The 281,961-nt window shown below is 36.0% G+C and overlaps 28 protein-coding genes, 2 long non-coding RNA genes, 1 other non-coding gene and 1 pseudogene across 48 annotated transcripts; 13 read left to right on the forward strand and 19 right to left on the reverse strand.

The window, feature by feature from the left end:
• Nucleotides 1-19,209: 19,209 nt before the first annotated feature.
• LOC116179022 lies at nt 19,210-54,062 on the forward strand. Its single transcript, XM_031498717.1, has 3 exons — nt 19,210-19,393; nt 30,690-30,826; nt 47,143-54,062. Exons 1-3 carry the CDS (start codon nt 19,210-19,212, stop codon nt 49,702-49,704), a joined length of 2,883 nt encoding a protein of 960 aa, XP_031354577.1. The 3' UTR covers nt 49,705-54,062.
• Nucleotides 54,063-66,230: 12,168 nt separating this feature from the next.
• LOC116177890 (ATPase family AAA domain-containing protein 5) lies at nt 66,231-71,591 on the reverse strand. 2 transcript variants are annotated; one of them, XM_031497057.1, is made up of 5 exons: nt 70,214-71,591; nt 69,509-69,699; nt 68,984-69,463; nt 66,586-67,504; nt 66,231-66,535 (listed from the first exon to the last, which is right to left on the reverse strand). In XM_031497057.1, the coding sequence occupies exons 1-5, from the start codon at nt 71,296-71,298 to the stop codon at nt 66,283-66,285; spliced, it is 2,928 nt and encodes a 975-aa protein (XP_031352917.1). In that variant the 5' UTR covers nt 71,299-71,591; the 3' UTR covers nt 66,231-66,282. The 2 variants fall into 2 exon arrangements, with proteins under 2 accessions (XP_031352917.1, XP_031352916.1); XM_031497056.1 differs by having other exon boundaries at nt 68,984-69,699.
• An 84-nt stretch (nt 71,592-71,675) lies between these two features.
• LOC116177892 (multiple inositol polyphosphate phosphatase 1) lies at nt 71,676-74,006 on the forward strand. 2 transcript variants are annotated; one of them, XM_031497059.1, is made up of 7 exons: nt 71,676-71,953; nt 72,002-72,321; nt 72,569-72,694; nt 72,744-72,894; nt 73,279-73,492; nt 73,541-73,729; nt 73,780-74,006. In XM_031497059.1, exons 1-7 carry the CDS (start codon nt 71,797-71,799, stop codon nt 73,931-73,933), a joined length of 1,311 nt encoding a protein of 436 aa, XP_031352919.1. In that variant the 5' UTR covers nt 71,676-71,796; the 3' UTR covers nt 73,934-74,006. The 2 variants fall into 2 exon arrangements, with proteins under 2 accessions (XP_031352919.1, XP_031352920.1); XM_031497060.1 differs by lacking the exon at nt 71,676-71,953 and having other exon boundaries at nt 72,181-72,321; nt 72,574-72,694.
• A 429-nt stretch (nt 74,007-74,435) lies between these two features.
• Nucleotides 74,436-78,957, forward strand: LOC116177891 (DIS3-like exonuclease 2). Its single transcript, XM_031497058.1, has 5 exons — nt 74,436-75,314; nt 76,777-77,956; nt 78,129-78,320; nt 78,373-78,608; nt 78,656-78,957. Exons 1-5 carry the CDS (start codon nt 74,553-74,555, stop codon nt 78,887-78,889), a joined length of 2,604 nt encoding a protein of 867 aa, XP_031352918.1. The 5' UTR covers nt 74,436-74,552; the 3' UTR covers nt 78,890-78,957.
• Nucleotides 78,958-82,054: 3,097 nt separating this feature from the next.
• LOC116177814 (E3 ubiquitin-protein ligase MARCH6) lies at nt 82,055-86,407 on the reverse strand. 2 transcript variants are annotated; one of them, XM_031496928.1, is made up of 3 exons: nt 85,878-86,407; nt 83,913-85,716; nt 82,055-83,109 (listed from the first exon to the last, which is right to left on the reverse strand). In XM_031496928.1, exons 1-3 carry the CDS (start codon nt 85,881-85,883, stop codon nt 82,205-82,207), a joined length of 2,715 nt encoding a protein of 904 aa, XP_031352788.1. In that variant the 5' UTR covers nt 85,884-86,407; the 3' UTR covers nt 82,055-82,204. The 2 variants fall into 2 exon arrangements, with proteins under 2 accessions (XP_031352788.1, XP_031352789.1); XM_031496929.1 differs by having other exon boundaries at nt 85,764-86,406.
• Nucleotides 86,408-87,116: 709 nt separating this feature from the next.
• LOC116179497 lies at nt 87,117-91,863 on the forward strand (annotated as a pseudogene).
• Nucleotides 91,864-94,520: 2,657 nt separating this feature from the next.
• Nucleotides 94,521-99,621, reverse strand: LOC116178791 (26S proteasome non-ATPase regulatory subunit 2-like). Of its 2 annotated transcripts, XM_031498405.1 has the most exons (6): nt 99,280-99,621; nt 98,917-99,235; nt 98,703-98,852; nt 98,229-98,640; nt 96,318-96,462; nt 94,521-96,271 (listed from the first exon to the last, which is right to left on the reverse strand). In XM_031498405.1, the coding sequence occupies exons 1-6, from the start codon at nt 99,307-99,309 to the stop codon at nt 94,571-94,573; spliced, it is 2,757 nt and encodes a 918-aa protein (XP_031354265.1). In that variant the 5' UTR covers nt 99,310-99,621; the 3' UTR covers nt 94,521-94,570. The 2 variants fall into 2 exon arrangements, with proteins under 2 accessions (XP_031354265.1, XP_031354266.1); XM_031498406.1 differs by lacking the exon at nt 98,703-98,852 and having other exon boundaries at nt 99,280-99,610.
• Nucleotides 99,622-101,675: 2,054 nt separating this feature from the next.
• Nucleotides 101,676-109,378, reverse strand: LOC116178282 (lissencephaly-1 homolog). The gene is made up of 7 exons (XM_031497741.1): nt 109,226-109,378; nt 108,564-108,631; nt 104,610-104,887; nt 104,165-104,559; nt 103,862-104,115; nt 103,617-103,813; nt 101,676-102,537 (listed from the first exon to the last, which is right to left on the reverse strand). The coding sequence occupies exons 2-7, from the start codon at nt 108,599-108,601 to the stop codon at nt 102,464-102,466; spliced, it is 1,236 nt and encodes a 411-aa protein (XP_031353601.1). The 5' UTR covers nt 108,602-108,631; nt 109,226-109,378; the 3' UTR covers nt 101,676-102,463.
• LOC116178284 lies at nt 107,280-108,239 on the forward strand. The gene is made up of 3 exons (XR_004146830.1): nt 107,280-107,402; nt 107,560-107,685; nt 107,733-108,239. It is a non-coding gene; the product is annotated as an uncharacterized LOC116178284 (long non-coding RNA).
• Nucleotides 109,379-110,230: 852 nt separating the features above from the next.
• On the reverse strand, nt 110,231-117,684 carry LOC116178265 (sarcolemmal membrane-associated protein). The gene is made up of 9 exons (XM_031497720.1): nt 117,389-117,684; nt 117,010-117,306; nt 116,734-116,959; nt 116,234-116,376; nt 113,211-113,327; nt 112,993-113,163; nt 112,628-112,948; nt 110,999-111,193; nt 110,231-110,948 (listed from the first exon to the last, which is right to left on the reverse strand). The coding sequence occupies exons 2-9, from the start codon at nt 117,301-117,303 to the stop codon at nt 110,382-110,384; spliced, it is 2,034 nt and encodes a 677-aa protein (XP_031353580.1). The 5' UTR covers nt 117,304-117,306; nt 117,389-117,684; the 3' UTR covers nt 110,231-110,381.
• Nucleotides 117,685-117,780: 96 nt separating this feature from the next.
• LOC116178271 (PRKR-interacting protein 1 homolog) lies at nt 117,781-118,835 on the forward strand. Its single transcript, XM_031497731.1, has 3 exons — nt 117,781-117,987; nt 118,038-118,217; nt 118,267-118,835. Exons 1-3 carry the CDS (start codon nt 117,871-117,873, stop codon nt 118,714-118,716), a joined length of 747 nt encoding a protein of 248 aa, XP_031353591.1. The 5' UTR covers nt 117,781-117,870; the 3' UTR covers nt 118,717-118,835.
• A 620-nt stretch (nt 118,836-119,455) lies between these two features.
• LOC116178273 lies at nt 119,456-120,412 on the reverse strand. The gene is made up of 5 exons (XM_031497733.1): nt 120,257-120,412; nt 120,140-120,206; nt 119,855-120,082; nt 119,714-119,807; nt 119,456-119,667 (listed from the first exon to the last, which is right to left on the reverse strand). The coding sequence occupies exons 1-5, from the start codon at nt 120,285-120,287 to the stop codon at nt 119,584-119,586; spliced, it is 504 nt and encodes a 167-aa protein (XP_031353593.1). The 5' UTR covers nt 120,288-120,412; the 3' UTR covers nt 119,456-119,583.
• Nucleotides 120,413-121,870: 1,458 nt separating this feature from the next.
• On the forward strand, nt 121,871-123,543 carry LOC116178268 (WW domain-binding protein 2). Of its 2 annotated transcripts, XM_031497726.1 has the most exons (6): nt 121,871-121,931; nt 121,984-122,069; nt 122,146-122,320; nt 122,376-122,535; nt 122,582-123,156; nt 123,206-123,543. In XM_031497726.1, exons 2-6 carry the CDS (start codon nt 122,014-122,016, stop codon nt 123,251-123,253), a joined length of 1,014 nt encoding a protein of 337 aa, XP_031353586.1. In that variant the 5' UTR covers nt 121,871-121,931; nt 121,984-122,013; the 3' UTR covers nt 123,254-123,543. The 2 variants fall into 2 exon arrangements, with proteins under 2 accessions (XP_031353586.1, XP_031353585.1); XM_031497725.1 differs by having other exon boundaries at nt 121,928-122,069.
• Nucleotides 123,544-124,712: 1,169 nt separating this feature from the next.
• On the forward strand, nt 124,713-126,553 carry LOC116178267 (cell cycle checkpoint protein RAD17). Of its 2 annotated transcripts, none has more exons than XM_031497723.1 (7): nt 124,713-124,833; nt 124,884-125,120; nt 125,166-125,455; nt 125,505-125,627; nt 125,671-125,849; nt 125,898-126,351; nt 126,399-126,553. In XM_031497723.1, the coding sequence occupies exons 1-7, from the start codon at nt 124,819-124,821 to the stop codon at nt 126,502-126,504; spliced, it is 1,404 nt and encodes a 467-aa protein (XP_031353583.1). In that variant the 5' UTR covers nt 124,713-124,818; the 3' UTR covers nt 126,505-126,553. The 2 variants fall into 2 exon arrangements, with proteins under 2 accessions (XP_031353583.1, XP_031353584.1); XM_031497724.1 differs by having other exon boundaries at nt 124,884-125,117.
• A 1,420-nt stretch (nt 126,554-127,973) lies between these two features.
• Nucleotides 127,974-129,401, reverse strand: LOC116178269 (SUN domain-containing protein 1-like). Its single transcript, XM_031497728.1, has 6 exons — nt 129,299-129,401; nt 129,058-129,249; nt 128,900-129,005; nt 128,599-128,705; nt 128,265-128,551; nt 127,974-128,216 (listed from the first exon to the last, which is right to left on the reverse strand). The coding sequence occupies exons 1-6, from the start codon at nt 129,345-129,347 to the stop codon at nt 128,016-128,018; spliced, it is 942 nt and encodes a 313-aa protein (XP_031353588.1). The 5' UTR covers nt 129,348-129,401; the 3' UTR covers nt 127,974-128,015.
• A 48-nt stretch (nt 129,402-129,449) lies between these two features.
• LOC116178272 (density-regulated protein homolog) lies at nt 129,450-130,328 on the forward strand. Its single transcript, XM_031497732.1, has 4 exons — nt 129,450-129,646; nt 129,703-129,961; nt 130,012-130,151; nt 130,198-130,328. The coding sequence occupies exons 1-4, from the start codon at nt 129,551-129,553 to the stop codon at nt 130,240-130,242; spliced, it is 540 nt and encodes a 179-aa protein (XP_031353592.1). The 5' UTR covers nt 129,450-129,550; the 3' UTR covers nt 130,243-130,328.
• Nucleotides 130,011-130,911, reverse strand: LOC116178274 (DNA-directed RNA polymerase III subunit RPC9-like). The gene is made up of 4 exons (XM_031497734.1): nt 130,810-130,911; nt 130,491-130,761; nt 130,185-130,445; nt 130,011-130,134 (listed from the first exon to the last, which is right to left on the reverse strand). The coding sequence occupies exons 1-3, from the start codon at nt 130,815-130,817 to the stop codon at nt 130,320-130,322; spliced, it is 405 nt and encodes a 134-aa protein (XP_031353594.1). The 5' UTR covers nt 130,818-130,911; the 3' UTR covers nt 130,011-130,134; nt 130,185-130,319.
• A 432-nt stretch (nt 130,912-131,343) lies between these two features.
• LOC116178270 (phospholipase A2 hemilipin) lies at nt 131,344-142,884 on the reverse strand. 2 transcript variants are annotated; one of them, XM_031497730.1, is made up of 4 exons: nt 142,810-142,884; nt 142,556-142,748; nt 131,824-132,044; nt 131,344-131,777 (listed from the first exon to the last, which is right to left on the reverse strand). In XM_031497730.1, the coding sequence occupies exons 2-4, from the start codon at nt 142,603-142,605 to the stop codon at nt 131,455-131,457; spliced, it is 594 nt and encodes a 197-aa protein (XP_031353590.1). In that variant the 5' UTR covers nt 142,606-142,748; nt 142,810-142,884; the 3' UTR covers nt 131,344-131,454. The 2 variants fall into 2 exon arrangements, with proteins under 2 accessions (XP_031353590.1, XP_031353589.1); XM_031497729.1 differs by lacking the exons at nt 142,556-142,748; nt 142,810-142,884 and adding an exon at nt 138,306-138,834.
• On the forward strand, nt 133,540-145,749 carry LOC116178266 (amyloid protein-binding protein 2). 2 transcript variants are annotated; one of them, XM_031497722.1, is made up of 6 exons: nt 133,540-134,109; nt 141,370-141,725; nt 141,772-141,940; nt 141,993-142,048; nt 144,124-144,459; nt 144,639-145,749. In XM_031497722.1, exons 1-6 carry the CDS (start codon nt 134,095-134,097, stop codon nt 145,309-145,311), a joined length of 1,605 nt encoding a protein of 534 aa, XP_031353582.1. In that variant the 5' UTR covers nt 133,540-134,094; the 3' UTR covers nt 145,312-145,749. The 2 variants fall into 2 exon arrangements, with proteins under 2 accessions (XP_031353582.1, XP_031353581.1); XM_031497721.1 differs by lacking the exon at nt 133,540-134,109 and adding an exon at nt 140,836-141,116.
• A 658-nt stretch (nt 145,750-146,407) lies between these two features.
• On the reverse strand, nt 146,408-146,734 carry LOC116178276. The gene is made up of 2 exons (XR_004146829.1): nt 146,556-146,734; nt 146,408-146,498 (listed from the first exon to the last, which is right to left on the reverse strand). It is a non-coding gene; the product is annotated as an uncharacterized LOC116178276 (long non-coding RNA).
• A 2,077-nt stretch (nt 146,735-148,811) lies between these two features.
• Nucleotides 148,812-150,157, reverse strand: LOC116179323 (type-1 angiotensin II receptor-associated protein). The gene is made up of 5 exons (XM_031499093.1): nt 149,633-150,157; nt 149,441-149,587; nt 149,321-149,393; nt 149,158-149,265; nt 148,812-149,107 (listed from the first exon to the last, which is right to left on the reverse strand). Exons 1-5 carry the CDS (start codon nt 149,669-149,671, stop codon nt 148,974-148,976), a joined length of 501 nt encoding a protein of 166 aa, XP_031354953.1. The 5' UTR covers nt 149,672-150,157; the 3' UTR covers nt 148,812-148,973.
• Nucleotides 150,158-151,550: 1,393 nt separating this feature from the next.
• On the reverse strand, nt 151,551-155,368 carry LOC116179608 (E3 ubiquitin-protein ligase RNF4-like). 3 transcript variants are annotated; one of them, XM_031499410.1, is made up of 8 exons: nt 155,215-155,368; nt 154,248-154,490; nt 154,050-154,199; nt 153,848-153,997; nt 152,293-152,495; nt 152,151-152,243; nt 151,848-152,100; nt 151,551-151,797 (listed from the first exon to the last, which is right to left on the reverse strand). In XM_031499410.1, exons 2-8 carry the CDS (start codon nt 154,266-154,268, stop codon nt 151,603-151,605), a joined length of 1,065 nt encoding a protein of 354 aa, XP_031355270.1. In that variant the 5' UTR covers nt 154,269-154,490; nt 155,215-155,368; the 3' UTR covers nt 151,551-151,602. The 3 variants fall into 3 exon arrangements, with proteins under 3 accessions (XP_031355270.1, XP_031355269.1, XP_031355271.1); XM_031499409.1 differs by lacking the exon at nt 155,215-155,368 and adding an exon at nt 154,555-154,655; XM_031499411.1 differs by lacking the exon at nt 155,215-155,368 and adding an exon at nt 154,542-154,560.
• Nucleotides 155,369-156,470: 1,102 nt separating this feature from the next.
• On the reverse strand, nt 156,471-157,580 carry LOC116178759 (cation-dependent mannose-6-phosphate receptor-like). The gene is made up of 5 exons (XM_031498347.1): nt 157,190-157,580; nt 157,042-157,142; nt 156,914-156,992; nt 156,661-156,867; nt 156,471-156,609 (listed from the first exon to the last, which is right to left on the reverse strand). The coding sequence occupies exons 1-5, from the start codon at nt 157,484-157,486 to the stop codon at nt 156,535-156,537; spliced, it is 759 nt and encodes a 252-aa protein (XP_031354207.1). The 5' UTR covers nt 157,487-157,580; the 3' UTR covers nt 156,471-156,534.
• Nucleotides 157,581-158,069: 489 nt separating this feature from the next.
• Nucleotides 158,070-159,966, reverse strand: LOC116178758 (short-chain specific acyl-CoA dehydrogenase, mitochondrial-like). Its single transcript, XM_031498346.1, has 7 exons — nt 159,659-159,966; nt 159,396-159,544; nt 159,091-159,346; nt 158,891-159,043; nt 158,709-158,846; nt 158,489-158,658; nt 158,070-158,444 (listed from the first exon to the last, which is right to left on the reverse strand). The coding sequence occupies exons 1-7, from the start codon at nt 159,693-159,695 to the stop codon at nt 158,136-158,138; spliced, it is 1,212 nt and encodes a 403-aa protein (XP_031354206.1). The 5' UTR covers nt 159,696-159,966; the 3' UTR covers nt 158,070-158,135.
• Nucleotides 159,967-161,037: 1,071 nt separating this feature from the next.
• Nucleotides 161,038-162,478, reverse strand: LOC116178002 (ribokinase-like). The gene is made up of 5 exons (XM_031497228.1): nt 162,232-162,478; nt 162,047-162,179; nt 161,707-161,991; nt 161,533-161,660; nt 161,038-161,486 (listed from the first exon to the last, which is right to left on the reverse strand). Exons 1-5 carry the CDS (start codon nt 162,282-162,284, stop codon nt 161,147-161,149), a joined length of 939 nt encoding a protein of 312 aa, XP_031353088.1. The 5' UTR covers nt 162,285-162,478; the 3' UTR covers nt 161,038-161,146.
• A 392-nt stretch (nt 162,479-162,870) lies between these two features.
• LOC116178001 (condensin complex subunit 3) lies at nt 162,871-183,223 on the forward strand. 6 transcript variants are annotated; one of them, XM_031497223.1, is made up of 36 exons: nt 162,871-163,027; nt 163,077-163,322; nt 163,375-163,515; nt 163,568-163,690; nt 163,742-164,094; nt 164,147-164,338; nt 164,387-164,498; nt 164,987-165,202; nt 165,253-165,657; nt 165,706-165,978; nt 166,029-166,146; nt 168,014-168,225; nt 168,277-168,450; nt 168,502-169,185; nt 169,762-169,901; nt 169,953-169,994; nt 170,042-170,140; nt 170,192-170,239; nt 170,416-170,532; nt 170,583-170,627; nt 172,087-172,197; nt 172,244-172,288; nt 174,663-174,784; nt 174,831-174,982; nt 175,034-175,075; nt 175,463-175,602; nt 175,654-175,698; nt 175,750-175,842; nt 175,963-176,067; nt 176,113-176,157; nt 177,896-178,032; nt 178,082-178,209; nt 178,862-179,040; nt 181,835-181,879; nt 182,048-182,161; nt 182,690-183,223. In XM_031497223.1, the coding sequence occupies exons 1-36, from the start codon at nt 162,929-162,931 to the stop codon at nt 182,826-182,828; spliced, it is 5,481 nt and encodes a 1,826-aa protein (XP_031353083.1). In that variant the 5' UTR covers nt 162,871-162,928; the 3' UTR covers nt 182,829-183,223. The 6 variants fall into 6 exon arrangements, with proteins under 6 accessions (XP_031353083.1, XP_031353082.1, XP_031353085.1 ...); XM_031497222.1 differs by having other exon boundaries at nt 175,960-176,067; nt 182,690-183,222; XM_031497225.1 differs by having other exon boundaries at nt 175,960-176,067; nt 182,735-183,221.
• A 4,294-nt stretch (nt 183,224-187,517) lies between these two features.
• Nucleotides 187,518-189,480, reverse strand: LOC116179110. Its single transcript, XM_031498824.1, has 6 exons — nt 189,273-189,480; nt 189,087-189,226; nt 188,844-189,037; nt 188,681-188,795; nt 188,461-188,633; nt 187,518-188,415 (listed from the first exon to the last, which is right to left on the reverse strand). Exons 1-6 carry the CDS (start codon nt 189,440-189,442, stop codon nt 187,993-187,995), a joined length of 1,215 nt encoding a protein of 404 aa, XP_031354684.1. The 5' UTR covers nt 189,443-189,480; the 3' UTR covers nt 187,518-187,992.
• Nucleotides 189,481-199,834: 10,354 nt separating this feature from the next.
• LOC116179498 lies at nt 199,835-201,387 on the reverse strand. Its single transcript, XM_031499293.1, has 6 exons — nt 201,218-201,387; nt 201,032-201,171; nt 200,788-200,981; nt 200,630-200,744; nt 200,409-200,581; nt 199,835-200,363 (listed from the first exon to the last, which is right to left on the reverse strand). Exons 1-6 carry the CDS (start codon nt 201,385-201,387, stop codon nt 199,950-199,952), a joined length of 1,206 nt encoding a protein of 401 aa, XP_031355153.1. The 3' UTR covers nt 199,835-199,949.
• Nucleotides 201,388-212,346: 10,959 nt separating this feature from the next.
• Nucleotides 212,347-231,548, forward strand: LOC116178942 (acanthoscurrin-2-like). 2 transcript variants are annotated; one of them, XM_031498607.1, is made up of 6 exons: nt 212,347-212,460; nt 228,504-228,540; nt 229,721-229,832; nt 229,880-229,993; nt 230,045-230,158; nt 231,180-231,548. In XM_031498607.1, exons 1-6 carry the CDS (start codon nt 212,395-212,397, stop codon nt 231,262-231,264), a joined length of 528 nt encoding a protein of 175 aa, XP_031354467.1. In that variant the 5' UTR covers nt 212,347-212,394; the 3' UTR covers nt 231,265-231,548. The 2 variants fall into 2 exon arrangements, with proteins under 2 accessions (XP_031354467.1, XP_031354466.1); XM_031498606.1 differs by lacking the exons at nt 229,721-229,832; nt 229,880-229,993; nt 230,045-230,158; nt 231,180-231,548 and adding an exon at nt 229,003-229,623.
• Nucleotides 231,549-239,000: 7,452 nt separating this feature from the next.
• LOC116178490 (exportin-6) lies at nt 239,001-249,511 on the reverse strand. 2 transcript variants are annotated; one of them, XM_031497997.1, is made up of 16 exons: nt 249,332-249,511; nt 249,065-249,271; nt 248,816-249,013; nt 246,234-246,650; nt 245,937-246,109; nt 245,677-245,883; nt 244,438-244,543; nt 244,296-244,391; nt 244,065-244,242; nt 243,881-244,013; nt 240,506-241,040; nt 240,294-240,460; nt 240,045-240,245; nt 239,570-239,798; nt 239,291-239,521; nt 239,001-239,244 (listed from the first exon to the last, which is right to left on the reverse strand). In XM_031497997.1, the coding sequence occupies exons 1-16, from the start codon at nt 249,332-249,334 to the stop codon at nt 239,143-239,145; spliced, it is 3,183 nt and encodes a 1,060-aa protein (XP_031353857.1). In that variant the 5' UTR covers nt 249,335-249,511; the 3' UTR covers nt 239,001-239,142. The 2 variants fall into 2 exon arrangements, with proteins under 2 accessions (XP_031353857.1, XP_031353858.1); XM_031497998.1 differs by having other exon boundaries at nt 244,296-244,388; nt 249,332-249,510.
• Trnap-cgg lies at nt 241,089-241,160 on the reverse strand. Its single transcript has one exon. It is a non-coding gene; the product is annotated as a tRNA-Pro (tRNA).
• A 14,600-nt stretch (nt 249,512-264,111) lies between the features above and the next one.
• Nucleotides 264,112-265,192, forward strand: LOC116179211. The gene is made up of 6 exons (XM_031498931.1): nt 264,112-264,203; nt 264,248-264,500; nt 264,553-264,593; nt 264,645-264,770; nt 264,824-264,859; nt 264,915-265,192. The coding sequence occupies exons 1-6, from the start codon at nt 264,125-264,127 to the stop codon at nt 265,037-265,039; spliced, it is 660 nt and encodes a 219-aa protein (XP_031354791.1). The 5' UTR covers nt 264,112-264,124; the 3' UTR covers nt 265,040-265,192.
• The last annotated feature ends 16,769 nt before the right edge of the window (nt 265,193-281,961 follow it).

Genomic DNA, 281,961 nt, shown 5'->3' on the forward strand with positions numbered 1-281,961 from the left:
TAGGTAGGGTAGGTATATAATATTTCTCCGTAAAATTAAAGCGGTAATATTCTTTATTCGAAGCGGTTGTAACGCTAACACCTTTTACACAACCACCGATCCCAGAGACCTATGTCGTGTTTCAACAAAAAGGGAATTATTCCTGTTGCCATACAAATTAGTACAAATTTCAGTATTGTTAAATGTATACGGCAACAAGTTCAAGTGGTAATACTGAAGTGTAAATCTTTTTCTAACAAACGCTCGACTAATTAATTTAAATTGCCTTAATCCTACAAACGGGAAGTACTAGCACATTCGGCCTTCCCCTTTATTGTTTCCTGTTTCTACAGCTTTACCCTAATGTAGACAAAATGGACAACAAGGGATTTAATGACCCACTTTATTAACTTTCCTTACGAGTGGTGTTATATGCAGAATTGTGTAGAAATTCCAATTTTGTATTAATGAATTTGACGTTTCGGGCAAGGTTCAACGCCGAAATTTTATAAGGGTACTTCTCAAAGGAGAAGTTTTTATTAAATCTCACATAAATCACTCACGGCCTTAATAAAAGCGGATAAACGGTGTTCATCACACTGACTTTATTATTCAATACGTCCATAATGAAACCTGGACGTTGTTCACTGTCGAGTTTTACAAGGAAAACTTTCAGAAATTGCTTGTCATGTTTTCGCCAGCACAAAATATAAAATTCATAAACACGATACGTGTGTCATTCAGTTACCATACGCTGTATAATGCGGAAAAGCAACGAAGACAGTGTAATATTTTTAAGTGCCACCTCGCGAAATGGTATATTTTTGCATATACCTAACCGATAAGTTACATTTACATTTGTACGCTAATATGAATCTAAACAACACAACAACAAATGTAATGGCTTCCCCCCGTATTTATCACAATTAAAATTAACGGGTAGAGGTGTTTTAAGAGGTAGATAAAGCGTAATAAATTATTTTAAAAGCTATTAGGGGTATCGCGCGCTTTTATTGTAATGCGAACGTTATAGTTTCAAACTAATTTATTACAGCGTTCTACTTAGAAAATTGCTTTGTTAAGATCGATTTTCCCGTAACTAATTAAGTTACAACAACAACTGTCGGTGGAAGCAGACCTTTTCCAAGTCATAAAACAAATCTGACGATTTAGAAAAACAGCCAACGTTGTAAATATTATTGGAGCACTTTTTTTAGGAGAAGAGCAATGCCTCTGCTAGATCTTGATTCTTTTTATATTATGGTTGGTCACAATTGCTTGTCTCATCTTAGAAACTATTCATTATTTTGTTTAATGGAGATACAAACGATGTTTGCACTTTGACAAAGAATCGTATGCCAAGTACATCTACAATTTTATGTTTGTGATCAGAAATTTTGGTAAAATAGACGTGTACTTGATGATTCGACGAAATGCCTCCGGTAGGAACCTTTGTAAGTGATAGTTTATTGCAATGGTTACCCTTACCATACCGTATCTCCATTTGTTTGTTTATCCAGACCCAGTTTGGTTAAATTATTGGTCAGAGGTTACGGAATTATGCCATTAAAAATGCGAACAAACATATAAGTTCACAGACGCGTATAGGAAATTTAAAATATTAGAGTACAACAAAGGTCCATTGTGCAAGAAAAATTGTACCAAGTTACTAGGTTGTTCTCGAAACGGAATGGAAGAAAGTTGATCTAGCGTCTAATTGCTTTGCTCTTAAACGTCTATAATACATTTCAAACATTAATGTAGCTAAATATGTTTCCATATAATTACCGTATAATTTTTTGTGGCGACAGTAAACGTAGTAAACGCATTTTGGTGACGTAGAAATAGCAATCAGTTACATGTTTAATTTAAGTAGAGAACCGTAATGCTCTAATGGATTATTAACTTTCCCGCCTATCTATATACTTTGTAATTGTTGAAATTCGTTAAATGCAACATTAATCAATTTTCCCTAGAATTTTCCCCTTTCAATCCACACGAGAATTATTGTAACGTAAATTTAATTACGTCGTATATTTATGTACAGTTAACTAAATAAATGTAGGTATAACAGAATCGAAATGGATTAATTTATAACCGAGTGTATTACCTTCCTTTTTTACCAAAAATCGACTGCACCAAAATTTCTCGGGAAAACACTTTTTCTTATTAATTTTGGTGCGTAGAATCCAAAACAATTCGTACTTTTTCGATCAGACTTCTCAATCAAAAGTTATAGACTAGAAACCAATTTCGAAAGAAAATTCAAAGGGCTGTAACTTTTGAACTAGTAGCCCAATCTTGGAACTGTTTGAAATTATGGATTCTACAGGCCACATTCTATAAGAAAATGTTTTTTCCCGGTCGATCTCGGACCATTTTTTTTCCGGCTTCAAAAAAAGGCAGTACTTTTAAGTTATTCAAATATTTGAGAACAATTTAGACAAGACAAGTAATTGAATACTTTTGACTGTATTCGAATACTTTTAAAAGTATCCGAATACTTTTTATAGTATGCGAATACCTTTGATAGTATGTATTAGAATACTTTTGAGATTTGAAGACTTTATACATTCTAAAGTAAATACTTTAGAATACTTATTTTTTAAGTATTTGAATACTTTTCAATGTATCTGTATCCAGTATTCGCTTGTGCTGGACGTAAAAGTATTTAGTATTCAAATACCTTTGATTTGTGTAAAGTATTTACTATTTAGTATTCAAATATACTGCGGCGGTTTTCTTAACTTGCTCGCAATTTATCGTTATTTTGGTAAAGGTTTCCTAACAAACTGAACGTAGGTACGCCATTTTGCCGTGGATGTTTCCCTTTACAAAATAACAGTAATTTTTCAGGTTCGTGTCGGTGTGAAAAATCTTCTTTTTCTCTCTTCAAAGTACTTAGGACTTACCTTCTGTACCTCTTTAACCCGCTAGCTCAGATAATAACATGGGTGCAAATAGGAAGATAATTCGTTCTATTCTAGCTCACGGTATAACATTCATTAATCATAAAAACGTAACCAAAATTTGGAAGAATGTTGTTTTGACGTTACTACTCTCATATGCTTCCGAGATTGGTATGTAAATGCAACAATTTGGGTTTCCTTTATACGCAAACTTCTTGACCTCCTTGAGAAATTACAGAGAATTAACATTAATTATCTTTAATACCTTTATTTGAAAGTCAATGGATTTAAAACATATAAATATCTCCGCCCTTAAAAGAACGGTAAAGCTTAATAATCAAAAATAACGGACATTTCCTTTAACTGGTACCTTAATCAAATTTAACTGTTATACAATCCCCTAAAATACATAAAGCCCCAAAAGTCAAATATAAAATTGTTCAGATCGATCAAAAATACGCAAACTTCACGATTTAATCAAGTTTATCAAATATAAAACTGCAAATTCTACCTTAATTCATCTCGGTAATGGCGTTGCTTCTTATCTAATCGCCTTACATCCGCTGGGAACAGGTTGGTGACCTCGCATTCCAGGCGTTCGGTTTTGTCGTTACAGGAAATCAAACTGGTGGTGGTGGACTGCCAAATTTCCCAAATCTAATCTTCTCAAGGTGGAAATACCCAAAAATACTCGCTGGCGGAAAACAATACGCCGGCGGGAAAAACTAACGCTGCATAGGCTCCTCTTCCAGGCTGGGAAACAAACTACGTTGGCACGCAGACCCCAAATTCCACCCTTAGATAACGATGTGGGCGTAAAATATCTCGATAACTTTATTTACGCTATATCAATTTTAAAACGTTCGGCGACGTCACACTACCACTTTTGACTTTTTGTTGCGTATTGAAATCGTAGTACGCTAACTGCGTATACCGCGTACTGCAAATTTCCAGACACTAATCACCACCTTTACTACTCGATGGTTGAACGCCGACTCTCCTGCACTTTTTACTCCGCATAAAAATTCCCCTCGCACCGTATAAATCGCATTCATATAAAAATGAAACAAAAGCACTTTAAAAATAGAATCTGTCCTTTGCACTTTATATCTAAGTTACATTGTAATCAAAAAATTCTTTCTAGGACGTAAAGAATGTGTAAATTTGGTTTTAAAAAACTCCAACCCATTACAAATACTTTTTGAATAGGCGAATTTATAACAGTATTCATATTGATTATTACTCACAATTTACGACACGAACTATTTATAACTAAAATGTTTCGCTTTGGCAACACTGTTAGAACTGAGCGAAACGCATTTCCATTTACTTATACCGGGTGAATATTTTAAAACCGAACATAGGCAATTAACATGGGAAAAACGTTTTTTGCAGATCGTTGCTCCCCATGTTAACTTAGAGGGTTTATAATGACACCAATCAAAAGAAGATTTTTTTCTCATCTAATGATAATTATACGAATGGTGTAGGTATTATTGTCGCTTCTTCCGTCTACCCCTAGTGTTGACCTTCTAATATTTGTTTGATTGAGAGGAGTTTGCAAAATTGCAAAGTCATTTAGAAAAGAAAAAGTGAAAGGCAAGGTATCACTATTTTACGGTCCAAACCAAGGTCCAAACTTTAAGTTACAGCTTTCATATTCCATCATTTCAGTGTGATTTTGACGTTTGAAAATCCCCGACGTTAATTTTCTACAAAACGCGTCTTTGGAACTCCTTCAGTCATAAATGCACCGTTTCGTTGTATAATAAACCATTACTGTCCCATAAAAGAGTTACATTTGTGCCCATAACAAACTTATTTGGCAAATGCATATAGAAGTTTATTTCGGGTAGGACTTTTACGACCTATACCAAAAATTTGTTATTTTACAGGGGGAAGAAATCACTTCCGGCCCAGCTTTCTGCTTCGGAATACTTAATTATTAACTGTAACAATGTATATTTGGGAAATAACGTAAAATGCATAAACGGTAATTGTTCATAAAAGCGATCGTAAAACTTTAAGCATCATCTCTCTTATATTACCTGTTTCGAGGAAGCCTACGCTTGACGCGCAACAATAACGATCATCTTTATTTTCATTACCAAATTTTCCGCAACCGCTTTTAACTTTGACCCACGAATTTATGCAAATTGTAATCGTTGACCACACCTAGCTTTATTCCCATTTGTTTGGGAAATTTTATCCTTGGATGTCACACGGTTACATTGGAGAAAATCATTTATATGATTTATCAAATTATGCTCTAGATTTGGAAGAAGGGAGCTGATATTTAGCTGACTTACACTTACACCACAAACTACAAAAAAGTGTAAATCTTGCTCAACGATAAAGTACAGAGGACTTTTAAAAATCGTCCCTTCTGGAACTACATTTCTGTAAAGAAAAATGAAAAATCTATCGCAATTCTTCATATATTTTGCTCATAATTCTGCTTCTAAAGAACATTGACTTACTGACATGTGTTGTCTGTTTGTAACTATTCAAATTTTAAACCCTCTCAATTCTCTCAGTATTAAACCGAACATGGCGTACACTTACTTACTGTATACAGAATAGACAGAAATATTCAAATTGATTAAAACTGAAGAGAAGGACTAGACCAAATTGCTAAATAAATTTTAAAATCACCACTCCTTGTAATTAAATGTCAAATCCCACTTGCGATTTTCCCAATTGCAAGCGTAGTCGGTAAAAGCGGTAAATTAATTTTTGTTCAGACATGAATTTAAGAGAAACGAGGAATTTTATAAACGTCTTAATTTATTAGCCCACTTCTTGTGCCCAAATGAAAAAAGTAAGAGGGAAATTTAGAGATGAATTAATCTAAAAGAAAGAGTATCCGAAGTTCGAGTAATGAAATGCGAAAATGACCTTTTCGGTTGAGACCGCGAAGGGTGTAAATGGTTGTTCAAACCAGACAATAGTGACAAATTGGCATCTGCCGGACAATGAGATCGGCGGCTCGTGGTTTAAACCTTTTGTCATCCGCGTTACAGATGGTAGATTACAGCAAATTTGATGCATTATCTGAAATTGAACTTTTATGCCATTTTTCCCTTCTTTTTTTCGCTCGTAATGTTGCGCTTGTCTTTGAACTACAGTGGCGATATTTTTACGAGGTGTGAGGCAAATTTAATGTAGATTATTAATACAAGCGTTAACAGAAGAATCAAAAAAACGCACTTGAATGGGAAATTGGAAATATCGCATTAAAATCATTGATCTGGCTTTGACATTGATAGCTTCGGAGTTAATAGAATGAGTTTAAGATTTTTAATTAGACCCATTAGTTTGCCGCATATACCGGGTGGCAATTTGCAAACTTACCACCCCCATGTCTTAGTAAATAAACGAGATATTTTAAAAAATCAAAATCTGTTTCGGTAATTCGAAGGGGAAATCATAATGACATAGTTGGCGACGCACCCCCTCCAACTCCCTGCGCCCCAGCCACCCCGACTTTTAAATCTTAAATAGCGATCCCCCATGTGTGATACGTCGTTGGAAAGCTCTGAAAAAATGCTTTCCAACCATACCAATAGCATTACATTTAGGTTAGTAATTATCGTGCAAATCAAAAAATAAACTAATATGATACATTTTCTAAAGTTGGCTTTTATTTCAATAGAAGTTCAAAAGTTCGCTCTCATTTTTTATTGAACTGACTCCCCGATTGGCAGTACATTTTTGATATTAGGTACCTAAGGACAACAAAGTCGCATTTGTTATTGGAAATGCGGGTTGGTCCGACAGCTAAGGACTAGGGGAATTATAAAAGTGAGTACCAGAAATGGAGTTTAGTGCCAAAATTGTTAGCAAAAAATATTCGTGCACCACTAAAACTTCTCGATAAACTTTTAATTATTGGAATTTGTTTATATAATATAGACATGACCATTGTATTGTTTAGATAGAGCTATTTAGCAAGAGGGGTATTTTAGTAGGAATTAGTTTTCTTTTCTCTTTTAGCGTGTTCATATTGCTTAATTTCAAAGTTTATATAAATAAATGTATTCATTTTGATAATTTTTTAGAATTTGTCTTCCATCAGTTATGAGCATTTTACTGAAGTAGTAGAAAGGGTTTCTGTGTCAAATACAATAAGTACAAAAGGACAAAAAGGTTCCACAAGTACTTCAATATAAAGGAGGAAGAATTAACACCCTCGGGCCGGAATTACCGACCCACCCATTAATTTGTACCTAACCGGTACAGAATGCAAAAGTGTTCCACCCTGTTTAATGAAAATTCTTTCAATTTTTGAGAAATTGTTGTAGGCCTTGCTCGAAAATTTCCATGGTTTTTAATTAGTTTTTTCCCAGAATTACCTGCAGATATTACTGAAAATGTTTGGTGCAAAGCTGCTAAAGTACCTCGAAGTCCCACATGTAATTCTCATGTACGTATTTTAAAATTAGCTTGTGTAGTAGTGTTTTGCATACAGGATGCACTCGTATAGTTCTTATTTTCAAAAAAAAATCCGTTGAATACATCTGGCAACGTGATACTGTAAGGGTACTGTACTCTAGTACGTTATTCAAGCCCAGTTCCAAAACTTTTAAAATGTTATATGCTTGTTGTTTATCAACTGTAGTGTTTCGTAAAGGTGTCAATGATGGCGTTAATTTAAAATTACGTTAAATCAATACGCAGCCGAGCGAGAATTTTAATGAAACAAAAACAGTCACCAGAAAAATGTCTATAGCGTGTAATAAGGTAACGGGAAAAATTTCGAGAATGTAATTAAATAAAATAAGCTTCAAAGTAAGAAAACGGAAGAAAGGTAAGAAAGTTAATTCAATTACCGAAATTTCGTATACATTATAGGAATTTTTCCTAACAAAGTACAAAGTATTTGCTTTTCCTTTTATATCCATAAGAAAATGTCTAAAGTAAATACTATTCTCACGTTTTTTGCGAGAGAAATTCCTGTTATTTCAGGATATTGCGCGCCTCATAATGGATTGAAAGCGGAATTTTTCCCGAAGCGGTAATCTCTTGTGTTTAAACAGTACTGACTCCCCTTTCGTGGTCCCAGGTGCGTATCCGCGTTCTATTATCAGCCTATAGCAGTAGGCCAACGAAAAATTTTACTTATCCTTGTGTTATTTATATTATTGTTTTTCAATACCGACCCATTTCTTTTTCCACAGATTCATTTAGTAACGAATTTATTCGTATTTCGCATTTTAATATGACCAAGTTTAGGTTTCAACAATTCCAAAGAGAACGGAGAAGGGAAATTAGTTATTCGAAAAATTCAGCGATGTGCCTATAAAATATTGATTCGGTCCATCCTTTATTCATATTTCAAATTAAGCCGGCCGATTCCATTCTATATTAAAAAAGAATTCCTTCCCAATATATAAGTCCCCTACTTTTTACCAACATCCACTAACTACGTACGTACCTTTGCAATAATAATTACCTACTTCCGATTTACTTAAGTTCTGGGGGAATTAGAAAATCAACAATAATATTCTTTGATAACCGACCAATACGTTGAGTCTACACCATCCAATCAAAAAATGTCAATTTCTCTGATTTTCTCATTAAACTAGTGGTGGTGATCATTTGGTTAATATGCATGCGGCTGATAATATTTTTTACTGTTCCAATTTGGATCGAAGTCATCCAAGCGGCAGACAGACAGAAAATATGATTTCATGTGAAAGCTTTTCAACGTGAATTCTAATAAAATATTGAAAGTGGGAGAGTTCTACCGTACTTTTATTGTCCGAAAAACAATTTATGAAGGAGATTTGTTTGCGGCAGCAAACACGAAAGTATTAATTAATCTGGTTCATTTGCCGAAAGCTCTTTAACAAAATTTATATAGAGATTTGAAGCTGACTGAAAGCTCGAAAGTTGTAAGAAGCGAAAGCTCAAGAGTTATTTTAAGTTGACGTCAATGCTTTTCATCGCGAAAAGGTTAATTAACTTTCAATGTATATCACACTTGAAAAGCAACGACAGATTTAATTCACTTTGTATTCAAGCTAATTTAAAAAAGTCCTTCGTTAAAGATATATCACGTTTTGCTTGAGCCAAACACAAAGATTACCGTTTTGAAATAAAGAGACTCCGTTGCAAAATTGGTTGCATAAAAATGGTGTAAATTTCTCTGTTATCCTGACAGCGAAGTAGTGAAATTAATGAATCCCTGTAGCGCCGATGAGGTTGTTTTCGTTGTTATCTTTTTCTCCGCGAAATCATTCAATCATAACAGACAAGCAAAGAAAGTATGTACATAGTAAATTTACAAAACAATGTTTTTAATTTCCTTCGGGCAGCTCTGAGGCAAGGACTCATCGCATTCACATTTTGCTATTAATTCTTTCGGTTTTGGCGTGAAAATCAAGATCATATCACCGACTACTTGTTGTGTGATAGGTTCTTGAAGGTGGATCTCTAGTGTTGGACAGTTTTGGAGATGCACACCCCGGGCTCATAGCAACAATTTTTTAGGGGCGGCATCGTAGAAAAATAACATAACATCTTAAGAAATCGAAGTTGGAATGTTACGCACACCCTTACCTTACCTTTCCTCGGAGTTAATACGCTGCGTACGTATTAGATTCCGTGCATTCATTTTATTTTTTATATCTGACGAGATTTCTTCGAAATTGTAGGTTTCATGCATTTTAGGCCAAGGAGTTCCGCGTCTTACGGCTCTGTTTTGAATTTCCACTACGGCAAATCCATGTTCTGCATTAGATATGGTGCTCGGGGTGTATTTTAATTGTGAGGTAGAACTATAATTTCGCCATGGCAAATACATACCAACTTTCTCAAAAGTTTTTCATTGGGATTTAAAGCAAAAGAAAAATTTAATTCAAGGAAACGTCGGTGGATATTGAAAGGGTATTTCCATATTTTGTCGTACTAATTTTCGGTTGACTAAATATTTATGAAAATCAAAAAGAATAAAACTAATTTCGTAATGTTCATTCATTCAGGGAATGCCTTTATATTTGCCTGAAATCGCTCATTTTTGCTGCATGTGGAGGTTTTAAGTGTATTATTATGCTGGTAAATGCAATAAGGGTAATAATAATAGTAATGCGCTTTTATTCCCCTTAAGTTTGTATATATCAATAGAAATATATATTAAAAAAGGTCTGATGGTCAGACTTATTGGAAACGAATGCTACAAAATGGTTGTTGCAACAGAACACCGAGAAAAGGTTAAAGTACAACCTATTAATCAAGACAGAATTTGGGAAATATCATTTGTTCAAAGAACTGGGTAATTATCCCCATGGCTTTTTCTCGTATTTAGGTAAGAATGTATAGCGAGAAACTTTTGATTATGTATTTTTCAAAATACGCATGGCATAACCCTGGGCACCACAAGAACGCGAGATAACTTTAACAAATCAGCGAGTAAAATAAACCCAAAATAAATTGTTGAAAAGCTGTGTTTTTAGTCCGAATTTGAAACGCTTCCGACTAAATACGTCACAAACCTACAACCAATCACGTAGAAGTGAGCTGGCAACCTTACGCGAGGGTCTGACGTTTGTCACATTTGACGTTTTGAGGGGGAAGTTTAACTGCATCTAGCACGAAAGTGACAAGTGCCTGTGACAGATGACGCAAGTTATAAATGCCATTCTCCTGCAATATTGCCAAGTCGTATGTCATCTGAGTGGTCCAGGAGCTGATTGGTCGGGCTTATTACGTGACCGAGCCCGCCACAATAATATCGTTTTGAATAAACCTTTAAAACCGCACATGTTCATTATTTTTTTGCTAATCAGCCTCTATTTTTAAATAAACTTTTACTGTCCAAAAAAATGTTTTATGGTTTCAAGTACACGCTTATTAAATTAGAACTGCGGAATTCAACTATACTGTAAACCCCCATTGCGAATTCACTTTTTAATCAAATTACATATTGTACTTTTTCCAGTCGGAATTTTTATATTAACTTATAACTAAAAAACAAACTGGAGGTTGTTATTTAACATGCAGTTTCTGTAAAAAAGAAATTTTAATTTGTTAGTGTACTGAAGAATGCTAGGCAACTCAAGCTGGTGAAATATGCTCCTCTCAAAATCCTCTAACATAATAAAAACATGCTTTCCTGTTTCTGGGGAAAGCTAGAAAGCTAAGAGAAGTGATTTTCCACTATTATTGCTGGACGCATTTTAAAATTAACCGTTCTAGCGGGAAGCTAGAACACAAAGAAATGACGCAAAATGTCGTTTTCAAAGATTTTAGTATATACTTACACAATGCTTCTGCTTATCGCACGTTTAGTTTAATGGCTTTTGGTAACTTCTCACTCCCTTACATTGCTGTTTTCATTTTCCACCATCTTCTTTAAGTTTCGAGGTATACACACGAGTTTCTTCTACCATGCTCTTTTCTGCAATATGGGATGCACTCTGTATGAATTTAACTTGTACTTTAACACTGGTGTTACTTTATATACCTTCAAATACACAAACTGTGTCGTGTTTCGATCGACCCAACTTCTCAATGATTTTTTAATCTCAAACTTCCTATTGACTTTAGCTATTATTCAGTCCAGTAAACCCTGTACCTGCTTCAAGTAATTTTTTCGTTTGTTTAAACTGTAATGCGGGCTTATATGAAAGTTCATAATTCTTTTCTAATAGTGTTTGTGTTAATAGAAAAGACCGAAAAAGTAGGTATAACTGACGTCAGAAACAGAAGACGGATAGATGGTAGTAGAAAGGGATTAAGTGTTACTCAGCGCTGACCCCAGCTGAAGAGAAGTCAGAAAGGAGAGAAATAAATTTCGGAAAGAATGCGCCTAAATTTATTTTCGGACGTTTTTGCGAAAAAAATTTCAATTAAGCTTATCGCTGCCTGAAAAACATTCAAATAAAATAAAATTGCAGTAGATTACATTCGTCGTTGAAATCGTACGTGTCCTCTTAACAGAGCGAACTCCCTACAGACATTATCTAGTATTTCTTTTACTTCTTATTTTCTACGAGAGAACTCAATAAGCTAATTTAAGGCGGCTTGGATTTGATTTGCAATATTTAAGGGGTAAATGCGAGCGAGCATCGAAACAGTTATCGCGCGAGAGACGGCGGCGCTTCAATTGAAATGTAAGAGATATTGCTCCGATGTTCATGTTCAATTCGTGAATTAACAACGCGTGAAATCGCGAAAATCCATGGCGGTTTTATCACGATCTTACCGTTTCGTATAGCTAGCAGTGCATGCTCGAGCATTTTCAAAGAAGATTAGTCGACGAAAGCTTTTGGTTTTGATAATACCTCGCGAATGTATTTTATTTAATGCTATTAGCCGCATTCAATCTGAAACGTACCACAATCGCACTTAATCGTTTAAGAATAGTTATTAAGTAGTTCAGGTACTTATTTAAATAAATGACTTCAATTTATAGTTATACTTGGTTAAGTACTTGCTTAACGTAGTTCGGCTTAAATCGAAAAATATTCTTCTTATGCATTTTTTTTTAAATTATAGTGTAGTTTTCTTTACACCTTGTTAGCTAACGTAATTCCAGAAAAAGAACAACCAACACAATCCCGTTCCGTTCTTTCTGCATTAACTATTTCTTTTTCTCTTTCAATTTTACGTCAAACGTCAAGATTTAGACTTGTATTTAAATTGCTGGTTCTTTTTAGTATCTAGTTTTAATTTCAAAGATGTATGCCAACTATACAGTGGCCAAATCGTTATAAATTTCTTTATTCGAGGTAGAGAACGGAATCGAATTAAAATACCGCTAGGTACCTTTCCATTTTTCTTGTGAAAAATAAGCCCAATCGCATTTGGCACCAATAAATTGCTTTAAGATGTGTATAAAAACACTATATGGGGTGCCAGTAACGACCTCATATATTTCTGCCGATATTTATTTGTTTTTCTTCTGTGCGATGTTAATGCATTTTCCCTACAAATATTTATTGGATTAGCGTTAGATTGTCATTAACTGATTAAATACGAGATTTTCCATATGTAAATTTGACAATAACTTGTAGATGTAACTATTATAATTTAATTACTAATATCATTATGCGAACGGATGTAGTCGCGGTGTGTTTGAATTCGCAAGCACATATTGTTGTGCTAATGATAATTAGGGAATTATACAGGGGCGGACTGGCCCGGGGGGCGGGTGGCGATTGCCACCTGGCCTGTACGTTATAATGGCCCGTTGGAAATTTATAAGTATGTGCTGTATTTAGTTTCTTGCACTATTAATAAGTTATTAACACGTTTCTCTAATTAGGGTTGATGTTAGGTTGTTAAAAAATTAAAAAATTCTGTTTTAATTGAAGTGTTTTACAATGAATTTATCATTTTTTGTCGTAGCATGAAAGTGATGAAATACAATGATAGGCGTCGCGCCTCGTTTGGATTGTATATTTTGTTAGTTTTAATTATCAGCTGCAATTTAAAAAAACCTGTATTGTAATTGATTTCCGAAAAAGGAGTACTTTAAAATGAAGCAAAAAATGTTATTGTGGTGCACCGCAGAGCTACCCCCCCGCCACCTTCATTACTATACTAATACTTTAATGGCCCGTAACCTATGCAATTCCACCTGGCCCGCCCCTGACTAGAAACCAATTTCGAAAGAAAATTCAAAGGGCTGTAACTTTTGAACTAGTAGCCCAATTTTGGAACTGTTTGAAATTATGGATTCTACAGGCCACATTCTATAAAAAAAAATTTTCCGGGTCGATCTGAGACAATTTTTTTTTCGGAGCTCAAAAAAAGGCAATAACCTTCCTTTTTTATCAAAAATCGACTGCACCAAAATTTCTCGGGAAAACACTTTTTCTTATTAATTTTGGTGCGTAGAATCTAAAACAATTCGTACTTTTTCGATCGGACTTCTCAATCAAAAGTTATGGACTAGAAACCAATTTCGAAAGAAAATTCAAAGGGCTGTAACTTTTGAACTAGTAGCCCAATTTTGGAACTGTTTGAAATTATGGATTCTACAGGTCACATTCTATAAAAAAAATTTTTCCGGGTCGATCTGAGACAATTTTTTTTTCGGAGCTCAAAAAAAGACAGTGTATAACCTTCCTTTTTTATCAAAAATCGACTGCACCAAAATTTCTCGGGAAAACACTTTTTGGTGCGTAGAATCCAAAACAAATCGTACTTTTTCGATCGGACGTCTCAATCAAAAGTTTTAATTATCAGCTGCAATTTAAAAAAAACTGTATTGTAATTGATTTCCGAAAAAGGAGTACTAAAATGAAGCAAAAAAATATTTTTGTGGTGCACCGCAGAATTACTACTTTAATGGCCCGTAACCTATGTAATTCCACCTGGCCCGTAAGTACCCAATCCGCCCCTTGAATTATAGGCTATTCTTTGTTACTTCCACTATCTCATTCTCTCATGAACATTGTCCCTAGGTTCCATAGGTTTAGGAATTCTGTCAATACGTCACTTTCTGTTTATCAAACGTTTACTAATCTTCAGTTTTCAAATTATTATATGAAGCCGCGCTGTAGGCGTACAAACAATCGAAGTGAACCATTGTTTATCAATTTCTCTAATACTGATACAATATTTTTCTTAAGTAAAATCAAATGGGAAATTTAATTAAAGCGGCACCTACAAATATTTTCCATGCAAACAGTTTTCTCATTGAAACCCTTTTTTGCCGGAGTTGGTGTTCTATGCCTTCGTACGTACCGAGCTGTTTACGTTCAAGTTAGAAACTCAATCTTTACTTCAAATTTTGTTTACACAAATTTTGAAGCTTAATTCTCGCAACTTTAATTACACGTGTTGTTAAGCGTATACCTACTTCTCGCAGTTACTCGAGTGAAATCAAAAGCAGATGAACCGCAAAATCCAATCAGCTTTTGTTACGAAGAAGATAAACACTTGAAACGTATTCCAAATATGGACATAAACCCACGGGCTGAACTTACCCTTAATATCAACAATCAAACGAAGAGCTAATCTTGATTTAAATAAAGTCCTATTCATTTTCATGAAATCGCCTTATGGATTAGATGTAAATGGGAACCGAAATCGTTAGTTTTTAAAACTGAAATGTGAACCGAAAACACACTTCATAAAAATGGTCCCTATCGTTTTTCACCTACGTAGACTATCGGGCTAAAACGTTACAGCAAGTAGTATACACGATGCCCATTTTTCGAGTGCCACTATGGGGATCTCGCTTATCTTAAGAGATAGAAATTTGTTTTGGCAAATTTGCGAATTTTCGTGCTTAATAATAATAATCTAAAAAGAAATTTATAATATCTTAAATAGTTTTGAAAATATCGCAAAAAAACGAAAATTTCTGATTTTCATTTCATTTGTCATGGTAAACTAATTGTACTAGACATTTCTAATTAACACATTATTCAGACACTTTAATGGAGATTTCGAATATGGCATCCCGTTTTTAATAACTTTCAAGATAACGAAGAAACACTTGACAACTTTAGTTTTTTTATGAGCACCGTTTTGGATTTTGACATTCTGAGATTACGTCTTCTTTTCTCTTTACAACGATATATCACACATGATGGTTCAGTGTCACATTTTTTCTAAAAATACAATTTTTAATTTCTGCGAAGGGTGCTTTGCAAAAACAAAACGTTCTTTTGTTGTGAACAAAATAAAATGTTGACTTATTTCAAACAGTGTCATTTACATTTGTGCTAGCTTTAAAATATTATTTATTCTTATGTATTTTGTTCTAATTTGAATTAGAATTTTCTTGCAAAGCGAAGGTTCAATTCTATTCAGATGAAAATCGAATTTTCTCAATACAACTAGTTCCCTGTCAACGCTGTAACCAGATCAAACTGTCAAACTTTTGTTCACAATAAAAGAACATTTTGTTTTTCCAAAGCACTCTTCCCAAAAAATTAAAAAACATAGCTATATCTACAATTTCTTCTGTTTTCCAGTTACCTCTCTTCACATGCTACTTCGATCCTCTCATCTCTTCGTTGTTCTAAGCTGGTCCGTAATGTTATTCTATTTGAATTTGATGTGCATGTTTTAAAGTATATAGTCTTTGGATTCCATTAGTACAGTTTTTGAGTACTGTACCCTAGACCGTACCTGGTAAATAAAATCGAAATTATTATAACGTTTATTTATATTTTTTGTGGTATAAATAAACGTTATAACAATTTCGATTTTATTTATCAATCTTCTCATAACGTTTTCGACAATGGAGATTTTCATCAAAAATACTATACCCCATTCTTGATGGTCAAACGCCTTTTGGAAGACGCCAAATTATGGTTTCGCGATCAAGAATACCAAAATTAGTTATGGTGGTAGTTAATTAATTAACCAATCTTGTTTGAGAAATATGGCAGAACAAATTTCTTCTAAAACACAATAATTTTCCTGACATAAGTATCGTTAAATCTCCTTTAATTATCAGCAACCCATTCTAATCCCGCAATTTGCTCGCAAATCGCATTTTTTGGTCTGGACGTGTAAGAGACAGTGCACATACTTTCTCTTTCTTTTTGAAAACGCATCTCCATACAGAAATACGTTTGTTGTACATAAATACCCCCTTTTTTTCACAGAAATTGGATTATAGGAAACACAGAAATTGTGTTACAGTTTTATGTCAAATTTTTAAGATATGTTAACGTCGTTTTAAGACCAGTCACTGTATTTCATATCAAAAATATGATTCCGAAATTGACGCGATGAACTAGAAAATTCTAGGCGGCTCGTATTGATTTATAATACGAATGGATACGACGCGACGTATGAAATATTGAACAGGAGCAATAACACTTTTATAACAATGGCATAATGATTAACTTAATAAAAATCTCAAACGAGAAATTTGAACATATGAAGACGGATGAGATCCGTATAAAATACCTTCGGGAATAAAAGCGACATTTAGTATTTTTGATAGGAACTGCGGTAACTTTTGGTAACTAATTTTTCAAACTTTCGAGGTGCGGTTTCGCTTAAAGATACTAAAAGTTGATGAGGTTGGCCAGCCTGGAGACAGCGGTAATTCGACTCAACGTGGCACGTTTCTTGTTTAATTCTAGACCCGACATTTTGAAAAATTGTAATTGCTTTATCTTGTTAGGATGAATTGGCCACTTGAGATTTTTTACGTGCCACGATTTATAAGCTTGAATTATAACTGTATTTGCTTGAAACAACGCCGCGTTTTAGATTGTTCCGATCGCAATCTACGAGGTAGTTAAGAGGCTCCCTTCTCAATTTTTTTTCACCCTTAAACGAGCTTCATTATCCCTCATCTTCAGCTTTATTCATAATAGCTAATAATTGTCAGCTTAAGCCTCTAGGTAGTAATTTTTCCACGTTAATAATTTCAGCTCATTTTTTATAAGGGAGATTTTTAGAATTGTGTGTTATAAAACTTGATTACGTTCATTGCAATTTATAGCGAAATGAAACTTTATTTGGAAAACATTTCTAATTTGCCATCCTGTAATGGAGTTGTCTTCTGTATGTGCCTTGAATTCGAAATGCCTTGAAAGGTCCTAGAGAAAATACGCGCAGTTGCTTTCGAAACCAATCGATAGTTGTTGAAATATACTGATTTATAAGTTTGCGCACAAAAGTTTTGTTTTCGGTATCTATAGTTGCAAGATTAACGTTTCATCATGTTGCACAAATAATACTGAAAGTAGTTTCAGAAGGCAAGTTGGGGTAACGCATCACTTTAAAAGCCGTAAAGCAAGCAAAACTAAACTTGCAAGGTGCATGTGTTTGCTGAGCAAACTAAGCAAGGCTCGTCCACAAGATCTAAGAAACATCTGGTATATCGAAATCCTAAATTTGCACTACAAATAGAAACTGCAATACCAATATTGCGAAGTGGAATTCAAACGCAACACATGATGCACTGGAAAATTACTTTTCATTGTGAACCAAATGTGGCTTACTAAGAAAACTCATCGAAAGGTCGAAACACATTTAAATTTACTATACGGAAAGTTCGTTCTTTTTACATTGGGTAGCTTATAAATAGTAGTACCTCAACCAAGAAAAAAACTTTTAGTGCGCATGCGCAGACTCTGCAATGTCTTATTTATGGAGGTGATTTTTGAAATTTGGACAAGAGATGCTTCTAGTAAAGACAAGCATATCACATGTTGTAGACATGAGATGAGCGCATGCACGTCTTATTTATAGAGACATTTTTTTGAAATTTTAACCACATAGTATTATTCGTTTCTCGTTTACACAAAGAGAATAAGTTCATATTATTCATTTCTGGGCCTATCGCTGCTTTCTCATAATTAAAAGTAGTTTGTTCTGCTAGCACTGAACAATATTCAGTTTAACTTTAATTTTTGCTTTTATATCACAATATACGACTTCTTGGACAACACGACGGTTTTTTATGGGAATTTTTCGAAAGAACAAAAATTCCCCTTATGGGATGGTTTTGTCGGTCTGTGTGACCATCTGTTCCTCGCCTAATTCTAGAACGAAAAGAGATAGCGATGTCAAACTTTCGCCAATCGAGTTCTACGAGTTCAAGGATCAGTGATATTGAATATGAGCTGGATTAAAAGTGTGGTTTCCGTATGATGCGAGCCGAGTGACAAAAAATTCCCCTACAGAAAATCGTATGCGATTCTTCGTATCTTGTGGTTTTATTTCCCAAGATTTCGAATGCAGGTCTACACTTTTTAATTATTCTTTTCCTACACAGATTTCAATCCATTAGATAGAGAAACCACATGTATACACCCCGTACTTCTACAGCTGGATGCACTGACGTAAATGCAGACCTTTAGGCGCGAGATGTTGCTAATTAAATGAATTTAAAAAAAACGAAATACGACACTTTTCGTCATATATGGTTTATTCCGGTCGTCCCCAAGCGTAAATCTACACAGAAAGGAATTGAAAACTGTCAATGACGGGCGACTTGACCCACATCACTTGGCCAATTGATTTCCCCCAAGTTGGAAAAAGAAACTTGTTTTGTATTAATTTATAGAAACGGTCCCATGTAATCAACAAAATTTGTAAGTACACAATTTATTCAACACTTCCAAAAGGTAGGGAAAGCTATGAATGCCATCAGACTACAATTTATACGTTTCTCGGACACAAGCGATTTTTGCATGACGTTCAATGTACGAATGTAATTATTCCCATTCCTGGTACAAAAAGAGCGCTTAAACATACTGTTTAATTCATAAAAAAGAATTTTCATTCATACATTAAATATTTGCTGACCGCTCGAAACGGAATTACCGCGTTCGCTCCCTCATGTGTCAAAATTGTTAGAAATTTGCTAATAATTACTCTCTGTTACAGTAAAATGCAGCGCTGGAGGATTGGTGGGATCATTTGCTTGATTAGTGTGCTACAGCAGGCCAGTCCCGGACCAGCCTGTAGGATTAGCGAATATCCCTGCCGGAATGGACGATGTATACGATTGGATCACTACTGTAATGGTAACGATGATTGTGGAGATAAATCGGATGAACCCACTTATTGTACAGGTCAGTTTTGAAATTCAGAATTATAATACCTACAAACCACAAATTTATATTGTCCAATATTGTTGGGCAACGCATTATGTACTTCTCTCGTCTTTATAATATCAATGTTAGTCGTAGTTACACTAGAAACCTAAAGATTGAATTTTGAATGTGTAAGTGTTACTTCCTATAGATTGCACGAGCATTTACGAGATACATAAACCAAAAGTTCTAGTTTCGGTACCTTTCAGGGAAAGAGATGGAGGGTTATTTGTGAGTTGTATAAATTTTCAGGTACTTGCGTCGTGAAAATATACCATAAAAGTGTATCAAAGCGCCATATACCTCAAAAGAATTTATTACAAATGAAAAAGCGCACTTAATCACAAACAACCCCACTTACTTCTACTCAAGGATCTGCAGATCAAATAACATAAAATGCGCCAGCTTTAAAGATTTTTTTGTATTGTGAAAGCTTGAATCCGGATCGTCTTTGCATAACAAGAATTTCAATCTTCTTGAATTTAAACGATACCGAAGTTGCTTATTTATTTGTTACGTAGCTACAAGGTGAAGCACATTTTAATTAGCATAAACAATGGTACACTTTACTAACGCGATTATTGAATCCGGTTGAATTATCGTAAATCCGCTTAAATTTGATTAGTTTCGTAAATCCATTTACACTTTGTTGAAATGTCGCAAATCATTGAGAAATAGTAACCAGAGGCGGACTGGGTATAACTGCGGGCCAGGTGGAATTGCATAGGTTACGGGCCATTAAAGTATTAGTGTAGTAATGATATTTCTCGAAAATAAATTACCATACAGTTTTTTTTAAATTGCAGCTGATAATTAAAAGTAACAAAATATACAATCCACACGAGGTGCGTCGCCTATCATTGTATTTCAGCACTTTCAAAATACTACGACAAAAAATGATAAATTCATTGTAAAACACTTCAATTAAAACAGAATTTTTTAACAACCTAACATCAACCCCAATTAGAGAAACGTGTTAATAATTTATTAATAGTGCAAGAAACTAAATACAGCACATACTTATAAATTTCCAACGGGCCATTATGATCTACAGGCCAGGTGGCAATCGCCACCCGCCCCCCTGTGCCAGTCCGCCCCTGAATTAGTAACAAACAACTAAATCCAGTTTAAAGATACCATTTCCATCATTTATTTATTCTTATTTAATTTAACGCGATGTTATAATAATAATGCCTTTGTTTACACACATGATGTGTCATAGTAAACGAAGCAGGCGGAGTTCAACATATTCACCTAGACCAGGGGACTCTGCAACCTACTGAAACGGAAGAGCCCAAAGTTACAAATCACAAAATTTCCCAGTTTTTAAAAAACCACTAAAATTTCAATTCAATATAATAGTATTTGGTTAGATACAAGGTTATTTGTTGAAAGTGTTTTTTGCATATGGACAATAAAATGGACTGTCCTGCCTTTCAAAACTTAAAGAAACCACAACTCTACTCCTAGTACAAGACACAACATAACTGTGCTGTAATTATTGAAATAGATTTATTGTTAAACGAGAAAACTACTCTTTTAATATACTATAGGCAGTGCGTTTGCTGCTAAGATAAATCGCCTGTAAAGTTAATTCATACACACATACTCGTATAATAATTCACATTTTCGTAGATATTAATGGCAACTACTGTTTAAACAGTAGGGATGTTAGAACGCAAGAATGACATTAATCGTTTAACTTCAGTGGGGTTAGTTTGACTAATGCGAAGCGAACACAAACACGGCTTCGCATATATTCCATTCGAGTAGGTATGTCAAATTGCTTTTCATAGCGATAATGAAGTAACTACATGTATAATCGAGTTGACTTCCAAGCAAATTTGGAACCAAATCCTTCATTTTGTAGGCTCCTGTTTGGAAATGTTCTATACAGACTTATGTTTGATGTTAATTTGCGCGTAAGTAAATGCAATGGTAATGCGTCACGACGTCATTGTTCTAGTTCTGACCTTGAAAAAATAAGGGTTTTAAATTACAAATGAAAGTCACCAAAGCTTTCCATTTGCGACACCACAAAATAGCTTCACAATAGCGACTTACATTTTAACATCGGAAATGCTTATGTTTTGTATGGGTATGAAGTTACCAGTTTCGTCAAGAAAAGAAGACATTGGTGTCGCGCCAAGTGTTGATTGTACCGTACTCGGCCGCAATCGGTAGATTAAAGAAATGTCGCGGATACTGTCGATACGGTACTTACTTAATAGTGCGCAATTGTTTTGTTAATTCCAATCTAGAATTCTCGCACATCTCCTTTAATAGGATTACGATCATGTTATGATGAGGCTTATTATTCAGTGTACGTTTGGGACACGAGCAAGTGAAGCAAGTTATCCTGGGTGAATAAGGTTATTTGTGTTTTACATATGGCGTTATACCGTTATCATTCCCAATATTTTAAGACTGTGATTCAGAGATGAAATAGGGATTTTAGATCGGTTTCTTTGTGCAGTGGTTACTTCTAGGACAGCGTGGTACGGTTGTAATCCACGTATCTCTTTGAGTAACGTTTGATCCTTAGCATTCGGTATCTTCCTGAATCTGCTCCTCACTGATCCATATTTTTGTGACAATGCGCGGGTAACTCGATGTCTTTAATGGCCTGGTGAGATCGCATCAAGCAAAAAACTAATATGATCAGAAAACAACTAACTTTGCTTTCTTTTTCTCCAGTCCCTTGCAATTCGAAACATCTACAGAGAAAAGTGGGCAATTTTCTGCCATTGATTAGTATTTGGAAGCACGTAGTGTAAAGTAATAAATCTACATCGAATAAGTTTGATTAATAGAACTCGCCAAATTCTGTACACCCGTAACACATTTACATTTAGTTAACGAGTATGCTACTGGCTCTTGCGTTTCTGTATAGAATAATCATCACGTCATTAGTGTTGGTAGATACCTACCAATGATGAATACCAGTTATAGATTTCGACGAATACAATAAGAATGCTTTGAAATCAAAATGACAGCACACGACTGTAATATTTCAAAGAGATTTGGAGATTTTATTTCCCACTCAGAACAGCGGAGCTTTTATGATAAATTACTTTCGATTCAAAAATTTTTATTCATTAAAATTTTTCTTTCAAAAATCCACTCCGTTGAGTACATACAGGGGACCTATTGATTATATTGATGTCAACGTTTACGAATGGAACGAACCGCCCGCAGAAGGGTTTTCTTTTTATGCTCGGAATAAAAGGGATACAATACGAACGCGTAATTGGCACACGAAAAAAAGACCACGAAATTAAATCCAATCTGCCGTATTTCAACCTAATTTTAAGTAGCGACAAGATGAACAAAAAATAGAAATGTTTTGATTAAACTCGGTTCGGACTAGAAATATATTGCTGCTGAGTAATTTTGGAAGGAATTTATCGCTCGAACAAAATTGCTGTAAAAGATTTTTAATTGGATTGTATAAAAATCGCTTTGTATTGCACAAAGTCATTATTCATTCCCCTCCGCCCGAGATAAATACTTTATATCTGTTCATGTAACATTCTTTTTTGCTCAAGTCACGCATGCACTCGTATTTGCAAAATTTATGTCTGCCCGCTGTTCTTGTACTAATTTATAATCCTCTACAGTTTTTGGATATGAAGTGCAGTTGTACGTCACTTTCTTTATTTGGGAATGAAATATTGCGCTCGGTCGCCATTTATCACGTATAATGGCTTTCAAAAATAAAAACATGGTTGTTCATTCACTAGACATCAGTAAGTCGAAGGTATGCATATTCAAGAGCCACCTAGAGTGGAAATTTGTTTGAACTCGGAAATGTTCAAATAAATTGGATTTATTAGAATATTGGGTACAATTATTTATTGATGTGAATCAATATACAGGTTATTTCATCAGATAGGTACGTAAGCTACTCGCAAATTGCTGGAATCTATTAGCAGTTGTAGGAAAGAACACGTTATTTATCGTCCTATTCGTAATATTGGTCACTATTCAATTAAACTAACCTAGTTTTCTGTACACGAAGCGCGGGCGTTAGGAAAATTGGTTTCTGTGAGAATATGTAAATTTTTGGTCTTTATAATTTCAAAACGAAGTAATTGATAGATTTCGTTTGGCTTTTGAAAATGAAGCACACCCCCCAAGAATAATTTTTCCGTTAGTTTGCTGAATTGCAGCATGAACACATCCCTTTTTTAAAGAAACAATACACACGATTTTGATTGAACGTACGAAAGCTCTGCAGTCGTTAGTTCCCAGAGAAATCTCTTCCAAATCTCTTTAACATGACACTAAAACCTCCATCTAGTCATTTTTCCAAGGCTCCTTCCAAAGGTTAGAATAAAGAACTTTGTCTCCAAAGACCATTTAGTGACATCAGGAATCCCACATTGTGAGCTTATCTTATTTGGAGCCTGCCAATGGCATTCAGACTTCTATGGAACACTAAATATGTATTTGCAGAGAATTAAAAAAATTTTAAAATAATTTAATCCTGAGAAGGGGGTGAATTGCACCCCAACAATTTTAAATGGGAAAGGGTGGTAAGTGTTAGATAATTCGAAGGGAATGTTCATTCTGTTTTCAGCACTGTTTTTATTTTCCAAAGAAAACTCGATTTAAATGTATTTGCAGAGCCGTTTTAAATGTTTATTAAGTAGGCGTTGAAGAAATAATTGATCGCTTGTGGCAGAAAAGAGCATACGACACAAGTGCATAAGTGCAATAAGTGAAGAAGTAAGGAAACGAGTTTGTGAATGTGTTAAATGTAACTTGTTTAATTTTGTTAATGGTTTACACTGTAGCGGAAAGGGTGGAAGTTGTTTCGATTTTTTAAATGGTGAATCTGGGTTCACAACATGCTGATCTGTATGTTCTTCATTGAACAGAACTGCTGTTGTACAGTGTTGTCAGATGCTCTTTTCTGACACAAGCCATCAATTATTTCTACTCCAACGCCTACTTAATAAACATTTAAAACGGCTCTGCAAATCCATTTAAATCGAGCTTTCTCTGGAACTACTGAATGGATTCGAAATATAAAAACAGTCATGAAAACGGAATGCATATTCCTTTCGAACTATCTAACGTTTACCACCCTTTGCATTTCAAATTTTTGGGGTGAAATTCACCCCCTTCTCAATTTTAAAGTTATGTAAGTAGAATTATTTAATTTAGGTGTCCCCCTTAAAACTAAAATTGACCTGTAGGAGCCTTTCTGGCTACACTGTCGTTAAGTGGGCATAATTAGCATTGACTATTTTCAGTGTTACGTCCAAAGATTCGTCTTTTTTTTAGATTTATTCAAAATCGTTTGTGTTCCAAGAGACTTTCTCTTGGATTTATTGGATTGGTCTGTTGATATTATCGTCATTAGACAAATATTCACTTTTTAAAAACTGAAAACTGAAAACTGATGACATTTTAAAACCACAAACATAAGCAGAAAGTAATACCAAGGGCAATATTGCTCACGAAACTGACTTTTGCGGTAGGCCAGATCCTCCTCCAAATACTACAGTTGGGTGAGTGAAGAAATAATGAGCTATGCGACAAGGGTTTTCTCAATTATTGGTAGGCAAATCGATCAAATCGCGCAAATCCTTTTTTATTGTTCTTGCAGTAAAACCTAATAGTCTTCCAATTAATATAAGATAATCGTTTATAAGCTGCCCTGATCGCGTTTTCTTCGGCGGATTAAAATTGTTCGCATCCTCCTCAAATTAGAACAGCGTCGAGGGGGAATGAGTGCACATAATTATCACCTAGCGAGAAGTTATCAGGACATTGTACCGTCGCAGCTTTTTCACCCCGTTCCATAATATTATTGTTGGCGTCGCGCACTTTTCAACATATTCCATTATGTGTCCATTGTACTGAAATCATGCTCATTATAGATAACAATCTCTACTGCTCACGAACACCTTTGGTGTAGGTGGTGTATATATTTTAGGAGTTTACAAAATTGACAATCTGGCGCGCGAGGTTTTAATTAAGTTCGTGACGCCGCCGGATGCAACTCGCGATTTGTTTAACAAAAAGGATAGTTTTCCTTCCTTCAAACTTGAAATGGGTTAGATAAGTTTTGGACGGTGAGGGATTTCGCGCTTATTTTCTTTACGAGTTCGTAGCCGCAATATTTTTTTTACTTTATAATTCAATACGTCTCAGAGACATTACAAAAATGAATGGTTACTGACCTGTGATAAATAACACAAATTAATATTTAATAAGAACAAATACTCCAGTCGGTATGGAGGTTGGGACTTGCAAAACATGCCAAGTTTCCGAATGATGTTCGGTGGTGTTCAGTAGTACAACGCCCAATTTTTCCAAAAAAATTTCGTTGTGCTAAGGGGACCAAAAATCCTCACAATTTTTTGACTTTTTAATATTTTTGCTTCTAGATAACAGTCAATCCCATATAAAATTGTATTATTATAAACATTAAAGTGCCTAAAATATACTTTTAATTAAAACAAAGGGTGCTTGGGTACTCTTTGATTAAAAACAAAATCATCTATTGTGATCGACAATGACCATACGTGGTATTTGGTTGAATCTTGCACAGGAGGAGTCTACCTAGCCAATTGGAGTTTGGGTTTGGCCACCGACTTTGTAAATGGCTATCTTAATGAATCTAGGGAATGGATAACCATATTTCCCCCATATAACGGCACGAGAAAGTTTTCACCTACTTCGGCAATTTGGGATCGAATGTTTTATTGGAAGAAGGGGCGTAGTACTTCTGAAAACCACCGTACAACATACCTACCAGAAAGTTTTTTATAAGCTACCACCCTGATTTTAATCTAGGTATGGTAACTGGACTAAAACACAAAGTTATGAACTGAAAAAAATTCGTTTCTATCCCATAATCAACGTTTGTCCACTATTATCTAACCCAAAATTATTCATACCACCTTTTTAAAGAGGCGTTTAAACCGACGAATTTTTTTGATTTATAAAAAATATTCCGTTGTCTAAAACTGGCATAAGAAATCAATTTCAATAAAGATACTGCCACATAAAAGTTATTAAGACATTCCAACAATCTAAAATTGTTTTACGGGGGCGCCTTTTTATTTCCCTCTCGCGACGTTGAAAATATGTCGTTCTTCGCGAAGACGTCGGCAATTTACAAAATCGTAAACATTCCATTAACGCAAGTGATACATTTCACCCCCCTTAAATAAATTTTCCTTTTATATCGCCGAATTTTATTTCTGAATAGATTCATTTTGTATTCACTTTTGATGGCTATCGGTTAACCGAAATGTTTCTGAAAAAAAGGGTGGGGGAGGGAGAAGGTGCTCGCCTTTTACGAGTGGAGGTTTTTTCCACGACGTGATAAATGCGAAAGCTGAAATTAAGCGTTCCTCTGCAATTTCGTACGAATGCAGCTGCTTTATAATGTAAATGGATGCCTTTGAGTATCACGTTCTCTAGATTACCCAAAAGTTGGCAAAGACAACTTTTATGATAGATTCGTGTTACAAATTTAACCCACGTACTTTTAACATTACGCCAAGATAAGATTTCGCTTAAATTATTTCTGAAAATGATAAAACAAATTTTCTTATATGTATTTGAACTGTTAGGTCTACTCCATACATGAAACTGCTTTTGAACATCTGTGTCAGGTAATATTTAATTTCAAACGTGAAGGGAAAATGACTTCTTGAATGCGACAAATTTATATTTGACACCGTTGTTTGTGAAAATTTGCCTCATTAGATACATCAAAGCCTCTCTATGATAAAGGATCACTTTGTTTCTTTCAGTGTAATTACTAATTTATAATTTTCCAGAATGAAGTAGGTTAGGTACACTTAAAGTTGGGATAATTCTGGCGTTGCCGCGTCATTATACATGAAAACAACCGTAAGGTACATGTGTTAAGCAGGTAAATAATAAGAGTGAATTGGATTGTTATCAAATTGGCAAAAACAAATGTAGGTACCTATAGCGGTGATTTTTAAACTTTTACTGTGTTTTGATTTTAGCTTACTTCCGACGGTTTCAGTCTCGGGGTAAACGCCCTAAATTCACTGACTTACCATGCGCTACATTATGTGCTGTGAGAAACAATTTAAAATGTCAAGCTACTCTAAAACATTTCTTTTTAATTAACTAATTATTCATTTTTATACCATGATAGACTTAACAGCTGAAAGCCTACCAGTCTCCGCGTATTCGGAGAGCACCGAAATTAATAGGTAATAATATAATAGATAATTGAGGTGAAATTTGTGTGTCAAAGTCAAAGGGTTTTGTAGAAAACGTATAGTAATTGGGTTTGTGCGGTTCGGAACTAAACACACTGTTTCGCGGAACAAAAAGTCACACGTGAATTGAGCTCACCAGTTTGATTGGATTCGCAAATTCAATGAAAAGTTTAATTTTTCTCATTCTGCGCCAGCATTTTATACTAGAAAAACCGTTCTTCATTTTAGTACCTCCATTTCATCGCCGAGAGAAAGAAGGATATTATTTCCTTATTTTTCCGACAGCTGCAAATTTGTGTCCGCAATTATGAGCAAAGGGGGAAAAGAAGGAATGCCTTGAAAGCTTACATATAAGCTTAGTCTAAATAATAAGTTCAACCGCATGTTCTCGTGCTCGGAGTTGCAAGTGTCAAACTTTAGTAATAGAAATAAAGGATAAAGTTAAGCTCAATGTTCGTATGTAGACATTAATGTACATTTTCTATTGTGAGCGCGCTTAAGTGCCCGTCTTTGTCGTGTACAACCATGGCTATTTACTAGTTATCTAACTCTCTTATAGAATGAAATAAAAGCATCAGCTTGAACACTTTTGCCGGTCCGTGATGTCCAGAAAGCTATAGGTTTATTGAAATAAGCTGGTAGGTAGAACATAGTCACCTGTAGGTACTTAACATTGAAAGTTGCACAATAGACGAGCTCTTTGTGCAACCTTTGTTAATCTACTTCCTTATTTATTATAATGTAAACTTAGTTATAAACTTAACAATCTCAAGTCTGGAAACTGCTTTTACAATCAAATATTTCTGTGCGGTAGGTAGTATACATAGGTAGGTACCCCGTTGCTTTGCATATTCTATATCTCTCCAAGAACTTTATATCACTTAACTGCAAATTTAATGAAAACCTGGCCTCAGCCGTCTCTATTTGTTCTTGATCCATTCTTATGCAGTGTGTACTAATGATCCTGTTCTAACTGAATGATGACTACGTGTGGTGGTGCAATCAAACGATTAAACTTTCACGTTTCACGTCTGCATCCTAATTCCAGTGTTCAGCAAATCCTCAACCATTTAAACAACAGTAATAGTGTAGCTCTGAGAATCCATAATTTCAAACAGTTCGAAGATTGGGCTGCTATAGTTCAAAAGTTACAGCCTTTTGAATTTCATTTCGAAATTGGTTTCTAGTCTATAACTTTTGATTGAGAAGTCTGATCGAAAAAGTACGAATTGTTTTGGATTCTACGCACCAAAATTAATATGAAAAAGTATTTTCCCGAGAAATTTTGGTGCAGTCGATTTTTGTCAAAAAAGGAAGGTAATACACTGCCTTTTTTTGAGGCAAGAAACAAAAATTGTCTCAGATCGACCCGGAAAAAAATTTTCTTATAGAATGTGGCCTGTAGAATCCATAATTTCAAACAGTTCCAAGATTGGGCTACTAGTTCAAAAGTTACAGCCCCTTTGAATTTTCTTTCGAAATTGGTTTCTAGTCTATAACTTTTGATTGAGAAGTCTGATCGAAAAAGTACGAATTGTTTTGGATTCTACGCACCAAAATTAATAAGAAAAAGTGTTTTTAGGCAAGAAACAAAAATTGTCTCAGATCGACCCGGAAAAAAAATTTTCTTATAGAATGTGGCCTGTAGAATCCAAATTTTGAAATAAGATTAAATGCCAATTTAAAGCTACCGGTATAACATTTGACATACTCAATGATTTTCCGAATAAGCTTCTCTCGTAGTAATTTTTGTAATGAGAAACTTTTTGGTCTTGTTTTTTGTTCACGGTAACAGCGGCTGAAACACAACTCTAGAAATTAAATCAGTTACCTTTTACCTTCTCTCTTCAACTTCTAGAACTATCACAAATACTTTTGGCACGAATCACGAAAGCGAAATTCATAACTTTTTTATGCAGAATTTATACATTTATATGCTTGCCTGTGTTGAAACCCTTTACAAGCGACGCGAATTGGACAAACTTGGAGGAGAACTGAATTAGGTACATTTTCTGTGTGTATATAATTTCTTACTGTACTTTGGGCACTTTCTATAATCATATAAAGATCCCTTCAGTTAGCAACTAAAGACAACTTGCCTTTTCAAAAGCGACTGAGCTCAGAATTTCATGAAAAATTAATATTTTGTTTAATGTTTTAAAATGCTTTTATTCACTTGTCAAAAAATGTTATCGCTGCTAAAAAAACCCAATGTTTTATTGCTCTCATCCACAACAAATCCCAAGGATTGTAATGCTCATAATCCGATCACCCCTATACACCTGCATCATACATTCAGATTAAAATTTAAATTAACCTGCGAATCTAAAACAAAGTATGTAATTAGAAGTGCGCGCGAGTTGCTAAACGTACTTTTTAATCGTTTTGTAAATGATTGTTTCGCCTTTCCATCATGGTCGAAGTTCGTATTTTGGAAAAAAAAACTTACGTCCTCGCATTTTTTATTTTTGCTGTAAAAGTTTTATGCCAAACCGTTTTATAGATTCGGATATACACAATCATATAAAATTTTAGATGCCAGATAAGTGTCCCCAATTTGAGGAGCGTACGACATATTTCGCTCGAAAGGAAACGGTCTTCATTTAATTTCGGCCATGTAATTTACTTAGAGCGGGGCATTTCCGCAACTAGGAAAGAAAAGTAACAAACTAAATTACTAAAGCACTTCTCGCCAACCGTAAATCTAGCATAGTTCAAAAGTTTTTCCAAGTGTATGACAACTAAGTCTTTTAATTAAACTGTTCCATGAATAACTAATGTAATTAAAATGAAAACCTGAGACATTTTTATGAATTTTTCACGTAAATGACAATGGCAAATGAATTTGTAAGCGTACAACGATGGGTAGGTACAAGAAACTCGGACTTGCATTATTAAAACGTTTTCAATCAATATCCGATACGTTCTATAATTAGGCGCGATCGATATCCATTAGCTACCCCGTGAAGGATTAATTAACGTTTTCCGAGGAAGATTATGAAGTTCGAACACAGTTTTTAATTTTGAATTCTAATGGACAAATTTTGTTGCAGTGTGTAATCGCACGTATTACGGGGACGTCGGCAAGACATACGATCTACACGTTATTAAGCCCGTCGAGACGAGATTGCCGTTCTTATGTCACCTTACCTTCACAGCAAATGGCCAAAGTCACGGAGACATCGTGCAGGTAAATTTTTTACGCAGGCATACCACAACTAACTTCTCCGGCGGAAAAGCTTAGGTTTAGTAAGGAAAATAACTTCGAGTCAACTTTACCTATTAAGAGCTTTTCCACGACAATTAGAGTTGAGCTCAACTTTCCCAAAAACTATAGTAACATTCGTCTTGCTAACGAGTAGAACCGCAAGAAAAGTTAAAAACTTTTCGACCGAGGCATATTCGTCGACGTTTTTTATCCGATTGCTGCAGTTAAAACGCGATTCAGATAGGGAACGCTTCGGTCTCATCAATCAGGCATAAAGCTCAGATTCTCGGATAAAACAAGATTGATAACTAGCTTTTTGAAATCTGAGAATGACAATATTTTATACTGCGATCTAAAGTTTACATATTAATCAACTTCCTGCAAATCATTGCTTGCAGACTATTTTCTTGCGTCGTGCAGCTTTCAATTCCGCAAAATCGATCTCATATTTCACTTCGAAATGGCGATGCAACACTAGTTCAGAAATTTGCGTAGTTCAGATTCGAGAACTGTCAGTGAAATAACTAAGCGCAAGGCCAAGATTTGAGAGCAATTGGCGCAATGTAAATTTTCCTATGGCCCATTTTAAATAACTCAACGGCTTTCCATTGTCTGTTGTCACACACGGTTATGATGTATGCTAGGTATGTGCTTTCTATGGCCCATCTTTAAAAAACACCATGTATGGTATGGTGTAAGTTTTTGTACAAGGTGTCCAAACGGGGAGTGTTATCTTTTAGAAGGTTAATCGACGAATTACTGTTTATTGAATAATAAATATGATCATAGGTAACAGTTTTTAATAAACAAAATCTGTCTTTGCTTAAGTCACTAAACGTACGCCTAATAGCAGTAACTTAACTTATTTTTTCTGAAACTACTTTAGAAACAACTACTTCCGTCTCTAAAAGTTAAGAAAATGTGATTTTCCTCTCTAGTGAGGAAAGTAAAAAACAATTGCGACGTTAATCTGACGAATGACATTTAGAATTACAACACACCCGTATCTAGATTACTATGTGTCAAACTTCATTATTGCATACGATAATTTTTCAATTTTGGTTGTAGTTTCAGAAAAAATTATGTTTACAATGTCAAATATGTTATAGGTACCTTAGAAATTAAAGCTACAGTAATGTTTTTAAAACCAATCGCAGTAACTGTAGAAATTTAAATAAAAACAAGACTTTTTTCACTTGTTACAAAAGCAGTTTAGTGAACAATATAACTTATAAAAATTAAAAACCACACAATGCAACAAAATAATAATTACACAAATGATGGAATGATGTAATGATAATACATAGGAAGCAAGTGCAATGGGTAACTTTGTCTTAAGTTTAATAATATTATATTATAATTATAATTAATTAATAATCAATTAATTTAATGTTGAGTGGCCAAAATCGTGAAGTTAGCACCCCCAACATTGTTTTTTCAATATCTCTTTTAAGTGAAATGTGTAAATGACAATTCGAAGTGTGCCTAAATGTGCAATCAATGTGCAAACGAAGGCAGTATTTGACGTTCCATTATTTTTATGTTGGGGGGCTAACTTCATGCGGGTATGAACTATGACTTCTCCTCAAAGGTGTAGGCAATATCAATTGTTTATTTTGGTGCTGAATCAGGCCTCTTATCGTTTTTTGGATGTTTAGCAACTTTAATGACTCGCTGTTTTTTTTCAAATAATTTACTAAGCCCATCAAGAGGAGGCGCATCAATAGTTAAGCAATTATTATTAATGCTCTTACTTACAACGACACTTTTTGATCTTTTCAGTTTCAGCCTTTCAGGTAGGTATATAAAATAAACTCTATAAACATCACAAATGTGCTCCGTAGAAATGACACTTGTTAATTATCCATTTTTCGTGACTTGGCTTCAAATGAAATTTGTTTAAACGGTTATTTAAAATCCGTAAGCGTTACATTACGTTTAAAAGTGTGAAGTTTGTCTAATAAAATATAATAATGGCCACTAGATAAAAAGTTGTCTTCGTCCGGTACGCCGCTGTAAATCTTTCCTCTTCGGCAAAAGTGGTCAAAACCAGGAAAATTTGTCAATTGTGATGTATTTGATTCGTTCTCGACCCTATTATCCGGTTAAGTAGAAGAAAGATGGTCGCCTTTTGACGCGCAATTTTTTACGATTTGTTAGATCGAATAGATCCGCCGAGTCTGCGGTTGTCATAATTCTCGGTCTCCTACATTTTTTTTTTCCTTTTCGAATTGCATTCGACATTTTTGCCGGACGAGCGTTATTGGCAACTTAATACGCGGGTATTTAATTTTCATTACCTAAACACGAGTATTTCATTAATTTTATTGGTGTAATGTACTATGCGAGAAGAAGTCGTTGTGCGGTATGGATGGTGGATCATAGAAATCGTTGCGGTCAGCAATTTCTAAATTCGGGGGTTCGGTTCCAATTTATGTATTTGCCTTCGCATTCAATTGAAATTGCAGTCATCCCGTCAGACCTCATGAATTCCCGTTCACCTTTCCTTCCGTACATATAACCTTTTCTACCGGGCTCTGAAATTCCTAACACAATGCAAGTCTTAAATTAATTCATTCTTTCTTAGGTCATACAACATTTAAACTTCTTATCGCGAATTAGGACATATGTAATTGACAAAATCAATCTTCAACCATTGATTATTCTCCCATCAAGGTCTATATTTTTTCAACGAGAAACTTGTAGCCATATTTTAAAATGATTATTGACCTAGCGAATGCGAGTTTGTTCCAAAATTGTAAAAATGTAAAGGATAGGGACAACCAACTTAGGAGCTTTCAGAGCACCAAAAGGTGAATACGTAGCTACAGTTACAAAATTAAAATTGAAAATATCGTTTAGGTATATGTTGAATTCGGCATTAAATGACTGCAATAACATTTTACTTATATCTCATCTCTTTTGAACTGGGACGGTAAAATCAATACCCAGTTAGCAATTTGCGTAAATATTTCTTATTTATTTGGGATTCTCATTAATTTTCCATTATATTTGCCTATGGTATCCTGTTCAGAAATGTTTAATTGAGATAAATTTATGCAAACGAGAGAAATATTCCAAAATAAATATAATTAAATTACGAAAGGTTTCGACGGGATAATGCAAAATATTGATCGCAGGCGCTTCATGTTTGTGACCGGAATATTTTATTACATCGTAAGTTGATTTTCATCCCTTAAACGAAAGCTGGACCGCAAGATTGTTTGGTTGTTTATTGTAGTTTAACTGAAAATCTGACAAACCTCTTATTATGATCGCTAACGATTCGAAAGTGCTTTACAGCCCGTGGCAGAATTTAACTTAATCATTAGTTCAGGCAATAGCAATGACATTTACAATAAAGTATTTAGAAAAATCGTCGGCGCAGGTTCCTGTGTTGGATAAATTTTGAATTGAAGATTTGAACAAACGAAAATTAATCATTGAAAGAAATCAGAAAATTAAATATAAATTGTTGGGCATAACAGACATGTACCTAAGGTGTAAGAGCAGCAGGTAAAGATTTTAATTTGTTAAAAATGAAGGACAGCTTTGATAGCGAGTTATTTGAATCTTAAGAAATCGCATCGAATAATTTCCCGTAAGTAGCAAAGCTACCAAGCCTTACGATCTTATAACAACAAACTAGAAACTAATTTTCCAATAAGACGTTATGTAAAATTTAACCTTACGTATTTGGTATGCAATGCTATGCTTACAAACTGTAAACTGATCAGTTTTGAGTTAAATTCTACCTATGCTATCTGGGATTTTTCATTTTAAGCATTGGGATTTTAAGCATTGGGATCTCGGAAACCATAAGACATACGGATTCGCTTAAATGAGGAAATAGTTGTCGTTTTAAGAGCTTATTTAAGATATGCTTTTGTTTTTTGAAAAAAATCCACAGTTCATTTAACCGTTGTAGAATCGTTATTATTAGAAATACAACAAAATGACACGAATAAAAGTTTTAGACATTTTAATGCTTAACACGATGAACATACTAATTTATTTTTAGATCTTACAATTTTTGAGTTTTAATACAAACTTTAATTTTTTTTAATGGTAGTCATAGTTGGCTTTGACATTTTTAAAAAGGACAAATTTTTCTCTTTATAATGATATAAGGCTTGCTAATCTTATTCCTGTTCCAAAGAATTACCATATACCATACCAAATTTAAATGTGTCGTTAAAAAATTCCTAACTGAACATGCTTTTTACACCCTAGATGAATTTGAGGATCATGCGAAACTTACAAACATGTTAGATGTTTGTTAGTAGTGTGATTTAGTGTTAATGTATTATTGTTTGTTTGTTCTATTTTTGACTTGTTATGTTATATACACTTTTACATGTAAACCTTTTTTGACAAATGTAAGTGTTTTGCACCCTAACATGAATATGAATAAATAAATAAATAAATAAATGTACTTTAATAAATAAACGCCCTGCAGTAATCTTCGTATTATTGAGAGGTAAGTAAACAGAGTTGGCCATGGAAAACAATATCTAGTGAGATAGGTACCTTTCATTTACGACGAAAATTGGACAGGCCAATGTTACCTATCTTCATTTTCTACCAAATGAATTTCAAGATATGTAGGATTACTACTCTTAATAATACAAACAGTTCTGTATCATGTTTATTTGTCAAAGTAAGTACAATGAACCTTATATCATTGTAAACAGAAAAAAATGCACTTTTTAAAAATGTCACAGCCAACTATGATTACCATTTAAAAAAATGTAAGTTTGCGTTATAGCTCGAAAAATATAAAAGAAGAATGAATATTAATAAATGTATCCTAAGCGAAAAAAAATCTACAATTTTTGTTGTTTGCGTATTTCTAATACTAAAAATTCTACAACAGCTAAATGAAAAATCACTAAATATGTTTTTCGCTCATATCTAGTAAACTGTGGATTAAAAAAAAAAACAAAAGCATATCTTGAATAAGCTCTTAAAACTACAACTCTGTATTGCAACACCCTTAATTGGTGTGTCGCTTTTTTAACCGACTCTAATTATTTGGGTGGTAAAGTACCTACCGTAATGCACCGGAGTACTAGCTCTGCATGAGCGGATATCCCTCTTTCTCAGGACCAGTGGGCTACTAAATAATGATTAAAAACAACTCTAATTCGACTAACAATTATATTAATAAGAATATACCTAACGCTACAATAAGTACACTTTAATTGTGTACACTCTTACTAACTAACAGACGCAAGGACTGTCTACCGCCGCAATGTCAGAACGCAATCACTCACGACCCGTTGACAGATTTACAAAATAGGTAGGCCTACCTTTCTGATGCTGGCGCCGTGTATCGTAGTTTCTTCGCAGTTCAGCTGACGATGATGGTTCTATGGTATCCTCAGATACCTTCACCCGCAGTGCCGCAAAACCACTCGTTTCAATACCTCAACACGCGCACTTTAATTCGCGGCAGGCAAAAAACGAAACGTCGCCAAAATTACGCACTCTCGTCAATTAACTAGAAACCGCTGTCTTCTGCCGCGGTTTTTGACGTACGCTGCCGAAGACGGCTACTAGCGAACTCCCTAAGTTTCCTAATCGTCCACAAAGGGACAATTACCGCATCTTGGATCTTGCCGCCACACATGGTATCACCGTTGACCGTAATAATTCACAATGGCCCGGAAACCCAATCGGTTGCACATGTGGCAGAAAGTCCATGGGCCCTTACATGCGGAGGCGTATTTTACAAAGCAGGGTGTCCACAAATTTAATCTAACTATTTTACTTATACCTATTTAACTTAAAAAATACTATATACAACTCGCCACACGGGTCCTAATAGTAACCGGTGCGTTACAGTATATGTACCTCATAAACATTGTATTAACTCATGTTCGTTTGTCACCCCCTTTTTGACGCACGGCCTGATGATGGGCAATAAATGTCAAGCCCGAAATCGATCGCCATTAAAGAAACTATAATACGATTTGCCTGTTCTCATTACTTCCCTGAAAATGACCTCACCGGCAAAAGATAGAAAACTAGTTAAAAAAGTAAATATTAGTCGATTTCCTTAATGCCCCATAACTTTCTTTATTATTAAAGACAATTGATTTTGGCAAAATCTTTCTTAGGGCACTTTTTGTGTAGAATCCATTGCGATACAGTTTTTATAGAGTGTTTGATTTTTCTTATACGACCCTAAACTATATTTTTTCATTTGGGCCACCCTATATATTTTCGAGTTTTTGAAAAGAGCACTTTATACATTAAAATGTTTTTATAGTAGGCATCTAGATTTTCATGGCTAACTAAAGATGGCAGGATTGCGTAAAAAGACAATGTTACCTCTTAACAACAGTGTTCCTCAAGGAAGTATAGTGGGTCCATTACTTTTCCTGTCCTATAGTATTCCTGAATGCTTCTGCCTAATATATCCCGACGACACCACTTTGTTGGTCAAACATCAAGATGTACACACCCCAATTTCAAACTCTGAGTGTTGTTTTAACTGTTCAGCGGGGTGCAACACCAACGTCTCCAAAACTGAGAAGATGATTTTGTCTCCGAGGCGCCTGGATCATGACAATTTGGAATATGTTAGATTTCTTGGCGTACGTCTAGAATCCCAAATTAAATTTTAACAGTCATATTGACTACTTCATCTCTAAACTGAGCACTAATATATTTGTTGTTAGATACCCTTCGAAACGCGTACTTTGCTCTGTATCACAATCTGCTGTTTTACGCCATAAGTGCTTGGGGAAATAATCTCTACTGGAAACGAATGTTTAAAATTCAACGCCGGGTCGTGTGTGCAATCATGGACCTAGACTTAAACTATCACAGTGACTCCCGAATGCCTTCACAAGCGCGAGAATATTGACAAAAATTAACATTTTAAAGTACACCTGGCAATTCATGATTACTGCACCAGAGGTAAGAAAAACATCATATCTTTCTTCAGGATAGACAAAACCAAGAATAGCTCTGAAGTGATGGTAATAAAATTTTACAACGAAGAGTCAAAACGCTTCTTTTAAATAAGTCATTTTATAACTTTGAACAATTTTTAAGTTCCTTTTAAATTTTAAGTTTTTTTTTGTGTGTAACATTTACATTGTAATTTGTAGCAAGCAAATTTTATCATTACCCAAAGAATATCAGCGAGGAAGACCCATTCCCAAATTCGGAAACCTCATCGTTAGGAGGACACTTTATCATGTGAGGCGATTATTTAAAAATTTTAAAAAATGAATGTCATCGCAACTTAAACTCAAACAGACAGCTTTGGAAAGGTATAGTCTATAGGTCTAGGAGATTTAGTCTTTCATGTTAAGTATTAATTTAATTTACCAATAAAGAAAAATCCCAAGTGAAGGAGTTTCATATTAATCTCTATAAGCTATAGTAGGAGAGCTGGTAGACATTTTTGGGTAAGTATTTGAGGCACGCTGAAAACTTGTCCAGCACTTCTCCAATAATACCCAAACACAGAAATGCAGACCTGACTGAGGAGAAGCGGGGCTAACACCTTACCAGGCGCCTTCAAAGTTTGAAAAAAGATTGTATGTCCAGTCGAGTATCTGAATGCGTAAGAAGTAGTGGATGATCTACACATTATTAGTATCGTCTGAATTAGTTGAAATTGTATCATGTTGAAATTTTCATCGTTTCTTATGCCGAAATAAAGACAATTCTCCTGAAATACTTGATAGTTGTTGCAGCGCTTTAGCGTATGTCTGCATATGCCTGAAATTAATTCACAAATCAATAACATTATTTTTTTCAAACTTTAAATGCCCCTGGCAAAGTGTTAGCCCCGCCACTCCCCAGCCAGGTCTGCATTTCTGTGTTTGGGTATTATTGGAGAAGTGGTAGACAAGTTTTCAGCGTGCCTCAAATACCTACCCAAAAATGTCTAAACTATGTTTTTGTATGAATTATTTGCCGTCGCTTGTTATTTTATTTTGGTTAAGAGTAGGTAATTCACAAACAAATTCATGGTCACGCACAAACCCTCTCTAGAAATTTGAAGAAGATCCATGGAAAGTTGTAAATGAAAAACTTGTGCACAGGAGTGAAAACTGGATATGTTTCATTATTGAGCCAAAAAGTAAAAAATTAAAATTTAAAACAAATTTCAGGAGAACTTTCCAATAAGTAGCGTACGTCGGACTAACCGTAGGCAAGATAATTTTTTTAGAACAAACCAAATTCAAGTCTCTATTTTTATTTCAAAAAAGGGATGGTCAACTCCTTTTACATGCAACCACGGTTTCATCTACCTCAATGCAAAGAGTAAAATATTCTTTGCTCAATGTTTAGAAAAATTTGTTTCTATTGTTACGATAGCTCCTCAGGAAAAAGAAATTCAGATGAAATGATGAAAGTCGTATAGTATGTTAAAAATGACTCGATACATCTTATTTAAATTACATCGGCCAAATTATTTCATAAACGTTGTTTACCACGCTACTCGTGTTTTATTTACACAAACTGTTTGAATTCGGTTCAGCATTAAACGTTCTGGGGTATGTTCTGTTTGCATAAGTAAAATAAATGTATTTAACGCGCAAATAAAATACAGAAACTGCCGATACAAGCTCAAAACCGTCGTTAATTACACGGAAGCTACCAAACATTTATGATTGGGTAAAGTTGGAACTTGTCGAGTTGTGTTTAATCGGAAAAGAAATGTCGAACGTGCTGCTAAAAAATTTAATATCCTATTCCTTAAGGGCACCTGTGGGAAATGTTTTGTGGTTCGTATTTTTTGTTCTTAAAACAAACTTAGGCGAGGAATGCTTCCGACACACTCAAACTTTAATGAAGTTCTTACAACAAATTACAACTTAAAGTTCTTCTGTCAAATATGCCATTATCTACTAAAAACTTTATAATTTTATTATAAATTCGCCGTTAAGAAATTACCTCGACAAGCCGAATGGGTAAATCCGCGCAGAACACCCCATCACGTCGCTTGCATAACTCCAATCAAAGTTACCTAGTGATTCTCATCAGTTCTAAATTAAGAAATGTAATAATTCTTTTCGATCGTAGATCGTTTTCAGTATGAATTCGTGGCACAAGAAAAAAAAACAAATACAATGTATCCATATAGGAGCACAATATCGAATTATATTAAAGCATACTCTTCACCTATCATTTTGTGCAAAAGCTCTTTGAAAAGCCTACTCAAATGATATCTGAAGCTGAATATCACTCGATGAGTGCTCATGTGCTGTAATAATAAATAAACTTGACTTTGAGTTGCTGAATGTAACCGTAATTTTCTGATTTCATTTTCTTCACAGATTCTGGAACAATGGTATGTTTTGGGATTAGGAGTACACTACCTACGTTTCAATAACTCCAGCCTGATAATCGAAATCCGAAAATAAAATGAAAAAATTCAAATCAGTCTTAATATGAAGGGAAATGCTGAATTTTGAGTGCAAAGTTTGTGCACGGGCGCACATAATTATGTCATTAGATGCACGTATAGCAATAAAAGTGGAAAAATTGTTAATTTTCTCCAACACGAAAAGCACAACATTCGTGCACATATCGTGGCAAAACGAACGACTAAATGAGGCCGCGATTTAGGGAGCCAGCTTAACCCATCTAATCCGCTCGGACGCCTTTTTCCTATTATAACGTTTGTGTTTTCGTAAAATTATAAAATTGGGTTTATTTCCAGTTTGTAGATTCTCGAGGGCAAATTTAAACTGAAGGCCTAATGATATCAGCCCTTACATTAAAAGATACGCCAAATCGTAAATAAATATTTAAGAAAGAAACGTCAAAGGCAAATGGCTCGGAGCAGTGAGACATATTTGTTCAACCCTTTTCATTTGAAATGAAAAAATTTACATCGAAAAACCCCACTGCATTTATTATTTATTAATTATAATTAGAAAAGCCCATAGTAACGGGCCCTGAAGTGTGTAACGTGCGACCCTTACAAGTAAATTTAAAATATTGAAAGGGCTGTAGGTACTTACGTGTAATTTTTCGCCCTTCTGCAAAATGTACATGAAATTAGCCGCTCGGTACGGATAAACTTGAAAATTAGAAACGATGATTAAAGTGACAATTTTTATCTTTCGCGCCGTTAAAAAATATCCGACCATTCCAAGTTGACAATTACAACGGCGCAATCTGGAAAACAGTTAATCGCTGTTTGCAGATTTAGACGTAGGCCATTACTTTGCCTTTCAGTCAGCTTTAAAGATCGGATTAAGAATTCTGATAAAACGCCTCCCTTTCTTTCCTTTTGTTTTTAAGTTCAACAAAGTGAGGAAGTTTGTAAATGTTAAGTAGTATCATAAATTTTAAAACATCTTTTCTGTTTTGGATTTAGGGTTTATTTATTTTTACTCCGCTCCAAATTGAATGAGAATCTTTAGGGGGTATTTAGACGCAGATACTGTCATAAAATAACGCATTATATATTTACACGAACCCATCTTCTTTCAGTATTACGCGAAAAGGAATGTACGGTACAATGCTAGAAAGAATTTGCACATTAATGGAGTTGACCTTCCCTTTCTTGAAATACAATTTTGACCCTTCAAAAATGAGTTTGAAAATTGTTGTAATTAACCCACGACTAGCTAGATCAATTTTAGTGGCCGTGAATTGCCCCTAACTTGATGCTAAACCTAACAACAATATGCAGCACAATTTCTTGCTTGAACTTTGAACAAACTAACTCTAATGAGAAACTGGATTGTTCTACCAAATCCAATTCTAAAGGGCGCTCATAAATGGTAAAAATACATGCAATAAAAACAGCTTCAAATTTGCCGAGAAATAGATATCCTAGTTGATCTCTTTAAGAAAACAGGATAATTTTTAACTTGGACCAAATAAAATTTACCATTGTAACCGGCTTCACGTGGAAGCGTGAAATTAAAAATGCCGTGGAATGTGGAAAAATGGAAATTTTGAAATAAAATTTAATGAGATCATGCATTGATGTTGGTTGTCATTAATTCCTTGGCCTGAAGGGCCGCGGCTAAAATTCGCTTTTCTCTTGCATAAAATTCAAAGGAAAATAACAATGAAGTTGCATTTATTGCATATACGGATAAATTTGAAAATACCCAAAAGAAGGGGGTGGTTATTGGGAGGAAAAAATAAAAGTAGGATGTTTTCGGTTAGTTTTCTTACGTAAGAACCTTTCGGCGGCTTCTTGTTAGCTTATGAACTTGGTGGCGGTTCGTTTTATGAATTTGGTCGCGGTTCGTAGCTGGATTGAGCGAGGTTGCTTGGAGAAATGGACACGTGTGTCTGCCGGTAGCGAAAGTTTTCTTGCGCGGTGAGCTTTTCTCCTAATTATTAAGGTAAGTTAGTAGGTGGTATGATTGGCAAATATAGACAGGGCTTTGTCAATGGGAAAAAATAGATACGAGACAAGCGTAAAAGACGCTAGTGTAAACCCATTGATAAGCACATGCCGTAGCAATTTTACAAGAACTTACTTGCTGATTAACAATATACAGCAGTTAGCTTGTAAATAACAAATATTATAAATAATTTAAAAACTTACTTGCATAAACTAACACGCACAAATATTAACGACCTTCCGCAACGCTAGCTCAAGCTTAAAAGGAAAGTACGAACGTTTCCCGCCTTCACAATTTCTAAGTGGAAATTATGCGTATTCGACCAAATACAGGGTGTCACTATAACACCATGATTTTCTTAAAGATAACCAACTTTTAATTTTAATTAAATGAGATAACAGTACCTCATACTGTAGGTCACGATTTTGATACAAAGAATAGGCTGTAGGCGGTTCTCCTTCAAAGACGTTGATGCGGAAAATTAAATAATTGAACGGGTGAGTCCTTGTGTTTATGGCAGGAAAATTGTTTACACGACGTTTTATAAAACTCCTGTTTCTTGTACCGAATGATTGTTTGAAAGTGATGATCGTTTGAATTTCCCGCATAAAGTTAAAGTATTTTTTGCATTAGTAATAGGTGGAATTAATTTTTGATAGGTAATCAACTAGTGCTGCCATTAATTGTTGTGAACGATTAGGGGTTCATTAGTTGTTCTATTTTGATCAATTTTTATCGTCGATATACTGAAATACAGGGTGTTTACGGTCTTCTCGTATCCTTTTAAGGGGCGGCAGTACAGCTCAAAAGTAGTCGACAAACCCCAAAACACCTTAGTAAAAGTTATTTAATAAGCGAGCTAATATTTGTTTTATTTTTTACATTAAACGATTAATCTGTGTACAAATCTAGCAATCTACTACTTAATCAGCATTGTCCAATTGTTTTTTTAGTTTGTTTATTTGACAGATACAAGTTGTTATTAATAATTAACCTCTACTATTAATTAATTAATTATGTATATGCACAATTGTAAGCTGCCTAAGTATCTTTCTTCTATATTAAAACCGCCAAGGCGAAACACAGAAGAGAGGAAAATGTCATTTTTCAAGAGCAACAAGACGCCATTAAAATAAATCGGCCCACCGATTGACTTTCGAACAACGTTGCCAAACTTCTCAGCATGGCTTGTAATTATAGACGGCTGTGCTTTCGTGCTAGATGCAGTTAAACATCCCTCTCAAAACGTCAAATGTGACAAACGTCAGACCCTCGGGTAAGGTTGCCAGCTCACTTCTACGTGATTGGTTGTAGGTTTGTGACGTATTTAGTCTGAAGCGTTTCAAATTCGAACTAAAAACACAGCTTTTCAATAATTTATTTTGGGTTTATTTTACTCGCAAATAAAAATTGAGGACACACGGGTCTTTTTATTTTTAATGTACTTTGTAGATCAGAAATAAAAAAATGAAGGCGGGATGAGCCCATTACCGGCAATCACAACTTGGTTTTTTGGAGTTCGAAAAACAGCAACTTTCACTCTGGCAAAAGCTCAAACGAAATTATTGCGTGACGAAACTACGTGATTTCTTCTTGGTAGTTCCCGGCCGAATCTGTTCTAAAAGTTCCGGGCATTAGCTACCCGAGAAAAATCTCTCAGAGAACAAATGTACTTTTTTTTACTTAACACTATTTGCTTTGGTAACCCAGCTCCGAATCAATGCAAAATCTTACTATGGACCGAGCCCATTTGACACTCTTAGATCGATACATCAGAAATTGCCCTGAATCTTCCAACAACGATGGAAATGATTCCTTCATCTACTCAGCTTTAACTGTCTCCCAAGGATAATAAAAGGGAATCCATTCCATTCCCAAATTTACTAACTTTCCTCAGCTCCTAATAAAACTTCGTTGTTGGTATCGAGAGACAACGTTTCTGTCAAAAACTAAATAAGGTCTCTTATCTACTTCACTTTATCCCTCTGCAAGGGGGATCTCTAGTGTTTTCGGATGAAATAGAACTACACGCAGTCCCGACCTTTCTGACACGCTCAACAATGGCAACTATTTGTCACGATTAACGTTGATTTTCGGTGACGACTGTACTGTTTTATTATACCTAATCAAAGCTAAGCATAATTTTCCTAAAATGTCATCAGGGCGTTGGATTCTCAATAAATTAAATTTAAAAAACGAAGGGAATACTTTTTTTAATTAAAAACAAAAGTTCTGTTCCCCCAATCGAAGTTGAGGAGGAGCGCACTGAACCATGTACAAATTTGAATTACGAACTGTATAAAAACAATTTTTGTGGATTTCGTAAATTCATCCTGTGGAAAGAATTAAATTTAAAGTGGGACTACACCTAATGCCGGTACCTGTTAAGTAAAAAGCGCAAGATTGATGTCAACGTAGAGCGGCAGCCACAGTGCCGTCATATTAATCAAGGATAATGGCTCAAGGACACACCGGGATACAAATTATTACCCTTTAAAGTTGACTAGCCTGTGTATCTACATCTTTCCCGGTCGATTAATTTTCCTACTACTGTTTCCTTATCCAAAGGCGATTAAGTTTTTGATTGATTGCTAAAGTTGGGCTCTCTTTATAAAGTATTCCGGAGCACACCAGCTGCCCTGAAAGTTGGTTTTCTAAGGGCGCATATTTAGATATGATTCATAGCTTTTATTTTAGTTACCTACGTGGAATGCATCTTGAAAGATTGCATATACGTGAACTGGATAGTTAGCCTCGGTAATACGCAATTTAAATCAATTTTAAAAGAAAATCCCACAAAAGCGGGGCGAACTTCTATATATGGAAATCTCCAAAAAGATCGCTAAAAATGTACCCACACTACCTACTATTATTAGATTTGATATTGGAGTTGAGTTCCTTACGTTCCCTGGAGAATTGTAATGTGCGATGGGAGAGACATTTACTTCTTAATCAAATAGAACTTATACTTTCATATATGCGTCGTATCGTATTTGACTACTATAACTTTACTTTATTTAACAGCAGAAGTTAATAATCTAATACTGTTTCCTTTTTTTTTTGTCATCGCCAATCAAAATTGTTCATTAATAAAATTGCGAATTAATGTTTTGTTATTGGCAGGTGGGAGCGGGTGGGTTCTTCAATACGAATTTTATTTTACTGTACCCGTACCTAGAACGCATTTCCTATTTTTTAAGTACCATCTATGAAAATATTTGATTGGTAGATAAATTATTATATATGTATATTATTCTATACGGTTAGTAAGGTCTCAAAAAAATGCATATTAAAACTAAAAAAACTGCTACCATTTTGGGGAAAGCATACGAAAAGCCTTCATTATTTTAGTTGTCCATCTGTTTGCAATCAAATTGTAACGTAAATTGAAAACGGTCTTAAAATGGGTTAATTTATAACAGTACCTAATTATTATTTAACACTCACTCTTTGTAACATAACTCAAGCGCCTCGATATTGGAACTGAACTCGAAATTACGATTCAATTTGCTCATATGACAAACAACAATCTTTTTAGAATGTTCTCGTGTGCTCAAGGGCGCTTCGGAATGCTCTGGAACAAACAGATCATATTTTCTAGGGAAGATTACGTAATTCCGCCCGCCTTCGTTCTTTATCTTTCATGGTGCCTCGATGTCAATCAACATTTACGGAATATTCGCTACATTCACTTTATACTTGAAACGAACATTTTGAAGTACATGGTGTAAATCGAAAAGTGAAACATAGGCGTTTTAACGTGGGAAATTACTTTTTCTTTGTGCAAACGTTTCCTAATTATTTTACGCAAAAATACTTCAAATAAAAGTTATAGATATAAATTCTGCATCTAAATCATGTGAAACGATTATTCTACCTCTTCTTGTACGATCCTTAGTATTAGTTTATTGTGTATGAATCTTAAATCATTCCTAATACGAAACGACCATTGGACAATTCATTTAAAACCTGGACACCTGCTTTCGATTACATTATTCAATAATAAGAACAAAATGAATCGCTCTAAAGACGTAATTAATTCTTCTTACATCCGTAAATGTTAATGTAGCGCTTTGAATGTCGTTATAACAATACAGAAATGAAACTTGCAGCTTAAACGTTCGTAATTGAGTCTGAAATTCATTTGTAATGGGTAATTTGAGTTCACGCCTTTATTCTTCAGCTATATGAAGGGTGAATAAAGATTTACCCACACCCCGACGATTCTTAGTATTTTATCTAGATCCATAAATCTATTCAATTAAATCACTGGAACACAGTTTTTTTAACTTACAAAGGATATAAGTGCGAGAGCCAAATATTATAAGGAATTGTTTTTGCGGTCAGATCATCACATGCAAATGATAAATGCGAATATTCAACAATGCAATGGACTATAGGTACTCATTGTACCTATGTATGTAGATATAATCATAACGCGAATTGCACTAACACTTATATAGATCGCTAAAACGGTCCGTTCAATTAAGTACTGATTCAACGAAACATCACAAATACAAATACTTTTCCTACTTTTCAGACTCCTCAGAGTCCGACCCAACTAAGTGGGTAGGGGTGGCTTCCCACTACCCTAAGTATGCACTTGTGTCGGTAAAGCTTCCTCCATCACCTTTAACAAGTCATGGTTGAGTCCGTTTTCTCGAAACTCTACTCATGTATCGGCAAATGGCAATCACCCTTTTACCAGAAAATCCTAGAATCAGAAGTTGAGCAAATGTAGTAGATTTCCTCTTCGCGCATCACTTATTCGGTTAGATCTTCCACTTCGCCCCTTCAATAATTCTACACCTTATCTCACATTCCATTCTAAAGTTATCTCGAAATAGAAGTAAAAACCCAACCAAATGTGAAAAACATATAGCATGTTACGATATTGGATGTCCTGTACAAAGCACAAGCTGTGTGCCATCATTAACTCAATAATCATTGTTTCAGTTAATCTTCGACGAATTCAAAGTCGGCCGCTACGAATCGCAAGCACTGGACGGCTGTCCGGATGGTTACATGCAGCTAAGCGAATTGGGACGTCCATTTACCGGCGGTTCCTGGTGCGGTTCTTCATCCGGGCCGGCCGCCTACTACAGCGAAACCTCAACGGTGACTGCTTCCGTCAAGCTATTCGCCTCGCCGCAGCAGCCCTTTCAGTTCAGCTTGCGATTTCGGTTCGTTTCGCGCCAAGAAGCGATAGTTCGCTTTGGTTCGCCCGCGTCGCCGCTGGAACGCGGTCAGGTGGCGCCAGGTACTTACTGCACGCGGCAATTCGAGGAGTGCTACCGGAAGCCGTGCCGCCTACAGTCCCCCAACTATCCCGGCATGTACCCGCGCAACGTTTCGTGCTATTGGAGTCTGCGTCAGAAGGTCGTGCCGACGTGTAAGCACGCGATGATTGCCGTACGACAGGAGGCGGCGCATAAGATGCACATGAAAAGGTCGATAAGCGTCCTCGGTCTTAACAAGACAGTTCGGGCGTTAAGAGCTTGGAGGGACTGTACGGGCGAGCGCGACCATCTAATCTTCTACGACGGAGGTTCAACGAATGATCCGGTGCTCGCGAAGTATTGCGGCGGAGACTGGTTGCCGCGAGTCGTATCGCGAGGGCCCGAAATGCTCGTAGCTTTCCATTCGTCCCCCTTTAGCATTCCGCTTCACTCCCCTCCCTCCCAATCGCCGCTGAGGGGATTTGAGCTCGACGTCGATGTCATTTTCGCCGACTCCGACTCGTTAGACTACTCGCATGAGCTTTTAGGTTGCGAGTTTGATGTAAACGCTACAGATCCGGACGGTGACGATATATGGACCGGACGAGGACGTAAAGGCCGATTGATCAGTCCTCGCCATTCTTTACCTCCGAACACAACGTGCACGTATAAATTTAAAGGCTATCCTGGTGACCTTATTTGGTTGAGTTTTACTTCGTACAGTCAGCGTGCGCTTCTGGTTGGCGAAAGTGCGCATGTACTTCTCGGCAATAGCTCGACCAGCGGAGGGTGTGCCACAAAGTTGAGAATATGGGATGGAAATGTTTTACTAGAGGACAAATGCGATGAACCACCAAGACTATGTGATCACAGCGCTCTAAGTAACGCCACCAGGTTTACAAGACCGTGCGCGATGTCGGAAAGTTACCTGTCTACTGGGAGAAGCCTAGTTCTGCAGCATCACACCGAGGATGGCACCGCGTTGCATCCAGCCGGTTTCAAACTCAAGTACGAGTTTGTGGATACGCGTATCGGGGGAGAGGCCTGGCCGGCTAAAGATGCCCCAGGTCCTTGTCATCGTGTTTTTCGGAAGGGTCACGTGGGAGAACTTATGTCGCCTAGAAACGTGTTTTTGTACGGCCGTGGAGGCAGCAATGATCTTCATTGTGTGTATCGCTTGGAAGCCAACCCGGGCGAGCGCGTACGGTTAGTGTTAAATAACGCATCATTTGGAATGAACACTTTGTGTTCGACATCCACTGATCCACACAGTGGGCGTGCAATTTGCGATTACCAAAGCGGGGGGCGCACAGTGGAGCTGAGCGTGTGGGAGCTGCCGTGGAAAGATGTTAGAATGCCAAGGGCATGTTTATGTGATAATACTACTTTAAATAATAAACCGATCGTGTTCCTATCTTCATCTAGAAGTTTAGAACTACATTTCACTGCCAAAGATATGAATATAACCGAGGACTTTACCGATTTATATTTTCACGCAACTTTTGAACTGGTGAGTATGGCCGAATGTCCAAGAAAGCAGAGAATACGAGGGTTCGGAGGCGACGTTTATTTCGCCAGTCCTCCTGTTGAACGGCCAGAGTTGTTGTGCTCTGGCCTGCCGTGGTTAGTGGAAGCCAGAAGTAATAGAAGTTTGTTTTTGTTGTCGTGGGGTGCCTTTTTGCCGCTTAAACCGCGACTGGAGGAACCCACGCGCTGCCCTACCGTGAATCGAGTGCTAATTTATTCTGGAAAACCTCCACGTCTAGTGCGCGCGTTGTGTCCTGCAGAACCTGGCGCTCGACCTTTGGCAGTTCACGTGTTTAGTGAAGAGTGGTGGGGTGATGGAATGCTACAGTCGCGGACGCCTAACTTTCTTGTCGAATGGGTTGGGGGCGAACCGGGCGTGGGCGCGTTCAGTTGGCTCGAAATTTCTAGGTCTAAGGCGTCGCTACTGCAGCAGCTGCAAGTTCCTGTCAACACCAGTGATAATGACACGGAGTTGCAGTGCCTCCATCGTTGCCCCGAATTGGACGCGTGCATCAATCCGTCGTTATGGTGCGACGGTAAAGATCACTGCCCTTCGGGTTGGGATGAATCGGAATCTCAGTGCGGATCGGCATCGCGACTCCTAACTTCGCTACCAGGGGCCACAATTGCAGCCGCGGGCGCCGTTGCTGTCTCGCTTCTGCTATTACTATGCCTAACGGCGCATCGAATAAGAGTGAGGAGAAGAAGAAAACTAGCGAAGAAGAAGCTTTTGACGGGACCTCGTCTATTAGATTCCAGTATTAACTCTTGACACAAAGCACCCCCCGTAGAATACATACATGTTGACCGAGAAACGACCGTATGAGATCAGCTTTCTTCGGGCTCCTCCGTCCCCTTGCTCACTTCTTATCTATTGGTGCCTTTCTGTGATATGCGGGTTGGTGACGCTTTGTTGTGTGTGCAAAAATCCGAAAGTGTAACGAAAACTGACTTTAACTTTTAATTCCAAATCTAAAACGCTAATGTTGAACTTTTCTAAGACAATCGCTCCTGAAACGTGCCAAATAAACAATTTGAATTAAATGTGAATTATGTGTTAGAACTATTGGCGCAGTATTGCTTAAAAGTGCAAAGGACCGGCGTGATGATTTAACACGTTTTTCGTTCCCCCTTTGATTTGTTTTCTTAACTGTGTCCCAGTTCGAATTATTAATTCAGGGAACTTCGATAAGTTTGCGCAGGTGGTAGGCCCCATTTGAATATTTATACGTTCAACCTCAAAACTTTTACTCGTTATAGCCGAGATGTGATAAGATTAACAAACGTTCCGTTTTATAATTTTCGCTATAAATTAAACTAATCCGATGCTGGAAGTTTAAAAGATGTAGGGAGAGTGAATAAAAAAATGTTTGGAGTACTCCGAAGCCTTACGGATATATTTTATCCGCAATGCTCATAAATAAATTTGATACACTGGCGTCGTAAGGGTGCGCGTTTTATATTTTGATCACGAATTTTAAACTTTGATAAGTGGTGTGCTCTGATAAAGCTAGATAATCTGTTACTTTTTATACAGCTTATGATTTAAAAGTTTTTAAACGGGAAAACCGAAGAGTATTGGGTCCAATTTCCCTTTATTAAATCAGAACAGTCAATTTATGAAAGTTTCCTAGCATTTATTTCGCATTGATTATATGTTTTTGGCTATCGTCTAGTTCAAATCGTATCGGGCAGATCGTTTGTTCTAGCGTCGAAGTCAAAGCTAAAAATAATTTTAAAGTCGTTCCCTGAATCTTAACTATTCAATGTCTTAATGCCCAACGATTGATGGGTCTACTTCGGGGATACCATACTGACATTGGCTACCATCATGACAGTTTATTCTGAAATACAAGCAATGGACTAATTAAAAATCGCAAACGGGTTCAATTTCAATTGCGTATCAGTTGCAATAGTGAAAACAAGTTGCACTGTCAAAAGAAATCCTCAACATACTAGTTTATCTCTTGGCATTTTGGATTTTCTTTTAAGTTTTGCAAGGTTATTAACTACAATGCAGTAACTATACTATGTCCTATATTGACCTATGGAGACCCCTGGTTTCGAAAAAATTGCGAAGAAACTTTTCGAAAGTTGACTAACTCCTGCTATTGGGGTTACCATCTTTTGAAAACAAAAATGTAGGTATTTCCAACCTTTTCACTTGGATTTAGACATTTTTGGTTTTGCTTTAACTTATTAGGACTCAGTTTTTCTCCTAGGTAGATTTCTTAGTTTAAACCTAATCATTTCTAAAGCTCGGCAGCAGCAGAACTGAACTAAGACATGCAATTAAATGGCATTTTTTTAACTAAAGAGGCCGTTCTGTTGATACTAAAATTGTTCACTTTAGCCATCAATCTCATCTTAAAAAACGTATTGTCAGAGATACCTAATTTCTAATCTTCATCATAAACGTTTTTGTACATTGATCCAATCTCCTGATTAAATATTATGATGCAGTTTATAAAGACGCCCATAAAATTGTCTATTACCTAAGTGCTAATGCACTTCTTCAGGTGCACCGTCGAAAGGTAAAAAGAAACAAATTTAAAATGATGCGGGTGGTAACTAAAACTCTTCAATATATGAGGGCGTTCGGCTTTTTGCAGAAATAAGGCAAACAAGTTTCAAGCAAGAGTTGAGTTTACGTTGGTCGTTAGCAAAAGTTACAAATAGTTTGTGGAAAAAAAGGCTCACAAGAAATTCAGCATTTAAAACCGCAAGCTTTGAAACCAAAACTTAATATTAACAAACAGAGCAAAGCATTAAGTACACTTCGGGTAAAACAGTTGATAACTGCTTTACCAACAGATACAGCGTAGCACGTACTGCATTTATAATCAAAACTTTGTAATATCGCACAACGTACTCCAAAGCCGAAAGCGTATTTTCGCAATTGCATTTACTGTTCTGCACTCCATTACGGTAATACATTTCAGATTGGTTAACGCTTGCCAAAAATTTTTATTCACCGTCTAAAACATGCGCTTTTGAAATTCCGTTTAATGCAATTTTAAATGCACTATTCAGCCGTTGCAATTTCATAACTACTGCTCCTTTGAGTTGTACGTAAAATTGCAAATTCATCACCTTTGTACTTTTCTCTCACGGAAACTTTAAAGGAAAATTTAAATTTTAAATATATCCCTCTTCTTTTGACTGCAAGGCGAAATTTGCGCCGCGAGAAAAAATAGAAAAGCTCGCAGGGAATTAATTATAAAGTTTCGGGGGGTGACGTTTTTATTGTTTCTCCATTTATTAAATACGTCACGTTTGTTCGACAAGAATTGCAGTGGACGATCTTTATATTGATGGAGGGGGTGGAGTTTTAAATTTTTTATACATGTACCCTAAAAGTTGCCGTTTCTGTCCTAAACCAACTAAGTTACTGTCACCATAAATATTTGATAACGGTTTCTGAGTGAAAAGTTAAAGATAGAACCCTTCATCTTGATTTATACGGTTTCAACCTCCATGCAGTCGTAACTCTAGTCCTATTTACTACGAGAGATAGTAATCTACCGAGTTTCCAGAGCTTCGGGATAATTTTTTCGAACTAATTTCGAGCTTTGTTTCTGATTAAGTCTATCCCCCGCCGTTCCAAAGTAACCGGCGTGAAATTTAATCCGAAGATTTTCCGCTATAATTTCTTAACCAACTCGAACGCCGCCGCAAAGTTTAAGCCACTCGAAAGAAAGGCGAGATTTCTATATTCATTTACCTTAATGTTTAATTCAACGCGTTTATAATTAAATACACTAAGTTCCATGGAAAAATTCCGGTCCGAGAATGTGGACAGTATGAAATACGTCCGGCCATAAAAATGTTTCGTGGGAAAGTTCTTGCTAGTTCTGCCCTTTTTTTTATTTTAGTCGAGACTGGAGTTATCAAAAAAAAAAACGTGAACAATGGCCCGATGTATCACCCTTTAACGAACCTCGACCGTATCGTGCTTAAATACGCCCGAAACAGCCCCTGAAATATGCTGGTTCGGGTTTTCCATTTTATGAAAGCGGCGCGGTAGTGCATATATTTTCGTTAAAAAGCATTCGCTTCATTCGTTTTGCAATCCAATTTAGCTACTTACGAGGGTTTTTTTTTCTTTACTGCGCCACTTTAAGGCGACCGTATCAACAATATTTGAATAGCCTAATTTGCATTCGCAATCCACCTCTATGTTACGAAATAAGATGGAAGGGCATTTAATTAAATGTTCGTCCGGTGTGGACGTTTTGGTCTACCCTCTTTTCGAGATTGCCCAAAAATGCGGTATAAAAGGCAGCCGTTCCAAATGCATTTCCGACAAAGTTACTAATAAATATAACTTCAAAAACAAATTCGACGTATCCATGTATAATTTTTCATAGAAAGTTAGTTCTTTTTGAATGGCCGTTTTCCATTCTTAGTCAGTAATTCCAATATCAAAATTTTGTGGAACTCATTCTATTGCCAACAAACAAGAAACCTCACCAATATAGACAACGAGCGACAAAGTCACTTCCGGTTGACGAATATTGACCAAAATTCAATCAATTAGTCCCTTGATCATTGTATACCTCTTCGTAAAAACAGAATTGGAAAATTCGAAACCGTTAACGAGTTAACGGACGGACGGACAGAAAATCCAAAACTATAACCTCACTGTTTGTCGCTCGTTACCTAATAAGTTTCGTATACTCTTGAAAATATTTCGGTTTGTTTAAGTAGTGTAAATAATATCGAAAAACGATTGTTGCTAAAACTTATATTTTGTAATGAAGTGGATGATCCATATTCTTATATTTGGGATGTAGTATAAATATATTATTTATTTATATTTTGTATTTTTTCTTTGGGCAAAGATAACTACCCTTGAACCCACTCTCAAAATCCCTTACTACAGCTTTGAATTTCAAAAAATCATCTAATTTTTCGTTTGTATTACATTTTAAAGAAAACTCTTTAACGCTAAAATTCAAAGGAGCCACAAATGTGCGGAAACTGGCAAATAATGTGGAACTTAATTTGCGCAGAATTTCAAACTGGACGTCAAATCTGCCTTAGAAGTTATCAAAGAACTATACAGGGTGCCCATTATGTATGGAATATAGTACTATGCGATCAAAAATGAGTTGCTGTCGAGCCGCCTTTAAAATTTTTGTTTACATGGAAAATCCTACTTAACTTGAACTTCCAAAGGCGACTCGACAGCAACTCATTTTTGATCGCCCGTTATATATCTCGGTAAATATCGAAAGCATTCAGTTTTTTTTTTTAATTCAGAAACAAATGAGTAACGAAAAACAAATGAATTTTTTTTAATGGCAGTGCACCTTTTCATAACGCTCGTTTGATAGAGATTTTTTTTCTCTTTTCAATGATATAAAATGTTATTACCCTTATCCAAGACAATTTTTCAAAGAAATTTGAACTGAATAAACTCTTTAAACTTTGAAGATAAAACGAAATTAGCAGTAAAATGGGTTTCATCGCAATGAAAGTTCAAAATGTTCACAATTAACTGCAAGGCAGTAGCACAACCTATCACAAAAAGCTGGAGATAAAAATTAATTTCTTCTACACGGGTGCTAACGTGTTACGTTATTGAAACGAGAACAAAAATCTCTACCAAATGACCCTAATAAAAGTGTGCCTTGCTATTTAAAAAAATTCAATTGTTTTTCGTGATTCATTAGTTTTTTTAAATAAAAACAATGGAATGCTGCCTTATTATGGGAAATAAAATGTAAACAACTTTCATATAGAAAAATTTACCATGAAATATACTATATATTCCATACATAAATAGGCACCCTGTATTACGATCCGTAGCCAATCTACATCTTTATTTGAAATGTACGTATTCCGTTTCGAAACTATAGGCCGTTTAGATTGAGGAGACGGGCAGACAGACAACGAAAGTATCTATCATGACGACAAAGAACGCGTTCGAAATGGAAGAAGTCATTAAATTACGGCACTTCGATTCAATATCACAAATTTCAGACATATTGGCATACATGAAAGGTTAGAAGAAAAGTAGTGATAATGGTCACAACGTGAAAAGGGAACCTTCCATAAGCACAATCGTAGCGGAAAAAATGAAATACATCAATTTTGGTAAAAGGCATCAATAAAGACGAGACGGGTGTATATAGCAGAGCAAAGAAAAATCGAGAAGATTAAATTTCGTTAATAAACCACTTTATCTCCACTTGCTTTTACTTATCGAACGAGAAGCAAAAGGCGGAAAACAAATCGAGATTTAATTTGAAAATTTATAATTAAAAAATTATACTCAGCACATATTAGGAAACGAGCCCCTTGAAAATTCAACTTAATTAAGTTTTTATATTACTTATAGACGTAATTTAAAAAGAGAAATTTAAAAAAAGTATTTGAATGTAAAGCCATCAATACCCAATTAAAAATTCGGGAGCGCGGTTTACTTTTCGCAATTAACGAAACTAATTACGTTTAATGAAACGCTTTCGTTTCGGTGTCCAAGCGGGCCCCTTTATTTCAACGAAAATCAATTTGGAAGGTAGAATTACACGCCGATTGTGTGTTAAACTTAAACAGGCATTATGTAGCTTAATTTCGACGTAAACTTTAATGATATGCAAATTACTTAAAATGATTGCCGAAGCGTAATTCTAGGATTATTATATGAAATTTGAATATCTGGAGCGGTCCAGGTGCGACGGGCGTTCTTTCATTAGATTAATTGATAAAAGTCAACAAAAACCGATATTATGGAAACTCTTCCATTTATCTCATCCTAAAATTCGAACGAAAATTCGTTTTTTAAAGCGACACTAAATTTCCCCGTCAACATAGAAAATTGTTAATGGGTTCTCGTTTAAGTTAAAGTACATAGCTTCAGTTTACTAGTGTTTGGTAAAGGGTAGAGACCATCGACATTTAGAGACTGATTGCATTTAATGACTTACTTCATAATTAGCGGAAATGCTACTGCAATCTCATTTATCGGTAGCTATAGCAGAAGGTAACATTGCGTTACTGGTCTGAAAGACGGACATAGTGTGATCTTAATTGGTTACCCTATCGATTTTCCCAGCATCGGATTGGATTACATAAACGATAAACAAAAAGTGAAAACAAACAAGAAAGTCTAAACAAAACTATAATAAAATAGTAGTGTAAACGAATAGAAATCTAGGAAAATGACTATTGATTCTGTATACTAAATAATTGGTTTATCAAAAGTAAATAATTGATTGCAATAAATCAACAACTAATGGTAATTAAAAGATATGTGATTATTCCTACTTTGGAGCGACTTAGAATGCGTAAGGGTATAGAAGAATGTTGAGAGGCTTCTTTATTTTATGACGTAGAATATTTAAAAGTTCATGTATTTTGTCCAGATTTTATTTCTTGTTAAATGTTAGACTCTAGCTGAGGAAGCATGTATATTTACATAAACTGAAACTGCCAAACATTTTTATAAATAAGACAATGATATGATGCCCCTGTGACGTCGATTGGCGACGCATCATGCCATTGTCTGCTTTCAAATACTGTGCGTTGTACATAAAATACCTAATTACGATATGATAATCATGTAGGACACTTAAAATGAAATATGAATGAGATTGTAACTAGTTAGACTTGCACTTTACATATATAACACAAAGCAATCACCCACTACCACAAATATAAATTAAAACACCACCTGTGTTTCTCTTTTTTTTAGGAAAATCATTTTTTTAACAGTATAGATAGATTGAAATAATGTAAAAGCTTATCGTTCGAAAAATAAACCAACAATGAAGTTGCGTTCCTATTATTTACTTTTCAGCAACTCAACTCAAGTTCTGCGGAGACCGGGGAAAAGGAATTGGTGCTTTATCACTGTGCACGAAAAAGGAACCCAGCACTCCCAACTTTGAGGTACCGGGTTCCCGTTTTACGTGCAACTTCATAAGTCTCTATCTTTTGCAGTTTCGACTGTAAAACTTATAATACCCGTTCCCCTATAACGCCTGTACGTTGTTTGTTAGTAACGGAAGAATTTTATAGTATTGATTTGTAACGTGCAAAAATACCTATTGGGCAAATTTCGTGGAAAGTCGAAAAAATCGATTTGCATTATACAAAAAGAAAACTGGAATTTTTTACGTATAATAAATGATTTTTTTAAATATACTAACTTTAAAAATTATATACGGCCCTCCCTAGACAAAATCCTAAATCCGCCACTGCATCCAGTGGATATACTTTTATGTGCATTTAAATAGTGGCTTGTGGACTCTCTAAACGAATTCGAACAAGAAAATAAAAATATTAATTTGAAGTAGGTCCTACAAAAATTACAGCACTTACAGTATCACGAAAATGTTAACGTATCTTGATATAAAAAAACTTCTTATTACCAACAACAATATTCAACTGACCCAATTATACGCTGTGTAATGCGCTGATTTAGAGATGTCGATATTATAGAAAAATCAAATGTTAAAATCTTCTAATAAATTTTAGTTAAGCATTTCTTTACACACAAGTGTAATATAAGATCAAACGAACTTACCTTAAGTGACGTTCGATCTTGATTATATACGGTCCTAGTCTCGTAAATAATATGTGTAGTACCCCCGTAGGCGTACTATATCATCACAAGTTTCAAGAATGTTAATTGGTGTGATCCCTAGCTGGAACATTTTGTTATCTGAATTGAAGGACCCTTCTCACTCGTATAACTATGGAAAAAGCATGAAAGCCCAAGTGTAAACACCGGCTCTGGCAACAAAAGTTCAATTTTGTTAAACGTTTGACTTTGTGATTTTTTAATAATGGTAATGGAGTAAGTTTCCTGGTACTTAGAGATAAGTAACCAAGGAGAACATTTTTTACTATGCAGATACTTCAATTGCAGGAACGTATCAAGGGTCACGATCCTCTTTTTAACAGCTGCAAGACGAAGTGCCAAGACTTTGTCCTGGTCTGGAAATATCAGTGCAATATTGTACCAATACCTTTCAAATACTGCTCAGTATTAGTAAATTGCAGCTTTTTTTGTTTAAACTTGTTCGTCTACACCAGAAAGAGCATGAAGTGTCGGTAATACCCCACGTATCTTTCCGAAGGAGTCTCGCACTCCTCGCCAGTAATGTATCATTTTGCTGACTTTTATGTAAATAACTATTAACTTAGCTTAGGATCAAAATATACTCCCAAAAACTTGACACAATTTGGATTGTTTGTATTGTCCACTCTCTTTAAGGTAAAAGTGCATTTCACTAGCTTATTTTTCATTCACATTTAATTTTAGTCTATTGTCAATAAGTCGTTCTTTAATCTTTCTCACTACAGCAGTATCGTCATGTAAATTTTGTATTGCAGTTGTGTCGTCAACGTAAACAAGTATATTGCAAAATGGCAAAACTCAAATCTTTGATGAAAATCAAATACAGAGCCGACAACTAAACCCTGCGACACTCCACACATCATTTTTTTAAGTTGAGATTTTAAGCAATTAAAATAAAAATCGGGTGATTTTAAAAGGCAAGATATTTGATAATATGGGAAAAGTGATTTGAGGATGCGTAATTTAAATTAAATGGAAAAGTTTAATGCGAATTTGTCTAATATAGTATACCGAACAATTGAGAACAAGCTAATTGAAATAGATTTGAACGTTCTAAGGGGTGCATGAGATTATTAGACAAGATTGTGATTATTGGGAACGGGTCGATTTCAGGAACTCTATATACAAGGTATCGAAAAAGGTTTCTACGCTTTTTTTACGGTTCTTCAATGTCTACAATATTATATTATGAAAGGTTGGTCATAACCGTGTGGCACCTAAATTGCATTTTTTTATGGAATACCCATTATTCGATATTTCAATTCTTCTCTCAATTTTAAGCAAAATTTGTAAGAATCATAATGTACCTAAATTCAATCGTTTTCGGGTTATCGACTTCGAACCACAAATTCAAAAAATGCAATTTGGGTGTGCCACATCTTACGCACCAATCCTGTACAATTAAGATTATAATTGCCTAGGCATGGAAGAACCCTATTGTAAAAACTTTTTTTCGATACCTTGCATATTTTCACCGATAATCAACCGTTTCCATACTTATCAAGGACCCTGTCTAATTTCATATAATGGGTGGGTATCATAAAATTTTAATAGCGTCCAATGTAGAAACAAACGTAGGCAAAGAAAAAAACCCAAGGAAGAAAAAAATCCCTATACGAAATGTTCAATCAGCTTACCCTAAACGAGAATTTAACACTTGTAAATATATTGGTGTGTAAACAGCGATAGATAGACGTTCTTTAGGTTGGAATAATGCTGAAGGTAAGGACGGCAATTGTAAAATTCATATTCAGACCCAGTAATGCAAGTAGGTAGGTACATATTTCTGTGTAAATAAGTACCTACCTACTTATTGTAAGTAGGTACTGACCATAGAAGGGTAACATTTCGATTTGGACACATTTGGGTAGAAATTTAAAATTTGAGGGACAATGAAAATGAGTTGTCATGTCTTTCAAGTGTGTGTGGTTCATCTAAAATCTAAATGAGAAAAGATAAATTATAAAACGTACCTAACAATAAAATTGATATACGAGTATTGGGAGGATGGGTGCTTATTAAATATTCCGTATAGAAAAGAACGAAAATATACAGATGTGGGTGCATAAATATTTAAACAAAGCTGCGGTATCGCAATGTACAGATGTAGGACGGAAGTCAACAATTTGTACTCTGAATTGGTAAAGTTTTGTCTACAACTTGCATAAGCAGGACATTTTGGCAAATGTGCGCATTATCAATCAAACTAGTTGCTCATTGAACAATTTCTCAAATGAAGAAAACTTTATGAAAAAGCACACACTTTCCAAATATTAACCAAATATGCAGCATTTTTCAACAAACTTTTCATCCGTTTACTGACATTTGAAAAATCCGACAGAAAAATCGACATACTTATCTACCTTATTGGAAACGAAGCAGAAGAGCTTTTACTACAACAAAACTTAACTGAAAATGAAACGTGCATTCAAATATTACAGATAGTTAACGTTGTAAAAACCAACCCTTTCAATAGCAAAAAGTAAACTGACAAAACCATAGTCAAAACAAAGTTAGAGTAGGTACCTACCACACGTATCAGCTGAAAAGCGAAAGATCATGTATAGGGACTTTTAAAGATAGTTTGATGTTGCGTTCAAACCTATTAAGTATAACAGACTTATAACCTAGCTCTCCCAGTCTAAAAGATTACAAATCTACCAGAAAAAATCTAAAAGAATCACCAATACAGGTGAAGATCACCACGGCACGTTAATAGTATAAAAAAGACAGATTTATACCTAGCCCAATTTTCAATTTTCTGGGCGATTTGAAAGAGAAAAATTGAAAATCGTACTCGTCTAGTAACAATTATAGCGCTTTTTGTGTTTTTTTCATTGCAGTAAGGTTTTTACCCATAACTTTTCACGTGCCAAAGCGATCTTCACCAAAAAATGAAAGAATCGCTATTATAGGCGAAGATCGCTTCGTCACGTTAATAGTTATAGGCTTTAAGTTGTAGGTAAAAAACCGTATTGCAAAGAAAAAGGACAGAAAGCTCAATAACTTCTAATTTACTAGTCATATTTTCAATTTTCTGAGCGATTTGGATTCTACTGGTCAAAATCAGTAGGCTCTAAATCGTCTAGAAAATTGAAAATCGTACTGTTTGGATTGTATAGGCCAACATTTAAAAGGATCATCAATATATGCGAAGAATTGAAGATCGCTTCGGTACGTCAACAGCTATAGGAAAAATTGCAATGAAAAGCAGTTTAAAGTAGTTCAAGGCGACCGTAGTGTTTTATAAATGTTTTTTTTGGAAAATCATCATTTGTTCCAGGTGAAAAATTACCTGTTCCGCAATATTCAGCATAAATTAGGTACATAAATCTTTGATGAAAATCAAATACAGGGCAGAAAACTAAACCCTGCGACACTCCACACATCATTTTTTTAAGTTGAGAGCGAGGTTGAGAGTTTAAGCAATTGCAATCCACATCAATCAATCATCGGATGAATGAACTGACTGACGTACGAACAAAACGGTAGTGATAGCACTTTTTATTCTTTGATAATGTTATAAAAATAGGTAAACACCTACCAGTTATTCAAGAATGCATGTCCATGATATACTTGTGCCATTCCTCAAGGTAATGGTGCACATATTCGGAAAATGTTCCATCCATAATAACTGTAGAATGGATGAGATATCGTGATGTGGATTTTAATCCGCCTATAACATCGAGAGGACCGCCATCTTTATTCCTTCATTTCCTTCCTTCTGAAAAAGAATAGATAGGATAATAATTGAGTAGGTACATGACGAAGGGTTGAACACGAGAGCAATTCCTGTCCCTCTGTCCCTCATATAGAAAACATGTAGAAACTGAGCGAAATTAGAGAAAATTCTGGGGAAATTTTGTGAAAATAGTTGGAAATTTCAAAGGAATGAAGACATTTTAGGAAAATATTAAGACAATGTGAGGAAATAAAAGTTCTGAGGAAATCTAGAGGAAATTCTTAGCAATGGTGAAGGAAATTATAAAGAAATAAGAGGTTTCTATAGGGAAGTAACGTTACCCATTTCACGTTAATTCGGAGAAATTTAGTGTAAATTTTGGGAAATTTAAGATAATGCTAGAAATGTTCGCGAAATTAAGGGAAATTGTGGTAATTGTTAATAAAGCAATATGAAGGAAAATTTAAAACAAATGGGAGACTATTACTTAGTTAAAAAGTGATTTTAGTTTTCGAAAATCAAACATTTACTTACATGGAAAAGATTCATTGGAAGATTAATTAACAAAAGTTAAATTCCAAACACCTTCTACAAAAGCATCACGACCAACATGCCACGAAGACGATCGAATACGTTGTGTGTATTATACGAAAGTAATTACATAAATGCAAAGTTAAACAACTTTACGTGTGAGATAAGAGAAATCTGGTAATTTTAAAAGGCAAGATATTTGATATACGAAAAGTGATGTCATTTGAGGATGCGTAATTTAAATTAAATGGAAAAGTTTAATGCGAATTTGACTAATATAGTTTACCTACCTAAAAATTGAGAACTAGCTAATTGAAATAGATTTGAACGTTCTAGGGGGTGCATGAGATTTTTATTAGGTATAAACAAGATATTGTGTTTATTGGGAAAAGGTAGATTTCGGGAACTCTATACAAGGTATCGAAAAAAGGGTTCTACGGATTTTTTTACGGTTCTTCAATGTCTACAATATTATATTATGCAGGGTTGGTCATAAACGGTGTGGTACAGCCAAATTGCATTTGTTTAATGGAATATTATCCATTATTCGATATTTCAATTCTTCTCTCAATTTTAAGCAAAATTTGTAAGAATCTAAATTCAATGGTTTTCGGATTGTCAAGTTCGAAAATAAACGCTATTTTAAAATTCATTAATAATTAAATAAATTAATGATTACAAACAATCATTACAAACGGTTCTTTTTAAACCCACAAATACAAAAAAATGCAATTTGGGTGTGCCACACGTTAATGACCAATCCTGTATAATTAAAATTATTATTGCCTAGGCATGGAAGAACCCTAAAACTATTGTAAAAACCTTTTTTCGGTACTTTGTATATTTTCACTAATCAACAGTTTCCATACTTATCATGGAATTGTCCAACGTTAATTGAGTAATCTGTCAGCTTACCGTAAACGAGGATTTAACACTTGTAAATATATTGGGGTGTAAATAGCGTTAGACAGACGTTCTTTAAGTTGAAATAATGTCGAAGGAACGGCCCATCCTGTATGTGTAAATGTTTTTTTACATTCAATCTCAATTTGAAAGATTTATTTATACTTCTCCCCATGGATACATTACGCAATTGTAAAATTCATATTTAGACCTAGTAATGGTACATATTTCTGTGTAAATAAGTACCTACCTACCTACGAGTACCTACGTATTGTAAGTAGATACTGACTATAGAAGGGTAGCATTTCGATTTGGACACGTTTGGGTAGAAATTTAAAATTCAAGGGACAATGAAAATAAGTTGTCATGTCTTACAAGTGTGTGTTGTCCATCTCAGCTCAAAAAACATAATCCTCAGAATCAGAACACGAGCACTGGTTAGGGAATGATTTGGAGTACTTATCGCTTTATTGGAGGCAGATTTGCAAGTAACTAAAGAATTACAGTATAGACATCAGTGGACTGAGAATAATGGTATGTATATAAAATCTAAATGAGAAAAGGTTAATTATAAAACGTAGCTAACAATAAAATTGATATATGAGTATTGGGATTGGGGGTGCTTATTAAGTATTCCGTATAGAAAAGAACGAAAACGGTGCATAAATATTTAAACAAAGCTGCGGTTTCGCAAAGTACAGATGTAGGACGGCAGTCAACAATTTGTACGTCCCAAGGGTTTTGTTTTTGGGTCTGTAACGAAATGGACGCACCTGAGTCGGAACAGGACGACAAATGCATTCCCAATATGCAAGTAAACTTATTATTCAAACATTTCGAGCATATAATAAATCTAATACGGTTTCTTACATTTAACTTTTCTTTCTGCACCCTTAGTATATTATTAAATGCAATTAATTGATTCTTTTATTATAAAATACGGGTTTTCACTTAGGTATGTGGTATTGAAGCAAGAAAACAAAATTGTCTCATTTCGACCCGGGAAAAAATTTTTCTTATAGAATGTGGCCTGTAGAATCCATAATTTCAAACAGTTCCAAGATTGGGCTACTAGTTCAAAAGTTACAGCCCTTTGAATTTTCTTTTGAAATTGATTTCTTTTCTACCCTATAACTTTTGATTGAGAAGTCTGATCGAAAAAGTACGAATTGTTTTGGATTCTACGCACCAAAATTAATAAGAAAAAGTGTTTTCCCGAGAAATTTTAGTGCAGTCGATTTTTGGTAAAAAAGGAAGGTTATACACTGCCTTTTTTTGAGGCCCGAAAAAAAATTGTCTCAGATCGACAAAATTTTCTTATAGAATGTGGCCTGTAGAATCCATAATTTCAAACAGTTCCAAGATTGGAACTTAGTTCTTTATGAATTTTCTTTCTTTTGATTGAGAAGTCTGATCGAAAAAGTACGAATTGTTTTGGATTCTACGTACCAAAATTAATTAAAAAGTGTTTTCCCGAGAAATTTTGGTGCAGTCGATTTTTGGTAAAAAAGGAAGGTTGTGTACACTGCCTTTTTTTGAGGCCCTCAAAAAAGATTGCCTCAGATCGGCCCGGAAAGAAAATTTTCTTATAGAATGTGGCCTGTAGAATCCATAATTTGAAACAGTTCCAAGATTGGGCTACTAGTTCAAAAGTTACAGCCCTTTGAATTTTCTTTCGAAATTAGTTTCTAGTCTATAACTTTTGATTGAGAAGTCTGATCGAAAAAGTACGAATTGTTTTGGATTCTACGTACCAAAATTAATAACAGCAAGTGTTTTCCCGAGAAATTTTGGAGTAGTCGATTTTTGGTAAAAAAAAAAAAGGAAGGTTGGACGTGGCTATTAAGTGCATAAATACGGTCTAAGGTGCATAAATTAAAATGTTCTTTGGAAGGTAATATTGTACGTGGCGACATCTCAATGGAATTGGTTCAACTATTACAAGAAAATAACATCTTATATATATATATGGAAAATTATAAGGAAAAGTATAGGGATTACCAAAGAGATGGCGCAAATGTACCAATTGCATACACAAGACAATTACAGATACTGGATCATTGAAGTACAATTGCTCTACAAATCCTACATGAAATTGCACATTTTCAACTGCCCTTTAAGGAAAATTGAGTCGGACGTGGCTATCAAGTGCATAAATTAAAATGTTCTTTGGAAGGTAATTTCGTACGTGGCGACATCTCAATGGAATTGGTTCAACTATTACAAGAAAATAATAAGGAAAAGTATAGGGATTACAAAAGAGATGGCGCAAATGTACCAATTTCATACACAAATGACAATTCCAGATACTTGAAGTACAATTGCTCTACAAATCCTACATGAAATTGCACATTTTCAACTGCCCTTTAAGGAAAATTGAGTCGGACGTGGCTATCAAGTGCATAAATTAAAATGTTCTTTGGAAGGTAATTTCGTACGTGGCGACATCTCAATGGAATTGGTTCAACTATTACAAGAAAATAATAAGGAAAAGTATAGGGATTACAAAAGAGATGGCGCAAATGTACCAATTTCATACACAAATGACAATTCCAGATACTTGAAGTACAATTGCTCTACAAATCCTACATGAAATTGCACATTTTCAACTGCCCTTTAAGGAAAATAGGTTCGGACGTGGCTACACCCCTTTCAATTTTCTTTCGAAGTTGGTTTCTAGTCTATAACTTTTGCTTGAGAAATCTGATCGAAAAATACGAATTGTTTTGGATTCTACGCACCAAAATTAATAAGAAAAAGTGTTTTCCCGAGTAATTTTGGTGCAGTTGATTTTTGGGAAAAAAGGAAGATATTACACTGCCTTTTTTTGAGGCCCGCAAAAAAAATTGTCTCAGATCGACCCGGGAAAAAAATTTTCTTATAGAATGTGGCCTGTAGAATCCATAATTTTAAACAGTTCCCAGATTGGGCTACTAGTTCAAAATTTACAGCCCTTTGAATTTTCTTTCGAAATTGGTTACTAGTCTATAACCTTTGATTGAGAAGTCTGATCGAAAAAGTACGAATTGTTTTGGATTCTACGCACTATTAAGTGCATAAATTAAAAAGTTCTTTGGTAGGTAATTTCGTACGTGGCGACATCTCATTGGAACTGGTTCAACTATTACAAGAAAATAATAAGGAAAAGTATAGTGATTACCAAAGAGATGGCGCAAATGTACCAATTGCATACACTACTAAAGACAATTACAGATGCTGGATCATTGAAGTACAATTGCTCTACAAATCCTACATGAAATTGCACATTTTCAACTGCCCTTTAAGGAAAATTGAGTCGGACGTGGCTATTAAGTGCATAAATTAAAATGTTCTTTCTTGTTGAGAGTTGTTGTTTGATCTCACATATGGAACAGACTTTCTGGTTGATTGCATTTGGTTCACTGCAGCTCATAGACCACGGTCTTGCATGTGGCAAGACTTGAGTGTGCGGGGAGCCACACAACAGTTGGTCTCAATATGTGGCAGTCAGACAACTCAAGCATAAATTGAGATAAGACACACTACACTACTCTACTGTATTACCTACTTTGCATTTAAGGACAAATCCTGTTATAAAAAGAGACATCCATACATTATAATAAAATCGATTTAAAATCACAGCATTTTATACACAATTGACCCTATTTTCCTGATTGAAATATGTTAGACATGATTTGAAAATAGTTCTCATTACATTGTAAACCTAAACCACGTAAATAATTATAAAATCTGCTCTTTCGTTTGTTTGAGTGACCAGCGCGCACAATCTCAGATCTGCAAATTGTGCGCAACGTTGCAAAATAATCAAGACTAACTGCGTTACTTTGCAACTGAATAACTTGGGGTACAACATCAAGCAGGTTTTCCTTGCACATGCTCAATTTCTTCTGCCTCCTAGAAATAGAAAATACAATTAAAAATAGGCAAACTTGTAAACCACTTACCGTTTTTCGGCAGCTGAACCGTTTGCGTGTAGTCTTTCTGCATTTTTAGTGTAAGCGTTCAATAACACTTTTAGCCACTCACAGCAAGCATCTTTGCTAGTATAAAGTTCCCCTGACTCGTTCAATTCCAGACTGTCCCCGATTGTTTTGTGCGTGGTTTGATTCACCAGCCCAATATTGCAGTCGTTCAGGTTAAATTTCGCGTAGACAACATCAGTGAGGGCGAGAGTGTCGAAGAAATCGCTAATGGTTGTTACATCATGAGTAGATTCGGTTATTTCCCTTTCAGCTCTACGCGTAGGTGGTGCTATTCCCAGAATGTTGTGAGTACTCCACCAAGTATGATCTAAATCAATCACAGGCGAATCATTAAAAAATTGCAACTGCTGAAAATCTTGTTTGGTGTGCTTAAGGTTTGAACTGTCGTCTTCACGCAGAATCTCATCAATACCGTCCACGTGCGGCGTAAATTCCCTACCGCTTTCCACCAAAAATTGCAGTTGCAATATTGTCTTGCGTACATCCCCTCTGTTGTGTTCCAAAAGATCGGTAACTGAATCTTCCGCTACTAGAGCGCCCTCAACCAAACAAAGCAGTTGCAGCCAGGGTGTCAACATTCTTGGCAACAAAGGCGAAAAGGTGACAACGGGAAACTTTCTAAGATGAGGGCAGCTCGTGTCGGTCGTCGTGAGTACGATCGGTCGCTTACTAGTATCCACCAGTTGGGAGAGCGCACTTAAAAATCCGTCGTCCTGCTCGAATACCAAATCGACATCTTCGATGAGCAACAAGCACATTTTTCCCAGTTTGCCCGTGTCGTCGCTGATTAGGTTACTTTTCACAAAAGTGGATAGGGCCGATTGCTTTCGGACTTGGTATGATTGCGTCGCCTCCTGAAGATCTACCAGCAACTTTTTACCTGAAAATTTACACAGGGTTAATTATGCTACAGCAACAGTAAAAATTATAAGACCGCATTGCGCCAACCTGTTTGAACTTCAGTTCAATTATTGTCCAATCAAATTTCTGAGGGGCGGAAAACAATATGCGGGTCACTCTGTAATTGGGCAAAACCCTGTTAAGGGCCCAGAATAAGAGGACAATAAAAACACTGTCACTACCAAGCCTTTTGTAATCTTTTAGTTTAAAAATCTCCAAAAGATTTCAACAGCCTGTTTACTTCCCCAAAAATGGCTTTTTGACCCTTTAACAGACCTTTAGAGTTGCTAAGAATCTTTAATAACTCCTTAATATACAAATGTTAAAAAGCACAATTAATTAAAGGAGTTTTAATTTTTGAATGACGATAACCAAATACGCTGTGCTGAATGGAAAGACCCCCCATGGCATAGCCGAATTTTATGAAAAGTAAAACCGCTGTTTAGTTACATTTGTAAGTGCAGTCTGCAGCAAAAGGTAACCGCCTGTGTGCTACGGGCTAGAGGTTTTTCAATTTCGATTCATTTTAATTTGAAAATTAGAACAAAATAAGAAAACGTTAAAGTCACTAAATATAGAAAGTACCGCAATTCATTGGGCTCGTATGTTAGAGAGAGAACGCAGGATTTTTGCCCAAAAATGGCGGAAGTTACCAGATTCTAGTAACTTTAATGTTAGGGATTTTTCCACCTGTTTGGAGCTGTATATATTTTTATAAAACATGACAGTACTATGAAGTTAGGTTATAAACAATTTCTGCTATTCAGATTTTGTCAATTTTTTTAAGTTGGCAACAAATTTGCCCAAAAATGGCGGATGATTGCGGTACTTTCAGAGAGGAGATCGCTGATCGACGAGTGCGCATCCAAGAAAGGGTGCGACCTCATGGGCGCTGCCATTTTTACACCCGTTGTGTCATGTTGTGTTTATAGTGGTGTTATTTTAGCCTGTGTTCGTGTTTAGGAGAGCTTTTTTCGAGGTTTAAGTGTTTATTTTGTAACGTCAACGTCACTGGCATTTTCTTTTGTTCATTTGGATTGAGATATTAGTTTCTTCCTACGGAGCTGCTGCCGAATAGAGTGTAGTGTATGAAGATTGCGTTAGATGTCTCTGGGTTGCGTCAGTAAACCTTTATAGTCCTGTTCAAATTTCGCGCTTCAATGGGTGTCAAAATGGCAGCCCCCTTGTTTTGTCACTTCGCGCAGTTTCATGCGCTATCTCCTCTCTCCATGTCTCTGGGTACTTTCTATATCTAGTGACTTTAGAAAACGTAATATACCAGCGCCATCTTGACGAATTCCGCTGGAAGCGAATCGTTATAGAATTAGTATAAATCAAGCTACCCTGCGTAATAAATTAAGAGCAGCTAAATATGAACTGTTAATTACCTCAGGTTTTGTGTAAATAAATACTCACCTCAACAAAATCTTGCTCATTATTACCAACCTAAAAAACTTACCAGTTCTTTTACTGGAAGCATTAATCTCCAAAACATTGACGTCTAACTCGTTACAAACGGCGTAGACGGCTGCCGTTTTGCCGGAACCACACGGCCCGACGAAAATATAGGTGCTTTCCAGTGACGAACAATCGTTCCTACTATCCTCGTCGTCCTCGCCCTCAAAGTCCGAGCTGCTATTAGATCCTCTCCGATTTGAAACCCTAGTCGTCCAATTTACCTCCAACCACAACTGCAGCCAAGCTTTCAGCTTCTCAATCGCCGCGCCGTTACCCAAAATATCGTCCGACCGAACGGGCCTGTACACTTCCGTCCACGTCTGAGTTCGACTGTTGCATTTAGCGTCCTTCCTTTTCGATCGACTTTTTTTCGATTTCTTTGCCGAAGCAGGTTCGGCCGTTCTGCTCGCCAGGTGTTTCGTATAAAGGGCTTTGAATGTTCGGTAAATGGGATAGTCGGGATGGCGAGCTTTGAGGTCTTCTAAAATGGATTTAAACGATCTTACTTCCTCGACCTTTTCCATACTCGCGCTCATCGGGGCTGCATCGTTCAAATTTGTAGCGCATCCTTTCGTCAATGTGCCAATCTGCGGAATTCTGGAATCCAAAGGAGTGAAGCACAAGTTGCTGGGAGACGAGTTGACGAACTGGTACTCGTGGGGCTGCACCCTTATGTGACTGACCATTGGAAATACTACGTAGTCGGGAGTCTCCTGCCTATAAATGAGTACTAAACTGTAAATGCAGAATACAGCTACATTTTAAATGTGCCAAGAAAGCTACTTTTACAAAGGCCCAAGGGGTTTCTTGTGTAAAAAAATCTGAGAGGGTTTAGAATAATAATTAAATCGTATAAGATCATTACAAAGAATTTTTAAGGGTATTCAAGAGCCTTCAAAGGTGTTAAGACCGTCTAGGTTCATATCTTCAAGAGCATTCTTTAAGAGCCTTCAAAGTTATTAACAAGTACAAAGGTTTTCGCCGACACTTCACAATTAAAGACTGAAAAACTACAATATTGAACAATTTTGGACATTGAACGCAAACAAAATTGTGGTCTTATACCACCAATAGTAATTACAATGTGCTCCACCAGAGGTCTCACTGTTAATCTGAATCGCGAATAAGTTACCGAATTTCAAAAGTTGTAAAAATATACAGGGTGTTTGTAAAACAAACAGGTTTTTCAAATATGACTATTGTAATTGGAATATACATACGCTATACTTACTTCTGTTGTTTTTCCACTACCTTCTTAACAGAATCCGGCATTGAACTGTGCAAGAACTGTTTTCGTGCTTCCGCAACCACTTTGTCAGCCTTTTTCCTTTGCGCTACTGTAAACAACGGCGCAAGATTCACATTATCATTCCCCTGTTGTTTTAAAAGGTCTTTTTTAGGCATCACCCGTTCATCGGACGATAACATTTTTATTCCATCATCCGAACCGGAATCGGAGCTAACCTGTATCGCTTTCTTACACTTTCTGCTTTTACCACGCAAATCGATCACATCGTCCGACTCTTCGTCCGTATGATCCAGGACAACTTTCAACTTCATTTTCCACTTCGTTTGCTGCGGCAATGCGTCGTATCGACTTCCATTCTCCTGTTTACTTTTCTTCAACGAGAGTCTCGAGGCCTTCGGTTTCACAACATCCAAGTCTTCCTTATTGACGTTTAAAAGTTTCTTTAAACGTTTGGCGCGGGTACTTAACTTCTCCTCGATAATAAACCCCTTCTCGACGTATTCCATTTTACGCTTCTTAGCCCCCTTACGGTCGGCCCACTCTTCAAAGAGTAACTTGCGTGTGAGCAGCTTCTTTTTGTTTTCGCTTACAATCTCGACCGAATCCTCGCCGTGCTTGATTTCTTTACCAGGAGAGTTCTGCCCTATACTTTTATTACGGCTGTCCATCATAAACGTGAAGGCATTAATCTTTTTAACACAGTTTTCGTCATCGTCTGAGATGGGCTGTTTCTTTGCAGGTTCAGGAGATATCTCTACAATATCATTTGAAAATCGGACCTTTCTGTCGTCTAAATCAAGATCACAGTGCTGAGTTTGAAGACCCGTTTCTTTATGTTTCTTCTTCTTTTTTCCTTTTTTTTGTCCCTCACACATTTTAGGATCCTTATCAGAGTCTAAACCGTTACTCTTTTTCTGAAAAAATGAGACTAAAGTCGTTTGAGCTGTAAGTTCCTTGGGTTTACTCAGTTTAACGATATTAGAGTTTAGTGATAGCTTCAATTTCCTTTTTTCCTTATTTTTGATGGAGTTTGATTCTTCAAAGAGAACGTTGGAAGAGTCTTCCATTGTTGATTAAAAATTATTATCTATAACGGTAAATTTGATAAAACTATGTCATAAAAGGTCTTCGTTCCATTTTGGATATAAATAATATTTAAAAATGTTTAACACCTAATAAATGGAATATGCACAAAATCAAAACATAACCTATTTTACCGCCAAAATCACAAACACAAGCACGTGACAGCTGTTGAGGACGTGGCTCTTGTACCCTACTTCATTGAAAAGAACTATACATACAGGATGTGTTCGCAAAAAAGACTGAATTCCTACACTTGCCAAGAAAGATCTGAGGTTTTTGTGTAGCTACTTCAGCCACCTACAAGCAAAACCTCTGATGGTAGATTAGACACATCATGGTCAAGGTTGTTGTTGTCATTTGTTGATTTTTTTGTTTATTTTTGTTACATAACCTGTTTTATACTTGTACCGTTAAATACCAAATTTAAATAAGTTTTACCGTTAACTACGACATATACTTAAAGCCTGTACTTAGTAATTAACATGCATTCCTCTAAAGCAGCCCTTATTTCGATGTTTATTATTTTCGTTGCATCCAGTGAAAATTGCAGCAACGAAGACAGCTTAGAGCTTCACTTATCAACAAAGACACCTTACCGTTTAGTTGCAAACAAAGAAGACAAAGAACTGAAACAGGAAGGTTGCATATCCTTAGTTAAAATCGTTTAATTATTTATCTTTGCGTTAGCAATAAAGGACTGCATACCGCATAAACTATGGATGGTAGTACGACATGGTACGAGAAACCCCAGCGCGGCTTTCATCGAGAAAATGACTGACAGACTGCCGGAGATACGAGACTTAATTTTACAGAACAACCCAGAACCGACCCAGTATTTACGCCACTCTGACCTGTACGCCTTTCAAAAGTGGAAGGCAAGGTTACGGACATCGGACGAAAAGAAGCTTACGCACGAGGGTGAGGACGAAATGTTAGAGCTAGCCGAAAGGATGCAGGCACGCTTTCCGAATATCCTACGGTCCGTCTACAGTAATACCTCATATTATGTAAGTGTTGTATGAAGACACATGTATTTTGTACTCAAATTCGAAGTTTTTGTGAGCAACTTCCGCTGACCAATTTTAAAAATTTTAAGGAAAATGTAGAGGGGCAGGTTTAGTCTCATTTAGAGGGGCTAACTTCATTTTCTCATTAACATGACTGAGAGAGGACTACAAAACTTTGAAGTACAAATTAAGATCTGCATGTGGCTTTCCTGGTTTCATAATGCTTGCTTTTTCTAAATATGAGCAGTTTAGGTATACGGCAACTCATCGAACGAAGGCAAGCGCGACGTTTTTCGCTGCCGGCTTGTTTGGGAGGCATGTCGTTAAGGACGTCTGGTTCCCGAAACCAATAAAAAATGATCCTATTTTACGGGTAATTCTGTTCATGTACTTAATATACGGGTCAACTGGGTCACTTACAGTTTTACAAATTATGCCCGCGCTGGCAGCGGGAAGTGAAAAATAATCCGGCTACGCTGTCCGAAAGGAAGAAATTCGAAGAAAGCGAACACATGCTGAATATCATCAGATCTGTGAATAGGATGTTGAATTTGGAGGACGAGCTGGACTTAGGTAGGTGGTAACCCTGCATGCTTTATTATAAGCACATCATTATTATTTTAATCCCTGTAGATACACAGGGTTAAAATAAATAAATAAATAAATAAAACGTTTGTCTGAATAAAATTGAACATCGCAGTAATTGTCAAACTTAGTAAGCTGTGTCTTTGTGGAAAATTTCATGCGTAGATACCTTGATTTTTTTAATGTGTTCCCGGTACTACAATTTGCAACATTTTATTACATGTACTGGGTAATTAAGAATTTAAGAATAAAATTATCAAATAGATTAGAAGTATACACATTTATTGTGAAAGTCGCTGAATTCATCTGTGCAACGATCAACCAAAAATAAATCAAGCACAGTCCAAATAGCCTGACAAATCTAAATTGCAGATGACATTTACCTAATGTACTTAACATGCGCCTTCGAAACTGCATGGAATAAGAAGAACAAGTCGCCGTGGTGCTCGGTATTCTCTACCGAAACAGTAGGTGGCCTCGAATTTGCTGAAGATTTGAAATACTACTATCGCGATGGGTACGGTTATGAAGTGAGCTACAAGCAGGCTTGTAGAATGTTAGGCGATGTTATGTCACACTTTGAAAAGTAAGTAGCTAAGAGTGTGGTGCATATTTTGTAATTTTATGATTTTAGCAAGTCGGAGTATCCCAAAGCGACTGTTTACTTTACACATTCGGGCACGCTATTAAAACTTCTGGCCCATTTGGGATTGTACAAGGACGAAGAACGTTTAAAACACACTCACTATAGTAACAACTCTCATCAATGGAGAGTTAGCAAGATAGATGCGTTTGGATCCAATCTAGCTTTTGTTTTATACAAGTGAGCAGTTATATTAATCAGTGTGTATTTTTAAACAATTGTCATTTCAGATGCCCATCGAAATATAAATTAGCTGTTTTCCATCAAGAAACACTTATGAGATTGCCTAATGGTGAAGAGTTCACAGATTTTAACAAATTTAAAAAACTTTACAAAAGTAGTTCAAACGAATGTGCCTTTGAGGAAATGTGCAGCATTGCCTAATTCACTGCGATAATATAATTTTGTAATTTTATTTATTAACTAAATATATGTTTACATCTTTTTCTATCTCCAATATGTCTATCATTCCTGTAACTCTTGGGGTCTTCTGTACTTGGAAGCAAGGTGCCTTTACCTCTATTGAATTGTGCCAAAAGCAAAATGGTTTGAAAAACCCATATTTTGGCCTTTGGCACCTACAAACTGCAATTTTATTACCGGTTTTAACTAACTACCCAGGCAATGATTTTTGCATGAGCTAAAAATATATTCTTCTCTCTTATTCTTTACAAAAACGGAAGACAGGTGTAGGAGTGAAGAAAACTACACCTCCCCCAAGCTACATTCATTTTCCATATAAGTAGGTACCTAATAATCGTTTCGTCTTTGTATAGGGTTGAACATTGGAGCAAAGGAAAATACTATTCTACACTATCTCCCCAAGTAGTTCCTATGAATTAAGGTAGTCCACCTGTTTCGAATTCGTAGTAGTTCAAATGTTTGGTTCATTGACATATGTGGTATAGGTTATGTAAATGAAGGATTGTCAAGTTTTTTGAAATTGCAAATTAGCAAATTAAATTATTGTGTAACATAAATGATTATTTGTGTTTAACACAAAATGAATACAAGCAATTCCATTGAATCAACGAACCTAAGGGACCCCCTTTCGGTGATTGTGCTATCCCCTAACAATCCTCTATCGGTGAATGGCCAGAAGAAAAAGAAAAAATCGGAGAAGACACTAAAGTTAGGCAAACTAAACGATACGTCAACCATGTTAGACGATTTAGTGAACTATTTAAAAGATTTTAAGATCACAGCAGTTTACAGTCAAAAATCGGGCCGTGTATGTCGTATTAAAAAATCCGGCTGTAGGCATACGCACGCCAGTTTAAATTTAAGTAGCAGCGATTCTTCTAACGCAATAGTTGATAGTGAATCGTCAATAAATTCAAGTAGGAATGGTTCTGTTCGATCGACTCCTTCAAAAATGGAGACTGGTATCAGACCAAAACAAAACCTCCAGCCGCTCATACCAAATTTACAGTCCAACGCGGTTATGAGAAACGTGAATACGAAAAAGTCAAAGGCGAAAAAGCAGAAGAAAGCCAAGCAGTACACGCCTTACTTGAGCAAACGTGAGGTTGACGAAGGTTTAAAAGAGGGTCTACTCATTCAGGGAGCCATTCGGATAAATCAAAAAAACAGCAACGAGGCGTATGTCGGCAGTCGGGAGCAGTCGGATAACGATTATTTGTTGAAGAATGTCCCCGATAGAAATCGTGCGTTAGAAGGTGATATTGTCGTTATTAAGCTGAAGCCTGAAAGCGATTGGCATCTCAAGTATAAGACGGCTACTGTGGTCTACATTTTGGAGAAGGTAATATTCAGACTTATGTTTTAGGTGAGAAAATATTAGGTAATTTTCCCACCTGGGAAAGGTCCCCAGATGAATCCAATTTTAAAACACATTTGTTAATACACTAGACCAGGGGTCGGCAACCTATTGAAACGGAAGAGCCGAAAATGACAATTTACAAAATTTCCCAGTTTCTAAAGAGCCACAACAATTTTTGATTCAATATTATAGTATTTGTCTATATACAGGGTCCTGCAACAGTGGGTCGGTTTTTCCTACATAGCTGATACCTGGTAAAAAATATTGGTGGTTGCGGATCTACAGAAATTATTTTTGAATGTACAGGGTGTCCCATTTTTACGATGTCAATAAATAACTTTTGTATTCTGTTCAATGTTTGTGAGGGGTGCCCTGTGCTTAAACCCCGCAGTTTTTATGTTATTCAATATTTTTCACAAAAGTACCTACTCATTAATTAATTACGTGTTTATACATCGGAGTAGGCTGCTATAATAAAAAAACAAAAGAATACCAGAAAGTAAACAAGTGTCACAAATTAGATAAGTAATTATTTGCTGCAAGTGTACTTTTGATTTCGTAAACAAATAAGATTACCTAATTAAAAAGGCGAATTTCGAACAAATGAACTAATTTCTTTAGATAAATACGGAGAGCCGCAACTTTATATCAAAAGAGCTGCAGGTTACCGACCCCTGCACTAGACCAGTAAGAATTCCAAATGCTCCTTTGAATATAGTCCAAGCCTCTAAGGAAATAACACGCCATTGAAATGCCAGAAATGTCAACTAAAAAAACCCTTAGATTTTATTTAGCACGATTGTGAAATACCGACACACACTTATTTTTTAGTCTTGGAACGATATCTAATTGTTGATAATCGAAGTTGCATTTTTTTAAATAGAACCCTCCCTCTATAATTTTGCATATGTATATTGGTCAATTTTAGTGTGACTTTATGTGTTACACATGGTATCTAAAATGAGTCGTTTAACAGCAATTTGTCATTTTTTCTAAAAGTAGATGTCCAGTAAAAATTAACATTAAAAAAGCTGCGGAGCACCAAATGTCTGATGACTGTGCTACCAGCAGTAACGCGACTGCCAGTTATTAGAAATGTTATGTACTTTAATTTATTACTGAAGTTTTTTCGCCAAAAAACCGAAATCAAATGAGTTATTTCGGGTTTTGTGGAAAACCTCCGATTTTCCGCCATTTTTCCAAGATGGCGGCTCCCGCGTCATGCGGATTTTTGTGCAAACGTCAAATTCGGATTCAGCGACCCAAAAAACATAAACCCTGCATCTTGGTTCTTTGTCTCAGAAATTTGCAAGGTGGACCCCTGTTTTGAGCTCTAGGGCCTGGACTACAAGGTGAGGCAGGGATTGGATCTCGAGTATAGTTAATGATATTATTTATTCGGATTCAAAGATCAAAACGTAATTGAACTGTATATTTATCTCAGGTTCATTCACGTATGGCAATCGGACAGTTGACAACAAGAGACGGTCTAATTATCTTAATACCGCGAGATAAGCGACTGCCCAAGATGAAGATCGCCCCGAATAATTGTCCCGTCCTCGTGGTTAATAGGATGGACGCGTTGGTGATGGCAAAGATATTATGCTGGCCGGACATCGACTACGCCGAGGGTGCCGTTTGCGAAATACTGGGATTGATCGGTGACTTAAGCTCGGAAAATCGCGCGATATTGGCCGAGTATAACGTCGACGTGACCCCGCATCCTCCGAGCCTTCTTCAGTGTGTCACGTGTCCCGACCTAATGAGCCACCACGAGCAAAGTCTTCGACAAGATTTTCGAGGCGAGTGCATTTTTACCATCGATCCGTCGACTGCGAGAGACCTAGACGATGCGGTTTCGTGTACGGAATTGCCGAATGGAAATTTCCGTGTCGGCGTGCACATTTCCGACGTAGCATTTTATCTAATCGAAAATACAGAGTTAGATATATTCGTGCGTAGAAGGGCGACATCCGTTTATATGGTAGACAATGTGTACCACATGTTACCCCCCGAGCTGTGCATGCGATGCTCCCTGTTGCCGGGTGTCGATAAACGCGCCTTTTCGGTCGTGTGGGAAATGACAAAGACCGGGACGATCGTTGAGGAGTATTTCGCGCGGACGGTAATAAATTCCTGCGCCCAATTGGCCTACGAGCATGCGCAGTTGATGATCGAAAATCCCACCCGAAAATTTCAAGAGCACGAATTACCGCAAATACACGGCGGTTACACTTACGTGGACTTGAGCCATAAAATAAATTCTCTACAACAAATTGCTTTAAATTTGAGAAGGCGTCGCTTCGATAATGGAGCGTTGAGAATAGACCAAACGAAATTGATATTTAGATTGGACGAATCCGGCGAACCTGCGGAATTCAGCGTGTACGAAAACAAAGAAGCCCACAGGTTGATCGAGGAATTTATGTTGTTGGCGAATATCAGTGTCGCAACAAAAATTCTGCATCATATTCCAGACTTGGCATTCTTACGTCGTCACGATCCACCGAAAGAGTCTATGCTGGTGGACCTTACGAAAAGATTGGAACCGTACAATATACATTTAGATACGTCTTCGTCAAAAGGACTTCAAACTAGTGTTTTGAATATTGGCAGTATGTTCGGTTAGTTATGATTTCCCCAATCCGTATAACGTTTTAGGGTTGATTGTGTGGTAATTTGGTACCTATCCAATAGGTTGTAAACGAAGGGTAAGGGATACACATCAATTGTACTGTTACCAAATCAGCCCTAAAACTTATAAGCGTAATTGACTTAAACAAAATTTCCATTTAGGACTCCCGCATATGGCCGTTATAAATCACTTACTGACAAAACCCATGCAAAGAGCGCGCTATTTCTGTGCTTCAACCGAACTGGGTAACTACAGCCACTATGCACTCCACATTCCGATATATACACATTTCACTTCGCCAATCAGAAGGTACGCGGACATTATGGTTCATAGGCTCCTGGCCGCAAGCTTAGGTATCATTTCTCATTTGTTTCACAGTTTTGACCCAAAACACTTTGGTTGAAGGTTATACACCGAATCCGACGTGGGCTGTGAACGGTGTCGCTGCCGTCGCGACACATTGCAACGATCAGAAGTACGCCGCCAAGTCAGCCGGCGATGCTAGCTTAGACCTGTACTTGGCACACTACATTCAGAACCACAAACCGTTCATCAGAAGTGCAATCGTTTTTCACGTGAGGGAGAGGTCTTTCGACGCGCTGGTACCCTCCACCGGAAGCGTAATCAGAATTAAGGAGGAGGTAAACCAAACCGAAATTGACCAAATAATTTTTTCCGCTTTGCGCAGGGTTTCGAAAAAGGTATGTGGAAGTACGAAGCGACAGCCGAAAACAAATGCAAGGTCGTCATAACATTCCCGCAAACCAGCGAATACGGGAAGGAGCAGGTCCTAATTGAAATGTTTCAAACGATAACTGTAGTCCTAGATCGTATACCGAATACGAATTCGTTAAGTGCTACGTTGTTACGTCCGATTTCTAGCCAATTAATACGAAATAAGAGTGCCTTTAAAAGTAAATAAATAGTGATGATTTTTTTATGAGACGAACATTAATCGATGTAATGTATTAATAAAATTTTTATGAATTCTGTTCTTATTTTCCCTTAACCGATTTGCTGCCTGAAAAAACAGGAGCCAGCCGAACAAGCGGAACTCTTGGAGGTGGTGAAGGACTACACCTTTTTCAAGTGTAATTCAGAAACCGTAAGATATATTTCAGAAGCCATTAACTGTAATTCAGATTGGTCAATTGAACTTCAGAAAGTGTGAAGTGTAATTCAGAATAGTAAATTGAATTTGAGAAATCATCACATGTAATTCAGGATAGTCATTTTAATTTCAGAAAGCGTAAATTGTAATTCAGATAGTGTAAATTGTTTTTCAGAGTCCGTCATTTGCAATTGAGAATTTATCAATTGTAATTCAGAATTCGTTATTTTTCTTTAAAAATTAAATGATCAAAATACCTCTGGATGTGATTTTGTTATTGTTGTCAAGGTATGTTTGCAAGCGTTAATTATTAAATAAAAAAAAGTGAGAGTGTAAATATTCAACAATATTATGAATTTAAAAGATAATTGTGCAATTTGTCAAATTGCTATGACAAGAAATGCTGTAATTCGATCGCAACCATGCAGGCACCTGTTACATGCAAAATGTGCTGAACCCTTGCAGAATCGTCAAGACATTTTTTGTCCAATATTGAAAAGTTGCGCCACAATTGTGTACCTTAAGTTACTGATCTGAATTACACTCCATAGTTTCTGAATTACATTTTATACACTCTCCGAAATTGAAATTACGGTTCTGAATTACATGTGATGGTTTCTGAATTACACTTGAAAAAAGTGTAGAAGCGAAAGGATGTTTTTGTTTCATTTTGTGATTTCCTATTATTCTGTAAATTATGAAAGTAATTCGTGAACTGGATTCATGGATACATTTTTCACCACTCCCCGACTTATAATTTAAGAACTTTTGTACTTTGCACAACTAGAAAACCGTAAAAGTGCAAATTTTAAGTTTTGGTCGACTTTCTTGAGAAATGAGGTAGTAAATTTAATTAGCTTCAATTTAAGATCAGAAGAAGGCCTGTAGGTTTAATACTTCTCTTGTTATTTAAAGAAAGGGAAAACGTGTTTTGGGAAAATGACCTGTAGCCTGTAGCATTGAATAAGTATTACCTTTACTTATAGTACTTACAGGTAAATAAGTATTGATTTTAAATTTACAATAAACTAGATTTTCTATCGCCGCCGTAGTACGCGCGCAATAGCAGACCGCGACCTCAATAAAAAAATAGGTTTTTAAAGAAACCCTACGATCCGATATGGCCCAATTGTGAATCTAAATCATTCGGGAACACACGAGGCACGTAAAAACAATTTAATTGAAATCCGTCCAGCCATGTAGGAGGCACAAACAAGAAGAATTTTAGGTATAAGTACCGTGTATCCCAGGAAAACAGAATTAATGTATTTTTTTCGCGAAGGATCCAAGAGCCCTTTGATATGTGTTTGAAGTTAGCGTTCAACGTACGTTATTGCGCTTGCCTGATGCTGGAAAGAGATTGGAATAGTACGTTAAACGCTAATTTCAAAGGCCTCGCGATCCATCGCGAAAAAATACATTGTCGTTCCCCTATATGGTTTGTTCTACCTATGACACAACACACTGTATAAATAGGTAACTTGTGAATTTAAATTATAGGTAAAAAAAATACAAATTGCATGCTTATAAAAGCACAATAGGGGGGAAATCTGGATGGCTCAAATCAGGGCAGATCTGGTCTGTGAAGCTGTATAGTCAGCTTGATATTAAACAACGAAGTAGACTTCAGGTCTGAGGAAGAGCATATGTGACATGTGAGAATCTGCTACTACTCAGTGAAAAGAATATGATGCTGCAAGCAGCAGAAAATGAAATTGTTCAGATGATGAGTGTCACGTTCAAAACTGCCTTGGATCAGTAATTGGCACGAAATAACACCCACCTCTAAGATATCGGTGCAGTATTTCAAAATGATGACACTTTTATAGGTGGATCCTTATATCTCAAAACCACTTTGACATATAAAACTCATATCTGGTACACAGTTGAAGAATGCTATATAATATAGCATCTTTGAGCACAAGTGGCTTAGTTCTCAGGGGGTTCTTTCCCCCAAGGCAAAGCCGCACAAAACGCAAACTCGCGTTACTTCCTGGACCTGATGGTACCTTTGTGCGGAGCATGTTCATTTAACATTGTACATTTAATTGCAAAAACTTTTTCCCTATGTCTAATTTTAATTAACAACATCAATTAGTATAGTGCCGGTGACAGTTTAATGAGAGCTTTGAATTAAAATAGATGAGATGCGAGGCCAAAGCAACAATATGCAAATTAATTAATATGGCAGCCAGATCTTTATTTGTTTAAAGGAGGTATTTGGATTCATAAAATTAGGTGCCCTTCAGAAGGGATTTTTTCTATTTAAATTGTCCGTACTTGCTAAACTTCACCATTCCGGTGCGTATTAAATTCTAGTACCTTTACAAACTCCACTCCTAAATCTAATTTGTTACGCAAACATCCGTTATTTATAATCCCTCAATTTTAATTTAATTTCTCAAAATTGCGATCGTTACCGGAAATGTTACGCTTGGTTATTAACATTAACAGCAATTTCATTTAATATTTATATATTGTTTGTAGTGTATTCAATTATAATTAATTAAACTTTTGGTATTATTATCACTTAGGTAGTAATTATTCAAGACGACTGATAGATAATTTTTTATTTGTTTTGTTTTTTGTTATTGTTTTCGGTAGTTTAAGTACCTGTTATCAATGTTAGTATTTTTATTTTTTATTTATTTTAAGTCTATTGTACTTTCGCAGGTTGTAAAATGTTTTTGCTCTGAAATTAGAAAGTTTATGTTTTTATGTTGAGCAAATAAAGAATTATTATTAGCATTTACAAGTAGGCGTAGGGAAAAGCAATGCACGTAAATCCCTATGTCTGCTTAACAATAAATTTTCGCTGCATAACGGGCGATCAAAAATGAGTTACTGTCGAGTCGCCTTTGGAAGTTCAAGTTAAGTACGATTTTCCATGTAAACAAAAATTCCAAAGGTGACTCGACAGCAACTGATTTTTGATCGCATGGTATTAGTTGACTAATTCTGCAATGAAAGACAATGTAATTTTGTAACGTTTGTATTTACATTAGCTCTGCAAAAAACCAAGAGAGTACCATCTAATAAAGAAAATAAACAAGACCAATTTATTCATTTCATAATGAAAAACAACAAAGTTTTGTAATTATAAATAAATTAAACGTAGTTCATTAGCTACTGCGTGTTACTTTGCGCTTTAGCCCGCCGATGATCGTAATTCACCAGTTTTTGTCCAACTAAATACTTATCATTTTTAATGTGTTCGTACAATTTCTTGAACTGTTTAATTTGTAGAGTAACCACCATGCCACAAATAATAATCAGTAATAAAAACGGATAGATTCGACGTGCTATTAAGTTGCGCATGTGCATATTACTAACGAACAGTGGTACAACAGTGTACGTCAAAGCGTATGGAATTGCGAGCGCGAGTCCGAAACAAGTTATGACCGGAATCGCGACTTCTTTAATGATAAATATTAGATTCATTTCGCGTATACCGTCACGGTAAATGCGTTCGATGGCGGTTCGCAGAAACCATTCAGGACCCATCATCGTAATGGCACATGCGATTTTTGTGTATAGCACGCCGAGTGCCCAGTCTTGCCAGATGAATAAAATTGGTGTTTGATAAATTGGCACACGTAACGGTACTATAATGACCACTTCCAACAGAAGTCCGGAGAGAAGCGGTATTAGACCGATTAGCAAGATGCTCGCGACACAAGTCTTTGCACCCAAAATACACCATTGCCTTAGACGTTCCACCATCGCCGCGCGCCCTTGCGGCAGCCAGCTTAGGATTATCGCGATAGCTCTCGCGATCATCCAGCAGATGTAGGTACCGCAGGCGGCCGTGTACAGTTCGTGTATCTTCGCGACGGCAGGCGTCGGTGTCGTAACAAAATTGGGGTCCGAAGGAATGGATCCCATCAACCAAATCACCATCACGCGACGTCCCATCCAGACCGGTATCGTAAGTGCGGCCAAACTCGCCAACACCAACGATATACATACGAAAATCAAAAGTGCCACAATGCGTGCTGCGAAAAAACGAGGACGGTCGTACGGTTGAAACCCTATAAATTGAAGAATTAAGTTAAGGAGACTGATCGCTACTATTAACGTAAAAGTAGATAAGTAAAAGCCCTCATGGAACATACTAGGCCTTCTTTACATTAATATCTTATCGAGTGTATGTACACTGCTGCTACTATGTATATAAGACTATCGACACTACCACTGATAATGGCATGATTATGAATAGGTACTGCCTCCATAAGCTTACTTTAAAAAATAAGATGTGAGTTACATTAAAGTTGCTCAATTTATAACCAAATTGTACAAGATGCGCATTTCTATTTAGCACGGCTCTTGGCGCGAAACTTACGATCGCCCCCTCAGTGACGTCAGACCAATAAGAGAGCGTTTAGCGAATTCAAACGAATGCGGCAACGTCGCGTCAGTGGCGTACGTAGAAATTTATTCTGGGGGGGGATTAAACAAGTTCGTGGCACATACAGTGCGTACTAGAAGGGGGACGGAGGGGGGGTAAGAAATAGAAATTGGGTTGCAGGTTGCTGATGCTGGTAGTCATTTATCTATTTATTATTGTACAGGCGAAAAAGATTAGATTAGAACGGTATTTTATTTCTTACTGCTGACAGGCCCCTTTATTGCTTTTGCTTTAATTAGTCAACGAAAACTTTGAATAATAGGTATATTTATGGGCAAAAAACCAATTTCGACAAAAAATTCAAAGGGCTGTAACTTTTGAACTAGTAGCCCAATCTTGGGCCTGTTTGAAATTATGGATTCTACAGGCCACATTCTTATGCTAGTTCTGTATTAAGCTCACCATTAAGAGACGTCATATACTCACCAGTAGGTCCTTCTCGCATTACCAAGGCTTGATGAGCAGCTGCCAATCCGCCGGCCGGTTCGGCAACAGGTTGAGCAGCTGGTCCGTCAATGTCCTGTTGTCCATTTCCCAGCAGATAGGAATGTATATTAAGTACCCACGCGACCGCTCGACACCAAGTACGAATCAGCCCCTTTAACCAGATGCGCGTGTGCGACTGTTCAAGCAACGCCGGAATAATGACTTGCAAAAGCAGCAGTTCTAAGGACAACTCGTTGACCTGGGCGTCGTTAGTTACGCTGACGGTGTATGGGAGAAAAGTGGGAAAGAGGCTGCGCAAAATTCTAACTGGCAACCACAGCATTAGCAGTACAGCCGTGCCGAATATGACGGCAGAGAGCAGCAGTCTGCGAATGTGTTTCAGAATTGGTAGGTGAATCATTTCTTGTATTGGACTGAAGTCGGGATCATTCAGATTTCTTAGAAACCAGAGGACGCCGGGCCGAAGAATTTCGCGGAGTAGCAAGACAAAGGAGGCGAAATAGTAAACGTAAACCATACCCACTAACCAGTGGATGAAGATGGAGGTGCCCGGTGCAAGTTTGAAGTTGACTTCGCGGTCTTTTAGTGATGCATCGAACATAGCTAGCGAGCATATGTCCAGCCACCAGCCGCAAACTAAGGGGAGTATACCAATTTCTACCACGGACAACATGGCAACTTTTACGACCACATAACACAGGCCCAAAATACGACGTGCCCGGCCCAACCCAAATAGCGCCGCAATTCGGTGGAGAACCACCAGAAACATGCCGACAAGACAATAGCCCATTAAGGTCGTTAGTAACCCTTCAAAGTGACTGGCCGTGGCCGGTTCGCGCATTCCCAAAACGGAAAGTGCCAACAGCCCCATATGATAGGGGCAAAAGGCGAATATTAGTATAAAAAGTGTATTCAACGAAATAACCCAGAAAACATGCTCAAGAAACACCAACGACCCATCCAGCCCTAACAGACGTTCCCAAGTCAACTCCTCAGCCGCACGGTCCCATTCCATTGGGATCCAATTGTTATCATCCCCACCGTTCCCATCCCCATCCTCCTGAACTTCGGGGGGCTCCTCCGCGTGCTGCTCGATCACATTATTCTGATTGTTGAGATTTTCAATCGGATTCTCTTGAAGAACTGGATTAATCACGTTATTATTCGCATTTACGTCATTCTCCTCATCTTCCCTAGGTAAATGCTCGTCTGCGACAGCTGCCGCCGCGACCAAATTCTCCCGTTCAAGCCAATCGGGCCCGCCCCCGTGCAAAATCTGCTCGCGAAGCCAAACCAGACCGATGAAAGCGAACAGCGTGCATGTCACCACAAAACAACCGTGAAACACGTCCGATGCAAGATTCTCGGTCGACAACATGTCAAAAGGTAATGCGAAAAACGAATCCAAAGATCCCGCAAATAGACAACGATATATTCTACAGGCGGTGAGCGGAACAATTCCCAACCACGCAATTGCCACCAACGTATAATGCAGCCAGTATTTCACAGCTGTCGCGATCGACGACAAAAGTCCGCCGATCACGTCCTTTAAGGGCAGTCGCCGCGGCATGTCCGGCGAATAAATCGGCGTAAACGAAAATCGGTGGCCGCACAGTTCACAATATTCCTTTCGAGAGTACCTCATCCACTGCATTAAACACTCCTGATGAATGTACTTGATGCTGCCTGTGCAAATACAGGGATGAAAGAGCGGCCGTTCGGGCATACCTTCCGAACGACACACTCGACATATGTCCATACCACTTAGATCCGGATCCATCATCTGTTAAAGACCTCTAATTAGAATCTGAATGTTAATACTTCACTTACTTTTCTTCAATTAGAATCTCAATGTCACAGGTTCATTACAATGAGCAGTCTTGATTTTAGTCGTTGAGCAAAGTTGCTTACATACGAATGTTACAATTTTATGTGAGAAATTACCTTCATTCAAATGCTGTGTTTTAATTACAATTATAAAAACTCAAGTGACAGTGACACTGACAAGTGCCAAGAAAACAACAGCTGATTTGATTTTACAGCGCCACCGCCACTACAAAATCAATGGACATGGTTACCATACACAATGACGATGTACAGGATGCTTCACGATTTTTCTGAGAAATACGGAAACTGTTAAATGTTTGATTAATCATTGCTTATTTAAGAGTACTTGGTTTCATTTTTTAAAAAACAAACGTTTGCACATCATAAGGCGTATTTATTAGGATTGCTTAGTCACAGAATTAAATAATAAGTAAGAACAACTTGGGAAATTTGACTGACTAGTGACTACACCCTGCAGGTATGTGATTGGATCATTTTAGAAATTGGACTAGTTGCATGCGTTTCTAATAATTTATGTTTTTAATCTTTAGTCTTACGATAACCCTGTATTTTTATATGATGCAAGACGTCTGACCCTAAGTAATAAAGTAAGTAAAAATTGTCTCAGATCGACCCGGAAAAAAAATTTTCTTATAGAATGTGGCCTGTAGAATCCATAATTTCAAACAGTTCCAAGATTGGGCTACTAGTTTAAAAGTTACAGCCCTTTGAATTTTCTTTCGAAATTGGTTTCTAGTCTATAACTTTTGATTGAGAAGTCTGATCGAAAAAATACGAATTGTTTTGGATTCTACGCACCAAAATTAATAAGAAAAAGTGTTTTCCCGAGAAATTTTGGTGCAGTCAATTTTTGGTAAAAAAGGAAGGTACACTGCCTTTTTTTGAGGCCCTCAAGTTACATCTCGTTAACTGGTCAGTATGCTAACATGCTCATGCACACAAAGTGCAGAAAAAATCTAAAACTGGTATCGCACTAAGCCAGAGTGGACGTTATGACCAAATTTGAAATTGTCTGGGTCCCTATATATCTGTTATGCATCTGATGCTCAATAGTTATCAAAGTGAAAAGTTAAATGCACAAAAAATGGGGACCTTGGCAGCAAGATCAGAATTATAAACACCAATGGCTCCCCTACTACGTCGCCGTTGAACTTGAATTTTAAAACAAAAGTAGGTATAATGGAAAAGCATGATCTTTCTCCTTGCTGGCAATTGACTTCCTACTATTGTTAATTTATTCTATTGTGTGTAAATTGCTTCCTGTTTAGAGTTACGAAATATTATTTAGGTACTTTTATATTTTTATTCTAATTACAGCGCAGTACCGAACAAGTGTTACAGCAGTTCTGCAATATGCTCTATTTACCTCTTATTACTCTATGCTTCTTCACTGGTGCAGAATGTAACTTTATTACAGACTACGAGAAGCATTTTGGATCAAAAACGCCGTATCGAGCTGTGGAAAACAACAACTTGTCTACAATAGAATTTGAAGGTAAGTTCTTTCAATGCCTTCGAGTCGCACCTCCCACCTACTGCTTAGGTTGTCAACCTACAAAAATATGGTACATAATTCGACATGGTGCAAGAACCCCTACCAACAGAGTTTTACTCAGCATGAAACACAATCTTCCTCGAATCGCACAGATGATCATCCGCGCAAACAGTTAGTAGGTACTAGTTTAGACAAAGTACAGTACAGGAGCAAATTTTAGACTATAGTAGCTTTGCGCATTACATTGACGAATTAAAAGGATGGAAGCTTCCATTTGGAAACGGAACTGTTTTAACACAAGAAGGAGGTAGAGAGTTGTTTCATTTGGCTTCACGAACACAAGCCAGATTTCCCACCCTATTCCCAAAAGAATACTCCAAACAACATTATTATGTATCTAATGTGAAATGGAAAATAGATATTCAAAAGACAATTTTAGTTTCAATACACGGATGCCGAAAGAACCCTGTCAAGTGCACTTAATTTTACATTTGGATTGTTTGGTAATGAATCTATTAAAGTGGAGTTTCCAATACCATCACCCGAAGATCCTATTCTAAGGGTAAGTAGCACGCTGTAGGCTTAACCCACGTATTATGAAAGTAGTTTTATAAAGCGTGCGCTCGTTGGAAAGAGGAAGTTGAAAGCATGACTTATGAGGAGATCGTTTTATTTCGCGAGAGCGATGTTGTTAAAAATGTCATAGCGTCAGTAAATAGAGCATTGAATCTGAATGGAACTCTGACATTTGGTAAGTGCCGTTATTTTGTACTCGTAGTCTTAGATTGGTCTTGTGCAGGGGATGTCGAATTGATGCATAAAGCGTGCATACATGAAGCGGCATCTTTCAAGTATTCGGTGTGGTGCGCTTTATTACCATTTGACGCAATTAAGGTAGGTAATATGACCTCACACCACGGACCTCAAATAGAGGTCCGTACCTCACACTTTATTCGAACCCGAGCTATTCAATAGAGTAAAAAATTATTCTGAACTTATTTAAATGAGCGAATACCTATTGCCTTTTCTACCGTTTTAGTGGGGGTGGGTAAAATCATATTTAAAGGTAGCAAAAATATAAGAACAAAAGTATTTCTAAAGTAATTTGCTCTTTGTTTCGCGAATATACCTATATAGACCTATTATATTTATTTTCAGAATTAATTTTGAAGAAGATTTTTTAAATGTAATCAGCTATATACACTGTGCCGAGATAAGAGGACCGCTATGGGAATTCTAGAAACGGTAAGAGATACAAATTTGGATAAATGGAAGAAAAGTTGCGCTTAGAAATCCCTGACAAAATTACTGGTTCTTACTGCGCTTTAATAAGGTGGCATTGTTTCAATACAGCGTTTTGTATTTGTGGAACCGTCTGCAACTTCAACGTGTCGCCACAACTGTATAATGAATTAGGTACTAATTATGTCTATGGGATTAACAAATTAACAACTCCATTTTAAAGAGCATTAAAAGTTGTTGTGGAAAAGTGTCATTGGTTTTACTCTAGGTCAATTATTAAAAAAAAGATCGTCGGTAAAATCGAAACCACTTTTTTCAAAAACCAAAAAATGTTTCACGGATTTCTAAACACTATCTTCTTAGACGTTTGATTGCGCAACAAATTTGTATCTATTACCCTTTCTAGAATGCCCATAGTAGCCCTCTCCTCAGTCCTCATCTCAGAACACAAAATCCTTGTAGGTTTTTGAGTTTCAAAATTCGTTAGACAGCTACTTCAAAAATGGGTATATGTTCGAAGTATCCTATAAGCAAGCTTGTTCCTTATTCAACGAGATGATTGATCACTTCGAAAAGTAAGATGCATTTTTTAACCAAAAACACTCTATTGATTTCAACCACAGTGAAGACACTCCAACCACGGCTGTATATTTCTCACACGATGGAGCATTATTAAAATTCTATGCGCATTTAGGTCTTTTTAAGGACGACAATGGCTTAAAGTACACAGATTACAAGGAAGATTATAAATGGGATGTGAGTAAAATAGGTCCATTCGCAGCAAATATAGCCTTTGTTATGTTCAAGTATATATCAACACATTAGTTTATAACATGCACTATACTTCATGTGTTTTAGATGTGCTTCAAAAGAGAAGGTTGCAGTTTTATTCAACGAGAGACTGATCAATTTGCCCAATTGCGGAGAATTGTGTGATTTTGAAACGATTAAGATGCAGTACAATGACAGCATTCGTAATTGTTCGTACAAGAAAATCTGTAATATCACAAAAGCATAGTTTCCCAACGTTGTCATAATTTCATAAAACAATATATGCATATATAGGTATTAAAAAATGTTCAGGTTTTATTTAAACTATGGCAATCAACCTCCTATATCCTAGAATTACTTTTTTAAAACAAAAAATCTGCACTGAACCCATCTAAAGGTTTTACTAAAATAGATCTGGTTTAAAAATATTGTAAGATTCTTCTCTCATTGTTTTTGCACAATCCAACTTTAGCAAGCCTGGATTTTAAAAAATTATTTGTAAGAGTGCATCAAAAAATTTCCTAAGCAAATTTGCTTGGTGGATTTAGACCTGTAGATTCAATAATAAAAGTTAAAATTATCACCAAAATTAAAATACTACTTGTCCCATATAGCAATGTTTTTAATAGATTTAGTCATTGGTGTTTAGTCCACTAAATTCCTCATTGCGTGACGGATTTTAGGAAAAACGATATTTTTAAGAAAATCAAACGATTATCGGCTTACCGAAGGTCGATAGGAATATAAATTTTCGTAATAGTTTGATCTGTAGAATCAACCAATTACTAACGGATCATTTACCATGAGGCTATTGTTTAAAGCTACTTAGAGATTTAGTACTTAGATATAGGTGTAAGTGTAGCCATAGTAACAAAACATTGTGAATATTGTTTGCGTTAAAAATGTCTCAGTTAATTCTTATTTTACTGATGGTCCTCTTTGCGTGGGATACAGAAGGTGATTTCATAGCAAATTATGAGAAGCACTTTGGATCACAAACGCCATACAGAACGGTGGAAAATAATAATACAACCCCAGTAGAATTTCCAGGTAATTGTTCTTTGAATAACGGACGCGTAGGTGAAATTTGCGATTTTAGGATGTCAGCCCAAAAGAATATGGTACATTATCCGACATGGGGCCAGGGCCCCCACCAATACCGTTATAGGTAGCATGAAACAAAATCTACCTCGAATTGCACAAATCATTATCAACGCTGAGAGTATAGTCTGCTGAATATAATACGCATAAGTTCACAGTTTTTGTAGGTATCACTTTCTCGCCCCAAATTGAGGAATTGAAAAAATGGAAACTACCGTTTGACACGGAAGCTGTCTTAACAACGGAAGGAAAGAGAGAGTTGTCATCCTTAGCCACACGAACTAAGGCCAGATTTCCAACACTTTTCCCCGAAGTGTATTCCAAAACACACTACTACGTAACTCCTAGATTGTATGTAAACATGTCATACTGTGCATTTCAGTTTAGGCACACCAACGTTGCAAGAACGCAGTCAAGTGCACAAAGCTTCACATTTGGATTATTCGGAAATGAACACTCCAAAGTGGAATATGCTACTCCACCACCCATAGACCTCGTTCTACAGGTCGGTATAGTTAGGCTTAATAAACCCTGAATTGAGTAGTTTTATAAAACCTGCCCGCGTTATGACGAGGAGGTTGACAGAAATGTCAACAAGGAGGCAGTTTTATTTAGCAAAAGTGAAAGGGTGAAAAACGTCATAGCTTCAGTGAATGAACGTTTGAATCTCAATGGAACATTATCATTCGGTAAGCAATTGCCTTTCATTTCCCATCTGAGATTAGTGATCGTACAGATGATGTCAACTCCATGTATCAAGCGTGTGTATACGAAGCAGCATCATATAAGAAATCTGTGTGGTGCTCTTTGCTACCATTTGAAGCAATTGAGGTAACTGCCTTACAATGAAATGATTAACCCAATGAGAATTGTAGATTTACGACTTCCTAGACTCTTTGAATACGTACTATGAAAATGGATACACGTTTGAAGTAACGTATAAGCAGGCGTGCACTTTGTTTAAATCAATGATTGACCACTTTGAACGGTAACAAAATAATATTTCAAGTGCAACTACTTAAGACTTGCAGGAAAGAAGATGGCCCCATTTGTAAGGTCTATTTCGCACACCACAGCGGAATTTTAAAGTTTTATGCACACTTGGGCCTTTTTAAAGATGGTCACCATTTAAATCACACTGATTACGAGGGCAGTTATCAATGGGATGCCAGTAAAATTGGCTCTTTCGCAACTAATATAGCCTTCGTCTTATATAAGTAGATATTATGCAATTTTTACACAACATTTTTATTGCCTTTTAATGCTTCTAGTTGTTCTGGCACTGAGAAAGTAGCAGTTCTATTTCAAGAACGCGTTATAACGCTACCAAATTGCAGCGAGTTGTGCGATTTTGAAAGTATCAAGCGGCAATACAAGGACAGCATTAACAATTGCATGCACGATCAAATCTGTAAATAGAGTGTGTAAATATAGGCAGATTTTAATTATTAAATAAAGTAGCATAAAAGGAAATGATTTATTTTGCACTCGGAAAAATCACATCCGAAATATACTTAGTATATTCTTTGATTGAGAAGTCTGATCGAAAAAGTACGAATTGTTTTGGATTCTACGCACCAAAATTAATAAGAAAAAGGGTTTTCCCGAGAAATTTTGGTACAGTCGATTTTTGGAAAAAAAAAGGAAGATTATACACTGCCTTCTTTTGAGCCTCGAAAAAAAATGGTCTCAGATCGACTCGGAAAAAAAATATTCTTATAGAATGTGGCCTGTAGAATCCATAATTTCAAACAGTCCCAAGATTGGGCTACTAGTTCAAAAGTTACAGCCCTTCAGTGGCGGTTTCTCAATAAGTGCACATGAGCACGTGCACTCCCAAAAATCATTTTAAAAAAACGAAAACAATAACAATTCTATTTATGTATTTAACATTCTTGCACGTTTGTATCTCGCAATAAAAATAGTTCACTTATCTTATCTGAAATGCAAAACCTAACGGGTACACTGACACACCGCTGAACGTGTATTAAGAATTATTCCCATTCCGCCTTCCTGTGCAGTGCACGATTAGCTACGATCTCTGATTCGTTCAAACGCTACGTCGCCTTTCCCCGTGCGCCCCGCGAAGGTCCAAGTTGTAAAGTATAGCAAGAGCACACTCTCATTGTGTACCAGTATTCGCCGGACTGCGAAGTAGAGCGTGTTGATCGTTTCGGTTTTAACAAGTAACGTTGCGACGTTACCGTTCATTATTTAAAGACAATTATTAAATTCAATTTACTAAAATTAGAAGATCAAATTAAAATAAAAAATGCGGGTCGCCCAAAACCGAGTTTGGAAATATCGAAAATCAATAAAGGAAGAATAAACGATCGTTTAAAATAGGCATGTATGAAAAACCTGACTGGTTATGCGGTTGTACCTTTAACAATAGTCTATTGTTTTCCGTGTTTGTTGTTTGATGATGAGCTCGGTGATGAGGCATCAGAATGGACAAAGAATGGCGTTACAGACTTAGTCCATTTATCCGAAAAAATTAAAAAATATCAATCTTCAAAGGCACATCATATATCTGCTAAATTGAGATTTAATTTATTAGGTAAGCAAGATATAAGGCAGCAGTTAAATAGTGCATACCGTTTGAGTATCGAAAAACGTAATGAGGAAGTAAAAAAGAACAGGTATGTTTTATCCAAAATTATAGACCGTATAAAATTTTGTGGTGCTTTGGAACTTTCTCTCCGCAGCCATCGAAAAATCGAGAAAATTCAAATCAATCAAATCAATACGCTTTTTTATGCCATTTAATAGGCCCAAAAAACTTCGTGTTGCGGTGACACTCAAAAAATTTTCACCTCCGGCTTTTTGCCCGTGGCCCCATTTTTAAATTGTGCACCCCCAAGACACACCACTACGCGCCGCCACTGCAGCCCTTTGAATTTTCTTTCGAAATTGGTTTCTTATAACCCTTGATTGAGAAGTCTGATCGAAAAAGTACGAATTGTTTTGGATTCTACGCACCAAAATTAATCAGAAAAAGTGTTTCCCCGAGAAATTTGGGTGCAGTCGATTTTTGGAAAAAAAAGGAAGGTTGTACACTGCCTTTTTTTTTAACCTCGAAAAAAAATGGTCTCAAATCGACCCAAAAAAAAAATTTTCTTATAGAATGTGGCCTGTAGAATCCATAATTTCAAACAGTCCCAAGATGGGGCTACTAGTTCAAAAGTTACAGCCCTTTGAATTTTCTTTCGAAATTGGTTTCTTATAACCCTTGATTGAGAAGTCTGATCGAAAAAGTACGAATTGTTTTGGATTCTACGCACCAAAATTAATCAGAAAAAGTGTTTCCCCGAGAAATTTGGGTGCAGTCGATTTTTGGAAAAAAAAGGAAGGTTGTACACTGCCTTTTTTTTTAACCTCGAAAAAAAATGGTCTCAAATCGACCCAAAAAAAAAATTTTCTTATAGAATGTGGCCTGTAGAATCCATAATTTCAAACAGTCCCAAGATGGGGCTACTAGTTCAAAAGTTACAGCCCTTTGAATTTTCTTTCGAAATTGGTTTCTTATATGTACATACCGTAAAAAATTTCCCATAATATATTATTCCTAGGTATATTCACTTAGAAAAGAGAAAATTTACTCTGAAGAAAACGCACGTACAAGCTCACCTCCCACCTAATAAAAATTCATACTCATGAAAATCAAAAGAGTCAACACAAACAACTTCTAAATTTGGCACTTAGAGAGGGAACAATACTAGATGCCCACTGTAGTACAGCATTGATTCAGACCAATGCAGTGAAATATATGAAAACGAATTATAGCCCTAACTAAAACACAACAGCCAACTTATTATTGTTCACCCCCTCACTCTCAGTTGATTAGTCGCCTCTTACGACACGCAGTGTCTCTGCGGTAGGGGTATTCTACTACCCGCCCCTACACGGGGAGTTTAGATACCAAAAAGCACATGCTTTCACCTAACCAAATCAAAAAATAATACAAAGCAGCACTCCCAAAAGGGAGTAGTATTTTGAAAAAGGTAACAATACTGGAACCGTAAAGGATACCAGAACTTTCAGCATGACTTTTGTCCATGAAGACCTGTAGGAAACTGGGGCGGCACCTACGTCAACAGAAGAGGTACCAAATTCATCTAAAGATAGCATGGGAGAAATTCATTTAATACTGAAATAAACTATAAATCTACACATAATGTTACTCTGGTTTCTTTTTAAGTATACAAATTCCATCAAGGGTCGGAGCCAGCTGCTCATACTGATCCGTGGCCAGCTCGGCCCTTTCGCCCGCCGCCAACAGCATGGGGGTAGTGTGCGTATGAATGCCCGATATGGTCTTTGGCGTTCCCGCCTTTCCGACGATATCGACCGCTTGTCCGACCCTGACCGTGACAAAAAGCGGCTCCAGATTCTCGTCCAAAGTTAGCAGCCATCGCGGGTACATGGCGCCGGCAAGTGCGAACAAAAGATAGTGGTTACCACCGGATATTACGGAACGGACATCGAAAAGTGATATGAGAGGAATTAGTATACCGGCCATGGAACAAGGGTCCATCAGTAGTCGGTCGGTATGCATGGGATTGAGAGTTAAAGTTCCCTTACCCAAATGCGCGAGACCTTGCGCCAAACGTACCATAAATAGTTGCGAAGGGTTGCGCTTGTGGAAGACTGCCATTTGTCGTAATCCAGCCGACAGCCTTGCATTGTTGGTGCCCGCTCCGACGATGCCCAATGAAAATATTGCACTACAAGACACCTCCTCGTCAGTGTCATGGGCGTACTTCGTCAAAATATCGATGATTGGTAAATGAGGGCGGGAGACGTATAAAAGAGCAATCGCCAAGGGTACAGCTCGCCTGACTCCCAAGTCACCGTAACGACCCATATCACCCAGGATTCTTTGACACATTTCCCCACCAGTATCTTCGCCAATTGCGATTGCCGCTACCGCTACAACTGCGGCGGCTTGGGCCACGCCTGTATCATCATCCTGTCTAGCTTTCTTCTTATCTTTCGGGGAGTTACTCGGGGTGGGTACGACAATACGATTACTCATGATCTGGAGCAGCTCTTGAATAATCAAGACATCGCCAGTTCCAGCATACGCGCACATTTTTAGTAAGCATTGTGCAGTGGTTTTGAACGGTTCAGCAAGCACCTCCAACGCGACGATAGATGTATCTATGGCATCTTTGCAACCCAAATAACACAATCCCAATCCCAATACGATCATCCTCATATCTTGCGAGTTCGATGGAAAAGTTTCACGTGCATCGACCAACTTAGTTAAGATTGCGTTGACGACACTAAAGTTACCACTACCGACAGCAACTAATCCGCATGCGAGACTTGCCACGGCAAGATATTCAACAGCTTGGGCGTTTTCTACAACTGGAACCAACAGCGAAAGTACGTCGTCACGATTGCTGCCTATGTAAGCTAAGCCGAGTCCAAAAACCGCACCGGTCAGTACTGCACCTTTAGCATTCATATAGTCAGATAAAAGCGCAAGAGCCGGATCATACTCATTTCTAATACGACAATTGACAATGCCCAGCGCCAAAAGCGCGCCACCTTTGATGTAATCCTCTTGAATGTACAAATACTTGTCTATAGGTGAAAGACCTCCGTCGACATCCCACATATACAGCAAGCCCAACGTGGCAGTTGCGCTCATCATTCCGTAGTCCTTGTTGCGATAAATCCACCTGTGGCCGTTATCCAAACTCACGAGCTTATCCTTCCCGAAGCCCGCATTCACGAAGCCGTTAACGAAGGACGAGGCCAAATTCTGACGCGCGCTGTCTAAATTCTCGCCGAGTATCAGAGTTCTCGTTAGCGTCGGCTCCAGCCACGTCTTGTAAACTTCCTCCGGAGTTTTCGGTTCGGCTACATCCAACTGTGAGGCAAAGTCAGCGTTTCGTACACATTATTTTACATCTCACCTCTCTTGCAAGCATTGCGAAGTAGGTGCTCATTTGGGAGTTATTGAAGATGGTGGCCAATTCTTCGTAGTCGTCTCTGTCGGTATCAATCTCGATAGGAAACAATTGCCTAGTTGCAATGAAGGCCATTTGACGCAGAGATGATCTGAAAAAGGAATCTGTTAATAATAGTAATTGGTAATCATAGCGGTGTGTTGGTGACACGACTCGCCCAAATTATAACTATACAGGGTCATTCTTGACGAGCGTCAGTTAGAAAGATATGGAAAACGTTTGGAAAATTAAGTTAAACTGATAAGTCCTTTAAGGGTTTTGGCACATGATGAATTGAACTAAAATATTTTCAAGATGGCGCCACTTCCGGAAATAGCGGAAGTAGCCTTCAACTTTGTTATTTTAAATAGGGCCCCCCTATTTTTTCTACATTTTCGAATTCTACGTCGAATTTGGAGTACAACGATATCCCATAGTTGACCCTTTGCTCCAAGGGCTTCGCCGATATTCAAGTTTTTATGTCAAAAATTGAATTTGCAGGGGTAACTTTAAAAATTTATTATTCGAAAACGGTTGGAGATATTGCAAAACAGTTTTCAATGCTTTATTAAGAAAAGATCGAATTTTCTTATGGTATACGAGATCGTCTAAAAAAGTGAGACTACGTCACTTTTTCAAAGCTCTCAACTTTTAAATTTCGGTAACTCCATTTTTTTAAATGGCACCCCCCAGTTTGTTCTTCACCGTTGTTTTCCTTTTTCCCAGACCTTTAATTTGATACAAAATGTCAAAAGCTGCTTCAAACGGTTTCCGAGATATTCCATGTTTGAGTTACTTCTTGTGGCAAATTGATAAAAAATTTAAGTCGCTTGATGTTATTCTTTTGTTTTTACTATGATAATGTTTAAACGTCAAATTTTCGCTGCTTGAACTTATACTTCTCGTCAATAATGGCTCGTTTGGGTTACACTAATGAAGATTTTTTGAATTTAATATTAATACACGGTGAATGTAATCGAATCGCGACGAATAACGGTATGTTTCAAACAAAAATACAAAAAAGGAACCCTGTGGTAGACTCTAAAAAACAAGAAATAACAGCTGCACTGGCGTATTTTGCTGCAAATCCAACTGCATCGCTTAATGATTCAAAGAGAAATTGACAAATCTTCATTAGTGTAACCCAAACGAGTCATTGATGAGAAGTATAAGTTCAAGCAGCGAAAATTTGACGTTTAAACATTGTCATAATAAAAACAAAAGAATAACATCAAGCGAATTAATTTCTTATCAATTTGCCACAAGAAGTAACTAAAACATAGAAGATCTCAGAAACCGTTTGAAGCAGCTTTTGACATTTTGTATCAAATTAAAGGTCTGGGAAAAAGGAAAACAACGATGAAGAACAAAATGGGGGGGGTGCCATTTAAAAAAATGGAGTTACCGAAATTTAAAAATTTAAAAGTTGAGAGCCTGTAGTCTCACTTTTTTAGACGGTTACGCATACCATAAGAAAATTCGATCTTTCCTTAATAAAGCATTGAAAACTGTTTTGCAATATCTCTCACCGTTTTCGAATAATAAATTTTTAAAATTACCCCTGCAAATTCAATTTTTGACATAAAAACTTGAATAGCGACGAAGCCCTTGGAACAAAGGGTCAACTATGGGGTATCGTGGTACTCCAAATTCGACGTAGAATCCGAAAATGTAGAAAAAATAGGGGGTCCCTATTTAAAATAACAAAGTTGATGGCTACTTCCGGTATTTCCGAAAGTGGCGCCATCTTGAAAATATTTCAGTTCAATTCATCATGTGCCAAAACCCTTAAAGGACTTATCAGTTTATTTTCATTTTCAAACGTTTTCCATATCTTTCTAATTGACACTCGTCAAGAATGACCCTGTATAAAATTACCCATCCGTGCACTCGTTGAAAATTCTGTTAGCCAAAGGCCTGTCGTTCAATTGTATCGCCAAAATTATAGCTTTGATGTGCTCATTAAATTTTAGATACTGCCCGATGACGATTCTCACAATTTTGTTCGCCTCGATCTGGTCGACGTATTTCGCGCAGCAGGATAAGTAGAGGCAGATTCGCGAGTAAGTGCTCTCGTCGACAAACTCGGGCAGCATTTCCAACTGATCTATTTCCATCAGCAAATCGCACGCTTGTATTTCGGCGTGATGCGTGCAATCGAACTTAATAATCGACCTGATGAGAGACATGACGTTTTCTGTGGGCGAAGGAAAAAGCGCCCATTCTTCGACGATTTCCGATTCTAACTGTCTTATGTACTCGTGGCCCCAATCTTCAATTTTTCGAGTACCTTTAAAAAAAACAGTACAACTGGGAAAAAAATTGCAACGAAAGCTTTCTACTAATGTTTACGTGATTTCAAATTCATGTTGAACAGCACGCATTTTATAAGTATACATTTTATAAGTGGATGCTCATCAAACACAAATTGAAAACCAAGGTCTTTTGTACTTGCAGTATCACATAAGTCGCGATAAAGGCAACTAGAGCATAGTTTTAAACCTATAGCAATAAACAAAGCAGTAAATAAAAGGTCAATAAATGTATAAAATATCTTGAACTTTACCTAACAGGCAATAATGCAAACAATCGTGCTTTTCCTTTGCAGAATTTCCACCTGTCGGACACATAGCCAAAACAGAGACGATATCCGCACATTCGTTTTTCACCCTCGGATCGGTGATTTGATCGTACGCTTCCTTAAAAACGTTATAATACGGAGACAAATACTTGAGCGGTTTCGGTACTGAGGTCATCGAGGTTGTCGATGATCGAATAATTGCCTTTAGCATGTTTAAGGTAGGAGGTATCAATTTGGGATTCGATCCCTTGACTTTATCGACAAGTAGATGTAGCTCGTCAATTAATTCCTTGTCGTCCGCTTCCTAAAAGAAGAATGTCAGCCCTTTATTACAAACTATTTACCTACTTCTCTGTATGACGTTAATGCACCTTCCATTTCTATTAACTTTGTACAAACTGCAGCAAATTTAAGTGACAAATTTATTTAACAGTCATTCAAATTTGTGTGCTTCAGGGTTGCAAACAAAGAGCGAAGAAAATCACCAGATTTTTAAGTTTTGCCGCGTCCTTTTAAAAATTTAAACTGCATTTAAAGTTGCTTTCCTCATTTATGAATACACCAAATTTTAACGAAAATCTTGAATTAATTGGCTGCTCTCTCACCCGCAATAATGTAAACCTTTTTTCCAAGAACATTAAAGAAATTACGAATTTAAATTAACTATCCTTACACGTCCGATGCTACAATTATTGCATACCTATAATTCGTTTTGATGCGCAAATAAAAACGCAATCTTTCACCCGAACAGTGGATCAACTTCTCTCCCCATATCCCAAGGAGGCATTGGAATTCAAAGTTGTTCCGATATCAACCTTTTAGCTTTCCTTAGTTCAGTAAAATGCAAATAAGGTTCTCATCAACCTGATTCTTAATAACACTGATGAAGTTGAAATTGCCCTAGAGACAAGGAAGGTGCTTGTATATGAACTAAAGTCGTATAAAGACAAGTATCTGTTACCAAAATTCAGATCAATAGTGCTTTCTATATAATAACTACTGCTGTAAATATAGATGCGGATACAAGCTTTTTCGCAAAGACCGCGGGGGTGGGATAAGTATATTTATGTTAAACCAGTCTATCAGAGTTGTGGTACGGCAGGCGTCGCGTTATGTAATTTTACCTATATCAGTGCTGTATATACAGCGCCTATCCCTTAAACCATGTTGACTTCTTAAATTTTTTTGAGTCGACTTTTTCTGAGGAGCAGCACAATCAGCAACTCTGCAAAATCACAAAATTGAGTAGAAAAAAACTAAAACTAACACAAGAGGGCAACAGAGACAGAACAAAAGGCAACGAAATAGAAAATGATATACGGAAAACCAAAAAGCACAAATAAAGATAGATATGTAGTACGAATTGGAACATAAGAACCATGCTTGCTCCCTGTAAAATGGACGAAATCGGCAAAGAAATGAAGAATTATAACATAGGGATCCTAGCAATACAGGAGGTGAGAAGGAAAGAGAAAGGAAAAACAGACAGACCACACTACACTCTTTATTATAATCAAGGCAGTAAAGGAATATAGGCTTTATGGTGAGCCAAAGCATGGAAATAAACACTACATTTCAGAGGGGTAAAGAATCGCTCATCTAAGAGTAGGAAACGAAGTAGCCAACATCACTACATAATTAATGTGGAAATTAAAAAGAGGAGCAAGCAATATGAAAAGAGAGGCTGAAACCATCGAAGATGAATGGAATAACATAAAAAGAAGCATTGAAAATACTGCAGACAAGGTGATGGGAAAAAATGTAGGAGAGAAGAATCGGTGGTTTGACACTGAATGTGAAACAATGATCCAGAATACGACGGGCGCAAAACTAGGAAAGAATGAGGAGCATAAAAGGTATCAAGGATAAACCAGGAAAGTGTACAAAACTAACAACAGGAGAAATGGATTAGGGAAACAATGGAAAAGGAACATAAGAAAAATAACAAAATTTATAGGCATAAGTATTAAAAAACAAACCAGAACTAGAAATACGGCAAATATACAGTCCGAGGAATGGTTAAAACACTTCAAAAGCCTCCTGCAAACGAGTGTTGAAATAGAAGTGGACGAGGGTAAAGGGAACAAACAGAACAAAAGGTTGTTTAAAGTTAATCAAGGCAGGAGGAATGGACAATATCGATTTAAAACAAATTTAATAATCCAGATATTGCACAAGGCGATTGGAAATGGGGGTTATTAGGGTCATTACTGAAGAAAGGCGACACAAGGGTCCTTATGCACAAATAACAGAGGAATTAGTCTCCTAACACCAGTGTACAAACTCATGACCACACTGAATTGATGACTCACAGAGCAAATAATAGATTACCAACAAGGATTTAGTAAGGGCAGATCCACATATTAGGCGATACATACTGTTGGATTTCAAAATTAATTTAGAAGCGAGACACGGGGAAGGAAAACTTGAAGTACTTAGGGGTTATAATTACCAACAAAATGAAAGAACTCGAGAGATTCTAATTAGCATTCCAAAGCTTTGTAAATAATAGGTCAAGTTCCCCTTTGAATTTCCCTGGGAATAAGTCTCTCTTCTATTATCCATAAGGATCTGAATTCAATTTTCAGAAGGTCCATAAAAAAATGTCAGTGTCAACCTAAAACTAGAAAAATGAATAAGTGAACATTAAATAGTGATTATATATTTTTCATTTATATACAGGAGAGAAAATTCACAATTATTCAACAGTACAAGATATTTTTTGTTCAATTCAAGGCAAAGAATTTGTTGGAAATTGAAATTTATTAAGACTTGTACATAATTTTTTTGACACTGCACAAACAGCAATAGCCAAAAAATCACCTTCACAATTTACTTTAGAGTATTTAACCATACAATAATAAATCGTTTCGTAATACATTTGAAATATTAATCACTTCACTGGACTGGTGGTATATAAAAGATCTATCAGTGCTACATATAAGACATTTACTTTAAATAGGAATTTACTACAGATGAGATTAAATAGTTTAAATGTTGGTAAAATTGACAAAAAAATTAATAGCTATATCTACATAAAATGACTTCAAACAAATTTATACAATCGTTCAAACCCTTAACTGATTATATCGATATCATAGTAGTAGTGTACCTAAAATGCTCGTATTGCAAGCTAATAAGAAGCACTAATGTTAAGTAGATTCTAACAATTCCTACTATTACAAATAGACCTGTCTCACAAATGAAATTTCGCTAATCAGAAAATATTTACCATTAAATCTAAACTGTAAACTTCTTTTAACTAAAATTAGCTATAATTGCCACTTCAAACTACGCTAAAAAACTTTTTACAATAAAATTACTTCAGAATACAACAATTCGCGCTTCATTTGAATTATAAAGAAAAGCAAAACGACAACTTGTAATATTTTTTGTTTATTTAAAGCGTTTTTTTTTGTGTAATTTCACTTTCTTCTCTCTCAGTAGAGAAGCATCGCCTACCGACAGGCCATTGAAGCCATGCAAGTCCTTTAAAATATTACCAAAACATAAATAACACTCGAAAGAATTCTTAACGACACTCCCATACTTTTACCGTTTGATCTACGCTGCCCGATATAACGTACGGGTGTGATTTGTGGAAATCTACAAAAAAATATTATTAGCGAGATTATCAAATTTCAGATCGTTCAATTAAATCAAATGACCCTGTGTATGTTCACCGACCCAGGTTTGGAAATGAGAAAGTTTGGGATTTTCAAATGATTTGAAAAAACTGAATTGTGACACTTGCTACAGTGATGTCAAATCTAATTCTTACACCAAAATAAAGACGCTATTCTGTAGTATTATGACGAGGATTGGAAACAATTATTATTGGTATAAAGAGCGCCCAAAAACTTTTGACTTGAGAATCAGTGCCGGATTATAGAGAGTCTAATGTGTTCTGATTTAATCAGTGATCCGATGCACATAATTTCATATTCTAAACAACTTTTCCTTATAACAATTTGCTGCATTATTGACCAAAATTGCACTTTATCTCAAAATTATTTTTTTATCAATTGCTACAGCCATCTTGGATTTTAAAAAGCAAAAATGTGCTTGAAATTCTTTTCACACCAAGCTCAGGCTCTCAAAACATCAAAACGAAATTCAAACATTTTTAATCAATTACACGTATAGTGAACTCAATTCGAGGACACACTGTATACAGTGTGTCCCAGATAGCGTGGGATTGCATGGGTAACTGTGTTATTATTAAAGATAGAGAATTGGTTAAATGGGTAATGTTTTGCAGTTTTGGATGCTTATTTAAAATTTTCTTATGGAAATTCAAAATGTCGCATAGGTGACTGTCTTTGATACGCTTAATTTAGAATTGATGTCAAAAAGAAATTCAAGATGGCCACTTTTGAGGAACATTTACCAACTTCCTAAAGTTAAATAGGCGCCATATTGGATTTTTAGATTACTTGATAGATTTTTAATTGTCTTTTCAACGAGCTATTATAACATAAGATTGAAAATAAGATACCAGTTATATTAACGGTTTTTGTATTTTAATCAAGTAGTCTGTGACGAATAAAAAAAAACAAAACAAAATCTATTCGAGGCAACAAACACATTTTTGCAAGCCCCAAAATTGGAAAAAACTGGTACAGGGATGACCCATTTGAAAATGAATGAGTGCAGAGACAAAAAAATCTTCTCATGTAACGTACCTAAAGATGTACAAAAATGTTTATGAGCCTCCAAAGTTTTTTGACAGCGCTTATTGCGAATGTCCCACACTCGAAGCGTTTTATCATCACTGGCCGATACTAAAAATTTACCGCCAGGATGAAAAACCACTCCTCTCACCCAATTGTCATGACCTGTCAGTAGAACTAAACAAATGCCGGCGCCGACATCCCATATTCTGCAATACAATAAATAAATATAAGGTACAACACGAAACCCGGCCAACCTAATGCTTTTATCTCGAGATCCGGAAGCGAGAAAAGGTCCTAGGTGCGCTCCTTTTTTATTATCGGCGCCGGCGGCTTCGTTAATGGCGGCCGCCGACGCGTCCGGCGCCCAGGCGATACATTCGATGACGTGTTCGTGCGCTCGTAATTCGGAACGACACTCTTTACTACTTACCATCCAAATTCGAACGGTTTGATCGTTGGAGCAACTTGCCAGCAGGGTTCCGTCGTGTGACGCCCTGACCATTCTAACCTGCACAATGGATTGAGATCTAGCCGACAGTCGTCATTATCAACTTTACCCAATCTCGATGGCCAGAAAACGTTTTGACACAATACCCAGTCTGTACTTCCCACATTTTTATAGTCTTATCCCTACTCGACGATATAACGAAATCTCCGGCAGGCATAAAGGACACACTCGAGACATTGTGATCGTGTCCGAGCATCGTACGTATGCATTCGTAGGATTGCTGAAAGTCCCATAACTTAATACTCATATCCGCGCTGCACGAGACCAGATATTTTCCCGAAGAGTCGAAGGCAATGTCTTGGATGGAATCTGTATGGCCCTTTAGCGTCCGTTCGTATTCGCCCGTTTCGAAATCCCAAACCTTTATTGTGGCATCCTCGCTCGCCGACACCATAATACTGAATATCGGGTGAAAGATTACACGCGTGACCGGCGCCCTGTGACCTGAAACGTCGACGGTACACTTACGACGAGATCGTCTCAAGACCTCTCACCTGACAGGCAAAACTTTTCGGGAGGTCGAGGTATCCACTCATTTGGACTTCGTTTTCCTCTGGTAGGCGCGCCCTCGATGTATTCCTTCTCGGCCTCATTCAATTTCGACTCTAATTCCATCACTTTCTTTTGCAACCGAATCACGGAAGTCCATTTCTTTTCCAGCAGACCTCCGAATTTGCGTTCCACCTCGCCGGGCATGTCGGCTTCCTTTTTGAACGCCTCCAGTGCGTCCATATACCCATTGCTTCCCAAATAGTCAGCGATAGCTTTATTACTGGAAAAAAGACATCACTTCATTCAGACACAATGATAGGCGATGTTGTATTTTTGCAAAGTAGGTAACCTGAATGTGATGTTTGACAACATGTGAAATATACAGGGTGTTTCTAAATATGATGTAAACTCGGAAGGGGCTAATTCATTTACTTATTTTATGACTAAAATATAAGCATCGGTTCGCAGGGTGTTAAAATTTCAAGAATTTTTGTTTTTTCTTTATCTTCTACAGTTTTTGAGATATTGCGCTTATATCATTGGTCATCTCAATGGTGGTGAGAATCTACACTGTGTTGTTTTTTCAAGGATCATGTCATGTCATTTTCGATACCTGAATTTTTTTAATCTGTGATCGTTATCGAGAAAAAAAATTAAAGCATTTTTTGGTAATTAGCTGAATAAAAATATAATTTTTAAAATGGTCCAGTAGGCCCTGGCCTTAATTGGATAATATTAGCTAATATAAAAATATTAATATTAATAAAAATTAGTTATAACAATTTGCATTGAAAATTTATATTTTTTTAAATTTAAATTGTGAAGTGTACGGTAGAACTATAACACACTGTAGATCGGTAACGAAACGTTTGCGGACTTAAACTTTTAGTCATAAAAATTAGCCCCGTCCATAGTTACATCGTATTTAGGAATACTCTGTACTGGTTGACTTGCTCTAACCAATAGTTAGTCTGACAACATGGACTGGACAACTACCCTGCGCGCTCGAAGCAGCCCCAACGGGACCAACGAACAAACCATAGCTTAAAAACTTGCATAGATATCTCGATCTTGATTGCATAATTTGAAATTTGTCATTAAGGTGTGTTTTTGACTCCAAAGGCGGAGAAGTCTACATAAACAATGGGGAAGGCCTGCATTTTCAGTTTTTGGCGATATCTCGGTTATTTTCAAGGATTTTCGAAAAACTCCAAATGCGTTTTTTTTAGTCACAAAAAGGAGAAGCTTTGTCCCCATTTAACCTGCACTGTATCTGTCACCGGTACGGAAATCCCAATAGTGAGTCACATATTTGAACCACCCTGTACATGGACAGCACCTGAATTTTATACTGAGAGGTTTAAAAACGGAATTAAAAATGTTTGCAGATGGCCCAGTGCAGATATACAGGGTGGTGACTTGCGTAACGCATCATAGGGATTTCAATGTAAAATTCATAACGTGCGATTATTGGCTCCCCAAATTATTTTAGAGCAAAAATGTATTAAAGTTTTTTGTAGGAAATATTTTTTTACGTCAATCAACCGTATTAGTTTTCAATTTTTTTCATATAAAGACGGAAAATTGGAAAAATAAAACATCTTTTTCAATAATCTGCGATGCCATGGAATTTTCTAAAACAAAAAGATATCCAGTTATCAATTAGCAGCAGTTCGAAATGGATTTTATGATCGACTTGGTTACTGTATTGCAGTTAATGGTGACTTTCGCACATTTATTGTAAATTGTTATATTAGGAAACCGTTTTTAGTAATTTGATCTTTCTTTATGTTAAATTCGCTGTTCTAAATATAATACTTTTTGATAGAGTTTGATTTGTTTCATAGCAGACATTCCATGGCATGACGGATATTGGCGTAGTTTTTGTATTATAAAATTCCATGGCATCACAGATTATTGAAAAAGATGCAGGTTTTATTTTTCCAATTTTCCGCCTTTATTATGCAAAAAATTGAATACTAATACGGTTGATTGACGTAAAAAAACCTTAACACATTTTTGCTCTAAAATAATTTGGGGAGCCAATAATCGCATGTTGTGAATTTTATATTGAAATCCCTATGATGCGCTACGCAAGTCACCACCCTCTATATAGTTATCATGTGTTACTTATCGCAGAAGTCAAAATAAACCTGAAGAAACTTAAGACTGCTAAACATATAAATAAACAATAGTTGAGGTTAAAATGTGTGGATAAAATAGAGATTGGCTACAAGATGGCAAAAAAAAGTGAAAAACATTATACAGTGTGATTAACAAAAGAATGAGAAATTGGTTGGGTCACTAAAACCATAGTACTAACTTCGAATTGTGTAGGAAAAATCTATTAACCTCAGACGATTAGTGGTTACTGACGATTGTGGTTTTCGGTAGTGTGATAGCAATTTAAAGGTCAATTATTTGTTATTGTTACTACTGATATACGATTATTTAGTGCACTAAAAAATCACCCTCATAAAATCTAAATTTTCCCAAATTGGGGTTGTCTGTGTAGAAAATATTTAAGATGTCTTTTTTAGTGCAGATACACTGATGAGCAAGGGGGACTGCCGCTGACAACAAGAGTTATCAATAACAATTTCTTATGCCATTCAGTTGATATAAATTACCTCGTAAATTACCCAGTAATGACAAATGAAATAGGCGACAACTTGTGATCGTTTAAATTACTTCATTACAGCTCGATTTGTTTTTAAATTCCAAATATGTGAAACAAAGTAGTTATAGTTAATAACTAAATCAGCAGAGTAAAAGTGGAGGATTAAAGTTTAAAGGTAAACTGTAACTGCTTTGCCATTGAATAATGCATTTATGGTCAGTTCATGCATTCTTAACACGGCCACGAAGTAATTTTCTTATTGACTTGGGTCTTTGTAATTAACCAAGTAATTACTTCGGAGAATTGTTATCTCATTGTGCACTTATTTTTAGAACAGGGCTATTGGAAGTAGTTCTACTGAATATCCTTAAGCATCTTGTTTTCTGTGTCCTCAGAGAACACGTTGACAATGTTGAATTCCAAGGCAGCATCTCTACGTGTACCAAAACTGTGACTAGGTAAAAAGACATTTATTGGGAACCATTCTTGTAACATTTTGTTGCAGGTTGCAAGTGATGCAAAGTAAATGAAGTGAGTTTGGAAGAGAGTCAAAAACCATTCTAATGAAGTGAGATATGGCAGCGAGAGCAATTGGATTCCATGAGCCAAAGGAGAGTGGGCTACACAATCTTCTATTAGGTTGACTTGTGCCCCTCCCCTTGTTTGCTATGACTAAAAATGAACAAGAAAATTGTGTAAAACTGTAATAAGTAGCTAAATCACATTAGGTATTAAATTAAAAGTTCGAAATGCTTCTAATACACTTCACATTACGAGCTCTACGAAACTGGTAGCACACTTCCAATAGCAGTGTTCAAAACAACTTCATTGATGTATACAGTATATCCATCGTAATTAATTCAAAAAATGTAATTGCACTTCTGGGATAAGTGAAATAATAAGCTATTTTCGTTTTAAGGAAATACCTGTCACAAAATTCAGTCACTGAAATTATAAAATTAAGAATAAATGTCGATTTGCTATGGCAATGCAAAAAAAGTTTCGCGTCCTTGAAGATTAGGTGTATTTTGAATGTTAATGACATTGTAATTTATGTCCAAGCAATTACTGCGAATTTTATAGTAATTTCCGCCTCTGCCTTGATTTGTATCTGTAAACAACTGAGCAACTCATTCATATGAGCGCCAAAATCAATATGGGCGTTATGACGTCACCTTCATTTTCACTGTCAAGGGGAAATCACCACATGCAGATTGCACCTTGGACCAGTGCACTATCAAAACAACACAATCTGGGTTAAATAAGAGTTGGTGAAAGTTTCACATCGTGCAATAAAATAAATTGGGCATACATCACAAATCGGACAAGTACTTACAGCTCCTCTCGCTGGCGTTGAGACAAAACCATTTTCATGATCAACTACCGTAGCTCTTAGTTCATCACCTGCACAAAAAAAGAGACATTTTAATCCACATTCCCCCCAAAGCTCTTTAAATTAAATTTCGCATATCAATCAAAACACAAGGTACCCATATAACCTTAAAAAAATTCTCACACATCTGTCACTTTCTAAATTTCTTCTTAAACTGCCAAATACTTTCACTAATAATCATCTTTTTTAATTAATTGATACTATCAGTTTAGCAAAAGCAGATCGGTTTGGCAGGGATTTTAAATACTAAATCCATTTATCAAAGTTCACGAGCATAAGAATGGTAACTTTTATCAAAAGGCGATAAGTTCGACTAATGATTTTTTATTATTTTAAAGTATTCAAAACTAAAATCAATAGGCACGATTAACGCAGATATTTAAAATGCGTCATTGAACCAAAGAACCTTCAGAAGCTGACAAAAAGTTAGAGATTATGTAAAGTTACAAAGAAAACTTGTACAATCATCTAATAACTTTAGATTAAAGATACTTTATTAAATACACCCCTGATAAAATCAATACCAGCCATTTTGCTAAAAGTTGTCAAAGAAAACAGCATCTCAAAAGCGCTTTACGCACAGTTCCCCAGGACTAAATACTTACAGTTTAAGATTCGCAAATTTGAGTTATCCGAAACTGGTAGAACGTTCGATATTTTATCACACAAATCCGCTTAAATTGGGAAAAAACTGTTAAGAACTTTACTACGCGAAACAAATTCTAAAAGAAAACTGACAGACAACTGCAGGTGTAGGCGTACCAACTGATTGATTTTTCGTTCCAACCTGTCAAAATGTGTATCGCCAACTTCACATTATTGGGTAAAGGTTAATACACACGACAAGTGGAACTAAAGCTGGCTTAAAACTATTTCATGTTTGTACTTACAGATAAATCACAATTGCTATAAACTTTTCGTATACTGTCCGTCCCAATCTAGACTAGACGGCCTTATAGATTTATTTATAGACCTATATTTGGAAATAACAAAATTATACAACACTTTTTAGAGCATTTTCAGTGCTCTAGTACTAGGGTCCCTGGTTTCAATACAGGTTTAGGCAAGGATACTTGTAAATGTAGTGGGTTGGGTTGATAGAGCAGCCTAGGCTGAAACCCCGCTACTTAAAAATAAAGACCAAAAATAAACAAATAGTGTTTGGGAAAATGATCAGAACCTTTTCTCCAAAAAAGGTATTACACTAATTAGTATAATAGCCTTTAATGGAACATTACAATTAACAAAAGTAATAGCAGAGAATAATAAAACTAATTTGTTTCAAATCATTTTATTACTCTTTTAATACACTGTTAAAGATATTGAGTATTTACAATTATAGACAAAGAAACAAAAAATTAAATAATAAATTCTATATATAATATAAAACAATGAATCATTAAGGGCACAAAGTACATAAATACACAAGTTAAATAAATCTAGTTAACATATGCTTTTTTTTTTACACCAATTCTACGTTACCTGAACCACAAATGATCAAATTTGCAGTATCGCATCCGCAGATAACAACTTAACTTTAGAAAATTTTGTACATAGTAAAATCACGTCGTCGATATTGGCAATCGTACATTCGCAAGAATTAAGAAACGATTTGCTAAGAATTTTATTGTCTATAACAAAAATGGCTTACGAAAGAACATTAAGGATAAACTTATTGCCTCATCATTACGTTGTCTCGTTAATCAGTTTGACACCGTATTTGTAACAAACATAGAAGAATATAAAAAGTATGGCGGTCAGTCAAGAGAAGTACTGACTGAATATTAAATAAAGAACCATAAACACTAAGGGGGCCATGTAGCAAAACATCATGTTGTACGAGCGATTGCATACGTTTCGGTACTGGCTCTGAATTGTGACCAGGCTTCTACTTAATGACAGCCTTTCATCGTTTATTGATGCAAATTTTTCTTTTAGCGTGACCAGTTCCTCTTCGAGCGACTTAATTTTTTCATATGTGCTTTCATCGTTTGATATGTCTGAGTTCACAAGCGGATTCACGTCCTGCCTCTTCTGCAACTGATTGTAGCTCTCCTTCCATTTCTGTTGATAAATACTCAACTCTTGCTTTAGTAACATGCATTCCTCCCCTTTGTCGATATTAATCTCCTTTTCTTGAGCGAGCGTGCTTTCAAGCATCACAATCTTATTTTTATTAACAATGGCCTCCTGTTGCAAGCATTCCAGTTGGTTTTTTAACTTGTTTTCTAAAGACTGAAAGTGATACTTTAACGTTTTTGAGTCTATCTTTCCTTCTTTACAATCCGCATCCTTTTCCTCATCGTCGCTAGGATCTTGCAAATCGTCCTAAACAAAGTTAATGAGAAATCTATGCAGAAACCGAACGAGACGCTTACATAGTCGTTTTTTGCAAGCTCCGAGTTGGCGGCGAACTCCTTCTCGTTCTCTGAAAAATCCGTCAGCGAACGGTCGAAATCTCCCATAAGCGTAGTGCTAGTTGTATCTATGGAACCATCGGCCACCAATTCGGTATCGCTAGCGACATCCGTGCCTGTATCCGTTTCCTCTCCGTCGTTACACACCGGGGCCACCTTGAGAGGGTACTATATAGTGCTAACGGTACAACCATTTATCGTAGAAGCAACGCCAAATTATGTTAGAAGCGTGACATTTAAAACAATTGGTCTTTGGACTAATCTGTAGTTTTCATTTGTTTATTCTTGAAAAGTAAAAAATAAGTGTGAAAATGACTCACTCTTCAGTTTTTACTTAGTTTATTCAATTTGTTTATGCACATTTATCATTTCTGGTAATAAAGGAAGGTTATACACTGCCTTTTATTGAGGCCCGCAAAAAAAATTGTCTCAGATCGACCCGGGAAAAAAATTTTCTTATAGAATGTGGCCTGTAGAATCCATAATTTCAAACAGTTCCAAGATTGGGCTACTAGTTCAAAAGTTACAGCCCTTTGAATTTTTTTTCGAAATTGGTTTCTAGTCTATAACTTTTGATTGAGAAGTCTGATCGAAAAAGTACGAATTGTTTTGGATTCTACGCACCAAAATTAATAAGAAGAATTTGTGTACCAATAACATGTGATTTTGAATAATTTTATTATTATGGCATAAAAAAACACATTACGGGCCTATTGGAATACAGTTTATTTTCTTTTTACATGCTTCATATCCTTTATTAGGGTCAAAATAACACAAGAAACAATAAATATAGAGTGCGGCCCTTTGAATTTGTCTAGTCTAATCGTTTTGGCTTTAAAGAGCGTCAAAGTTGCAAAATGCGAAAACTGCCCCTTTAGAGAGCGGCGCTCCGAGGCTCGCCGCTCCCGAACTGAAGTTTTCCCACGAAGCCCACCACGGCAGAAAAACGCCTTCTCCACGACCTTGAAGAAACCATTTTCAAGCTACGATTTCTTTTCTAAATTTTTTCATTTTTTTGCTTCTTGCCCTAAGTATTGCTACCGCCGTAAGCCATACCTCGAACCGCGAATTTCTAAACGCGCACCTCCACGGCGACGCTCCCCAGTCGCAATTATCCCAGGTACCATTTTCTCAGAATTGATCCAAATTTACTTCAAGAATGTCTCTCATACAAATATCATCAAATTGATGTACAAATTAAGAAATTAAAAATAAAAATCGTATTACATTCAAGAACTGTGGGTAAAAATCAACCTAAATAAGAGTTGTAGGAGCCATATATCAACCGGCGAAAGGCATTACTCAAGTTTTTGAGCTGACATGTCTGTGAGGTCTGATCAGTTATTTTGTCTTGGGGATTTTAACATCGATTATTGTAATCTAAGTATACACTTGTATTCTGTAGTGCATTTGTTAAATCTCAAACATTGAACTTACCAAAAAATTAACGTAAATAGTGTCCAGAATTTATCTTTAAAATGTGTACTGCATAGTAAAGACCAATCGTTCCACATTCCACGCTGATAACACAATTTGAGGTTTTCTTATATGTACCATTAGCACTAACACCCGTCGTAATGACAAACTTACCCTTAAGTTGATGTGATTCTGTTCAGTGTTATTAGCGTTGCTGTAATCCATTTCGCAGTTTTCCATCTCACTCAACATTTGCTCTTTGCTTTTCATGTCGTCCGTATAAATTAGGCTACACTTCTCCAACTCTTCGATCGGCAGTAACTCTTTCATCGGATTCGGTACCAACAATTTGTACTGTTCAAGTTTGCTTTGTAGGTCGGTAACTGTTTGGGATTCCGTTTCTAACTTGGTTTGTAACTCGCGTTCTCGTTGCCTCACTTGGACACGTTCCTCCTCCAATTTCTGCTGTTCTAACATTAGCTTATGCGCCAACTCCTACAAGATGTAAGTGATCACGTGTTAAACTAACCGAGCGTTACCTGCAGCTCTTGTTGAACGTGAGTCAACTGATCTTTGGCGAGCTTAAACTCCTGTTCGGCAGTTAGCTTTGCTCGTTCCTGTTCGCTCGCCGTTACTACGGCCTCCAATCTCTCCGCGTGCAGCTTGTGTAGCGTGTCTTTTGCCGCAATCTGATACACGGTTCGCTCCTCCTAACAGTAGAAGTTACGAAAATCTATAATCGACATTACTTTTTTACCTGTAATTTGTTGAGTTCTTCCCGCAGTCGATCATCGCTAATATTTTTGTTTACTTGCAAAAGTTGATTCTCTAAGGTGGCAACTCGAGATAGAAGTCTTTCCTCGCCAATGTATGCCTGAAGAATATTAAAATACATGTTCAAATTATACTGGACAGACTCCTAGTGGTAGCTAAAAAAATAATAATCGAAATTGATTCAATTGTTCCAATTCTTTTTGAAATATATCGTTCAATATTATAAAAAAATCGCCAGCAAAACCAGAGAGTTCATATACAGGGTGGCCATTTGAAAATGAAACAGAGCCTATTTTGGGAACCTCAAAACATTTACGAAAAAATCCTCGGACCCGTCAATTTTTGATTCAAGGGGGAACCATTTTTTTGCTAGTTTCGCCCCCCTAAGGGCAAAGCCCTAGCGGAGGTGACATGTGCTCCCAAAATTTTAAATCGAATGGGGGGTCGAGTGATACCTTATTTTGAAGGTATTTTGATGTGGATTATAACCCTTAAGTTTTAAATCGCTACTAATTTGCCTAGCCGATACAGGGGCTAATAAAAGTTAAAAATGTGTCAACATTTTCTTATTAAAAAAATGCTTGTAAATGAATTAGTTAAATAACAAAAATTAATACAATAGTAAATACAAAAAATGTTGTTCTCCTACATTCTGAACCGTACTTTTTGTTGTTGTTTTTTTTCTTTTTAATACCTGTAGGTGGCTATGCCAATTCTGCAACGAAAATCTTGGTTATTGTTGAGAGCGTTACTATAGCAACATTTTGAAGTTTAATAGTGCTTGTCAATTGTTGTCAAATAATAGTAGTGACAAATACACACCTGTCGCTATTGGGCTGATTCAAATCCCAGAATATTTCGTGAGGTGCATACACAACGTTCCGAAAAATTGAATGTTTGGGCTGGCATTTTTGGTAACCATATCGTAGGCCCCTTCTTTTTACCTGGCAATCTAACAGGATAGATGTACTTGAAGTTATTAGAAAATACGATTCATCCAGCATTAGTGGAGATACTAGAAAATTACGAGTACTTGGAAAATCGTATAGTATTTCAACAATATGGTGCGCCACCCCACTATGCTGCAAGGGTTCGTCAATATTTCGACCAAACGTTTCCAGGACAATGGATTGGACGAAGAGGAGCTATTGAATGGCCTCCTCGTTCCCCAGACTTAAATCTGTTAGATTTTTTTTATGGGGACATTTAAAAACTAAAATTTATGCTAGTCAGCCAACGCCGCTAGAGAACTTGCGACAAAGAATAATTGATGAATGTCGTCAAATCACCCCAGAAGTTTTCCAAATGTACGGGAAAGGTTTGAACAAAACCTGTATTATTGTATGGAAGTCGAAGGCCAACATTTCCAACATTTACTTGATTGATTTTAACTTTAAGCACTTAAAATAAAACTGATTTAAATCTTAAGAGTTATAATCTACATAAAAATACCTTCAAAATAAGGTATCACTCGATCCCCCATTCGATTTAAAATTTTGGGGGCACTTGTCACCCCCGCTATGGCTTTGCTCCCAGGGGGGCAAAACTAGCAAAAAAATGGTTCCCCCTTGGATCAAAAATTGACGGGTCCGAGGATTTTTTCGTAAATGTTTTGAGGTCCCCAAAATAGACTCTGTTTCGTTTTCAAATGGCCACCCTGTATTTTAATCTATTTTGGTCAATATCTCGAGAATTTAAAAAAGATACTGATGTGGGATTTTTATTGAAATATTAAATATGTATTTAATTCTCGATTTTATCGTGTAAAAAATAGGTAATACCATTGCATTTAATTTTTACAAGAAAAATCATAGTAAAGTATACTGCATTCACTATAAGAAGGTAGTAGATGGCGCTATGTTTGAAGATAAACACACACAGGAAAAATATAAAACGGCACCAAATTAATTAAAATTAAGTTATGTTTCAGTGTAATACTGACTTATGTTTTAGCCAATCACATTGAAGGTCAAAGCTTTCTACCGCTACCTTCTTAAAATGAATACAGTATAGTAAGTATCATAGTTAAATTTCAATTAACGCCCTCTAGTGACCACAGCAAAATTACCAGGTATAAATAAAAGCAAATACGCTGTTGCTAGGCCAAATGAAGCTCTCTTGAACGCGACCAAGTTTGCTAAAATCAGTTAAGCCAAACTTGAGAAATGAATATTTATGTCCAAAAACATTTGATTTCCCCCCACCACTTTAGTTCACAAGATAGAAAAAAAAGTAAAACAAAAAAGAATCGGTATTATATCAACATTAAAACTCGGCTATCTTTGATACCACTTTATTAGATAAAATCAGGAGAAAATTGATATTTTATATTTGCCCAAGACTGTTGCGCCCCACAGTGGTCATTTTACACACTTGAAAATCATTTCCAGTAATCGTGGCCACATTTGTTCCTAATTTTTTACCAGAAAGCTCTGTCTACTAGTTTCTGAGATATGGCCGACGGCCATTCTTATTTGACCACAGGGTACTAAATAATAAATATGTAATTGTTAAAAAACAGCAGAGCCGGTATCGTAAACGACACCACGTAATGTTGCTTACAATACTCTAAGTGCACTGTAGAAAAAGAAATGCTGTTTGGTTGTCATATGCACAAATTATCTTCATTTACACTATTGGCAGATCGTTCTTTAGCAGCAGCCTGGATTCCTTAATAAGTATGGATTAGAGGCTCACAAATTTTGTGCGTTACCACTAGAGTGAAGGATCGTTGACCACAAGGTGTAGCCTAAAGGACAAAGGTTAGTTGTTCTAATTTCCTGGGGCAAAATGGGGAGGTCTGTAATCAACAACTGCATCTGTACTTATTCAGGGTCACTATTGAAGATGAGGAACTCTTGCTCTGGTGATCATTGCTCGAATTATTGTTAGTTCATAGCACAGCACACTCCACAAAATTTTTTTAAGCACCATATTTGGTGGACGTGACTCATGAACCAGTGAATGTTATGACCAAAAATAAACCACACGCTGCTTAATATTTACCTGCCAACTTTCATCGGACGACCGTCTAGTCTCGTCGACAATTTGCTGCAAGGCATTCAACTTATTCTCAAGACATTGCTCTCGCTGACAGGCCTCTTGAATAATTTGGTTAAGTTTGTACAATTCATCTAAAGGGATTAGACCTAAAAAAGTGAGATTTAATTATTTTATGGTAACAATTAGTGTACTACCCGCCGTAACAGCGATATTAATGCTGTCGGGTCTCATACTTAAATAACTCATTCTGATAGACGATAGCTTGATTGACTAAATTGAAAAAAATGCCGGCTATCTTTAGGTGGTTACATTTTTAGATAGCGTTATCAATAATAAATAAAGAAAATTGATTGTGGCAGTAAGTACTCCTCAAATTGTTTATAAAATTGCAACCTAAACAGGAATTTAAGTGCAGTGCAATACTATCCAGTAAATTTCTAGGGGTCAAATTACGCACATGGCACATTTTCACATCCTGTAGGTACTCGGATCAAGTTACTTACCATGCCTACTATTCTCTGTAATGCTTGGGCTCGCTTTAGCTTCTTTTCCATCAGCTAAATAAAGCTTAAGGGTCGCGACAATGCAACAATGGGTAACTTTATGATTATTTTCTACTACGTCCACTCCAAATTGAACTAAATCGCCCGAACAAACCTCATGCGGTTCCGATTCCGAACTAGACAGTCTGTTGTTATTCACAAACGTACCATTACTACTTTTAGTATCCTAAAACACACCACTTCGATTACTGCTCACATTCCCAGTTCCACACAAACCTGTAGGTAAAATTTTCCAGAATCGTACCAGAGCACGGCGTGATGACGTGACAGCACTTTACAATCGAATATGGCATTAGTGGCAGTCGCTCTCGCCCTAGCGACCGATCGTCCCACTTTCACGGGCTGATCTAACGTAAGTATCCGCTCTTGAAACGGATGCGAATTTGGTCGGCAAGTTAAGATCGCTTTAGCACTCATCTTATTCGTTGTCGGTATTACCATATCATTGTTGTTGGCAGGGGTTGGGTAAGTTGCCACATTTTTCACCCAACTCCCGCTTACAACAACCATTTCCTACAAAGTTCGAGTTACAATACTATTTCGGCATTATCCGGACATAACATGTTCTAATTAGGTGTTTTAAATTATCCCTTACCTCATAGAGACTGCAATTTAGTTAATTATCTCCAAAAACTGGTTTATTTCAATATTTTTGATAGAATGTCAAAAGTAGGTGGGCGTGAACTTAGCCGCTAGCTGTTTTCTTCAATCCCTGTACCATTAATCTTTCCGGCATCTTAAATTTTTTATACGAAAGCACCATTTATTGTAAACATTCGGCGTTGGGCCCTGAATTTTTCCATTGTCTTAAACGTACAATGGATTTTAATTAATATAAATTAAACTATTTACAGAAAATATGTTCAGGGAGGGGGAGATGTATTCAGGTGGCAACAATGCAATAATATTACTATTTTTAATGCTAACTTCATGAACCTTTGTACAGGGTGGCTCCACAAAACTAAATTGTGTATGAAGCTGAGACCTTGAATGTGACCCGTAATTATTTATGAATGCTACCGTTGTTATTATGTTCAAGATTTTCAAAATCTTAAAATACATTTAAAGTACACTAAAATGTCTTATCGGGAGATAGAAAATGAAGCAGAAGAAAAAATTTTGGGCAAACCAACTGTAATACGTAATGCCACCGACTTGCAAAGGCTAAAACTGGAGAAATTAATGAAACATCCTGTAAATTATAGGTTATATCCCTACGCTTTACCTCTCCTTCTAAATTGTAGGATAAACCGGTGCTTCTCCCCGAAAAACCGAAAGACAGAGGAGTACCGATAGTGCCGGAATTTGTTCGAAACGTAATGGGATCGAGCGCCGGTGCCGGGTCGGGAGAATTTCACGTTTACAGGCACCTGCGAAGGAAGGAGTACGCACGGCAAAAGTACATGAGGGAGAAGGGCGAAAGGGTGAGTAATGTACAAGCGCGATAGCGAGTTTCATTTGTATTAAAATTAGGATCGATTAGATGACGAGTATCATCAGAAGTTGGAAGATAACAAGAGAAAGGCGGAGGAAATGACGGCAAAGCGACGAGCAAAAAGACTGAAACGCAAGAACAAGAAAGGCTCTTCTCAATCCGTGAAAAAGAGTGAAAGCGAGGAAAGCTCGGAGGCGGAGAACGAGGGTGATGAACGAAGCTGTAACGAGGATAATGAGTCTAAAGAAAAAACTGAAAGCAATGCCAGTGAACATGAGGAGGGTGTGTCCGAAAATGAAAGTGAGGAAAATGCCAGCGAAATTGAGAAGGATGTTGTTTGTGACAGGCCTAAAAATGAAGGTGAAGAGGAAATTCAACAAAATCCCAGTAAAGATGAGCTGGATGGTGTTTGTGCCAAGTCCAAAAATGAGAGTGAACACAGTGTGAATGAAGGTGATGATAAAAATGATGAGCATAATGAACTGTAATTACTTGCTAATTTCTGTTATTTACTTCTTTCTGATAGGTATATAACGTTTTATTTGAATGGAAGTAATGTCATAATGATTGTATATAAAAAATAGTAAATAGGCTTCTAAATCGTTTATCTAATTGTTATTACTTTATCAGTTTTATTTTGGATTACCATTGTTTTCGTATGGACCCTACAGAAAGTCCCGGGATTTTTTCTTAATGTCCAAATGGGCTATGTATACTAAAACTAGTTGTCAGGTAAACTCCTGACTTGACTTTCCGACTACATTTAATAGAATCATTGCAATTATCCTGGTCATATTATAAATTCAATGGTCATAGTATAACATTTACAAAATGCCCTCTAGCGCCTTTATTTTGCACCTGATGCAGAAAGTGTACAAGCCTGACTGTAAGCAACCGGCACTACAAGCAACAAACAGGAGTTGTTTTTACGATTCATATCTATTTGCATCTATTATTTACCATTGTTTAAATAATTAAGAGTAAACCCACACTAGGTTTCAATTAAAGATGTTAGTACCTACATTTTCAAGCATCAAATTAGGTCCCTATTATGTAAATGAATGCTTATATAACAAACCCTTAATTGTTATTATCCAATTAATAACGTTTAATTCGTGAGAAAATATCTAAATTCTACTCAAACGCCGATAGTTTCTCTATTGAATAAATAATTTTTTATTCAATTGTTTTGACCGACGTTGTTGAACGTCATTTGTTACTATCAAAAACTACTCAATATTATTTATTACAAGAATATTTCCAATACATTATACATATACGGTACATACCTACTTTAATTACTTGCTTAGAAAAAATACAAACCGGCTGCATGTACAATTCTACGAAAACCGCTTTCACTTTAAATGGGCTAAATCTGGATTAGAGGCCGAGCTCTTTATTGTTCCCGTTGTAGACATAGTGCGTACCATTGGATACGTCTGAAATAAAAAGTGACGATATGCAATTCATTTTGGGAAGACTTACGGAGTAGAAAGTCTGCTTGGAATCGTTACTGATGCATGATAACACATCTTCGTCTTTATCGCGTCTTTCAATCTGAAGAACTGCATGATCAAACCTACCATAACATCATATAAGAATGTTCATAAAGGTCTTTTCACTCACGCGTGATTTATTTCCATTGATTGGCGTAAGTCAGAATTTTCTTCCGGCGATTTTAAGAACTTCCAACCCCCTTTTGTATTTGATCTGGAGAGCTGTTTGAACATCCCATGCTGCCTCTTGTCGCCCTTCTGTGTATTAATGACGCTGATTTCGGGAGAAAACACTCGTTTCACGCCTTTCTGATCTAATACGGCAAATTTTCGAAATTTTGCTTTATGTTTGTTCCAGCTATAGGTAAGTAGAAAAGACGTGATTGTGTTATTGAAAAGATTGTTATAAGCTTACCAAACACAAGATAGAAGGATTAAGATGATTAGTAGCAGACTAGCGATGCAAATTACAACGACGGTCCCTATAAACGTTATAATTGACGATTACAATATTGAAACCTTTCAAACTTACATGATTCCATCCATCGAACTGTCACGACCATTATTGAGATTCTGGTAATTTAATGCGCACAAATATCTCGATTGACCTAAGGTGCATTTATTATCACAAGAACACTATTGTGGTCAGGATAGATAAGATCCTCAACAATAAAGCTACGTATTACACCTACGTATAATTACTTTATAAAATGGATATTAGGTAGGTACCTATACCTTTTAACTAATTGCATAAATTTTGTTCAATTGAGCATAATTAAACTCAGAAGCGTAGCGTAACAATTAGCGACCCAAACTTTTTACAAATAAATGAGCTTATAACAGAATACGTACTTAGTTACAGCGCATGTAATTTCAGGCGGTTTTAATACAATTACCCCGTTGAAGTAATTTTGAACCACATTTTCAGCCTACCCAAAACCATAATTTACTCTATGCCAAAACCCATGTAGAACCATTATAGTTCCATCTCTCTGTGTGTTAGCTGAGAAGAACATCAAAGAGCAAAGCAAATATTGGGACTTTTTGAGACGCAGGACCGAATGATGACTGCATAGAGCCTTAGGCCTATAATTGGAAAGACAATTAAACAAAAACACTTACTCACACTCACACATTTACGGAGGCGGTCAATATTGAAACATTGCAAATGAAGGGTCGATCTTTCATGTTCTCGTTAAATAAACCTAACAGTGAATTTCCATAGAAACACGTAAGTATGTACTTAAATATTCATATAGGAATTTTACCTATATCGCATTAAATGTCCCTTTTTCGCAAACATTAGCACAATATACTATAACTGTTTTTTCCACAACTCGAGAGGTTGCTATACAACTGATGTCATAAAGACAGTAAAAATTCAAGAAGTTACGACAACAGAAAATTCCAACAATAATGATAATGTCAGCAGCAGGGTGGAAAAATGTGTGAAAAAATAGTTGAAGCTGTAATTGAAGAAAAGGAAAGTAAAGAAAGACAAGGGCTAAACGAACGCGCAAGTTAAAAAAAAGTTTGATTGAAACCTAAAAATATGTTTATGCAAAATAATGGAAAATTATTGAAGCCACACAGGAACCTTTAAAAAATAATTCTACTTAAATAATGAGGAACCGGAACTTATGATTCATATTGGCCCCAACTCCCGGCGGTATTCTCAAAATTAAACAAATTAAATGTGTTCTGAGGAATAGATGATTTTCCTCTAAATAAACTATGCGAATATTCCGAAAGTATATCCACCAGGTTATATTCATGTATGTTGTGGGCGCTGTGGCAAAGTCTTCTTTGAATGTAAACTATTTTTCAAAAATGAGGTAGGTACTTTTGAGAGATTAAGGTCAGGAAGGGCCCAGTGATGGCAATAATTCAAAATTTGACGCGTAGTAGAGGAAGTTGGCGTAGAATAGACATGAACGTAATGTGCGTCAAATAAACTTATTCTTTAGGAAAGTGTGAGCAGTGATTAGTAATCATATCCATATTTAAATCAGCTTTGTTTATTACATGAACAAACAAGAGGATTTAATAACAATGGTGATTATTGTAAATTGCGCTGCCTGCAATTCAAATATATTAAATATCCCACCCTGTAAAAAAAAAGCGACGCTGTCGCCATCTACACTACGAGTTAAACTTAAATGACAGCCGCAATCACGCATACGCAAACAGCCCGCAGATTGTCATAGGTATGACATTTCTAATAAGGTTTTTGTAAAACTAATTGTTGATAAATTTTAGTTTAACAGTAATAAATAAACAAATCCGATAATGTCGCTAAATACGGCGCATTTGAATGGCGGAGTATTAATACATTCTGGAGAATGGTAATTAACAATTTAGAAATTTTTTATTATAATCTCTGATGTCATTTTATTTTATTTACTTTCTCCGCAATTGTAGTATACTTCTCTTTTGCGACAATGTTACCATGGAATGGTCCGGACAGGAGACACCTATGTTTAAAGGTACCAAACGCGGTCGTATTTATCTGACGACGCATCGAATGATTTTCAATGCGAAGGATGCGAAAGAGCCAATGCAATCGTTTAGTTTTCCGTTTGTTACTTTAAGTGACGTAAGTTTCACATCGTAGCGATAATTGTTGGCAGTAGTACGGACGTAATTTGTAGGTGGAACTTGAGCAACCAGTTTTCGGTGCTAATTACATAAAGGGTAAAGTTCGAGCTCAACCCAATGGGAATTGGATCGGCGAGGCTAAGTTTAAATTGCTGTTCAAGCATGGAGGCGCTATCGATTTCGGTCAGGCGATGCTCAAGGCGGCCCATTTCGGTAATTTTCCACTTAAGTCCAATTAAACTTGATTGTTTCATTACAGCTACTCGCAATACAAATATGGCCGATGCACCTCCTCCATACGTTCCACCCGAAACTCAATGGTATGCGGCTCCACCACCGGCCTACCAACCTTCGCCGACCGGTTACTCCGGATGGGTTCCACCAACTCACGCGTTCCCAAATCAACCTCCTGCTGATACCGTGTTTATGACCGATGCTCCTCCACCATATCCCGGTATTAATAGCGCTTATCTTCCACCACCCGGTTACGAGGCGGCAGGATTTGCTCCCCAAGGTTTTCCTCAAGCTCAAGGTCATCCTCATCAAGGCTTCACTGCGTCTGGTTATCCTCAGCAGGGATATCCCCCTCAACAAGGGTACCCTCCTCAGCAAGGATACCCTCCTCAGCAAGGATACCCTCCTCAACAGGGCTATCCACCACAACCTGGACCTCATCAGGGATATCCTCCACAAAACGGTTTCCAACATGGACCTGGAGCGATGGGATTCCAACACATGAGTCCGGCAGATGCCAAAGCTGCCGAAGCTGCTCAGTCTGCCTACTACGATCCGAACAAGCCGCAAATGGCTTATGTACCACCGCCTTCTTATTACGTAAGTCTACAAATTATTTGGGTGGTTTGTACCAATTTATTATTTGCAGGAAAATCCACCAACTTATAACCAAGCTACAACTAAGAAGGACCAGTAGATGCACTTCAGTTTGTTATTGATTGTTGCCTTTATTAATGAAAGTATATCTAGTTTCGTGATTGTGTAAAATGTTTAAATATTGTTATCATTCCTTTTCTGTAAAAATATTTTTGTATTCTGTGTAAATATGTCTTGTACGTTGGAACATACTGTATATGCACAGGAATTACTAGGGTGTATCTTGCAAATTGCATCCTCACATGAGATTATTTAATCCAAGTATTTATGTCAAATTTAACGCATTCGCTAACATTTTATGTATAGATGAATAAAACTACTACTCTATTTTGGCTTTGTTTTGTATTTTTTAAAAGCTATGTATAGGTATGTTCCCCTGTAGATAAAATGAAGGGAAGTGTATTAACTGTGCCATTTTTTTAGAATGAACAAGAAAAGCCGGGCTTTTGTTTGAAGCTCTCATTAGGAACGTAAATTAGATCCTCTTCAATGAACTAAAGATAACTAGATAAAAAGGTGATTTATCTGAGATGGTTTGTAAACATTTTGATTAAGTATAGCTAGCTACATGTTACTGTTTTAGAACAATTCATTAATGTCGGAGTCTGCCCAGAATTTCTGGACCCAACCCAAATAGACCGGCATTGACTCAGTTGTAGTGTGTGATTATTTAACCCTTTGTATCGTCATTGGTCGGACTATCTTAAAAATTACCCAATCACTAGGTGGTTACAATATATTTGTGTACATACTGAATTAATCTAGGTAGGTACCTAATATTCTCTATAAAAAACGGTCCTATACACTTTTTCGCTCTGATAATTTTAGGGACATCGAAGAAGAAAAAATGTACTCAGACACTTAACACAATTTTAATTTTAAATGAAGTGCTTAATGCATTGAACTAGATACTCTTAACTGGAATGGCATCGCCCGTAAACAAACGATGCAGGGCGCCGTGACAAGAGAGATAGGTAGAGGTAGGCATACTTCATCGGCCCGTATGAATAAAAGTAAGCAAATGCTTATACTTGCAAAATTCAAAGTAAATACTCGTAATTGCCCCTTCATACTGGTCTGTTTAGCATGGTTTAGAAGCGCTGTACTGCGTCCTGTCTTTCTGCTTAGAAGCGATGCTAAGTCGCCCAGTGCGAAGGAGCACTTACGAGTATTTACTTTGAATTTTGCAAGTATAAGCATTTGCTTATTTTTATTCATACGGGCCATCGTGTTGCACTCACGTGGCGTTTATGCGTTTTGCAAAACAATGTGCCAGACAAGGATGATTATACAAACAACGTGCCAAACAAGGATGAGGATACCTACCACAGCCTACGTTAGGCGGCACGGGATTTTGGTAATCGATGCCGTTCCAGTTACAGAGTATACAGTTCAATGCCTTAATGTGACATTGACAAATTTAATATTTGTAGTTTGTAGTCAAAATGGGTACTATTTTCATCCATCAATACTAATACAATCTCGTAAACGCACCCTGTATAAAACAGACATTTGAACTACTTTCCATATGCGTCGGCATGGATACTGAGCCACTGCCTTTTTGTTTTTGTTTATTGTTATTTTTATAATTGTTCAAATTTAAAAATGAAACGTTCTAATGTTAGAATAATTTATGAAATTCCCTTAGACTTAACAGTCTCTTTTTGTAGAAATGGATTGCGTTTGATGTCGACACCGAAGTGGCGATGAAATCAAAGGAACCTGCAGCTGCAAGCTTTACAAATGTGGACACTCCAAAAAACCATTTGCGATTAAGTAACAGTTGTAGTAGTATCAATTTGATTGAGAAACTAAAGCCGAAAACTGTTGACACCTTAGCCGTTCATCCAAAGAAAGTTAAGGAGGTTTCGGATTGGCTCGAACGTAACGTGATTAAAAGACAAGTTGTACACCATTCGAATTGTGTATAATAGCTAAACGAACGTTTGTAGGCGAGGGTGCCCGTTCTAGTTCTAACGGGGCCGACAGGTGCCGGAAAGACTGCAACTCTTGACGTAGTTTGCAGGTCGTTAAATATCAATGTACGCGAATGGATTAATCCTGTTGATAAGGAAGTCGACGAAAGGTTTTACCAAGCACAGTCTGTGTGTTTTTTAGAATTTTTTAGTTTGGCAAAGTACAATTCGTTGTGCGACCAGGTTGGGGGTCACCAAGTGGCTTTAGTTGAGGATTTTCCAAATTTTGCGATAAATAACCCAACAGAGTTTGTGAATGTGTTTGAGTGAGTCTTAACTTGAGTATGTGTTTCCGTTGGTGATTTACATTTTCAGGCGGTGCCTTGGTCATCTTCCCGTGGTTTTTATTTGTACAGATGCCAGTAGCAGTAAACTGGATTTATTGCAGACATTATTTCCACAGGAAATGAGGGAGAAATATCGTATTGAAATAATCAGGTATTTGTACTGTAGTGAACGAAGTTAGTAACAAGTTTTGTAGTTTCAATCCAATCTCAGCAACCCTCATGAAGTCTGCTCTAAAACGAGCTCAAAGCTTTGTACAGAAGAAGTCTGATTTGTTCCATATACCCACAGCCGAGGTTATCGAAGCAGTAGTCATATCTGCCATGGGCGATATACGTTGTGCCATGAACCAGTTTGCTTTTGCATGTCTAAAAGGTGGGGCTCTTACGGTTTGAGACCATTATATGCTTTACTCTCTTGTAGGTGTCGGAAGTATTCCACTAGAAGCCAATACAACAATCCCTAAGAAACGCAAGAGGGGCGAGAAAACTGCAATAATAAAGTCTATGGAGAGAGATGAGACCTTAGGATTTTTTCACGCTTTAGGTAGGGTGTTAAATCCGAAACGCGACGAGTCCAGTCAACTATTCAAGATACAGTGTGACTTTGAGTCCCTAATCGATCAATTTAGTACCCAACCGTCTAACTTTAACGCATTTTTGCAAGAGAATTATTTGAAATATTTCGGCGATTTGGGAGATGTGCAACTGGCGTCGGACATCTTAAGCTCGGCGCAGCTATTTTTAGCGAACTGGAACGAACGTCACGAAATTATGTTGTACTCCTTGTGGGTGGGTGTTTTGGGTTTAATGGTTCATAATAGGCACAAACTGTCGAGGTGGAATCAAATTAGAGGCCCTACGAAACTAAAAACAATGTAAGTCTGCCCACTTTTGTTATTAACAATAAAGTCTACTCTTGCAGAACCAATACTTCTGGAGAAAACTTCGAAATGGGAGCGATGGATCATTTTTATTATAATAAAATTACCAATAGCGATAAATTCCATGTTTTTAAACTGCGTAATTAATTCAAATGTTACTGTTGAAAATAAAATGCTTTAGTCATTAGTTCAATAAGAAAAGTTTTGGTTAATATTCTATGGATTAAGTATCCATGAAAAATTACTAGTAAACTTGAGAAATGAAAAGTTATGTGACATGAAGCCGATTGTCCTATGCACCCCATACTTGCTCAAAAAAATCTGCAAAATTCAAGATGCCATGGTACCATTGAATAAGTATAATAATTACTTATCCAATGATAATGGTAATCGCATTTTATAGGACCTCGGCCAGCATGTGGAGTCACACAAGATAATAAAAAGCGTTTTAAGAGAAGGATATCAGAAATACAGCATGAATGTATCTGGTCAGCCAAAGGGCTAAAGACCTGCTGAAACTATTGGATATAAAAGTGTACATATAATATAATATGCTACCCTATTAGCAGAGCTGGGCAGAATACTTTCAAAAAGTATTTGAATACTAAGTAAATAGTAAATACTTTACACAAATCAAAGGTATTTGAATACTAAATACTTTTACGTCCAGCACAAGCGAATACTAGATACAGATACATTGAAAAGTATTCAAATACTTTAAGAAATAAGTATTCAAATACTTTAGAATGTATTCGAATACTTTCAAAAGTATTCAAAAAAACATTTTCTCATAGAATGTGGCCTGTAGAATCCATAATTTCAAACAGTTCCAAGATTGGGCTACTAGTTCAAAAGGTACAGCCCTTTGAATTTTCTTTCGAAATTGGTTTCTAGTCTATAACTTTTGATTGAGAAGTCTGATCGAAAAAGTACGAATTGTTTTGGATTCTACGCACCAAAATCAATAAGAAAATGTGTTTTCCCGAGAAATTTTGGTGCAGTCGATTTTTGGTAAAAAAGGAAGGTTGTGCACTGCCTTTTTTTGAGGCCCGCAAAATAAATTTTCTCAGATCGACCCGGAAAAAACATTTTCTTATAGAATGTGGCCTGTAGAATCCATAATTTCAAACAGTTCCAAGATTGGGCTACTAGTTCAAAAGTTACAACTCTTTGAATTTTCTTTCAAAATTGACTCAATATTTGTGAAAGTATTTGAGTTACAAATACAAATACTGCTTCCATAAAAGTATTTAATTACAAAGTATTTGAATACTTTAAAGGATTTGAGTAGGTACTAAAAAGTATTTACAAAATCGAATACTGCCCAGCTCTGCCTATTAGTATTTTTAGATAAAATAGTCTAACTCTTTCAGTATAAAAATAGTCGCAGGTAGCCGCCCACTGCGAAACTCCTCTTCCTTCGCATGAAATGAAAATATCCACCTAACACAGGTAATCAGTTTATATACTGTATTGAGAGACGTATAATACTTCAAGGCCGTTTCTGAGGAAAAGGAAGATGCACCCAGGAATATGTTTCAGGATAATTTTGGACTTTTTCAAAGATCACAGATCCCTTTAGGAGAGTGAGAATAAAGTTTGAACGTACAACAGGTACAAAAATATTTATTTCTGTGTAACACTATTTACATAGACAATTATTCCTTGCCGTGCACTCGGAACCTATAAATGCATGTGTAGGTAGGATTCCCATAGTTGCTCAAAACATGTAATTCCAGGTGCTTGTATAGTACTGAACTTTGATTTTGTACTTTAAACATCTGCAGAGCGTTTCCCTCCAGGTTGTACTTAAATACCCCGAAACTAAACCCGTCGGTAGCTTCTTCACCATCCAATCCCTAAAATCTATATCAGAAACCAGCAATACCAATACGAAACATATTTACATAAACTTGAAACTCCTTTGGCGCACTTGTTCGATTTTGTGCTAGACTCTTATGTACATGTTCCAAAGTAAACGCGGTCACATACACCGGACATGCCAAACTGATCCGAATCCTGCCCGTACTACCCCTAAACGAGAAACATTGCCCCGGCAACGTTCCCGGTTGCAATATCTTACTGGCATCAGTCGGAACTGTTGAGAACATATCCGCAAGATTAAACGCGTGATTAAACGCCTGTGTACCAGGCATGGAGATGATTCGCGCTCCCGACGATTCCATTGCATAATCTACATTTGATATTTATGATCGTTCTCGTGTTAGTTAACTTACCTACCTATCAATCCAATTTTGTCAGTATCGTAAAGATGTACAGCTGCTTGTATTTTCTCATCGATTAAATTTAGAAATAAGGGATTGGTACTTATATCATTCATTTGATTCCTACAACAACTAACGTTATAGGTACCTACATGATTTTTAGAGATCTGACCATAATGCCCAACTCGACATATTTCAAATGGAGGGCCTAAAAAGTTTTGTGTGATCAAGTCGAGTGTTATCGAGAATATGATGTTGTGTTAAGTGGGGAGTTGGGGTCAAAATCTGAAGTTGGGCATTCTGTTCTCTATTATTACCTTATTGCGGCAATCTCATCTTGTAATTTTGATTGACAATTGGCTAGCAGCTCATCGACTACCACTACACACAGTGCTTCTTTGGAAGGTAGGTATCTACACAGAACTGTTTACGGTTGCCTTTCTGAAATAATGGGGGCCTATAACAAAATAGTTACCCGAAATAAAAACAACCGCAATCCCTAGTACGTTTCGCACAGTTAAAAAGTGTTTCAAAACATTTTTAATATTAAAATCCCATGCGCATAACTCCCGAAGATTTTCCTTTGGGGTAGGAATAAAGTCGGAGATGTCTAAATTGCCCATGGCAAAGACGTCCTGGGTTAGAGAGGTAGTCGACGTGGACTGTTCTGAAAAGAATAATTATGCCGAAGAAAGAGCAATGCTTACTGGTAATACCATCATGATTCCGTAAGTTTAGTCTATTTCTCATTTTGTTATTAGACATTTTTAAATTTATTTGAAATTTGAAAGTGTAACAAAAATTACTGCCAACCGAAGAAATGTAAATACCCAATGCTACCAACACAAATAGCAATAGAATAGTTACCAACCGTAACCCATCAAAACTGTCAAACCAAAGGGGTAGAGGTTAGAATAAATACCGGACGTTAAAAAAGGGGCTGTTTTAGTGTTTTCCAATACTCAACGATGACCGAAACGAGTAGGTTAGCAATGGGCCCGAAACCCGGGGTAAATTACCCTCTAGACGTTTTATATTGCGGAAATTGTAGTATGCCAATTGAGGTTAGTTTGAATAATCTTTCCATTTTTTCGTCACTAAAAGGTATTCATTTCATTAGTATTGCGAGTATTATCCCGAATATGAGAAGTGCAAACAATGGCTGGAACGTAATTTACCGTCAGAGTTCGAAAAAATTAAGGTGAACGATGACACGACCGAAGGTGGCGGGGACGAAGAGAAGAAGAGGCAAAAACGCGGTGGCAAGGGTATGATGAAAACGAAGAAAAAGGATGATGGTCCTAAACAAGTTTGCGTTTCGAGAGCACCTCGTGGTAAGAAGAAGTCTGTTACCGTTGTAACTGGTATGAGTAGTTTTGGTATGTACCACCCACAAACCCTACCTGTATTTCACACATTGATTTCGTAGGTATTGATCTAAAGGTCGCAGCCAAGTTTTTCGGTACTAAGTTTGCATGCGGTTCATCGGTTACAGGTGATGACGAAATAGTAATACAGGGAGATGTTAAAGATGACTTATTCGATGTTATTCCTGAAAAGTGGCCAGAGGTAAGATGATGAGTGATGTGCATCGTTTCTCACTGTGTTATTTTAGATTGATGAAGATTTTATCGAAGATTTAGGAGACCAAAAGCGATAAATTAATGTTGTGTTGAGTTTATGTAGCTATTTCTTTGATAATTATGTTTTTATTGCAAAATAAATGATTTTCCTAATTTAAGCTTCTTCAGTTTCATCTTCATTTTCTTCTACCTTTTGCACATGTGGAAAGTGTAGCACCACGATTTTTAAAATTTCATTGACTTGTTCCTCGGTGAGTCTTTCTTCGCTCTCTTCAATCATCTAAACCTATTTGGTAAGTTTAGTTGAACTAATCGTAGCACTTACCAACTGAATTTCGAGGGCTGTAGTTGGAGGCGAATTAATGATCATTAGTTTTTCATTTTTACTAAGATTAAATGGCTCTAATGCCTTGAGACATGCTGTTATAGTTTCCGGTGTTTGTTGATTGCAAGGTGTATTCTCCAAATATCTGAGAGTCTCGTAAGTGATTGTGGCTAACTGTCCTTGCCGTTTATCTTTTTTCCTGCCATCTTTTAGCTGTTGTAAATGTTTTAAGACTTCATAGTTGCTTAACTGAGCGGAGTTTGAGTTTATACTGAAAATAAACAATACAAATAGTCCTATACAAATGTTTAAAACTTACACTTCCATTTCACAAATTTTGTGAGGTTAGAAAATTACTTTTTGTTTTCTCTGGTGTGAAGTTAGCTATCATTATCAATCAATATGTACAGTAAGCTACAATAATATTAGTCACGAATGCAAATTTTAATTAAAACGTAATAGCGGTCCCCATCTATCTCATCATGAAAACAAAGATCCAAAAATATTCACTTTGCCACAAAAACTATGTAAAAATTGGTTTCCTTAAATAAATTGTAATTCTTGGAACTGATAGGAAAGGGTCCACCTTTATGTGCATGTAAAGGGTAGTTTGTGGGCCCGTAAACAAATTCACACAAGGGAACAATAATATTACATCTACCCTAAAAATTACAACTTCACAATATGCATTTCCTAGAGCTTGTAGACCCTGGAAATAAAACCAACCAAAGATGTTAAGAAATAAAAAGACACACAAGAAAATCGCCACACTGTCATAAATCCATCGAAAGTTAGCAAAATGAACTACAACGCTTTTGGAAAATACCTACCACGGTATAAGAGAACAACAACAGGCTGTGTGACATTTTATTTTTTAACTATAATGAGCAAATTGCCAGTTCCGTAACACTAACTACCCAGAAGAAATAATTTATTGGGAAATTGTCTACGCTAAATTACAATATTAAAAGCTGTTCTTCGCTTTCCTAAATTTTCTTCTGTTCTCCCTATCTTCGACGCAAGGCACTTGAACTAAATTAAAATATACGTTTCCCATAATGTGAGCGGTTGGCGAATCGGACGATTTTAGGCAGTCGAAAAGATCGTCGTCGCATACACAGTGCGACTTGGTATAAAGCGAATTGTTAGTCAAGTTGTAGCGTTGGGAATACGCCCTCACTTTCACTGGGCATAGATCGTGCGCGCGACAACACCTATCGACATTGGGCTCAGCTCCTAGATCGAAATAATCGTTTGCTATGTCACCCGTACCGCACCACTTTGTACCTACAACAATAATATCGTACTTGGTTTACTGACTAAGAAATTCAACCTGGTATAATTCCGCTGAATAAGGTTAGGGGGTTGTTGGATAAGATCCCCCTATTTTCCATGGGAGCGGTTTGATGATGGAGCGATGTCGCACTGATGTGAGATTTTCGATCCACTTGGTCACATTGGGACATCAATGTCAACATCTCCATTAGCGATATATACACGGGTTGTGCCATTTCTTGCAGCTCTCCCAAGGCGTGCAAAGCATGGTCCGGTTCACTGCAACATAATTTCAATTAAACCCGTGTCTAAATAATAAATACAAGGCCAGGGCTCGGAATGGACCGGAACAGCCGTTCCGGTTGGTAAAAAATATTACAATATCATTCCGTTTCGCCCGCACACAAATTTCACAGAATACTACATATTGGCGACTTATTTTTCCAAAATCACATCTGGAAACGATTATACGTCCTCCAGATCATACCAGCACACGGAACCCAGAACTTGTCTCTATACACAAAAGGGAACCATGCACAAAGCGGAACTGGAATTTTAATCTATCAGTTTTATTCTTCCAAGATGATTAAATTTAGAAAATTTTTCTTTACGGCTTTACATATACCTACATCGGAACCCAAGTATAAGGGTAAAAGTATGTTATGGGAGCAGGTACCAGAGCCGGAGAAGAAACTTGGGGCGAATAAACCCTTTCCAAAATAAAATTCAAAGTGAAACATTTAATTCTTGTTACATTTTATCGTTTTTTTAATGTGTGTTACACGAGCTGATGGGCCGTTACTTCTGGTTCACGAAAATTTCTATTCCGAGCGCTGTGCAAGGCAAATATAGAGTGTAGAAATCAATGTGTTTGGTAATTATTTATAAAAAGAGTCAAGGTTTCAATCAATACTCATAGAGGATAAACGTCAGTAGGGTTCGTTATATACCTATTAGGCTTCTAATTGCATTGAAACCTCTGGGGAATTTTTATGGCAAAAGTAATCACGGAGACATCACTGGCTGTTTACAATTATTTATTACACCCTTCAAGTACACAAGTAAAGATTAAATATAAGAATCAAAATTAACCACCATCCCCTACAAATGTCTATGGATCATTTCAACTCTTCTCTACAATCAATTTATGATCACATTTTAATTCATAAAATAGAGTTCTTTGATAAACCTGAATGGATTTAAAGGGAATGGCAGGGCCAGCTTCAGATTCAGTGCCCATAACAGAACTGGTTAATTTTGCGTTAAATCAGTGACACTCACTGGACGTCCCACTACCTATTGCACGAAACTGTCTTTAGGTAACATTGTGTTTCGCGACATTTTCTTTAAATGTTGAAATTTACTAGGAAAATTGTCGCCACAAACCGACCAAAGGAAAACGGACGCAGATCGACTCGAAAATACGTTTTCTAATAGATCACAATGCAACAATTATCAAATTATCCTCAACAAATATAGCATAACTCCGTCCTTCCGTCGGTGGTATATGTTTTCTAGATAGACGTGAAATGTTGCTAATAAATTACCTACCTTATCTCATGCACTTAGATGTTACACAACATTACAATTTACATGTTAATAAAAGCACAGATTTAATATTTAAATCTGTGATAAAAGGAACCGCTGCAATTGTGCAAAGTTAATGGTGGATGTTATACTGCGTTTTGTAACGGTAGGTTTCACTTTATAGTCAATAATTTCCAAATGAATTAATCGTTTGTTTTTCTCTGTAAAGTCGAAGGTTGCAGTATGCGTCATTAGATTTTTTTATTTGCGTCATAGAAATTTATCAACGCCAATTAGGGGTGCTATACGCTCAAGTTCATGATAAATAAGGTGCAGTACCTACGGCTGAATCGCACCTCGTCATTGATAAGAAAGCGATGCAGTTTGGAAAAACCTGTCAATTTTGCTAATGTGTGAGCAAAAAGTCATGTCATACATTTTCTTCGTCAAATAAGCGAACGTGCAAATTCGTATTGAGAACTATAGCTAAAAATTATAACAATAATACCAGTGAACTTTTCCGGCGAATAAATCAAAGTTAGAGTGATGTTACGATGAATAAAAATTCAAATCCCAAAGCGAACATTAAGTGTGAACTTATTTACCCTTTTAGTCACTGATATTTCGAGAGTTGAATGCAGACAATATAAATAGAAAGTTCGCTGCTCGATCATTTCAATGAAACGGATAATATCCGGAAAACTTCATCAATAATCCTCCAGGAGATCCAATTTTCGTTTGCGTTGAGGCATCATCTTTTAGAGAAGGACCGTACCAATTTGCACCCTGAGAGAAACAACGGATGGCTACAATTGAGGTAACGTAATCTTATTTTATTTGAATCGTATATTTAAAATACCTATTTAAAAAGTGCATGTTTGCTGAGTAAGTTCCAATCCAGAAGGAAGTTTCTACTGATATTAGTCAAGAGTTGCCATTAGAAATGTTACAATTGTCTGAGGGGGCAAATTTATAAGTAACTGAAATTCGAGGAGTTAGTCGCAAAGAAATGAAAAGGCCGGAGTATCTTATCTATCGACATCACTAAAATTAAGCGAAAAAATGGTATCAAATCGAACAGAAAAACCCTTCGTTTCTAATGCTGGCTTGTTGATATAGAACATCAACTCCGTTTTTTTATAAAGCAATGTCTATAAGGTGTGCCTCTAGAATCGGGCAAAAAAGTTGTCGTAGCTCCAGCGGATGAAGACATTTACTCTTCGATTTCTATCTGCACTGACCACCGAAAAAACCGATTCGTAAAAAGCAAAGACTCTGAAATTGAGCGAAGAAACTGTCGTAGATCGATTTGACTTTCTCTGATAGATTTCGGCGTGTACAAACAAAAAAAATCACCCCCAGGGCATGAGCATCACAAAAACCTGATTTGTAACAAACACCTACTCTCATGATTAGTATTTTCAATTGATCAAGATGGGTAATAAAGAATCTTGATATTGGTCATATAGAATACCTACCTACAAACATAAAACCAGTCCATCAGCCAAGGAAGGAAGTAAAGCCACGTGTATCTATTAATTAATATTCAATAGTGTAACCCACTTGAATCTAAGTAAGTCAGCTGACATACAATACAAACGTACCAGACACCTTCACAGACAAGTTAATTATTCCATTTCCTTGTGAATGGGAAAATAAACAAAAACTATTGTGTGAGCTTGCATACGTTATAAGGATACATATTCCAGAGGACATTGTACTTTATTATATACAAACCGTTTGGATGTAACAGGGATTTTTTTTATTGTAAAACGTACGTTATGGCTTTTATATGTTTGCGTTGGTGTACCTACTTACATAAGCAACAGTTAGAGATTGATTGAATAATTAATTCACTTATTCACGCACACAATATCTTTTTGAGGCTTACTTCAATTCGCGGGATTTCGCTTTTAGTTACAGTCAGGTGAGGAATCAAGAAATAATTTTAGGATGAGCTGATTTGGAACTGCTTCTGGTAAAGGCAAGCATATCGCATATTGTAAAAATCAGATTAGCGCATGCGCAAACTGCGAAATGTCAACTTTCTTATTTATGGAGATTTTACTCCCTGAAAATCTCCGCCATCAATAAACCAATCGTTGTTTTTCTGTAGCCCCCTATACAACCGAAAAACTCTCGATACGATATTCACAATACCTCTTCTGGGCCCATAACCAAATGCAATAGCCGATGGATCTATCTAATTCTTATTGAAGTTTTAAAAATAACTGATTTTTTATCTTATACTAAGGGTAGCTGATTATATTGTATAAATGTACAGTTCATATCCAAAATGATGGTTTCTTTCTAGGCCCATCCTCTTAACCCTAAAGTTCAGTTTATGTATGAACGTGGTCTCTGTGGTAAACATGGACTGAAATCAACTAACAACACGCAATCTACAAAATTGATGTCCGTTCCAAACTAACCCTATTATATTATCTCTTGAATAAAATAACCAGTTTAATGTGAAACGCCATATGTGCATTTCTGGCCATTAAATGATGATAAAATCAATAGCGTGCGACTTTTAAAATTTTACAAGATGTACCCGTTCGACGACCTTAACAATTTTCGAAATGGACAACGAAATAAGAAAAATATATCGCCTTTCTGTAGTACAGACTAAGTACGTCAGACCACAGAATAAAAAATATATTTTTTCAATGACCAGACCTAAATATGGATCTAATCTAAATTTTCGTTCATAATTTGTGTTAAAAGGCAATTCATTTTCTTAAGTGGGGTCGCATCAACCCGCTTAAAAAATGTCAATGGGAGCATTTTATTAATTGGAATAACCACCACCCCTCAAAAATTCTAAATTTTCATATTCTAATTTTCATATACACGATATAATAATAATAGTTATTGCTATCGCCCCAAATCTAACCCGAAAATGTGAAACGGTGAAATCGACGTCTTCAATTTACTAAATTTTAATTGCGTGACATGGGTGAAAGAATAACAAGAAAATTTCTTTCGATATTATCAAGTACCTAACCACGACAGCATTGTGTTTGGACTATTAAATTTTGAAACAATTTTAATTTTGCTTTTTATATGTCGCGGATTACGTATTCCTGCACTATAAACGCTAAACATTCACAAAATATCATGTTTTTTAACTTTTAAAAACAATTCATGTTACAGGGCTCTTTTAAAATGTTTCTCTTTTGGTTTTATAAATAATCGTCCGATATTTATCCATACCGTGGAGGTAGTACCCCAGAAAAGGGGTAATCTACCGACTAGTTCTGATTTGTTAATATTATATGTTGTTAGGAAAACTACCAGCAGTGTAGGTATATCCAAGTTTGCAGCTTCAAAAGACCAGTGCTAACTTTGCACCACTCGAAAAACCTGTAAACTTTACCACTTATTTTGTATTTTTCAAAATAAGTCCATAGACCATACCATACCAGCTCTGTAGGTTCAATATCTACCAACAATTTTCGACACCGATATCGAGGATAATACTCATTTTACGGGACACATCATATAGGACGATACTGTAGAAATTGTAATTAGCCTTAATTTAAGTAACGAGCGATCAAAAATGAGTTGTCGAGTCACCTTTGGAAATTCAAGTTAAGTACAATTTCCTATGTAAACAAAAATTCCAAAGGCGACTCGACAGCAACTCATTTTTGATCGAACAGTACAAAACGACGTATGTAAGGCATTTAGTTTACTCACAAATTTTAAAATTCAGAAAAATGAATAACCTGCATTTTTCACTCTCTAATTGTTTATTTTTTTTTGTCTTTGAAAAATATATGTGCTGAGACAATAGGGACTAAGGGGAATTCTTTGCCTTCCCCCGACCGGGGGCTGTTCTCTCTTTTTCCCCTCCTTTAATCTTTCGGTCAGAAATAGGGTTCTCATTCTCAGTCCGTTCCTGCAACGTTCATATAAGATACTTGGTAGACCAGATACAAATTTAGAATGTGGTTTTCACGAAAGTTTAATTTACTACACGTAATCTTTTTTATTGCATCTATGCTAATTTTTGTGCATAGAAAGTGCACGGAAGTAAATATCCTAAGAACTTTTTGGTAGAATATGCTTAAAAAAACATCTAGATCAGTGCAGTTAAGAGAATGCTTTCAAATTGGGAAACTTAGTTAAAATACTTTTATTGTACGGACCAAGCCAATTTTCAAATAGGTGCAACGTTAAAAAAATTATAGATAAATGGAGCAATAACTGTAAAATTTGCAGCAAAAGTTTACCCATTTGATAAATCAGAGCATCATCCATATTTGCTTGTTGCGTTTAGATTCCACCAACTATTTTTTTTGGAATTTCTTAAATTTTATAGTTACCCGAAACTGCCGTAGAACTTAGCAACAACAAATACCGAGTTGTTTATCAATGAAGATGCCACATAAAACAGAACTCATTCAAATCTTAAACGATTGATGGTCATACATAGCAGAGTTAGCCCAAAAGTTTTTTCTCAGCAATTTTTTGGTAGGTTTGTTTATAACTGGAGATGTTTTAATTGAAAACTTGCTGAAACTGCGAAGGTACTAAAAAGTAATGTACCTATATAATAGATAGGTACAAATCCTAAAGTCGTACAAAGCCGCACTTCTATGGTTACTTTAACGATTACCTAAGGAAGAAAGTAGGTAATAAATTTGTAAATGCTTAAATTTAATGCATTCATTGTAATGTACAGGTATACTTATTCAAGAATGAAGCATTACAGGTAAAACTATTAACAAAAGAGGTGAAATTACGCAATGCGTTACCTACTTACGATACATTTCCTTTCATGTGTAGGCAAAATTTAGAAAATTGATTACTATAGGTAATTACTAGTTATTTAATATGTTTATTGAAACCGAATTAGATAATGGCACGCATTTAAGGGCAAGGCCACCATACCGATTGCAATAAATTATTCAGTTAGCCATTGGAAATTGATTGGTAACGGTCAATTTGAAGGTGGGGCACTAGATGGTGTTACGGGCGAAATTCAAAAAATTTTCTGCTACTTACTAAACTTCGATTAATTCGCAATTGAGCAGCAGTTTTTTCGGGCCCAATTCGGTGATGGCGACGGTTTGATCGTGGTAGTAGACCATTATTAACGAATCATTCGTGACTCGCCTTCCCGAATATTCCTTAACGTTAGCTTGCCGCTGCGCCCTCGCATTAAGAAATCCAGTAAAAAGTCCCAACGCTGGAAATTTGAACGAGAAAGACGGTTTGCCTTGTGTGCCAATAATGCAAAGAATAAATAATGACGTATAAATCACTGCACTTCTGATTAGCATATTTGAACACATTCGGCTTTCTCCCCAATTTAACACCAGCTTTACATTCTTGCAAAATTTGAAAATATTTAATTAGGTGGACACTCGAAGTTTCCCTCGCGAGCACTTGACATCGAATACACGCGCTCAGGTAAGTTCCACAAAAGTGCCGCATTAATTTGAAACTCGAACACTACTCGCTACTCTTCAGTAGGTCAGTAGAAACTTCATTCAATGTATTGGTTTAAAATACGTTGTCTATTTCACTGTAATTAATTGACATATTGTCCTTGCATATGTCACTTAGTGCCAGATATCGAAAATTGGCCGATTGCAAAATTTATTCGTAAGGAGGTGTAAAATTTAGTCATTACATGGGCGATTACGTAAACCGGAAAAGTTTGCAAAATTTAATTGCTGATTTAACGATGTTATGTATTTATTTCCCTTTTCGTATTGATTTCCCATTTTACTCTATGCGGATGTATTAGGCTTCTTTTTTGCTACAAATGACGCCAGATTAAGGCGATGTCTAGGAGAAAGTGCGCTTGATTAATCTTCTTGGACTACCTACGTACATTAATTATAGTGGATTCACCGCGTTTTTAATAACAAATAATTTAGGGCAGGTGGTGTGCGAACAAACTGACCTGTTACAGCAATTTTATCAAATTTACATATCCCAGATTAATAAATTCCTACAAATTATAATGTACGTGTCTAAGGTGAGGAACTATCAGAAATATTTCCATGATCTGAACGGTCTAAGTATTTCAATTGCGGAGGGAGGAATTTTATTTTGGAAGGGGCAGCCAAAGTACGGACGGACAGACTTTAGGCCGGTTCTTTATCTTATTTGCTATTACAGGACATATGCAAAACTGGAAGCTGCACTCTAATTTCGTATAATTTTATTTAATGTTCGTAAAGTTATATGTACAGAAATAGTTGGGTGCATTTTTCCACTTTTGAAAATAAGAAGTAGGTAATTGCTGCTCAAAAGAAATTTAAAAATGTCTAGTTACTCTGCGTCTATTTTTTGTTTTCTTTTTGGACTTGTATGTACTGTTGAAAGCGAAATGGCAACCTAAGTGCGAGGGTAACAAAGAAAACTTCCTCTACATAGCTGCTACATGGACACTTACCTACTTGCATATCTGCATAACTAAAGCATTAAAGGTTTTCTGTAGTTGCAATTGGATGAAATATAAATGAAAACAATTGGGCACATTTTCCGGATGCAAGGGGTGGCAAATAAAACTATCCTCATAAACTGCTCAGGGAAATTGTCTACTAAACTAAAACATGCACTCTAATGATGTAGTTAGAGACAAAATGTCACAAAAGAAAAGATGTTTTACATTTAACTTTGCAATAGAATCAAAAAAACAATTGAAAATCAAATGTATTTGGTGCACCAAATTCCAAATTTGAACCAAATTGTCTTAAAATGTATTCAATTAAAAAAGTAAATCGATAATTAAGCTAAAAATGCACGCTTACGTAGATTAGAGCGTTATTAGAAAAAGTAGGCGAGGAAACAAACGAAATTATTAATTGTCAGCTTCCAGTTGAACAATGATCAAAAAAGGATTGACGTCGAATCGCCTTTGGAAGCTCAAGTTAAACATGATTTCCCATGTAAACAAAAATTCCAAAGGTGACTCGACAGCAACTCTTTTTTGATCGTATAGTGCTATTTTGACAACATATTCCATCAGACAATACAACATAAAATGAACGAGGTAACTTTAACGGGCGACGCTAAATAAAATGCCGTTTTTTTTCTCTTTTATCACTTATATTTAGTTAGTCGATCTACATCGATTGTTATTCTCGTCGCCAACTTGTTGTGGCTAGGGCCGAGTAATTAACTTAATAAAAACAGTGATTCCTCACATGCGTCATCCAACACTTTATATTTCGGAGATAAAATGGTCATTCACTACATATTTTATCTATAAGTGTAATGTCTGGTCTATTATTGTGAATACTCTTGTCTGTGAGTAATGTCCTATCCCAATTTAATTTATGTGTGTGGTTTTCAAGTATTGTATTTGGAGTGTATTTGTAGTAAGGGTGTGTTATCCGTTGTGAGATCATGTTTAAGAGCTCATTTTCGAAAGGAGACAAAGAGGAATTTTACGTATGTAGGTATGTACTTTGATTGCTACATTTAGTTACATCACTGTGTGTATAAAATACGACCATGGGTGTGCAATCAAAAAGCAAGAGATTTCTAGGGGAAACAAAAGGTGGTGGTTGGCAGGACTGGCTGTCAAATTATGACTTCGTTATCGTTCGCCCAGTTTTCAATTGTCTCTATCAGCTGTTTTGGTAGTTGGCTATGTTATGTGTATTTGTGGTTGATGTTTTCTTTAATTGAAGTGTGTAGCGGATTTTAGTTGATTTCAAAAAAATGTCGGAGCAACCGTTTACACTTTACAGTTTATGTATAAATGTCGCCGTTACTGACTGTGTCACTCTTTGTAGGTTTTGTAAGAAAGAATTTCGATTACTTCCAGACAATGTTCTCTTTGATTTTTATTACAAAGTAAGTAATTGCGCTTACAATGATCATGTCATGTTTGTTTTGTTGTCATTCTTATCTGATTTTGGTTATAAACAAAGTCGCTGTGTTGAATAGGTCCTTCGATCTATACTATCTAAATTGCGGGTGATAAATCTAATGTGAATGACTGATAAAATACTTTCTGTCTTAAACTGTAGTTTATTGACTTCTGAAGATAAGAATAATATTTATACTGATCGTCCTAGTTACCAAATTTTAATGCGTTTCATTTCAGATGTACACAGAGAAGCGACTTTGCTTGCTCGGTGTCGAATATAGCGAATTACAAGTATTTAGCCGCATGCTAAAGGTGAAACACAAACGTAGCAAATTACTCAAAAGCTTTCAATCGCTAATCGATCACGGATCGAATGTGATGGAGGAATTATTACTCAGTTATTCTAAGTATCGTACGACGCCGGAACCTATTACATCTAACATAATCGATATCGGTCTAAAACTAGGAGGATTCCTAAACGAAGGCGGATGGTACAATTATTCGGTCGAGGTTTTAAATGTCGTCGAAGAGCTGTGCAAGAAAAGAAGCAGAAACGCCAACACTCTGTGCAAACTTCTCGACTGTTACCATAAGTACGTGAGGTATACGTTGGGTCGATTATTTATGCTTTCGTTGTAGGCGACTTCACGCCGAGTCTGTCTATTGTATGTTTAAATGCGCAGAAGATACTTTCGAACGTATTCTCAGCACAAAAGATGAGCTGCAAAAATTAAATGCCGTTCCAAATTTGGCTGGACTTTATGCAAATATATCTGCGCTATTTTTTGCTAGAAGTGAATACGACGAGGTACAGTATTTTGTACATCCGCTTGTGCATCGAGATTAACATTTAATTGTAGGCGTATCAGTGGGCGCAGCGTTCTTTGAAGTTATTAAATGAAGATGTGCCACCAAGGTATATTTGGCTTTTGTAATTAATTGTATTTAAATTAAGGCAGTTACTTTACTTTATCGAATTTTCCACAACTGTAATGTCTGAGAGAGCTCTGGGAAGAGCACAGAATTTAGTGTTTGTAAAAGGCATAGAAAGGGGCTTAAATGCTCAAAAAATGGTCATTTTCTCAGCAATCTAAAACAGTAGGAGAGTGGAACTAACGGTTTTAATTAGATTTTTGGGGTATTCAGTTTGTGGTGAATGTTTATTGATGGTATATACAATATACCAAATGAGGGGGCAAAAAAATCTCTGATATATGTTATATTATGTCTTTTGTTACCAAAATATTTTGAACCAGTATTAATTTACCTCCTCTATTTCAATCAATTGGATATAGTGATTGAGGTATAAAAATGATGGTATTTGGCGCTTTTGGTAGAGAATAAGTTTTGAAATTTCATGAAACAGAATAAAAGTAATTAAAGACTTCCCTAGGGATGATTAAAAATAGTTTTCAGAGCTTACCTTAGGTCACTATTGTATAGAAGAATTTTCCTTATTGTGCGGCACGTCATCTGTGTATTATGACGTCATCACTAAGTATGTTTACATAGTACCATACAATCAATTCAAGGGGATACGTATGTAGGTGCCATACAGACGGTGCTGCATTGTGGGTAGGATACCCATTACATCAACGACTTCTATTGACCAATTACTAAAAAAAAAATTTCGATAATTATTTTTAACTGTTTATTTATGTCGCAAGCTGTACGAACCATAGTACCGCCTATTCATTTCCTAATGCCATCTCATCGGCAGCATACTGTTTTGAAGGTTTGTTTCTGAAATAACAAATTTTTATTCTCAAAATTAAAAGTATTACTGCAAATAATAATAATAATTACACATAACACATCACAACATATTGACAGAGACACAGAAAGGGTGCAGGAAGAATAGTCAGGATTACAAAGAGCAGGGACAGTACAGTTATGAAATATGCAGAAACACATAGAAGGAATAACAGACAAGAAAATCGCACGTAACAGACAGGACATTGCTCTAATCAATAAATTCGCACACTCAAACACATTTAATCGACATAGCCATCCCAAGCGACACTAATGTCTTAAACTCGGAGTACTTCACTAGCAATAGAATTGAAAAAACTCTGGAAGCAAGAAAGTAACAATAGTAACCGGTTGTACTCTCAGTCACCGGACTCGCAACAAAAACATTCACACATCACTTACAAGCACATACAGAAGGCCATATTACTATAAATTGCATACTTTTTCTTGGTAAATCCAATGGCATCATACAACTTTTGGCGCAGAATATCGCAGCGGGACTTTTTTTAAATTTTGTTATTAGGTTGGCATTGCCATATAATATTGGATTCAAACCGCCTTGCGCTAACGTACGTGTAAACTAAGGAAATTCCTACTTTATTAATCAAAAATTCTATAATTTTGTGAGGTATAATCTAGCGGTAGTTTATTAAATTAAAATATATAATAAATGTACAGGGTGGCCAAATAAGAATGCGAGGTACTGTATCTGGGAACCTGTCCATCGTAGAGGCTTGTGGTAAAAAAATTTATTACTAAAACGACCACGAGAAAAACCTGGAAAATATTTTTAAGTTTCTGAAATGGCCGCAATCTGGAATCTAAAAAAGTGATTTTCCTGTTACTCAGCCGTTTCGAAGATACAGGGTGTTCTTTACGGAAACCTTTGAATACCCCCCACCACTTCATTTTTAGAGATACAGGAAAAATTGCCAAACAAAAAAGGTTCAGATTATCGTCGTCTTCAAAGACCGGACATTTTTTTGTTAGGTTAATATAGCGGAATTCACAGAAACATCACTTTTTTAGATTCCAGATTGCAGTTACGCCCCCTAGCGGTCATTTCAGAAACTTAAAAATATTTTCCAGGTTTTTCTCGTGGCCGTTTTAGTAATAAATTTTTTTACCGCAAGCCTCTACGATGGATAGATTCTCAGATACAGTACCTCGCATTCTTAGTTGGCCACCCTGTACTGTAGTGACAATTTCATTCCATTAAAATAATACAAATTTCCCCAGGGTGATCATCGAAGTCTTACGTCAGGCTTCGAAATCGTGCGTGGTGAAAAGGCGATTCTTACAAGCGAAACTTTTAATCCATCAAGCGGTCGGTCTGGCGTCCCTTCTCTATTACAACGACCACCATCCGTGCTACTCGGACACGCTGATGGATTACGGATTTTACCTTCTGAATTACGACACGATTCAAGAGAGCGTGAAGGTCTATGAAAAGGCGCTCGGCATTCGCAAGGACATTTTCGAGAAGAATAACATACACGTCGCCATCGGACACGAAGATCTGGCCTATGCGCTTTACGTCAACGAATATAGCTCGGGACGGTTTTATGCTGCAAGGTATGATTGTGCATAATTTTATACTGTTTTGAAAGCGGTCTGTTGCACACTATAATTTTCTTTACTGTTCCCTTGAGAGGGTCGTAACCCCCCTCGTTCGGAGTTGGAGGCTTAAATTTACATTTCTTTGCAACAGTTATAGGTGTTCCTCGAATCTAAAATTGACATTATTTATACAGGGAAAATGCTGATCGCGCGATACGCATAATGGACAAAATTCTACCAAAAGACCATCTAATGCTGGCGTCGGCGATGCGCGTTAAGGCTTTAATTTTGGAAGAGATCGCGTTAGATTTGCGCGACCTTACCCACCTGGAGGAGCAGGATCAGCTGCTGCTGAAGGCGGAGCAGTTTCACAAGTCGGCGTTGCAACTGTCCCATTCCGCTTTCGGCGAGCACAACGTACAGACGGCGAAGCACTACGGAAATTTGGGCAGACTGTATCAGACGATGATGAAGCACGACGAGGCGGAGAAGATGCACTTGCGCGCGATATCGATCAAGGAGCAACTCTTGGGACCGGACGACTACGAGGTCGGGCTAAGTTTGGGACATTTGGCGTCTCTGTACAGTTATCACATGAAGAAGCATCGCGACGCCGAAAAACTATATAAGAGATCTATCGATATTAGTTTAAAGTTGTTTGGTGTTTTCTATTCAGGTTTAGAGTACGATTACAGAGGACTGATTCATGTTTATACGGAATTAAACGATATACCCAACATGTTACATTATACACATATCATGCGCGAATGGAAGTTTTTGAGGGAGAATCACGTAACGACAAATAATTTCCCCGATCATCTCGAATCTCTAAACACGATCCTTACTGAATTTTTCAAAATGTGCTAATGCGAATGTATCTAGTCTGTCGATCGAGTCATTTTTGTTTTTGGTTATAGTTTTATTGTTAGACTGAATTTGATTAATCTTGATGCAATGGCATTTAAAACTCGTCTCATAGAGGAGAGAAGGTTCGACCTTCCTCGTCGGTACTAAGTTACAATAATTAAACACTTGGGCAGTTCGATTAATTTTTAAGTTTAAGATAATTTTTATGTTAATCTCTTTTAGTATTTTACAAATTAAAGTGAGGCTCTGTTCATTTGTAAATATAATCAAATTATTATAGTGTATGTGTTCGTTGATAGTTCTACATGTACGTACTATATTGCAACATGTTCCATATATGTTAATTAGAAAATACGTGAACCAAGCTTAGAAAAATCTTCAAGCTTAATATAAAATCATTTTGAAATTTGCTCATGGCGTTAGTTTGCTGGTTTTTTTAAGGTTGGATCTATATGAATATACAAGTGTGATTAAATTTCTAATAAAACTTTTTGTACCAATTTAAATTTGGCACTATTCTTATTCTTATCTGAAATAACTGAGCATCAATAACTAAAAATCTGATATTGCGCATGTGGGCAGAGTTGTGGGTGATGTTACGCGAAGATTTTCACTTAAATATAATCACGTTTTGGTGGTTTTTGTGAATTAGTTTTAATTTCCCCTTTTGCAATGCGCTTAGTTATATTGTCTACGATTTCTTTATATTTTCGGCATATTTTGCGTTTACTTTTATAATAATATAAATAATTATATCGTGAAATTGGGATGTTTCTGACTTTGAATAATAACATTGAATTTTTATGATAGTTATAAATTCAATGATAATACCTACTAAAAGAAACACGCATTTTAAAAAAGTTATCAAAATAATAATAATATAACGTCTTTATTAGATATTAATCCCAAAAGCGAAGTTCACTTAGGGGCCACAGCCCCTCCTAAACTCATAACATAACTTCAACATTAAATAGTTATCTACAATTTCGATGGACAGACGGCAAAAAAAGAACAAAAAAGACAATACTGTAAAAACTCAAAGAGAGCGATAAGTACTCTGTAATAAACAATAAGAAATAATTAATTAATACTCAACTTGAGAATAGGGCCACTCGTTCTGTGACGTTAAGAAGTTTGGTCGATTTTTATATGCTTCATTGATTCAACTAATTCCCTCTGCAGAGTGGCTAAAATGATGTTTTTAAATAAATGCGTTCTCACTTAATATAAAAAATTGAACTTACAACTGTATTCAATTTGGGCCAACAAGAATTCTTTGGTTTCATCTTCTAAAAGTGTTCTGTACAATCTGCAGTTGTTTAGTCGCCTCTTACGACACGCAGTGTCCTCTGCAGTAGGGGTATTCTTTCCCGCCCCTACACGGGTGGGTAAATCTGGACCCAAATGTGGGAATCCGCAACACTAAAAGGTAAGTAAAGAAACAAAATATGTTTGAAGTGTTTTACCGAGAAATTTTGGTGTGGTCGATTTTTGGTAAAAAAGGAAGGTTAAAGGAAGGTTATATATACACTGCCTTTTTTTGAAGCCAGCAAAAAAATTGTCTCAGATCGACCCGGAAAAAACATTTTCTTATAGAAAGTGGCCTGTAGAATCCATAATTTCAAACAGTTCCAAGATTGGGCTACTAGTTCAAAAGTTACAGCCCTTTGAATTTTCTTTCGAAATTGGTTTCTAGTGTATAACTTTTGATTGAAAAGTCTGATCGAAAAAGTACGAATTGTTTTGGATTCTACGCACCAAAATTAATAAGAAAAAGTGTTTTCCCGAGAAATTTTGGTGTAGTCGTTTTTTGGTAAAAAAGGAAGGTTATACACTGCCTTTTTTTGAGCCCCGAAAAAAAAATTGTCTCAGATCGACCCGAAAAAAAATGTTCTTATAGAATGCGGCCTGTAGAATCCATAATTTCAAACAGTTCCAAGATTGGGCTACTAGTTCAAAAGTTACAGCCCTTTGAATTTTTCTTCGAAATTGGTTTCTAGTCTATAACTTTTGATTGAGAAGTCTGATCGAAAAAGTACGAATTGTTTTGGATTCTACGCACCAAAATTAATAAGAAAAGTGTTTTCCCGAGAAATTTTGGTGTAGTCGATTTTTGGTAAAAAAGGAAGGTTATACACTGCCTTTTTTTGAGGCCCGCAAAAAAATTGTCTCAGATCGACCCGGAAAAAAAATTTTCTTATAGAATGTGGCCTGTAGAATCCATAATTTCAACAGTTCCAAGATTGGGCTACTAGTTCAAAAGTTACAGCCCTTTGAATTTTCTTTCGAAATTGGTTTCTAGTCTATAACTTTTGATTGAGAAGTCTGATCGAAAAAGTACAAATTGTTTTGGATTCTACGCACCAAAATTAATAAGAAAAAGTGTTTTCCCGAGAAATTTTGGTGTGGTCGATTTTTGGTAAAAAAAGGAAGGTTATACACTGCCTTTTTTTTGAAGCTCGCAAAAAAAATTGTCTCAGATCGACCCGGAAAAAAAATTGTCTTATATAATGTGACCTGTAGAATCCATAATTTCAAACAGTACCAAGATTGGGCTACTAGTTCAAAAGTTACAGCCCTTTGAATTTTCTTTCGAAATTGGTTTCTAGTCTATAACTTTTGATTGAGAAGTCTGATCGAAAAAGTACGAATTGTTTTGAATTCTACGCACCAAAATTAATAAGAAAAAGTGTTTTCCCGAGAAATTTTGGAGTAGTCGATTTTTGGTAAAAAAAGGAAGGAAGGTATTCAAATACCTTGCGAAGTATTCATATATACTAAATATTTGTGAAACTATTTGAATACTAAAAAGTATTTACAAAATCGAATACTCTGGTAGTAGGTACGAAGTACTAAGCGACCTTCCTATCATGATTTTCAATTGATTTTAATACCTAACAATTTTATTCAAATAATGAATGAATGATGAAGTGCTGAAGGGCTAAGTATAAAGGAGCTACATATTCTATTCGATATACATTCAACAAATAGGGACCCATTTAGCGTTTCTGTGTAAGAAAATTGTGCGTAACCATTAATTTCTAAAAAGAACCTCATTTACGACAAATAATAAAAATACTTTTTTAACAGTTCTTTATAAACACTTTAAAAAACACTAAGAAAGGAAGGAGCCTACTCTTCGTGGCGCTCCTGTGTAAAGGCCCGGTCATTTGTTCATCACTTTTTTAGAATTTAGTATTAAGAATACATCCTTAACAAAGATATACAATTTAATACACAAATACAATAGTTATACATCACAAAACTTGCACGATCCTAATATTAATATATGCATCATGAGAAAATAACATAAATTATAATGTAATGAAAATTCCCCAAATATTTAACATCAAATCTGTAGGTTGCAAGTACTCAGTCTTTCATAAAAATGTGTTCATTGTCAACTTTACCTACTTTCTATATGGCAATTTAATAATTGGATGGATATAATTATACAATTATATAAAGATCTGATGGAACATTAGTGTTAATTAGAAAGATAAACCATAATCAAGTTTATTTTTTCAATAAACCCATTACACTCGCTCTCATCTTTCTAATTAGGAGAAATTTGATATCTACTTTAAACTTAACAAATTAGTGTTTAAATAATCACATAAAAGATTAAGTATGAGGTCATCTTTATCACTGTAGAGTTAATCTCAAATTTGCTCTGCCGTAGTAAAATCGTAACCTCCGTGATTTCCCGTGGATATGGGGGGAGGGCCGGCGTTCTTATCCATATCTTCGTAGTTACGACTGCGCGAACCAGAAAATAAATTACCCATACCTCCACCTGTTAAATACACTAACGGAGCAGAGCATTACAAGGTTCTCACTACTCACCTGACATTTCCACACGTTCTTGAAGCAATTTCGCCAAGAATAATGTGGAAAAGGGTCTCAGAATGACTTGAATGATGGCGAGTGCCGCGGAAAATCTCTCGCGTCCTTCTGTTTATTAATAGAATGATTTGTGACGAACGCGCAACTGTAGGTAGGTACTTACCGTGCGAGTCTGGAAAACACATCGCCAGCACGAGTATGTCCAGAATTACTGACATTCCGTTTATGAAAACACACTAGTTTCTGTGAGTTTAGATTAAATTACTCGGTCAAAAATACATACCATTTGTACAGGTTCGTCCGCTTCGTGCTTGTGTATGCTCCACAGTAACGTAACAATTAAAACGAAATTATAAAATAGGTAAGAAGCTGGGGCCCATCTACCCATGCATGCTAAAGAGATTAGCATAAAATGGGCAACAAAGACCAACTAAAAATCTCTTTGATTATGATGCTTTTAAAGTAAAAGTCCTACCTTTATGTGAAAATTGGGTATATTTGAAAAGTCTGCCATTTGTTTATACCTATACTTTTAACGCATTTATCGAATATGAATCTTCTCTTCTAATATACTGCGTTTATTATTCTTTTACAGCTGATTGTCAAAGAAAGGTGACTCACCACAACCACAGAACAAAAATAGATTGTTGCCCACAACTGATTACCACAGATCTAAGTATGCGGTTGAGATAAGAACCAGTGGTTCCACACAGTTTGGCAAACCGAATGATTCATACTCGCTGTTCGCAGTCGGGATGATCGAGACCAAGACGATTCAGGCAGTCATCCAAGATTATTGTTACGTTTCTTCAAACAAAGTTCATACCTCTAAAAACCCAGTACCGTACCTAACACTATCCACACATCCAGCTCTGCATAATCGGGACGATCATACCCAGCATACCACACAACTATTCATACTTAAAACAATACGATTTATACAAATTATAGGATTATTCATTTCAGGAGAGGTCCACATCCAGGACTATTCATATTCAAGGCAAAGAGGTAGGTAGATACAGGAGATTTGCACGTTTTACAGTTGTATGTGAAAAATGCTGCTTGTTACCATGTTCCAAGTTCGATTAAATATCTTCGACACGCCGGGGGGTACCATATATGGTCTTGTTATACACACAAGTATATGATGTATGTAACAACTGAGATACGACTGGGAGGATAATTCAGACAGAACCATTCCAAGATCTTTTGGGAAACACCCAACGGAGAATTAGCACTTTTCTATCTTAAGTCTAAGTTGGATGAAAATAAAACTGGCAACAGAGATCGTTACAGGCGACTGTCGGTTGTTTAACCAACACCTGTCCTATCAAAATCCTGGACTTTGTTAAAGACACACGGTAGATAATATCGGGGAGCACAATATACCGATAGAACAACAAACTTAGAATGGAAACTCTAATGTAATGTAAAAATGACGCGCCATTTCGTGTATGTTCTCAGCAGCTTTTGCGTGAATGGCGCCAAATTTAAATATTAAAATGTAAGCTACGTCCGCATTATACTGCATTTCTCCGGATCTGTAACAATAACATTGGATTTGACTAACTGAAACCTAAAAGGTAAATGAATCCAGCCAGTGAAGTCCAATTTTGTTTGTTAGGGATCCAGATAAATTCAGTTTAATGCCGATGCACCTCAACAGTCAGGGGCTTCAAAGAGTACAGACCACTTGTTTTATAAGTAACAACTCCAATTAATCCAATCAAGGAGTTATATTTAATTTAATATAGATATACAAGATACAAGATCAACTTCATGGAACTCTACTTTATGATACTCTCAAGATCGTTCTAAAAACAAAATATGTAGCAATTTATTACAATTCAATTAGTGTTACCTGCTAAAGATAATGTGCGAATTGCCACACGCTTTAAACTTCTTCGTGTTCCAGGTTCTAAAGCGCAACCAGAAAAATGACGTTCACAAACCAAAAACGTTTGTGTAAATTTCTTCCACATTATATTCTAAACCAATTCTATAAAAACTTCGGGCTCCATTTTTGGGAAACGTCTTCACAATTTGTCACACAACATTTACGTTTTCGATTTGTAGATGCATAATTCATTGTAATAATGAATAGTAATTATACTTAAAGCACAATAAGCCGTCAATCAAAATTCAACTGTCATAATGGCGACACGTACTAAAGTCACTAGATTTAGTAACTTTAACAAGCACGCTAACTATGCGCCATCTATTGAATGTTCTCCAAACTAATTATATTTGTACTCAGTTGTTCCCGTTTACGTTTCCCTTCTAAGTTTTTTGTTCTGGGCAATATACCAAAAGGTTGAATTGTAGGGACCACCCCTAGTACAGTAATAATAATAATAAAGGAATCGAATTTATGTGATTCAATTTAACTTAACTCAGTTGTAATATTGAAGTATAATAACAATTAATTTTGATACAGATTAAAAATTATAACAAACAATACAACCGATGGATTTTACTTTGCGTTAATTTTGTGCGACAGATCGGGCATAATTTTGATATTTTAACAGCCTCTCGAATACAACTCGTGCAGAATACATGCCCACATGTGGTCGCACTAATATCTTTGTTTGCCAGTTCCTCAACACAGATGGGGCACTCACGCGCATTTCGTTGTATGCTCTAAATTACATTCGATTACCGAACATTAATGACTCCTTAATTTAGCATACCTTCCCGTCCTTATTTACAGTTGAAATGTTGTTCTCACTAGGCTGATCCGTCAAATCAATAGTTTGTCGATTTTGAGTAGACTTATTATCGACGGCATCGTTTACTTCAACAACAGAATCATCTATTGGAATAGGTTCTGGTGAACTTTCCCCTACTAAAATTACAGAATGATCAAAATCCATTTCTTCGTCGTGATCTACGGTAATCGCATTTGACAACGCATCCGAAGCGGCGAGCCTGTTTTCTTGTAGCCTAAAAAAAAAGGAGTCACTACCACGGCATAAGTTATCATTACGAGTCACCTCTGATAGCGTTCCTCAACTTCGGCAACAATTGAATTGCCCGTCTCTCCAAGCAGATGATTTACGTACTCCATTATATTCTGTTCACTTTGCCTAATGCAAAAATATAAATACACCAGAAAGCTGAACTCGTTAGTCTTACGTATGTGTTTCATTTGTACCCGGAGTAGCGACACTGATGTCACTAATGTCAAGAGAATTATTGCCAACGTGCGTCTCCTGCGTTTTCGCTTTTACCGGTCTGCTTAAAGGAGTTGAGGTGGTTAAGTCATTACGGGGAATTTCTCGCAATGGTGATTGGTGACCAACACCTGCGTTCATCAAAAATGGAAATGACGCTTCAGTCTAAAGCAAGTAAAAAATGTGTAAGTACTTTAGATGATCAAATTTCTACATGTAGAAGTACAGGGTGGTCCAAATTGGACACTTTCTTATAGTACGAGTCTTTATTTTAAGATAGAAAAAATGGACCTCTCTGGCAGAAACAGAATCTCTACTCTACTTTTTCCTTGATTTTGTTAATCCCCCATAACATAACAAACCTTTTTTAGAGTCCTTTTTTATATAGAATGCATAATGTAAAAAATTTTTTCTACAAAAAATCTTAATACATTTTTGCTCTAAAATAATTTGGGGAGCCAATAATCCCTATGTTGCATTACACAAGTCGCCACCCTGTATATTTTGAAGTTTTTTAAGAGCGTAAAATTTTCGAAATTTTAATGTATCACTTGTTATAGTTGTGTGAGAATACCTATCGGACAAACTTACCATTTGTATTCTCGCACGATTAGCCTTTTACTAATCTGAGAAACTCACGGCCGATTCCAGGAAAGCGAATTATAAGCAAAATCCTAGATTATTTGCCAAATTTGAGTTTAAACAAGAATTTTTACATTTGATTGGCTGCCTACAATATAAAGCCAATCAAATGTCTTAATACCGGATTAAACAATAATCCTGGATTATTTTTTTTTGTGCAACTGGCCATCAGTCACTTTGATCAACTATTTAAACAAAATTATAATTTTAGCGCCTGACATAATCGTATTCGGTATGAATACGAAATTTATCATGAAAACTCTTATCTAGGTCGTAATTTGGACTCGATCAAACATTTACAGACAAATCAAATTTATTTAACAGAATCAATCAGTAAGCCTGAAATAAACATACGCACTCAGGGTCAGAATACCCATACCACGTTAAGAGCAATCGATTTTGTGTCCATAAGAAAGTGTCCAATTTGGACCACCCTGTACATGTAAAGAACACTATGTATTTTTACACCTATACTTTCATTTTAAGAAGGTAGCGGTAAAAAACATGAAGATTTGACCTTCAGTGTGATTGGTTAAAACACAAGTCAGTATTACGCTGATACATAAGACGAGTAGCGAATTTTGCAAGGTGGTAGCTGGTAGTTTCTGTTGGCATCTAAACTATTGAAGTGTCATTAATTGTTAATGTCAAAGATTGATTCGTGTTTGCAGTGCTAGATATTTCTACTTTACAATAATTTGGTGCAGTTTTATATTTTTCCTGTGTGTGCTTATCTTCAAACCCAGCGCCATCTACTACCTTCTTATAATGAATGAAGTATAGACTGAAAGTCTGGATCTATTGTATTAATTGTTGCAAAATTCTAAATTTTAATAATATTGAACGAATTGTTCAAAGCCAAGAAATGGTCTTACCATAGCACGAACTCGGGCCAGATCTAATTCTCTCTTACGCGAAATGTTATCATTGTCAAAATTACAACACAAGCATCGTTTCACACCGTAAGAGGTACACGTTGTACCGACTTTTCCTTTTCCATAGGTGTTTTTCCGCTTTTTCGCAGCCTGAAAATTTTGTCACGATTATAAACAAAATTACAAAAAAAAGAACACGTACAGGCTGTATCTTCTGCGTTTTTCTGTTGTTGGGTTTCGATTTATTCTTGCATGGTACAGTTTTCTCAGGCACGACAACACCCACCTCGCTGAAAATTTTTACACGATCTGCGATACTGCTCAGTTCTTCTAAGGATAATTTACCATATCGCTAAACAAGGTAATGTTAGGATGTGACAGTCGGGGATCATTTAGTTACCGCATTAGCTATTTTTGGCATTTCAATTGTCTTTTCTATGTCCACCGAGTCTGGAACGACCTCGGGAACAACAGAAGTAGATGCCGATGCTGTTGATACTTGTATATCTTTCTTGCCAGAGTCCGGCACAATTGCCTTTGGAGGCGGGGAGGTTTTCACAATGTCCTTTGCTATTGTGTGCCGTAGGAATGAGTAGTCTTTACCCAGCACCCGTTCAATGCTGCTGTCGCTATCCGAATCAGACTACAAAGAGGTTTAGTAGAGATTACCACCGTATGAATGTAAAAACCATACACTTAACACTAACCATATTCAATTAAAATCGGGTCAAAAAAATTATTCAAACCAAAAACAAAAAATTCCCGTCACTTATCCACAGATAACTTCACTTCTATTTTTCAGTGTGAAGTGGCTCAATGACGGTCCAGTAACCAGGGTTACCAAACATTAGGAGCACAATGAATTAGTTAAGGGGGGGGGGGTAGTTTGAAAGTGGAGCCCATGTATTACATTATTATTATTATGTATTACATCCTTGTGGCAAAAGCCCACAATTCGTCTCTGACAATATCACTCAAACCACCCCACTTTCAAAATTAATTAAAAACGCTGGCAGAGAGAGTGAGAGAGCGGTTCAGTTTTAGCCATATGCATGAGTGTGACTGAATTCCACGAACATTTAAGTCAAAGAAAAAGAAAAGGAATTATCTGGTGGTCTATTCAGCAATTATGAAGACAACGAATTGTCCAAGAATTATCCATGCCACATACTTTCTTTCATTCTTTAGTTCAGATATTATAGGAGTTAAATAATTGTCGAAAATCATTCTTTGAAGAAGGAATTAAATCAAAACGCAAAATTACTTAGTGTTCCCATATGGTGAAGAAAATCCCGAAAACTTAACTTCGGTTTTGATTAATTTAAACAGTCCTTGCAAAAAAGATAATCAAACAATAAGAAACTTACCGGAAAGCTTTAAATATGCGCAATTCCACACAAAAAAACACATATAACAGTTAAATAAATGAAGCGAGGTACCACTTTAACCAACAGTTACGCCGTCAGGTAAATATATGCATGGGTGTAATCAATCGCTATCAACGGACAGTATACGATTAAATGTAAAAGGTCATTCCATGTGTAAACCTACACGTAAATTTTTGATTAGGATTCTGAAAGGTAAAATTTGATTCTTTGCGCATTTCCCCAAAAGACGGTTCGTCAAATACCGCGGAACAACTTTTTTAGCGCATTTTTTAAGAAATAATTAAATGTGCTACTGTTTGCGTTTCGTCCGTCCATCTGTCGGCAGAGCACCTCGGTGAGATCCTACGGGGTCATTGGATTTGACCCATTTTTAACAGGTTTCTTACATGGTGTATATTATAAGTAGGTGAAATATGTACAAAAGTTTGAACGGAACCAAGCGGTTGGCAGTTATCGTGTTCACGGACAGACAGACGGACACCATCGACTCCCCTACAACGCTTGTATAGTTTTGCTCTGCGCTTAATAATTTGCTATATGCTTATGGATCGATTGAAAAATGAATGTTTCTTCTAAAAGATTATAGTAGCAGAATGAAGAGCCGCCAGAAAAATTACTACGCTATACCACCGATATATTAAAGAGACAATTCACAGTAGAGAATATTAGCTATTTATTATACATTGTGGCGCAGGTAGAACGCACCATAGGGAAACGGCAATGTATTTTTTCGCAAAGGATCCATGAGGCAGCTGTGCAATTAGGGTTCAACGTCAGTCATTGACAAAAAAAGATCACCAAATAGGTAAATCCTGCAGCATACGCAACCAACATGATTAGCGTTCCATTTGAAATAAGAAAGACAGATCTCATTAGTATGCACAATCATTTGTTTCACTTCATCTACCCTTGCGGTTAAAGTACACTTAAATCTCTAGGGGTGGAAATACGCTGTTTGTGTGCATCTCAGGGAAGGGGAAATAAATTATTGTTTCTTTGTTTCACTTCATCTACCCTTGCGGTTAAAGTACACTTAAGTCTCTAGGGGTGGAAATACGCTCTTTGTGTGCATCTCAGGGAAGGGGAAATAAATTATTGTTTCATACTCTTGTGAAACACTCCGTCATTCATATTCGAGAGTGCAAATATCCCCCCTCCCCGCCAATTCTCTAAATTTAACTCATTTCCCCCTGTTAAGCCAAGTGAACAAAGTGGATACCTCCTAATTTCCCACAATTAGAAACTCAAAACTTTATTAAAACAAAAGAAAAACTACAAATTAACAAAGAAAGCAACAGACTAAATTCTATCGTACGTTTCAGCACTTGACACCACCATAGGGTTACACCCGCCCAATAAAAATATGGTCCCATCCTGCAATAAACTTTATCATGCATTCCGTTTGTTATTGAACCGAAAGTTTACCTTAACTAGACCGGGTATGCTACTCCAAAAGTCCAGGTTTGGAATCATTTCCGTTCCCCTAGCCCCTCTTAAGCAGTGCAATATAAATGCACCGCCTAAAAGATACACCCCGAAAATGGTACAGAACAGTATAAGTATCGTGGATCCTATACTTAAACCAGGATGACCCATTTGTATACATGCGGATGATGAAAATAACAGCAGATTCTAAAATACTGTTCTTTACACGAAAGCGATTAAATAAAACACTTACATTTTTGGAGGAAAATATTAGATATGCGCTCGGATAATCAGGTGTACATTGTAGTAGAATGGAGGTTTCCACATTTTCGCTGAAATTACTTTTTATAGTAAACAATTTTTCATATTACCAACACATACTGTGAGAAATGTAGCGTCTTTGGAAAATCGTTTAAAAACTTGCCTTCAGTTGCAAGTCCCAAATTGGTTAAGTTAGAATTACTCGCATTATACAAGCATAGCTGTAAGAAGTGAAATCGGAAACAAAAATGGAAGAGATGCTACTTACAGATGCACCGGTAAGGCAATGATTGTTCGCAATAGGTGCCTTTGGTAAGTATGTTTCAGGGATAAATTGCACATCTCGGCAGGGAAAGAAGAAGTAAGTCAAGTTCAAACTTGAGGTACTAAAAAACGTATTATTCTTGTTCAGTTTCGTTAAGTCAATGTGTTTGTTATCGTTCAACTCGCACTGGCACGGACTGGATTCCACGCAGCTGTTATCATCTGCAGAGTTTATGCTGTTAGCTAGAAGTAGACATAAAAGGGAAGGTATTAATGTATTTTTATGTAGTGGGTTAGCCATCACTGAACAGTAACTACATAATTATGTCAGAATGAACGATAAGGAATTTTTGAATAAAGAAATTTGAGGTTAGTTTCAATGTCAAATTCAATTGTCATCTGCGTCTCCCATACCACATCAAATTTGAAGTACAGTACAGTGGTTCTAAACAGGAACTAGTTTAAGTTTATGCAATTGTACGATCAGTAAAATGTTCCTAGCTGCTGCGATAGTAAATAATTTGTATTTATGCCAGGTAGAGGAAGACTTAATTTAAGAAAACAACCCTTTAGAATTTCATAGAAAGGTATTACAATGTGGATTTCACAGAAAAGAATCGAAAATAGTTGTAGACATACCAGTACAATATACAAATAATTCTACCTACCTTGCAGAACCACAAATCATATTACAAATTAGATCAGCTCCTGCTCCCAATGTGGAATAACATATAATTGTTTAAAGCCGACTCGCGTTTCTGTCCGTTTACTACAGTATACTTCAGCTGTCCTTTAGTGTGTACGTAATGCGCTTAAATTTTATTTTGAAAGGTCGATTTAGTAAACCAAAAGTTTCAATTAATGTTAACAAGAAATTTAAATCATTTAAGTTGTAACACTTTATTGGCCCTTCGATCAGTTACCTCCCCCACCGTTAAAAAAGTTTCAATTTAGTGTAATTTGTAATCCTTCAAAATAGATTGAGCAATAATCAATCTGTGAATATCGCTAATTCCTCCATATATCTCTGTAACCCTGGCATCTCTATAATGACGCTCTGCAGACATATCTTTAATATATCCAACACCGCCAAGAATTTGTATTGCATTGTGTGTAATGAATGTAGCCGCTTCGCCGGCTACCAGTTTTGCAATCGAGGTTTCTCTAGTAGACTTTTTCGACTTTTCGCGTAGATACGCCGCATTCCACACCAAAAGTCTTGCTGCTTCTAGGCGAGCGGCCATATCGGCAATTCGAATCTACAAAACACTGATTATATGTTTCATAGCTAAATATACCTCACCTGAACGGCTTGATATTTACTAATGGAATGTCCAAAACATTTTCTTACGCCGGCGTATTGTACTGCAAGCTCTAAGGCTGCTTGACTGATACCTACAGCTTGAGATGCAATTCCGACACGTGCTTCATCAAATTGGGCCATTGCAATTTTGAAACCTTCTCCAACATTCCCTAAAACAAGCTGTAATTATACTCTAAATTAAGGAAGAGAGGCCCATCACCTAACACGTTCTTCTTTGGTATCTTCACATCTTTCAGATGAAAAGTGCAAGTAGAAGTGGCACGAATACCCAACTTATCTTCAATTTTGGTAATAGACAAGTTTTGAATTGGAAGTGGTACCAGAAATGCAGTAATACCTACAAAACCCACAGTGGCGTTGATGCGACTTGTAAGTACCAACCTTTGTGTTTTAGATGCTTATCAACAGTAGCAAATATAATGGCAGCTTTGCCCTGCACGCCACTAGTTACCCACGATTTGACACCATTCAGAATATAATGATCCCCTTCTAAACGCGCAGTAGTTAAGATATTGGCAGCATCAGACCCCGCCTCTACGACATTAACGTGAAAACCACGCCTCCTCGAGTACTCAATTCACCTGGTTCACTTAAAGCAAAGCATCCGACGTTGCACAAGAAAGGCTTCAAAAACTCTTCCTTTTGTTCTTCGGTGCCGTAATTTGAGATAGCGTTCATGTACAAAAAATTATGTATCGACACAAACGCCCCGGTACCTCCACAACACCGTGAGATCTCTTCGACCGCTAATGCTGTACTAAGTTTATCTAAACCTAAACCGCCCCACTGCTTTGGGACGTTAATCCCCAACAGACCCATCTCACTCATCCCGGCTACCTAAATTTGTATCGTATGAAATGCCTATAAAATAAAGACGTTGGTTCACCTGGTCCGTAGGGAATTTGCAATCTCTGTCGAGCTCGGCCGCGATCGGTTTTAAGTGAGTCTCTGCGAAGTTCCGGCATGCTTCTTTAAATTTCACTTGTTGCTGCGTCAGGTCTGTATTAAAAAATCGACGGAACGTTTTGGAGGAGGCTAAAATTAACATGTTGAGGTACGCTGATGGGTTTACAGTTTGAGGGTCACACGCTTACGATAAATGCGCGCTTTGTTTTGAGGTTACAGTTACATTTGCCATTTACAACTCACCCTTTGATAATAATTTTCTTAAGGAAGACGTAGCCATTGGCACAAACTTTGCGATTTTCTCACACTAATGATTTTATGAAACAGGCTTAGGAGCAAACATTCATGCTTATCACCGTTTCTATGTAGAAATGGTAGGACGTTCACATTTAAAGTAACCTTGAGGTGCCACAATACACAAACGAGATACCAAAAAGATAGCACTCAGCACTGCACTGTCAACCCAATAATTTTTTAGCGCATTTTTTAAGAATTAAAAAAAAGTACCAAGTACTGCCCTTCTTTCACTCCTCTTATCAAAATACGGGGGGAGGGGGAAGGAAGAGTGGAACTAGTTTTATCCTTCATGGTACTCTAATTAACGGTCTCAACGAAAAGAATTAATTTCTACCAACCATAGCCCTCCTCCTCGACCTTTTATCCGTGATCGAGTATATTCCCTTATACCTCAAGAATGGATTGTCGGAAGAGGTACTCACAAAGGGCGATTGAGACATCTGCAAGAAATATATGCATTGGTGATGGCAAAACAAAAGCTATTTCAGTTAAAAAAATGTGCTTTATCTGCACAAGAGTTGTGCACAATTTATAATTGTTTTTGCTATTTGCGGTCAATTCAAAATTGTTCAGGATGGATGATAATTAATGCATCAATTTGGTAGATAATCTCCTATAAGATGTTCCACAGGGTAATATAGTAGGACAACTGCTATTTTAAAAATGAATTATAAGTGCACACTAAATATTTAATGAAGGTCACAACTTCACCAGATCCCTTGGGCGATGTTGCATTTTTTTTTAAATAACGCAGAAATTTAATCAAAAATTCACACCAAAAGTGCAGTGGTAGCCTTAATAGCTGACTGATAACAAGTATTTAGCAAAAACTATAGCAATAAAATCCAAAAAAGTGGAAGAGATGAAATCCCACTTGACAAGCAATGCTAAAAATTTATGCTTAACACCTAAACACATTAAACAAAACATCGACGTTATTTATATAGCAACGATACTTGAATGGCTTTTGTTTATAAACCATGGTTATGTTTTAATAATGTTAAAAGATGTAACCTTATGGACTTATGTAGCTGGCACTACAAATAACAAAAGGTTCACCATATCAAAAACCTATTCTTGAAGGGTAGCACAATAGACCAAAAGGTCACAGTGTAAGAACGACTGCAGTCATTGCATCATGTTTCATAGCAACCTTATCAAACACAAAAGAGAGCAAGATACAAACAATACCTACAACCAATAGAACCCTTAGTACACTAAACTGTGAGGGAAGATATACAAGCAGAAGGAAATTCAAAGCAAGTACTTAAGACATCTAGAAAAGTAAACAGTGTGGCAAGCAAAGATACAGACAAAACGAGAAGGAAGACCAAGATTAGACTTTTTTTATAATAAATAATTCAGAAGTTCGGTCAAAATGTAATTCACACAACAATAAAGTTAAGTACAAACAACACAAAATATAACTACTGGTCATGCACCCAAATATGAATTGAAGTACTGTTTGAGAATTTCTGGACCTGCAAAACTGGATTGGGTACCTAGTCTTGTAACACTATCGGCAGCGACATAATTTGAAATTTCAACACATTTCTCTAAACTGATATCATTGCGATTGGCCAATAGGTATGCCAAAGTACCAATAAAGCTATCTCCAGCGCCTGTCGAATCCGTACACTGCACGGCCCTACTAGGAACATGTATTGGATCAGGCGATTTCTTAGATGCCAGGCAGCTCCCCTGAGAACCCATCGTTAGTACTACAGTATTGCAACCCTTCCCTAATAGAATTTTGATTGCGACTTTCGCATCACTGAAATAATTCTGTCATAAACACCATTTCAGTTTCATCTCGTTACCTCAGATTGCGAACAGGTACACCGGCAAAAATTGAAGCCTCATGCTCGTTGACACAAAATATTGTCGGTAATGAAAATAAACGATCGTCGCATTTGGAAACGGCAGGTGCACCATTTAAGATGGAAATCTGTAAAAGTAATCGAAATATTGTTCCTAGTTTGCATTTATCGTACCCCTTTGCACAGCTCCAAAGTTTTAACAGCAACCTCCCACTTTGTTTCCAATTGACACAATACCACAGCAGCCTCCGTGATTATCTCCTTTGCATTTTCGACGTCTGCTTCGTTCAAGTATGAATTTGCACCAGCAATGATAACAATTTGATTAGCACCAGACTCATCCACATTGATTTGAGCAATTCCGCTCGAGACATTAGCCGAAATCTTCACAAAACTGCTGTCCACATTGAGATCTTTCAGATTTGTAACGTATTGCCCGCCCCAAGTATCATCACCGAGCTGAAATGTTACTCTACGGCTTCATTAATGCGTAAGATAATCGTAAAGGACTTACTCGAGCTACTAATGCAGTTTTTCCTCCCAGTTTTGCAGCGGCGACGCATTGATTGCCGCCTTTTCCGCCGAATGCTGTTTTAAATTGGGTACCGTGGATCGTTTCTCCCTCCTTGGGCAGGCGTGGGCAATAACTGATGAAAAAATATGTTTTGGAACACACAGACTGGGAGTTAAGGTAGATACCTGGTGAAGTCGATCATGCAAGAACCCACGACAACGATATTGGCCGAAGCCATTATTCCTTAAGTAATTAAGACTAATTAAGTAACACGTCTGTTTGTCGAGTTGATAACCGACAATTTGGATGGGATATTAAAAATAGAAATTAAAATATTCATGTTATCACAAGGTTATCATTTAAATGAGTGCTCTATTTTGAAAGTGTCTAATGGCCCATTCTGTGTCTACAGTCGGGATTGCTACTGTTCTAGTATACAGGGACAATGATAAAATTAGGCCTCAACAGAACTTTTCTTTAGATGACCAGAAAAAAACAATGGACCGAATTGAAAATAAGCATTGTGTTTGTAAGGGAAAGGGTGTGTAAGGCCAGATAATCCTAAGAAAATGGTTCGGGAAATTCAGCCCTCGCCTTTTTGGAATAAGTACCTGGTACAATGTTTCAATCAAGTGAAAGTGAAATAAAATGGTAGCTAATTAAACAAAACTAATGGTCTAATCGGTAATCCTCTAATCACGGTGTGTTCCGAAAACATTTTTCTGTGAGAAAAGAGTTTAGTTTAATCACCAGCTGCTGTGCGATACCATGTTGGTCACAGTGTGATTTGTGGTTGGTAGCACTGAAGATGCCCGATTTTAAAAGTTGTCAGTTATTTTAAAATTTATATCCATTGTTGATTGTTGATATTTTATCTAAAAAATGCTAAGAAAAAAGTTTGCCGATATACTTCACAAAATTCAACAAAGTTCCTCGTGTCATCAAAAATATCGGCATGTATTAATTAAATTATACAACGAGGTAACACCCAAAAGAAGTTGGTTACTGTCCTAACCTTTAATTATTTTAGAGCTCTTTCGATGATTTTGAATGTGAGTTTATGAGATGCACGGAATTATTATTTGGAATGGAAATTAAACAAAAAAATATTCACGCCGAAAGGTCCGTTGAGTTTTTATCATCGTTTGTTACCACTTTAGTGAACAGCACGCTGAAAAAACCGGGAGAGGATTTAAGCGAGGATTCAAGCGAGGATTCCGATCAAGATGTCGAAATGCATCCATTTTTAAATGCAGTGGTCAACAACGTTTTACAGGTTTCACAGAACTTGAGGTTTTTAAGTCGTTGCTTTCACTTTTTATTTTTAGTATCAAAATTTGGAGCAAATGTCGGCTCGTTACAGGTGTTGCCAGTTCATAAATCTGCTCCTGCGACAGTTAGGAGACGATGCACAGATTGACATGGATATTGCAAATTTAATTCAGACCGCTATGCTCGAACGTATCATTGTACTGTTTAATTAAGCGCGCTTACTCGTTTATACGCAGCCTCTGTTTGCAGGACGTCAAACCGAACGTACGACTGCAAGCGGTGAAAGTTTTAGCCCGTCTTCAGCAACCGGACAATCCCGACTGTCCGGTGATCCAAGCATTTTTACACCGCCTATACGAAAGTAGCGCGCAGGTACGCGTCCGGGATTAAACGACCGGTAGGTTTTAATCGACGGTTTTAAAGGTGCGGAGGGAAGTCGTCGAGTCGATAGCGTTAATTCCGTCGATCATACCGAAAATTGTGGAGCGAGTTCGAGATTCTGACCCTAACGTTCGTTTGGCGGCGTTTCGGAAGTGCTCGTTAGTTGGCCCTAAAATGATTACGATTTCCAATCGGCAGTTGGTGCTAGACAGCGGTTTTACGGAGTCAAATTCTTCAGTGAAGAAATTCTTTTTGGAGGATACCTTGCCGAAGTGGTTAAACGTCTATAACGACGATTATTTGTTGCTGTTGAAGGGTTTAAAGTTAGATGCCTACGAAGAGGACTTGAAAAAGACGGAAGTCATTTCTAGAAAGGTTCTGGAAGTTTTCTTTAAGTACGTTGTTGATAAGTTTCGAGTGCGGATGTATGTTATTGGATTTTTTTAGATCGAAATCGTTGTCCCTATTGGAGCATTTACCTATTGACGAAAATAAATTGATTCCCATTGAGCGATTGAGTAGCGAAACTGCGCTATTTTGGTGTATTCTGGCGGGATTTTTGAGGGAGTCCGATGATAATGAGGAGCACTTAAGCGAAATTATGCCAGAATTGACACATTTTTGTACTTTCATTGAAAAGTTATATACCTTATGCGTTTTAAAAACTTAGTTAAAATTTTCTTGTAGATATTACAATGAAACTAAAAGGAAACAGTTAATGGAGTGGCAGTACTTGGAGTACCAACAAATTTTGTGCCAACTTCTTAAGATCGTTAAGGAGTACGACTTGAGTGATGAGGTAAGAGGGCAGTGTAGCATGAGGCTGATTATTGTATCATCTACAGTGCTTTCAGAAGTAGACATGGGGATTTATGTGTATTGTTTTCCCTATGTCTACTTTTACATGACAAAATCTATTCTTCAATTGACTACGCATCGCACACAAATGAAAATTAGCATACGGAAGTTACTGTCAAAGTAACAAATATGACAGCCAGATCTTTATTTGTTTTAAGAAGTTATTTTGATTGCATAAAATTAGGCGCCCTTCATAGGAGAATTTCTCATTTCAAAGTAGAAAAACCGAGAGAAAAACTACTTTTATCAGCCGATATAGTATGTTGTCAGCTAACAATGTTGTTAAGGCATGTGATTGGATGTTTTTTTTACGAAAATATCCAATCGTGGTTAACCCCCCTGAGGCGGAGAGTAGTCGGAACATTTACCAAACCCCCCCAATTCTATTAGGATGAATTACTAACTAATAATGAACAATTGTTATGGCAGGTGGGTAGGCAAACAATACAGAAGTTGCTCATTTACATGCTATCGGATGGAAAATTTAACGGTTGCGTGATTACCGAGATAATCTTCATCATGCAGAAGATTAATCCTGCCATGGATAGCTTTACTATCCAAATTTGCCATATCGTCTCCGACATTCACGAACCGTTAACGGAACAACTCCCCTCGCCGAAGACCGTTTACCAAACCCAGTTTCAGGTGATCGCGACTTTTCTAATTGCCGCAATCGTTGTAACTTCGGTTTCCAGTTGGCCGAGCTGAGAGTAAAAATAAACGTATTGATCGACGAGCGCGATGAGGCGGTCGCGAATGCCGATTACGATCGCGCGTCCGTTGTTAAAAAGCAACTGATCGAGCTGAATCGACAAGTTGAGGAAATCAACAGCGCCATGACTTCCCAGAAAATGGAACGTAATCCGCGGAACGATCCGGAAACTCTTTGCAAATGCTTGAATATTCTAATCGGCCTCTTGTCAAATCCCAAGTTGACCGTCTTAACGGCCTCGCTTCGTAGCTGTAAGGATGAATTTATACGCCCTCTTTTATCCAATGGCGATATGGAGGTGTACTCGAAGGCGTTCAAGTGCATTGCGCTTTATTGCCTGTTGGATAAACAACTTGCACAGGAGAATTTAAAGAGGATATGCTTGCCTGTAAGGGATAGGATTTTCAAAGAGCGACTTGGTAAAAATTGTTTGCAGATCATTTCCTATCGACTAATGCCGGAGTACGATAAGGCGTCGTTATTTATCGCGATTGCCGCCTTCTCAGACGTCCTTCGTAAGTATGGTACGGAGATTTTTAATGACGTAGCCGAGAATACGGTAATGTCGGACACTGTAAGCAAACGTCGGTTGAACGGAACAAGAAGACTATTCACCAATACCGCAAAGGACGACGTTGATACGAGCGACATTGACATGTCGGGTTATGAGAGTATTATTGAAATTTTGTTGGACATGCTGGATGATGAGGTTCGTACAAGAAAATGTATTGGGTTGGTTTAGAAAGCTTTCTTTTGCAGAATCAGGAGTTAAGGGAGCAGTCCGGAATGGCCTTGTGTGAGCTGGTAAGACATGGGATTGCTGTCTCTCCAACGTTGATATCTCGCCTCATTCTAAAGTGGTTAAATCCTCTCACTGGTATGCACGTTATTAAACCTCGTAATTTATTTAAGGGGGGATTCCAGTTGTACATTAATAGGTACTTAAAAATAGACCAATTGAAATGCCTGGGGCTCAATTTTAAAGAGAAAGTCACCGGTGCAAACAGAATTCAGCTATCTGTAATCGTTTGGTCGCTAGTGGGCGTTTCTAAAATTGCGATATAGTTTTTATACAGGCTGATTGGTTTTTGCTATAGGACCCTACACTACATTTTTCATACGGACCACCCTCTATACAGGGTGTTCATTTTATTTTGTCCACTATTGCCAGAGCTGGGCAGTATGTATTCGATTTTGTAAATACTTTTTAGTATTCAAATTCTTTAAAGTATTCAAATACTTTGTAATTAAATACTTTTATGGAAGCAGTATTTGTTTTTGTAACTCTCACAAATATTTAGTATTCGAATACTTCGTATAGTATTTGAATACTATACAAAAATCTACTACTCCAAATTTCTCGGGAAAACACATTTTCTTATTAATTTTGGTGCGTAGAATCCAAAACAATTTGTACTTTTTCGTAGACTTCTCAATAAATAGTTATGGACAAAAAACAAATTTCGAAAAAAAATTCAAATGGCTGTAACTTTTGAGCTAGTAGCCCAATCTTCAAACTGTTTGAAATTATGGATTCTACGAGCCAAATTCTATAGGAAAATGTTTTTTCCCGGTCGATCTCAGACAATTTCTTTTCCGATCTCAAAAAAAGGCAGTGATTAACCTTCCTTTTTACCAAAAATCGACTACACCAAAATTTCTCAGGAAAACACTTTTTCTTATTAATTTTGGTGCGTAGAATCCAAAACAATTCGTACTTTTTCGAAAAATTGAATATCGCAGTTATCATAGAACTTTTCACACAAACAAAGGTAAACTTTGTCATTTCCAGACTAGTAACACTGCAATCATGGCCTTCTAAGATTTATGATAATTGCGATATTCAATTTTTACTTGACAGCTACTTTTTGGAAAAATTACAAATTGTGGCTAAGCTCATTTTAGATATCATGTGTAATACATAAAGTCACACTACCATTGATCCTAAGGAATCGAAATATGTATGCAATAATATACAGGGGGTTCTATTTAAACTTTGATATAAATCACCATGTATAACCATCCTATGTTGTATTAATGGCAATATTGACCTTCATGTGAAATATGCAAGCAGATAGAAGGGTAGGTAATTAAAATTTTATCTTTATTTCGCCGCCCATACGGCTGATATAGGTTTCAGCGATTGCCACACAAGAAAATAGTTATGCAACTTTTCATACTTCAATTTCAAACAAGAATCTACTGGAATCCCCCCTTAACAATTAAATTGTGACGCATGAAACACTTTTTAGGAACCCACCCAAAAATATTAATGGTGGGTTTATACAATCATTATCATTAGTTCACTATCATTAGATCATTAAGTAATATCCAATAGAAACAAAGGTATGGTTCTTTGGTTAGGGACGCACAATAAACCTTTCAATCTATTGGCCATTTCTTAATGATGCATTGATAGTGAACTAATAATGATTCTACAAATTGGCAAATTATTAGCAGATTGGTGATCATCACCTATTAGTTACTGGTACCGGCACATAAGAAGGCTACAGCGTAGATGACTTTAGCCAACTGGCTCCATTGCACACTAATAGTTTCAATTAATGGAATAAGAATAGTGCGTGATCTTTCGCCTTCTTACGTGCCGTGTACAGTACGCTTTAGATCGTATCAGTTTTTTGCCAAAGAAATTGGTGATCACTACGTTATAGCAATTTAATATTTAATTTATCTACATTTGGGTTAAATTTATAATTTCCCTAAACAGTAAAGAAACTTTTCAGAAAAACACGATCAGAAGTTACAACAATTGCTTGCCAACGCCCTAGTTTTCTTTGCGCGATTTGTGGGCGACGGCGATGAGTTGCTCGAAAAGGCGGTTATACCGATCCTAACGAGTTTAGGCAATGCGCCCCGTACGAGTCCGCTCGCCGACGTCGACATCGACAGCGCTTTAAGTTTCATAGCGGCAATTACGAGCATCCAGAAACCGGTGGTGAGATATTGCTTTTCGTTCGCGTTTCGATCGTACGATTTGATCTTTTAGGGTTTCAATAATATTCACAAAAATCTAGCGTTTGCCGTGTGCGAAAAGATCGCTCCCAGACCCGACGATAAGTGCGTGCCTTTATACGTGAAGATGTTGCTTCATCTCGATCCCGTTTTAAAAGACGCCGTCGTCGTACGAGAGCTCATTGATCAAGCACAACTGATTATCGATGTAATTGGTCTGACATGGTTAATTTTGTGTACTAATCTTTCGCTTTTCAAGGAACTATCTGACAAGTTTGCGAAACGTAACATGCAAAAGTTTGTGCATAAATTGAGTGAAATATTGGCAGATCTGGAGAGAGAAACTGTGGAACCGACTATCGAAAATTCACCCCTGCTACAGGTATTAGACACAAACAGGGAAGAAACCGCAGCATCCGAGATGAGACCAAGGCATTCAATAAACGAATCAAATCTGGAACCAATTTTAAAAGACATCCCCACGAATAACAATAATAATTTAATCCAGGCAAAATCAAATCGAGTAGTCATATTGAGTAATGTACGTGTTGATAACATATTGCCTAATACTTCCACATTTCCGAAACCAACGGATGAAAGTGTAACTACCGACGCGAACGTGGAACTTTCCCAAAAAGTGAACGGCTGCTTGCCAACACCGGCAACAGATCAGAATAGGGTGAATGGGGCACATATATCGAACAACGCCTACGTGAACATGTGGAAGCAAAATTTGTTAAGGAGCGATAAGGAAAATGATATACGAGACGAACAAACGAGCAAAAAAGAGACGACGAATCAGGTCAGAAAGTCGCTTTTTACCGGCGTTTCAAATTCTGTTAAAAGGAAAAAAAGACGGACGAGGTCTAGCCTTCATCATACAATGCACAGTGACAGTGACGAGACAATATTGCACACGATAATCGAGGACAATTCTCCTAAGGTATAAAGCAATTCATATTGTAATTTTGATCTATTGTGTAGTAGAGTATAAGCACTTTGCAGTCATATTCGGCCATTACAAGTGCAGGTAAGTACTGTACTTTGGAACGACTATTTTCAGAGTAATTGAACTGCTTAAACATTCATTTAGTTTAGATGATTAATAGAGGGGTAGATAATGGCGAGTATATTTCAGATGATGATACAAGCATGAAACTTAAGTTATGAATACTTCTATAAAGGTACTGTTTTATATAAAAACTGGCCATTTAAACAATTCAAAATGGCAGCCGTTTTTACTTATATCAGTCATAATAATTATATGGCCTGTGACCTTTATTCTTAGGACACCCTGTAAAATTGTGCAAAATTTCTCATTCCTACGACTATTTAGATGTGGGGTCTCGAGTACTTCCAGTCAGCCTATGGACTTGAAAATTCATCCGAGGAAGAGGGAAGAGTATTTGGGAAACAAGCAAATTTAAGAGTGGGGGGGGGGAGGGGTCCTGTGCGTAGCTGACTATTTTTTTAAATAGTTCTTCAATCACCAAAATTAATTTTTTTTGTCTTTAAACAGATGGGAAGTTTTCACGAAGACGACAATATGTCCATCCAATCTGTCTCATCAGAAGCACCTTCAAACGGCTCTTCTCTCGTAAGACGAAGTTCGCGGAGACCTCAGAAGGTCATCATATCGGAAACGTCATCGGACTCCGAGTATGTGTCAACGAGCTATCGACGTACATAAGTAAAAAATTTGTGTTGCAGGGGCCATCATAGGAAAAAAAAGGCATTAAAGAAGACAAGAAGGTACTTAAATATTTTCGTATAATTTTTAATGAAGTAACTCTTTTAAGATTTTCGGTAAATGATACAGCAGAAATATCTACAACGGACTCGAACCACTCCTTAAGTATAATCGACAGTTCGCTAATATCGCAGAAGACTCTCACCTCGTAAGTGAAAGACCTAACGTGCATGGGTGTTAAAGAAATTTTTTTTTGTAGCAAGCGCCCCACTAGGAAATCACAAAGACGTTCGGGAAACAAGCTGAGGTACTTGTGCTAACGTAAAATAATTACACTTATACTTCTATTATTTGTAAGCTTTTTTTATACTGTAAATTAAACAAGCAAAGTTTGCTTTTAATATTTAAGTTTCTATAAGGGGAGGGGGAGCATCAGTTAAAAATTGATTTGAATTTTTTTTAATTTATCATCTTTTCGGGAAGTTCGGGCGATAATTCAGACAAAGATCCGAAATCAGACGCAAGTTTCCGTACAGAACAACCTTCACAAGTACAAAAATGGCAAGCGCTTGTCATGTCGGATAGTTCGTCGGACTTTGAGTATGTGGCCCCACCTTCTGTACATACGAAAAACTAAAGGCTTGTTTCAGGAAACGTCCGGAAAGAACGCGATTGTCGCTGAGAAAAACTATGAGGTACTCTTGAAGAATTCAGTAAACGAGTTGTAGTAATTTAAAATTTTCTGTAAATGCTTTCATGCACATTAATTGGCGTAATTATTTTATAAACTTGACTGAAAGTCAAAAATTTTAATTTGAGTGTAGTTTTTGAGTTAATTTTACCATTTCAGATGATGATAATTAAACGTACCTATTTATTCTGTAAATATTTTTTGTACAGTGACAAAAGCAATAGAAATCTTTGTGTTGTAATTACCCTTAGTGAGGTTGCTTAATGTAAAATTTTTAGATTATATTTACCAGCCGGATACAAGCACAAACTTTTGTATGAAACTTCCCGAGACCCTAACAAACAATTCCTAATGGGATACCACTTGTGGGTACCGTTTTTATAAGGGTTCGAACTCTTGAAAATTGACATTTTGTCATATTTCTCGGAAATTTGAATTTTACAAATTTTTCCTTTATTACAATTTTGTGGATCTTTAGCATGGTACCATACACTTTCGGTTGCTGATGTAAATCGGAAGTTGAGTAAGCGTAAAAATGACATACAGTCAACACACTCGCAAAATGCTGTGCACTCATCGTCCGCATATCTTGCAGAGTCCAGTGCAGTAGCACTTAACGTATTGTGATCCACACTGGCTCCCACTTCTTGTTAATTTTCCAACCAAAGGCACTTGGACTTGGAATCATAAGTTGCAAATGGATAATGTCCTATATACAGGAAGGCTTCAGTTACATCGTCGACTATAGGCTCTATATCATTAATGCCTTTGTTCAGTCCTAGGAGACCGAAAGTCGCAGGCTCCACCAGTTTTCCACGCTAACGATGTCACTGAAACCTTCCTGTATATTTCAAATATTGAGCACATCTCATAGCTTCCAGCTAACAGAGATTTAAAGCTGCATTGTATGAGTTTGTCAACGAAGACAGGATGAAAACGTTCTGTAGTAAGAACCCATCTCTGGAGAAACGGCCTCGCTGCCCAGGTAAAAATAAATATGCATGAATTTGTAAAGTGACACTTCTAAGTCTTATAATTCAAGTAAACTATTTTGACTATACAGGTGTAGTCGCATATGCCGAGCCACGAAATTTATTCAGAACTAAGTTGACGATTTTTACTTTTTTAGGACTCTATCGATCATATTTCAAGAAAGCATTTGGATTACAAGCGATCAGAGGCAACCTGTGGTTCCAAGCCCAAGCGATTTTGGTTGGAAAATCGACAACAAGAAGTGGGAGCCAGTGTGGATCACAATAGGCTGTTGCACTGGGTTCTGCAAGACATGCAAGTGCACTTTAGTAAAATTAAAGTACATGAACTTAAGTCATGATTTGTAGGGGAACACATAAATACGATGAGGGTCTCGGGGAGCAGCTTGTATCTGGCCGGTAAATATGTTTTCGCTAAGCGACCTCGGTATCTGTGAATTATTAATTAGTTTTGTATTGTATTTTGATAAGCCGCTTTCCATGTGATCATCGAACAGATCGGACAGATTCTGTGCTGGATGGAAAAAGGCGTAATCGAAAGCAGCTGGTGGTCAATTTAAGTAGGATCTCATCAGATTTCGGGTACGTGTGAGATTTGCAATTATAAAATTACAAAATGTTTTTACAGGAAGAAGGATTGTGGTAACACAACGTCATTGCAACAGAAAATTAGGTATGTGTTGTTGTGATTATGTACTTACACAGCGCTAGGTTGCATTATTAATACCAAATAAACACACTATATTGTATCACAGCCGAAAGTTGCTTACCATAAATTATTAAGCATTCTTAGTATGCAATTATTGGTTTTGGTTGAGCTTTAGCTTTGCTTTTTAACTACTCAATTTTATTTTAATCCATAAATAGTTATTTCAAGACGATAAAGGGGGGATGTTCTAATCATCGAGTGAATTAATTTTCACTTTATTTTATAGTAGAAGTCATATAAATCATTATTAAACTTCTGAATTTAATTTAGTAGCCAAAAATAGCAAGCTTAGCTTCTTAATTCCGATGGCGAAACAGTAGAATATCACATGATTTGAAATATTGTTGCTCGCGCTACTCTTGGTACTTCTACTTGTCATTGATAGATGTCTTTATTTACTTTATACTAAAACGATACTTTGTAGTCCTTCTCAAATTTTCAAAAAGAATCGCATATACAAATCTCAAAGTGTGCAATTCACTTCACTCTTATCGTTGCGAAGGTATTAAAGTAAAGATTGTCGCTCTTTGGACAAACAAAAATCAATTATCGTTAAACTTTGGATTTCGATTTATCGGTTATTTTGTTATCGATTTGCATGTAAATCCTTTAATACCTGTCAGACTTTACTTTTTCGATTGCAATATTCAAAAACTTTTTACTCATTCGTAAAAGACTTATTTGTTATGCTTAAAATTTAGGTGATATCATTGAATAAGGTGCTTATTCAATGGTCTTTCGCCATCTATCGGCAGGAGTGCACCTCTTAAGTGCAATTGTACTAATTTTAAAGTGAATTGAGTTTATTCTCCCGTTTTGAGACTTGAAAATATAACCCCTTAATCTTATTCTACCTGAAAGGCGTTTTTCTTAAGACCTCTAGGCTTGAATTAGCTTGAACACGCGATTAAATTAATTTTCTAATTACAAATAAAGATCACAATTTATTTTATTTACATTCCCTTACGTCGATTATGCTTTAAAACGGATTTACTATTTTTGTCACAATTACACTGACCACAATTTTAAACAATCGGTGTTTTTCAGTGTGTCCTAATAAATGAACATTTAAATTTTTGTTACTACATATTCGTGGCATACCTAATCGCACAGAACGCTCGGAACATCCTTCATGTGTGTGTTAATAGGTGACGCTTTATGCGCACGCTTAATTGTCGCGTAATTACACAAATAGCAGTGATAGAAAGTTATTAAAAGCGGAATTTGTTAAAGAATGACGTACCTATGTATTTCCTATTTTTGTGGTGTAATTGCACTGTTCACAACTCACTGTATTTGTTCGAGTTGGCCTAATTTGAAAATTATAATTTTCTTTAATTAATTGTGATGATTGTTAAGTTATGATCCACCACTGCTGTTAATTAAATGATATTTGGTATGTTACCAAGTTTATAGTTTGGTTTTGCCGGAGCATTGTATATTCAAACTCCGCAATCATTTTCGGTCACCCGGTATTTGAAACAGCTGACTGTATGTACACAAATTTGTGCACGTTTTAGGTTAGGAGAGCGGATCTCGTATTAAATTTATTCCAACGGTTTTTTTAAATATTAATACACAGGACGAAGAGGATTTGGCTTGCAAAATAATTAACTTTCTCTTCAGAAGCGGTAATTACAGGTGTGTTACCTTTAAAACTATGAAAAATACTTTCCCGCCAAATTCATAGATATACTTTTATCCATTACTGAATATTATTAGCTCCTGGGTATTCACAACAAAGTTGTTAGTTACGCACGTCTTGTAAGCAATTAGTGAAGTTACTGCTAAACACGTTCTCAGATAGGTTTTAAGAAACTACCGAGTGAGCAGAGTGAGCAATTTGCTGAATAGGTAAAAATCCAAAGACCCAATACGAAAAATCTAGTCTTATTGCTAACACAATGGCCCGTATGAATAAAAGTAAGCAAATGCTTGTACTTGCAAAATTCAAAGTGAATACTCGTAACTGCCCCTTCATACTGGTCTGTTTAGCATGGTTTAGCAGCGCTGCACTGCGTCCTGTCCTTCTGCTTAGAAGCGCTGCTAAGTCGCCTAGTGCGAAGGAGCACTTAGGAGTATTTACTTTGAATTTTGCAAGTATAAGCATTTGCTTACTTTTATTCATACGGGCCAATGAATAGGAGGAGCGAACTTGAGATCTAGGAGAGCTCTGCGAGCGTGAGCTCCCCTGTGTGTGGTTTGGAATGGAAAAGATGACCCTTTACGCCCAATGCTTCCATGCAACCCCTTACGAGTGTTCGCATAGAATACAGGGGGACATTTTTAATAAAAGATTACTTGCTGCCCGATAGCTAATTGTAAATTTTGTCTACAGTCAACCACACAGAGGAATTTTCACATCCGCGAGTGACTATCAGAATACGGTAAATGTCCACGTGAACATGCCGCAGGGGAATTTGTCAAGCAGCCATATGGAAAATGTGATAGGAAACGAAGGTAACTTTTTCATTCCTCCACTGACTACTCATTCCGTCACTTGTAGGTAAAGCGAAAGACGATTCGATGAGTCAGGCTAGCACATCAAATTCTGGTAAAAGAAAAACTAGACGGACAAGATCCATCAGTCACGAACATTCGCAAAGTGACGGTGACGAGACAATATTGCACACGATAATAGAGGACAATTCCCCTAAGGTATAAAACAATTCATATTGTAATACTTTTTGATCTATTGTGTATAAGCAGTTACATTCGGCCATTATAAGTGCAGTGGAGCTGTTCTGGAAGGTATTTCAGTAATTGAATTTGTTAATTATATTTATTTTTATTGATTTATTGTCAAAAATGCCACATGTGGCTTTGACATGTCAATAGTGTTGCCATGAATAGTTATAGTTGTAGTGACACAAAAATGACTTTCGCTTCTTAAAAGAACTCCAAAAATTATTGTGCGCTATATTTGGTAGAAGGGTGTAATATAAGCGAACGACATGTGATTGACAAAGCACAAGTTACCATTTTTAATGGAATAAAGTTATAAAGTGTATAACAAATAAAAATAAATTGACATAATGCAACTAGATATACAGGTTTTTTTTTTGGGAGCTTTAGTTAATCATTTCTGGGAATATTAAATTTCATATACCTATATGTAAATTATGTTGTCTAAAACAGATTGGAAGTCTTCACGAAGACGACGATATGTCCAACCAATCCGTTTCGTCCGATACACCTTCAAATGCATCCTCCCTTGTGAGACGAAGTTTGCAGAGGGTTGAAAAGAACATCGTGTTAGAAACATCATCCGATTCGGAGTATGTGTCACAAGCTAGCGACATACATAAATAACAAAATTTGTTTCGCAGGGATCAAGGCAGAAAAACGAAAAAGTCGTTAACAAAGACAAGAAGGTACTTAAATATTTTCGTATAATTTATAACGAAATATTATATTTTTTTAAGACGTTCGGAACATAGTGAAGCAGACATTTCTACAACGGATTCGACTGACTCCTCGACTACAATAGAAAGATCCCAAACATCGCAGAAGACCTCGTAAGTCATAAATCTAAAGTGCATAGTGAAATTTTATTGTATAAAGCTACTAGGAAGTAACAAAAATAATTCATACTTTTATTATTTGTAATTATTAATCTGTGAATTATTAATGAGGAGCCTTCAACGTGACCGTCGGACAAAACCAGATTCAACGCCGCAGGGAAAAGGACATATTCAAAAACGGTCGGTGGCTAATGTAGGCAGGATGTCATCAGATGCGGGGTACGTGTGGGATTTGCACTATTAAAATTATAAAATTTGTTACAGAAAGAAGGATCACGGTAACAAAACGCCATTGCGACAGACAATTAGGTATGTGTTGTTGTATGTGTGTACTAAAGTCACTAAATATAGAAAAGCGTTAGAGAGAGAACGCATGATTTTCGCCCAAAAATGGCGGAAGTTACCAGATTCTAGTAACTTTAATGTTAGGGATTGTTGCACCTGTTTGAAGATATCTGTATATATTTTTATAAAACATGACAGTACTATGAAGTTAGGTTATAAAAAATGACAGCTATTCAGATTTTATTTGTCAATTTTTTGAAGTTGGCAGAAAATTTGCCCAAAAATGACGGATGATTGCGGTACTTTCCTATTATCTAGTGACTTTAATGTGTACTTACACGGCGCTATGTTACATTAATGATAACCAAATAAACGCACTATTCTGTCACAGAGCAAAAAGTTGCTTATAAATTACACTCGACACCCAAAAGTTAATTAAACATGAGAGTAATGCTATTTGATTTACCTAAAGTAGAAATTTTATACCTCAAAAATACCCTAATGAGAAAGTAAAACGTTAACGCCCTGTTGTTTGACAATATTTGAAACAGCTGACTGATCAAGGATATGGGGACATGGTGTCCTATTAATAAAGGTCACAGGCCATATATAAGGGGTCGTTAATTGCACAGCTTGGGTTAACAAAAGAGGCTAGGAGAAATCGTTGGAAATTATTTTCTACGTTTGCCGCTAGAGGGCGTGCGATTTATGGTTGAACAATTTGTTCCTAAAATATAGCCAACAAAATGCATGCATAATAAATAGTGAAATAGGTCAAATCTCAGTGAAAACCGCAATTTGATTACTGTTTCCTAAGCAGGGATATGGTGAAAACACACATTCACAAATTTAAAAGTCGGTTTTGAAACATAAGAAACAACCCCACGGAAAAAACTACTCGCCTGAGACTTCGTCTTTGTATCGAAAATGATGGCAGATGGTTGAACATTTACGATAGTCATAATTATTGTTTCTTTTAGTATTTAATTTATATTTAAAGTTTGAATAATTTATTAGTTGCTCATAATATAAAAACTTGTAGTGAGCGTTAATTTTAATTATTATTTACCGTTACCGCTTGTTATGTTTTTTGTTTCAAAGCCAACTTCAATGAATATAAATGTTGAAATTTAAATTTGTGAATGTGTGTATTTTCGCCACATCTCTGCTTAGGAAGCAGGCATCAAAATACGATTTTCAATGATATTTTCACTTTTTCAAGTTATTTGATTCTGATTGTCATATGAGAATTATAAGGTTTCATTTGGAAACCTGCAAAGTTTATGTTAAAAGTTCAACCACGCCCTCTACCACTCTTCACATTTACTAAAGAGACTATCATTGTAAAATCTGATTACATTGTCCAGTTAAACTAACTCGAAGTTACATTCAACTCCTTAAAGAGATGTTCCCTTTCCCCACTTCTCATGCAATAGATGCTGCATCAAAATGATGCAAAATTAACGGTTCCATAGATATGGCCTGTGACCTTTAGTAATAGAGGGCACCCTGTACACAAATGAGTGCAAGGGTTTTAAGATAGTGAGTAATGGCAGTCTTAATTACGCATGTTTTATAACCAATTAGTAAAGTTACTGACAAACGTTCTCAGATTGGTTTTACGAAAAACCATCCAAATAGGTAAAGGTGGCTACCCAATATGAAAAATCTAAAGTCTTACTGCTAACACAAAGAATAGAGGGGCGTTTTTAATAAAAGATTACTTGCTGCCTTATAGATAATTGTAAATTTTGTCTATCAGAGATGAAACTTCCGCATCCGATACCTCGAGTACGAATACAGTAAATGCGGCATATACATCGAACAAGGCCTACGTGAAAATGTGGAGGCAAAATTTGTTATTAACGAACAATAAGGAAAACGAGATGCGAAACGAAGGTAATTTTTTAAGTCCTCCACGTGGCACTACTTATTCCGTATCTTGTAGGTACAGCGAAGGACGATTCGACGCCTCGGGTCAGAAAGTCGATTTCTTCCCGCATATCAAATTCTGTTAAAAGGAAAAAAAGGCGCGTGAGGTCCAGTCGTCAACGTACAATGCGCAATTCTCGTAAGGTATAACACAATTCATATTGTAATGCTTTTTAATTTGTTGTGGTAGAGTGTAAGCATAGGTGCAGGTGCAGTACAATGAACGGTTATTTTCAGAGGAATTGTAGTAGGCCTGTCATTGGTGATTTTTATCTGGAAATAACCTGCTACCATCTTCCCAAGATGGTCGCCACAAACAGTTTTTCGCAGATATCTTCAAAACAATGCATTTTTCGAAAAAATATATGGAGAGCAAAATTAAAGAGAAGAGAATTTCCTAAGTGTAGTTAGCATATTTTCGCTAAAGTTGACCCTTAGGCAGAAAACCAGAAATGTTTAAGAAACAGTGCTGTATATTTTGTTTAAATGATTTATTAATCAACAAACTTTTCCGTCATAAACGGCCGAAGTGCAATTTAAAACTTTACTGTCTTCTGATTGGCCAACGGAAAAACGGAAACATATGCACGGTGTGAACCCATCCTAAGGAGAGGAGGTAGGTATTGGAAATGAGCAGGTGCATTCTTTCATACCTGGGGAGGTTTTGTGGTTGAGGTGTATGGCATTGAGACTCCTCTTAGTTAGTTAGTTAGTAGTTATAGTGCTTGTCACTGTGACTTTTCAGTACAGGCAGCATAAATCTTATATTATGTAAATTATGTTGTTCTTGAAACAGATTGGAAGTTTTCACGAAGACGACGACAATATGTCCGTCCAATCTATTTCGTCGGAAACATCTTCAAATGGATCATCCCTTGTGAGACGAAGAGTGCATTCCGACTCTGCGATGAAAGGAAAAAGACGTATTCAAAAGCAGCCCGTGGTTAATTTAACCAGGATGTCATTAAATCCAAGGTACATGCACTGTTCGTATACTAAACGGTTGTCTCACTTGGTGCAGTTTGTGGGCGTAGAGCGGGAGGGGTACTTACCGCTTGTGTCGTACCCTAGCCTGTCAAAGTTTTTGACGTGTCTGTACGCTTGACGTTTGTACCACAGCCATCTTGCACAGGTGTATTGTATGTGTCTCTCACCCTCATTTGCCGCGTCTTTATTAGTCAAGATATTGAATTATTGTTTACCTATAAGCAGAGCTACCTTTAAAGTATTCAAATACTTTGTAATTAAATACTTTTATGGAAGCAGTATTTGTATTTGTAACTCAAATACTTTCACAAATATTTAGTATTCGAATACTTCGCATAGTATTTGAATAGTATCTGCATCTTTTTTTCTCGGGAAAACACTTTTTCTTATTAATTTTGGTGCGTAGAATCCAAAACAATTCGTACTTTTTCAATCAGACTTCTCAATAAAAAGTTATAGACTAGAAACCAATTTCGAAAGAAAATTCAAAGGGCTGTAACTTTTGAACTAGTAGCCCAATCTTGGAACTGTTGAAATTATGGATTCTACAGGCCACATTCTATAAGAAAATTTTTTTTCCGGGTCGATCTGAGACAATTTTTTTCTCGGGCCTCAAAAAAAGGCAGTGTATAACCTTCCTTTTTTACCAAAAATCGACTACACCAAAATTTCTGGGGAAAACACTTTTTCTTATTAATTTTGGTGCGTAGAATCCAAAACAATTCGTACGTTTTCGATTAGACCTCTCAATAAATAGTTATGGACAAAAAACAAATTTCGAAAAAACTTTTGAACTAGTAGCCCAATCTTGGAACTGTGGTAAATTATGGATTCTACGGGCCAAATTCTATAGGGAAATGTTTCAAAATCGCTAGGATTAATTTCAGAAAGGCGTACGTATCATGTGCACGACTTACGATCGCTTTGAAAACTGGTACACGTATTCTTAAGGATATATAACTGGTATAAGAAAGGTCCTGGTAGGTACCTCCTATATAATAATATAATAATAATACGCTTTTACTCCCCTTAAATTTGTATATAACAATAGAAATATAAAAAAAGGTAACCCCATACAAAGTATAACTTGATTTTTTAAGTAGTATTAAGCCTTTTACCTAGTATACCAGGCGCGGATTTAAAGGGGGGGCGCAGGGGGCGACCGCCCCCTCCTAGACAGTGGTCACCTAGTGACTATTGGAAAAGACTTACATATTCCAATTCTTAATCATTTAATAACTGACTTAAAAAATCGTTTTAGTCAAAAAAATTATTAAATTTAAACAAAATATATTAATACCTAATGCTCTTCTGGCAGAGCTGCAGATGATAACATTTTAATTGATAAAAGAGTACGGATAACCCGTCGTTAGCACAACTTTTGGGTGAAGTGCAGCTATACACTGTGTCCCAGATGAGGAAACCATCGAAGATGGTCAAATTATAGAGGCAAGAAATTTGTTGATTTCGTTTTATTCTTTTCTGATGTTATTTGAGCAGATCATTTTCTCATTGTCACTTATTGAGTTTTACAAGAGACATTGAGACGTTTCATTTAGAAGAGATCACATTATCAACTTTATTTTTGTATATGGCTCGTAAAAAAAAATAGATACTATATCGAGTAGCATTTTTTCCTACGAATAAAACGATGTACGGCACACAAAAGAAAACACAAGTTGGAAACTGTTGGTTTTAGCAAGATGGTGTACCTGCGCACAATGTCCTAATCGTATAAGGATACCTATATTGGACAAATATCGTGGGAAGTAGAAAAAAATCGATTTGCGTCGACAAAAAGAAAACTCGCAACTTTGTCATTTAGCCTTTTTCTGGTTTGTTCTTTTCTTAGTGTATAAAGATTTAGTTGGGTATTTGTTCAATATGTATATTATGTATTATGCCAAAAATGTCCTATTTTTAAACGTATAAATGTTTTTTTTAATATATTCACTTTAAAAATTGTATGCGCCCCTCCCTAGACCAAATCCTAAATCCGCCACTGTAGTATACTATTTTAAATGTTTAATGTATTTGAGTGACAAGTATTCGAATACTTTTTACTGTATTCGAATACTTTTCAAAGTATTTTTATATTTATATTTTTATAGTATTCGAATACCTTTGATAGTATTAAAATACTTTTGAAAGTATTCGAATACATTCTAAAGTGTTTGAATACTTATTTTTTTTAAGTATTTGAATACTTTTCAATGTATCTGTATCTAGTATTCGCTTGTGCTGGACGTAAAAGTATTTAGTATTCAAATACTTTTTGAAAGTATTCTGCCCAGCTCTGCCTATAAGTCCAATCCATAAATCCAAAGATTACTTGAAAAGTGCTATTGCTGTTCCTTTTAGGTAAGTGCACGACCCAAGATAATTATGTATCTAATATTAAATTATAAATCTTTCCATTCCATAAGTAAAACTAATGGATTTATTCGTACTTAAACGTATAGCAAACGTCAACGATCGTACGTATGCACTGGCCACTGTGGAAACGTCCAAGAAATAAACTACTGATTGTTGCTTAAAATATCATTACAGTAATAAACACAAATATGCGAGCTGTAATGATTACAAAAATTAACTCTTTTTGGTATTAGAATTATTACCAAATGCACATAGTACATGAAGATAATTGCGTGGTGGCAGGCTCAAGTACGTCACAATTGACAGCGCATTTTATTGGCTGTTTGAAAGTGAGGCAACTGTTTAGTCCACGGACCGTGGGAAACGTCTGGAATTTGCACTGTTTAAATTATAAAATGTTTTACAGGAAGAGGGATCATTGTAACAGAACGTCATTGCGACAGAAAACTAGGTATGTATTGTTTAACATTAATTACTAAAAAGATGCTTATGATGCAACAAATGAGTCGTTAATCGTTAGCAGGCAATATTCGTTTTGGGTAAGATTTGACTTTTTTAAATTTCATGAAATTGTTGAGTAACAATTGCAAATTAATCTTTTAATACTCATTTTGAACAGGGTCCAAAACTTCAATGGATCATCTGCATCACGTACAGAGTCAAGTGAATGCTTGGGCGCAAACCGTAGTTTGCGAAGTTTTCAAAAGACGTTACGCAATGCATCATATTTTGAGTATGTATTGCCAATTTTCTTGGCTAAAAGTGCATCAACGTTCAGATAAACTAAACTTTTTGAAAATCTATGGAACAGACAAAAACCCTCCTTTTTCTTGTTTTATAAAAGAATTTGAAAGTTCGCTTTTTTCCTTGGCAAAATCAATGCAATCCCAGTGTTCATTCGAAAATAAAGATTGTACTGGTATAGCACAGGTTTTATTAATTAAAAATGCTATTAGAGAAGAGAAGAAACTAAAAATAATTCCTGGCATTAATTTCCTCTTGGGCACAAAATCTCGTTGGGAAAAAGTTGCATTTCGAATTCGATATTAACACGCACAGTTTGAAATCGATTTTATAAAGCAAGCACTTTTTTGATCAAAAATTGTATATATGCACTAGTTTATTAATGAGAATGGCGTGTGAGCTGCAATCAAACGCATGAGTTAAGTCAATGGTCCTACAATACTGGCCCTGCTCAAAACTGTATAAAAGAAAATGCATTTGTATTTCAAAATAGTAGTAGGCCTCAATTTGCTTACAGTAACTCTGAGGAAGAAGAAACCTCTACATCAGAATTATGTTCTAGTGCAACCTCCAAATCCCGAACCGGAAGTACCAGAAGACGTAGCCAACGAATCATGGACCAGACTATCGTTATATCGGACAGCGAATCCGATTGAGCGTAGCTCCCATACAGGGTGTTCCAACTAAAATTTGCATACGTAACGAGTAATTCGTTTACTAGAAAATTAAGATACTTAAGCATAAATTTGTTTGTTCGTTTCAAGAGTTTCAGAGTATTCAATATGTGAATACTGTATGTTTTCATAATTAGAATTAGTACAAAATACAAAGAAGAGAGCAGTTATGCAATAGTTTCGTTTTTTAATTGCGCTATTGCATTTTGAATTGATTTGAGAGATTTTGCGTTGTATAGTTAGTAATATTCCATTTTTTAGTAGTTCATTATTCATTTAAATGGATTGCTTTAATGCATGGTCTGTATTTTATGGTTTAGTTGTAACAGGTTACTTAGTAATCTTAATGACATGTAAATATATCAACGTTTATATTTTTATATATATGTACAGTGCTATACTTTGACCTATAATCCAAACCATTTATTATTTATGTCTTGATTGCTAATAAATGATCTGTTTAAGCTGTAATTTTTATTTACGCGCTTATTCATGTTATTAAAGGTATCCTGTGTCCCTTTTTTTTAACCTTTCTGATGAGTTGAAGCAGGTAAGTACACACCTACAGGTGCACCTGTCAATTCTACCTGTCGCAGGTCAAGTCAACCTGGGAATATGTCCAGGGTGTCTTATTAATAATATTAATAAAAATTAATAAGAGAAAGTGTTTTCCTGAGAAATTTTGGTGTAGTCTATTTTTGGTAAAAAAGGAAGGTTAATCACTGCCTTTTTTTGAGGCCCGCAACAAAAATTGTCTGAGATCGACCGGGAAAAAACATTTTCTTATAGAATTTGGCCTGTAGAATCCATAATTTCAAACAGTTTTAAGATTGGGCTAGTAGTTCAAAAGTTACAGCCCTTTGAATTTTTTTTCGAAATTGGTTTCTAGTCTGTAACTTTTGACTGCTCTACAAATCCTACATGAAATTGCACCATTTTCAACTGCTCTTTAAGGAAAATTGAGTGGGACGTGGCTATTAAGTGCATAAATTAAAATGTTCTTTTGAAGGTAATTTCGTACGTGGCGACATCTCATTGGAACTAGTTCAACTATTACAAGAAAATAATAAGGAAAAGTATTTGGATTATCAAAGAGATGGCGCAAATGTACCAATTGCATACACAAAAGACAATTCCAGATACTGGATCATTGAAGTACAATTGCTCTACAAATCCAACATGAAATTGCACATTTTCAACTGCCCTTTAAGGAAAATTGAGTCGGACGTGGCTATTAAGTGCATAAATTAAAATGTTCTTTTGATGTAATTTACGTACGTGGCGACATCTCATTGGAACTGGTTCAACTATTACAAGAAAATAATTAGGAAAAGTATAGGGATTACCAAAGAGATGGCGCAAATGTACCAATTGCATACACAAAAGACAATTCCAGATACTGGATCATTGAAGTACAATTGGTCTACAAATCCTACATGAAATTGCACATTTTCAACTGCCCTTTAAGGAAAATTGAGTCGGACGTGGCTATTAAGTGCATAAATTAAAATGTTCTTGTGAAGATAATTTCGTACGTGGCGACATCTCATTGGAACTGGTTCAACTATTACAAGAAAATAATAAGGAAAAGTATAGGGATTACAAAAGAGATGGCGCAAATATACAAATTGCATACACAAAAGACAATTTCCAAATACTGGATCATTGAAGTACAATTGGTCTACAAATCCTACATGAAATTGCACATTTTGGTGCAGTCGATTTTTGGTAAAAAAGGAAGGTCACTGCCTTTTCTTGAGCCCCGAAAAAAAATTGTCTCATAGAATGTGGCCTGTAGAATCCATAATTTCAAACAGTTCCAAGATTGGGCTACTATAATTCAAAAGTTACAGCCCTTTGAATTTTCTTTCGAAATTGGTTTCTAGTCTATAACTTTTGATTGAGAAGTCTGATCGAAAAAGTACGAATTGTTTTGGATTCTACGCACCAAAATTAATAAGAAAAGTGTTTTCCCGAGAAATTTTGGTGTAGTCGATTTTTGGTAAAAAAGGAAGGTTATACACTGCCTTTTTTTGAGCCCCGAAAAAAAAATTGTCTCAGATCGACCGGGAAAAAAAATTTTCTTATAGAATGTGGCCTGTAGAATCCATAATTTCAAACAGTTCCAAGATTGGGCTACTAGTTCAAAAGTTAAAGCCCTTTGAATTTTCTTTCGAAATTGGTTTCTAGTCTATAACTTTTGATTGAGAAGTCTGATCGAAAAAGTACGAATTGTTTTGGAGTAGTCGATTTTTGGTATTCAAATACTATGCGAAGTATTCGAATACTAAATATTTGTGAAAGTATTTGAGTTACAAATACAAATACTGCTTCCATAAAAGCATTTAATTACAAAGTATTTGAATACTTTAAAGGATTTGAATACTAAAAAGTATTTACAAAATCGAATACTGCCCAGCTCTGCATTGGGGTTAGTATACCCGTTACACTAACGATCCTCTACAATATATCAAAGCAGATGCAAGTCACAAAGCGATGCAAGCTTTATAGGGGCTCGCTGGTGACCGTCTGTCTGTCCGTAAACATGATAACTGCCTAACGCTTAGACGGATTCGGTTCAAACTGGTCACAGTTGATCTATATACTACTTACATGTAACAAGCCATTGAAAATGGGTCAAATCGAACCCAACAGGCACAAACACATACCTAATATCTAAATTTATTCCTACCATATTGCACAATGCTATAGATCTGCTCTTTTAAAAAAAGGTTAAAATGCAAACGTGCAAACATGCACGCACAATATAAAGGTAGGTAGTCAATTTCGCAAAATTCAAGGATAGCAAAGAATGCCTTTAGGACCCCCGGTACATACTTTGTACCTAATTAATGCGAAACACGCAAAAGTAATTTATAATATTTGTAAGATTCAAAGAAAACTTTCCCACATCACATTCGGTGCACATAAATTCATACTAATATTGCAAGCTTCAAGGGAAGTAGAATATATTCTTTTGATGTGCATTTATAAATCATAAAAGTTGGTTCCATAGTTCACTCAGGATGCTGTTGGTGTCAGAATCTTAGGTAGGTATGTGAAACAAGATATGAAGAATCGCATACGATTTTCAGCAGGGGAATTTTTTGCCACTTCGCTCGCATTCGGAAACCAGACTTAGGTAATCCGGCTCATTTGCAATAGCACTGATCCTTAAAGTCGTAGAAATCGATTAAAGAAGGTTTGAGTTTTCATTCTCAAGCTAGAAGAGGAGAAAAACATTACATAAAACGATAGAATTTGTATTGTCCCATGATATAATATACATAATAATATAAAGAGTTCAAAGCAAACTATTATATCACCTCTCATATTTAATGTTAGTGGTAGTCAAAACCATTGCCGTCATTCAGATCCACCATCAAGAGCTGAAGTTCATTGGAAGAACGGTTCAGTGAAGAAATAAGTTTCTCCTTGGAATACCTACGATTTGGAGCAGATAAACAACATTTTTGTGTTTGATACAGTATCTAATTTACTTACTAAACGTTTTGTAATGCAACTCTTCGCTAGTTCATAAAGAAACTACCCAGGACTCACCACGAGGAGGTGGTTGCAGATCGAGACCCACTTGTACATACCTTTCCAACATCCCAGTCTATAGGAGCGCCCTTTCTTCCCAATAAAACATAAATTATATATTTGAAAGTGTAAAAGCGCATAGTGAACTTGATACGAATAAGGGCCCATTGAGCAGTACTAGCACTTTCGTTACCCGAGTGGCGAAGAGCTAGCACTGGGCGATTACAGGTTTGAATAATCGATTATTATTTTTAATAATCGACTATACTGATTAATTGATTAATCAAAGGTTCGAGAAATCAGGAAATAGATTAATGAAATAATCAGATTATCAAGTATTCAATTAATCCAACATTCGATATTTGATTAGGTATTTCTTGTATTTATTTATCAAATAAGTGATTAATCGATCACTCAAATAATGGATTAATCGATTAATTTAAAAGAATAGTCGAATCCGATTATCGATTGATTATAATGGATTTTTTCGCAATACGCTAGTGACGACCATAGAGTTTGAAGGATTGGTAAAGGAAGGAAACAGAAACTAATGCAGTGGGCCATAACTAAAAACCTGCCGATCGGCTTCCCAGCGAAGAACACGAAAGCGGTAATCCTGGAGCTAGTGTAATGGCGTAGGGAAAGGGTCTTAGTGGGTAAACCTCCATCGAGGGAGTCCCAACTCCCCCCGCTGTAGAATCGGGGGGAGGTTTTCTGATCCGATTAGAAAAAAAAAGGTTCTGTAATTCAATAAGTACCCAAAATTTTTCTAAAGGTTTTGAATACATTTTTATTTACTAGGTGAGTGCTCTCTCTTTTTGTCTATTTCTTCTAAATCCCAAAAGCAGTTGGACTTATTAAACCTGTAAATGTGGCGTTTATATCTGAACCCATAAACCAGGATTTCTTGACTCTTTGCTAGTTTCTTGAATTTCGGTCACGATTATTAAGAAAACGGTTTGAAATTTTTACAATATGACTTCATATACTGTTGTTGAACTGCAGAAAACAGACAGTAACGTTCCTACTTAGAGGATAATTCATGTAAATCACACAGACGTCTTACTAAACACTTTATCAAAGAAACACAAATGTTTGGTGCAGGTATCACAAAACTTACATGTGTCGAAATAGGTCAATATCCTACTTTGCTTCATGACGGCAATGCAGGTTTGGGTAAGGGGAAAAACATAATTATACTACTGTTTGTTTGTCCGTCTGCCTTTCTTGAAACACTTTACCAGCCAGGTAATAGGATAGAAAGAGAAACCAACAAAAATTGACAATGCCCAATACCATTTGCGGTACTTACCGCTTCCCTTAATTAAAATCGCTATCGTTATGCTATGAATTTAAAAAATAAGCCTTTGTTTTGTTGTTAATTATTGTCAAAAATAAAACTAAAAACTCATTTCCCTTACACCGTGAATAATCCCGGAGCAACAGACAGATAGATGGATTGTATGATTTCATAAAAGGCTTATTATTAACCATTGAGTTTTAATAGCATTAGATACCTACTGATTCATAAGGAAGGCATTTCTATCTTAATGTTAGATAATTGTTTCGATCAACGTCTTAAATATCTTCGGTAATTATATCTTTAGGATTTAAGTGAATGCGGTAAATTAAAAACCCCTAAGCCTTCATAAAACGTAAACGAAGTTGTCAGTTCTTTCAGGTAACTCGAATTATTGAACGCGTAATGTCGATAACCTTCTTCTCCTTCGGAATTCAGAAAACCCTCGATACTTGAGTCAGGTCTATTCCCTGCTTTCATAAGTGGAAGAGCGACCGCTGCGGTCACTATACCGTAAAAAGCTCTCGACCGAAAGTCTTCGAAGAACTCGTCCCACGTCGGTGGGACGGTCTTTGCAGACAATTTGATTAAGTAGTGAATCAGTTTTTCGTGATAGCGACGTAAAAGTTCGGTCGCTTTTTGCTTAGTTTGCACATCCGCCCCCATTATCAAAAAGTAGTGCAGATCAATGGATGGACTTGAATAACACAAGACCTGATAGTCTATCTAAAAGAAAATAGTACAATGGGCTACTGACGTTGTTACACTCACAAATCGAACATCCTCAATGTGACCAATTGAATCGTACAAGAACATGATATTGTTGATCCAGAAATCTCCGTGGTTTAAAACGTTGAAGTTTGTGCTAGGCTTATTGGCCGCGAGCAGATTAACCATGAAGTCTTCTTGAAGTGACGTTAACTTGGGGGCATACTTGTTTAATTCTAGAATTTGGGGCAGTAAATCGACTGGTAGTAAGTTAATTGGTTACCTGGCCATCTCTTGCATGTGTTAATGACTTCTCGAAAACCAGTAGTCATCAGAGCGTTCATACTTTCCACATCAGCAAATAGTGCTTGATCATATACCTCCATAGACCTTGGATTCTAAAATTCCACTTGCGTGATTGAGTATGAGGGGGATAAAATACAAACTCTCTCATGGAGTGCAACGGATGAGGCGTGGAACGCTGCCAAACGATCCAGCGCGTAAAGACAGTGGTTGAGGTCCAATCCCTTATCACGAGATCCTGGGCGATAATCGAGGATTGATAAATCCTCAAGCAAAATTGTCGGTTTTGGTTTCGTGGAGATCGCGTATGGTTTTGGAGCAACACATTTCAGACACCCTGCAATCATCTTATTTATTCCAATTGGGAATATTTTTTTGTACAATACCAAAACTGTACATTTCCAGTAATGTACTGCTATACATCAACATTTCCCGTTTAAAGGACTTCATCTCTTCTGAAAACTTTATCAAGAAGCTGTCATCGGGTAGGTATTTAGCAATCAGCGACAATTTCTGCTCTTCTATGCTAGTTTTAGACAGCAGTAGCAAAGGACTAATTTCATACTACAAACCTGGTAGGTATGGAGTAGCCAATGGTAATCCTGAGAAGTTCACTGCTAAAATTGTCTCCTACCGGAATTGATTTTCTTGTAACCTTTGTAATTTTTGCGCCACTGCCCAAATAGTCTTTTAGAAGATCTTCCAAAAGTGACTCGTTAATAAACTCTAATTTCGACTCCATTTCGAAAATGTAAAGAAAATTGAAACCGTCCGCTTTAAATAGGCGTTGAACTAAGTAACGTGAGAGCTTTTCCATTCAGTTAAACGATAAAGTGTTACGTAATGCGTGCGATTAAACACCTCTTGCAACATCATGTCAATTTCAAACGAAAATAATGTAATTAATGAATTAAAAAGCGATAACTTACTTACACTATTAAGGATTCGTTTTATGAATATTTGATTAGAAGTTACTTCGAAACTGTTTTCCCTTTCAGCCCAAAAATTTATTGCACCAAACCCGGCTAGAACATGAACAATGAAGGCTTAATAGTTCTTAGAAATGAAAAATTCGAAACACGCAAAGGATATGAAAATTTGAAGTACTAAGCAGAGCTGGGCAGTATTCAATTTTGTAAATACATTTTAGTATTCAAATCCTTTAAAGTATTCAAATACTTTGTAATTAAATACTTTTATGGAAGCAGTATTTGTATTTGTAACTCAAATACTTTCACAAATATTTAGTATTCGAATACTTCGCGTAGTATTTGAATATCAAAAATCGACTACTCCAACATTTCTCGGGAAAACACTTTGTCTTATTAATTTTGGTGCGTAGAATCCAAAACAATTCGTACTTTTTCGATCAGACTTCTCAATCAAAAGTTATAGACTAGAAATCAATTTCGAAAGAAAATTCAAAGGGCTGTAACTTTTGAAATAGTGGCCCAATCTTGGAACTGTTTAAAATTATGGATTCTACAGGTCTCATTCTAAAAGAAAATTTTTTTCCGGGTCGATCTGAGACAATTTTTTTGCGGGCCTCAAAAAAAGGCAGTACTTTTAAGTTATTCAAATATTTGAGAACAATTTAGAAATGTTTAGGGAAAGTTTCCATTGTCACAAAATCAAATATCAAAATCCGATACATCTGAATACCGAACTCGATAGTCTACGTAACTTAAAAACAGTACCTTTCTTATATCTTTAAGACCATGTGTACCAATTTTCAAAGTGATCGCACGTTTCTAAACAAACTATCATGCACACGGACAAACGGATGGTCAAAAATGGATCTGTTCCAAAATCGCTAGGATTAATTTCAGAAAGGCGTACGTATCATGTGCACGACGTACGATCACTTTGAAAACTGGTACACGTATCTTAAGGATATAACTGGTATAAAAAAAGGTCCTGGTAGGTACCTCCTATATAATAATATAATAATAATAATACGCTTTTACTCCCCTTAAATTTGTATATAACAATAGAAATATAAAAAAAGGTAACCCCATTCAAAGTATAACTGGATTTTTTAAGTAGTATTAAGCCTTTTATCTAGTTGTATACTATTTTAAATTTTTAATGTATTTGAGTGACAAGTATTTGAATACTTTTTACTGTATTCCAATATTTTTCAAAGTAAGATAATGAAATACTTTTCAAAGTATTCGAATACTTTTTATAGTATTCGAATACCTTTGATAATATTAGAATACATTCTAAAGTATTTGAATACTTATTTTTTTAAGTATTTGAATACTTTTCAATGTATCTGTATCTAGTATTCGCTTGTACTGGACGTAAAAGTATTTAGTATTCAAATACTTTTTGAAAGTATTCTGCCCAGCTCTGGTACTAAGTAGAACTAGTACTATGAATGCACAGAATCAGGAAGCTGTGGACCTAAAGAATCTGAAGAACGTGAAAACTGAAGAAGAAGGTGAATAATTTAAGAATCTCAAGAGTTTAAAAAACCTCCAGCATAGCAAAAATGGAATGATGTTATTAAAAACCTGAAGAATCTAAAGAATCTGAAGGATTGATGCGGGAAACGAAAAAGCTCAAGTTAAGCTCTGATTGATCGGAGATTTGAAATATCTCCATCTGGATGCTGCCGTCCTTGTTTTTTTTTTCCGGCAACATTAAATCAGTAGGATGCGGATTATCACAAGCAGTACGATTACGAACAGCTATACTTTTCTACACCGAGAGCATTATTGCCATCAAGAGCCTTCGCTTTAAAAATAATAATAGCAACAAGGGTTTCCTAGTAGGTGTACGTTTAAAAACGTTTCAATAAAAAGGCTCTTGCGCACATGAGTGTTGTTATGTACTACTTACTTATATTCAAATTATGAGAAATTCTATGGTGCCTACACCATTCAAATATTTGCAATTAAATTAAATTTTACATTCACGTAAAGTTGTAAACTATAGCGCTTGGGAAACCATATAATCAACAGTTAATATCCCAAGTGTATAAAAATGGCAATTAAACTTGGACGTTTTCGTCAACCGTTTTGCTTAGAAATACGTCGAGGCAATTTCCCACATAACAAAATTTTGGATGGATTATTTCCTTCGTGTAGTAAAATGTTATAATTGCTATGTTTACTATTTCAACGATTAATTTGCAAACGTCAAAGTTTCACAGCTTCTGATTATATAAGGCGACGTTCGTACTGTGGCGATATATCGTAGGCGGTATGTTGCACCCATATAAAGCTACGGAGGTACATACAGCGTGCGATATGGTGCGACTGCGAACCTCATTTATCACATCCCTTCCAATTTCAAGAATCTGTCCATCCGTATCGCCTGTAATATATCGCTTATCGTGGATGTCTCAGTATGAACCCCGCCTTAGTTTTAAATATCAAAGATACTAATACCCAGTTGCACCAACAAAATTAAGCCTTGCTTAAGTTAAGTCGAACTTAAAATCTATGGCAACAATTATTAAGACAATCGTTGCCATGGAATTTAAGTTATGCTTACCTTTAAGCGATACTTAATTTTGTCGGTGCAACTGGCCATAAGGGCCATGGCTATAGCATTTGCAAAGGCAAATTTTGAACCTGATGTTAGTTTTGCTTTTACTTAAAGTGTATATGTATGAAATTTCATTTAATTGCTTCCATAAATACGAAAGTTGGCACTGCACATCACGCACAAAACCAAATTTTGAAACTGGCGTTAAATTTGCTTTTATTCCAAGTGGCTATGTATCAAATTTCATTTAAATACCTTCATAAATAAGAAAGTTTACAATTCGACTTATAAATGGTCCAGATGCGAAGAGGGCACTGTGCATACTGGTCGATTAGGCTTTTGGAATTGCGTTTTATATGGCTAAAGTTATGCGCATATTGAACTTCATGCAACTCGGTTTTAACTAACGGAGATGTCAAAAGGGCCTTCTTTATTTTTTGGCCTACATTGCCAATTCACGAACTCCAATCTACAAATTTGATAAAGAATCCACCTGCAAAATTTCCTTGTAATCGGTCCATTCGTTTACGAGGTATCGTGCTAACGAACGGACGGACAGACGCCGCAAAATTATAAACTCGCTAGGAGCTCGTTAATAAACGTTCTTTAAGCAATAATTTGATAATAGTACATTATATACCAAGGTAGAGAAGTCTAGTATTGCCTGATCACCAATATGACATCCCAAGGCGTTTGCACTTGAAAACTCATATCTAAAGCAAAATTTTCTAAAAAAAGACGTAATTTGAGGAAGAAAGTTAATGTTATTTCGTACAAATGTAAATGAGAAAAATTTCAAAATACTTTTTCTATAAATATATTTGACAATATTCAAATTGAAAACATTTACAATTGCTATAGTTACTATTGAAAACAATATTGCTTGAATTTTAATGTATGTTCCTAGGTACACCAACATAGTCGGTCGCATTAACGACTCGTTTAATTATTCTTAATCATTAACTAGTGGACATAAATTACGTACCGTGCGCTTATACAGGGTGGTGCCTGGCGCAACGCAGCATAGGGATTTCAATGGTAATTTCTTTATAGTCAATTACTAGCTCCCCTAATTATTTTAGAGCAAAAGCCTAAATACTGCATCTGTTCATACTATCAGTTATAATTTTCCGTTTTTCAAAACCGTAAAATCGCAAAATCGCTTGTTAAGCATTAGGGGAAGAAGAAAGCGGGTAAAGAGGGCGTTCAACAATTACTGCGCATCGACTAAAAGCCGTTTTAGATGAAATTTAGTTCATTTTTCGCCTGCTTCTGCTAGACCGTTGAAATGTGGTGAGGAAGCTGGGGAAAAATGCCAGTTAATCCCCTTCGCACATCAAAGACTTTGTTCAGAAATTCAAACACGGTTTTTAAGTCATTATTTCCTCCTATAAAATTACTTGAATATGTTATGAGGTTTTTCCTCTTCTAGATGCAAAACTTGGAAATGCACCTAAATTGCGTTAGTAGATACTAATTCGAGATGACAGGCCTTAGTAGAGAAACATACAAACATATGCTTTCGTTATTTTGCATCCTCGTCCTTGTCTACCCTTCAATTTAATTCAACCGCAATAATCAACCGCACAATTAGTAAATGGCGGTGACGGAGTGACCCTTAACTTTGGAAACTGCGTGTCTTCAACAAATCACGCAATCTTGTATTACTGTTTTTGCAGTTATATGCGCAGACAATTAATAAAATCTTTCTCTTATGACCAATGAGAGAATTAGGGCCGCAGTGAAAATTCTTTATGTGTTCATATACAAAAGGTTAGTAAAGTAATGTGATCGAGGGAGTACAATTGGATGTTTAACAATAACAGATCATCTATGTAGGAATCTTGAAGTATAGCTGTAGAAGCTTTCGGATAAACTGCTTGTGACTCTAATCCAAGCTGGCGAAATTGAATCAAAATTGAAAATAGGTCTGACTGAATAGTTGGTCCAATCAGTTGCAAATAATGTAGTGACTTATACCAGATGAAGTTTGTGCAGATCCGTTGAAAAGGACACGCAGTTTTGTTGTTGAACTTGATTTACGAATTATTCCATGATGAGGCGACTAGTAATTTGGAGTAAAGGGGTCTATAAATTCATTATATTTCTTTTCTCTTGAAACTTCTTTCTAAACAGTGAAACATTTTTAATGCATGATTTTTAAAGTTTTTTAAATGTTGTGTTGTACACTCCTTAAAGGGGATTCGTAGTATCATACACAATGGTAGTATAGTATCACATTTGTACGTAGATTTAAAATGATCTTCGCGCAATGTTTCTTCTTTTGACTATAGACAAATATTGGGCACCGATTCCAACTCCCAAAAATTTGCACGTTGCTCTTGTAATGTAAAGTTTTCTGAAACCTGCACATGCAATATAGTAGGATTATTTCCTTTTGCATGTATTGATCCTGAAACAATCAATTCTAACGCTGTATTTTTTATTTATTTAAAGGAATAATGCCTGAACTACAAGGTCTTGTGGCATTTTTGCTTATACAGCAGATAAGATTTACATTTACATGGCATCGATTAGTTGAATGTCTTTTAGGAAACTTATTACGTTCTTTGGCTTTGAGCGGTTTCTAAGTGGTTGCCGATGTTAAAGTTGTTGCGCTGCTTCGTGGTCCTAGGACAGACACAGAGGATGTGTCTCACAGTTAGTTTGATATTGCATTGTTGGTAAGTTGGTTCTTCTTCCTTTTTAAGCAGGTAGTCGTGGGTAAGTCTTGTATGTCCGGTTTTCAGTCTTGTTAATATTGTCTCTTCTCTTCTAGTGATATTGCTTTGGGATTCTGGGGGTGTGTGTTTCGGTTTGTAGTAATTTTTTGTGTTCGCTGTTTCTTCCCATTCCAAATTCCATGCTTTGGTGATACGGTTTTTAATTATATGTTTGGCGTCGGTCCTTGTGGTGTATGTCGTGCTTGTATCTTTCCTGGATGTGGCCTCTTTTGCTTGTTGGTCTGCTCTGTCGTTGCCTTCGATGTTGATATGTGATGGAATCCATAGAAAGTCGGTTTCTTTGCTTTGTGATTTGAGTGTTTTCCAGGTGGTGTGTATTTCATATATTATATATATTATATATATTCATGTTGTGGGTACATGTTGTTTAATCCCTGTAATGCGCTGAGCGAGTCCGTTACTATTAAAAATTTATCGTACACGTTTCTCGATATATATCCGAGTGCTTCCTTGATGGAATATAGTTCGGCACTGTACACACTTGGCGCATCTGGTAATTTGTATTGGTAGGAATTGTCTTCGTGTATAAACGCGCATCCAACAAGATTTTTAATTTTTGAACCATCCGTATATATTATTTGTCTGTCATTATGTCTATTAAGGATTTCTAAGAAGAGGTTTTTATAGATTGCTGGATTTGTAGAATTTTTTGGGTGGTTGGTTAGTTCAACGTTCGGCTTTATAAGAGGAGTTGCCCAGGGTTGCTTGATTTGGGGAGTATTCGGTAGTTTAACTTGTATTTCAAGGGATCTTAATAGCTTTTGGCCTCTTACTACTAATATTCTTTTTGACCTAGCGAACAGATTTTGAAATTCCGGTTGTAAAGTGACTTTTTGGTTCGGATGGTTTGGTCTACCCATGACTTGTACCGTGTAGCAGAGTAGTTGTTTAGAGAGCCTTGCTTTTAGGGGTAGTTCACTCGTTATTGCATAGAGGCTATCTACTGGTGTTGTGCGATGTGCTCCTGTAGCTAAGCGGAGTCCATGATGATAAATAGCATATAAGGATTTCAGAATGCTGCTGTTGGTTCCTCCGTAGATGCATAGGCAATATTCTATTTTCGACCTAATTAAAGCGTTTAATATTTTTATTATTGTATTTGTATTTGTTCCCCAATTTTGATTTGATATAACTTTGATTATGTTTAACGCTTTCCTGGCGTCTTCTATGGTTTTTTTAATATGAGGGATCCAAGTCATCTTGTTGTCAAGTACAACTCCCAAATATTTGATTTGATTTGTGTGTTGGAGTACGATGTTATTGAGTTTAAGTGAGGGATTTCCAATGTTGCGTCTTCTAGAGAAAGTTATGCAGTGAGTTTTATTGGTCGAGAATTGTAATCCAGTACGGTCAGACCATTTTTCTAAGCGGTTAATAGCTTTTTGTAGGTACCTTTGAGTGTCTTCAAGATTTCTGTTAGAGGTGTAGATTATGAGGTCGTCCGCGTAGAGAGATGCTTGTACATTGTTCGGGATTTTGCCAATTATGTCGTTGATTGCGATTAGAAAAAGAGTCACGCTAATAACGGAGCCCTGAGGAATTCCGTTTTCTTGGATCAGTTCTCGAGATGTCGTATTTGCGAGACGCACGATGATGTTTCGTTCTTCGAGGAAATTTCTAATATATTGTACCATTCTTCCCCTAAATCCCCATTTTAGAAGAGTCTCTATTATTGTACGCCGCCAGATGGTATCATATGCTTTCTTGATGTCGAATAGCACGGCTGTCATATTTTCTTTTTTTATCAGAGCATGTTTAACTGCTACTTCAAGTTTGCTAATGCAGTCTAAGGTAGACCTGTTTTTCCTAAATCTATTTTGGTCGTCATTTATTAAGTGTAATTCTTCTAATTGTGTCGTAAGTCGATTGTTCACTATCTTTTCTAGTAGTTTGCAGACTACGGATGTTAGTGCTATAGGCCTGTAGCTATCTGGTTCATCTTTAGGCTTGTTAGGTTTTAATATTGGGATGATTATTGATTTCCTCCAGGAATGTATTCGTTTTCCAGATATGGTTAAACAATTTAGTTAGTTCTTGTTTAGTTGTTCTGGTGCTGTTACTTATCATACTATAGTGGATGTTATCAATACCTGGGCTGCTGTCTTTGCATTGGGAGATTGCATAGTCAAGCTCGTTTATATGGATGTCATTTTACAATATATGTTTGTTGAAACCTAAAGAAATTTGATCTACACACAATAAATGCCAAAAGGGAGATGCACCAATTAATAGGTAAATCTACATCTTGCGATTCGTAATAATTTGAAGTGAATTTTAGAGTATAGGTAGATGGATTCGAGTGGTGGAAAGCAGAGCTGGGCAGAATACTTTCAAAAAGTATTTGAATACTAAATCGTAAATACTTTACACAAATCAAAGGTATTTGAATACTAAATACTTTTACGTCCAGCACAAGCGAATACTAGATACAGATACATTGAAAAGTATTCAAATACTTAAAAAAATAAGTATTCAAATACTTTAGAATGTATTCGAATACTTTCAAAAGTATTCGTTATATACTTAAGATTACGTGTACCAGTTTTCAAAGCGATCGTACGTCGTGCACATGATACGTACGCCTTTCTGAAATTAATCCTAGCGATTTTGGAACAGATCCATTTTTGACCATCCGTTTGTCCGTGTTTAGAAACGTGCGATCGCTTTGAAAATTGGTACATATGGTCTTAAGGATATAAGAAAGGTCACCAAAATTAATAAGAAAAAGTGTTTTCCCGAGAAACTTTGGTGCAGTCGATTTTTGGTAAAAAAGGAAGGTTGTACACTGCCTATTTTTGAAGCCCGCAAAAAAATTGTCTCAGATCGACCCGGAAAAAACATTTTCTTATAGAAAGTGGCCTGTAGAATCCATAATTTCAAACAGTTCCAAGATTGGGCTACTATTTCAAAAGTTACAGCTCTTTGAATTTTCTTTCGAAATTGGTTTCTTTTCTAGTCTATAACTTTTGATTGAGAAGTTTGATCGAAAAAGTACGCATTGTTTTGGATTCTACGCACCAAAATTAATAAGAAAAAGTGTTTTCCCGAGAAATTTTGGTGGAGTCGATTTTTGGTAAAAAAGGAAGGTTGTACACTGCCTTTTTTTGAAGCCCGCAAAAAAAATTGTCTCAGATCGACCCGGAAAAAATTTTTCTTATAGAATGTGGCCTCTAGAATCCATAATTTCAAACAGTTCCAAGATTTGGCTACTAGTTCAAAAGTTACAGCCCTTTGAATTTTCTTTCGAAATTGGTTTCTTTTCTAGTCTATAACTTTTGATTGCTCTACAAATCCTACATGAAATTGCACATTTTCAACTGCCCTTTAAGGAAAATTGAGTCGGACGTGGCTATTAAGTGCATAAATTGAAATGTTCCTGTGAAGGTAATTTCGTACGTGGCGACATCTCATTGGAACTGGTTCTACTATTAATTTTTGGCAAAAAAGGAAGGTAATACTTTTTTTGAGTCCCCAACAAAAATTTTTCTCAGATCGACCCGGAAAAAAAATTTTCTTATAGAATGTGGCCTGTAGAATCCATAATTTCAAACAGTTCCAAGATTGGGCTACTATTTCAAAAGTTACGGCTCTTTTAATTTTCTTTCGAAATTGGTTTCTAGTCTATAACTTTTGATTGAGAATTCTGATCGAAAAAGTACGATTTGTTTTGGATTCTATACGCACCAAAATTAATAAGAAAAAGTGTTTTCCCGAGAAATTTTGGAGTAGTCGATTTTTGGTATTCAAATACTATGCGAAGTATTCGAATACTAAATATTTGTGAAAGTATTTGAGTTACAAATACAAATACTGCTTCCATAAAAGTATTTAATTACAAAGTTTTTGAATACTTTAAACGATTTGAATACTAAAAAGTATTTACAAAATCGAATACTGCCCAGCTCTGGTTGAAAGGGAGAGTGGGAAAAACTTACCCGGGCAACGATGGGATTGTTTAGGTGTAGTTGACGTGAAGATCCAATTTGGCACCTACCGGAGACCCGAATTCAAATTGGCGAAATTTGATATAGGTACCCTTACTTTTTATTCAATAAGATAGATATAAGTCATTGAATGTAACGGGTGTCCCAAAATTAACGCAAGATTTGAATTTGCCGCCATTTGTGCGGTGAAGTGTTGGCAACCCTGAAAAAAAAAGCAATTTGACAGCTAACAGTATAGGGTTATTAAAAATGGAGCGTTACACGATAGAACAACGTGTCTTCATTATTAAAGAATATTTCAAAAATAGTGAAAGCTTGGCGGCTGCAGTTCGAAAATTTCATACAAAATATGGTCGGAATAGTGTTCACATTCGAACGGCTTGTTTTTGGACGACCAGTGTGTTTGGCGTCTCCAACGGATCCAGTCTCCATGAATTTTTCAATTAATCTCTTCACAGTTGACGAAGTTAAAACACTATTCCGATCATATTTTGTATGAAATTTTCGAACTGCAGCCGCCAAGCTTTCACTATTTTTGAAATAATGAAGACACGTTGTTCTATCGTGTAACGCTCCATTTTTAATAACCCTATACTGTTAGCTGTCAAATTGCTTTTTTTCAGGGTTGCCAACACTTCACCGCACAAATGGCGGCAAATTCAAATCTTGCGTTAATTTTGGGACACCCTTTATAAGTAGAGAATTTCAAGAGTTGCTATAGTTTCGGGATTTGGGTGTGGTGATCAACGTTTGGAATATCTAGGGGTTGTTTGCTACTTCACATATGAATCCCAGAATATTCACACAGGACGGAGAAATGGACGGGCGCAAACAACTTTAGTAGTAGTTGGTAGTATAGTCACCCTTGATGTTGTACACTTGGGTAGTAGGGGCAAGTCAAGGTAACAAAAAATATAGAATAGCTAGCCGAAAAATTAACAGTTTCTTTATACTTTCTGAAAAGTTTTTATTTCGTCTTTGGAAAAAATTCGTCACCAGTTCATAATCTAACGGCAAACAGCGATTGAATAATCAATTAAGCATTTTGACAGTGGCATTGCTGTTAGATATTGTTTTGTTGAAAAACGCCTAAGCTTTCATAAACCGTAAACAAAGTTGTCAACTCTTTCAGGTAACCCGAATTATTGAACGCATAATATCGAAAACCTTCTTCTCCTACTGAATTTAGAAAACTGTCGATACATGAATCTGGCCTATTCCCCGCTTTCATAAATGCTAAAGTGACCGCTGCGGTCACCACACCATAAAACGCTCTCGAACGAAAGTCTTCGAAGAACTCGTCCCATTTTGGTGGGACGGTCTTTGCGGACAACTTGAGTAAATAATGGATCAGTTTCTCATGGTAATGACGTAAAAGTTCGGTAGCTTTGTGCTTAGTTTGGAAATTCGGTCCCAGGACCAAAAAGTAGTGTAAATCAATGGATGGGCTTGAATAATACAAGGCCTGATAGTCTATCTAAAATAAAATAGCTCAATGGGCTACTAACGCTGTTCCACTCACAAATCGAACATCCTCAATGTGACCATTTGAATCGTGCAAGAACATGATGTTGTTGATCCAGAAATCTCCATGGTTTAAAACGTTGAAGTTTGTGCTAGGCTTATTGGCCGCCAGCAGATTACCCAAGAAGCCTTCCTGAAGGGGCGTCAATTTGGAAGTAAACTTCTTCAATTCTAGAATTTGAAGCAGTAAATCGTCTGGTAGTAAGTTAACATGGTTACCTGGCCATCTTTTGCATGTGTTAATGAGTTCTCGAAAACCGGTAGTCATAATAGCGTTCATACCATCCACATCAGCAAATAGTGCTTGATCAAATACATGCATAGATCTTGGATTCTAAAATTATTGATGATTGATATGACGTGGATAAGATACAAACCTTCTCGTGGAGTACAACGGACGTGGCGTGGAACGCTGCCAACCGATCCAGCACGAAATGACAGTGGTTGAGATCTAATCCCTCATCACGAGATGCCGTGCGATAATCGAGGGTTGACAAATCCTCAAGCAAAATTGTGGGTTTTGGGTCCGTGGAGATGGCGTATGGTTTTGGGGCAACGCACTCCAGACACCCTGCAATCACTCATTTATTCCGATGGTGAATACTTCTTTTGGTACAATACCAAAGCTGTACATTTCCCGTAAAGTACTGCTATACATCAACATTTCTCGTTTAAAGAATTTCATGTCTTCCGAAAACTTTATTAAGAAGCCGTCATCGGGTAGGCATTTAGCGACCAGCGACAATTTCTGCTCTTCCGTGCTAGTTTTAGACAGCATTAGCGAAAGATTAATTTCACAGTACAAACCTGGTAGGTATGGAGTAGCCAATGCTAATTCTGAGAAGGACACTGTTAAAATTTTCTCCTACCGGAATTGATTTTCTTGTAACCGTTGTAATTTTTGCGCCACTGCCCAAGTGGTTTTTTAGAAGGTCTTCCAAGAGTGACTCGTTAACAACGTCAAATTTCGAATCCATTTCGACAATGTAGAGGGGATTGAAATCGTCCTCTTTAAGTATATAAGGACACACTCTCACGTTGAACAAAGTAAGTACCTACGTGAGAGCTTTCCCATTCTGATGACGTGTTATGTGATAAATGCGATTAAATTGCTGTTGCAACATCATAATGTCAATTTCAGACGAAAAAATGTCCACACCATGCGACTGGCCGATTGACAAACAGTCCAAGTCAAAAAAAATTAGTAGCAATAATTTAACTAGCATTGTGCTGTTCTATGTGTCTTAGGATTAATATCTGATTAGGTGTTATTTTCGAAAATACGCTAAAAATTGACTAAGTAGTCTATAGAATCTGAAAAATTGTGAGACACCAGCGAATCTTGGAGCAATTTTTTAGGAGCTGAAGGAAGCGAATGATCGAGAAGCTGTGAAATGTTAATAATTTTAAGGTGGAGAATTTAAGAATCTCACGAATTGAAAGAACCTCTAGCATAGGTATAAAAAATGGGATAATGTTGAAACCCTGAAGACTGTAAAGAATCCGAGAGATCGATTCGGACCAACGAGAAAGCTCAAAAGCGTCTGAAGCTGATATTAAGGAATATAAAAAATGGCTGGAAACAGTTACAGCACATGAGAGTTGTTACTATTCAAATTCTCAGAAATTCTATAACGCCTACACCATTCAAACATTTCAAATTTAATTTATAGGCTAATTTATTATAAAAGTTATTTATGATTCAGTTTGCTACGTAGGTACGTTACGTAAACTTGTACTTTGGGAAACTATACGGATGTAGCACCTAAGACCCCTCTGATCATAATTCCTCTACCATAAAAGACTAAAAGCCATATTTCTAAAATATTTTTGATCACCAGGGCTGTATTCCAGTGGCGTTGCAAACCTGCGCTTTTGTAAATGGAACGCCCCATATATTTTATTGCAGATTTGGAAAGCACTTGAAAAGTATACTTATTTTCTTATGTTCACGTTATACTATATGCGAGCAAAAATGAGTTGCTGTCGAATTACCTTTGGAATTTTTGTTTACATGGGAAATGGTACTTTACTTGAACTTCCAAAGGCGACTCGACAGCAACTCATTTTTGATCGCCCGTTACCAACCCTTAAATTTAACGATTTAGCTGTTATATTTCCTCAAAATTTGACTAAGTTTTGAATTTAGGCACAGGCCAAGGCATCTTCTACTGTCCCATAATTTTTATCCCACGGATGACAACCGCCAAAATTTTTACGCAAAAAGGTTACTGTAATTAAAGAAAATATTGGTTGGATTAGGTTACACCACTAATATGTGTATCCATCCATTTTGTGATTTTTAAGGTGGATATTTGACTCAATTCGGTGTGTAGTAACGTTGCAGACTTATTCCGATAATCTACAGCTGCACAAACCAACACATTTTATAAAGAGTGGCAGCACGTCAAAATATACACACCGGAGATACAAGGTTAATAATGTATACATCTAGATATATTGTTAATACATCCGTTGCCAATGGCAACTTGCCTATTAAAAATATTTGAAATGGTAATAAACTCAGAGAAATTACGTATGCGCGACGCTTTATCATCTACTCATCATTGAAACAGGAAAACCCCAAAAAATGCCCCGGGTGAGGATCGGAGACTTACGCGCTACCGAGGCTGGTACAAATTTAAGGGGAGCCTAATTTTGCAATCATTTTTGATTGACAAAAGTTCTTACAAAATATTCAAAATAATTAGATTTTACTTTTAAATCACCATATTCAATTTTATATTCGACTATATAAAACCAGGTTCAAAGGTTTTCGCGAGCGAGCAGGTACTGTTGCGATCTCTGGAGTCTCCCAAAATAAAGTAATTAAAAATATAGCTTCGATGTACAACTTAAAACTCATTAATACAGTTAAAAACTGCAATAATAGAACCCTTGACCTAATTTTAACTAACTTAAACGCGGAAATTAAATTTGCTGTCGACTCACTGGATAAAATTAATCCACTTCATCCTGCACTAGAAATAGTTTACAAAGTTCATAGACCAGCTAAGCGAATTACTAAATTAACCAACTTCAATTTCAAAAAAGCAGATTTTCTTAAAATGTACGTCCTTTTTCGCGATATTAATTGGAAGGAGTCTCTTATCCTGAAGAATTTCAAATCGGTAGATGATGCAGTAACTAGCTTTAATCATATAATGAACATTTTCGATGAATGTGTCCCCAAAGTTACAATTAGGAGTGCCAATAAGTATCCTAGCTGGTTTAATATAGACATTATTAAGAAAATCAAACAGAAAAATAAGTTTCGGTTACATGACCAATCGGAAGACTTCGCTGAAGCCAGAAAAGAACTCAAAAGAATGATCCACATTGCTCATAAGAGGTACATTAATCAAATTGAAATGGATATGCGGAAGAATTTCAATAAATTCTGGAGCTACATCAAGTCGTTGAGGAAGAATAGTCAACTACCTGGAGTTTTTGAGTACAAAGACACCTCGTTAACGGACGCCAGAAGCATTGCGGACGCCTTTGCATCCTTCTTCGAGTCAGTCTACACTGTTGAGAGGAACGATAACCCGGAAGATGACGTGGAATCGGACCTGGTGTTATCCAAATTGCACTTCATTCAGATACATGAATCCGAGATACTGGAAGCAATTAAAAAATTGAAACCGAGGTCGACTATGGGCGAAGATGGAATCCCACCCTACATCGTGAAAGGATGTGCATCTTTATTGGTAACCCCCTTACTACATCTATTTAATTTAGCTTTGCAAACATGTACATTCCCTGAAGCTTGGAAATGCACCAGAATAACACCAATTCACAAAAGTGGAAGCCGAAAATTAGTTGAGAATTATCGCCCAATTGCAATTATACCAGCAATAGCGAAAATTTTCGAAAGAGTGATCTATACTAGACTTTATTCCCATCTCAGCAGTATAATTGCAGATCAACAGCACGGTTTCACGCGGAACAGATCAACGATTACCAATTTAATGCAGTTTACGCATTTCTCAGCAGCAGCCTTGGATGAGAGAGCCCAGGTAGACTGTGTTTATACAGATTTTGCGAAGGCATTTGACACAGTATCCCATCAAGTCTTGCTCCGTAAACTTGTTATAAATTGCGTAAGTAATCCGACCGTCAAATTCCTGAAATCATATTTATCTCTCCGTAAAACAAGAGTGAAATTCAATGGTGTGAATTCAGCCGAATTTTATCCCTCATCAGGCGTTCCCCAGCAAACACTTCTTGGTCCTTTTCTGTTTCTCTTATATACATAAATGATTTACCGCGAGTGATAAAAAACTCGAAAGCACAACTATTTGCGGACGACCTAAAACTTTTTAGTAAAGTCCAATCCGCAAGTGACTGTTTAAATATTCAAGAGGACATTAACTCAGTAATTAAGTGGTGTATCAAAAATAAACTAAAACTAAACATCAATAAGTGTAAAGTCCTTACTTTTACTAGATCGAAAAATCCCTTACTTTTTGACTATAAGATGAATGGAAAGGTCTTACTACGAGTCACCTCCGTTAAGGACCTGGGCGTGTTTTTCAATACCAACCTTAACTTCAACTTACACATTGAATACCTAACAAATGAGTGTTACAAACTTCTTGGTTTCGTTATCAGAAATACACTCAATTTCACGAATATACAGACAATGCTAACCTTATATAATGCGTTTATTAGATCCAAGCTTGAGTATGCTGCATGTATCTGGTCTCCTCAAACTCTCAAATACTCAGACATGATCGAAAAAGTGCAGAAAAAGTTCATCCGAGTAATGTTTTTTAGGTCAACTCAAAATTATCCACATTTGATCTCTTACGGTACCCAGTTTAATTACTTAAATAGTACTTTCGGCTTAAATATAACGAGGTTAGAAACCCGACGGTACATTGCCTCCACAATTTTTGTCTTCAAAATTTTACACAACTTGTTATACTCTTCCGAATTACTTTACTTCAAGAAGCTTAAGGTACCATTTGTTAAGCTAAGGCAAAATAATACTATTTTTGCAGTTAACAACACAACTTCCCCACTTATTAAGATCTTGATCACTTTAAATAAGTTGTCCTCAGTTAATGATATCGACTTTTTTCACGATCCCCTAAATTCAATAATAAATAAAGCATAACATTTTAGAGCTCGTTTAAATCACTAGGAATCTAAAATACACTGGGTCAACAATGTATAAATCCAATAATAATTAATTTGAGCGTATGCAAAAAAACGCTCGGGCCCCTCGATTGTTATGTTTTAATGTGAAGATAGATAATTTTCCCTTTTCAGAGTCATAATTATGGTCGGTAAATATTCTCGAAAGTGAGATCGACCAACGGCTAACGAAATTAGATGTAGATAGAGAAGTGGGTTGGTTAAAAGCTGCCAAAACATTCCACGTGCCCCATACAACGTTGAGACGACGCGCTAATGATATAAATGTTAGGGCTAAGGGTACCAGCTTGGGCGGTTTTCAAACACGTTTGATGAAGGAGCGACCACTACCAACAGCAGGGAATAGCGTATCAGTTTGCTATATAGCAAAAATGGTATTTCACGTCCATTGAAAAAGGCCGTGCCGATAAAGAGTGGCTCAGAGGATTTCGTAGAAATTATGTATAAAACTTGAGAAGAGAGTGTTTTGGAACTTTCGTTCAACTTAAGTTGAAAAACTCCACTTTTTTCTCTAGTCTCTAGTACCTTTTACAAATGAAACTCAAAAGTTAAAATTAATTGTAAGTGAAAGCTCTCAAATAGCTCGTAATTCATGCATAAAAATTAATTTGAAGGAAAGAAAAGCAAGGGAGAGGATAGGTCCAAGTGGACTTGGCCGCCCCAGTGATTATATCGTTTTTCTCTTTTTAAAGTGGCGCTTTGTAAATAAGCTCTTCAATATCTTTGATCCATTGATTCACACTAGTGGGGGAACAGGTCCAGCGGAGTGAAGATTTTTCATTGACATACGCAGTCGTTCACCTTTAATTAGCACGAAACGTGCAAATGATGCACTATTTCAAGTAGACAAATATTCATTGGAATTGATTAACGCATTGTCACCGATGGTGACTATTTACACAACAATAAGCAATATTTACCAATCTACAAATCGAGGTGATTTACTACGGGCCGTATTTGGTTTCGATTGAGGCGCAACTAAACGCAATAATTTAGCATTAAAGCTCCATTTTCAACATTCACCAGTCACAATTTTCCTATCTGCAGGGGATTCTTGTGTTTTTTAACACATAGTGGCTATGCGGCAGCCTTTTGCATGTTTAAATTAATTCGTACACTTGCCAACCCTGTCATCCCTTTGATACTGATGAGGTGAGTATAATTTAAGCGATTGAAACCTTACGTGGCCGTTTCTGTTTAGGATATGCAGCTTTTTGATGAAGGCTAGAACTAATTTGCACGCTTCCAATGCGTTTCCGTCATTACAACGTACTAATAAATGTGTTATATGTCAACCGATCCTGTTTTAATTGCACTCGTAGGATTTCGAAACTATTTTTATACAAAATCTAGGCAAGTAAGTAAAGCAGGATTCGATTGTATGAGACAGCGTGTAAAAAATAAATATATCAATGCGATGCGACGTAAAATAGAGCAAATACAATACAATTTACATCAACCTAAAAACAATAACTGCTGATTGTCAATAAAACGCAAGGTAAATATTTATCAATGACATTATTTTAACGCTGATGAAAAGTACTCAAAGGTAGTGACAGATGCTACAACATGTAGCACTCACTTCACATATATCGATAGCATTAACGGGGAGTAAACAGTTGTGTAACAAAAATTAGTTCAGTGACGTAAATGCACTTATTCCCACTCGATACCATACTTTCTGCTTGATGAAATTGGCGGGTGTATAAGTTAAAGATGACTTCTAAAAGTCGTCAGAATTGTTAGTTATAGGTTAACTAATATTCCAGCAGAGCAAACACGCACTCTGGAACTGCAAAATATTTTCAACCAATCTACGAATTTGTCCCACTTTCTCTTAAAGGTAGAAATTGACGTAAAAGTATTTTGGGTCGCAAGTTTGCGTAATTCATTTATACTTTAGTCGATGAGAGTGCCATTATTGGCTATCTGGCCTTGTACCCTTAGAAATCGAATAATTTTATGAAAGGACCAAAGAAGAAGTTCTCAGAGGACAGTATCGTCGGAATCCATATACAAAATCAACTTTCTATACGGTCTAATTAGTGTAGTTGCTTTCTCCTTTAACTTTCTTCTTTACCTCTTACACTGTGTCCAAGATAAGGATGTGAATCATGAGGATCTCGACCATAGAATGATGATTAAATGAGCAAAAAGTTAAAAGTATTAAATGCAGTAAAGAAAACCAGAAAATTCAGATTACTTCCGAAGATATGGCAGAAAAACCGAAATTTACCGATTTCATTTTAATTTTCTTCTGATGTTATTTGAACAGATAAAAAACACTGTACTTTGCCACTTGTTGAGCTCTACAAGACAGAAATTTTCCATACACCGTTTCTCTTCGGAAAAAAGTTGATTATTTTGTATGGTCTGCAAAAAGGTACATCCTGTTTAGAGTAGCATTCTTTATTACGAATACAACGAGGAACCTTACAAAAAAAAAACAAACGTTGGTTTCAAGAGGATGGTGCATCCGCACACAAAGCACTATAAAATATAGTGTGAGAATATCAATGGGACAAAACTTGTACAATTTTCAAAACTCTTACCGCAAAATAGCACACTCCTAAAGGTTCGCAAGTTTTACTTTTAAATACGAACGAAGAAATTACAACTGGAATTTTGAAAAACTAATTGTGGATTTGATATTTACTAGCTTTTTGAAATCAGCATTGCTTGTGTGGAAATGGCTTTACCCGAACACCTACGTTAACTCAATTCTGTGTGTTATGATTACTGGAACACACTACAGACAGACGGAGAGGATAAGATTATGTATTTGACAGTTTAAAGTAAAAATCCGAATCTCTTTCATAGATGCAATGCATTTGACCTTTGCAATAAAATTGGGATACAGGTAAAAAATTTGAGTTTCTTAGGCCAGGTGCAAGATCAAAACGTTAAATGTGAGTTCGATGCATTTGAACAGGCTTGGTATCAAGTGAAACCCTGCTTATTTCTACGTTATTTACACGTAATAAATTTATTTTGAAAATATATTTGAACACCGTTACGTACGTACGTGATATACGGAGCAGTATGTTGTCATTTCTTATGAATCGACCTATGTATGAAGAATGACAATGGATATTTCTCTGGATAAAACAATTTAAAGGGAGTATTACTAGTCTCCTTAATTGGTTTTGTACAAAAACCTTATTGCAATTATTATTGTACAGTACACGTTTCCTGTATCTACTTACATGTAGGAAAAACATTTAAAGCAGTAAGAAATAAATTAACTGTTCCAGTCAAAGCTAATTAGAAATTAGGGAAATGATTTGTCTTCGGACGTGTTAAAAAATTAATTCACTGATTTAGGCAGCACTAATTAGAAATCCTAGCGAAAAAGTTGTTTGAACTATACAATTTAAATATATAGTCAGAGCTGAGTAGAATAATTTCAAAAACTATTTGAATGCTAAATGCACATGATACGTACGCCTTTCTGAAATTAATCCTAGCGATTTTGGAACAGATCCATTTTTGACCATCCGTTTGTCCGTGTGCATGATAACTTGTTTAGAAACGTGCGATCGCTTTGAAAATTGGTACATATGGTCTTAAGGATATAAGAAAGGTCCCTATTGTTTTTAAGTTAAGTAGACTATCGAGTTCGGTATTCAGATGTATCGGATTTTTATATTTGATTTTGTGACAATGGAAACTTTCCCTAAACATTTCTAAATTGTTCTCAAATATTTGAATAACTTAAAAGTACTGCCTTTTTTTGAGGCCCGCAAAAAAAATTGTCTCCGATCGACCCGGAAAAAATTTCCTTATAGAATGTGGCCTGTAGAATCCATATTTTCAAACAGTTCCAAGATTGGGCTACTAGTTCAAAAGTTACAGCCCTTTGAATTTTCTTTCGAAATTGGTTTCTAGTCTATAACTTTTGATTGAGAAGTCTGATCGAAAAAGTACGAATTGTTTTGGATTCTACGCACCAAAATTAATAAGAAAAAGTGTTTTCCCGAGAAATTTTGGTGCAGTGGATTTTTGGTAAAAAAGGAAGGTTGTACACTGGCTTTTTTTGAGGTCCGAAGAAAAAATTGTCCCAGATCAACCCGGAAAAAAATTTTCTTATAGAATGTGGCCTGTAGAATCCATAATTTCAAACAGTTCCAAGATTGGTCTGCTAGTTCAAAAGTTACAGCCCTTTGAATTTTCTTTCGAAATTGGTTTCTTTTCTAGTCTATAACTTTTGATTGAGAAGTCTGATCGAAAAAGTACGACTTGTTTTGGATTCTACGCTCCAAAATTAATAAGAAAAAGTGTTTTCCCGAGAAATTTTGGAGTAGTCGATTTTTGGTAAAAAAAGGAAGTTTAAGTATTCAAACACTATGCGAAGTATTCGCTACTTCGCATACTAAATATTTGTGAAAGTATTTGAGTTACAAATACAAATACTGTTTCCATAAAAGTATTTAATTACAAAGTATTTGAATACTTTAAAGGATTTAAATACTAAAAAGTATTTACAAAATCGAATACTGCCCAGCTCTGTATATAGTAAAGAAGCAAAACAATTCACTACATTGCCCAAGAAAAATCACTTAAACTAGTGAATTTATTTTGTAATAGTCGAGACATTTGTTGATTTCTAAAATTTAATTGAATTACGCTAGGAAAGACACTACGCAATTAATTAGAAGTACCAGTAGATTCATCGACTGCGCTAGAGCAATTTAATATGCAAACCGAGATTACTTAATTCCCCTGTCAGCCAATAGCCTATTAGAAAAAAAAATTGTATGGTGTAGGCAAAATTTTAATTGTCACTATAGTGCCTATGTATTTTCGCTAGGCTAACCAAGCTTTTTTTGTGTGTGATCCATATGACAATACCTATCCAAGTTTTCCAAGCCTTTTCGCTGGTGGATGGCGATTCCAATGTGAACTTGAACGTATTTTAAGATTAAGAATTTAAGACCAAACAAAAGCTCAAAAGCTTTTATATTTTTTTGTTGAGCAGTTCGCACCTAGTGCCTCAACGACCATTTTAGTTTGATTGTTGCTTTAAAGCTTGAATATGGAAATGGAATTATAGTCTGTCACCAGATAATGTGAAAACTTTTACATAACTTTGAGTTCATAAAAGAACAGAATTACATTATAGGATTATTTTGACACGCAGTGCCAAAAGTCGCTTAAGATTTGAAATGGCGACCATTGCCTAATATTAATGATATGATGACCTGTTATAACTCTGGCTACAACGTCCAAAATTCATAGGTCAATAATATTAGAATAAGGGCCCGTAATTTTTTATAGTTAATTGTTTTAGTCTTGTAGACAAATAGAGGCAAGCCAAGTTGACAGTTGATTACTACATTGTTGGTGATACATTAACAGTATCTGATCCCCATAGCAATTTACGCATAAGGAACACCAACACTTTGTCTAGTTTTATGCACGCCTGCTTGAATGTGTGAAGTGGGTAATGCAGGAAATGAAAACTGAACTGATGGACATCCAGAAGAATGAAAAATTGCAATCTATTCAAAGATATGCCACGATTGCCATGGTTGGCAAGAAAAAAATTAAAGAAGAAATGCAAATTTCACAATGTTGCCAATGAGTTATGAGAAGTAGCAAAAAAATGGAGTACTTTTAGCGAAATCCACCAAAATGTGAATTGCGGGTGAACTTCACACATTCAAGCAGGCGTGTATAAAACTAGAGAGAGTTATAATAGGTCATAATATCATTAATATTAGGCAATGGTCGCCAATTCTAATCTTAAGAGACTTTTGGCACTGCGTGTCAAAATAATCCTATAAGGTAACTCTGTTCTTTTATCAACTAGGCGCACTGAACAGCAAAAAATATAAAAGCTTTTGAGCTTTTGTTTGGTCTTAAATTCTTAATCCCGAAAAGGTTTAAAATACGTTCAAGTCCACATTATCCAACAGGGAAAAGGCATGGAAAACTTGGGTAGGTATTGTCATATGGAAAATGAGCTCTACTTGCGCGGTTCCGCTCCAAGAACAACCCATTTTGCAGACAGTTAAACATTCTATCAGCTGCTAACGTTAAAAAAGTGGAATAGACAATAGCTACACTTTGCTTTGAAAAAATGCGACAAAACGAACGTGTCAAGATCTGCGTTTTATAGATCTACAACACCTTGAGATAATACTAAGCTCTCTTCTGTAAATAATACTTGTAGCTATAGGACAAATTCATGTTTCCATTCTACAGTATAAATCAGATGCAGATTAGCATACATATTGTATTGATACAGGGATTTAATTATTGCATCTTTACTTGTTCACGGGCATTTTATGAAAGGCAGTTGATTAGTTTTAAACTTTCCTTCAACGGTATCTGTTGGCAAAGGGCCGCTCCGCCTTAACTCTTTGCCAAAGGATACACTATCTATTGCCACTTTAATCGAAGCTTTTGTTAACACACAACCGCAATGCCCTGTTCAAACCCAGGCTTTTACTTTCAACCAGATTGTTTTTTGCATTATTAACAGTTCCCAAGTGTGTCATATTTGTCCACTCTCAAAATTAACTGTGTGTGCAGTTGTACACTAATCACATTTAAATATGCGCTTTCACAGAGTCTTGTTAAGAATAAATAAAGGATTAATTTCCCCCCCCCCCCCAATTGCGTGGGACTTTTGGCACGATAATACAATGATGACGTCCCCGAAGCAATCCCTCCTCTTCGGCAACTACGTCTTCATTGGAGCTTTTATTCCTTCTCCACGCCGGGGGCAGTAGGATAAACAGGTATATTAAGAACCGATAGTCCTTTAGGATTACCAGAACGCACTGTGATCCTGTTAAGTGAATATAGTGGACATCATGCTGGGTCATGTCGTTTTTGCTGCCCTTCTCATCGTATTCGAACCCCTTGTCGCGTTTCCATCGGTAAGTACGTTGTAATTTTTCTCCAATTTGTGCTTAATTCGCCTCTTTGCCTTACGAAGGGTGTAATTATGGCTCGGTTATAAGCTACTTAATGGATTAAAACTGCGGTATGGTATGGTACATAAAACTGATAGCTACAATTTCAATTATCTCTTTGCGTTCCTAAAAATTCTCTTCCAGAAACTTTGTTTTACCGAACTTTATGTGCGAAAAAGTTCGTGCGCGAATATTTTATGCGCGTATTATAGTTAGAAAATGAAAGCGAAATTTGCATTTAGTGTTCTTTTGTTTTCTCCTGCCAGAAATCGGTTTCGTTTTTCGCATACGGAATCGGAATGAAACGATTACCAGCTCAGGCTTGTTTAGTATATTTATGGTGGCGGAAATTTGAATGTCGGGTATTTATAAAAGGACGATTATGGATGAAGAATGTACAGGAAATGGAAACAGATTTTTTAAACATGGAACACAGCTTTTTCATTTTACTAATTTATGTTCTTATTAACACTGCTCACTCCATTTATAGGACTGCAAGTGTACACAAGGATTTTTCCACGGAGTAAAGCGTGCGAAAATGCCAACCCTTAATGTGATGTTAGAGTCTTTAAAGCTTAGTGTTACTGTATGCATTTCTCATTTTCAAAATTGTGTGGTTTAGGTACAGCGTACTTGGGTTACGCGTTGAAAACAAATTTAATTACTCGCTGTCCCACGGAAAGCTTTCCATTTATGTATTTTATTTCAAAGAAAAGGTTCAACATACGCAAACGAATTCCTTTCCCGTTCTAAATAAAATGCGCTAACTATTTAAAAAGAAATATAAATTTTACAAACGCCATAACAGGCAGTATTCATTTTGTACAATGAAAAATGTTGTTTCTGATTCTTCATATCCACCAGATTCTTTAAACTTTCACGATTGTTCATCCCAGTTTCAAATCATTCAAGATTGACTAAGATTTTAAATATTGCCCTCCGTCGTTTGAATATCTGAAGAAATTCTTTTAGTCTTCCAAACAAGAAGTTAAAACAATCATCATGAGCCGTATAATATATAAAAGCTCAATTCTTTGGATACATTATCGCGTTAGAGCGTGGCAGCTCTTAATCTTAATCTTTATTACCTATGTCAGAGTAATTTGAAGATTACACACATTCGTCATACACATAATAGAAAAATCAACAAATAAGTAATAAACTAGTAATAATAATTCTGGAATTAAGGAGTTGACCTGGCAAAGAATTCATTTAAATAATTATAATATGGGTTTTCTACAAGGTATCTCTTTATTGCTCTTTTAAACGGGTAATAAGGTAAGTGTTTATTGGTCTTTGGTAGGTAATTATAGATCTATAGATCTGAGCTATAGGCTCTGAGTTTCAGCCGGATACGGATCAAAAAAGAGGCTGCTAGTTTGAAATAATTGAAAATTAAGTTTTTTTTAAATTGGCATTGCATGTTATTAACCTTAAGTTAAGTTAGAAAAGCGTGGCTAGTTTTCCAGGCTTGGCGTCCTTTCAAGTCATAGTCAATCTACGACTTATATTTACGTCATGGAAACCCCTTGAAAAATCAGCTATACAGGGTGGGCCATTAGTGCGTGGGTGGAAGATTTTGGGTTTATAGGTATTTAAAATTCACAACTACAACTTAAAAATATTTCAAACGGAATTGCAAACGTTATACAGGGCGATTTATATCAAATTTGTATATTATTAAAATGTATTATTTTTCTTCTATTTTTGTTCAAACATTTTATTTTGTTTTTCGTTGCGTTTTATAATTTGAATTGAGGTTTATTATTTTTAATGGATTACTATTACTGGGAAGCTTTGAAAATCGAAACACACTATCAATTATTAGGAACTGTTGAATTACAAACATATGTAAAGGGTATATAGGCCGACCGACATGCTTTATATCCTTAGACATGTAATCAAATCCTACATTTGATGCAATAATAAAACAAAAACTTGGTAGTTCCATTTAAAAAAATCAAGTTACTTTTGATTTAAACGAATCAGTTGATTTGTACCGACATACTTGCAAAGTGAAAGGTTTCTACGAAAAGTATAGAGCTCCACCATATCTAGAAGCGATAGAGAAAAGAGAAAATGATGCTCTGCTCAAAGAACTAAAGAAGGTCGAAATAAATTTTAATTATTGACCATTATTTCCCGATCCTCCGTGATATTTTTATAGCGCATTTTTTAACACATGGATTCATTCTTCATGGTACTCTAATTTAAGGTCTCAACGAAAAAAAATTATTTCTCCCAACCATAGTGCTCCTCGCATCCTTATCCGACTGGTTATAAGGACTGGCAAAGGACGATTGGGACTTTTGGAAGAAATATATCTATGGCTTAATTGTTAATATTTCAAAAGTGTTGGGGGAAAGTACCTACAATGGAAAAAACAATATTTAGGAGAATTTCCCAAAAGGCTTCATTCTTCTTGCATTATACAGTGATATTCATGTAGAAGTAGACATAGGGATTCCCTATAGGAATTTCCTATGTCTACTTTTAAATGATAAAAAGTCTTCTGAAGGACGCCTAACTTTATGCAACCAAAATAACTACCTACAACAAATGAAGATCTGCCTGTCATATTAATTAATTTGAATATTATCGCTTTGACTACCGTATTCTAATTTTCGTTCGTGTGCGATGTATTCAATTGAAGAAAAAGTTGATATTTCTAATTGGTATAGTGCCAGTTACAGTTAAAGGAGCTTAAGAGATTTTATTTTCTGTGAAGCCAAAGCAACAATATTCAAATTAATAATTAATATGACAGCGAGATCTTTATTTGTTTCAAAAAGTCATTTTGGTTGCCTAAAATTAGGCGACCCGCAGAAGACTTTTTATCATTTGAAACTAGACATAGGAAATCCCTATATTTATGCTAAATTTATCCTTTTGTAAGTACCTTCCTCCGCGACACTCTCTCTTTAGATATTGACATTTAAGTTCTCACATCGCCAGTAGATAATATGTCTTGTCGTTCCAGTCGCCCTTTGATAGTCAATTCTTCCCATTCAGACTCGCTTTAGCTTTATTGCGTAGATCACAAAATGCTTAATTACAACAAATCTAAATTAGAAAAATGTATGGTTGCAATGTAAATATGCCCGCGTAAGTATATTCGAAGATTAGCTAAAGAAGCGTACGTGAAAATAACATTTTTACGAAATTATGCTAACAAAAAGACGTTTGGGGTACCTCAGTTACCCCGCTTAGTTACGCGAGGGATCAAATCGATTAAAAAGGTGCATTTTTAAAGAGATTTTGAAGAGTGAGATCAGAGCTGGGCAGAATACTTTCAAAAAATATTTGAATACTAAACGTCCAGCACGAGCGAATACTAGATACAGATATATTGAAAAGTATTCAAATACTTAAAAAAATAAGTATTCAAATACTTTAGAATGTATTCGAATACTTTCAAAAGTATTCGAATACTTTCAAAAGTATTCTAATACTATCAAAGGTGAATACTTTGAAAAGTATTTCATTATCTTACTTTGATAAGTATTCGAATACAGTAAAAAGTATTAAAGTACTTGTCACTCAAATACATTAAAAATTTAAAATAGTATACTAAATAAAAGGCTTAATACTATTTAAAAAATCAAGTTATACTTTGTATGGGATTAGCTTTTTATATATTTCTATTGTTATATACAAATTTAAGGGGAGTAAAAGAGTATTATTATTATATTATTAAAGTACCATATATAGGAGGTACCTACCAGGACCTTTCTTATACCAGTTATATCCTTAAGAATACGTGTACCAGTTTTCAAAGCGATCGTACGTCTGCACATGATACGTACGCCTTTCTGAAAATAATCCTAGCGATTTTGGAACAGATCCATTTTTGACCATCCGTTTGTCCGTGTGCATGATAGTTTGTTTAGAAACGTGTGATCGATTTGAAAATTGGTACATATGGTCTTAAGGATATAAGAAAGGTCCCTATTGTTTTTAAGTTACGTAGACTATCGAGTTCGGTATTCAGATCTATCGGATTTTTATATTTGATTTTGTGACAATGGAAACTTTCCCTAAACATTTCTAAATTGTTCTCAAATATTTGAAGAACTTAAAAGTACTGCCTTTTTTTGAGGCCGGAAAAAAAATTGTCTGCGATCTGCCGGGAAAAAACATTTTCTTATAGAATTTGGCCCTTAGAATCCATAATTTCAAACAGTTTTGAAGATTGGGCTACTAGTTCAAAAGTTACAGCCCTTTGAATTTTTTTTTGAAATTTGTTTTTTGTCCATAACTTTTTATTGAGAGGTTTAATCGAAAACGTACGAATTGTTTTGGATTCTACGCACCAAAATTAATAAGAAAAAATGTTTTCCCGAGAAATTTTGGTGTAGTCGATTTTTGGTAAAAAAGGAAGGTTATACACTGCCTTTTTTTGAGGCCCGCAAAAAAAATTGACTCAGATCGACCAGGAAAAAAAATTTTCTTATCGAATGTGGCCTGTAGAATCCATAATTTCAAACAGTTCCAAGATTGGGCTACTAGTTCAAAAGTTACAGCCCTTTGAATTTTCTTTCGAAATTGGTTTCTAGTCTAAAACTTTTGATTGAGAAGTTTAATCGAAAAAGTACGAATTGTTTTGGATTATACGCACCAAAATTAATAATAATAATAATAATAACAATAACCTATGCTGTTGACGCACACTGAAATAGGGCGTAACTACAGGAAAAAAGAAAAAAATAATAATAATAATAATAAATCGTATATTGGGTTTAACATGGAATACATAATCAGGTACATGAGCATGATCATTACAATTTCTTAGTCCTTCCAGTTTCCCCCAAGGGGTTAAGATTCAGATTGGTCAAAAATATTAACCATCTGGTCTATCACTCAGTCCCAATACGCCATAGAGAGGTATACTTCAGTCGTGGAAATCTACCTACATCCATTAAATTGTGAAAAGGAGAGAAACTTATCAGTCAATGATTTCTATTGAGGAAGATGGTACAAATGTACATTAATTATAGGTATTATACTTCACTAGAATAAAGCTTATTTTTAATTAAGGTTTTGAATTGTGCTAGCGACATAGATGAAAAGTTAATTTTTAGTTTGTTCAGATAAAAAGCTATTAAATAAGGGAAAGACCTTTTATATAATTGAAGATTATGCTTAGGGATTGTAATAAGTAAATCCTTTCTTCGTATATTAATATTATGAGTGTCAGTTCTGAAACGTATTTTGTTAACGAGAAATTGTGGGCATTTATTGACAACTATTTTATAAAAAGAGCAGTAGCAACGCAGCTTCCTTCGATCTTCCATTTTCAACCAACCTGTTTTCCCGAGAAATTTTGGAGTAGTCGATTTTTGGTAAAAAAAAGGATTCAAATACTATGCGAAGTATTCGAATACTAAATATTTTTGAAAGTATTTGAGTTACAAATACAAATACTGCTTCCATAAAAGTATTTAATTACAAAGTATTTGAATACTTTAAAGGATTTGAATACTAAAAAGTATTTACAAAATCGTATACTGCCCAGCTCTGAGTGAGATCAACAAAAGCTAAATGTGTCGTGAACCATAAGTTATAATCGAAACGTTGTTTGTTTAAAGCATAGCTTTGTTTCCAAATCGAGTCAAAATTGCTATGGATTTTTCTGGTGTCCATACTCCGTATGCTTATGATGGCCGTTTGCACCGACAAATTTAAGTGGAGCTTAGCTTAAGCGTGGCTTAAAAACCATGGCAACGATTATTGAGACAATGGTTACCATGGATTTTAAGCTACGCTTAAGCTAAGCTCCCCTTAAATTTGTCGGTGCAAATGGCCATGAGTCAATCAAATCCCATTTCTCCATAGAAACCTTCAAATTAAATTTCTGTCGGTGAAAAAATAACTGAGTTAAATTTTGTAGAGAAATTAATTGTCTTTAAATTTGATGTTGGAGCATATGTCTTAAAATCCCTATTTTCAGCACATTTTTGAGAATTTATTTGTAAAAAGCTAGCTTTTAGGGTGGAATTCATAGATATGACTTAAGTTAGACTTACACTTTACTAATAATAAGCCCCAGTTGCACCAACAAAATTAAGCGTTGCTTAAAGTTAAGTCGACCTTAAAATCTTTGGCAACGATTATTAAGAGAATCGTTGCTATGGTATTTAAGTTATGCTTAACTTTAAGGGATACTTAAATTTGCGCATGCGCAACCCAGTGTTGGTAACTGCGCAATGCAATTTTTTTTATTTGTCGAGATATTTAAATGAAATTTTGTATTATAGGCACTTCGAATAAAAGTAAAACTGACACCAAACTAAAAAATATGTTTTACAAGTTATGCTGATCTGGTGGGACAGAATCAACCCCTTAAGGCGTGTTGTAAATTGATAGATGCGTGAAGATCTCAACGATCGTTCGGTATTCAGTTGTATCAGATTTTTGTGTTTATAAATTCTATACGGTAGTTTTTATAAAATAAAGTTGAAATGACATGTCAAAGAATAGGTTGTGCATGTGCTAATTTTCTTATTTGTGGACGGATTTTTTTGGTGAAATTGCTGAAAACGAATTTGGCTGGAGTAACTAATTTTTTCGGACAGATACCGTTAATGTTGGAAATGCGCTTTACGATTTCTTTTTGAACTTTTTATCTAATACTAAGTAGCTGATTATATTGTATGTACACTTTATATCTAAAAATATGTTACCTACACATTATTGAAGTATAAAATATACCTACGCATCTTCCCAACTCGAGTACCTATACGCTTTGTATAAATCAACTTTACAACGTTTTAAAATAAACTAATAATTCACAACACATACCTAATTGTTGTATATTCGACAAAGAACGCAAAAATAAACAATAGAGTAAAATTGCATTACAGCAGCTTTCAAGAATCTCCGTTTTTATTAGTTTAAAGCGAAGCTTTAGGCAGGCAGAAAATGGATAGCTTTACCCTTATATCATTTTATGATCTGAAAGGTAGAGAGCTTGAGCCAATTTCAAATGAGCACCTTGCAACTGAACAAGTGGCTTAAGTCAGTCCTAATTATTTCAAGCTGTTTACCTAAGGGATTGTAGCGTAGTTTAATTATCCAAAATAAGGGGTTTAGCTCGAAGCAATCTTGGGTGCAATAGTATTTGCTAATTAAAAATGAACTCGGGTGATTTGAAATCTGTTTCCAAATTGTCTTCAAGTGCGTATAAACGCTCCTTTCTTGTAATATTAAAATTCTACTTCAGTTGTAGTCTCGCAGAGCAACTAATGATGAATAAACATCCTTGCTACGGATTTGTGGTAGTTCAAATACATGACTGCATTCCCAAAGTGCTACTGAAGTGAAACTTTCCAGATTCTCACCTACATTTTCCTCTTTCACACTATAATTTTGCATGTTTTATTACACAGGCATAATATGTCAGATGGAAGTGTGATTTACGCAATGATGGCATTACGCAAAGGAAAAGCCGATTATCGCGAAAAATGTATCGCTCCGTATTGAAGCAATAAATCATTACAACACCTACAGGGTCCGGCAACGAACAAACACAAAAGTCAAATATTATCTGGATCGCATTTTTCCGTATTGACAAAGCATAATACGTAAGTGAATTGTGTCAAAATATTTCGGAGAATTTTCAAATTTTCCCCGATGAAAACTTCTTTGTTGTGCGCTAATTAGGCACAGTGTACATCTTTGCAAGAGGAAAATCTAGCCACACTACATTTTCGTATGATGACGTTGATTATTTATCAAATTGTATAACATCCACGAGAATGGCGCTGTTTTTTGGCCAACTGTACTAAACAAGTGGATATAAGTTCAAATGGAAAACCTTTATTCCGATCTTTGAATATAGACTACTATTCCGAATTGTTTGCAACGTTACACTTATCCCCATGCTGTCGGATCAAATACAGAGAAAGGAAACTCAAAGTAAATTGTTCCGAAAGCCTAATACAATCAATAATTTCTGATATTTGTAAGTGAAAAGGATACGAACAATTCATCCATAACACCCAAAACTTGACAGATAGACCCTTTGATAAACTTATTTTTAGATTGTCATTCTCTTTTAGCGAAAGAGAATGGATCTCTTCGACGGAAAAATTATGAAATGGAATTAGGTGTTGATTAAATCAAAATAAAGCTTACCTTCGCCTTTGGGCGAGTATTGAGGGCGATTTCCCCTTTTAAGGCCAGATTAGTGATCGAGAGGTTGAGAAGCTCGCCCGGTCTAGATTACTTCGTCATTGTATAACGTCCCTTAATACGACACGACACAATCGGTATAATTATAATTACTTTATCTAAATTCCATACGAACCGATTGTTTCGACAAACCCGGCAAGTAGGTATTTGGCTTCACGCAGGTGTAAACTAATTCTTATGTCAGTTCTTTATTTAAAAATGTCCACGCTGCTGCCGTGAAATCAGTGGTTTTCAAATTATCTCGTCGGTTCGATTACAATAGGAAAAATTGAAAAAATGGAAACGATATCAGCGGCTTTTTTTAAGACTGGCCATAGGATTTTACATGCTAATTTTTTAACCCCTGGTTACCTTTTAGTTTTGTGAAAATTACAAAGCCTAAGCGCTGTTGAAATAAATAAATAGACGTTAGTAGTGAAACTTATCATTTTTATAGTTTTTCTCTGGGCAATCGATTTCGACTCATTTAAGTCATCATCAGGCCTTAGCTGGAATACATTTGAGATGAATGAATGATATAAATACGTTCATCTCAAATGTATTCCAGCTAAGGCCTGATGATTACCTAAATTAGTCGAAATCGATGTCTCAGAGAAAAAAAATATAAAAATTATAAGTTTTACTACTAACGTCTATTTATTTTAAACTCATAAAATGAGCATTACATCAAACACACTTAGCGCGGTTTATTTTATTGAATATTAACGTTTACTAGTTATTTACTTCATTTTGTGATACCTAAATTGTTATAAAACGCCATTTTGCAATGAAAATAACTTCCTTTTCTTATGAAAGTTTGTTGAATCGTTACAAATGACAGATGAGATTTCAGCCTACTAGAAAGTTAAAATTGAAGCAAACAGAATTAGAAAAATTGTTTTTGCTAGGTTTTTCCTTACTTGTGGATATTAAATGGGAATAATTTCAATACTTTATCAGCCTCCACAACTTTACTACAAAACTGAATGCTTTCCTGAAGACAAAAATTAACCAGGTGGTTGAGAAATTAGCATGCAAAATCCTATGGCCTGTCTCACTGTATAGTCAAGTCACACGGGAATTGTAATAGTTATTTGCCCAACTAAAGAAAAAAGTGAAAAACACATTTTCTTCTCACGTTTTTCGCATAATTTTTTCTGAAACTACAATCAAAATTGAAAAATCCTCGTTGTCAAACATTTTTCACAAATATCGCCCTTTTCGTCGAACCTTTCCACCCTGTGCCCCGACGATATCCTTATCCTTTCCATTGTTGTTTCTTCCTCTCATATACAATGTGGCGTCCTTCTGTTTTACCTTAATATTCATTTATAATATCTTTTTGTATTTCTTCCAGTTTCTCCCATTACTTCCACCAAAGAGTACCCTTCCACTTCCACCCCCAAAATATCTTCGTTCCGTACCTACTTGAACACCCCTCTCATATTGTTTCGAATATGCACTTTCTTGTTCTAAAATCATTCTTGAACCCCCTCTCGCCAATTCCGCAGACCTAGATCATCGCCACCACTCCCTTTTTCCTTCTCGTATCTGCGCGTTTGCGTCATTGTTTTTTTGCAGTTGGTACTCTTAATATTTAAAATCTTGTACCTCTTCTATCTTTCCTCTCTCCATTTTCATTCTCTCTACCTTTTCCTTCCACCCCCCTTCATAAATCTTTCTATTTTTAACACCATTCCGTTCCTTTCCCAATACCTCTCCGTTTTCCCAATATTTCCTTCATATTCTGTCTTACCTCTATTGCCATGATCACGGTGTCGTCCCCGTATGCCAGGGACAATATCTTTCTTCTTCCCACTACTCCCTCTACCTTAGCTCTTAATCCTTTTTCAATGTCTATTAAGTAGAGATTAAATATAAGGTTGGGCGAAGTGGTCCTCCTTGTGTTAATCCTTTACATCTCCCATGTTCCCATCCTCCATACTTTTTCCCGTTCCACCACTCGAACGCCTTTCCGCCCCTTTTTACCACCCGCACGTTAGTAAGAGAGGTATTTGCATTGGAGTAAAACATGATCCTCCACTTTTTTTAAAGGGAAATCCACGTTTTGAAGAACCAGGAATCCGAATCAAACAAAATCTCGATGATGTCATTCTATCGGTCTGTCTGCCGGCCCGTCCATACTCTCATTTCCGGTTAAATGGCTGAACGGATTGGAATCAAATTTGGTACATATATATTCTTATACAGGGTGTTCATTTGAAAACTTCCCACCACGGATTTATCGACCACTGAATATAGGAAAAATCGCCGAGACACGTCAGCAGATTTGTCAAGGGGGATAACTTTTTAACCAAAATCTACTTCAAGCCGAATCTTGGAACTGTTTGAAATTATGGATTCTACAGGCCACATTCAAAACAATTGGTACTTTTTCGATCAGACTTCTCAATCAAAAGTTATAGACTAGAAACCAATTTCGAAAAAAATTCAAAAGGCTGTAACTTTTGAACTAGTAGCCGAATCTTGGAACTGTTTGAAATTATGGATTCTACAGGCCACATTCTATAAGAAAACGTTTTTTTCCGGTCGATCTGAGACAATTTTTTCACCCCCTTTCACCCTCTACCCGCCCAGGTTCATATTCCCTTAAAAATTTGAAATGACAAATGGTAACGAGTAATAGCTTATTTGAAAGGTCTTTCGAAGTCCTTTATTTTGACGTGATTTTTTAAAATCGGTCGATACGTTTTCGAGAAACTTAGAAAAATCATCGTTTAAACATGTAAAATGTAATCAATGTTTTAAAAACTATTTTTTCTGAAACTACTTTCGTACCTAAAAAGGGCGGAGAAAATGTGATTTTTCTCTCTAGTGAGGAAAGTAAAAAACAATTGCCGCATTAATCTTAATCATGACATTTAAAATTTAAACATATCCGTATCTAGATTGCTATGTGTCAAACTTCATTTTTGCATACGATAATGTTCCAATTTTGATAGTAGTTTCATCCCTTAACAATTGTAAATGACAAATGGTATCGAGTAATAGCTTATTTGAAAGGTCTTTCGAAGTCCTTTATTTTGATGTGATTTTTAAAATCGGTCGATTCGTTTTCGAGCAACTTAGAAAAATCATCGTATAAACATGTAAAATGTAATCAATGTTTTAAAAACTATTTTTTCTGAAACTACTTTCGTATCTAAAAAGGGCGAGGAAAATGTGCTTTTCCTCTCTAGTGAGGAAAGTAAAAAACAATTGCCGCATTAATCTTAATCATGACATTTAAAATTTAAACATATCCGTATCTAGATTGCTATGTGACAAACTTCATTTTTGCATACGATAATGTTTCAATTTTGATCGTAGTTTCAGAAAAAAATTATGTGTAAAACTTAAGAAGAAACACTTTCTTCTCTATAATTGTACAAATAACTATTACAGATAAATTTGAATTTTTCTAACACTCTTTACTATGCTAGAACGATGTAAAAAGTGAATTAAACATTTAAAAAAAATACATGCATATTCCCTATTGTAGGGTTGCTTGAACACAAACCTGTAGAAATTACGTGAGCTTTTCCATTCGTAAATATGTCAATTCGATTCGGAAACTTTAAATTTGAATGCTAAAATTGAACCGAAGCCATCTCCTGCAGCTTGGTGCTAATATTATGGAAAACACTGAACAATTTGAGGCAACAAGTCTTCCGAGAGTCCGTTAATTGGGCTTTCATGTACAAAAAAATCAATCGAGCATTAATTACTCAAGCTACAAAGACCTAACTAAAGAGGTAAAGTACCTATTAAAAAGCGGATGTAAACTGAAGTTTCTTTCGTTTGAACTCCTCGTTCTTGTCAACAACCTACAATATTACGGCAAAGCACGCATAATATAAATAAAAGATACCAACAAATTCACGATTCCCACAGATCCGCCCTGTTAATTGCGTAAGCGGGTCGTTGCTGGCAAGCAAAATTAATCCAATGTTTATTATCGAGCCCGATCAGTTTTAGAATAGTTGACGGGATGAAAGTATAAATTTCACGGAGATGTAGGTATTTGGTATGTAAATAATCGTTTTAATTAAACTTCCGAGGTACGTTTACTTCAACAATCAAAATGGCCTTTTTCTAGCAGCTTCACTTGCATTAGCAGTAGGTAGCTTATTCCTATAATCTACTGGAAATGAAAGGGCTTTTCCTTAACAAAAATCTCATTTTACTTAGTTGAAAATAGATATAGAGCTATAAATTCCCCTTTGACTTCAAAGTTATTTTGGTTTACTTTATAGTTCTATGGAGGTGTCGGTTACTATCTGAACCCCGTCGTATAATATCGTTATACTTAGTGCTCATTTTCAGTTTCGCACTTTCCAACTAAGCTTATAACTGTATATTAGTAAGGTTTTTTACTTGTACCTCTAAGTTAATTAGAGACGATAGTGTAGGGGTTGAAATTTTATTTTTTTGTGTTGTTCGGATCTCTGGAATTCTGCATGTCTTGGTTTTCTTGCAACATGCAACAAATATACTTTAGATACCTATTGCATTTCCATTCTTGTTATTTGGAGTATAAACGATATTAAAAACACCCTCTTATTGACCTAACAGCTAACATTCTTTCTGAATATTTCGGACTAAAATCCAAATCGACAGTGAGTAACCTTTCCACGCCAGATACGTTAAAGTTACACATATAAAGAGGAATCAACTCCAAATTGTGGAGAAGCTCAGGTTAAATAAATTATGTATCACAAAAATCACTAGAGCATAGAAATTATAACCGTCAAAAACGGAAAAATGGTTAGTTATTTCAATCGTAAAATTAGAATAGGGGGGTACATCATGTCAAAATGTGTTCAGTTGCGGGAAATTGATTTCTAATTTACAGTTAAAGCCAGCTTAAATATGAAATACTGAAAGAGCTTGTGTAATTGCTCTTTGGGAAGTTAAGTTCGATTAATCATTGAGGCGTGTTGTTCATAGGATTTACCGCTGAGAATTAAAAACACGCGCTGAAACACTGTATCTAATGGTTATAGCTGTAGGGTGTAGTAGTGCTTTGCTAAATGAAACGTTGACTTAGATCCGCGGAATGGTTGTCTTTCGGTTTGTTTAACAAGAAATTAAACTAAAGGGTTATAGAAAACAGGTTGCGTAATTACTTTCTTTTGTGTTACCATTGAATTCCGTAAACGTAAAGCGTCGATTTCGTTACACATGTAATTTCGGTATTAATACCGTAGCCCATAATTTAATTATAATGTGACAAAGCTGCTGGAAAGTATCTTCATTGGCGTGCGATGACCGCTAGCAGGAGAAATACGCATTTAAAAATATAAATAACGGTATCTTCCTTAAAACTTTAAATAAACAATAAGTTGCTAAGTAACCGAAAAACTAATGTTTTAAATGCAAGTTTACGAAGCGTAGAAAGATCTCTGGTGGCACTGTACCTATGGGAGTAATTTAACCCCCAGTAGTACGATTCCCAAATCTTGTACTTATTTGCACCGCGGATACCAAATTTTGTACCACTACCTTTTCAGCGCTAGGATCAAATCTATACAGGCTGTTTCACGCAAACCGTTACCTATTCAGACCTCCACTAATGATTTAAATCTGCAAATTTGCATACCAACATAGTTTTTATGCTCTATCGAAGGAAAATGTTACCGTTTCTTTTTCGAATTCAGTTCAAAAAAATAAATTAGGTTTCATTTGAGAAAATCAACTTTTTAAGGTTTAAATTGACCATTAATTTTAAAGCACTCTGCAGAAGGGCGAATGGCGATCAAAATTTAAATACTTCGCATGTAGCATCTGGTTGTACTATGTGGGTTTATTGAACTTCTTTATTTCTTGTGGGGTAAATGACGCTAAGTGACCACCAAAAAACTACACAAACTGACTAGTTACAGTTATATTTGAGGTTTTTTCATCTATGAAACTGAATTGAAAGGTTTTATTTAAGAAAATAAATAAAAATATTCATTACAAAGTAAAGCTCCTCAATTTTTTAGGAACATGTTTGTAGTTCTTAATAAGCTGTTTTTACATTCTAATTGTACAGGTTTTCTCGGTACATTTGACCCCCACTTAATTTTATTAATTGTGGGAACACAAAAAAAGTTTCAAATTAAAGTTTTAGTACTTTATCTGTACAGACTAAAAATGTAGTAACTGATTGAATTCAATAGACGGAGAGTACTTAACAAAATACGTATTCAATATCTTTAATGTGACACCGTGTATATATTTATAGTTTTGAGTAGCCCTGTGTTTCTTGATTACAAATATATAATGTTGTATAATAGTTGCATTTTTTAACGATTTTTTGCACTTTACACATGGTTAGCTATTTGGAGAGGGTGTATCAGGTGTGCATAGACAACAATGGAGGCCACTTTGAACATCTATTGTTCATTGTAATCATAAACATTGTATTTTATACTACCTTAATCATCCATTTTATTTACTATCAAAATATACAGCGTCTAAAAATTGATGTCTATCATGAATGGGGATCTTAAAGACTAAGACGATTCACGGGAAGGTGGTAGCTGAGGAGGTAGCAGACGCTCCTATGATTATATTGGTCTATGATTATATTAAGAGGTACAGTGAAGGAACTATAAAAAAACATAGCAAAAACTTGCGTCTAAAATAGTCATAGAAATTGATCTTGTGTTAAATCGATAGAAAAATGAATATTTCTGAAAGTAAGGAGTAAGAAAAATTACGCTACTTTAATTACAGTAAGGGGTAGAGATCAGAAACTACCCAAAAATATAGTAAAGACTATTATAGTCTCGCCATTTGGAAACTGTGAAACGTTCTTCTCATACATCTGGATGTTTACCGAGCAGAATGTCGATATCTCCTCGATTTATTCAATTGACGCGAATATTCCTGTCTTAAGTGAATAAATTAGATGTCTAAAAGTTGAAAACTCTATGCTTTCAATAAACACAAAATCGTAAATGAGAGCTACCCCTCCCGAATATTCTAGAATGTTCTCGAACAAACATGTCTATCGGCATTTCTAGAATATTCGATTTCCTATTTGATCGGATTAAAAACCTTAAAACAAACCAGAAGGAACATTGGGACCTTCAAAAGATCGGACTTAATCTAGGTTACACAAATGGAGATTAAGGTTCATCAGCGATAAATGTTTACTATAAGTCAGAAAAGAAGACTTATTAAATTTTTAACATTTTGGTGTAGTAAGCGTTGACAAAATGTCAAAGAATTCATTCGTGGCTCCTTTTAATGACATATTACTCTCGCCAGGAAAGATTGCCGGTCACAGCACACCTTGTGTCGATATACAATCTATGTTTTTCTTAAGATGCTAGCGACTTCCGGAATAAGATCGTGCCAATGTTAAACGAAAAGTCTTTTCTTTCAAAATTGACACGATACTACCCCGGAAGTCGCTCACATCTTTAGAAAAACATAGATTGTAGACCGGGATCAAGTGTATCTTTCCTGGCGAGAGGCGAAAATAAAGACGAATATGGTTAATTTTGGTGTTTATTGAATATCCACGGAATTGATCTTTATTTTCAAATTTTGAATACATAATTTTACTAGGCCATAAAATACGCATTTTTTTTCGTAATGTACCCGATTGTCTATCTTTATGGTTTCCGATTTCCCCATGCTGTTGATTCTTATCTAGGACACACCGTATAGCAAAGGTTCACTCACTCCACCACATTAATTAATGAATAGCTGTAACGCCTATAAGGGTGTAATTAATCTTCCAATTTGCTACTAAGCTAAGTAGTTGACTTGAAGAAGCTCATTTCGTGTTGGATAAGCCCCACAAAAAATCAAATATTTATATTATTTTTCCTTTCCAGGAGTACGGGAGGAGATACCCCTTAGGACAGAACGATGGTAAGTAATTAAGTATGATATGCTCTGCTCTTGCTTTCGCTTTGAATGCTTAATTCTGTTGTCCTTAGCAAATACTGGCAAAATTATTTATGTTGAAAACAATCTTAACACGCTTCGAGTAAAAAAGGCATATGGTTTTAAATTTTAAATGTAACGTTTGTGTAAGTTTGGAAGTTTTCTTTGGGGAGATTGTATGAACAGCTGTAATTAAAAGTATACATCTCTATGTGGATGCCAATGGGGAATAATACTTTGTAGAAGGAAAGCAAATTAGAATGAGCAACATACGATGGCAGATGTTGTGTGGGGCATAAGATCCATTCTGTGAAAGTAATCCGTCTACTTACTGCAATTGCTTCTGACTTCGTTTGCAGCTGTGCCGTATGCTTTTCATTCAAGTGAAAATACGTTAATAAAATGTCCAGCTGTACAAATGTAGGTAATCAATATTACCCTGTTTAGGACATCGAAATCAATTCGGCAACTATTTGAGAAACCAAGTGAAAATGCTGGACAATAGTAACGAAATTGACGGCGATCATTTAAATGGACGAAGCTTAGACGAAATCGGCGGAGGTCATCTGATTGGTCGAAATTTGGACGAAATTGGCGGGGGCCATTTAAGGGGCAGATCTTTGGACGAAATTGGCGGAGGGCACTTAATTGGAAGAGGTTTGGACGAGATCGGACGCGATCGCGTACTTGGAGGAAGTTTAGACGAAATTGGCGGTGGTCACTTGAAGGGAAGGAGCCTGGATGAAATCGGTGGCGGTCACTTAATTGGGCGAAACTTGGACGAGATTGGCGGGGGTCATCTTATCGGACGTACTTTGGACGAAATTGGTGGCGGGTATCTAATTGGACGGAGTTTGGACGAAATCGGCGGTGGTCATTTAATAGGGCGAAATTTAGGTGTAAATGGGTATTTGTACAATAGTGGAAAAGGGCGGAATTTGAATCAAGTTAGAGAACCGAACGTGAACGAACGTGCGCTAAAAGACTATTTAACCGAGAAAGGACGAATGCTATGATAATCGAGTAATATTTAATCACATGATCCCAAATAAAGCTTCTCTTCGATTGCGTTCACTGATTTATTTACCATCGATCCTATTTTTTTTAGAAACAATTATTAAGGGGTAGTTTCTGTGCCTAAGTTAATCAGACCTGTTATCCACAGGTTGTCGATTTAATGGTGATTGCGAGTTCGTGGATACGCGACTACAAAACTTTGCAGATAATTTGGGTGCAACCGGTTCCTTTGGCATCGCTAAGCGACTCGAAAGGTTCAAGTAAGTGTTCTTAAACGCATTCATCTTCCAAAGAGGTGTCTTTACAGAATTTCAAACCGCGATGACACGTATGGTAAGCGAAAGGCGGCGGCCCTCGATAGTTTGGTTGCGGGCGGAATGTTTGGCAAAGCGAAGAGGGCGCACGAGTACGACTACCTACTGTGAGTATGCTTCAGAGAGTTGAAGCACTTAGCTTACCAATTGTGTTCTAGTAAAGATACGGATATTGATAAATTCCAAAGAAGTTCGCGGCCGTTACTGAACACCATGGAGTTGGGTGGCACATTCGGACGTGCTGTTAAGCGACAGGTGCTGGACACATTGGGGTAAGTTGAATCTGAAGAGTTTAGCATCCACACTTAGTGGCGAATGGAAAATGCAAACCCTTACTCTTTCGTTTGCACACACCCAGGTAAAACAAGTCGCGAGAATAGTCCTTGATATGAACCTTCATGGGCAAGAATCATTCTAGATATAATTCTGGGTGTCTGTGGATATTAAACTTCCCCCTTAAGTAACGAGATAAAAACCACATCTTCAGACATTTCTAGCGGGTAAAAATGCTGAACATGGCAATTTTTCGTCTTCACTTAGGCCACTCGTACTCCATCAACAGGAATCTTTTATTATTATTATCACCCAAAAGTATTAACGTTCCCACGTTCAAATTTTCATATTTTTTGTTGAGACAAGAATTGAAAGAAGTTCCTTTAGAAGACGGGCTTGTAGAAATTTCTGGATTTCCATCTTTTTACGTTGAATACGTAAAATCGCTTGCAGTAGGTTCCTTCCCTTATGGAAAACTTGAGAACTGAAATCCCTTCATAGAAGGGTAGTGTTAAAGAAAGGTTGGATAATGGTCTACTCTACAGCTTTGTTTATAATAAAAAACACGCCACACTGTCGATTCAATCTTGGCGCAAAAATTAAAATCTTTTGCGATGTTAATTTCTCGAACCGAATCTTTGTTCCTGCCGTGAATCACTTTAGTTACCCCGCGAGATTTCATCTGAATCTTTATAACCTTCCGGAATGATCCCATATTTTCTCACTTCTTCGTTAATTAACGCCTAACTAAAATCACGGATTGGATTTATTTAAAAAACTTTAAAAACGCACGATATATAAAGCCTTATACATATATGTACATATATTTAATACAGAATGTTAATTCCCTGCTGTATAATTTTTGCCTTTCTACTAAAATACTAAAATCGCGTCAATCAATCAGTCAATCACTTCTCCACCCACACCTCGCCCTTAAGTTATTTAATATTTTCCGGTCTCTCGTATACGTCGAATATTATATCCATTTTACTAATATGTTTGTTCTCTTTCTTGCGACAGGAGCAACGCCTTTGGAGTACAGAAGAGAAAAGTAGACAGCATCTCAGATCAAGGATTAAAAGCATTCCTTAATAAAAACTTATAAAATAAATCATTTGTTAGACGTATAATTGACATTTCTGTATTGGCCGAATGGTACTTTCCGATACAACCGTCGTTCATCAGTGATCCTGTATGTGATTTTCAGTAGTTATAAGGACGTGGAGTGCTCTAATTATTTATCGGTAATTGTTACATTATAATTTGTATGTCGTTTTGACAACTCGCCCTTTGTTTTGCATTCTGATAAGTGGCTGGAATTTTCACACATCCCTTAATTGCTTGTGACGTTTTTAAATGTAACGGTAACTGATTCGTCTTTCAAATAAATATGCAATAAAGTCTTATTTCATGTAACTTATCTGCCTATCCTCCCTATAAGTCCTTACAGTTACAGCAAAGAATTACAGATGAGTATCTAAAAATGTTACGCCTTTCGTAGGGTGGATGGGATTTATTAATTGGAAGCAGCGTAATACATGCAAGTAGATACTTATATGCTCTTGTTAGAAATAAACAAATATAAGTAACGGAAATTACCTTGGAAATTACATTTGTATAAAGGCTGTTGTTTAAGATGATGTTTAATGAATTAATTCAACTGTCATAAAATTGTGGCCAGTTTTTCTAACGAATATCATAAGTTTTTACTATATCCGAGACACTAAAGTCTCTCTCTAATATTTATATAACTAAAGAAAGTAATGCGATTCTCTACGGCTCGTGGAAATTGCTGGAAAGACCAGTACCTACCTATCGCCAGGCAAAAATTTAACATCAGGAGTCAAGAAATCAATGAAGAGTTCGACGCCTTTGTAAAGGACCTTAAAATACTAGCAGCGGCATGTGATAATGCCATTATAAGCAGGGTGCGTGACGAGAAGATGAAAAATAAGTTGCTTGTATCTGATGGAGATTATACGTTTGGAGAAAGCTATTCGAATTAGCAAGGCGGATGAGCAGGCAAAAAAGTATTCAAGCATTAACAGGAACTACAGACAGAAGCATAAATGAGGTGAGAAGCAAGAAAACTGCAGAAAATCTACAGCATAAGAAAAGCTATACAAGTGAATATAAAAAAAATCGAAGATTGAACGGTAATTCAAGATTGTAATCACATCCACACCAAAGTAATTAGGTCAGCACTTCAACAGGAAGATCGCCTACTACGCGTTCTCGCAATTGGAACCATCAGCAAGAGAAATGTAACAAGGGTGGTTATTATCACATGAGATATATTGCCCATCAGCTTATGGGAAGTCCTGCACAGTATGTAAAAAACCTTGTGAAAGTTTTTAGATACCTAAATCAAAAACCATTACATGAAATTACCAATAGTGATAGTTCAAAACGAGAATCATGTGTTTTAGATTATTATTATTAGAATGTAACCAAAGGTTAAATTCAGAGCTGGGTAGAATACTTTTAAAAAGTATTTGAATACTAAATAGTAAATACTTTACACAAATCAATGGTATTTGAATACTAAATACTTTTACGTCCAGCACAAGCGAATACTAGATACAGATACATTGAAAGGTATTCAAATACTTAAAAAAATAAGTATTCAAATACTTTAGAATGTATTCGAATACTTTCAAAAGTATTCAAATACTTGTCACTCAAATACATTAAAAATTTAAAATAGTAGGTATACTAGATAAAAGGGTTAAACACCTTTCTGAAATTAATCCTAGCGATTTTGGAACAGATCCATTTTTGACCATCCGTTTGTCCGTGTGCATGATAACTTGTTTAGAAACATGCGATCGCTTTGAAAATTGGTACACATGGTTTTAAGGATATAAGAAAGGTCCCTATTGTTTTTAAGTTACGTAGACTATCGAGTTCGGTATTCAGATGTATCGGATTTTTATATTTGATTTTGTGACAATGGAAACTTTCCCTAAACATTTCTAAATTGTTGTCAAATATTTGAATAACTTAACAGTACTGCCTTTTTCTGAAGCCGGAAAAAAAATTGTCTGAGATCGACCCGGAAAAAACATTTTCTTATAGAATGTGGCCTGTAGAATCCATAATTTCAAACAGTTCCAAGATTGGGCTACTAGTTCAAAAGTTACAGCCCTTTGAATTTTCTTTCCAAATTGGTTTCTAGTCTATAACTTTTGATTGAGAAGTCTGATCGAAAAAGTACGAATTGTTTTTGATTCTACGCACCAAAATTAATAAGAAAAAGTGTTTTCCCGAGAAATTTTGGTGCAGTCGATTTTTGGTAAAAAAGGAAGGTTGTACACTGCCTTTTTTTGAGGCACGAAGAAAAAATTGTCTCAGATCGACCCAGAAAAAAATTTCTTTATAGAATGTGGCCTGTAGAATCGATAATTTCAAACAGTTCCAAGATTGGGTTACTAGTTCAAAAGTTACAGCCCTTTGAATTTTTTTTCGAAATTGGTTTCTAGTCTATAACTTTTGATTGAGAAGTCTGATCGAAAAAGCACGAATTGTTTTGGATTCTACGCACCAAAATTAATAAGAAAAAGTGTTTTCCCGAGAAATTTTGGTGCAGTCGATTTTTGGTAAAAAATACTATGCGAAATATTCGAATACTTCTCAAAGTATTCAAATACCTTGCGAAGTATTCGAATACTAAATATTTGTGAAAGTATTTGAGTTACAAATACAAATACTGCGTCCATAAAAGTATTTAATTACAAAGTATTTGAATACTTTAAAGGATTTGAATACTAAAAAGTATTTACAAAATCGAATACTGCCCAGCTCTGGTATGGTAAAACTTTTTACACTGAAACAGATCATAAGCCGTATTTAAAAAACCAAAAATCGATGTCCATTGAGACTACGGCGTTTAAGAATCGTATTACAGAATTATGATTTTGTAGTAAAGTATAAACCAGGTAGGGTATAAGCAGTTGTATTTAGCAGATGCATTAAGTAGAGCTAGTTATGATGATAATAATTATGAAGTAGATGAAAGAATAAGTGATGCACAAATTAGTATTATGTATTATGATTATATTATCAGTAGCAATAAGCTCAAAAATTTTGCTAATGAAACTTTGACAGTTCTGGAAATGGTAAAACTGAATGAACTTATAAAGCAAGAATGGCCCAACCACAAAAGGAATTAACTTTGCTTTAAGGCCAGTTTGGAATTATAGCAATGAACTTAACTATAATTGATGGGGTAATGTAAAGGGCAGCAAATAGTTATTCCTAGCAAATTTAGAAAAGAAGCGAAGATGTCAATAGACCTAATAACACGAGTAGGTAGAATGATTAAAAAACCAAGTTATTTAAACGATTACGATTTAATAATGTTATTTCTTAGTTTTATTTATAATGGATTTGGTAACTATGTAAATGGTAGGGTACGGTAACTAAGTAACGTTGTTGATATTAGAAAAATGTAATAAATTGACTTGAGAATATTGTACATCTTAAATTATATTTACAATTTTTATACTTTGTCACAGAAATGTTCAGATGTGGTCTTTAGTTAGGGGGGGGGGGGGGGTTAAAGTGCTTCAGCGACGTACAATGGCTTAAAAGATTTGTAAGGAGCATCATAATCATTCGTCTCTCAAATTATTTGGAAGGATTCAAAACGTTTCAAGGAGCTTTAGAACACTTTATGAGGCATTCTTAAAGATTTATTGAGGTTCAGACGATGGCAAAATTGCCGATTTGGTTTGTATTTTTTCTTAAGTACGGCACACAAAAATTGCAAACCGTTGGTACCAAAAGGATACACCCGCGCACAACGCCCTAATCGTGCGATTAGAAATTATCTTCAAAACTTTCAACCACGTGCCTAATTATGTTGTTTAGTCGCCTTTTACGACACGCAGTGTCCTCTGCGGTAGGGGTATTCTTTCCCGCCCCTACACGGGTAGGTACCTCAGATCTCCCGACCCGGAGTATCTTCGCGCAATCAGTGAACGTGACAGCGATTCGCAGAATAATGCCGTTTCGCCGATTCTCGAATTGGGCGCATCGGATCATGTGGTTGTTTTCGATGCAACGTGTCGGATTGATGGGGATGCAAGTGGTGTTCCAGAGGAACAGTGCCGATATTTTACGAAATAGCGAAGTTTTGTTGCCATAGGAAAACCAAAAGACAAAACGAATTAAACGTGGAGCCGGCTGCTGTGGTGTCTGAAAAAGCCATAAGCAATGGCGAGCTGTGGCCAGAGCTGGGGGTCGATTTTTGAAACCAGTCGCATCTATTCGTATACGCTTAGATACGAAGACTTAAAAACGTATACATTTTCCAAATGCAATTTTTGACTACTGTTCGTAACTGCCTGGAACCGAAACGTACAGTGCATATGACAACGTCGCCTTTATTGATTGATTACAACTAAACGGACTATTTGACGTTCATTGATGTTTGGGTTTGAGCTTAGGTGGTGAGGTGAAGGTATTGCTCAGTCATTTCAAATTAAAGAATAATAATATTTTAGGCACTGATTAGCATGAATACTGAAAACACGATGGACACGCCAAAGCGAGGGTGCAATACCACGCAAAACCAAAAAAGGTGGCTAGTAGAGTTTGCTAAAAACCACCCCGATGTAATAGCAGGGACACAAACTACGATTTTGACGTGCAAGAAAATGCAAGACTCATGGAAAGAACTAAGAAGTAGCCGATACATTTTGATAAATTGTGCTTCATTTAAGACTTCTATGGGGTTGCAAGGATTACGGTTCCTATTCGGGCGATAATTGCGTTCGGCATTCTCTAAATTGTCTATTACAAACACATTCACAGCTTCATCCATTGTTGTTAGTAGATACCTTTCAAGTCTCAAGAGTCAAAACTTCAACACTAACCAATACATAACCCACAAAACGTCAGTTGCGAGCGTTTGCGAACGCCATTTACCCGCTCGCAGAAAAACGAACACAATTGAACGTATACGCAATATAAACGTATGGTCAAAAATTGCAAATATACGTTTCTTTACGAATACGTATACGTTTTAAGGAAACGTACGGCCAAAAATCGACCCCCTGGGCAGAATACTTCCAAAAAGTATTTGAATACTAAATAGTGAATACTTTACACAAATCAAAGGTATTTGAATACTAAATACTTTTACGTCCAGCACAAGCGAATACTAGATACAGATACATTGAAAAGTATTCAAATACTTTAAAAAATAAGTATTCAAATACTTTAGAATGTATTCGAATACTATCAAAGGTATTCGAATACTATCAAAAAGTATTCAAATACTTGTCACTCAAATACATTAAAAATTTAAAATAGTATACTAGATAAAAGGCTTAATACTACTTAAAAAATCAAGTTATACTTTGTATGGGGTGGGGTTACCTCTTTTATACTTCTATTGTTATATACAAATTTAAGGGGAGTAAAAGCGTATTATTATTATTATATTATTATATAGGAGGTACCTACCAGGACCTTTCTTATACTAGTTATATCCTTAGGAATACGTGTGCCACTTTTCAAAGCGACCGTACGTCGTGCACATGATACGTACGCCTTTCTGAAATTAATCCCAGCGATTTTGGAACAGATCCATTTTTGACCATCCGTTTGTCCGAGTGCATGATAACTTGTTTAGAAACGTGCGATCGCTTTGAAAATTGGTACATATGGTCTTAAGGATATAAGAAAGGTCCCTATTGTTTTTAACTTACGTAGACTATCGAGTTCGGTATTCAGATGTATCGGATTTTTATATTTGATTTTGTGACAATGGAAACTTTCCCTAAACATTTCTAAATTGTTCTCAATTATTTGAATAACTTAAAAGTACTGCCTTTTTTTTGAGGCAGGAAAAAAAATTGTCTGAGATCGACCGGGAAAAAACATTTTCTTATAGAATTTGGCCCGTAGAATCCATAATTTCAAACAGTTTGAAGATTGGGCTACTAGATCAAAAGTTACAGCCCTTTGAACTTTTTTCGAAATTGGTTTCTACTCTATGACTTTTGATTGAGAAGTCGGATCGAAAAAGTACGAATTGTTTTCCGGAGAAATTTTGGTGCAGTCGATTTTTGGTAAAAAAGGAAGGTTCTACACTGCCTTTTTTTGAGGCCCGAAAAAAATTGTCTCAGATCGACCCGGAAAAAAAATTTTCTTATAGAATGTGGCCTGTAGAATACATAATTTCCAACAGTTCCAAGATTGGGCTACTAGTTCAAAAGTTACAGCGCTTTGAATTTTCTTTCGAAATTGGTTTCTAGTCTATAACTTTTAATTGAGAAGTCGGATCGAAAAAGTACAAATTGATTTGGATTCTACGCACCCAAATTAATAAGAAAAAGTGTTTTCCCGAGAAATTTTAATGCAGTCGATTTTTGGTAAAAAAGGCCTTTCTTTGAGCCCCGAAGAAAAAATTGTCTCGGATCCACCTGGAAAAAAGATGTTCTTATAGAATGTGGCCTGTAGAATCCATAATTTCAAACAGTTCCAAGATTGGGCTACTAGTTCAAAAGTTACAGCCCTTTGAATTTTTTCTGGTCTATAACTTTTGATTGAGAAGTCTGATCGAAAAAGTACAAATTGATTTGGATTCTACGCACCCAAATTAATAAGAAAAAGTGTTTTCCCGAGAAATGTTGGAGTAGTCGATTTTTGGTAAGTATTCAAATACTTTGCGAAGTATTAGAATACCAAATACTTGTGAAAGTATTTGAGTGCTTCCATAAAAGTATTTAATTACAAAGTATTTGAGTACTTTAAAGGATTTGAATACTAAAAAGTATTTACAAAATCGAATACTGCCCAGCTCTGGCTGTGGCACAGGCGCTTCGTGAAAGGCCTGGAGTTGAAGAAAGATTTCAGCCATTTTTAGGCTAACCAGCCAGAGGAGCACTGGGGGTACCTCTTTGAAGGGAATACTGCGATATCTCAGAAAGAAGTACGCGGCATGGTCTAGTCTACAAACGGTAGAAGAAGCCGGTTTTGCTGACGCCATCTGGAGTTGGACCACTAAGAAACAATGTACTACTATCTTCTACTGAATCGGAAGGCAGTGCTTTGGCGGATTGTTTATGTGAAGCGCTTTGAATTAGCAAGCTGTTTGAAGAACTGAAGATCGTGTGAGAAACAGCTTATCGTGCAGTCCTGTGGTACACACAAGTTTTGACGTGTACTATGTACCTAGGTATATTTATATAGGCATGCGCCCCGTTGGAGGGTGACAATCAATTTTGTTTTGCATATATTCTATGCACTGTCCAGAAAGACAATTTATTATTATTATATACCTTTTTAGAAACAGTAATTGACCGGACATGCGACAACAGCTTCTCACAGATCAGCAGACCCAGTGACTTCTTGGTCACCCCGTGATGGGAGCGTTGGCGATTGACTTGGGTCATTTAATGCTTGGGTATAGTAAGTTGGATATTAAATTTAGTTAAAGCATCACATAAATTGCAGAAAATATTTGCAGTTGGAACATTGTTATATATACGTTTCAATCAATCCTCCTTTTTCGAATTATGTATAAGTGACCTATGATTTCTTAAAGGAGTAAAAAGGTAAGAAATTATGGCGTTTGAAATTTTACATATTTCCGTTTCCTTACATTACAAAAATTAAAAAAATATATACATTACAGGGGTACCAATCTGGCAATAGTCGCCAGAAGGTACATTGACGGGTGGGATGCACTGGGAAAGGATGGATAAGCATAAGTGCATAAATTAAAAGTATTATACTTGATAATTTTTTTAATTATATCATATACAATACATTATTTATTAAAGTAATTACAATATAAAGTATAATAAATATTCAAAGAAAAAATGTGATAGGTACACTATGTACTATGATAAAAAGTGTATGTAATAAATAATTTCCTGATTTGATTAAGTCAATGCGTGTGTTCATTATTCTACACTTTTGTAACAAAATTGAGCATAAATACATACTGATATCACACAGAATACATATGCTAAAGTATAACGCTACCTAAAGGAATACTCACATTACAAATTCTATAACACCTTAAATCATTTATAAAACGTTGAAAATTTTGTATAAATGTAGGCATATCCTAAAACATACTCGTTAATGCAAGCAATCGAAGCAAGTGTGCTTACCGTTTCGTGATTGAAGGACTGCTTTAAAGAATCTCTTTGCGTTGAAGTTAGTCCATTTACACTATCGAGAAATTCTGTAAGGAATGTGTTAAAGAAAACTTGAAAATTGACGGCGGCCATATTGTAAATGGCTAGCAGGATGTCGTCGGTGAGAAGCGTATGGGATCTATCTAGTAAAGTGTGCCACAAAACCGTTAAAAACTGATGAAGAAGTTGTTGGCGAAACAGCATCTGAAAGAAAATTAACGCAAACGCTATTACGCACATCAGATGCCCTACCTTATTGTACAATTTCCATTTGGCTTGAAGATTTTCAAGTGCGGCGAGGCTGGTGCGAAACGTGTTGATATCTGGTTGCATTAGCGCCTGCCCGAACACTTGTAATACTGCGAGTAGTTGTGCGGGTTGTTGTGGACTGTCGGGTCCGAGGTCCGATTCACTACAGCCGGGAGAGTGACCTAAGCGCACTTGGGATATGTAAAAGTATTGCCATCTGTGCACCAATATGCTACAAAAAAAAAAGTGGTTTAAACTGAAAGATTTTGTAAAAGGTTGAAGTTCAACAGAAGACAAATTTATTTTTGCTTTGTGTTGGTACACAAAACGCTGCTAAGGCATAGACTGTTTGCTTATATAATTGCTAATTTAGTGGAAGCTATCAGTTGGTAAATCAAAGGAGTGTAATATAACTTCAAATGGAAAAGGATTTGTTGGTCTGATAAAATACCAATTGGAAAACATAACGATATCTTACCTGTGCAAAAGTGTAAGGAGAGCAATAATCACATCGGGATGTTCAGATGCTTGAGAAATAGCCAACGGATAAACGTGTTGCATACAGAGTTGTAAAATACCAGGTAAAAAACCCTTGTACGCCGAGCCTGGGGATTCGACTACGATTTGTAAAATTTGCAATAACTTATCTAAACCTGACAAGTTTTTCGATTGTTGTTGGCTGAAAATTTAGATGACGATACGGGCACGATTTCTGATCTGAACTCACCTTACGGCTACATCTAAGAAAACCTCGACTGCGTGTTTTATGCACTCAACGCCCAACTGTTGCTGCAAAACACTTAAGACATTTACAAAAAGTACTAATATATGATCACTAACGTCTGGTATGCTAGAGTAAGTAGGAAAAACCTGTAGAGCTGTATCAATTGATGTCTGAAAGAAAACTGTGAGTATATAAAGCCGGGAAAATGTCACTACCTTGATTCCCATGTACAAAAGTTTCTTCGACTGAGATGGAAAATCCTTGGCAAACTCAATTATGTGTGAAAGTAAGGGAAGCGTATGCGATATGACCTCCCTAACCTTACCTTCTGAACTATGAGGCCCCAATTCTCGGAAGTCTCTAGTAAGGCCATCGAAAAAAGTATTAATTAAAGCGTTTCTATGAGTGCCGTCGGCTTGTGACAGTTCACCCCAAGGCCGTATCAGTATATTACATACGGCATTGTTGACGACCTCTCGGGTATGTGTGCCGTTGTATTTCATAGCCGGAGCAATATGTATATACTCCACTACCGTCGGTAGTATGACAAGCGAAGGCGGAAAGACTACATTGGATAAGCTTAATAGTAGATGGGCAGCGGAATGTGTCACCTTTCCCGGATATTGCACACCTCCGCGAAGAAGTGGCAAAGTCACCGCCAATAACTGCTTCAAATGTTGGCTCATTATCTCGTTATTCAACGGTATCCAAGGCATCCACGTCTTAAGCGCGGCCAAAATTTGACTGTGCCTGCAAGAAAAAAATCTATGACACAGTTTCTGCGCTAAAAAAAATGGAGGGCTCGTCCGGGATTTGAACCCGGGACCTCTCGCACCCGAAGCGAGAATCATACCCCTAGACCAACGAGCCTATGTTAGTAACAAAAAAAATTGTTTATTGTTGTGAACTACCATTGAAATTTTTATTGTGCAAATTTTACCGCGGCGAAAATGCGTATATAAAATAGGAGACGCTTGTCAGAAGTACATCATTCAATATTATATACAGTGCGTTCAAGATGAGAGGATCACCACAATATATTTATTTTATTATGAAAAATTTATCAAATATAATTTTATGTAACATTACGATTTATCTGATCGAATATTGAAATCTCCGGTATCATTTCAGGTTTAACCGGAAGTCGTTGAAACTTTTGGTTTATTAATTAATTCAGGAATTGAAAAAAGCAATCAAATTGCTGTACGACAACATAAAATATGCATATGGTTGACATACAAAAAAATGGACATTCGAGATTCAATATTTAGAAAACATGAAATTTAGCATGGCGTGTGCTGTCAGGAACCCCCCTGATAAAGGGGTATATAATTGATCGGTTTTATAATTGCTTCTGTGGCAGAGCTGGGCAGTATTCGATTTTGTAAATACTTTTTAGTATTCAAAGCCTTTAAAGTATTCAAATACTTTGTAAGTAAATACCTACTTTTATGGAAGCAGTATTTGTATTTGTAACTCAAATACTTTCACAAATATTTAGTATTCGAATACTTCGCAAAGTATTTGGATACTTCGTAAAGTACTCGAATACTTCGCATAGTATTTGAATACTTAACCTTCCTTTTTTACCAAAAATCGACTGCCCCAAAATTTCTCGGGAAAACACTTTTTCTTATTAATTTTGGTGCGTAGAATCCAAAACAATTCGTACTTTTTCGATCAGACTTCTCAATCAAAAGTTATAGACTAGAAACCAATTTCGAAAGAAAATTCAAAGGGCTGTAACTTTTGAACTAGTAGCCCAATCTTGGAACTGGAACTGTTTGAAATTATGGATTCTACAGGCCACATTCTATAAGAAATTTTTTTCCGGGTCGATCTGAAACAATTTTTTTTCGGGGCTCAAAAAAAGGCAGTGTATAACCTTCCTTTTTTACCAAAAATCGACTACACCAAAATTTCTCGGGAAAACACTTTTTCTTATTAATTTTTGTGCGTAGAATCCAAAACAATTCGTACTTTTTCGATTAGACTTCTCAATTAAAAGTTATAGACTAGAAACCAATTTCGAAAAAAAATTCAAAGGGCTGTAACTTTTGAACTAGTAGCCCAATCTTGGAACTGTTTGAAATTATGATTCTACAGGCCACATTCTATAAGAAAATTTCTTTTCCGGGTTGATCTGAGACAATTTTTTTTCGGGGCTCAAAAAAAGGCAGTGTATAACCTTCCTTTTTTACCAAAAATCGACTACACCAAAATTTATCGGGAAAACACTTTTTCTTATTAATTTGGGTGCGTAGAATCCAAATCAATTCGTACTTTTTCGATCAGACTTCTCAATCAAAAGTTATAGACTAGAAACCAATTTCGAAAGAAAATTCAAAAGGCTGTAACTTTTGAACTAGTAGCCCAATCTTGGAACTGTTTGAAATTATGGATTCTACAGGCCACATTCTATAAGAAAATGTTTTTTCCCGGTCGATCTCAGACAATTTTTTTTCCGGCCTCAAAAAAAGGCAGTACTTTTAAGTTATTCAAATATTTGAGAATAATTTAAAAAAAATCCGATACAACTGAATACCGAACGATCCTGGAATGAAACTTTTTGACTAGATAGTCTACGTCACTTAAAAACAATAGGGACCTTTCTTATATCCTTAAGACCATGTGTACCAATTTTCAAAGCGATCGCACGTTTCTAAACAAACTATCATGCACACGGACAAACGGATGGTCAAAAATGGATCTGTTTCAAAATCGCTAGGATTAATTTCAGAAAGGCGTACCTATCATGTGCACGACGTACGATCGCTTTGAAAACTGGTACACGTATTCTTAAGGATATAACTGGTATAAGAAAGGTCCTGGTAGGTACCTCCTATATAATAATATAATAATAATAATACGCTTTTACTCCTCTTAAATTTGTATATAACAATAGAAATATAAAAAAGCTAACCCCATACAAAGTGTAACTTGATTTTTTAAGTAGTATTACGCCTTTTATCTAGTATACTATTTTAAATTTTTAATGTGTTTGAGTGACAAGTATTCGAATACTTTTCAAAGTATCTGTATCTAGTATTCGCTTGTGCTGGACGTAAAAGTATTTTGTATTCAAATACCTTTGATTTGTGTAAAGTATTTCCTATTTAGTATTCAAATACTTTTTGAAAGTATTCTGCCCAGCTCTGTTCTGTGGATATATGTAAATTATTTTTCTAGCATCCGACAGCCCTCAGCCCTTTAAAATTTCTCCGAAATTCCAGCAATTTGGTAGTATAAATAGCCATTAGATGATAAGTAAATTAGTTGCAGTAAACAGCCTCCGATTAAGTCGTGAGTGGTCTCAAAAAAAGCGCTCCTCCTTAATTTTAATTTTAAGACCAATTACCGATTTTTATATTTATCGCAGACCCCAAAAGAAGTTTTAATTTTTGAATGTAAACAATTGAATACGCAATGCCGACTGGGAAACTGTCGATACCTCCATGAAACAAAAAAAGAAATGAATTTTCTTAATTTGAAAAATCAGTTGACAAACCTTTTGGAGTAATTAAAAAATTTTGTTCATTATTTGGATTTTAAAGTGTGATAAACCTGTAACAAAAGTACTCCTTACTTACACTTCAACAAAATCCGCATTAAGTCTTGATTTTAAAAGATGGAAACTGCCATTCGCAGCTACCAAGGCACTTTTGATCAAACTATTAACTAAACTATCAATTATTGGTGCAGAACTGTTATAGTAATCATTATCTAAAAATTCAAGGACATAAACTCAATCATGTACTTGCTGCATAAACATACCTTGATCTGTAAACAAAGAAGACAGTCTCGCAAGTGTTTGCGTTAAAGATGATAAGTCCCTAAGAATACAATGCAGTCTTACATTCTCTGACGGTTCAATTTTCAGTGCGCAACTTCTATCGTCTATGGCATTTTCCAATAAACAGTACACATCGTTTGCCGCTCTCCATTTCAGCAACTGTGTAAAAACAGAACTGTGAATTTGGCCTTTGTATGCCGATTTAAACTTACCACTTCATTAAAAGTGTCCACTGGCGCATATTCTGCAACCATAGCGATTACCTCCACCGATGTATTCAGAAAAACCTCCCACTCGGTTTCGCTCTGCTAACATTGAGTTACTTACAAAGAAAAAACGAGATTAGACACCTACCTCATCCGAAGGCTCGTTGTCCATCTCTTCTAACTGAGATAAGTTGTACGTAAACTGCATTTTATTCAATACTACACTTACTAAACCTAGCAAGGCTTCAGAGTACCTGAAATTTATACAATTAATACTGACTGAAGATAAAATAAGATGAATGAACACAATACCATTGGTACAAGCTGATAAAGGAAAAGTATGCCCTGTTTGTTAAAGGTTTTAAAAAAATTGAGCAGCATATATGTACGAAACGAAACTGCATAGATAGCTCCACAGAATAAAGGGGGTTCAGATCAAATGGTATTTTTCAGAGAAGATGAAAAACACAAAAAAACTCCTGATCAAAACTGTAGAAGGAGATAGGAAGAAAACTGAAAAATCACCCCGGTAGTATAACATGCTCGGTGATGGCGCCCAGATGCCGAGCCCACATCATGTAACCCCCTCCCCAAAGTTGTCAATTTCACGGCCCCGCCAGCTGCACGTATACTCCTCGTCTTTCTACAAGCGTTCTTCTACATTTGCTGCCAGCGAGCCCGTCAGCTGGCCGGCCAAAGTGAGATTAAAAGCTACCTATTTACACATAAGTTTGCGAAAAATGTGCTACAAAGGATCGGTTTAATAATGCATCTGAATAGACACAGACGCACCACAACAACCACAGCAACTATTCGCTTATTTGACCATCGTATCTTCTATGGTTTTTTTTGCGATTGACCCGAAATTCCATGTAACAATAGATGTTAATTAGGTCATCGAATTTAGACATTTCAACTCGGCCAATTGAGCGAGTATAATTAATTGTACTTAATTAAATGTGTTGTAGTATATCTACATCATCCATTTATTTGATGTAGGCTTGGTGTCAAATGAAACGCGCATAATTAACATGAATTTTAAGACTAGTCCAGTGCTATCAAAGGTATGAGCGTGGTTTAGAGTAAGTAAGTAAACATTCACAATTCATACTGAACATTGTTGGTGTTTCACTAATGGAGATAGAAACAGTTAACGTCCCATGAGGGGAATTTCATTTGTGAAAACATATCACAAACATGGTGTAGAAATTGCAGGCCTTGAAAAAGCGTGCCATCTTGCGGGAGATCTGGAACTGTTATTTCTCTACTTGTTCACATAAATATTAGCAAGAAATATAGGTAGAGTACAACTCCACCTTTTTCTAATTACAAGATATTGGTGATAGATTAACTAATTAACTGAGTGTTACCTCAAGAATATACTTACTTATGAGTATTCTGCGGTTTTAATTGTTTAATAAAGGCGACCCACACTGTCAGACAGCGTAGGTAGCACCGCAACGAAGGCAATTGAATGGTGAGCTGATATAAAAGTGATAAGAAGTCTAAGGCTGAAAACCCTGGTTCGGCTTCGAGTCTCCATAAATGTTGCTCGACTAGTAGCGCTAAAAGTTCCGATAGTTTATCTACGAAACTACAAACGGTATTAATAGCGCTTGCGAATGTTACACCAGGCGTGGTACTCACTCATTTCCTAAAGTTTCAATTCTACACGAGTTCGGACATACAATATCACGTAGTAATTGTACTGTATGATGGTATAATTGCGTGAATAGGTTCTGGGTACCCGGAGGGGAGCACTTGCGATAAAACAATTCGTTCAACGCCGACATCGCAAGGACGCACATATCGTCGTCGTCCTATAACAAACACACCTCAGTTTCGGTTGGCGATGTGCCATTATGTAGACTAGGCAGATATTTTTTACATTTTGTACATGTATTTAAAGCAGTGGCACCCCCCCCCCTCGGATTCGACACTCACCTGTGCATAGGTCGAAATATTGGTGAAATAAAAGATGTTTTTAATTAACGGTAGCGGAACGGCGGCCAAATCCGCCCAGGTAAACAAATGTTGAATGGTACCCAAACATTCACGGGTAACAAACTTGTTGTCAGGCCGAAACGAGGCGTTGATTAATTCGCGGGTGAGAACGGGCGCCGCTCCCGGCTGCGTAGGTGACGGCGGCGGCGTGGCAGTAGCGGCGTGACGCGGTTTTATACCTAGGTTCTGTAAAATTGTGCACAATATCTGGAATATCTGTGGAATGTTCTGTTGCAGTAGCTTGGTTAGTTCGTCTTTACGATAACTGCTGAGATCGGGCCTGGAGCTCATGAACTCTTCGCTTGTAATGTGTAGCATAACCAAACCCAACAGCTGACCGTCGTTCGATTGCAGCAGCTGCAAGCATAGAAGTTAGACTTGGATTGACCGACAGAGACTGAGGGGCGATTCGCAATTTAGGGTCCCACATTAAAATGCCACTTTCAATATTTCGTAGGAACCTCCAGAAAACTTTTATTACAAAAACAGTAAAGTACCTTTGTGTAGTCAAACTAAAATTTTATTATGTATAAATATGTCCTCATTTTGGTGAAAGAGCAGTTTGTACTCAACCTCCCGTTGTGGTTTGGTTTCTGAAAGTAGTTATTTTCCTTTTTTTAAAATTTTATTTAAACCTTTTCTTTTGGAACGTTATGCTTTTCCATTAAAATACCAAATAGAGACTATTATTATTATTATTAAAAATATCTGATACTTCTAGTAATTTTTGGAAGTTCGCACACTGTACAGGGTGGTTCAAATTCTGGGCTCACCATTTCAATGTCTGATAACGGTTAGAGATATAGTGTAGGGCCAGAGTTGACCTCTTTTTGTGATTAAAAAAACGCATTTGAAATTTTTGAAAAATCTTTGAAAATCACCAAAAACTGTAATGTCAAATTTCGTTTTCATTTAACCTAGGTTCAACGGGTGAAAATGGACGTTTCTCTTTTTTAGTCAAGGAGACTTAAGCAGAGCTGGAAAGTAACTAAAATGTAGGTTACTTTCAAGCAGCTAAGTTACCTGCAACAACTAAGTTACAGTATAAACCTCAGGTTGATATGTTTCCTGAGTAGAGTTTACTAAAAATACTCTATTCATGTAAAATCTGATTACAGGAGGAGAACTCCTTCCAATAAGACCCATTATGTGAAAATCAGTTACATTCAACTCCATAAAGAGATGTTCCACTCTTTATTTTATGGAAGAAGTATCCCAACCCTTCCGGAACCTCCTTTTGAAGGATTTAAATGCGACCACTTGATGTGTTCTCCTTCAAAATTCTATACAGGGTGAGTTTTTTCTGAAATTTAGTATGGGGATCTTAAATAGATAGCTCAGTTTAATGAGCTTTTGGTTTTTAGAAAAAAATGCACAGCGAACTAGATTTTATTGATTTTTACAATCTGTAGAGAAACAGTTGTAGATAATTATGGACTGAATGATACAGTTTAATCCAATTTTTTATTTATGCTTAATTTTTACATTGAGACAAACCTGTGTGCTTTCTAATGGAAATCATAGTTGCCCATGACTTTAATAGGCTCTTTTTAGTGATCCTAACAACATATTGCTCCAGACCTACTTATTTTTATAATTCTACAAATTATGGAAATTTTCGTTTATTGTATCTAAAGGGGTTCTAAGTACCTATACTGTTGTTAAGACCATTTTATTCTAAGTTACATAGAATCAAAAATATTCAGCCAGCAAAGAATAAAAATCTAATCTAAAGTTCAGTTTATATATTTCATTCAGCCCTTTCTAGAGTGTAACAACGTTATTACAAGAAAAATCTTCAAAATAGTATGTATAATTCATTACTGAATCTCACCTAATATATTGTTTCTCCTTATTAAACTTACGAGACCTACTAAAAACATTTACTATTATTGTTGTTAATCCAAAAGAAATTTTACTACCCATGCAAGCCTACTCGTTCTGAAACACCCTGTACGTCTTTCATTTAAGACAGTAAGAAATAGTTGTCCCAACTGCTTTAGAACAGTGACAATACTGCACATGAACTTAATACCAATGTTTCCAAGGAAACAATAGCCAGAATGAAGTAGCAGGGGTGGCCGGCATTTTTCCAAGTGGGGCTTAAGAAGTTTTTGATAAAAACTTCCCCTGTAATTTTTGTAAAGGAACCATCAACCGTAATTTCCAGTGGGGGCAAGACCACGTTCTAGGTGGGGCTCAAGCCCCACCTGGCCAGGGGCCTGTATACTCCCTTGTCTTGCTCTCTTATTGATTAGGTAGGAAGAAAAATATCTCCCAGCAGATGAAGCAAATCAATCTAATCAAAGAGGAGGACAAGTTTAATTCCTATGCAGTAGCCCTTACTACAAAGTGCTTTGTGGTTTCTCTAACCTCTAACCTTTAAAACTCCCTACATTTCCTGTGAAGTCAAGTACAATTGAGTCAAGCCTTCATAAACTCACAAATAAACCAGACATCAAAAAGAATAATTGTGCACATTTTGTGGATCCGCGAATCGCTCCCTCGCTAGAGGCACAAACCTGAATTATGTTTGTTAGAAATTCAGGAAAAAAATGCGGCCAGTCCAGTCTCGCTATGTCTACAATTAATTTAGCCAACTTATTCCTAAGAAAATGAGGAGCGGTGGGACCTTGCTCCATTAGATAATTGTAAAGAGCACTTTTGAGTTGAACTCGATGTTCCCATTCTAAAGCCACCCATTGTCGATTTATCACAGACTACAACACATTTAATCTGTACTATATTCGCAGTACACGTCAGAATGTTACCTCAATAGTGGAGAGAGAGTACATAGATACGTATTGACTAGAAGTATGCGTTAAGAAATATACGCATAGTTTCCAACAGTCCCTCTGACTACTAAACGAATTAAGTTGGGTTTCGATATCGTGCTTCCTACCATTACTCGTAGAATGGGTAAAAAATTCTTCCATCAAATGTTCTAGTGCTACTAAAGATTCTTTATCAGTCTGCGACTACAAGAGAGGTTAAATTGTATTTACAAAAATATGAATTCATAGCAAAACGGAGCATACCATGTTTCTATGTATCTAAAAAAATGTATGCATTCCAATGGTTTTTCATTCAGGTATTTGAATATTTTTCGTTTTTATTATAAGCATTTTGACGGTTCCCTAGCGAGCTAGGGTATTTAGTAACTTTTGTCTGGAATCTCAGCTGATTTTTGTTGGTAGTGGTGTTGCCATAGGCGGAACATTCGTCAGGGACCTGAAGCCTATGCAATCGTGTTAATACCGGGTGATCTAAAATGATTGCAGACAGTTTCATTTCAATGACCATGAACACATTAACTAAAATCTATCCTTTTCACGCTACAAAGTAAGGTTCCTTACAGGATCCTTACTACTTACTACTGTTTGCAAGGAGCTTTGGAAAGTACTGTACGCTTAAAAATCCATGGTACGGACACAAAAAAATAAAAATACATGAAAAAAATCGCCCGACATTATTATTAGGGGTGCTTAAATACAAACCAAGTTTGGTACATAATATAAGTGGCCCTGAGCGGAGGTTCTATACAAAATGCAAGAAACAGTAAACATTAATTAAATAAACGAATTTACCAAGATTTGTTGAAAAGGATCTTTTTGCCGCAGATGAACCTCTCGCTCACCCCGGCCGCTTTCTTAATTCAATTTAACTTCTTCACTTCAAACTAAATACCGTAAGTATTAAGCCAACGTAATTAATGGATTTTGTGAAATAGGTAAAAAAAGATTGCTTCGCATACTCAATAAGCAGAAATAATTAGATGCAGCATTTCCTCTATACTCATTCGTCATTCGTTGAATTAAATAATTCCTAGGTCTTGTTTCATTAAGATGACGTCAAGGCCTCCATGTACTACCACGTCCTACGCTTCCTTGCATCATGCTCGTTAGCGGTCATTGAAACATTGCAAATTTGTTTCCACAATAACTGCCCTCTGGGCAGAGCTGGGCAGAATACTTTCAAAAAGTATTTGAATACAAAATACTTTTACGTCCAGCACAAGCGAATACTAGATACAGATACATTGAAAAGTATTCAAATACTTAAAAAAATAAGTATTCAAATACTTTAGAAAATATTCGAATACTTTCAAAAGTATTCGAATACAGTAAAAAGTATTCAAATACTTGACACTCAAATACATTAAAAATTTAAAATAGTATACTAGATAAAAGTCTTAATACTACCATTGAATTTAAAACTATCAAATTCAATGATACTACTTAAAAAATCAAGTTATACTTTGTATGGGGTTAGCTTTTTTTATATTTCTATTGTTATATACAAATTTAAGGGGAGTAAAAGCGTATTATTATTATTATATTATTATATAGGAGGTACCTACCAGGACCTTTCTTATACCAGTTATATCCTTAAGAATACGTGTACCAGTCGTCGTGCACATGATACGTACGCCTTTCTGAAATTAATCCTAGCGATTTTGGAACAGATCCATTTTTGACCATCCGTTTGTCCGTGTGCATGATAGTTTGTTTAGAAACGTGCGATCGCTTTGAAAATTGGTACACATGGTCTTAAGGATATAAGAAAGGTCCCTATTGTTTTTAAGTTACGTAGACTATCGAGTTCGGTATTCAGATGTATCGGATTTTTATATTTGGTTTTGTGACAATGGAAACTTTCCCTAAACACTTCTAAATTGTTCTCAAATATTTGAATAACTTAAAAGTACTGCCTTTTTTTGAGGCCGGAAAAAAAATTGTCTGAGATCGACCGGGAAAAAACATTTTCTTATAGAATGTGGCCTGTAGAATCCATAATTTCAAACAGTTCCAAGATTGGGCTACTAGTTCAAAAGTTACAGCCCTTTGAATTTTCATTCGAAATTGGTTTCTAGTCTATAACTTTTGATTGAGAAGTCTGATCGAAAAAGTACGAATTGTTTTGGATTCTAGGCACCAAAATTAATAAGAAAAAGTGTTTTCCCGAGAAATTTTGGTGCAGTCGATTTTTGGTAAAAAAGGAAGGTTATACACTGCTTTTTTTGAGGCCCGAAAAAAAAATTGTCTCAGATCGACCCGGAAAAAAATTTTCTTATAGAATGTGGCCTGTAGAATCCATAATTTCAAACAGTTCCAAGATTAGGCTACTAGTTCAAAAGTTACGGCCCTTTGAATTTTATTTCGGAATTGGTTTTTAGTCTATAACTTCTGATTGAGATGTCTGATCGAAATAGTACGAATTGTTTTAGATTCTACGCACCAAAATTAATAAGAAAAAGTGTTTTCCCGAGAAATTTTGGTGTAGTCGAATTTTGGTAAAAAAGGAAGGTAAATACACTGCCTTTTTTTGAGGCACGCAAAAAAATTGTCTCAGATCGACCCGGAAAAAACATTTTCTTATAGAATGTGGCCTGTAGAATCCATAATTTCAAACAGTTCCAAGATTGGGCTAATAGTTCAAAAGTTACGGCCCTTTGAATTTTATTTCGAAATTGATTTCTAGTCTATAACTTTTGATTGAGAGGTCTGATCGAAATAGTACGAATTGTTTTGGATTCTACGCACCAAAATTAATAAGAAAAAGTGTTTTCCCGAGAAATTCTGGTGCAGTCGGTTTTTGGCAAAAAAGGAAGGTAATAACTGCCTTTTTTTTGAGGCCCCAAAAAAATTTTTTCTCAGATCGACCCGGAAATTTTCTTATAGAATGTGGCCTGTAGAATCGATAAGTTCAAACAGTTCCAAGATTGGGCTACTAGTTCAAAAGTTACAGCCCTTTGAATTTTCTTTCGAAATTGGTTTCTAGTCTAAAACCTTTGATTGAGAAGTCTGACCGAAAAAGTATGAATTGTTTTGGATTCTACGCTCCAAAATTAATAAGAAAAAGTGTTTTCCCGAGAAATTTTGGTGCAGTCTATTTTTGGTTAAAAAGGAAGGTAAAATACTGCCTTTTTTTGAGGCCCTCAAAAAAAATTGTCTCAAATCGACCCGGAAAAACAATTTTCTTATAGAATGTGGCCTGTGGAATCCATAATTTCAAACAGTTCCGAGGTTGGGCTACTAGTTCAAAAGTTACAGCCCTTTGAATTTTCTTTCGAAATTGGTTTCTAGTCCATAACTTTTGATTGAGAAGTCTGACCGAAAAAGTACGAATTGTTTTGGATTCTACGCACTAAAATTAATAAGAAAAAGTGTTTTCCCGAGAATTTTTGGTGTAGTCGATTTTTGGTAAAAAAGGAAGGTTAAGTATTCAAAAATTTCTCAAAGTATTCAAATACCTTGCGAAGTATTCGAATACTAAATATGTGTGAAAGTATTTGAGTTACAAATACAAATACTGCTTCCATAAAAGTATTTAATTACAAAGTATTTGAATACTTTAAAGAATTTGAATACTAAAAAGTATTTACAAAATCGAATACTGCCCAGCTCTGTCTACAACCATACTTAACATACATTCTGCTCATATCTCTTTGTTGTTAATTGTGCATGCTTTTTTTCCAAATGAAATTACATTTAACTTAAGACTTGACGTTGATTAAAGAATAGGAACAATAAGAGACGTAAACGCTACTAGTTTCGGCACAAAGACAATGCCATCACCAGGCTACAAATAAAGTAAAATAAATATAAAAGTAATTAAACAGCTAAACATTACCTGAAGAGTTACATTAAGTACTGTTTCCCTTTATTGACCGATTCAACCCCATTCTAAGTTAACTCAACAACAAGATAGATCACGACAGTTATTTAGCGTAAGGATTGGAGTACGGTGGTAAGTATGACTTACAACCTTCCTATCATATCTTGCATGATGTCAAAAACGCCCGATTGTGCAAAAAAAATTTTCATACAGAGCTAGCCGTTGGTCCCTTAGTTATTTATGAGTCCCCCTTTAGAAATAAATGTAGATGTAAACATTTTTTTGCTGTAACAAGTTTAAAAAACTGCGCATAACTGGCGGTTACTGTATCAGAACCTAGAACCTGACTAACCCTTTTCATCTACACTAAAAAAAACGACTCATTTTTCTACTTTAGCAAAAGGCAAGGAGACTGCAATTCTTTCCACGATCCTGAATTTAAAATCAGCCACAGAGAACTTTGACTCTCATTTGTTATAGCTCTTATTGGATTGGAAAAAGATTTGCAATCAATTCTTAAGATTTTTTACATATACACATCGGAAAAAAGCAAACAGGTCTGTCAATAACAGCTCCATCAAAGCCTAAAACGCTTCACATATCGAATTCAACAACAATTTAAGGGATATACACTTACGACAAAGAGAATAGGCACAATATTGTTTTGGGAAAAGGCGCATATTCCTACCAGTAGATAAAGTATAGGGGACAAAACATCGCTTTTTCATTCCGCGTCTACTTTCAGGAATAGTTTAGAAGTAAAATACTTCATCCATCATTGTTTCGGAAACATCGTTGACAGCTGTACCAAAATAGAAAGATTCCATCATTCTCCATTACTTATCGATATTAAGGTGTAGGTAAAATGAAACATACGCGAACGTTTAGATAAATAACGAGAAGTTCGAAAGAAATTTGCAAATAGATTTATCAAAATGAATAATGAACACTTGAAACCGATCTAAATCATTATCGCATTTAAAGTGTGCATTAAATCGTTTAAACTTATAAATAAAGCGCCGGGGGTCTGTCACTTTAAATAAAATAAATTGCATAAGAGAAAAAAATCTATAATTAAAGTCGACCAGAAAGATTCCCCTTTCTTTGTTTATCTAAGAGCGCAAGTAGGCTAATGCCAGTACCAAATTGCGCTGGAGAAGAAAGGCCATTAGCGGGAAGCGCGTTGTCCTCAAAATTTATGAGCTGTGTTTCCTGACAGACCGAAATTAATGTTCGATCGCGTAAAGCGGTATCTAAATTTTTTTGTTAATAAATTATAAGAATTCCACGACGAATGTGAGAGTGGATATAATGTTATATTTTCAGTGGTCCTCAAACGATTACATATGTTGTTTTGGGAGCTAAGATATGTGCTGGGGATCAGATGAGAATAGATGCAAATTACATGTACAGATTTGCCAATTTCTACAGCAGTTCACAATTCTTCGACTTTGTTTGCGCTCCAAAAAAAAAAATGGAACACCATTGCAACGGTTCCCACCCAAAATTGTTCAAGTCAAAAGTGTAAAAGTACAAATAGTAATGGTACCTGGTATCAATTGGCTAAACAGAGTATGGGTGTTTTGGGAAGGGAAAATAGAAGGGTGTAGGAGAACAGTGATAAGGATGTCGTTGCAAAATGCATGGGAAAAGGTGATCTGCATTGAAAGTGAAAATTATAACTAAGGGTTGGCTCTGTTAATTTCATGTTAATGATTTGAACCTGATATCAGAAGAAAGTGTCCCTTTCAATAACATTATGAAAGACAATTTTGGAAATGAAGGAGAAAGTAAAAATTATGTGAAATGTTTAAATATCTTGATTATTGGATGTTACATTTTTATTAATCAGTATTTCCCGCGAAGAAGGTGATGGACGAGAACCCATTTATTGAGTATGGATTCTTCGAATGCTGAATATTCCAGAGTTAAAATAATTTCCCATTCGGATCTCCGGGGGATACAGTATTTGGGGAACTCGACAATGGGAAATGGACTGGTACAAAGAAGACGGAATTGTGTATATGAAAGGGAAGAATGGGGTGGGCATTTTGGTCAATTAAGAAGTAACGAAGGTATGGCGAAAGTATTTTGTGAAGGAGATAATGATAAGAAGTGTAATGGCTAAGGCAGTGTATATGAGAAAGAGAGTGTGGATTTGGAATAGAGAAAGAGGCTGGTGAAACGTTTAGTTTGGAGTGGTTTGTTGTATGTATTCTTGTGCTTACAGTGAAATTTATTTAAAAAAATTATGGATCTAATGTTAATTAACAAATTAAAGAGTTTGCAGAAAAGGAAAGACGAACGGGCAAGAAAAGAAGATGGTGATATTGGAAACTAATGGTGGAAGTTGAAGAATACAGATGGAGTACCAAAGAAAAAGGAGGAGAAACTAACAATACAGAATATGAAGGGAAGGGCAGAGAAGAGGTATGGACACAAACATCAGAGGAAAATAGAAAAATGAGATAAAAATGGAAAAGCGCAACATCAAAATTATATTCTGGCATGTAGCTGGTAAAGATTCTGGGCGTTTTCAAGAGGATTATGATGTCGTGGGGATGATGGTAGAATCATGGATAGAAAAAAAAATTTGGATAAAACAAAAATTAGGATTCCGAATGAATATATATGGAGGAACCAATTTGCGAAGAGGAACAATATACGAGCAAAAGGAGGTATATTAACAAGAGTAGAAAAGGGGAAGAGGACGAATGGGGGAAGGAAATGAAAGAGGAGGAATAACGATATACAACAGAGAAGAAATGAAAGAAGGCTAATATTGGAGAGGAGATTTTAATGCCAGAACAGAAATTAAAGGAAAATGTATAGAGATGGGCGGAAGAGCACAAAGGTAAAGAGTGCAACAAAGACGAAGTATTACTACTCTACTACTCTCAGAACAGAGAGGAAAATAAAGAATTTTAAGCAGAAATATGGAGGGAGGTAGAGACGGGAAATTCATATACATGGGTGGAAGGGGGAGGTCGGTAATTGATTACTATACAGTAAATCAAAATACCTTACAAGAAATAGATGAATTTAAGATAGGAACATGAATAGAATCGGATCACCAACCGATAGAATTGAGTCTAAAAGAGAGGATAAGAAGATCGGAAAATAAAAAGGCGCAAAGACGAAGAGAGGTACAGTTATGGACAAGAGACGCCCTAGAGCTGTCTGCTGTATAGAGAAAGACTAGAGAAATAGGGAAAAGAAATAGGAGGGAATACAGAGACGGAGTGGAAATGATACTATTAAAATAGCAATAGCGTGGAAATGCATGACTAAAGGGGGAGGGGGGATCGATATAGAGAAATGATGGACAATGAAAGGAAAGTGGAAATAGAGCAGAAAGAGGTGAGAGAACAAAAAAAGAACGAAACAAATTTAAAGAAAAAAAGATGGGGAAACAAATCAAATCAGGGAAATAAAAACACAAAAGGATTGTTGGAAGGTGATCAATAAAGGAAAAAAGAGAAATAGGAGGGAAATACAATTAGAGGAATGGAAACATTTTGTCAAGTTACTATAATAAGGACAGCTGGAGAAAGAGGAAGCTATGGATGAGGTAGGAAGAGACAAGGTTGAAGGAGATAAGATAACAAGAGAGGAGATCTAACAGTCATTAAAAAGGGTGAAAAGAAAGGGAAAGCGGCATGGAGAGACGAGATAGGTAATGAAGCATAGAAAAGGGAGGCATAGGGGAGTGTTACGTATGGTAGTAAAACGTGGACAACAACGAAAAGAGAGCTGGAAAGATTGGACGCTTTTGAAAAGTGGATATGAAGCAGAATAATGAACATCAAATGGAATGATAGATAAGAATGTAATGTAGAAGTATTAAACCGAATTGGGGAGGAAAGATGTATGTTGAAGATCATAAAGCGAAGGAAAATGAACTGGGTTGGACATTTACTAAGAAAGAACTGTTTCTTAAAGGAAGTAACCGAGGGAACTGTTCATAGAGAAAGGAAACGGCGAAGAAGAAAAATGCAATTGGTTGACCACCTGAAGGAGGGAGAAGAACGATATGAAGGAGAAAAGAGCAGAGGAGCCATCAGGGACCTGCATTAGCAGAAAACTAATTATTATGATGACACGGTCGAGCACAAATCAATTAAACGTGCTCGTGTAGTATTTTACGCGGAAAACGATTACTATTATCTTCTGGTATTAAGTATTGAGGCGTGAAACCCCGTTAGAAATTGTAATATGTTCTAAAAAAACTGTCCTAAACACCCGCAGTTGCAAAAACCAGTTATAAAAATAATAAAACTAAAAAAAGGTTTCCACTGAAAACCCCCTTAACCACAAACAGTCGCATTAACGAAAACCTTGCTTACATTTCATAAACACAGAAACTAACCGTTCGAAAAAACTACGTCCAGAATACAGCGATTCGGTTTGTTGACGAGAAGTTCCAATCTGCACCTCCATTATTTAATTTTGCGCCTCATTGTCGTGGCAAGGAGACCGTTCCGAGCTTATTTTTGTATCAATGGCATTATTTACTGAAGGGTATTCTTTTACCAGGTACAGTAATTTTCATTTATTTATGACGAATTCGAGGACGAATTAAGGATTGAATATCCTTAGGAAAATCGTAACTTAATAATTGGATGAATCTGGAAAACCTGGATGTGTGTTTTCTTAAAAATATCAACCTCTCTCTGGGCACGAAAATCAATCTAAAGCTGTAAATAGGAAAACCTGTAAAAGGAAGTGTAAATTGGAATTATTGTTCTTTAATTTTTTCATCGATATATAAAAAATGTGCGTTTAATTTGTATTTAATTATTTAAGCACGCAAGAACGAAGAAGCAACGTCCTTAATACGCAGAGCCGTTGCTTAATAAAGCGCAAACGTAGGGTTTAACAGAAAGGTGCCGTGCAGAGGTGCGCGGGAATTTTTTTTGAGTAGCTTTGACCCAATTTCAGCTGTTTTTTTGTTAAACTATCTATTGCCGCATTAATTTCCGAATACTGACAAACACAGAAAAAATACGAGAGGCGATAATGATAGTGCTAAAGTACAGTCGTGGGTCGCAGTCTGGACTACACGATTCCGCCCCCGCCGGCATTATTTTGTGTACCTATTTTATTCAATTTTACTGTTCCGTCAGGTGGTTTGTGGTTAGGTCTATTTCATTCGATTATTATGTAAACCTAATGAAATAAAAAAAAACAATTGAGCAGTATGTTTAGGGGGGGGGCAATCGTCCCTGTCGCCCCCCCCCCAAAACCGTCCCCGAACGGCACTTTAGATCCCAAGCCCAATTGTTTACCATTTAACATAAAACAATTGACCACTAATAGATCCTATTTGATTAAAGTAGCTTCATTCAGGGTGCTATAGTATGTGAAGAATGATTGAAGGAAGAAATAAAGCTTGAGGTTATTTGCAGCAGAAAGATTGTTTCGGTGAAGTATATAACTTTAAAAATCGTTGTCATAAAATTGTCTCATTTTTTTGCAGACTTAGAAATTTAATAGCATAAATGTCTAACAATGAATTATGAGTTCAATGAATTACCTACCGATTAGGAAGTGAAATAGTGATATTTTTGGGGAAGATCAAAAGCGTTAATGAACCTTTCTTACCTAATAATAGGTCTCTTTACACTTAATTTTCAACTTTTAGGGAATGTGCACTTCTGAAATGAAAAATTAAAATGAAATTGTTCCGATATGATGTTCCCACATTATGTGTATTTCAAAAAATACTTTTTTGTAGAAGAACATGCCAATTTGTCCGTTTAATGGTAGATTTTAATTCATTTGACTGAATGGTCAACAACCTAACTAAAACCAATTTCAAACGAGACTTTCTGCTGTCACTTTGTTGAGTCAAAAGAACCAGAAAAAGAACTTGAGTCCCTATTTACAGTATCCCATCTGAGGTTGTGTGTTTCATAGCAAGCGAATATTAAAAATTTAGAATGGTTGCTGATAATGTTTAAGCTTTAATTGTTAAAAATCCCCTTCAATGTATTTTTATTTCAATGTAGGTACTGCACCTCCATTACCAAAGTCAACCCCCTCACCTCGGGGGATGCGTACCAAGGTTTAAAAAACGGAAAATGCTACAATTACCCTACAAATCGTATACTGGCCCTAAAGCAATTAAATCAAACATTTATTGTATGCAGGTTACTCATGATATCTTTGGCCGAATTGAACTATACTAGAAAGTGCAGATGGAAGTTATCCCGGTCCTTCGTAATAACATCCCGACATGAGTTTTAGAACCAACTGCACTAAAACCATTCCCGATCCCTAAGGATTAATAATTACAACGTGTATAATTTAAGGAAAACTGACGTTTATTACATAATTTAACAAGTCTGCTTCAGATAGAAGGAGGCATGATTTAAAAGCCATCTTACACTGTGTAAAAGTTCTTTGGTAATAAAGCCCTAAATTTAAATTTACGCACTTCTGTAATTGCTACATTCTGCAACCCTATGCTAGATTCCTTTACGAGTAGTTACACTATATACAGACGTGGCTGTTTATAAAAGCGTCCCGTTGTTTGCTCTGATCGGGGTTAATGTTAAAAGCATATACACTTGAAACCCGAAATAATTTAATTAAAGCAAACGCATCGCATGTACACCCCCATTAACGTTATTACACGAATATTTATGGTCAAGCTTACTTTATATTTTACCAAATATTATACGCCTAATGATCATTTTATGACTCCTTGATAAGCGTGATGTATATTTAAATGTAATCTTTTCGACACTTTATGATAAAACGTAACACGTACGTGTACAACAACAAACTACATACGAAAGGGGAGTGTGATAAAACAAATACTATAATTAGTACTGGACGGTCGCAACACATAACGTTTTGTATTTATAGTTAGCTGCAAGCGGAATAAATTTAATAACCACCTACCAATTACCGACCCACAAGAAATGAACTATAAAATTTGCATTTTTATCGCCATTTATATTTTTAGCGAAAAAGGCTATTAATCTTACTTATTTCGGAATTACGTTCTATATACACTGCCTGTGTAAATTTGCTTTAATTGGATAAGGTAGCCGCGGAAAAAGTCAAGATACAACAACCCAAAGAAATTTTAGGAGGACCGAACTGAGTGTGAAAACCCCAAGGAAACATATTTAAATGCAGGCTCGTGGTCGTCCTTTCTTTGGCTAGTTTTAACGAAATAATCCAATTTAATAATGGCCAAGATCATTTAGGAATCCCATTTTAGTAAGCTAAAGAGTCCTACACTCTAGGTAATTTACAATAAAACATTTATCATCGTTAAGATTTTAACGCAGTTTCTGATTTTACAATGAAATTTAATAGAGAGAAACAATAAGTTTGATTGATATTACGTTACGTTCATTCAATAGCTGAACGAAATAGATTTGATTCATTTTATACGCCATTGTGGCCATATCAAATACAAGTAATTCAGAAATCAGGTATCCGTCATCAGTAAAGCAAACAATTCACATTTCTTTTTCAGACATAGTCAACCTAACCGACGCGATGCATTATTCAGAAGCGGTTTCCTCCGCTTTTGTAGTTTTCTATTATTGTATCAGCTACCTTTCACAAGATTTAAAAGAAAACAAACAACGTAGGTAGATCTACGAAGTGATAATGTTGACTGTGCTAAATTTGAATAAACCGCACTACTAAAAATTGCGAATTTTTGGCGAGCTTTCCTAGCGCCGTATACCTATACGTTCTAGGGCTTTATTTATTTTTACAGGTTTCTCCGAGTGTTTTTCATCTCATGTATAAAACATTTAATGTCGAAGGCGCCAAAGCTAACTATTGTCAAGCTTTCATGTAATTACATTTGCAACTTTTGTGGTATCGATCTTCTCTGCCAAATTCATCCCTTGCTTTTTTATAGTTTTACTACAGTAACTGCAAGATACGGTGTTTTGGTGTCGATTTTAATAAGTTATTTGTGCTCTGTACACAAAAATGTAAGTGTATCTAAGGGTTTCAAGTCAATTCAATTTTACAAAATGTAAAATGCATATTCTAATATATTTTAACATGTAAAAAACTATACCGAAGAAAAAGCTATGATCAAATCAATACAAATAAAGCAAACGAGCTCATAGGTACAGCTAGTTTAGCATTTCGTATTACATAGGTGGAATTCGGTACATAACTAAAAGGGCCTTCCTTATTTTTTGTCCTACGCTGCCAATTAAATTCACGAACTTCGATCTAAAGATTTGATAAAGAATCCACCTTCATCGTAATCGGTCTCCATTCGTTTTCGAGAGATCGTGCTACCGGACAGACGGACAGACACCGCAAAATTGTGAACTCGAAAGAACACCAAAAACTTAAATAATTGAGATCGACCGAGAAACGACATTTTCGAAGAAATTTTAACATCAATCAATTTTCATTAGACGCCAGCCTGCAAAGCATTTTACAATGAAACTTAAAATAAATTAAAATCTTTGCATTTGGTACCCTACACGTTTAATTTCTTTTAGATCCTCTATTCTTCCCCTTCCATTTCCATTCTATCTCCTTTTTACTTCCATCCCCTTCGATTTTTCATCTATATTCAGTCGGAATCCTGTTCTTTATAATTTCCCAATTCTTTTCTTCTATTCATTACTCGACCATCCCCACGACATCATATCCTTACAGACTTGAGCGTCTTTACCAGCTACTCCCGCTCTTCTTTTGTTGTTCGTTTCTCCCTTCAAATCTCACTTTTTCCTCTTCCGTTCTTTCCCTCTTTGTTCTCGATAATCGTTTGTCTTTGGTACTCCATCTGTATTCTGAACCTTCTATTATTAGTTTCCTATATTCCCTTTCTTGCCCTTTCCGCATCTTCTCTTGTTTCTCTTTGTACCCTTCTTTCTTCATATGTCAATTCGTCATCTATGTACATCCCGTTCTCCTTTAACTTCAAGCTCTTTCCCCTTATAATTTCCCTTTTTTCTCATCTTGGTTTCGCGATTACTACCTTTTTCACCTTACTTCAAAATTTCTTGCCTCTTTTATATTCGCCTTTACTTGTATAGATTTTCTTTTACCCATTTCTTCGTTCTCTGTCTGTCTGTTCCTGTTTCCATCACTACTTCCTTTATGGATAAGTTAGTCTTTAGTTTTCACTTTCTCTCATTTTCTTTCTTGTTTCTTCTAAACACTTCGAGCCACTTTTCATTCTTTCCTCTTTTTACTCCTTAGACTCATCTCCGGCCGCGTTAAGGGCTTGCCCGCCTCAACAGCTGAGCGGCTTCGTCCCTCTCAGCCGCTTCTCTAATGAGCCCTTCAATTTACTAAAGAGCTTGTATATCGACGTACGCTATCGTTATGCAACCTTAAAAACAGGCGTGCGTAATGTACGACCCATAACATTTTGATTTAAAACACACACACTTGACACGTTTGTTTTCATATCTAAGTAAAAAACCTAAAAATTGTAATATATTTATATTATAGCGATTATCCCAGACATTGGGGCGCCGGCAGCCGTCATGGAGGTGCTATAAAATATTAGTCGCCGGCGATAAGGAACGAAACCGGATATGACGCGTTTTTACTGAGAAATGAAGTATGTTAACTTCGAGAATACCCGTGATCTTTACAGAAACTTTTCGTTTGCTATATAAGCAAAAGTTCTAACATCGATCCCGAAGTGATGCTGAAGTTCCCGCGCGTATGTGATAAATTTGCCCGTATTAATTGTGTACAAATGTAAATAATAAACTTTTATAAATCTATCCATTTAGGGACTTATAAATTCATTAATAATCAATTGTACAAAAATCACGTAACTAAATTACGTTAAAATATAAAAATATACGAAGAGTATTTAGTGATTAGGGCGATACAATAATAAATATCACAAGAAATCGGACTTTAAACATAGACAAAGTGTGTACGCTAACACGGAACTGATTCGTGCGATACTGTGGCAACCAAAAGCAATTAGCTGGCAAGGGTCACTTGAACATTTGTTTATAGAAGGCATTTAACAAAGAAACAAAAATATTTGCTGTACCAAAAAAGTTGCAACCCCCGCCACCGAGGATCGCTATAATCCTACAATGTGTGCTAATTTTCTCAAAAATTACGTAATTTTAATCCCAAAAGGTACTTTATTTTTAGAAGGCATTGAGGAGTTGCGTATAAACTGTGTCCGACATAAGGATGTCCACTATTGGGGTCTAGGAGACCATAGAACATACGAATGGTGAAGTTAGGGAACGGGCACCTACGCACAACCCCCTAATCGTGAGGGAATACCTATCGCACAAATATCCTGGAAACTGCAAGCATTTTAAAGATGAAAGTTGGTAAAGTTTAACTATCCCCTCTCTCACGTTCACAAATCCGCGAAAAAAGTAAAATGATATCTGACCAAAAAGCAAAATCCCTCTTTAAAGCAATAAATAGAAGAATGTTTATCATCACCGTTGATTAGTCGACTCTTACGACATGCAGTGCCCCTGCAGTATCGTTATTCTTTCCCGACACTAGACGGGTAAGACATGGAATTCCCAAATTTAAAATTAGCGCTGCCTAAATTCTAATTAAATCACTGAGTTGCGTCGGTTTAACGATTCATCTGGAAAAGTCTTGGCAATATTCATCAACATGCAATGCTAACGATGACTGCATCCGCGTCGTCTCTAGTTTTCATGTAAGCCGCAGAATGGGGATGCTTCCACTTTTAGGGGTGGCCCCAAATTTTTATTTATTAATTAACGTATTAACCTGTTTATTTTAATTACTCTTCATGGAAACAAAGATAGCATACCTTTCTCACATTTTGAAGGCCACTTTATTGATATTTATCCTGAAACAACAAGTTTCTCACAAAAACAAGAACGGTGTCCTATATTATTTATGGGACCATATTTACATGGTAAGTTAAATCTTCACGGCAATAAGAGAATTTGTCATCGAATACCGATACACTCGCTACCCTTGCCATTGATTTTTACCATGAACCTTTCACCTAAGGTCTCAGAAATTAGCAATGGATTAATTAAAAGTTATAAAACAATAACGCGATGTGAAATAAAAACAAACAGATTGTAGAGAACGTAAGTTGAGAAATCAGACTTTTTGACATTGTAGCCATAAAGCTCATTCTGCATAAACTGAACCTGATCTGTGTATTTAAGCTACGACGATCTTATCATAAAGCACACATTTGCACGTAAATTAATTTCTAGAAGTCGCCTCTTTATATGTGGAAACGTTCTTTATGCGTCATGTTTCGTAAAGCACGTCTCCTGAGTTTGCTTACTCTTTTACCAGTTGCGCTAGGTGAGCGAAGTAGCTATTTTAACCAGCTTCTAAAGTTTTTGCAGGTATTTGCCGCAACGACTGCAACTTTCTTCAGCCACTTTACGACACGATACCGTGCGTCGCAACGCCAAATTGCAATAAGGGATCGTGTGCAAGGGCGTACAATTGCTCATATATAGACAACTGGCCGCCCGACACATGCTACTTCAATGGGAAGTATCACAAAGATGGAGAAACCTTCCCGATTGAATACACTCACAAAGTTACCTTGGAAACCAAATCTTGCTTGCATCGTTGCGTCGTTGCGAATGGTTGGTAGGTAGATCGTGCAAGTAGTTTTTGGTGTAGTTTGACCACTGTTTTTTAGCATTAACATTGAACCAGTAGACTGCCCTCCTCCGGATGAGAGTGAGTAGGATCATCTTCGCAAAAATCAAAACATCTAGTGCCCTATTTCAGTTGACTTTAGTTCCGGTTCAAACCCTTGCGCTGATAATATGCGGTTTCAACAGGAATTGCTGCGCGACTATGGTATACCTGTATACGTGCACGAAAAGGATGCATGTCCTTTGATGTTTATTCCAAGTAGGTATATGAACTGGAATATGGTATAACACTGACCTCAACTCTTTTTTCAGAGGTTTTTGCTCCTCCATGCCACGATAATGCGACTCGTAAGTAGTGCCAACGTACCCATACAGTAGCGTTTAAAATCTTTTCCTTGCATAGGCCGATACTGCAGAGTAGGTAGCTATAAGTACAAGAAATGGGATGGCATAGCAGTATCTTACAATACTCTACAGTTTGCGTGTTATTGTGATTGTCCGCCATTTATGAGGTGCCTTAAGTTGTAATTGTGGGTGAAATCTGTATAAATTAAGCATAGATGTATGACACATCTATGTCGTTTAACGTTTTGGTTTACGAATTGTTCAAAGGCAGTTTTTTTTTGTATTTTAATAGCAATAAATCTGAGAATCAAGGAATAAACTCTGTTAAACAACTAATTTTTGTTTCTTATTTATTGTACCACATAGTTACTGATCTTAGGTGTTACCTACAGCCACAGAATAAAAAGGAATACACTAATATTCAAGAATACTTTAATTTTCATGCCTACCTTATGTCAGAAAATTTTAGTTTTTTACCAGTCTACCTTTCCTGTCACCTGCCACTTTACCGGCTGCACCTGTCACATTGGCAATGCCTATAATGAGTAATGACAACTCTGTCATCACTGACAGATTGATATTAATCAATAGTTATTTGCAGAGAAGTCAGAAAAATGATACATTACTGGCGATTGAAGTGGAAGGCCGAGTACTTTAATTGCCGAGTCAGGTAATGTCATTTTACTGACGAGTTTTGTATTAAATTTTACCAGAAATCGTATTTTAATATCAAATTTCGATTTTTATAGAGAACTTTTGATTAACGTCAATCTGTCAGTGATGACAGGACATTATAGGCATTTGGAAATGTCACAAATGCGGCCGGTAGAGTGACGGTGCGACCGGTAAAGTGACAATCGGCAGGAAACGTAGCCTGCTCTGCCTCTGTCACGGAAACTAAAATTTCCTGACAGAAAGTAGACATGAAAATGAAGGTTTCAGGACGATTTTGGGTAAAAGTTCTATGTAAAACTTTAAATTTCATATTAAAATACGTTTTCGGATAAAATTTAATGCAAAACGCGTCAATAAAAGGACACTACTACTTTCAACTCGGAAATTAAAGTGCTCGTACTTCAATATTTCCTGGCCAGTAGTGTCATTTTTCTGACATTTATGTAAATAATTATTGTTAGTGAATTACTCAGATAACATTTTTCCCTGAGGAGATAAGATTTGGTTTTTCCTGCTCGGATATTGAAAAGATTCTGTCGTACTTTTTTCTATTTGACTAGAAGACGTCAGTATTTAACTACGAGTATTTACTTGCTTCTATATTACGCCTTGCAGTAAAATACATGTTTTTGAACATCGAACGTTATTCTTGTAATTTGTCTCTGGATAATTTAGAATTACAGGTAGGTAACTAAATTCTGCGAGCAAGAAAAAATAATCAGAAAAAATTCAGTTTTCTTTATCGAAGAACGAGCTTGTGAAAATCATTTAAAAACCATTTCTCAACGTAAGAAAATTTCTGGTACGTTCAATGTTGTACTTCAAAGTATTTGAAGAAGAAGAATTAGACATCTTGACAATATCGCTCCCAAACGTTTCTTAAACTTATAAATGCAATTGAAATCTAATAATGCTCTACAAGTCTTATTTTCATTTTATGAAAGAATATTTAGGTAGATCATATGCAAATACTGTAAAACTATAACTTACAAGAGCAACGTACATAGATAATATGATTTATCACGCGTGCTGTGTCTCAGCAAACCTTAGATGGTCTAAAATTCGAGGGTACGGTTACAAAGGGTGTAAGTTTGAATAATATTTTACTGACAGGCCCCGTGCAATTATAAAAGACCACCTTATTTCTACACTTTGTAGATTTCGAACGCATAAAATTGTTTAATCTGCAAATATTACCAAAATGTAACGCCCTCATTAATCAAACTGCAAATTCATGAAAAAAGGTACCACTTTAAAAACTAGTTGTACAAATAACTATTAGTGGTGGGTTTATACAATCATTAATGATATAGCCCAATGTTTTTCAACCTTTTTGAACACACTACCCCTTTGTAAGTTGAACAATTCTGGCGACCCCCTGGCGCCTTAAATTAATTATGTCAATTACTTCACTTAAAGACTACGTATTTAAATTTCATTGGTTTGGGCCCTATATCGGCCGAAACTGAAGTAGACACCTATACTCAATTTTAACTGTGTTAAAAAAATCGTGAGATTCCTGCAACAAAGGAAAGTGAGAACAATTTTACCTTCTGAGTTTATGGTCACTTTGAAAAAAATATATTCGAATCTTTTCCTTGTGTTCAGAAGATTGTCGAAGAAACTGCAACGGACCAATCGTTAGTAGAAAGCTCTCACATTCCTTGCAAGATTCAGAGCTCGCACAATTTGCAAAGCTACACTAGCAAGTTATTTTTCAGAACTGTTTAGATCTGAAGGAACCAAATGACGTCCTCTGAATGAAGAAAAACCAGGAATATCCAGAGTGGGCAAAGGAACCTTTAGAATTATTAGTTCCATTCGCGACTTCCTACATGCGAACTAACATTCTTCTCAATGTTGAACATAAAGACTAAGAAAAGAAAAAGGCTCCACTTAGTAAGTGATTTGATGGATTGCGTAGCCGTAGAAAATAGAAGCACGTTTCAAGAAATTATTGAAAAATAAAGAAGCACAACTTTCGCACTAAATTTTAGTTTTTCATTGTATTTATAAGTAGTATTTTGAGACCCAAAAGCAGGTCAATAAGGAAAACGTTTTTTCCTGAAACTACTTTACAAATAACTACTTTAGTCTCCAAAAAGGGCGAAGAAAAAGTGATTTTCCTCTCTAGTGAGGAAAGTAAAAAAACAATTGCTGCGTTAATCTTAATAATGACATTTAAAATTGAAACATACCCGTCTCTGTGTAAAACTTCATTATTGCATACGACAATTTTCGAATTTTAATTGTAGTTTCAGAAAAAAATATGTGTAAAACTTGAGAAGAAAGTGTTTTTCAATTCTCGTTCAATTGACACACTCGCAACGCTCATGGGTTAAACTTTGAACTCGAGTTGAAGAACTCCACTTTCTTCTCTAGTTGTAGAAATAACCATGAATAAGCTAATTTTTGTTTTATTGGATGTAAATAATATGTGGTAGAAAAATAATCCTCTAACTACGACCGGAACATTTGTTTAAACAAAGAGAAAGGTGACTTTTTATGGTTTTTTGCAATTATCTCCGTAATCATTAAATTTCCTACCACCACTAGTGTTATAGATATTGCATTTGAAAATGGAAGTTCTCCTCGCTTACTACAGCTATATATTATATAAATATGGGTATGAATTTTTTTAATATAATTCGTAATTTTACAACGAAAAGGAACTTTATCCTTAGAGTGCAATTAGAGGGCTGCTTATGGATCATTTACACATAATCGATTAACGAAATACAAATATTTGGTGTACTACAAAAATTACAACCCCCACAATCGAGGATTACTAATTATATAAGTATGAATTTTTTAATATAATTCGTAATTTTTAAACGAAAAGGAACTTTGTCCTTAGAGCGCCATTAGAGGGTTGCTTATGGATCATTTACACATAATCGATTAACGAAATACAAATATTTGGGGTACTACAAAAATTACAACCCCCACAATCGAGGATTGCTAATTATATAAGTATGAATTTTTTAATATAATTCGTAATTTTAAAACGAAAAGAAACTTGTGGGGGTTGTAATTTTTGTAGTACACCAAATATTTGTATTTTGTTAATCGATTATGTGTAAATGATCCATAAGCAACCCTTCGACTGCTCTTTAAGGACAATTTACACATAATCGATTAACGAAATACAAATATTTGGTGTACTACAAAAATTACAACCCCCACAATCCAGGATTACTGTATATATTAGTATGAATTTTTTAATATAATTCGTAATTTTAAAACGAAAAGGAGCTTTATCCTTAGAGTGCAATTAGAGGGTTGCTTATGGACCATTTACACATAATCGATTAACGAAATACAAATATTTTGTGTACTACAAAACCCGTCTGCACGTACTACAGTACTGCATGGTTTCAATTTTCAAAAGGCAATATTCACAAATTGCACGTTTAATAGTTTGACAAATAAAAATGACGTTTAAATTCGGATTTTCATTGTTGTGTGTTATTATTTTAACGTATTACGACAATTTTCCCTCTATGGAGGGAAAAGTAAAAGTAAAACTGTCACCGGCGGAAAAGTTGCATTTTTCCGCAGCCACCTCAGTCATACTATGGCCTAATATTTTGACAAAATTGAAGAGTTAGTGGAATGAACTACAAATCGAAATTACCAAGAACAAGCAAACAGTAAATGTAAATGTAATCTACCGGAATTTTTACTCATATGCAAGTTTTTGGGTAGCTTTACTGTTGTGTGGCAGCGAATAAATAGTATACAGGGTGACAATTTGAAAACTTACCACCCCCCATATCTTAGTAAATAAACGAGATATTTAAAAAAATCAAAATCCGTTTCGGTAATTCGGAGGGGGAATCACAATATTCACAATGACATAGTTGGCGACGCACCCCCTCCAACCCCCTGCGCCCCAGCCACCCCAACTTTTAAATCTTAAATAGTGACCCCCCATGTGTGATACGTCGTTGGAAAGCTCTGAAAAAATGCTTTCCAACCATACCAAAAAGCATTACATTTAGGTTAGTAATTATCGTGCAAATCAAAAAATAAACTAATATGATACATTTGAAATCTGTCGTATTTAAAACGCAACCGGCGAACATAGACGAACTAAGACGGAGAATAATTCAAGAATGTCGAAATATTGCAAAACCAACATTGGAAAGGTTCGACAAGAGTTTGAGAATAGATTATAACTGGCGATCAAAAATGAGTTGCTGTCGAGTCGGCTTTGGAAGTTCAAGTTAAATACGATTTTCCATGTTTATTTTTTGATTTGCACGATAATTACTAATCTAAATGTAATGCTATTTGGTATTGTTGGAAAGCATTTTTTCAGAGCTTTCCAACGACGTATCACACATGGGGGGTCACTATTTAAGATTTAAAAGTTGGGGTGGCTGGGGCGCAGGGGGTGTGAGGGGGTGCGTCGCCAACTATGTCATTGTGAGTCCCCCTCCGAATTACCGAAACGGATTTTGATTTTTTTAAATATCTCGTTTATTTACTAAGATATGGGGGGTGGTAAGTTTTCAAATTGTCACCCTGTATGTATTAATCAGAATCTAAAATTGTCATCGGTCATTGTACGTTATAAAATTAGTCTTTAATATTATTAGTACACGTTTGCATCTGAACCCTCTCTGTTAATTTATTAAAATAAAACATTTGCGACGAGCGGGTTTTTAATCTAAACGTGTAAAAAGAAGTGCCAGGAAGTCCTGGCCGGTTAATTGTATGCGATTGATCGACTATACCAAAAATTATCTGAAGCGGAATGAGTTGTCTGTAGGGCAAGGATGTGCAATGTATGGCAGTCGAGTGATTGTTCCTGAAAGTCTCATTTTTTAACATATTTTTTTTTCCTAATTTTCTTTGACGCACAAATTAGTAATTGCAGCTAAAAATTGTGGAGCTAAATAACTAAAAACATAAGGAGCAGAGATTTAATGTAAGGATCGTGGTGAAAATTTTGTAGCAATGATAATATAATATGGTACACTGAACGTGCTACAATTGATTTTCTTATTAACACTCCATTGACCTAGAAGTAACAATTTTGCTGTAATAAAGGGGCCTATACAGAAAGACGTTATGTATCAAACGGGACGTGTCTTTTAACGAAACACCTCGGGAAATGAACTTTGTTCAACCGCTCGATAAATTAATGAACTTATCCTGAAATGGTTATGAATCTTTCATTTTCATGCCTACTTTATGTCCGGAAATTTTCGTTTCCATAACAGGACGATCCGACTACTTTTCCTGCCTTCTGTCACTTTACCAGACTCCTGTCAAAACTGACACATTAATATTAATAAAAAGTTTAATATGATTAGAATTATTATATTAAAAAAAGGCGATTTCGGGAAAATTGTAATACAAATTCGTCAGTAAAATGACACATTTTCCTGACTGACACATTTTCCTGACTGTTTTGCAATTTAAATATAAAATAACACGACCAACCAAACTGTGTACTTGTGTAGATACTAAGACTCGTTTAAGAAAAGAATGGTAACTTGTGAGTTCTGCAAATATTCCCGCCGACGTAGCTACAGTTTATTCATGGCTAGAGGTTGCTGTAGACTGCATTATGGTAGCAATGTCCATTTACCCCGTCTGTATGTACGTACGTACTGCAATTTTCCGAGATAACGGCTCGACAGATTATGTTCAAGTTTTGGATGTGGATATTAGACACCCGGAAATATTTTTTTCGGCAAAACGGTTACTTTGATTTCGTTAACGTACCTACACTCTACAGTGTAGATACATGAGGCGTAAAGGATGTAAGACTGTCAAAAACGTTTCTTTAAATATCTAGTTTGAGCTAGGAAGAAATTCGCACATGGTTTTTGTATGCAAACTACCCGGTTACAAAAACAAATTCTTGTTTAAATTAAGTGCTGAGAATTGTCTTTGTGATGGTGATAAATATCTTTCATTGGTAAAAAGTCTAATTTTAGGCTCTTATTACATAAATGTAAAATTTGAAAGTCCTCTTTTCAGAAGGAATGGCCGGAAGGTTGATTTTTACTGAGAAAAAAACTCTGATGTGTAAGGAAAGAATTAGGTTGGAAATGATTTGGGAAATAGGTAAGGATATAAACTGGGCAGCCCTCGGGAAAAGGAAGTGTGGATCGAAAGCTTATTTTTCATTATCATCCTGTGGTATAATTTGGTAATGATATTCAACGGATAACTATTGGTTGACGCAACCTAGAAGATGATGCTCAACTCTTTGCAGTAATTGGGTTCAATATTTTTAAGCTAGAAAGTCTATGAAAGAAATATCTAAGGAAGCAATTTTGTGGGACAAGGAATCGAAGGGACTATCTTGGTCAGTGGTGAGAGGCTTTCTGTAAATTTCGATGTCAATGGCGGAGTGGATCTTGGCAACTGAGAGATCTAAAAAAAATTTAGGATATATCAGTCCATCGTAAGGTTTACAGAAAATTAGATTTAATGATGTCGCATTGGAAAAGCTGGGATTCTAAGCGGTTAATTTATCAGTGTATTAGCGTGGGGTCAAATTTTGTAGGTAGGATTTTGTTTTACAATTAGAAAAATTATAATTCTTTTTTTTTGTACAAATTTTGTGGCGAAGAAAATATGTACATTAAAAATCTTCATCGTCGACCTTTGACGATCACAAGCAACCTTCTCCCAATAACCACGATCAACTGCAGTACCAACTTTACGAACTGCAAGTCGATGTTTCAGAAGGGAATTAAAATTAGTAAGAAAAAGAACGTAACAAAATTTAACAACGCGAGTTAGACTTAAAAGAGAAAACACTTTAAAGTGAATGAATTCTAATCGTTTCATCAGTTTCATCCACGTAGAAAAATACGGATTAAAGCGAAACGAAAAGGGAGTAAGAAACAGTTAATGTGATCGTTTTGTAATCGCATTTTTCTGGCATAAAGGAGAGTCGCAAATGCGGTCAAAGACAAATTAATTAAGTGCGCCGATTATTTTCGCCACCCACACGCATATAGTTCCTTGGTCTATTCTAATTTTCTAAAGTGTAGTTTATAGTTTATAGTATATTTTCCGTATAATTTTTCGTATACGATCATTCATTCGCTTCTGTTAGGGGTTGTTTTAGTGGTTTTGTTGTTTACGTTATAATCGTATAAGTATAATATGGGGTCCGAAAAGATCATAACTCGCAAGAGAAATCGTAAGCAAAATCAAATAACGTAAACTGTACTTAAGCATATTTTATCCCTTGCTTTTTGTGCTTTGCTGTGAATATACAGGGCGAAACATTTTTCCACAATAATAACAATTTATGACTAAAAATTACATGTATCATTTGGTAATCTCCAGCAAGGGTGAAACCATAAATTTTCTCCTCATCGGGTCTCGGACTCATTCACAAACAAAAAAACAAAACACGAAATAAATCGATCGCAAAGGAAAATGTTGCTAAGGTAACTCATACTTTGTATCTTCGCAACAAAGCGCTTTTTGAAAAATCATCAAAGAATAAAATATGCTTAGAACAGTTTAATTTTTGCCGCATGTTTAACAAACTCCCTGTATATCAAAGTTTAATTACTGTTATGCTATCAGTGCAATAGAACGTAAAACTTTTACCATTGACTTTCTAGTACCACTCCCACGTTAGTAAGGGAGGTATTCCATTAGGGTAAAAAATGACCCTCTACTTTTTTGACACAAAAACACGTTTTAAAGCACCAAGAATCCGAATTAAACAAAATATCGATGAATCTGTCGGTCTATCTGTCTGTCTGTACTTTCATTTCCGGCGAAACGGCTGAACCGATTGGAACCAACATATTCTATGGCAGTTTGCACCGACAAATTTAAGTGGAGTTTAGCTTAAGCGTAGCTTAAAATCCATGGCAACGATTATTGAGACAATGGTTGCCATGGATTTTAAGCTTCACTTAAGCTAAGCGCCGCTTAAATTTGGCGGTGCAAACGGCCATTAGACACAAAAAGAAGAGTTAAAAAGCTTTTGTGCTAGCCACAGCAATTTTTTTATATCGAATCAATCTAAAACTAACCCGGAATAAGAGAGCAAAGCCTGAATGGCCCCAAACCATTAAAGATAATCTGGACTGCGGCCAGTGTAATTATGAATATATTTGAGGTGAATTGATTATTAGTTTTGATATAAAGTTCAGGTTAGTCAGGTAGTCAGGTTAGCACGAAAATTATACTAGTTAACTGGAAATTTATAGAGACAATCATAAACAGTATAATTTATAATGGAAAATGTAACGTGGTATTCTTTTACTATTTCAGTGTTTCGTCAATACATCATTTTAGTAATCTTGTGTTTGATTCTGCGAGCAAGTAAATCAGATTCAATTTTCAGGAAATTAAAAAAGGAGAAATATTTAGTAAGGAAGTCAATCATAGTAACATTTACGTTATATGAGCCAGTTCACTTAAAAAGTTAAATTTTATTTCAAGAAGGAAGGTGCAAGTTCAACGTATTCTTATGGGTGATTTGCCCCAGCATTGGGCGCGGGTATTTACACTTCGAACCACAATCAATGAAGAACTATACTTGGACCATTCTTGTTAGCCTGGCAGTCTGCTGTTTTCTTTTCTAACTATCCTCCACAAAGCTTTTGGATTACTGCCTCTGCGATTTGTTCTTCTTTTGTGGTAAATAACCGCATAATCCAAGGCTACAGGAAAATAAACACATGCTCTTTGGTTCTCATTTTCTTGTTCATCTTAAAGAGTGCCTTGTAAATCCGTTAATCGCTGCTAGGAACCTTTCTTATCCCTAGACGGTTCCCTTTACTATATTTTAGAAAAAGATTTGGGATAGATACAATGACAAACTAGAACTTCCGTTTCCCCACTGTGGTAACTACCCGCGATATTTGCGTGCTTTAAATTGCTCTTATGGAATACTCAGCTTCGGCAGCAAACCGTAAAAATACCAAACGAATTAAAACATTACGACGCAAGAATGTACAGCAATACATAAATAGGGCTGTAAATAAATTCTATCTTGACATTAAACGTTTGTGCAATGAAAAATGTCAAACGAGGTTTGATGTATGCACTCATGCTTTAAATACTACCAGCATAAGATAAGGTTAGATGCATAATAATGCCGTTATTAACATTTTAGGCTGAATCGATAACAATACAGCAAATTTATGTAACGTACTTGAAATTTATGTATGTCGTTATTCCTGGTGGCAATTTGTTATAAAATTAACCTACTAATTTATTGCCATAATTAATATAATGCAGTTACTTGCCTATAGAAACTATTTAAATTTATTGATCTCGCACATTTTCGTTCAAGATATGGAAATCATATACAGATATAGCTAACCAATTAAGGGAGGTAACGCGAGCTAAATCTTGCGGCAGATTTGTTTTCCATACAAACCCCGGTTAATTACCTTCCTTATTAGAGGCGAAAACTTTATCCCATTTCACATTAATTGCTATAACTTGTTGCGGGGTTACTTTCGCGTTTTCTAATACAAAGCGGTTAATTAACTAACATCCTTTAGTACAATCTTCAGGAGTCAATTTATTTACGAAGCTGATTTATGTTATGGCGAGTTTAACTAAATGTCTTTATGCTTTAGGCATATATTCGCGTCGCACATTAATCGATTTGTGTTTAACATTACGTAAATGTCGATTGGTCTTTTGAAGCAATTAACAAACGTCGACAACTAATTTTCAAAGTAAATTTTGCAGCGATAATTACGGCGCACTATACAGGGGAACTAAACAAAATCCCCGAAGACCGAAAATTCGTGTCCTTTTCCTCGTCGAGTAACTTTCTCTGTATATCTATTATTGATGGGGAATGTGATTGACACGAGTCTGTCTATTTGAGTTCCATTTGTTACACTCGGGGGAATATAAGCCATTACATTTTACTGAAACAGCGAGGGGTAATTTTGTACAACCCCAATCGTCAATCTTAACAACCCTCAAATCAAATGCGTCGACCAAAGTTAAAAAAATCGCTATAATTTCTTATGATAAATCTTAATTTACGTTAATGCGGCGAATCTCCAAAGGCTACTCTCGAGCTCGCCTCTTGTATCGGAATGTGAAAATTTACTCTCTCTTGAGAAAACGCGTCGTTTAGGAAGCGAGGGGAAATATTCTCTGTTATAAAAACGACATCATTTGATACAATGACGTTACTGTAAAATTATCGTCGTGGTGGCATGGGATTGTGGATGATAGAAGAGGGACGAGCGAAGGCTTTTCGAATGTTTCAATTATTAAAAAAGCTCGTTAGGGCTACGCTGCAAAACGAAATTAGATACAGGGTGACGACTGTACGGAGCATTCAATGAAGACTGCGATCTTGCATAATTATATTCTACTATTTGATCGACAGTCTTGTCATTGACTTGAGAATTACAGATCCGAAAGGTTTAAATATTAAGAAAGAACAAAAGCAAAAGCGATTAATAAAACGAAAGAAATGGGTGAGACGGTTAAATGTAGAAAAATGCATTAAAAAAGATCCTGGTACGATATTAATGGATGGCAAAATGGGTTATCGGCATTAAAATCAAATGATTTCCAAGAAGAAACCTGCAGATCCAATCAGAATCAGAAACATCATGCATTATTTTTTCCATGATAAAGCTTGAAAATATATTGCAGGATCCAAGCAGAATATTAGCGAGTACGAAACTAAGTTTTTCTATTGTATACGACAAGCCCTAAGGCTGTTCACCGTCCAGAATTCTTTGAGATTAAAAGATTCTTCGGAGAACTCCGAAAAGCGAAACTCCATTACTCAGAATAACACAGCTGAGACTTGCTACATATATAAAAATGCGAACATAGGAGTTTGCATGCAATGTAATTTCCCTATGTTCGATTTTTAAAAAAACACATCAATCTATGAGGTGTGCGCGGTTCACATTCCCAAAACGCGCAACTTGTGTGACTATGAACAGCAACTCATAGTCTTTATGATGAAGAGCACTCGGTAAGATTTTTTTAAAGAAGCCATGTGAGGCCATAGCAACTTTAGGATACATTTTTCTTAAACTTACGATAACTTGACTTCACATGGCACGCGCTGGCATCACAATTCATTGTGAACCAACCTTCAATTATTTGTAGGTCATGTGCACCTGGTATTCTACTAATTTGATCTTTTCAATACATAAATGAAGGAAATAAGAAAATAAATAACGAGAACAATTACCTACAATAAAGGTTCGAAGTGTCTTCCTAGACATTCTAAGCAATAACCTAACCGATTTCGTAATTAAATTGGACGGCGGTATTTTTTAAATTTGACAGCTGTCAATTGTATCTACTACTCATTTGAACTACTCAATAGGTTGAGGTGTTTTTTTTAAAATCGAACATAGGGAAATTACATTGCATGCAAACTCCTATGTTCGCATTTAAAAAAAATTCACTGTATGTTTAACCTTACGGTAATTTTATCCAGAGGAAATATCGAAAGATGTAAGGGACGGCTTTAACTACACGAGCCCTAAATATGATTATCATCAGCGTAAGTCTTAGGAAAGACGAAAATTCTCTGAATTATTGAATTATAGGTACGGCTTAAAAGGACACAGCCTTCCCAAAATGTTTATATTTACCTTGAAAGCCGGAATTTAATGCTAAGGGCTCCTTTCATCCACGACTTACCATGCCACTTCACGTATGAGTAGACACAATTGGAGTACTAAATAATCCGCTTTTATTTGCATCAAATTAGAAGCGGGGGCCAGAGGGACTTATTATATAGCCTTCTTCCCTAATTTTTAATTGACATGAGTCAAGTTTGCTAGAAACAGAGGCACAATTAGATTATTAGGTAACTCGCAAATTGACCAATGTTTAAAAATCTGCACTTTTAGAGTTTTTGTAGCTCGACATCAGATTTTCTTGAACAGAATAATTTAAAATTGAACAGTTTTATTTTGTGATTGGACCGCCAATTTTATTGCCTAGCCTTCATATCTTTTTGAGCTTTTGCGGTTCACAAATCTCATTTACCTTGAAAATGTCCTTCTAGTTTCACTTCAATTTGAAAAATTTAGAGAATTTTAACATCGAATCCATTTTTTTAGTGTACCGCTAACTTCAAGTCATAATATAAATCCAAAAATTAAAAACAGTTTCAGAACATTGAACCCAAAAGTCAAGAACAGATGGACAATGCTGAGCAGCTTTGAAAATTTTTGAAAATTCTCAATTTTTCAGCTCCTGTAAGATCATAATTTTCATTTGAAAGCGTAATCGGAAGTGGAAAATCAATCGAACTTCCGTATAACATCTCTAGTGCACGACAGCCTTCCGCATCAAGTCGTAACTTTCTGGCGGAACCATTCTCAATGGATGAATATCTTTCATGCTAAGAAAATTACCATAGGTACCTACCTCTCTGGGTCTAGTTAACATAACTTAATTACTAATTCCTCATTTACCCCTAAAAATGTTAGAATTATTGGTATTCTCTTACAATGACATGTGGGTTAAGGGCGATGAAGTGCCTCAGTTCAAACATGGTCTTATCGGTCAATTTCTATGTTGTTATCCCCTAACGACATTCGAAATAATGGTGAGGAACAGGTTGGAATGGTGGTTACAGTCAATTAATATTCTTCCAATGCAAAAATAAAAAATAAAAGAACGATTTTTTTTACAAATTGGCGTTTCGACTTGGTTTTTCTCTGAAATTTTCTTTTCGAATGAGTAGTTTTCTTTATATCAGTGGAAAATTTGTAGTTTTGGCTACCCAAAGGTATAATTTGTTTAGGGGGGTGCTATTTGAAATTTTAAAAAAATTTGACATTTGGCGAAGATCAATCAAACATTTAATTATTTTGATAAAGTACCTAAACTTGCGCCTTAGTTTAAAACTTAGCCGCCTGCGCGGTTTAGTTTCTCACAAAAAAATTTCGAAAAACTGTCAAATTTTGACGAAAAAAGGTTATAAGCGAAATTGTATAACATGTTACATAAAAAAATAAGTATTTTCAAGTACGTTCCAAATCAGTAATAAAATATGAGGTGTTCCATTACAAAAAAAGGCAAGTTTGATACGCCACTGGAATACAGCACGCCCCTGGTGATCAAAAATATTTTAGAAATATGGCGACGGTAAATGTGTACTATTTTTTTCGGTATCTTTTATGGTAAATGAATTATGATGTTATGATGTTCTTAGGTGCTACACCTTGTATAGTCCAGGAAACGAGGGTTTTGCCCTGGCAATTTTTTCAAAATGAATCGATTAACTTAAAATTTTGACAGTAGATAGGCAATGGCTTGCTAAAGGTAGCTCTTGTTCGTCAAACGCTAAATTAGAGAGTTTCACAGCCAAATAACGGAAAATCTATGCATTTTTCGAGAAAAACTTGTAGAATATTTATAAGTATTATATTATAAGTATTTAAAAAACCTTAGCATAAAGATGAAGTGAGCTACGATGAAAATAAGGTAGATCCGTACCTTTCTGCGTACCAGCGCAAGCAACCCCCAATTACCACCCAAATTAAAATTCGTCGTTTTCCTTTTCCAGTGTGACCAGTTTAGAAGCCTTAATTTTGAAATAATGTAAGTTAAAAGTGAAAAAGGAATTTTGTGAAAAACGTCCTTCTCTTTAAAATAATCTACAAAACAACTAGATATACCTACATAAAAATGCTACAGCATCCAATTGTAGCTTTTTTAACTCCAAACATTTTCCTCACCGGGAATTTTCTGTAAGACAAAAATTAAGTGAGATATAGACGTTTAAAACGCGTAATTATATGCGAGTACCTACTGCCTTGTTTTAGCACTTTAAACTCACCTCATTTTAAAACTAAGAGTTTAAAAGGGATTTCCATGTAATTATCTTTGTCGACCTATGTTAATTTGTTCAGATAGAAAACAAAACCGAAAATATCACTTATTTGTTCCCATGGGAAAGAAAGAATTTAATTTGCTGTCAATTACGTTTGTGACAAATCTTGGATAGTGAAAATTAATTTATTGATTCAGATTTTACTTCCAAAATGCAGGTTCACACACCAAACGAAAGAGTGAAAATTATTCTAATTTATGGTGCCCAAAATCAGTGTGCTCGGCAAACTGCCGTCTCATTTAACGCCAGACATGCGGGAAAGTTTTCTATCTGAACAAATTAAGCTAGGTCGATTAAATAAATTAAATAAACATTTTCTAATTTTCTCGAAAACGAATCGATCGATTTTCAAAAATCAAAACCAGAATAAAGGACTTCGAAAGAACTTTCAAGCAAGCTATTACTCGATACCACTTGTCATTTAAAATTTTTTAAGGGAATGACCCTGTTTTTGGTTAAAAAGTTGTCCCTCAAATCTTTTGACGTGCCTCGGCGTGTTTTCTTTAATTAGCGATTTTCGATAAATCCGTAGTGGAAGGTTTTCAAATGAACACCCTGTATGTTACCGCTAATGTTAGAAGAACGTTAATGCCCACATTAACATCCAAGTGCGAAATTTCCTTAAAATGTTAATATGCACATTAACACATTCTAAACTGTCGAAAAAGTATTGAAAAGAGTAATACAAACACGTGATTCACGTATACAATAAATGATTTCATTGCAGTAAAATTTAATGAGTTTGCAGGTAAGTTTGTTTCAAAAATGTTGTAATTATTTACTATTTCACAATTTAAACAAGATTTGCTGCTATTTAGTACATTTTACTGAGTATACCAAATTAAAGCTAATTTGAGCAATCAACTCTAATGTTTTATTTAACCAAAGAACCATTTTTTTCACATTAACACGTACTTGGTTGTTAATCTGTACGTTATCTAGTGCATCTGCAGAATATCTAGGTAGTCTGCGAAGGAAAAGCATTTTTCGCACTTTAACAGACTATAATTTGCAGATTAACTAGATAATCTGAACTTTTAAACGTTTTTCGCACATCAACGGTAACATATATACAGGGCGACTTAAAAAGAATATCGCCACTTTGAAAATCTGAATTTTAATTAAAGAAACATAGTATAACCATGGGTTATATGAAAATGAAGAGTATTAAAGTAAGTTTTTTCCACTAGAAAATAGGTTCACAGATGTTGAATATGATAGATAGACAAATCGATACGATAATACGTGCGCGGCCGCCCAGAACTAATCCCTTTGCACAAACACACAAACACTCCTCCTCTATGAACTGATAAACGTCTGATACACCATCTATCGGGAGGTTGAACACCATACTTTGTTCGAAATGCAACCTGAAAAACTGTCGTGAATAATAAATTTTTAACTTTTCGAGGATTAATACTTTTTTTTTTATTAAACCACAATAAAGGTTGATTTTTAAGGGTGCAAATATCCTGAAATAATGTTCCCAAGCCTGTAACAATCATCTGAACTAAATTTTACACACCTCAAGCTTTAATATGTAGTTTCATGGGTTTTGGCAATAAGGGGTAGTTTTGACCCGTAAAAAATCGATGCATTAAAAAAATTCCCAGATTTTATACTATTTTAAGTTTCGTTTCCTGGACTAATACACGAACATTAATAGACTACGGTAGTATCTTATACGTCAATGCGTCCAAAGATAAATATTATAAAAGCTAGGCGCCGGAGCCATGCGTTCTACACCAATAAATGCGTTACTAATTCAAGCACAAGATTCATGGGGCCGGCGGCGCCAGTTTCTGGCTGTCTGATACATATAATAGCTAAAATCCTAGCAAGAAACACTAATGTGCCTATTTCTAAAATCAAACTCATTGTTTTGAACTGATGTTCTAAAGGTTTTGGCAAAAGAAAGGTTCGCCACCCTTATTCGAAGCCCACCTGATCACATAATATTGTATACGGATGGATCAAAGGGCGAACAAGGTTGTGGATGCGCATTCTTAAACGCTGGAAGTGAAATGAAGAGAGAGTGTGCTTTAAACTAAATGATTCTGCATCCATATCTGTTCAATCAATCAATTGTGGTGATAACGCCAAAAAATGCTTATATAGCATAAAACCCACACAGTATGCCTTAATTCACCTGGAAGTATCACTACGTTCCTAGAGTAACGCAAAAAACAGCTGCGTCTCTCGCAGATATGAGGTCATAACAGCCAGATGAAAGTTTGGTCACGGAATAAGACCCATATACACTAATTATACGAAGACCAGCAGAACAAGGGCATTGAGTTCGCATTAAATATAGTCATCGTTTTAAGAATTAACGACCAGGGCGGTTTGGCTTGTTAATTGACTTTGGCCATAAAATTAACCTGGACCGTACCAAGTACCATTGACTAATACCATATTAATCAATGCCTGTACCCAGTATTTTCTTGGTACAAAGTAAGTCGGCGGGAGGGTACGGTAACCCCGAGCGCTACTATAACATTTGGAATCCTGTTTCTGGCCAAGATTCATTTTTCTTCTTTTTCTGACTTATGTAACCGTCCAGACGCAGAAGTACACACCT

The sequence above is a fragment of the Photinus pyralis genome, unplaced genomic scaffold (assembly GCF_008802855.1).
Source record: "Photinus pyralis isolate 1611_PpyrPB1 unplaced genomic scaffold, Ppyr1.3 Ppyr1.4_LG8, whole genome shotgun sequence".
NCBI classification, from domain to species: Eukaryota; Metazoa; Arthropoda; class Insecta; order Coleoptera; family Lampyridae; genus Photinus; species Photinus pyralis.

Excerpts from the sequence above, each read along its gene's own strand:
- LOC116179022 (XM_031498717.1), top strand. The coding sequence starts at position 19,210 with ATGCAGCGCTGGAGGATTGGTGGGATCATTTGCTTGATTAGTGTGCTA. Across the intron at positions 19,394-30,689 it reads TGAACCCACTTATTGTACAG|TGTGTAATCGCACGTATTAC; the intron begins GTCAGTTTTGAA and ends ATTTTGTTGCAG. Across the intron at positions 30,827-47,142 it reads GTCACGGAGACATCGTGCAG|TTAATCTTCGACGAATTCAA; the intron begins GTAAATTTTTTA and ends TCATTGTTTCAG.
- LOC116177890 (XM_031497056.1), bottom strand. The coding sequence starts at position 71,298 with ATGGAAGACTCTTCCAACGTTCTCTTTGAAGAATCAAACTCCATCAAA. Across the intron at positions 69,700-70,213 it reads GTAGTGGAAAAACAACAGAA|GCAGGAGACTCCCGACTACG; the intron begins GTAAGTATAGCG and ends ACTCATTTATAG. Across the intron at positions 66,536-66,585 it reads GGTTCAGCTGCCGAAAAACG|GAGGCAGAAGAAATTGAGCA; the intron begins GTAAGTGGTTTA and ends TTCTATTTCTAG.
- LOC116177892 (XM_031497059.1), top strand. The coding sequence starts at position 71,797 with ATGCATTCCTCTAAAGCAGCCCTTATTTCGATGTTTATTATTTTCGTT. Across the intron at positions 71,954-72,001 it reads CAAAGAACTGAAACAGGAAG|CAATAAAGGACTGCATACCG; the intron begins GTTGCATATCCT and ends TCTTTGCGTTAG. Across the intron at positions 73,730-73,779 it reads CTAGCTTTTGTTTTATACAA|ATGCCCATCGAAATATAAAT; the intron begins GTGAGCAGTTAT and ends TTGTCATTTCAG.
- LOC116177891 (XM_031497058.1), top strand. The coding sequence starts at position 74,553 with ATGAATACAAGCAATTCCATTGAATCAACGAACCTAAGGGACCCCCTT. Across the intron at positions 77,957-78,128 it reads GAATATTGGCAGTATGTTCG|GACTCCCGCATATGGCCGTT; the intron begins GTTAGTTATGAT and ends ATTTCCATTTAG. Across the intron at positions 78,321-78,372 it reads GCTCCTGGCCGCAAGCTTAG|GTTATACACCGAATCCGACG; the intron begins GTATCATTTCTC and ends CTTTGGTTGAAG.
- LOC116177814 (XM_031496928.1), bottom strand. Across the intron at positions 83,110-83,912 it reads AATGCGAGAAGGACCTACTG|GGTTTCAACCGTACGACCGT; the intron begins GTGAGTATATGA and ends TTCAATTTATAG.
- LOC116178791 (XM_031498405.1), bottom strand. The coding sequence starts at position 99,309 with ATGGAAGGTGCATTAACGTCATACAGAGAA. Across the intron at positions 98,853-98,916 it reads TTTGCATTATTGCCTGTTAG|GTTTAAAACTATGCTCTAGT; the intron begins GTAAAGTTCAAG and ends TTATTGCTATAG. Across the intron at positions 96,272-96,317 it reads TCGCAATGCTTGCAAGAGAG|TTGGATGTAGCCGAACCGAA; the intron begins GTGAGATGTAAA and ends TTTGCCTCACAG.
- LOC116178282 (XM_031497741.1), bottom strand. The coding sequence starts at position 108,601 with ATGAAAATGGTTTTGTCTCAACGCCAGCGAGAGGAGCT. Across the intron at positions 103,814-103,861 it reads TCTCGAGATAAAAGCATTAG|AATATGGGATGTCGGCGCCG; the intron begins GTTGGCCGGGTT and ends ATTGTATTGCAG. Across the intron at positions 102,538-103,616 it reads ACATTTTTGTACATCTTTAG|ATTTCCACAAATCACACCCG; the intron begins GTACGTTACATG and ends ATTTTTTTGTAG.
- LOC116178265 (XM_031497720.1), bottom strand. The coding sequence starts at position 117,303 with ATGGTTGTTGTAAGCGGGAGTTGGGTGAAAAATGTGGCAACTTACCCA. Across the intron at positions 116,960-117,009 it reads CTGGAAAATTTTACCTACAG|GATACTAAAAGTAGTAATGG; the intron begins GTTTGTGTGGAA and ends GGTGTGTTTTAG. Across the intron at positions 113,328-116,233 it reads CGTCCGATGAAAGTTGGCAG|GCATACATTGGCGAGGAAAG; the intron begins GTAAATATTAAG and ends AATATTCTTCAG.
- LOC116178271 (XM_031497731.1), top strand. The coding sequence starts at position 117,871 with ATGTCTTATCGGGAGATAGAAAATGAAGCAGAAGAAAAAATTTTGGGC. Across the intron at positions 117,988-118,037 it reads AGAAATTAATGAAACATCCT|GATAAACCGGTGCTTCTCCC; the intron begins GTAAATTATAGG and ends TCTAAATTGTAG. Across the intron at positions 118,218-118,266 it reads TGAGGGAGAAGGGCGAAAGG|GATCGATTAGATGACGAGTA; the intron begins GTGAGTAATGTA and ends TATTAAAATTAG.
- LOC116178273 (XM_031497733.1), bottom strand. The coding sequence starts at position 120,287 with ATGGTCGTGACAGTTCGATGGATGGAATCAT. Across the intron at positions 120,083-120,139 it reads ATCCTTCTATCTTGTGTTTG|CTGGAACAAACATAAAGCAA; the intron begins GTAAGCTTATAA and ends ACTTACCTATAG. Across the intron at positions 119,668-119,713 it reads CCAAGCAGACTTTCTACTCC|ACGTATCCAATGGTACGCAC; the intron begins GTAAGTCTTCCC and ends TTTTTATTTCAG.
- LOC116178268 (XM_031497726.1), top strand. The coding sequence starts at position 122,014 with ATGTCGCTAAATACGGCGCATTTGAATGGCGGAGTATTAATACATTCT. Across the intron at positions 122,070-122,145 it reads TTAATACATTCTGGAGAATG|TATACTTCTCTTTTGCGACA; the intron begins GTAATTAACAAT and ends CCGCAATTGTAG. Across the intron at positions 122,536-122,581 it reads GCTCAAGGCGGCCCATTTCG|CTACTCGCAATACAAATATG; the intron begins GTAATTTTCCAC and ends GTTTCATTACAG.
- LOC116178267 (XM_031497723.1), top strand. Across the intron at positions 125,628-125,670 it reads TATCGTATTGAAATAATCAG|TTTCAATCCAATCTCAGCAA; the intron begins GTATTTGTACTG and ends CAAGTTTTGTAG. Across the intron at positions 126,352-126,398 it reads CCTACGAAACTAAAAACAAT|AACCAATACTTCTGGAGAAA; the intron begins GTAAGTCTGCCC and ends CTACTCTTGCAG.
- LOC116178269 (XM_031497728.1), bottom strand. The coding sequence starts at position 129,347 with ATGTCTAATAACAAAATGAGAAATAGACTAAACTTACGGAATCATGAT. Across the intron at positions 128,552-128,598 it reads TGACAAAATTGGATTGATAG|ATTATGCAATGGAATCGTCG; the intron begins GTAGGTAAGTTA and ends TATCAAATGTAG. Across the intron at positions 128,217-128,264 it reads CAAAGGAGTTTCAAGTTTAT|GGATTGGATGGTGAAGAAGC; the intron begins GTAAATATGTTT and ends TATAGATTTTAG.
- LOC116178272 (XM_031497732.1), top strand. The coding sequence starts at position 129,551 with ATGACCGAAACGAGTAGGTTAGCAATGGGCCCGAAACCCGGGGTAAAT. Across the intron at positions 129,647-129,702 it reads ATTGTAGTATGCCAATTGAG|TATTGCGAGTATTATCCCGA; the intron begins GTTAGTTTGAAT and ends TCATTTCATTAG. Across the intron at positions 130,152-130,197 it reads TTCCTGAAAAGTGGCCAGAG|ATTGATGAAGATTTTATCGA; the intron begins GTAAGATGATGA and ends GTGTTATTTTAG.
- LOC116178274 (XM_031497734.1), bottom strand. Across the intron at positions 130,446-130,490 it reads CAGCCCTCGAAATTCAGTTG|ATGATTGAAGAGAGCGAAGA; the intron begins GTAAGTGCTACG and ends AAATAGGTTTAG.
- LOC116178270 (XM_031497729.1), bottom strand. The coding sequence starts at position 138,595 with ATGTGTTCAAATATGCTAATCAGAAGTGCAGTGATTTATACGTCATTA. Across the intron at positions 132,045-138,305 it reads TGCGAATTAATCGAAGTTTA|TGAACCGGACCATGCTTTGC; the intron begins GTAAGTAGCAGA and ends ATTATGTTGCAG. Across the intron at positions 131,778-131,823 it reads ATTCAGCGGAATTATACCAG|GTACAAAGTGGTGCGGTACG; the intron begins GTTGAATTTCTT and ends TTATTGTTGTAG.
- LOC116178266 (XM_031497721.1), top strand. The coding sequence starts at position 140,982 with ATGTCGGAGCAACCGTTTACACTTTACAGTTTATGTATAAATGTCGCC. Across the intron at positions 141,726-141,771 it reads CTTCTCGACTGTTACCATAA|GCGACTTCACGCCGAGTCTG; the intron begins GTACGTGAGGTA and ends CTTTCGTTGTAG. Across the intron at positions 144,460-144,638 it reads GGACGGTTTTATGCTGCAAG|GGAAAATGCTGATCGCGCGA; the intron begins GTATGATTGTGC and ends TTATTTATACAG.
- LOC116179323 (XM_031499093.1), bottom strand. The coding sequence starts at position 149,671 with ATGGCAGACTTTTCAAATATACCCAATTTTCACATAAAG. Across the intron at positions 149,394-149,440 it reads CGGACGAACCTGTACAAATG|TGTGTTTTCATAAACGGAAT; the intron begins GTATGTATTTTT and ends CACAGAAACTAG. Across the intron at positions 149,108-149,157 it reads AGAACGTGTGGAAATGTCAG|GTGGAGGTATGGGTAATTTA; the intron begins GTGAGTAGTGAG and ends TGTATTTAACAG.
- LOC116179608 (XM_031499409.1), bottom strand. Across the intron at positions 154,200-154,247 it reads TGCCAAAAATAGCTAATGCG|CGATATGGTAAATTATCCTT; the intron begins GTAACTAAATGA and ends TACCTTGTTTAG. Across the intron at positions 152,244-152,292 it reads GGTACAAATGAAACACATAC|GCAAAGTGAACAGAATATAA; the intron begins GTAAGACTAACG and ends TTTTTGCATTAG.
- LOC116178759 (XM_031498347.1), bottom strand. The coding sequence starts at position 157,486 with ATGGCTAACCCACTACATAAAAATACATTAATACCTTCCCTTTTATGT. Across the intron at positions 156,993-157,041 it reads AAGACGCTACATTTCTCACA|CGAAAATGTGGAAACCTCCA; the intron begins GTATGTGTTGGT and ends AAGTAATTTCAG. Across the intron at positions 156,868-156,913 it reads TAATATTTTCCTCCAAAAAT|AATCTGCTGTTATTTTCATC; the intron begins GTAAGTGTTTTA and ends ACAGTATTTTAG.
- LOC116178758 (XM_031498346.1), bottom strand. The coding sequence starts at position 159,695 with ATGGCTACGTCTTCCTTAAGAAAATTATTATCAAAGG. Across the intron at positions 159,044-159,090 it reads CTTTGCTTTAAGTGAACCAG|AGGCGGGGTCTGATGCTGCC; the intron begins GTGAATTGAGTA and ends TTAATGTCGTAG. Across the intron at positions 158,659-158,708 it reads ACCAAAGAAGAACGTGTTAG|GGAATGTTGGAGAAGGTTTC; the intron begins GTGATGGGCCTC and ends AGCTTGTTTTAG.
- LOC116178002 (XM_031497228.1), bottom strand. The coding sequence starts at position 162,284 with ATGGCTTCGGCCAATATCGTTGTCGTGGGTTCTTGCATGATCGACTTC. Across the intron at positions 161,661-161,706 it reads CTTTGGAGCTGTGCAAAGGG|ATTTCCATCTTAAATGGTGC; the intron begins GTACGATAAATG and ends TTACTTTTACAG. Across the intron at positions 161,487-161,532 it reads GTACCTGTTCGCAATCTGAG|TGATGCGAAAGTCGCAATCA; the intron begins GTAACGAGATGA and ends GAATTATTTCAG.
- LOC116178001 (XM_031497222.1), top strand. The coding sequence starts at position 162,929 with ATGCTAAGAAAAAAGTTTGCCGATATACTTCACAAAATTCAACAAAGT. Across the intron at positions 165,658-165,705 it reads TAAAGAGGATATGCTTGCCT|ATCATTTCCTATCGACTAAT; the intron begins GTAAGGGATAGG and ends AATTGTTTGCAG. Across the intron at positions 169,902-169,952 it reads GAAACGTCATCGGACTCCGA|GGGCCATCATAGGAAAAAAA; the intron begins GTATGTGTCAAC and ends TTTGTGTTGCAG.
- LOC116179110 (XM_031498824.1), bottom strand. The coding sequence starts at position 189,442 with ATGGAGTCGAAATTAGAGTTTATTAACGAGTCACTTTTGGAAGATCTT. Across the intron at positions 189,227-189,272 it reads GGCTACTCCATACCTACCAG|CATAGAAGAGCAGAAATTGT; the intron begins GTTTGTAGTATG and ends GTCTAAAACTAG. Across the intron at positions 189,038-189,086 it reads ACTGGAAATGTACAGTTTTG|GGTGTCTGAAATGTGTTGCT; the intron begins GTATTGTACAAA and ends AGATGATTGCAG.
- LOC116179498 (XM_031499293.1), bottom strand. The coding sequence starts at position 201,387 with ATGGATTCGAAATTTGACGTTGTTAACGAGTCACTCTTGGAAGACCTT. Across the intron at positions 200,982-201,031 it reads ACGGGAAATGTACAGCTTTG|GGTGTCTGGAGTGCGTTGCC; the intron begins GTATTGTACCAA and ends GAGTGATTGCAG. Across the intron at positions 200,582-200,629 it reads CACATGCAAAAGATGGCCAG|AATTGAAGAAGTTTACTTCC; the intron begins GTAACCATGTTA and ends TTCAAATTCTAG.
- LOC116178942 (XM_031498606.1), top strand. The coding sequence starts at position 212,395 with ATGCTGGGTCATGTCGTTTTTGCTGCCCTTCTCATCGTATTCGAACCC. Across the intron at positions 212,461-228,503 it reads CCCTTGTCGCGTTTCCATCG|GAGTACGGGAGGAGATACCC; the intron begins GTAAGTACGTTG and ends TTTCCTTTCCAG. Across the intron at positions 228,541-229,002 it reads CCCCTTAGGACAGAACGATG|GACATCGAAATCAATTCGGC; the intron begins GTAAGTAATTAA and ends TACCCTGTTTAG.
- LOC116178490 (XM_031497997.1), bottom strand. Across the intron at positions 246,110-246,233 it reads ATATTTCGACCTATGCACAG|GACGACGACGATATGTGCGT; the intron begins GTGAGTGTCGAA and ends TGTTTGTTATAG. Across the intron at positions 244,014-244,064 it reads TTCTTTGTTTACAGATCAAG|ATAATGATTACTATAACAGT; the intron begins GTATGTTTATGC and ends TTGAATTTTTAG.
- LOC116179211 (XM_031498931.1), top strand. The coding sequence starts at position 264,125 with ATGTGGAAACGTTCTTTATGCGTCATGTTTCGTAAAGCACGTCTCCTG. Across the intron at positions 264,204-264,247 it reads TCTTTTACCAGTTGCGCTAG|GTATTTGCCGCAACGACTGC; the intron begins GTGAGCGAAGTA and ends AAGTTTTTGCAG. Across the intron at positions 264,594-264,644 it reads CTGCCCTCCTCCGGATGAGA|TTGACTTTAGTTCCGGTTCA; the intron begins GTGAGTAGGATC and ends GCCCTATTTCAG.